We start from the raw sequence: 288358 nt of genomic DNA on the forward strand, positions 1-288358 counted from the left end.
CTCTCGCGCGCAGCAGTGAAAGGCTGTTTATCTCTCGACCCAGTTAGAACATTACTGTAAGTGGCTTTAATGATGCCCTTGATTTGATTTCTGTGATGGACAGCGCAGAAGACATGGTAGTGTGGATAATTACTGCTGCTCCGGCTGTGAATCTCGTTATTTGATGGACAGTGAACTTGGCGAGCTTTGCGCTCAGAGTTCACAGAGATGTCAGGGTCCGCGCTGCAGGGTCACCAGCGGGTCATCAGCGCCCGAGAACGAGCACTGAGAGCAACACACACTCAGCGCTGGGTATTACAGCTCATACGTGTCGTGTATGGTCAGTGATGACTCAGAATATTACTCTCCAAAATCGCTAAATAAACATGGAATTAAGAAATAAATGGCGAACAGCATGGATGCATTGCGTTCGGGAAACTCCCTCTGGAGTGCTAGCTTTAGTAATGGAAACTCTTACTGCATGATTTAGCTCAATTTTGTTGGGAAAATAATAATCAGTGCAAAGAATATTTAGACTGAAATGTTAAAGAATAGAATAGGAACCCTTGATTCAATTCAGTTTTATTGTCAGGCCTATTAATTTGAATTCCACAGTATTCCCATTTTTGGATCCATGGACATGTACATGGCATGCAACCATGTATATATATATATATATATATATATATATATATATATATATATATATATATGCGTGTGTGTGTGTGTGTGTGTGTGTGTGTGTGTGTGTGTGTATGTATATGTGTATATACTATAGGAAAATATAAAAAATCTGGAATCTGAGGGTGCAAAAAAAATCTAAATATTGAGAAAATCACCTTTAAGTTGTCCAAATAAAGTTCTTAGCAATATTACTAATCAAAAATTAATACATTTACAGTAGGAAATGTACAAAATATCTTCAAGGAACATGCTCCAGATTTTTGGCATAAAAGAAAAATCAATTATTGTGACCCATAAAGTGTATTTTTGGCTATTGCTACAAATATACCCCAGTGACTTAAGACTGGTTTTGTGGTCCAGGGTCACATATATATTGGTATATTGGTATGTTTTATGATTTAATTTATGGATCTATGACATAGCTTGTATTACATCTTTCAGATGGTAATGAAATTTAACAGCTTTATATGTTGATGTGAAATCAATTTTGTTTACAGTTGACAGTTATTTCTAAAATATATAAATGACACAAACTCAACAGAAAAGTTTGGTCACAAATATTGCCAGTGGATTAAATGGGTTAAAGTACCACACCACACTGGATAGTATCACAGTTTACATACAGGATATAAAAAAAAGAAAAGAAAAACAAAACAAAACATACCAATAATAAAACACTATTTGAGAGCTATAAATAGAAAAAAAAAGAAAAAAAAAACTCTTCTGTGACCTATCCTTGAACTTCAGGTTGCATTGCTCTTGGCTCAGGTGAAAGAGTTTATTAGGCATTTCACAACTGCTATGACTCTTAGGAGGAAAACAAGTCTCATAATTGGACAAATTCACAAATAAGGCCAAGTTTGAAGATTCACATTTTGCACGGTCAGGTCATGCTGAAGAATAAATATGTCTATGGCCATGTAATGGGTCAACATGTGAACGTGTTGCTAACATAGGCAACATGACTAAAATCCCCTCAAAGATGTGTCATGCATGAGTTTTCCTCATCCCATCACACAGGACGAAAGGTGAAATGCAGGGCAAACACACATCAAAGAATGAAGAGAGTCTCTTTAACTTACTGACTTCCCAGGTTGTTTTTTTCCACGTTATGGCTGTCGTAAAAACAGTAATTCAGACTGTGGGTGTTTGCTCTTCATGTACTGGTAACCTTGCTCTGCTCCGTCACTTTTTAAGCTGACCCGAGTTTGAACCTGCAGCGAGACAATAATCATATTTATGATATTACTGCACACTCTGCTCCACATGAAAACAGGGCATAACAGCTATGGCATGCTTCCAGGTTAAAGTCTAATATGAGATCAGATCCTGCAACACAGCACTGACAACACACAGAACTGTCAGAACTTATTTTAATCACTTAAATATGTGATATACACATACAGATTGCACAGTGTTCACATATTTTCACTATATGTATATTGATATTATAATCAGATTTAGTTCAATTTAAAGTTTATTTGTATAGCGCTTTTTACGATGCAAATCATTGCAAAGCAACTTTACACAAAATTAAGTTCATGATAAGTTCTGATTATGACCCAAATGTATTTTATTTTTATAGCAAATAATCTGTACAGGTCTACATTAATAGAAACACACAATCTACAGAGAACACAATGCAAGTTAAAAATATTACTAAATAATAAGGAAATCATCTTACATATATTTTTTAATTTTTCCATATAGTCACACAAACACACATTTTTTTTATTTATATATATATATATATATATATATATATGTATATTTATATATATATATATATATATATATATATATATATATATATATATATATATATATATATATAAACTGTACATTTGTAGATAAGCTTTCTAAACCTGTGTAATGGCCTTTAAAGGACCCCCATGCCAAAGAAGGACAAAAGAGGAGCATTTAAGGGATTTAAAATGTAAAAGTAGAGCGTCACAGTTTAAGCTCCTCAATTAAATCCTCCACGGCATTTCTGATGCCACACAAGCCCAGAGTAATGAGTGTAAACGACGGGAATATTGGTAACAAAAGAGCCTCGGATGCTTCCTTTTGTGCTCGGGGAATTAACACCTTTTCAAAGTGAAATCTCAGGATTGTCTGCTTTCTACAGGAGGTGGTATTAAAATGCGCCTATAACAAATGGTTCAGAGTTTGGAGCAGCTTCTGCCCTGTGGGCGGGGCGAGATGACACCACAATTAAAGATGAACTTTGTGTGAACTAATTTATCTGAGGAAGGTAACAGGAGGAGACCTGCGCGCGATGGATATATAAGGACGCACCAGCGAGGACGCTTTCAGTCAGTGCGTAAAGACGCGTCTCCTCTCCAGAAACTATTTTGCGATCTTTGCGCGCTTCAACATGGGGCTGTACACGCTCATAGTCACCTTTCTCTGCACTATCGTGCTGCCAGTTTTGCTCTTTCTCGCCGCGGTTAAGTTGTGGGAGATGTTATTGATTCGCCGGGTCGATCCGAACTGTGGAAGTCCCCTGCCGCCAGGAACCATGGGCTTTCCCTTCATAGGAGAAACGCTCCAGCTGATCCTCCAGGTACGCGTGCGCTTTTAGTGCCATTTGCAAGTTCAGCTGAATTTACCTAAATGCGATGCATACTAATTTTTTGTTGTGTTATGGACACATGTGGAGTAAAATGTGTGTTTGGAATATTTGTGCCAATAACGCGTTGTCCTTACACACAGAGAAGGAAGTTCCTCCGGATGAAGCGCCAGAAATACGGATGCATCTACAAGACGCACCTCTTTGGGAACCCGACTGTCAGGGTGATGGGGGCTGATAACGTGAGGCAGATTCTGCTGGGCGAACACAAGCTGGTTTCTGTCCAGTGGCCAGCATCAGTGAGAACTATCCTGGGCTCTGACACGCTCTCCAATGTTCATGGCATTCAACACAAAAACAAGAAAAAGGTAAGGATGCGAATCAGTACTTTAGGGGTGTTGTATATTAAACTACATTGATATTTGAAGTAATTTACAAAATAACTTTTACTACATTACAATGTTCTCTGAGGAACGCTAAAGTATGTCAGCGGTTCCTCCTATAAAGCTGTAACATACCAGAGGATTTCAAGCACTTGAGATGTTTCTAGATTAAACCATAGATTAGAGTGAGGAGTTGCAGGAACTTTCTCATTCTCCCACAAGCATCTTCTCATTTCACAATGTTAGGACTGTAAACCTTATCTTCAGTTTTTGCATTGAAAGGAAAACATGTTTTAAAAAGATGCACTGTTTTTTTTAATGTTTTGTTTAGGCCATTATGAGAGCATTCTCAAAAGATGCTCTTGAGCACTACATCCCAGTTATCCAGGAGGAGGTGAAGAGTGCCATTCAAGACTGGCTGCAAAGAGATCCATGTGTGCTGGTTTACCCAGAGATGAAACGACTCATGTTTCGGATAGCCATGAGAATCCTGCTTGGTTTCGATCCTGAGCAAATCAAGACCGATGAGCAGGAACTGGTTGAAGCTTTTGAGGAAATGATCAAAAACTTGTTCTCGCTGCCTATTGATGTTCCCTTCAGTGGCTTGTACAGGGTAAGTTATTCTAGAATGATGCATTTTCGACATGTGAATTAAACTTCGGAAAATAACAACCTGTATTTTTGTCTGGCAGGGTCTGAGAGCGCGCAATTTAATTCATTCCAAAATCGAGGAGAACATCAGGAAGAAAATTCAAGATGATGACAATGAAAATGAGCAAAAACACAAAGATGCTCTTCAGCTGTTGATTGAGAACAGCAGGAGAAGTGAAGAGCCCTTTAGTTTGCAGGTAACTAATTCTCATTAGACTTCTCGGATATTGTTTTATTCCCAAAAGCGAGTGACATCCAGTCAGAGAACTTTATTAATAAAGTGTTTGTCTCCCTCTCAGGCAATGAAAGAAGCAGCTACTGAGCTTCTGTTTGGAGGTCATGAGACCACCGCCAGCACTGCAACCTCACTGGTGATGTTCTTGGGTCTGAATTCAGAAGTGGTACAGAAAGTTAGAGAGGAGATTCAGGAGAAGGTATGATCCAAAGCATTTCACTTTGAGTTCTTCTCAATTCAATGGCACATCTAAACCAATATGTGCGTTAATATGCACATTTTTATTCACAGCTTGAAATGGGCATCTATTCACCTGGAAAGACCTTAAGTATGGAGCTGCTGGAACAACTGAAGTACACTGGATGTGTGATTAAAGAAACTCTCAGAATCAACCCTCCTGTACCTGGAGGCTTCAGAGTGGCACTCAAAACCTTTGAACTCAATGTAAGTTCAACTTTAAGGCTTGATCGTTAATAATATAGACCGCTTCTAAATTATTTCACACTAAATGTTCTTTTATTTCCCTTCAGGGTTACCAGATACCGAAAGGATGGAACGTCATCTACAGCATTTGCGACACGCATGATGTTGCTGAGGTGTTTCCTAACAAAGATGAGTTCCAGCCAGAGAGGTTCATGAGCAAAGGCCTGGAGGACGGCTCCAGGTTTAACTACATCCCCTTCGGAGGCGGTTCCAGGATGTGTGTGGGCAAGGAATTTGCCAAAGTGTTACTAAAGATCTTTTTAGTTGAGCTAACACAGCAGTGCAACTGGATTCTTTTGAATGGACCCCCGACAATGAAAACGGGCCCAACCGTTTACCCAGTGGACAATCTGCCTACCAAGTTCAGTAGTTATATCAGCAATGAGTCCTGAACTAACGTGAGCTTTGTACATATGTTTGTTTTTTAGATGAGCTGTGATGTATTGGAGTTTATATTTTGTTTATATAAAAGATGTGTATATAGGTCTATACAACAAACGAGGGCACTACTTTTTCACGGATCGCTGCAATTCTACAAAGTGTCTGTGATGTATATTTATAATGTAGCTGTGTTATATGTATATATAGCTTTTGTACTGTATGCAACTTATTTAACTTGCTCTTTATTGTATGGGTTTTATTTAATAAAACAAGTTTTTAAATCTCAAGCTGTTTTTCATTGCTGGCAATAAGTTGATGCTAATAATAGCATGTGATTTACATGCAAAGCACATGTTAATGCAAATTAAGATTGCACACAAAAAAAAAAAAAACCTGTTGTACACAATCTTCTACATGCTTTCTGTTGTCTAAGTAAAACTGCAAAAATTTCCATCTTCCAGTCGTTTACTTTAGTCAACTTTTACTCGTTTTTATTAAGTTAACATAAGAACTATTATTTCATTAATGTTTCAAAATGTACATTTACTGGACTGAAGCATCTTAAGTTTATTTGATGACATTAGTTTTAGAATTTTTTTTATAAAAATGTATTAAAGTGGTAAATATGATCAGGCTTTTGAGGAACGTTTATTTGTCCATCTCTCAATCATTATTGTATTGCATTGCTTTATATGTTTTAAACACTACACAATAAGAGCTTTGATCATAAAACCAAACATTTAAATACAATTTTACTGAGATTACTGGGAGAAATAGAGTGACCACTGATATATATATATGCAGGAATTGATGTCTCTGTTTTTATTTATTTTAATTGAATTAATTGAATTGAGTTTAATAATTACTGGTAGCTACTGTGTTTCTCTGCTTCTTTTGAGTTCTAATGTTTTGTAAAAAAATGTTTGCAAACAGTTGTCCTAGCCTGTCTCAAAAGCTCATTACACTGTTGTATGGTTGTTCTACGACCCCCATAGGCGTCCCACCTAAGCTGTTGCAGCTTTGCACAAATGCATTACCCCCCATGGGGGCACGTCTCCCAGCGCACAGGGGTCATGTGGAAGGGACTTGTCCTTGTGTGACACGGCATTAGAGACAGAGAAGGCGGTGAGATGCTGGCAGATGCCTCTCTCGGCCGTTTCTCTGCTTTTCTCTGCTGCTGATTTACATGTGTCCCGCCGCAAGGCTGACACCTTTATGTTCAGCCACCCTATCGCTGCAGGTCCAGGCCTTGGGAGAGATGCAGCTGAACTTTTCCTCCTATCACCTTGTAAAGAACGTCTGTCCGGCCTATTGTTTGACATCTAGGGGCGACAACAAAACGTTTTATTCCCAGAGCCATTTTTTCTCTAAATTTGTGAGTATATACAGAATTTATAGCACGCAAATGAAAGAGGCCTGTTTTATTCACTAACTGAACACAGTGTAAATCAGTGGAATTGCAGGGTGTTTTCCCTCAGACACTGAACTGCTTGTTGTTTAGCGTAAGGGAAGAGGACAAAAGAAGCATTTTCAGAGTCCTTTTTTACATTTTCTGCACAAAATGTAAGCTATGCCTGTACAAAAGTCAAAGTACTGTGCTGTTGTAGTTGCTAAGGTGTTCATAATGGTTTTTAGTGTTGCTATGTGATTGATAGCTAGGATGTTTCAGATGGATTCTAAAGCATTTTTGGTTTGCTGGTTTTTCTGATATACAAAAATGGCTCAAGTCAATGGATATGGAGGACCAAACCTGCAGAAATTAAAAATAAATAAATAAATATATATATATATAGATAATTAAATAAATGTAAAAATATATAAATAAATAAATAAATAAATAATATTAGTTTTTATCACAACATTTATTTTTTTATTTTCCTTTTATTACATGTATTTATTTATCTCTATATTAATTTATTTATTTTTTATTTCTGCAGGTTTAGTCCTCCATAGGAGTCCCCTTTTCAATGCAAATCTAAGTGATTTGTTCACCTGTTTTATCATCCACCAGGCAAATACTGAACATTTGATCACTTAGAAAAGTAATAGGGATCAAAAAGTATTAATATTATTGATTTAACTGCACTATTTTTAATGAAGCTGCTTTAAAACAATCTGTATTGGATAAAGCACTCTATAAATAAATGTGACTTTGTTACATAAATTGTTTTATAGGTTATTGGTTCATTTAAAAAACATGTAATTTCAGCTAAACTCACTCCACAGGGGAAGTGTTAAAGAAGTCTGAGCTGACTGATATGGTTCTCCAACACTGAAGTGAAAATGGCTTTTTCATTACCACGAGGGTCAATGAGAAAGCCTCTAAAAGCATTTACACGTCTGCTGCCCTCTTGCCCTCCTGCCGAATCATATCAGACTTTTCCAGCTTTCAATCGGATTAACTATTAGCAGCCCATTGCTATTATTTATAATCAAGAGGGGGTTTTTCACAGGTCCCCAGGGTCAGGAAAAGTTCAGTTGTTTACAAAAAAGTCATGACCTCACAGAGACATTAATTTATCCGTTTCTTGTGGAAGTTTTGCAGGTCTCTGTTTTAGTACTATTAATGTAAAAAAAAAAACAAAAAAAAAAAAAACGCTTGACCTAGCATGTGAAGGCCAAGTAAAAGAAGTATGTGACCTCCTGCATGTATATTTTTTAAAAATCATAAAAGATTTACACATTTATTTTTAATGGTGTAAAAATCTGTAACACGCACCATTTTTACTTTTGCTCATACTTGGGTTTTTTGAACTTCTGACAATAAATGTTCAACTTTAGTTAAGTCACATTAATTTATATGTTGTTCTATACAGTACAGATTGTTTCAAAGCAGATTGATTCATGAATCATGAAACAAATTCAATTTCATCTGTAGTGCAGCTCCTCAGAAGATGATATCATTATTCAGCTCAGTTTAGTTCAGTTCAATAACTGTCCAGCTTCATTTAGTTCTCACTCAATAGTGTCAGTGCAGATAAAACAATAATATTACTGAATATTAATATCAAATTAATTAAAACCCCAACTGAGCAAGCCAAAAGCGACAGTGACAATAAAAAACGGGAAACCCTTCAGTGTGTAGCAACAAAACTGTGCAGCTTGAATGTACTGAAAATTTCTTCTAATATATAAAAGCATCAGCAAAATATATTTGAATAAACATGTAGAAATCAGAAGGTTGTGCAGACTGGGATTGGCTGTTTTAAAGGAATAATTCACCATAAAATGATAATTTGCTGAATATGTTTTTACCTTCGGGCCCTCCAAAATGTAGATGAGCAACAGTTTGAAGATAAAAACGTCTTGGTGGATTTGTTTCTTACAAACATGCTGCTTTTCACTTCACAAGATGGTTAGTGATGGACTGCTTGTGGATTATTGTGAGGTTTTTATCAGCTGTTTGGACTCTCATTCTGACGGCACCCATTCACTGCAGAGGATCCGATGGTGAGCACATTTCTTGTGATGAAGAACATCTAGTATGTCCTACGGGAGACTAGATTATCATCAGATTTTTATTTTTGGGTGAACTTAACTTGGGATGGTAAACAAGTTATACCCAGGTAAACCCTATTTACATTTTCTTCCAGAAAATATCCAAACTTCAAATATAGTCATTGAAAGTTTTACACCACAGAAAAACAAAGAGATGAAAAACATTCTCTTTGATGAGATTCTATGTGTGAGCTTTTGTCAAAGTGAGTATCTGTGCTCAAAGCTCATGATGAATGATTTCTCTGTACATCCACACCGACACAGTTCAGGAGGCAGCTTTACTCTGGTCAAGTAGCCGCGGCTCAGGTTTCTGACTCGACCAGCAGCGTAAACAGTTAGCATGCACCATTTAGTCTTCAGAATATCACTATCAATGCTAGCAAGTGAAAACAAATTCCCTAAATCTCCTGGAAAGAAGACCTCATTCCAATAGGCAGCTAAATATCTGGAGCTTATTGAAAGTGAAGATGATTTATTGCTTTTACTTGTGGCTTTCACGTGAAGCTGCATGACTGTAACCATTAGGTGGTTTTGGCTTTACTTCCAGTTGGGGAAGCTGGTCCGAAATTGCAACTTCCCAAGACACAAGCTCATAAATTGAAGTAGTATACGATAGCTTTCAGAGAAGTAGTTACCAAGTAAAGAAAAGGAAGCTAAGTGTATTTAAGGGACAGTATTTCAGGCCATAACGTTCGGATGACAATTTGCAATCAGTACAGAATTGATTTAAATTACAGATGCATTACACATAAACAAATGCATGTGCACTAAATGAATGAAATAAAATTAGTTAGCAGCCTAACTTATAGAACTGTTAAAAATAGCAGTGATTAACTCAAATATAAAGAGTATTTGACTGGAAAATTACTTAATTTTCCTTTAAAATAATACCACAATAACAGTGTACTGTAATCTAATTAATGGCTCACTAATTGGGTTTTGGGAATCAAAGTAAAGGTTTATATCCCTGAGCTCAGCTCTGATGAATAACAGCAATAAATCTTTAGGGTTGTTTGAGTTTTGTAGATGTTTAGCCCAGTGCACTTGACATTCAGTGGCAAATCATGGGCTGATAACCTGTGAGATCATTGTGAGACCTGAGCCCAAATCCACTACTGCATCTTATTGCTTCATGTCTAAATATTTGATTTGGACTCCAGCACAAAGCCACATACCACTGAAAGTTCAAAAGTTCAGTCTAGCCATGAACTTTGTCAGGACTCAAGTTGTTCTGCAGTCGAGGTATTTTCACCCACGCTCTTTCCCGAGAAACACAGATTTCTGTGGAGAACAGATTTAATTATTGTGAAAGTAATACATACAAATGCCTATTTGCTTACTTCTCTGAAAAAATAATTATATAATAAAACTCATTCTGTGAAATCGGCGACCAAACAAATAGTAGCAAATTAAAAACAGTGTTGTAGTGTTTTATTACTCTGCAAACTTCAGAAGTGAAACAGGGTTGCTCCGCGGTCACAGGAGCCGTAACAGGGCTGAACTTCATCCAGATAAGATGAGGAAACCTCTCCCTTGTCATATAGTTGTGAATGAATACATGAAAATATCTTATTCGTCCTAAGCAGACCTTAGAGGGTTAGAGGCCTTCGGAGAGGAGAGAACTTCAGTGGCTCCTCATTCAAACCTTTCTCTGTTTAATCGCATTCCTCTCCTTACCTGAGAAATGAAGCAGAGATTATGACACTCTCATTTAGTGAAAAGTGAAACACAATTTACTGATTTGTTCTCTCAATTTATAAATTGTGTGCACAATTTATAAATAGAGGGAACAAAATAGTAAATCGTGCATTCAATTTAGCCTCCTATTTTTTCCTGCATGCCAGGTGTAGGGGTCCGTAAAATACAGATTTGACTTAAAATCATTTTATTTTGCGAGAAGGAAAGTATAGATAACATAACAGGAAATCAGTTGCCTGTAACAACAGTCAGTTATCCACTTTATTCTTCAATGCGGAAGTAAGCCTATGGGTAGGTCTTCGGTTCATTAGCTGCTACAGGGAAATAACGAGAAGAATAACAACATGCAGTAAAACTGATTGCACGGGAAGAATAAGGTGGAAACACTAAAATATAAATGCAATGACTGAGCAATAAAAATCAAGTATTCATAATATAATTTGAATAAACTGATTCCATTATAAGGAACTGAATGTTCTGGCTTTTTAGTTCCTTAAGATGTTTTTTTGTTTTCTGGGGGTACTTTCTGAGGACATTTCTCAAAGTTCACTGCTTGCTCTTGCCTTTAATGAGTTTGCTGATCCTGTAAAGAGCACAATATCACAGGTAGAGGTATGTTTAGTTGTTTTGGTATGTGGAAACAGATAGTGGTGGAGATTCCCGCAAAATGATTCATTTGCTGTTCCCATCAAAAGGACGCTCTATGAACAGCTGCTATGGACTCAAAGCAAGTGAGGAAGACTTGCCCAGTTCATTGGGAGGGCAGAGGAGATATAGAGTGGTATGTCTGTGACATTTGTGCACACACACACACACACACACACACATATGCTGAAAGAGTTACCTCTGTATCTCCCATTACCTCCCTCACGAGAGGAACTCTTTGCAACACTTCACCCTCGTCCAAGCTGCCATCATCTTCGCCTCCAATACTCTTCGGGTTCATTCCCATGCCAGACCGAGCAAGCAGCTGCATTTATTTTCGACATCCGTCATTGCAAAAAGAAAACACTGTTTTGGATTGTACTGGGAAGGCTTGAATGGTTTCTAACACCATCTTCTGACTTAATGATCAAAACCGATGAGTTATTACTTGTACGCTGAGGGTTTGAAGCGCCGGGGACGAGTGAACTCTTTTTGGAGCGGCTTTGGAAGTGTAACTTATCAGTTGTGGAAAACTCTAATGGTGGATAGCTGTACTTGGTTTGTTAGCCACCTAATCCTTCATTCAGCCCATCTGTCAAGAGCTGCCTTTGTCCCTCAATTTCAGTCCTGTCTTTGATTCAGGAAAGTTCAGTGCCGAGTCGTTCTTTACACTATCACTGCCTGGAGAACATGTGTCAGCAGACTGAATCTTTAGCAGATGTTCTAATAGGCTTCACTTTAATGAAACCTCATGACTTTTACTATAGTCCCGATTTTGCTGTGGTCCGATTGAGAATAAACAGATATGGGTTATACTTCAAAATTATGAAAAGTGCATTGAGAGGGTTAATGCTTCAATAATATCTGTGTAATTGGTTATGGTTATTTTTGTGGAACATTTGAACAGATTCTGTGTTCTCATGGGAGCCCAAACATAAAGACATTAAAATCAATCTGAAAGATCCATAGATAGGTCACTGTTGTTATTTATGACTGGATTTTTTCGCCTTAAAATTAATAATAATTTCATTCAATACTGTTCAAATTTTTGGGGTCAGCAATTTGGTCAGCAATTTTATATATATATATATATATATATATATATATATATATATATATATATATATATATATATATATATATATATATATATATATATATATATATATATATATATATATATATATATATATATATATATATATATTTTTTTTTTTTTTTTTTTATTCAACAAGGATGCATTAACTTATCAAATGTGACTATAAAGACATTTAGAATTTTATAATAGACTCCTATTCCAAATAAATGCTGATTTTGAAAAACATGATTCTTTACAGAAATATTAAGCAGCATGACTATTTTCAACATTGATAACTAAATGTTTCTTCAGCAGCAAATCAGCATCAGAATGTTTTCAGAAGTATCATGTGACTGATGTCTGAAGTAATGAAGCTAAAAAATCTGCTTTGCCATTGCAGGAATAAATTACATTTAAAAAATATATTAAAATAGAAAACAAGTATTTACAATTGAAATATATTATAAATTGTATTGATCAAATAATCACATCTTTGGTGAGCATAAGACATTTAAAAAAACATTTTTATCTCTAAAACTGTAGTGTGCACTCAAATATTTTCTGCAATTAATGCAGCTTTAAATGTTTATTCCTTTTTTTATTACATTCTGGTTAATGTAAATTGTATTCCTTTTAAGATATTACATTTGAATTGAATTGACATTTTTATTAAGATTGAATAAACGTTAGTGTTCCACATTTAAAAATAATCAACAGCAATGATAGCAATGGGTATTTTCTTCCTAGCTGACAGAAAACCGAATGCACAGTGAGTTTCAGGACATGAAATCCTAGAATTGACCTTTTGATGAGCAGATGTCACCTGTTTACTCTGTGGAGGCTGAAGGGGAAGCTCTGAACCCCGCAGTCTGGCCGGTGGAGGAGTGTGGTGGGGAACACTTAAGAAGAGCTCATGCTGAGACAGACAGGGACAGATGAGGACCGCTGGCGCTCACAGCTGGGAATCCAGTCAGGGCCAGAGAGTCTATCAGTGAACTCCACAGCCCTGCGCAGACCCCTCCTGACCTGAACATAACCCCACTGATGCTAATTCTTATTTATTGCCTATTAAAGAGCAATGTTTCATCCTCTCATGCCGTAGTGTGATTTAGCACATCTCAAGTCGAGTGTCTCACCCTATTGCTTCATCATGTACTGAACACTTTATAAGCAGGCCATTGGTAACTTCAATAGCTAAATTTGTAAACATTTCTAGTGCATTCTTCTGCAGGCTGTGTGACAGGTTGTTGTACCATATAAAGGTCCAATTTCTGAGTGTAGTTTAAAAGTTTCAGTAGCATTCTGGTCATGTGTCTCATGATGTCACTGAAATTTTATACTTTACTGTTCCCCAGGCAAATTCTGATGTATTATATAGAACAAACAGGGCTTTAGTGTTAAAGTGATTTCCAAAACCATTCATATACATATAAAATAGGCTTCTATGCATATCAGGTCTTCTCACGTCATATTACATGTTATGATGTGAGGTTACATTTACAAAGAGGAATATTCGGAGAAGTGGGTTGAATGGAAGAATGGACCTGTGTGAAAAGAGTGTCGTTTATGGCACTTGGCACAGGGCCATCTGAAGAGGTACCTGCTAAGTGCCGTCATTAAGCTGGAGTCAAAGTGTCTACAGGATCTGCATTGTGCACCACGGCCCTTGTTTCCTGTCAGACCTGGAGATGTGAATTGTCCTGGGGCCCTTCAGGTTGAACCAGGGCTGGGGGAAGAGATGAGACAGAAGGACACAAAGGAACAAGAGAGGTGACGGTCCGAGTCTAGTCATCCTGTCTGTCCCCTCTCTTATCTTGTTTGAGACTGGCATTAGGTCGACAGTAGCAAGCTGCGAAGCCGCATTTCACACTTTCAGTTAGGGATGTATTATGTCGTGTGACACCTCACCTGCTTGTGAAAAGCAGAGACACATTATCAGGACAGGTCCCCGTTTCTTTGAACCCCGGTGAGTTCATTAGCATTTTATGCCTGTGTCAAAGCAGTCTGATGCACACTAACGTCGTAATGGCGCTCTGAAGGTGGTGTGAGACACCGTCCTCAGATCTTCAGGAGCCTCAGGGACTATTTAGGTGGTGCAATCAAAGACGCTCTCCTCTATAAACTGGCTTTCGTACTCAACTTTATAGACCCTGATTTGTCAGAACAAGGAGTGAAAGGAGTCGTGGCCAGGGGTTAACTACAGTCCACCGCCGTTTCAGACAGCTCACATATGTATGTGATTGCATTGCTCTCATTGAGACCACAGCCCATAGATCATTTCCGCTTTATTGTTTTCTACACTAAACTGTCACCTCTTTGAACTCTGAATAACAGTGGATCATGGGCCAGAAAGTTTTGGTCGTCATATCTGACATTACCTGATGTCAAGTGAAATGGACTCATTACACATGCATTCATTTCCTGTAACTACTTTCAATTCACATGGTCTATTTGTTCACTTGAAATGTGTCTTTAAACACAGGAAACATGTCATGCAGGTTTGAATATGATGACATATATATTTTAGAAAAAAAAAAATCTAATATAGGTTTAAATATTTTCTTAGACCGTGTAATACATCCATGTGAATTTATATGTAGTAAGTGTTATTGTATATTAAATTTACTTGTATATGTAAATAAATTAAATTAAAACTAATTAATATGGATTTTTAACAGTCCTGCAAATAAACAATATAGATTGCCATACTGGAATACATGTGATTTTTACATTTAAATTTTAAATTATATTCAGCTCTAGAAATATACTTTGAAATATTCCATTACTATAAATTAATTTCATGTATAAATAAACAAAAAAGGACAATATACTGTATATAATATCCATTTGTATTTATATAAAACATATATTATGTATTTAAACAATTTAATTTATTCTCAAAATCAAGATATGTAATTTCTTCTATTGTCGGCACATGCATTTTGTGCATGTTTAATAATCCTTTCTGGCTGGCACACGTCTGTCCAGCAACAGTTTGAGATGCTTTTACAAACCAACTGCTTCAATACTTCTATTATCTTTTTCTTTTTTTTTCACATGTCCTCCTACCCCCATGTTCTTGCTGGTGCATTTATCATCCATTTTCACTTTTGTTGAGGCCATGCATCAAATGATCACTCATAGCCGAGTGTTTTCCTTAGCATCGGTCATCTTTCATTGTCACCATCAAAGGACTGTCTCCTCTCCTTTATGGGAGAGAGAAAGAAAGAGAGGGGGCTAAAGGACAGGAGCACTATGTCTCATCCTAACACCACACTGTCGCCTCAAGAGAATCCGAGGTGTACCATCCAAGCATCTCTCCGTGGGTGCTGGGTTTTTCAACGGCCTGCCCTCCGGTTCACCTTGAGCTGTTGCCGAGACCTCCATCCCTCTCCATCTGTCACCAGCAGAGAAGCTCTGTTTTACTGCGGCTGGATCCACGAACAGCAGATCTGGGTTCAGCCAAGATTCACCAGGAATGTGTTTTAACCACACACACTGCATGTGACCCTCTCACACTTATGAAGTTTTATTTATACACTAGTCAATTAGAGAGAGAGAGTTTAGGGGTTTATAACAGTAGGATCTAGAGCAGTCCTGATCTGTGCTAGATCAGCCATCATGTGATTCCAGCCGTCCTTTGGTGCTTTCACCTTGTGTCACGTTCCAGAAACTACACAAACATGGCTGCTTAGCAGATCTGCTTCACCCATACCTTTATTACGAGTCTGCAGCCATATCACCCTGGAGCCCAAGACTGGTTGCCCACTGAAGCTAAGCAGGGCTGAGCCTGGTCAGTACCTGGATGGGAGACCTCCTGAGAAAACTAGGTTGCTTCTGGAAGAGGTCTTAGTGAGGCCAGAAGGGGGCGCTCACCCTGTGGTCTGTGTGGTCCCTAGTGACGGGGACATTATACTGTAAAGAGATCACAAAAAATCCCATGGCACTTCTTATAAAGATATATCTTTTAATCTTGTTGAATGTGTAGCTATAAATGAAGGTGTGTTTTTTATTTTTAAGAAAATGCAATAAAATACATCAAAATTACCCAAATAATTGTCCAAAATATGGCAAAACATATGCAACGAGCTCCAACAGAATGTGCAAATTTGTTTATTTCTTTAGTTTTAATTCAGAAATTCTCCATTCATAGCTCAGCAGATAAATGTGCCCTTTAGGTTGAGACAAAAATGTCATAATTATGAGTTCAGAACAAATGAATGATTGTGCAAAGTTGTAATTCATGAGTGGAAAGCTTATTCTCAAGGATACTTGAGTTGCCAAGTAGGTATTAATGATATAGCAAGTTATTTAACATTTTTCATTCTGTATTTCAATTATTATAAAGATGTGATGTAGAGAAAAGCTGATAGACAACAAGTATAAAGTTAAAAACCTGACTTTCAAGGTTTACTGTAGACACTTACTTTCCATACCATGCATACATTAGTGACAGAAATGAATAATATTCCTAAGTTTGAATTCAGATGTAGTCATTTGGGTTTTTTATTAACAGTATAATTATTTTGTTTTGGTGTGGTTATGCCTGTGTTATGTATCCAAGTAATGTTTAATTAGATTTTCATCAAAGAATGATGGCGTAAAATTTTTTTAGACTTTTTTAATTAGGTTATCTTCTCAGACATTTTAGATTTATGTATTTAGCAGACGCTTTTATCCAAAGTGACTTACAGTGCATTTAGGCTATATATATTTTTTTACCAGTATGTAAAAAAAAAAAATCTCAAAATCAGCAGTTATCTGCAATTGCTTTGTGTTTTACCTTTCAAAGAGAGGCATTTCGCTGACCCAAGTCGAGCCAGTCAAGCGGCAATGACTGCACCTCAGTGTCAAAGCTAATTGGTAGCTGATCAAAATAAAGGCTTGAATGGGAGTTGTCTCTGCACCCAGAATTACCCTGAACTGTGGGTGAACCCACTGCTCCCATCAAAGAGTTCACTGGAATTGTCCATGTGCCTGAAATCATCTCACGCGACCTCAAATTAAACAGGGAAGCGCTGTGTTTCAGCAGGGGAGATGAGGAGATGATTGCATGAGTGACTGTAAAACCTGCCTTGACGGTGCCATGATTATCAGCTCTTTCAGAAACACAGCTGACATGAGAGTCGAACAAAAAGACTGCCATGACATTGTGAACATACAACGGTGTGTCCAAAAATGTGTGGATTCATAAATGCACATAAGCGCTACTCCACTTACGTACGTTTTATAAAGGGATCAGTTTTTTATACAATATTTGTGAAAATGCCACTGAGATATATTTGCCTTACTTCACCAGCAACAGTCCAACGGCGAGCAACATAGGCACTTTAAAAGCAGCACCATCTGCATTCTCTTTCACGACTGATGAGGTGTTGATTTCAGTTGGTTGATTAGGAGCCAACAGAAAACCGAAGAGTCATAGAAAATAGATCACTAAATATTGTAATGGATCTCAGTGGTCTGAACTGGGAAATACCACTGAAGTGCAATCCACTTTATAGTGCTTTATGTTAAGGCAACTGTCTCTACTATTGCTCATAAACCCAAATCCCATCTCATATTAAGATACAAAAAAAAAAAAAATTGCAGTAAAGTTTCGAAAGAGGACAATAAAAAAAGGATTACTCAAAACAACGGGATATAGTCAGGATGGATGAACGTTTCCATTACTGACTACTTCCATATGCGTCTTCGGGGTTTCGATCACAAAATATTCTAGACCTCATAACTATAGCCCTAATAATCTAGACTTCATTTGTCAACACGGACTACTTGTGATGGGATCACAGAAAACCAACGTAATACTAGCTGGAAACAGAACCATACATAGGGTTAATGACTGAGCACATGTTGAAGTTGTCTCTTCCCACTGGTGCTTCAAACATGAGAACAATGATACCTAAAATCATGCAATTTGTTGAGAAAGGGTGGCTTTTACTTTTCTAAGAAACCCAGACTTATGATGTTTACTTGGCAGAAGATAAAACCCTAACCTTATCGGAAAAAATACTAGGATATCAGGCAGGCTCTTTTAACTTGATCCGAAGACACCCAGAACTCCTTAGCAGTAGCAAACATTGTACCGAATGCCCTAGCATTGTGGTTTATTTGGATGCTACATAAACCCTATCCTTGTGATTTAATTTGAACAATTTTGATCTTGCACCTGCCAAACAGTCCACATGCAGAGCAGTTGTCTGGCTCCCTCTTTCTGTGCAACTGTCCTGGCAGATCTCTCTCGTGAGTCCTGGCAGATGCTTAGCTAGGGAGATAAGAGCCCAGCGGCGTTTGAGAGACGCTGACAGGATGCTCCATTACACGGTGTAATTACAACCAGAAGCGGCACCAAGTGTGAAAGCGACTGATAACATCAGGTCAACCAGTGAGCCAGGAGTTCAGTGTGAGGTGGAGGGGAAAGACGCATCTCTGACATGTTATGTTTCCACGGCCCTCAATTCTGTGAGCGCATACCTGAAAACTCACACTGACGCTTCTCTTTGTGGTCAGCAATGCTGTTGATTCTAACTATGCCGACACACTAAATAAGTACATGCAAATCAATATTGTGGTCATATTCTGATTATACAAGAATTTTATTAACCAGATTTTCCCAAATAACCTGTAAAAACTGACTAGAGAACAGAATAAGATAGATAAGACTGAAATCACCTTATTCCGAATAATGTATTGATGATGAACATTTTACGAACATAAAATAAAACATCATGGCTTACTTTTTGACTGACAGGAAATCCGTGCCTATTCATTTTACGGAATATTGCCATGTTTAAAGAGAAATGTCCAGTGAGTGGCACTGAAAGTGTGTTCAGTTTTATACGAAACAAATAAACAAATCTGGCAACGTTTAATTATGTTTTTTTAATGTATTTTGTATGTATGGTGAGTGGAGATAAAAGGCAAAAACATGCACAACATATACTAAACCTGACCCTAAACCTAACCAATAGTGTTAACAAAAACAATAAAACAGATAAAAAGCATTTGTGTAGCGCGGGACTTGCACCCGAGTGCTCTGCATCACAGGTGTAACACTTCACCAGGTGAGCTACTAAGCAAGTTTACTTTATCAGAGAAGTCATAAAGATGGAGCATTTTGAGCTCATAATCTAATATTGTGTGGGGAACTATGTGGCATAGTTTGTCATTTATTTGTATTATGCAGATTGCTGTGCAGGACTATAGCAATATTCTCTCAGAGCATAATTAGAATATGGGCCTTATTAAGAAAATGAAAATGTGACATCAGCACATGCTGTACTGCAGTTTATAGATGAGAAAGCACACCACAGGTGAAGCAGCACAGCGTCACAAGGTCGGCGAGGGGACAACCACAGGAAAGCTCTCATAAACTCAAACACAGAGGGCGCCAGTATTGCCCCTCGCCCCTGTCCTCAACTTACCCTTACCCCCCTCCTACCCCAGCCTGGCGACACGTGCTGATTCCACAATCAGATTTGTCCGTTTTATTTTGAGGTCCTGACCCCACCGCCTTTGGGAATGTGAACTTTTCTTGTTTATTGGTGGCCATCAGGTCAAGAACAGCTGTGTGTGTGTGTGTGTGTGTGCGCATGTGTGTTAAAAAGAGGGAATGAGAAAGGGAAGTGTGCAAAATGCCTCCTTTTGGGTAGACGTGGATTGCTCCCATTAAGCAACAAAACCGCTTTGGTCCTTCACCTGTACTCTGTCCTGCAGGGACATTAGTTAGGTGGCTGCTGGGTGCTTGTATGGAGAATGGGTGAGGCGGAGCAGCAGTTTGCAGGAGCTGAGGAGGTACACCATCTCCTGTCGCCAGGCTGGATTTATGATGCTTCCTCTCACTTTGAAGGGCAGCTCTGTTTGCTTAGTCCCCGCTAACTCCTTGCATGGCCTGCCCCAGTGCATGTTCATTCATAATAACACTCCAGTGACACCAACCCCCAGGAATAAGGATGACGTTCTTTGAAAAAAAAAAAATTTCAAGTTTTGTTTTCATTATCATTTATTTTCTTTTGATTTTCATTACAATTAAGGACATTTAATCCCTAAAATAATCACTACTTAAAAGTGAAAAATATAATTACAGTTATCTAATCTGAGCAAAGGTATACATATTATATTACATATTATATACATTTTAATGATTTGTTTAACTCATTAACCATGGTATAATTTGTTTGCCTTTTATATGAGTTGATTCTTATAAAATCGTTTTTGAAATTTAATGAAATAAAAAAAAAAATTTGTGTGAAATTCAATGACACTAATATCACCACAATAAAAGGGTTTGTATGAAAATCTGAACTCCAGTACTAACATAATCACCCTAAACAAACAAATGCAAAACCAAGGGGTGATGATAACAGTAAATCTGATAATACACAGCCAACTAATGGAGGTTCACAGTGAGGGAATGGAAGGATAGATCGTACCATCTGCACCTCTCCACGGCACAACACACTCCGTCTACAGCAGCAACAGGAAATCTGTGTAAAGTTCAGCCATGGGTCAGTGTAGACATTGCTCCTCCCCTCCGCCCTCCCTCCTCCACACACACACACACACACACACACACACACCTGAGCAGCCTTTGTGGGGTCATGAGGATTAGTGATGGGGCGGGGGCAGGAGAAAAGGGACACAAGTACCATATAATTTAAACAATTAAGGAAACATTTAGTTAATGTTGCAGTGTGTCTGTAGTGTGTGACTGACCTTTTCTTCAACCCATTTATGAACTTTTGTTTAGTGTGCGTGGATGTCCACCACACAGATGTGCAATGCAGAGAGCAGATAAACTTTTGCCGCATATTGCTTGTCTTATGTAACTTATGCACCTCAGATAATGAGTTGATGGGGGGTAAACTAAACTGTTGTCAGTTTCCTGAACACTCCTTGCTGATATGCCAGCAAAGCTTCCAACAATCCCTAATGTCTCTCTTGTGTGATATTAGTAATCGTGGAGTGGTTAAGTCTGCAGATCTGCTGGGGTTATGGTTATGACTAAACCGGGACACACGACTCCTCAGACGATGCTGGCTCTTATCTCTATAGAGCAGCAATGTATGATTCCATAGCAGAACGTGAAGAGCCAGCAGCGGCTGCTTGACCTCTCTCTAATCATCAAGTCAAATCCTGGTCAAACCCTGAGGGACAGCCGTGACGGAGGAGGCCGGCCTGACTCCGTACATGTGTTTGGAGCCGCGATTAAGCATTCCAAGAATGTGGTATGAAAATAAGCAGCTTTGATTGATAACAAACAAACAAACAAGAGATTATTCATGTGTTCTGACTCCAGCTCAGCCAGGACGTTCAGTCATTCATGGTGTTTGCTGTCAAGAAGGTTTGAATAGAAGTGCTGCAGGGATGACGTGTTTTTTTTAGGCCAAAACCTGGAAATGAGTTCCATCATCTTAGTTTGGTTACATGCCTAAACTAAGGTCTGTTTTTAACAGAAGCTCGCGATATTTTCACATTTTATTTAACAACATCAGTTACACACCCTTTCAGTTTTAAATTATTTTACTTGAAATAAGGCAATAAGTAGCTAAATGGTAGTTTTCTGGGACATTTAAACGTCATCATGTTGAACAGGTAAACTCATCTACTCATTAGTCTCCTTTTACAGCATCATTGTGCTCATAATCACTCTTCGCAAACTATTCTAACTCAAACTTTCAGGGAAAATTATTTTAAGTAAAGACTGAAAGGGTTGTCGGAAGCTTAATGATGTGATGTGGTGTGGTGTAGTCTGGTAATAGCAAACATTTGTGTTTGTGTTTAGGCTTCAAAATTTATAAAAACCAAAATTTAATTATGGATAACGATTCACAAAATGTATATAAATCATAGACTTTTTTTGGTCACATATCTTATTTTCTCCAGTAATACAAAAGCTAAAGAAAAAATGCTGGGTGATGCTATCTTCCGGTTTGGCCTAAAACGTACAGAAATACATAATCACCGCAGCTCCCAAAATGGGAGACCACAGTGTCACTGCAAACTCATATTGTGTCCACTGAACACAAAATATGATTTAAAAGCATTTAGTCAGTGGTCATATGAGTCATATTATGGTTTCACGTGAATGAAATTTAAGCTGTTAATCAGGTTGCAATCTCCCTCTTAGATCATCTTCATACAGCATATTTGAAACATTCAAAAACATCATTGAGATTTGAAAACTTTTAAACTCACCTTTTATGTTCCACAGAAGAAAGCAAGTCGACTTGAGGATGAGTAAAAGAAAACCAAACGTTCATTGATGATTTCTAAGGAGGCCCTTTAAATCTATACTGTTATAGCTCCCCCTAGCGGACATCTAATATATGCAAATCTCGCAGTTAAAAAAATGCCCAGCTTGCTTTGGTAACAGGGTTGAATTGGTTAATGAATGTGTTCAAAATGGATGTCACATCCCACATATAGAATTTTTATTTATTAATTTAAACTAAGAAAACCATACAGGGTCATCATACAAGTCATACATTCTGTTAATTAAAATTAGTTAATAATTACTGGAGTAAAATGAATAGAAATTCAATAGATCGTAAAATTATGATATTGTTGAATGATTTAATTGATGGACAGAATGGAGACGATCAAGAAAGCTAAATCAAAATCTGAAAATGTTCTACTTTTCATGCTGTTTTAGACAAAAGTGTATGTGGCATATTTATTTATTTTTCTAAAAAAAAAATCATTTTTGCGGCTAATGCTTTGAAAAAGCACTACTTGGACTGGACGCTATTTGTGGAAAGATTTACACATACATTAACAAAGTTTGTCATCTAGTGGACGATGCGTGTAATAACATCCTACAGATCTCGTTGATTAGCAAGATCAAGACTAAACATTGTTTTAAGTTTAGCCTTTGCAATCACATTAAGTACACGTATGCTCCTGGATGAAAGAGACATTAGAAGATAAGATGATGAAGCTATACTGTTATACTTTAATGATGTGTGTCTGACGGGAGTTTCAGACATCTTCACTCCTCTGCGGTCTCATTCTGAGTGAAGCGCAAAGCTCAGGTTCTGCTCTGGATCTCCAAACGCTTCATTAATAGTCGTACGAGCTCGACTGTTTCCATAAGAACAGCTCAACATCTGTCCTAAACTAGTGCCTGGGGTGTTTGAGCATACGAGTCAAACATCTCCACACACCTCCTCTATTGATAATGCACTGTAGAATAATAAAAGTCATCAACCAGCATTATCTAAAGCAACTTCAAGAGAATACATGTATGCTAGAAATAAAAGATCATGAGAAACATTGTCAATCCTTTTGACTGGAATTATAATTTCTCCAAAATCAGGTCAAGTTCACCTTTGCAGACCCATTTTCTTATCTACTACATACAGGTGATGGTCATATAATTAGAATATCATAAAAAAGTTGATTTATTTCACTAATTCCATTCAAAAAGTGAAACTTGTATATTATATTCATTCATTACACACAGACTGATATATTTCAAATGATTATTTCTTTTAATGTTGATGATTATAACTAACAACTAAGGACCATCACCTGTATATTAAGTATGTTGAATGATAATTTTAAATTGTAAATATTTTTTGACTTAGCCCAGTGGTATTGCATAACTATAGGTACATATGCCCATGACATTTTTAAAATTAATAATAATAATAATAATATTATATATATATATATATATATATATATATATATATACACACACATACATATATACATATATACATACAGTATATAATGTTTTAATGCATGCATTGAAGGTAAAATTGAATATATGCCTCTCTCTTATAAATTGCAAATATTTATTAAACCAGTAATATGAGGTCATGATTGTTAAAAATGGTATATATATATATATATATATATATATATATATATATATATATATATATATATATATATATATAGATCAAGCACAATCAAGCCCCGGAAGTGACAGTTGAAATACCAAAATGTCAACTGCCAAACAGCAGATTAATAAAGTATAATAAAGTATAAAAGAATAATAAAGTATAAAACACTAACAAAGAATTGCATTACAATATTCCAGCTTTATTCATATTATTGCATTCATTTTGAATGACACAGCCACACAACAGCACAGAATTATCTGCGCACACACACACACACACACACAGCAGAGATGTTACATTAGTGTGGCCTTTCTCCCAGATAAACAACATTCTGCATGAAGAACAGAAGTGAAGGATCTAAATCGAGGATTTAAAGAATGTGCAAAAGGGGTTTTCTTTAATCCAACATAACATCAATAATAAAGAAAACAACAGCTGATTTTTTTTTTTACATTTGAAAATTGTATTAAAAACATTTAGCAACACTGCCTTTTTGTTCTCTTTGGTATTATCTCTATTACTGATAAGAGAAACTTTTGGTCTGATGCTGGCAAATAATTTTCAAGTTTTTAAGAATCTGTATTTTTACCTAACCTACAATTGTAAAAATTACTCAAAACATCATCTAAAAGGCAGCAAAGGTCTGAAAGCAGAAATATAAAACCCCCATCCAAAGAGGACATTTCTAAATACAAAATACTGGAGCTAAAGACATCTAAATGTCAAATTCAGACCAATAAAGCCATCCGTTACAAATACACCCATCATTCAAACCCCACATGTTTCATATACTACTCGAACTCATGATACTCACTGTATGTACACACTTGCTGGTAGAAGTAATAAATAGATGTGCTGGTAAATCCATGAAAAAAAAGTCCACACCCCTTATGGAAAGAGAAGAATATGAACACACTGGTTGTCTGATACAGTGGCCACATCTTCCCACACATCAGTAGTCAGCTCAGTTCTCCATGTTGGAGTTAGTGGTATTGACTGCTGGTCTTTTCTTCCCTCTGATCTTCAGAGATCCATACCGTGCCGCCTGTGACCAATGAATGACAGGCATTGGTTACCATAATTAAACTCGTGCACAGGACAAATCAAGAGTGAAGCCACAATCAATTATAGACTCGAGGAAATATGATTTGATTAAGGACTGCAACAACTAAAGTATAAAATTGGCACAACAAACGTCTATCACTGATGTCACTTTACAGTAGTGAAACAGTGCTTCTGCTACAATGCATATCTACAATGCATGTTAGAAATTCAAATCCATGTGAATATTTCAATTTTAAGAATATTAAACATCAAATGCTTCTTTCAGCACATTGCAATAGAAAAAAAGGTGTTGTAACAGACAAAAAGAAAAAAAATATATTATCAAAAAGTCAATGTTACACGTTAAATTACTAGTTCACCCAAAAATGAAAATTTTAGAGATGTACTGAAATTAAAGTTATTGCCAAAGAAGCCAAAATCAAACACGTTATCCTCCCCCCATGCATTTTACCAGTTTTTTTTTTCACCATCACATAAATGAAATGGCCAAAACATGCTTTTTACTGTTTTGTCTTGCTTTTCAAAGAAAAAAAACAACAACAAGCACAATAATCAGACATGTATTTTTTTTTTACTGTACAAATAAAAGCAGCCTTGCTGAGCAGAAGAGTCTTCTTTTAAAATATTAGAAAATATTACAAATCCAAATCTGAAAACCACGTATGAATGCTATTATAAATATATATGTCTTACTTTTTAATTAATTTTATTTAACAGTAAAATTACAATACAAACATTTATTTGACCAAACACCGAAATAGTCTTTTTTGCTATTTTCGCACGACTAATTTCGGTTGCTGAGAAACAAACTCACCAACATCTTGGGTAGCTCAAGGGTGAGTACATTTTCAGCAAATTTTGGGGTGAGCTATTCTCCTAAATGAAGGTCTTCGATTAACTGGAATGCTACATGTAGCACAATATTTAGCGATTATAATGTGATTATAATGACATTCGTATTTATTATAATGACAATTATTGTCTTTTACATTAACTGAAAAACTATAGCAATGATCTGCTATGTTTAAACAAGGAAATATGTTTGTATTTTTATTTTACATATATTTTCTAATTAGAAAACAATGGTTAAATCCTGCTGCATTCAAACATTTTCATTTTTTATAAAATATAGCAAATAAAAAGTGACTTTTTGCAGGTGTAATGTAATGTTTGTTTAGTACCCGAGTCTTTGAAGAACAAAACAGGGATGTGCTATCAGGTTTTGCTGGACTTACATCTCTGCGCAGTTTTGAGCGGGTGATTTTAACGCTCTGAGATCGTCGGAGCCCATGATGAGATACAGCTTCATCTTCAGAGTACACAGCTTTACCCTCGTCATCACTCCTGTCATCATCATCACCATGATAATACTCTACAAAACAAGCAAGTTGAGTGTTAGGAAAACAAGATGAATACACAAATCAACGCTTGATCGGATAGAACAGCAGGCATGATCGAGATCTCTGCTCCTCAAACTGATGTTACACTGCCGACCCACTAACACAGAATCAACATTGTCTAGTGTACAAAAAATATGTGCTACGTCTACAAAGAGCAGAAAACATTTACAGATTTAGTCAATAATATTAAAATACATTAATATTAAAGTATAGGCATAATAATATGGAAAAACCATGAGCAGGACATTATGCTACATAGGAAAATTTCGTGACATGATTTTGTGCCAAAATACAGCAGAATTTGACTAGATGTCAACAAGATTATTTGTTTATTATTTGTGTATTATTCTGTATTTAGCATTATTTTTAAAGTCCTGAACAGACTCATTTTTGGATCACAACTGACCAGTGGAGAACCACTCATTCATTTTACTGTGAAGAGTGGGAATGTGGTTTCAGCCGTGGAGAAAGGACAAGTGGGGGAAGAGAGCAAGAGAGAGAGCAGCTGCCGGGTTCAGGCCGCTCCTGGCACCATCACCTCTGGGCTCCCCGGGTAGAGCTGGGAGCTAGGCAGAGCCAGCCTGTGCCAGGACGTCTAACGGTAATCCAGCCAGAGCTGATTCACTGCACACTCCATCACCCAAAGGACAGGCTAGAACAAGACCATACTGCACCGCACAGAACTGTAGCTTTAATTTAGTATTGCACTTCTCCAATCCGCCATAAGGGGGCAGAAGCAATACAGAAACCGATGACGCGGAAAAGCTTTCCTTTGTTTGTTTCCACACCCACGCTGTTTTCAATTACTGAAATAAAACAACTTCCTTGGGATTTAGAAAAGTATGTGATGAATCTTCCAGAACTATTCTAGTTCTGTTAAGACCTTGTGCAAGCTAAGCAGAAAGAGCTTTGAAAGATGTCAAATATAAAGACGTAGCATACAGCTCTGTTGTTTTCTGTGTGTTGTTAGCTGCTCTAAAGGGCTGTCCAATAATCAAGGCATATTATATATATCTAAATGAAGGTTTTAGATAAACTGAAATGCTACATGTAGCACAATATTTAGCGATTATAATGTGATTATAATGACATTTGTATTTATTATAATGACAATTATTGTCTTTTACATTAACTGAAAAACTATAGCAATGATCTGCTATGTTTAAAGAAGGAGATATGTTTGTATTTTTATTTTACATATATTTTCTATTTAGAAAACAATGGTTAAATCCTGCTGCATTCAAACATTTGCATTTTTTATAAAATATAGCAAACCAGCGAAACCATTGTGAACAGACAGGAGAGCCTTAAAATATATACAGGCATGTTTTATGCTATGCCTGTCATTCAAAGCTGATCGCTGCTTCTTTTAGAAAACGCAAAACCCAACATCGAAGCAGGAGCAAATAAATAACACACTTGAGCCTCTCTCTTTATAGGGTACCTCCCATTTTTTAATTCAAACTGCAATTAGCAGCTCGTTTGATCAGTCGAGAACTTTCACCTAGGCTTCGAGCCGCTGAAAGGCACTGCCATTTTGGAGGAGCTAGCTTTCTGATGGCTTCAGTGCAGACGAGATGAAAATGACCTGGATGCCAGCGGAATTTCAAACATACTGAGATAGAAGCACATTATGTATTCCGCTCAGAGCCTCCCTGGGCTGTTTTTTCCTTCATCTTCTCACAAAGCAGCACTAGACCTTTCATGCTAGGAACGTGCTGCTATTACTTATTACCCTCCCATGCTTGAGACAAATACAGAATCCATTCTTTTTGCTCCAAAACCACTAAACACAGCAGTGACTTCCTGAAGCATGTGAGACTTAGTGGAGATATCATTATGAGATCTGGATGGCTTTATTTGCACTACTGAACATCTTTACAGACGCCTTCCCATCAGATGTGTCACACAAAGGCTGCGTCTAAAACCTTTTCAAATCACGTCTGAATTCAATGTTCGTGTATTATCCTTCTACTATGATGGTTTATGAAGAGAATCTCTTTTGAAACCAATTAGCTTCTGTCTGTTAGGCATCTGCCTTCTGTTGTGGACACAGCTGAGAAACAGCAGTGTGAAAGGGAACAAAGGATGGTGTGTTAATAATTCATCTGCGAGGTAAGACATACCAGCTCCGTCGGGCTGGTCCATGATAGCTCTTCTGGCTGGGTTAGAGCTGTATGATGAATATGCATCGTCATGAGGGATCTGGGTAAGGTCGTGCATGCTGAAGCTCCTTAGCTTCTCTGTGATGGCACCTTGACCCTGTAGAGACAAAACAGCCCCCAGTTAGGATTAACACGTCAGCACTGACAACACACAGAACAGCTTTAAGACTGCATGGACATCCATGATGACATCTTTATGACATGCATGTATGAATGAATGCTGAAAAGATTTGGGATCTATTCCAAGTGACCTGTCACCTAGTGAGCTGCCCTGTTGTCAACTGTACAAACAGCACAGATTGATTTCTGTGGGAGATGTGCTTAAAACATTACTAGATTATCAATACGGACATTAGCTGGTTAGTGTATTTTTTTGTATTTTTTTAAATATGTCAGTTTCCTTGGTTATTTTCATGGCAAATGACAACTATTTAATAAGATATGGACTCTGGCATGAAGAGGATATCAGTGGATCTCCATTTGAAATTTAGGTGGAATGTCCTATTTGGCAGTGTGTATATATGATCTGATCCCAGCGGTTAATGATAATAATAAGCGACTTTTACTCACAGTAGGTTTCATTTCACACTTGTACACTTATTCATTTTGCATTTTGTTGATATACTAGGGTAGATTCAAGATCTGAGAGTGGTAACACCTTCCAATATCTACTGAAAGTCATTTTTCGCCTCGTAACAATGTTTTAAAATGATGTAATAATACTATTAGTGCTTAACACCATGTCAGAGTCAGCAAAGATTTTGAAAAACAATGAAAAAATGGAAAAAGGAAAACATGAGCTCAAAGCTGTTAAAATGATGTCTTTTCCACATGCTGTAGACACTCTATAGCATTACCTGCAGTGGAGAGAGCAGGGCTGCAGGATTCCTATTGGGCAGTACACATATCAGTACAAGATAAGAAGAAAAAGAATTGCCAAAGAGAGGATTTCACAAACAAAATAAACAACATGCCAGAAAGAGAGTAAAAGCAAGGAAAAAGAAGTATGATGGGGAAAATTTGGCAGCGTTCAAGAATAAAGATTGACACAAGCCTTGTACAAGCTCACTGGCTCCACTTTGAAGACGTCTTTCAATAAAGACAACTTTTCAGAGTGAGCCTAGGCAGAACAGTGGCCAAATGATTACTTTGATAATCTGATGTACACTGCCATTTTTTAAGTAATTTTGAATGAAGTCCCTTATGTAAAAACACTAATATTAGGAAACAGTATTACAATCTAAAATAACAAAAGTTTTCAGTTTTAACATGAGTAATATATGTAAATTATTCCTGACACAAAGCTGAATTTTTCTGAAGCTAAATTCAGTGTCACATTGATTTGCTGTTATCATCAATGTTGAAAATAGTTGTGCTGCTTAATGTTTTTGTGGAAACTGTAAAACTTTTTTATAGGATTTTTGTGATAATTGGAAAGTTCAAAAGAACAATTAATTTGAAATACAAATGTTTGAAACATTAAAAATGTCTTAACCATCAGTTTTGATCAATTTAATGCATCCTTTCTGAATAAAAGTAATAATTTCAACAACAACAACAAACCTAAAACAAAGGGTAGTGTATTCCTGAGTTAGACTGAAAAGATAATAAAGAAAGCACATGGGGTCTATTTTGATTTCATGTTGACCCACACAGTAAAAACGTACATATCAGAGGCAGAACTATGTATGAACTGTTCAAAACAGCGCTCTCTCATTCTGTACGTCTATCTTCAACACACACACTTGCCTTGACAGCAGCAGAAACAGCAGCAGTTGCAGCGATGGTCAGGCCCTGCTTGCCAAAGTTCACCATAGACTCATAGCTTCGCTCCTTGGCCTGGATAATGTAGTCATCGATTTCCTTCAGGAACATTAGGGCAAGATTGATCACTTTCTGATCATCGAAGCACATAATCAAACAATAAAACATGCAAACATATGTTACTGCAAAAGAAGAACCAGATCAATAGTTCTCAACTATTGGTCTGTTCTTATAGTGTCGCAGAACAGCAGGGGGGAAAAAGGCAATATATAATTTTAAAAAGGAGGTGAACAAGCCCTCCATATGTTTTATTTTGGACAAAGCCTGTGCTTTTGAATGATTTTGAATATGGTGAATAATAGTACAATATTTGATCAAATGCTTTGCAAAACGAGTGTATGGAGCGTAGATTCACCCTTTCTTTGGAGGACAGCAAAGGATGAAGAGCTTTTCTGTAGATGACACTAGCTCCTCTCGTGTAGGGAGACAGAAGCCAGATCACAAACGCAACCTTGATCTCGTAATAGAGGGGAAACCTTCAGATCAGAGAGGAGAAAGAAAGATATGACGACCCACGTTACATCGGATTAATCAGCTAACATAATTACACTCATTAAAGCTGTATTCCAACAAATTAATTTGTGCTACTCTAAATTAAAACGCCAACTTCGTTTCATTAAACCCTGATTGCTTCCCTGCATTCCTTGGTCTAGGGAAACAAACACCAGATCTTAAATGAACTGGCTTGCGTCTTTAGCCTGACATGAATCACTTGTAATCAGGTAAATGCGTCGCTGGAGTGAAGGAAGACTCACCAGGCTATGGTTAGATCTGTGACAGTCTCCACTACTGTAAACAGGGCAAAAACAATCCAGTACATCATCCATCGCACCTGGAAAAGGAACAAAATACGTAATTTCACTGAGGATTGCATAATACACACATTCATGTACTAAATTAGAAATAAACGCGCACAGCAGAAAAAAAAACCTTAAACACATTAAGAGTTATGATATAGTAAATGGGACCTATACAGTAATCACAATTTTTTTTTAATAACCAATATTTGTTCATATTTAATTTTGAAAGTAAACCCTGGTTAATTCTGGTCAAAACTGGTCCATATTGCAAAATAAACTTTGACATGAAGTAATCATTGTCCTATACAGTACCCCATTACTTGAGACATGAACCGAACACAGCTACTCCTAAACTGACTGTAAATGATAAATGATCAGATCTACAGTTTATAGTCATCATCCAATAAATCTGACCACAGAATTTGGAGACTGACAATTGAAGGTGCAATAGGAGAATTTGGAAAATGTCAACTTTAGCCGGATAGCACTGAAAGCGAACGTGCCACCCTCCCTACAATCGCCGTCTAAAGCCATGCCCCCTGAACGCAGACCAGAATACCAGAGACAACATTACTACAATAGGCTGCATCAGTGGTTCCAGCCAATGGAAAATATGTGTACAAGGACTGGAATTGGGAACCGCTGGGCTACATCATGTGTCATTAACCAGCGAGAACAACAATATATTTGTCTGTCATTCTAACTCTGTCTGCACAGTGTGCATGAATGCCCTGATGACGTATCCGGTCTGCGCGAACAGGGTGCGCAGAGGTATGCAGATACATACGTTGACAGGCAGGTAGGAAAGCCGTTTAAAACGCTCGGACCGAGCTTTTGATTGGACGTACATTTCTTGGTTCTACGCCTTCCACAGAAAATATACATACAGATAAATACATTTAGACCACTTAACTTAATGATTGCTATCGGGATGTGAAGAGACTTTCAACCAGCATAACAAAAAATGTTTCTGAAGACAATCACCTTTTGCACCTTTAAGTATAGAGTACAACAGTTTAGTTCTCCAATTAAAAATTATATTACTTTCTCCATGGGAAATTATAAAGAGGTACCTACTGCAAGATTGTTAGTCAATAGGGATGTGACACGAGATCTCGCGAGAACGTGATGATAATCCTCGCAAAACAAGTTACAGTGTTTACGTAACAGCTGCAAGATTAATCATTTAAAAATGGCGATCTCAATTCAAACACTCATACTATCTTATTTCTGAATGACAATGATTCAGCTATTCTATTATGACTGTTTCACATCGGGAGTGTCAGTGGAGCGTGAGAAGCACGTTTAGTTTCTGCCCATGTTAATTAATCTTTCATGCTGCAGGTGATCCAGAAAGAGCAACGCAAACAGTCTTTTCAACCACACATCATTATTTCAGTGTTAAATACATTTAGATAACAGAAGTACTGGGATAAATGTTTATAGTATGGGTATAAACACGTATTCTCTCTACAGTAGCGATCAAAACGAAAGTATCTTAACACGTGTATGTATTGTAAAGCAATATCCCCTTCCGTCACGAGTTGGCGACAACTGCTCTTTTAAAAAAAGTATTTGTCATTGAATCGTTCATTAAAAAAATTCAAATTGAGAAACAGGCTGAGACACTGACACACAATTTTTTTTATTTTGTTCAAATTAATATACATTTTTAAAAAGACTTAAGCAATTAACATTTTGTCAGAACCACTAGTAAATAGTTTTTTTGTTTAGTTTTCGAAATCCTTTTTTTTTGTGATCTCTAATTTATAGGCCTATATATATATATATATATATATATATATATATATATACACACACAATATATATATATATATATATATATATATATATATATATATATATATATATATATATATATATAATATATATGTATTTACATATAATATGTATATTGTTTATAATGCTACATATAATTCATTTAAATAGAAGTTTAATTTCATAAAGTACAAGTTTTCAAGATGCACTTTCATTTTTTGCATTTTTAGTTTTCAGTTGAATAAAAGACAGCTTTTTCCTATATATTTCATCATTGAGGATTTCTTCAAAAAAAAAAAAAAAACTCGTCGTGAACCCAATCTTGTCTCGTGGCAAAAGGGTCTCATCAAACCACTATTAGTCAATGGTATGTGATTTTTAAGAGCCAAACAGCCTGCATTATTCCACCTTCCACATTTTTCCCCATTTGTGATGAAAAACTACATTACTCATGATTCAGCATAAAAATCTCTGTAGCACTCACCCACTCCCATGAAGCACTGCAAATGACAAAGTCGCCCTGCACTCTCCATTTAATACCATACAATAGGAACAAATTTAAACTATATTTTATAATCAAAATCTTTTAAATCCATTATTTCTCCAATATTCCTCCATTTTCAAAATTCAATTAACAATCAAGTCATTCTCAGTGCTTCTTGGAATTGTACTCCTCTCCTTCATTTAAGCCATTAAATACATAGGTTTGTACTTTTTGTCCTTGATTTATACATCCTTTTTTTTGCTTTAATTTAAAGTTTGTAATTTTGTGATTCACCTCTTAGCTGGTTGGTTTAATTCATGGCTTATGTGGGCACTTCTACATAGTTCCAGAAACAAAGCCAATGAAAAAGGGGACAGGAACTGTTGTACTCTATGATGGACTGATGTTAAGTTAAAGTGAAAGAATAAGCTGTCTGTGCCTCTAACAGCTGGACACTAATTAAAACAAACAAAGAAAAACTCTAACTGGATGATACCAATACACTGCACAGATATATTGTGCATTCCGAGTGCTATTCTTAATGCAAATGTCAGTAGATACACCACAGTAACTCTAACATAAAACTAAAAAAAGAATATTAAAATAAAATCAATGCATTTTCTTTCCCTGTTCAGTAGAGACAACGCCTTTCTCTTTCTGCACAGAGTGGCTCGCTAACACAAATCCAAGTGCACCTCTTTTCCTAGGAGACGTAAACACAGTCGAGTGTAACAAAAAATCATTATGGCCGTGACATTAATTTCCATCCCAGCTCTCTGTGTGTGTCTCTCTGCAGAAGGACCTGTTTGGTATGCTTTACCTCTCCTCTGTTCCCAACCACAGTGAGCTTTCAGCCAGCTTCTTAGCATTTCAATTTCAAACACCCGTGCAGACAGTCATGTGATCCCCAGCCTTGAGCTGCAGCTCTCGAAGGTATTAGGTGATATTTTCAGCCTCACTGAACAAAGATAAATGAATCCATGCAGAGGCAGCATTACCAGCCTGACAGGAGGCGTCAGATTTAATTGGTGTCCTCCCAATGAACCTTCAGCGGTCGGAGAGAGATCAATGCATTGCATCAGCCGCAGGAAAGCTGCCGCTCCGTGACAAACCATCAATCGAAATCCACCAGCGGTGATCTTTTCTCATAGCATGGAGCGCTTTGGTAGCTGACTGCATCGATGCAAGAAATCTAATCAGATGTAGAAGCCTGCCTTCAATAATCCTCCAGACAATCCTATTTATTACAAGTCTGCAATTACCTGGCTTCAATTAGAGAAGCATGTGAGATGTAAGCAGAATTTCCACCGCTTTGTTCCATCTCGTTTAAAGAACTGGGTTGAAGGCGATTCGAGAATGGGCCGGCACCCAAGACAAGCATGCCTTTCCTGTTCAGCACTGCATGTGGATAAGCAGTTGTGTAGTCTGGATTTCCAATGGAAAAATCCCTTTGAAGAATCATGATTGTGAATGGATGTATTTCTTTCCTGCTCTGCATGTGTACCATGCAGAGGTTTCTTTGTTCAACATTTAAACTGAGCAGTGAGACATGAGCTGACCCACTCTGTTTATCTAACAAACGGGAGTTGTAGGCATTGTAGAGATTTACTCAAGAGTGGAAAACCACAGTGTGGTTTCTAAGAGCATCTAGGCTATGCTAGTAAACACAGGCTTTGTCCACCGGCCCTATAAAAGGCCTGCGACACAAAGCATCATTTGTCCAGATCTATTTTGAAAATGATTTGAAAGAGATTTCTCAATTACCCGTCTGAACTCAAAGGCAAACGCAGAAACGGTTATGACAGGTTTTTAAAAAGCAGCTTTTGTGGTCAATTGAGCTTTCTGCTCTTTATTTTCACGGATTTGCTATTAAAAGTCTTAGTTTACCAAAACTGAATTTCCATTTGAAGATTCAGGAACATTCAACATTCTAGCGAAGCATATAAACATCCGTGATGATGGGCTGCCAGCGTCAGTGCTCCTGAGCGATCCCACTACTGCCGTGTACAGAAACATGCCCTTACATCACTTTATGCAATCTCTATACAGATCAAATATATCATGTGCTTGACAATATTGGCCTGACAGCTGGTTTCAGAGCATTTTAGGCCAGTTAAATATTTCTTAACACGAGACTACTTTGACATAATCGCTTATTAATCTAATCTTGACAAAACTTCAAGCAGCACATTTCTGCCTTGAAACACTCCAGAATAGCAGCCTGGATTTTCTTCTACTGAAGGTGTTATTATAGCCATAGATTTTGCATTATTTTCTTATGAAAAAAATAAATAAAACACAGAAGGGTGCATCAACATGATTTTCTGAGCTACACTGCAAAATATTCAGAATAAACAACAACAACAACAACAACAACAACAACAACAACAAAACAAATTATTTTGTTAACGGTTCCCTAACTATATATGGTGAAGAACTGTAATATATATTATGACAAACATTTCAGAATTTCAAGTGGTTTTTAGTACATTATGAAGATACAAAACAGATTTTAGTACTTCAGTATATTAACATTATATTAATATGTTTTTTTAATGTTTTCATTAAAAAAGCAAAACATGCGCAAAATATGATCGTGTTTTTGCGCAGCTTGTCAGTGAACAATGGCCCTGTGTAGTTAATGCTGCTCCATGTGAAAGTGCGCAGGTGATGGAGATTTACAGCTGATTACAGAACTGGGTTTACTGACAAGATGCGCATTAAATATCGCATGCGATTCATCGTGCAGCCCTAGTGTCCGATATTCATTTTGCTGTTTCGCATTTAGCCTTAAGAATAATTTAAAAGACTAAGAGTAAAGGTGCATCCCAAATCGCATACACACTGAAAATTCCAAAAGGAAAAAGTGCACTTTAAATACCCAGATGACGCACTTAAATAACCAGAAAACTAAGTGTGGTATGTTGGACACTTCATGCACTCAACTGTCACAGCTGTAATTACGTACTGAAGGGGGAGGGACTATCGGCCTCCGTTTATGAATGACAAAATAACCTTATATCATTCATTCACTACATGTTTGAGCACATAAGTACATAGTTGAATGAGTGCATAGTGCGTCATAAAATGAACATTAGTTTTGCATAGTATTTAGGTGGTTTCCAACAGATGATGACTTTCATCAGGAACTTTTTTCTAAGAAATGTTAATGCTCAGAAAATCATTGTTGATGCCCTGTGTAGATTTATTGACATATGCCTACTGAGCACAGATAACGTAAAACACCTCTGTTGATAAACAAATGTTGGCTGCAGGCTGTTACAGCAATGTTAAGAAAAAAAAAATTCATAATGTATTTTCCATAGTTTTCCTGACTTTCTGAAATTCTGAATGACAAATAGAACAGTCGTGTTTAGGAGAGCCCGTGCTGGTGTAACTACTACAAGTTAAGTAGAGGGGAATGGATTTCACAGTAGAAGTAACTCGATTCACTGCAATGCAGCACTGACACAAACAGACTCTAAGTTACTAGGGTACTGAAATACCACCAGTACAACCACTAAGGAAACCTAAAATTAGCTGTCTGTATTAGAACAAAAGCATGACAGCCAAGTAAGAGGAATGTTTAAAGGGATAGTTTACCCAAAAATAAAATCTTCATTTGCTCACCCTCACGCTGTTCCAAACCATGAAATACAAAAGGAAAGCATCTGAATCTTTAAGCTCCATGGAACAACAGGAGAGTAAGTAAATTAAATTAAAAACACAATTTTTGTGAACTTTTGTGGACAAAACCACATTCTGCATATTTTTCCTCATTACATACTGCTTTGCAGTATATAATGTTGCTCAAATGTGTTGTTGACTATAAATGACACTGCTTCTGGGTGGAGCTGAATTAGCATTTCAGCGTAACACCCGCATTGAAACAAAAAAATTATCCTTTAAAACAAGAAAGTGCAGAGAAAATGTGTCACCTGCTCCGGACATACAAGTTAACACACACTCCCTCCAAACATGCCCAAACATGCACAGAAACAATAATGTCCTGGGCTGTTCACATCTCATTTCAAGGACTGGTGTGACTTAGCAGTTAAAAATCTGGGCTAGTAACCCAAATGTTGTAAAGTGTTGATTAATGATCACTACTGAGCCCTTGAGCAGGACACTTAACCTCTGGTTATTTCAAAGCAGACTGAGCCTGTAGCAATCACACTGCAAGTTGGTTTGGAAAATCAAATGCCTGCTAAAGGAAAAACAACCAAAAGAACTATACATGAATGGATACTGTGTTTATACTTACATATTCTTTGACATTTTTGGTTTTCACTGCTTTGTAGGAGTAATACGCTGGGTACAGGTTACCAAAAACCAGCCTGTGTAAAGAAACAGAGGGTAAAATTAATAAACAATGGAAAAACAACTGTAACTCTCTATAGATATTCTTCAAAAGCAGGATGATTAATGGGCTTGAATACTCCCATCTTTGTGTATAGCTCTATTAAAAGCCACTCACTTCCTCCGTCTGATTGTTTACAAGGAAAACAACGATTTCCTTTTCTTCCGTTGCAAAAGAAAAAATAAAAGGGAACACCTAATGTAAAACATGCCCTAATAGAGTTCAAATCCATGTGGTCCACAGAGAGCAGGGCTGTGTGTATTACTGTGTGCAACTAAAAGCAAGAATACACTACACAACTTTTGCACCAATTAAAAGTCCGGAAGGGTTGGTGCTATTTGCTAAAGGTTAGAGGGAGTCTACAGACTTTGGGCAGAGTTGGCAGATTGCCCCCCCAAAAATTGTCACAGACTTCGATTTTTTTTACTTGAGACACTGATTTTATCGATTTGGCAGATATAAAACATTTAATATTTTGGGCTGATTTTAGAACACATTTGTCATGTATCTCCTAGAAACACACATGGCACATGTTTTGTTTGTAACGACCTGAAAGTCTGGGCAGTGTGTGATCAGTCGATTAGTGTATGCCCAGTTTTACTCTTTTGTGTTCAACAAAAGATAAAAACTCATATTGGTTTGGAAAAAGTGGAGGGTGGTAATTGATGACAGAATTTTTGGCTGAACTATGCTTTTAATAGTTAAACAGATCCATAGAAACTTTGAGCAATTGACCTAACATTTGGAAATTATCCATTTTAATTGGATATAATGTAAACACGGGCAGAAGGTGGGAAGAGGTCACACTGATATGTTCATTTCAATAAATCATTATTCCTGTTATTCCATTTCACTCTGTGAGCGACTGACCTGAAACTAGCCAATAAACTGGCAGATGGGCCCAGCGCCAACCCTTCATCTGCAGCCTGCTGCTATCACACGAGACCCGTTTATTACGTTCCGCTCGACTAAATTTGTTGGGGAATTAGCAGAAGATACTAGAACCCACTGATAACAGCGAACCCCCTCCTTGTGCAAGACTTCTGTTTGCACTGAGAAATGAATGCACAATCAGAGGTGCCATACACAAAACAGATGCTTTTCTCATCTGGACCCACACAAATAAGTTCAGAGGGATAAACATACCAAAAGCAGGGTGAGACAGATGTGAAGCTGAATTTTGGCCCCAAAGTGCCTGTGGCCGAGACAGCATGTGATAACAGACAAAAGTTTCTGCTAGCATTCGTTTCGACATGCCACGCAGACTCTTCTGAGGTTTCACAGGCAGGATCCAGCCTTGATGTTTCCCAGATGATAATGCTGTTTTCTGAAACCAGTGTTTCACTTTCATACTAAAATTGTGCCTTGAAAAATGACATTTCCCAGAAGGCTAAAAGAGTCATTCAAAGTCTCGAGTTGAAATGTTACCTCTGCACTGGGATTATTTAGAGGTACTGTGTCTCTGCAGACAGACATACTTCTTGACTCAGCAGTGCAGTTAAATTTGGGGACAAGGTTTGTACCGTTTACACTGCCAATTATAGGCCGTGTGTGACCCAGAAATTCAGCCTACTCCAATATCAGCCAAAAACTCAGCTTTGGTGCAGTAAAAAAAAAAAAAAAAACTAAGTCTATTAAGACCGTAATGAATTTGTGATTTCTTTCTATTTCTTCAGCTATGACAATCTGAGTGGAAAGGCCTATGTTACTTTCCTACAACCTAGCTATCGGTATCAGTAAAATGCACTATATCTCAAGCTATAGAAAACATCTCTGTTCAATTCTGTGATGTTTAACTCGATTAATCAAAAAAAAATTGACAGGTTAACCAATTATCTAATAATAATAATAATAAGTTCCAACACCCACTGGGAAAAGGGCCCCTATGAGCCTTTGGTAACACTTTAGAACAGGGAACACTTATTCACTATTAAATAGGGCTGGGTGATATATCACATGCGATGATCACGCGCATCTCAACCGTAAAGCCGGTAGTGCTTGGCGGTTTGAACAAAAATGTAAATAACTTTTTTTTCTAAATTATGCCGGTTTCACAATTTATGATTTTTTTTTTTTTCATGCATAATTAGGTGTACAATGCATTTTCTGCTGGTTGATATTCCAAGACGTGCTTTTAGCCTGAGAGCACTTGCATAAAATGGTTGTTTGGTCGACGTCTGATTTTTGGAAACCAAAACCCTCCAAACAACAGCGCAGGCTCCTCCTTTTGGCACAAGTTCTTCTGTGTCATGTTCTACTAGTTCTGCAGCATCCATCTTCCCTGTAACACCTGTTTCACACATACTCCGCCTGCAGTGCATATGCAGTCTGCAGCACGGACTCATTGTGCTGTCACACATGACACGTTTGCAGTCCGCTACTGATTCGCATCTGTTTAGTCCACACACACACACACACACACACACACATATATATAGAGGTGCACCGATCGAGATCGGCCGATCATTAATGCGCATCTCATCAGTAAAGCCGGTTCTCTAATCAGCGGTTAATTCCCTCAGGTGCGTGATTTCACATAGAGCAGCTGTTACTACACAGAACCGGCTTCACTGACGAGATGCGCGTGATCATCGCAAGCGATATATCGCCTAGGCTTACTATTAACTATGACTTTTCCATCAATAAATTCCTAATTTGCTGCTTACTAATAGTTAGTAAGGTAGTTGTTACGTTTAGGAATCATATTATTTGTGCAGGGGATGTGCTAAGCACACGTTCACAAAGTTCTCCCTGTTGCATGGTCCTCATCCAAAGAACCACCTTGGAAGCGGTTTATTTTCCTGTTGCCATAGAAACAGCAGCGGCACCAGGCTGTAACAATGGTGTTCGGCTCCAAATATCTCTCAACCCTTCCCCCCGCCTTGTCCCTCGAGCACTGTAATTTACAGATCTGTTACTCGCATTCATGTGGCTCTGTGTATGCCTAATGACTAGTATTTTTGTTTCATTGGACGATTGTTTTAATCAGTGTCAAATGAGGAAATTCACCTACAACGAAGCTCAGTAATTAACAATGAGCTGCAGTTGGCTAAACTGTAGACACTGGACAACACTGTTTTCCCACAATTCAGTTCTAGCTCTTAAGACCACGAAGAAACCTCAAATAAACAGACAGTGAAGCGGCATGTTTCCAGCAGCAAGTCATTTATCTGTCTACACTGAAAGAAGGTCATGTGGCGACTGGCCCGTGCATCTTCTACACTGGCCCCGAGCCATTGGGCAGATCTTACAGTCAATTCCTAGAATTAAGAAGACATTTCATGTAATTTTACACTACAATATTAGTAATGTATTTTAAATGTTTTTGGAATTTACAGTGAAATACCATAAAGTAAACATGAGTTAATAAAATATGTTTTCTCTTTTCCATCAATTTATGTTCAATCTGTAAAGCTTATGTAAAACTTAAAATTGCACTACTATACTTTTACTGTCGATTTCTGGAAGCTACAGGCTGCCGGTTTTTAGTTTTTACTGCAAATTTATTATTATTATTATTAAGTTACGAGGGATAAAACTAATAATGAAAGTGCTAGGGGTGTAAGAAAATATCGATACACTTGAGTATCTCAATATTTTGTTTAGCGATAATGTATCGATTCTCAAAATTGTATGACTTGAGTCATACAATTTTTATATACTTGAGTTGTTTAGTTTCGAGTTTATTTCCCGACCGCTACATGACAGTCTTCATTTCTGTACAAATCCTTAGTGACCGGAAATACTAGTATTACTATTAGAGCACACCACTGATGTTTTTTTAATTACCGTTTTGTGTTTTATAATAATTTTACAACTTTTAATGTATGCAATAATATAGATCCATTAAACGACAACACCATTTGATCTAAAGGTATCAAACCAACTGTATTATATTCAGAATATTATTCTTTATAATCCACAAGGCTTGGTTTTTCAGATTATGCTTTTGTTTTTATATTTTTTTATTTTATTAAATGATCATGCAAGCACTTGAAATTATCCCCCTTTACTCGTACAGCACAAAAAGTGGTTCAATAACGTTGAATGTTACAGGGACTGATTATTACAAATGCAGATCACACTGAGTTCTGGTTAAAAAATGTTTATTTATTTATTAATGCTAAGGCTTGCATTAGGTCGTGTTAAAGAAAACTTTCCTTACAATACTATTCCTAAAATAAGAAATATACCAATATATATTGCCTTGCTTGCAGTATCGCAATATATCGTATTGCAACCCCTGTATCTTGAAACGTATTGTATCGTCACATTCTTGGCAATACAGAGCCCTAGAAAGTGCTACTGAAACAAAAACTAAGATAGTCATTTATAAAAGACTCAAATAAATAATTTACTATCACCAAAAACAAAAAAAAGTAATAATCAAATAATACTAACTAAAACTAGACGGAAATGGATCATAAAAATACAGAGCAAAGATATTCAAACTGGTGATATTTTCTTACAATTATAACCCTGGTTAGGGCATGGCACTATTCTGAGTGCCTAAGGACTTGTGATGAGTTGTTATACATTCAATTTATGGTTTTATACATGAAATAACTGTCCTTTAACAGAATAAAATAGTCTATGGTTACTACAACTCTCAACCATGCAAAACATGTAGTTTGGTGTTATCAACAACATTCCAACAGCGCTGCACATTTTTAGATATCAGTCATGTAAGTTACTGCTGCTGACTCCTTTATCATTCAGTTTACATGAAAAACCAATAAATTTCTCAGAACAGACTACAGAAACATATCTGGTTTCATGAATAACTAAATATGCATGAGGAACCATTCGCTCTTTACCAGTATGAAAAAAAAAGCTGACCAGAGTGTTTGTCAGAGGTTGCAAACCAAAAGGTTGCAACAGATTGCAAAAAAAAAAAAAAAAAGACTAATAACAAAAAATTAATATATCTAACAAAGTGTAAGATTTAAGTTAAAAACAAAAGTATATAAAAGTAATATTGTAAAATATTACAGTTGATGTAAAATAGCTTATATCCACCATTGCCACCACACATTCATTATTAATGTGAAAGAGCTAATTGCTTGGCAACCAAAAACTAAAAACAAAAGCTTTGTGATGTGCCTAACAAACACCCCTTAATAACAGGTTCTTCCCCTTCTTTACTTGTTTGGGACACATCCCGCTCTACCGGTTAAGAGGTTTCTATCATTGCAGGTTATTTACTGTCAGACCGCCCAGCACTAACAGTGTGTGCAATAAAGCCATAAAGTCCGCTCAACTTGTTGGTTTAGCAATCACTTTGCTGGAAGGCTTTGATTCTCCTCACTATCTGCCTGTGGCCTTTCCTCCCACTACAGAACCTGCACGGCCCCTATGAAACACAAATAAATGTGCTGCACATCAGTCTTTCATTGTTTTCGCAACAAGCAGTTGGTCTTCCTCCAGTGGGCCCCTGAAGGAAATGGGACCTAAACCAAGTGGTCTTGAAAGTATTTTTGTAAAGAGTAGTATCGCTCTCAGGGTGTGCAGCTGAAAAAATAAAACCATCAGACGGGCCTTGACACTCAGGTTTAGGTCAACTTTGAGTTTCCTGCTAAGAAACGGAAAGGCAGTGCTCACACTGATGATGCTGTGGATTGGCTATTACTTGGAGCCAGATGTTAAGATCCTTCAAAACCACATATGGTTCAGCTCTTGGGACTCAATGTAAAAAAGGCTGACAAGGTGCACAGCCCTTGAACTGTTTTGTATTCCAACCAATATTGAAAAGAAAATGCAAAAGATGTAGCCTCCACAGTTTGCATACTGTAATGGAATAAAACATGTCATGTTCTGGTCCACTAATTTGATTGGACAAGGATGTTTCAAGAGGGCTGACATTTCAACAACTGACTCTGATGTTCTCCCCAAAAATGTTCTGGGTCTTTAAGGGTTAAATGTATTAAAAGAGTACTGGAATAGAACTAATAAAGTATTTTTGTGATTAAGCTGTAGCATTTGTGCATTTATACTAATGCATTTAGACTACTGTTATTCATACAAATAGGCTACCTAGAAAACGTATTAAATGCATTTTTACCATGGTATTGAGGTTTTAACTATGGAAGACAAATGGTAAATTTTAATAAAACTCAAAAAGTCAGAATAATTAAATTTTGCCTGTAATAAAAGAGGTTGCTACAATTTTTACAGATGTTACTGTTTGTTATAATCAACATAAATTTAAATCTACATCCTAATTCAAGTTACTTCTACTGTCAACTCAAGCTACTGTCAAATTTGCATATCTAAGAGACCAAAAAAAGAGACAAAAAAGGAGTAATCTTTCATGATTTGAAACAATAAGAATGCAGAAACTAAGATATTAATTTGTCTATTAAGACATTTATTTATTTGTTTTAAGAAAAATGACTGGAGATGTGTAAACAATTCAAAAATGTTAAGTTTTTTTTTTATCATGTTCTGACCATAAAGAATGGTTTAAAACCACAATTAACAATCTGATTTCTACAACTTTCACTTGGGAACAAATATCTGCCTTAACCTGAAAGAAATAAAGATTTGATTGTGATAATTATTTTGGCCATATCGTCCAGCCCTAATTAGCAATCAGAAAAACATCCCTGTAGTTCATACATAACACAGTGATACTGATCAAAGAAAATGAGGACAAACCTGTTCTCAGAGACCAGCTAATAAATCCAACAATTTACTGATTTATTGCCATATCAGTGGCTATATTCATGGCAAGAGGATATAAATCCAACAAAGTTAACAGACATGCCTATATTTTCTCCTCAATATTACCATTTACCTGCTCTTAATAGTGCATTTTAAAAATCTGTTACAGTTTTAGGTGTTTATCCACATATGTGGTGCTTTACATCTTCAAATAGAAAAAAGACAAAGCTGGAAAACAAAACATGTCCATGCAGTATATAAACCCACAGCATTTCAACCAGACAATGTGGTCTTGATTTCTCATCATCTTGCCATAGCTTTACAGTTACTGTCCTATATTTGAACTTCTACATCCTATATGTTGTAAAATCCTAACCACAGAATTATAACCCTAAACTAGCAAGGTGGACTATAATTGGTACTTGCTGGCTTCTATGACTGACTATGTCTCTTCCTAACTGCTTGCCAGTGACTGTGAGAAGACCACGTTGCAAAATGTGTCTTGCCCACAAAGTAAACCACAATGATACTCTTTCTGCTGTTTGCAAATGAGCTACCAAATAAGGACAGACACATCATCAATCATTTAAATCTTTCCAACCCTAGAGCCAAATGTGTTCTATTTGTAGAAGAGGTTTGATACAGACTATTTATTTTAAATGTTCAATAACAGATTTACAGAACTAATCGTTTATTATTAATTAATATAGTTATTACTCTAGTATAATTTCTATTTGAGACACAACAGTTTGAATATGAATCATGTCAATATATTTGTGCAAAATTCAATCTAAATGTGTGCAAATGTACTGTACTTCGGTTTAGGTTACATGTAACTGCTATGTTTAAAATGCTAGACACTTGAGAATCAATAGAAAAGCAAGTTACCTAACCTGCAAACACTGTTGTTTCTTGCTGAACAGCAGTGTTGGGCTTTTATGGACCCACCAATTTAATTTTGATGACACATTGTGACAGACATGATATAAAAAAAATGTAGATATCTGTAAATATGTTGTAGAAATTATATCATAAGACATCTAATGTTGACAGTTTTTGTTTTGTTTTTTGATTCCCTGTTTGGGACTTTCTGTATGTGTTCAGGCCTGTAGAATGACTTTCGCCACACGTTAATATAAGGGAGAGGAAATGTTCAGAGATGAGTCAGAACCTTATGACAGCTCCACCCAACCCAAAAGCCTCAAGTAACAAAACTTTTGTACAAGAGGTAAACTCAAAAACATAAATTGACATCACTGCCATATTAATAATTTCACTACTGATACATAAACCTCTGATAACAGCAATGCAATAGCGATGCCAAACGGGACAGTGAACTGAAAACACTGGCTTGCTGCTTCTGATTTCTTATATTCCAAATAACAAGCACCCTTCCCACAAATTAATTTTTAAAAAGAGTAAAGCTATTGAATTAAACAATCAGAGCAGACATGGTGTTGAAAAAAAAAAATCTAGCTAACGTTACTTTTACAATTCTCAATGTCCAGTATTCGGAATACAGATGCTAATAGGCAAACCAGTAAAATAAAGAGCTAATTTAATTTAACGTTAACCCGATCTTAAAAAATAAATTCAATTTATGGAGAGAGAGACAGAATAAAAGAGGATTAAACTCACACGACAGATCTTGATATAATCCAGGACACCATATTTTCCTCAGGATTGAGCGGAGCAGAGAGATGCTAGCTAAGCTAACCTTACTTCAACTTCAGTGATCAACTTCAGACGAGGACAAACATTAACGGTCTCCTGAGAGCCTCCACTCGCTCATTACTCAGTATTACGCGCAAACATGTTGTATAAAACTAACTATGGGGTAATATGAGTTAAAACAATGACATTCTTGTGCCCATCTTCGTCGTGCTCTCGCCCAAACCGACGCCGTTACTGTAAAAGGTGCGCTTTCACGTTGACGTCAGAAATAATTTGATTCAAGGACCCGCTTGTCCTGTTACGTGATTGGTCTATATGATTTGTTTACATGAAACTCGGGCATTGGTTGGCTAGACAAAATGTTTGTTAAAAGGGACGTCTTTTGAAGACGCAAACACCACACGCTCAACGCATTTGATGCTGATTCGTTAAGAGCCACTGGAAAGAGGAACAGACCAATTAAACAGAAACGTTGAAAATAAAAACTCAGAATCGATTATCTTATCTCGTTGTGTTGCAAAAAACAAACTGGGGGAATGTAATGTGTTCCTTTGTCGTTTTAATAGGATTTAGTTTTTAAGCAAGTATATTCAATACTTTTCTCCCCGAAATGTTATTTCGAATATTATTTCATATATAAATATAAATATAAATATAAATATAAATATAAATAGACAGACAGATATGGTTAAAAAAAAGCTTGTAACTGTTTATTAAAACGTGGACGAAGAACTCAAAAACAAACAATAATTATAAATAAATGAATAAATTCAGTATCATAGAACGAATTTACCTAACGGCATTAACACATTTTCTATCTATCTTTCTAGGCCAATCTACTGTATATAGTTGGTTGTCTTTAAAAAAAATCTGAATCTTAAAAAAAACCTTAAGGATTAAATAGAGTTTAATACTTTAAATGGGATATGAGTTCAAAGTGACAGATGTTTGAACATGAACAATGTTATAATAATGCTACTAAATAAATGATGTAAATAAGTAGAACCAAATTTTTTATTTTTATTTTGTTGTGGAAAATTTAACTGATTGAAATAGTACATCAAGCACAGACATATTGGGTAGTGGAACACATCCGGCAACAGATGGCATCTGTGAATTGTGGTCTCTCTTGGTAATCTTGCTGAAATTCATGCATTATTCCTGTAAGAGAGCTATTCAGTGTCTTGCACCTTCATGTAATTAAACATCTGAGGTGTTAAGGATCTAATTTTCTCTTTGTGTATTAATTACATATTGGGGTAATATAATAGCACTTAGCAGAAGGTAATTATTTCTTTCAACTATATCCTTTCTTTCATTTGTAATATGTTTAATGTTCACATAATAATGAGTCTCTGTTACAGTGAGGTCTATTATACAATAAATTCAACCATTCAATCATAGCATATGTTGTAATCACATATTACATATTGCATGTGAAGAAACAGAAATATTGTGTTGTATGCACTTTGTTGTATGCACCAATTGATGCTCAAGAAGCTGTAAATTGGAATCGTGCCATGCTGCATTCAACATTTTAGTCAGGCACAGATTAGCCTTCCTGCTTTCAGCAGAGTGTCTGCAAGACCAACAATCTCAGCAGCACTCTATGATTTGTGATTCTATCAGCCACAAGATATCTGTCTTCATCTTCTGCTCTGACCTAAAGGTGACACGGACTGATTGTATCCAGTGGATATGCTTCCCATATATCAGTGCTCCTCTTGTGCTCATCAATGAATGGCCCACAGGGCAGCTATTGGAGTAGTGTGGAACACAATAGGACATAAAATGTAAAAATATTTTCATCTGCATGACTAAATGGAAAGAAATAACATTTGCTGTGTATGTTTCTAGTATTATTAATATCAAAATCATATTTTATAGAATTATTAGTACATCACTTGCATTTTAAGTATTTAAATATTAAGTATATAATTTATTTGTTTTATAAATATAGAATTTATATTTATATTTACATATAGTTTATCATTATTCATTTATAATTTATTATAATTATTATACAGACATATAATGTTTGCCTCAGAAATATAAAAACAGAGCTAGATAGACAGACAGACAGATATATACTTTTTTAATGTCATTAGGTAAATTAGTTTTATAAAATATTTATATTTTTTTATAATATTTATATTTAAATTATTATTATTGATTGTTTTTACATTCTTCATTCCTGCACTGCCTGTTAATGTGTACAACAATAACAACAACTAACGCGCTATTTTCCTCACATTGACGTATAGTGTGAAAGCAGCTAGTCTCCCATTGAGAATTAATCTGTCTGGCGGAAGTAGAAATCTCCCTGCTGAGGTTTTCACTTCGAGGGTTGTGTGAGGCGGAGGGATACCAGTTCTACGTTCGCAGTGATCCGGTCCAGTGTTCAGTTTCACTGAGCGCGAGAGCAACCATTCGCGGGTGGAGGCTGAGAGAAATTTAAATCCCCCGGGTTGCGGTCGACACGCAAAAAAGCGAAAAAAAATCACGGTTATTTCTTTCTTTTTGTTCAGAACGCAGTTTGACAGTGTAAATGTGCGGTCGGTAGGGTGCGAGTGTTCAAGTTTTCGAGGGGTTTTTCGCCATGGTGGTCGGGAAACGGTTCCTGTGCGTGAGCGGAGAGGAGCCGCTGGAGCCCGCGCACATCGAGAGCTGGTCCTGGCGAGCCGGAGTCATCCGAGCCGTCACTCACCGCGACCACGACAATCCCGAACTGACGGTAAGACAACGGTCAACATGCTGCGAAAAATACATTGTACGAGCGGAAGATCTCAGTGGGGATTTGTCGTTTTGAAATAGCCTGTTAAATGTTAGCTTATTCTAGATTTTATCGTTTGGTACATGGAAACAGGCTTGTAGTCAATCAGGCAATGGGGTCGTGTACGTTAGTAGAGCTCTAACTTACGTGGATCTCAGTCATTCATCGTTGGTGGATTATAATATTAGTTGTCAGCGTGTGACTTTTGTAATTTTTGCAATACCAATAAAATGTTGCTTATTGTATGTATCATGTTTTGTTGAACGCTTACAAGTGACAAGTAACGAAATAATGTTTAATGAAAATGTTTTGCATCAAGATTTCTAATTGTAACATCTAAAATCCTGATTTATATTACCCCCCCCCCCCGTCAGACATAAGCATTTTTGCTGCTTTGTTTTGTTTCAGTGTAATCATGATAGTGCACTTTGCAATCTAATATTTTGCAAACAGATGGACCATATGTAACACATCTGTGTAAATGGTCAGGGCCATAAAACAATTCTGACCTATTTTCATTCATGAATACATAGTAAATAACTCCCTGGCCATCCGTGATGTTTAACGTTGCAGATAGTTTTTATTTTGTCAGTCGTAAAATGTAATAACACATACATAAATCTTCCCAACCCCCTCATAAAACAGTTGTAGCGCTTCTAGTTATTAAATGTCTTAAGATTTCTAATATCTGCATTTTAAATTTTTACATTAAATTTTAAATAGCTATTTCTATTTTTATCGTTAGAATTAGTACAGGTAGTTTTATTATGTGCCCCTTATTTTGACGTTCATATATTTCAATTTTTTTAATGTAATAAGTAATTTCAAATGCTGTATTTTTATGGGTCTCAAAAATCTCCCCACTAATATATATCTTAAATTATACAAAATTGTTTGAAGTAGTTTATAATAATATTATAACACTGAAGTGTAAAATGTAAACTTTTTAAATGTATTTTAAGTTAAGGGTGTGGAGTAGAAAATATTACAAATTTAGACTAATTTAGAGGCTAATTTCCTTATATTTGAAGCTAAATCTAGCTTGGGCTTTGATCATTTAGACAGCTCTCATGCGGTGGAGTTGAATGGAGCGGCTCCTGTCATTGTGTGTATAGAGTAAGTGTGTACAGTTTGCTGGCCGTTTGTTTTCAGGGCTGTGTCCTGAGGTCACCAACTGTACCGCTGCTAATCAGCACACAGAACTTTCCATACTCAATAGCTGCCTTGCAGCTGAAAGTTCAAGCTGTAAACGCTTTTGTTTCTTTCCATTTTTTTCCTGTATATTGCAGGACATTTTTTTTAATGGTAACATGGAAAAGTAGTCATTTAAAAAGTCTGAGGTAGAATAGTTTAAAAAGTGTTTTACATTATAGAGTTGGCATGAAATTAAAGACTATTTTACAATCTTGTATGTGCAGTATATATTTAGTATACAGTAAACAAGCCTAAAATCACATATCGTTTAGTTGTGAGATTCTTCAGCCTTTTTTCCCCATGACATCGCACCACTGTTTTTGCCTGGATAACAGGGATGATGATAAAGCCTCTAATTGCAAAAAATACCAATGCAGATTTTTTTACATCATTCAATCACATTGGCAACAACTGGCTGCAAAGAGCTGGAAGTGGCCATGTGATTTGTGGCTTAAGAAAACAGCTCGTAACATGAGACCGGTGGTCGTTCACCGCCCTCCCCCACTGCAGCACAGCATAAAGGGCGCTATGTTCAGCCGTTCCCCTGAACCAGAGTTAACCTACAGAGAGATTGCTCTTTGTTCAGCCTGACTGTCAATATAAACCTGCACTGTTTTCCTTTGACAGTGAGCCGCCGTTTCCATAACGTCTCTAAAAGGATTTATTGAGCACTCTTTCTTTGTGCACCTTTACTCCGGGAATGACAGCAGTTCTGTCTGAGCCCCGCCAATGATACATTTCCTATCTTAATTGTCGGTGGATTAGACATACGTAATATAAAGAACCCATTGTAATCTTTTGCAGTTGTAAAATAATGATTCAAAACCAGAGAAATGACACTTATCGGCGGGAGAGGTTTATGACTGGAAGGCCTCGAGTTTAAACATTAAAGGTTGATGGGAGCGTTAACCTGAATGCAGAGTGTTCTAGCGTGTTCCCTTTCAGGGGTGGATTGCGACAGTAGTTTGCCAGGAGTGTTGAAGGACGCCGCATAAGTGAATGCAATGAGGTGGAAAAACATTGAACTTTTGTACTCTATTGAGTTAGATATATGCCCTTTCTCTGATGTGCATTCCTTGTCAGGCTTCTCGTGAAAAGTAACAGCCTTCCATTGAATGCTGGATTTTAAAGACTGAACCTTGTAGTTGACAGTTTGTGGCTATATAAATATCTAAATAAAATACAAGCTACTTGAAGAATACGGACTGCATCTGTTTGTTCGTATTCAAGAAACCTTTTAGTTTGTTTTGAAAATGTGTTTGGTAGGACCATATGATTTTTGCAATTCAGAAAACATGAATGTAATCGTGGAATCCAGTCATAAAAATGGAAAAAAGCTGGAGGATTTAATAGGGCCCTAGTTTGATGAAATTACATTCCAGAAATTACATACTTCACCTTTAATCAAATTATTAAGGCAAAGTTGATTGCATTTTTAGGTACAGTATGTTGTTTGAATTAGTGCATAGTATTTTTTTGCAGAATATTGCAGAATATGCATTTTATACTGCATGCATATGTTACATGATTTCATATTCGTACCCCATATATTTCAAGCTAAACGTGCATTTTGATCATTTTTCACTTCTTCTGTGTGTTTGGCATTTAAACTTATCAATTTAAATTTTAAACCTTTACATTTGTCACATTTGTCCACTGACAAAACCTTCACATTTTATTCTAAAATAGTTCTGTAATGAAGATCAAATAATGTCACACTGATTTTAGCCTGCAGTGTGTGACGCACATGCTCTTCCCAGAATCTGCCTGTTTAACCTGGACTGACCCCTGTCCTGTACCAGCCAGACCTCTCTGGAAAAACTCTGAGCTCCTCTGATATGAGAACAATTACATGATGATGCTTACTCAACACTGTTTCAATGTTGTAGCAATACTATACAATACAATGTAATTTTTTTGTCTATCTCACTCCTTTTTTTTTTATTGTTTCAACCTGACCAATTATAATGATACGCAAGGTCTTGCGATGACTTCCTTGATCATGACATTTGTCACTTAATGCAATTAAATTCTGCAGTTGTTATTTTTTTAACATACAGGTGAAGTGACATACAGTCCAGCCATTGGACTGTATCCCATAGCAACCACAGCCCAGTGGTGTGAATCACTGTGCAGATTAGGGGTGTACCATATCATACTGCCCACGATAATACTGGTATACATTTTTACATGATAAAAAAAGTGTCACGATATCAGTGATATAGTGATGCAATGATGTATGGTGGATAATATACGTGCAAGAGTGCATACTCTTGTCTTCCAAAATAGGCGAGGTGCATGTCTTTAGTAAAGCGGCATGGAGAGATGTCTATTAGCCATCTGCAATGGTGGAGGACAAAATAAGAGAAATTTCAGTTATGAATAGAATTCATTCAGTACAAAAGTATATAAAAAATCTATCATACGCACTAGGTTATATCATTTTATGTAAAAATCGGTTACTTGTTTGGTCCCACTACAGTTAGGATGTTACCCATGTACCAAGCAGACAGCAAGACAGCTCACTAGGTTTTGGAACAGCGCCTATGTCTTGCTGTGAAATGGCTGCACTACAGAACATTTTAGCGCATATTTGAGCATTTAATTGAGGTAAATGTGTATAGTTTAAATTATTTAGGATATCAGTACAGTCCCACATTAAAGTATGTTAGTTCATTTATTGGCGCCGCGCTGACTGACCTCTTTCTTTGTGAATGGACATGGACACATTAGCGATGGAGGTCTGAATAGCTCTGGGATGATGCAATGAGTAAGTAGTGTCGAATATCCTGTTAGTTCGGCAGTGACACACAGAGCCTATTCCACTATATCTGAATCACACTACCATTAGAAAGCAGGGAAACTTATTTATCTTGCTCAATTTATGGGCAATATTGGCTTCCTAATTTCCGACGCACTGGAAGTGTTAATTTTGGTTTCTGTGATGGTAGAGTCTTTTTAGCCTGAGTTAAGACAGCAAATGGTCAGAAATGAAACACAAACAAGGCTTTCTGTAGGCGGGAATGGTTGACTGAGCCAACGCAGGCTTCTAGCACTATCTCCTTGTGCTGATCCTTCTCTGCTTTTGTTGAATGTGCTCTTAAGCGAAACCAGATGTCTGCCGTTTAGAGTGTACTGTATATTCTTTTTCAGCGCATACTTTCACAAATCAAATAAATGGACTGTTACTCTAAGGGCTTGGCTTTTTTTAGCAGTTCCATCTGAGGTGGCCGTCATGCTATTTGACAAGCATACTGGAATGTGTTCTTAATTAAATTTGCTTCAAACAAATGAACACTTGTTGGCTCAAAGGTAATGCAACTGTGGCTTGGACGATTCCGGCTTGAGTGATTTGATTTGAGAAATACTGTCCCACGTCCGGATAGCAGTATTAGAAAGCAATATCTTAACTTCTCTCTTTGAATAGTCACATATGTTATTGCCCAATGATGCATGTGGAAGTGCTGCTTGGGCACAGGAAAGCAGGAGACAGAGAAAGTGGCGTAGTACAGCTGATGTAGTAGAAAGTATTTTTGCTCAGACCACCTTTATGGGCACGTGCTTTGTACCTAAATCTAGCTCAGGATGGAAATATACATCTGAGTTTAAGTGGCTGTTTTGTTTTGTTTTTTCTCAATGTCCTGACTTGAGGTAGCTTGGCAAGATCTGAAGGAGGTTGCTGAGAGCCCACATTTATTTTGTTTTGTTGTGCCTGGGGCTGAAAAGCAACACCCACAAGCTGGAGGCATTATTGTGCACCATGACACACCTTTAAAGAGAGGCCCAGTGGGAGGTGTGTTCACGCCTGGAGCCGCAACAGACTTTGAGATACACACACACAAACACATATAGCTACACATACCTTTGGCATGGCACAGCAAGTGGCTGCTGCTCTTTAGATTTTGTGAAAATCTCCAGGGAAATTTGAGTGCAATTACAGCGAGCAAAGAATCGTTCAGGAACAATGCTGAAATCTGGTCTATTCATCATGTGGTGGAACTGTGTCTGCTGCTCTCAAGAAACCTTTGATGCAAACGTGTGCCAGTTTTACATTTTTGAGCCCAGTATTGTTCTTTGTAGTGGCTGAATATACCACAATGAATTATGGCGGAGTTGTATGACAGTGTATGTTGTGCAGTGATAGAAATGTATCAGCTGGAAGAGGCTGCAGTTATTAAGGGGTGTTAGGCACAACGTAAAACATTTAGTTGTTTATGGCATTTAAGCAATATCGTAAATAATAGATGAATGCAAGGTATGATGTGGAGTACTCAGGTACTTGGGAGTACTTGAAAAGCAGATGTTAATGCCAAGTAAATGAAATCAGAGACTACACATCAATCCAATAAGAACTGAGTGTCAGGACTATCGGTTTTATAATATTAGTTATTTTAGTTGTGAAGTTACTTTTGCACTCATGCCGGACTCATTCTTTTCTTTTGAATTATGTTGTTTGCATTCACATGCATTCAAGTTCATAACAGAAAGACAACATTTGATTTATAGAACAATTACATTTGCTAGATTGTCCAAAAATAGGCATTACCATGTAGTTATTAACATTTAAAACCAAGTTATTATATTATAAATAGCATAACAATAATATAAAATTGGGTTACTTAAAAATGATATAAAATGACGGTCATGCTGCCCACAACCTACTGTAAAATTGCTGTTGTAATAAAATTTTATAGCTAATGAAATAGTGTAATTCAGTTATTGTTTAGATGCTTCATCAAAACCATTTAAAAGATCACTCTTACACATTTGTGTTAAATGCTTTAAAAACAACAAATAATTGTTTTGTACAGAGTTTTTCTGTTTCAGAAGAAGCAGTAGATGTGATGCAATGAGGATGGCCAGTTACATCCAAATTGATAACATATAAGTACAAGTCAAGTTTCACATATGTCTTTTTGTTGGTTCTCCAATGGATTGAAGGTTGTCTTGCCTAGAGGGGATTACTGAGTGCATAAAATCAGTGTCCTTTAAATGAAGGGCAAGGTTCCTTCTGCAGTGTGAAACACTATTCTTTGTTTGGAAGCTCTATGGGCTTCATTGATTGGTTCCATACTGTGGAAACCTGACCTTTAGCAGATGTTTGAGGTCCTGCCACGACTCAGTGTGATCCCCAATCTAGACAGCTTTCTCCTTGTTATGTTGACTAAGGGGTGCTTATCTCTGACAAGATACAGAAAAATTAAACTATTGATGTATTTGCACGATGCAGCCATTTAGTCATCACAGGGTTCAGAGGGGGTGATCTGTAATGGACATGGCTGATGACCCGAATACAGCTCTGATGTTCTCATACAAATCCTATGTTTTATTAACATGATGCCAGATCCTAATGGTTTGCCTTAGCGTGTACCCATATGAATGGAGGATGTCTGGAGATTCTCAGTTTAATAAAATGTGCCTTACATTATTCAGTGAACACAAATTATGTTCTGAATAGTATACTAATGTAATACTTTTATAAAAATATTATATATACTACATATAATATATAATACATATTATATGCTTATAGTATAGTAGGGCTGGATGATTATGGCCTAAAATCAAAACCACGATTAATTGAACATTTTGCCTCGATTACGATTATTGAACGATTATTTTGTTTTTGTTTTTAGTTTTTTTTGCCCTCATAGTTCCCTGACAAGGTTTGTACTGTAAATATGATTGACTATCAGCAGTTATTTTATCTATGTTTGTAACATTTCTTACTAGGGTTGGGTATCGTTTGAATTTTATCGATTCTTATCGATTCCTAGTTTCGATTCCAATAAGATACAATTTTTAAAAAAAATCATACGAATCAAAACAACTCACCTGTCGAGTAAAACACAAGCGAGATCGGCATCTCTTTCTAGTTGAAGTTTGTCGTGAAGCTACTTCCGTATTTGTCCACACACTTTTGTCATGTGGTTTCTACATCAGTAAAGATGGTAACAAAGGGAAACTAACGTCATTGACGGGTGACTGCACTGCCCCGTTTCGAAGGGGAAGTTTCTCATGATTTACAAGTAGTTGAAAACATTAGAGCAGTGGTTCCCAAACTTTTTCAGCTCGCGGCCCACACAACCACACACATATGTTTGCGCGGCTCACTTCAAACAAAAAATTAACTGACCCCGCTATTGTTGGGTTAATAACTTAGTACTCAGAAGCTAGATTGTTAACTGTATTTATTGAATGAACTAGGGCTGTGCGATAAAAAAAAAAAAAACTATCGCAATTTCTTTGATCAATTTTGCGATTGTGACACACACCTATATGTTTTTACAGTCATAAATGCATTCAAGATTTGAAACATATTTCCAAAAGAGAACCAATTAGAGCTTTATCAAAAAGTTGTAATGTCTCTAGAACAGACATAAGTCAAAATTATCACTGTAGTAAAGATGTAACAAAATGTATAGACTTATGGCAACAACAAAAAAATAAATCCCAGATACACGCTGCTCTCCCGTGGAGAGAGTGTGCACACTTAAAACGTGTCTCCTCTCACTTTTAACTGCGTCCTGTGCACTCACAATTCTCTCTATGCTAATTAATTATTTTCGCACTTTTTTATTTCTAGCATTTTACCGCATGAAGTGTGAACGCTCTGATCCGTTAACATGGGCTCGGAAAAAAGGCGCATCACAGACAGTGTGTGAACCTGGAGTTGGGAAAAAGCCCAGTCTGTTCTGTTCTCGTGCTAGGCACAATACATTCTGATTGGATCGGATAGCATACTACGGGAGGTCAGGGCCGCGGAAAATCGTGCTATACAGTCGTGATTTTATGATGATTTCTTTTAAACGCACAGCCCTAGAATGGACTGGAAATTAACAGAAAATAATTGGTGGTATTGCAGGTGGGCCGCCAATTATTTTCGGACCACAGGTTGAAAACCATTGCATTAGAGATATTGTTAGTAAACAGCTGGACAAAATATATACCACTAGCCTAGTGGTTTTTGGCAATTTTACTGCAAATATCTTAAAATAAACTTACTAAAATAACTTGTACCTTTAAGTATTGTGTTTAAATGGACAAATTCAGACAAAAATTATGTCAAAATGCCCGTCTTGGTAAGTATCCTATAGCAGACAATATCCGGCTGAATTTAGGCCTACTGTACTAGTGCACTGGATCAGTGTATTCTCTTAAAGTGATAGTCTTTATATTAATTGAACAGCAACAACAAATAAATCACTCAATGCTCTTGATTAAAAACCTTTTGTAACTTTATTAAAGAATAATCTTTAATTTATACAGTCCAATAGGCAATGCTGTTTTACATTTGATTACTTTATTCAATTTCTGTACCTAAAAACTAATGCTAGACCTACCTAAAACCCCCACCCCCCTGAAAATCACTGTTTATTTTTTGTATCTTTACTCTATTGTATGTATTTGTGCTGTTGCTTGTAGTTGTATATAATATTATTTTTTATTATTATTAGAAAGTATAGTTTTTCCATAAACATAGAACATACCAAACTCTACCGAAACCGTGACTCTAAAACCGTGAAACAAACCGAACCATGAAAAAGTTGAACTGTGCCACCCCTAATAATTATTCATGGTATTTAGAAGTGCCCATGATAACAATATTGTGCATATTCATTACCATAATATATTGCATTACCGAATACCGGCACATGTCTACTCTAAACATACATTTAATTAAAGTAAATAAATGTAAACCTAAGATTTGCCTGTGGTGCAAAAATTTCCAACACACCCAGATAATTAATTGCTTTGTTTCCTTTCCTCCATCTCATGCAAATGCCCCCTTTTATTTGTGATTAGGAATTAAAACCATCTTGAGGGTGAAAATAAGCTGTAATAATTGGGTTAAATCTGGTGATATGGGCTACAGTGTGATTAAAGTAAGCTTTTCAAATACACAAAGCATTTGGCTCCTTAAGCCTAGCAAGAGGACCACTTCCACTGGGCAAAGATGCTTACAACACATCAATTTAGTATTAAATCTAATTAGGCTAAATTAATTAATTCATCAAAGGAGATATAATGCTGGGAAAATTCACATGTGGATTTCTTATTAAGTTTCCAGCTCATGATAAACGGGTGCTGAGATTTGCCATGTTGCTTTAGCAGCCCGTGCTAGTGTTTCACCACAGTGGCAAATTTCACACATTTCAGTACCGTGCGTTAACCCGTGCCGTGACCGCAAATGCATCTAGATTTATTTCAAAGGCACTCGCACAAGAAGATCCACTTGCTCAAAGAATGATGCCCTTTGCACTTGACTTTCTTAAAGGTCTTGAGGTCTGATCGTTTATCATTTGCAAAATTATCTACCACAGAAATATCACCATCTGGATTATGGGTTCTGCTCTGGCACCAAATGAGTAATATTTGCGGATTATTCTATTTTCTCTTGGATTTTCTCTGTGCATGTCATGGATGAGCCACCACATAATGGCACAAAGCAGACTGTAGAGATAAGGATTTGTCATTTTTCTTCAAGCTCCACCAAAATTCATTTTCATTCTCTGTGCAGATCTTACTTGCCGAAGAAAAACAGATAATCAAAGAGACTTGCTTATGATGACGTGCCATTTGGAAGTCTGGCAGTGTGAGCAGAGAGTCAGTGTGCAGGATGTTGTGAATTTGATGTGAACACAGCTCCCTAAAGGCCGGCTTAATGGGAGCAGACATGGCTGCCCTGTAGAGGGATTTAGGAACGAACAGTGTGAGGACTGTTTTCCTCAAGCTTGCTTCATCCCAGCTCGGCTGCAGAACCACAGGAAAGCACCGGGCCTTTGTATGTATGTGTGTGTGTTCACAAGCATGTGTGTACATGCAGGAAACAGTCTGGATGCATTCACATACCCACTGCTGGAATTTTCTTTCCTGAAGGTGATTGTTGGCAGTAGGGCACTCCATGTCAGGCTTGAAGGAAAAGAGAGGAATGCTGTGAAAATATGGAATGAAAAATGGACCCCATTGTTCCATGGGTAATAAAACATGTTTTGTGCTGTGCTCTATTGTCAGTTTGTCTGCTGCTAGAGACTTTGAAGAAAAGGAAAATGGGAATGCTTAGAGAGGGAAAATAGAGCCCTTAAGAAACGGAACATCTGAGAGTGGGATTTGTGTTATTAAATGTTAGACAAAACAAAATCCCTCAGGCAAGTTATGTGCTTAAGAAAAAGCATCAGTCTTTGATAGTCAGTTGTTATGTAATTCATTGTCAGTGTAGGTCTAGTCAACACACAGACGATGAAACGTGTCTCTTTAATGCAGAATAAATTCACTTTACAGAGACAAGGTAAATGACTGACACGCTGCTATTGCTTTAAACCTCAAGGCAACACATTTTATTTCTGATACAAATGAACCTGGTCGCAGTCAAATGAGATAAATGAGTCGTTCACCTGTCCTTTTCTGCATTTGCTGGGTTTCTACATTTGTTATGTTAAATAACTCCTTTGTTATGTGCTACACTAAGGATTTTGCTTCAGGAAAAGCATGTAACATTCCTGCGGTTATGAACTCAAATCTCAAAATCCTCATGGATTGGGATGTATTTCCACTGGAAAGCCCTCAAGAATGAGATTATTTAGCCTTGGTGATAAATTCAGTTTATTTAATTAAATAACAGACAGTTCATTTTGAGGATACATTCAGTAGTAAAAGGTTTTACACAGTGTTTTCTCTACATTCATTCTGCTGTGGCAGGCCGCCACACCAAAAATCATCCCCGCCATGGCTGCAGCTTCTCAGTGATATCACAGTGACACCACTCACATCATTCACAGCTGAGGAATTAGCGGAAGAGACAGAGCAGGACCTTAAATTTGCTGTGGGCATTGTGCATAATTCTTTTAATTCACACACTTATAATGAGATAACAGATGACGGAATATATCATTTATACATGCTTTTAAGTCTTACCAATTTAAACATTCAAGTGACTTTAAGACATTCAAGCTCAAAAAAGACTCAAAAGATAGCTCAATACAGTACTTGCATGCTCTCTTATAGACCGCTTTCTGTGCGTTTTCTGTTCACCCACACGCAAAGCAGGCAAATATAAAGTATAGAGTTCTGTTGCCTTAAGTGCGAAAAGGGCCAAATTCATACAAAGTTGTCAAAATGCCTATCTTGGCTAGTATTCACGTAAACACAGACGGCTATAGTCGGTATATAGGCTAAGTAAATGTAAACCTTTGAGAAGCAAAACAGCAAAACTTTCAGTGTAACACTATATTAGACCTGTGCATGAGGTTTTAAAGAGAAAAATCTATTGTCTTAGGGAACATTTGTGAATTATTTTCTTGGATAGCATGTAGCAGTGGGATGGAATTTCTGTAGACCCGGGTTAACGTCCTGCCTGAGTGCAGCATGCCCTCATCTGGAACTTTGTTTGCTTTTTCAATACCCAGTCCTCTGCTGGCCGCTCCCCTGGGGGCCAGAAACTGGAGGCCTGCTCTGAGTATGTCAGAGTGTGGTTTCATCCAAGCGTGGGTGACACACTGAAAAGGCCTGTTGTGCTGCAGCTTTATGCTGGAACGCAGACAGCGGTGAGTCCCATGCTCTCTTTAAACGCTCACATCCTTGAGAAATTGGGAGACCATTTTGACCATATTGCTGTATATAAGGAGACCCTATTGCTGTATATAAAGGAAGCAGAAGACATGGTAAGTTATGTGGAGATGTTTCCTGTAGCTGCGTAGGAGTTGGCGGTAATTTAAGAGTGCTATGAGGAGACATTTATGAGTTCACACACAGAGGCAGGAGGTCTCGCTCTCTGGCCATAGCTAAGGCTTCCCAGGGGGCCCCTGTTCCACCCACACTGTTCCCACCTCTTTTTTTGGCACCCCTGGGCCTCAGGGTTCTTCATCTGCAGCTTTTGTTTTTCTGGAAAGCATATAGCCTATAGCAGTTGAAGTCCTTCCTTCAGTTATGGCCGAGGTTTGTAATCACCAGTGGTTTGTTATCATGTACCTATAAAGTCTAACTTTACATTTGAGTTCTGTGCCATTTAAACTTTTAATTATCTTTTTAAATGCTGTTTAATTTCTTTGTTAGATAATGTGAACGCTGCCACCTGCCACAACTTAGGTGCCCTAGAGCAAGGCACCAAACCCCCAACTGCTCCCCGTGCTCCACAGCATAAATGGCTGCCCACCACTGCTCCGGGTGTGTGTTAACGGTTTGTGTGTGTTCACTGCTGTGTGCGTGCACTTTGGATTGGTTAAATGCAGAGCACGAATTCTGAGTATGGGTCACCATACTTGGCTGTATGTCACATAACTTTCACTTTTTTTGTCCCTTTCTGCAGTTTTCACCTGAGCTGAACTCCACTACAGTCACTATCACAAATTTAATATAAGTCTCAGACGTCAAGGGCATGGGCAGCCCACAGTTGGTTCTGTGACTGTTTGATGCATGTCTGCACAAAACTGGAAAGTGCATGTGAAAATCACAAGCTCCTTTCATATTGCTCGACTGCTATGCAGCTGCTGGAAGTCATGGTGAATGGGTTTATATCAGTCTGGCGGTACACAAAATCATATTTAAAGCTTCTGAAGAGGAGCTTAATCATTGGAATTGAAAACATTTGTGAGGTTTGTGACTTCAAATCTTTGAAATATGCATTTAGAAAAAAGTTAACTAGATATTGTGTCTGTTCTTATTTCCTATGCCTTATTTTCTGATTTCCAGAGTTTCACAGAGACTGTTGTCTGTAATCTGAATAATTTTTTTCTCCATGGCGATTTAATATCAAGTGATGTTTCTCAGAGCTACCTGAACCTAAAAGACTTGTAACTTTGTTAACTTTACATGTCAGTCATATGATCTCTTGATTCTCTTCCTGCCAAAAGGAGCGGTAACATTGTTGTTAAGTGGGCGATATCCAGTCATTTGGAATCCCTATTTTCGAGAGTTTTGCGTTAGAGTCCACACAGATTTTGTTGGCCTTTTCAAAGTCAGACTGTCGCTGCATTTCTGTTTTCGCAGTGTGTTCTGAACCATCATCACTAGTTGGTCCCCATCGGTCACGTTTTGGCAAAATTGAGCATGTTGAGTCCTGACTTTGAATGATAAATGTAGACTACTGACACCTGCTGGAATAGGCATTTATTTTCTCCCACGCAGCCACAAAACGTACATGCTAGTTGGTTGTCTTTGTGGGGTTTTCAAATGCAACTTTTTGGCCCAGGCACAGACGACATCAGTTTTTTGATAATGGTTTGATGTGACAAAGCCTTTAAGTAGGTGTTTGTGGATGAGTGAGTGGACCAGACTTAATGCTGATAGTCAAAAGTCTGGCCCTATATGATTTTATTCTCCAAACACAATGGAAAGTCAGAGACAGTTCCTGTCATGCTTATGAAATGCATGAATGTTCACTTGAGGTTTTGGCCGTGTCCTCAAGGAATGTTAATGGAATGTGAGTTTCTTGGGCTGTACTCATTTGCAGTGCTTTGCTGGAAAATCCCATCTGTGAGAATCAGGCCAGGTCTGAGATAAATACAGTGACAGAAGGCATCTTAATACCAGACAGAGCCTGGACTACTGCCACCTGGGCTCTTTAAATATACCCCATGTATCTGTACGAAACGCAGCAACTGCTCAAGTAACAGTAAGATGCAAACGCTTTGACATGTCAGTCATGTAATGCAGAGCTTGTAATAAGTTACTTTAACTTCATATGTTAAGGACTGTTTTGGATTGGACCCAAACAGTCTTTACTGGTAGCGTCATTGTTACTGACTCCAAAAACTTATTTTTTTTTCACCAAGGAGCTAAAGCCACTGTAATTACAGGTGTGTAAAATAACATGACAAGCTGGTACAGCAGTACCATAATGCAACATAATGGGCCCTGATCAAATGCGGGAATTTAGGTATATGACTAGGCTAACATTTGTTTATTAAAGAGAAAGAGATAGACAGAGAGGCCAAAAGGAAAAAGAGTGGAAATTAAGTTTCCATTCCGTGGTGCAGTTGTTTGCCTTCACTGCAATTTGGCGGGAGTCCTGTGGCCAGACGTCTGTCTTCCATTAGGAGGCTGAAATACCCCGCTGTGTTTCTACTCTTGGCATCAGGATGTATACATCATCTTCAGCATTTTGAAATTGCTTGGCTGGTGTTTGCCTGTTTATTGAGTAACATGTCTACAAGCAGTTGATGCAGCTTTTGTTGAGTGTTTTTAATTAAAAATTCAAATGCTGTTCTGCATGGGGTAACAGGCTTTTTTCATGACTTAGCATTTTTGTAGTTTTCAGTAGTTCACGTTCTGCTGTTATGATGTTTATCTTGGGATATCGCCTGCATCCTGTTGCCCAGAGGTAGACTACAGATGATTAACATAGTTAAGTGTACCAGAACAAACTGGCCTGCATAGTCTGAGCTTTACCTTAAGTGTCCTTTGAACTCTACACCTTATGTTACTTATTTACTCGATACAGTCTGAGGGATGCTTTGCCACTGTTTTAATTAGTCCAGGTGCTACAAAACCAAATATTATTATATGTAACGATTCACTCAACTCACAATGCGATACGATACTGATTTCACTATATGATTTTCTAACGATTTTTAGTTTGAGACAAATTATAAGTGAAATTTTGTCCTTTTTATTATTGTTTGTTACATTTCTTTGTGAAATTTAAATATAAAATTTTAAAACAAACCCCAAAACAGATAAAATAAATCTTCATATAAACAAACTAATTTTTTTTTTTTTTTATCAGAATCATTTATCATTTTTAATCATGATCCAGACAAAGATTCTGCGTACACGCTGCATGAGCAGTTTTTAATCTAAATTAGATTGTATAATTTTGAAATTTGAAGCAAAAACAGAATGGTCTAACTTCAAACATCTGAACAAAACTAAAACAACACACAGGCTGATTGAGAATGCAAATAGACTCTCTGACAGCAGGTGCGCTTATTGGCGCATTGGTTACCACTGTAAACAAAGCAGCACAGTGCTATTGATGAACGCTGCTGTAATATGCATTTGACAGAGTCAAGATGAAAAGAAAATATCATCTAAACATTTCTAAAGAGAATATGTATATATTAATGTACTGTATCTCTTTTTTTCAGAGATACATTAATATAAACTCCTACACCCAACTGTATTATGATTTGTTTCATATCTCAAAGCGATTTGAATCATCACATGTTTGTATCTATTGTCTAACTGTCTTGCAGTGCATCGTTACATCCCTTTATTATACTATTATAGGAGTAATTTACCCAAAAATTTACATTTACTCACCCTTGGGCCATCCAAGATGTAGATGAGTTTGTTTCTTCCGTTAAACAGATTTGAAAAAAAAAATTGCATTACATCACTTGCTCACTGATGGATCCTCTGCAGTGAATGGCATCAGGAACAATCTGATAAAGGTATCACAGTAGTCCACAAAACTCCAGTAGAGCCTTGTTTTTTAAAGTAATAAGCAAGTGGCCAGACTCAGACAGTAAGCCTGTGTTTGATCAATTTAACCTTCTGAAATCATCATGACATTCCTTAAATAAAATCTATAGAGATAAAACAGTTCAAGCATGTCACAATGTTTAAACATTAAACCTAGATAGATGTGCGCTCTATCTAATAGTTAGCACGATAGTGGAAGCTAAAGCATGCTTTGCAGGACATAAAGGTGCCAGTGTGATCACTTGCATTTTTTTTCAGTGGATACGCCGCCATTTTGTTCACAACGGTATTACTCATAAAGAGTAACACGTCATTAGTAACTGTAAAGGGTCTACTTTTGTTTGTGTGCACTCGCAATATTAACAAAAAGTACTTCTATAAAAAAAAAAGAAAAACATTATGCGCTTTCTGAAAAAAACATATATAAGTCACACCTGTCTATAAGTCGCATTTATTTAGAGCCAAGAACCAAGAGAAAACATTACCGTCTACAGCAGCGAGAGGGTGCTCTATGTTTGCGTCTGTCAGCTCTATGTTTGGGTGAACTATTTCTTTTAATATTAGGACTTTATGTTTAATGTCACGGGACATTATAAGCATATTATTATTCAGCTGGTTTGTGTGGTTAGTTTTCTTTTTGTTTCATACCAGCTAACTGTGGTCTGTGTGCATCCAAACTATATTACTGCCACATATTGATATGTTCTATTCAGTTAGCGTATGCATGTATGCACTTAATATCATTAACTTGAAATATTAGCCAAAGCAGGCGTCTAACATGCACTAGAGTCTGCAGCTCTTTGGTTAAACAGCTGAAATTAATTTTGCTTGATTTATGCCGTCAGCCCCTTAGAAAGTGAGCTGCTTGTTGAGAAATATAGTGGCATCTTGAAAGGAAATACAGACAGTGCCAGTAATGATAGTGAATAATAAAAAGCTTCAAGTCCCAGCCCTGAAATGAACTAAAAAAGTGTGTTAATGTGTGTGTGTGTGAACATGTTGTCCCAGTAATCATGTTTTTTGTTTGAGGTTTCACCCAACCTGCTTGATGAGCACATGTATGTGTCATAAAGTTGCACTGCCTGTAATTTTGAGAAAATATTACAACTGTCCATCCAGCAGACCCTTTCCTGTATCACATCCTTTTTTCTATGGTAACCACAAGACCATAGCATAAGCTCGGCACCTCATGGCAGGAAAAAGTGATACAAAGGAAAAGAATCAGAGAGCATGTGAACTGGGTTGAGATTGTGGAGATTTATTGCGATAGCTGCAGGAATTCACATTTCTCCACACAGCTGAAAGACATTAAGGCCATGTTGAACCTGAGCCCTTTTTCAGATCCCTTCCCTTCACGCACCCAGATAAAGGTCACCCAGCAAGTGTCCTGTCATCAACAAACACTGAACTGTGAGCAGTGCATGATTATGACTAATATCATTCGATTATTTCATATTACTGTTTCGATTAATAGACTTGACGTTAAAGAATAGAGCTCTGGAGTTCAGCATGAACTCATTGACAGTCCATGTGTGAGTTTTGTACCCTCACAAACACTTTTTCTTATTCTTTTTACAATTTGATGATTATAAAGGAAGCATTGTAGTTTTGATGTGTCACTTGCAAGGTATAGTAAGTGTTACAGTTTGCATTGTATGATACTTAGGGAATTCACAGGTGATTCTGTTGAAAATTAGATTAAATAGTTGTTTGTGGATTGTTAAAATTATGATTTTTTTTTAATGAAATTATTGCAGTGAAGTCTGGTTTTGACTTCACTATGAGCATGCATGTCTAATGGCGCCTTTCCACTGCATGGTATGGCACGGCACGGCTCAGTATGGTACATCACAGCATGGCTCGGCTCGGTTTGCATTTCCACTACAGTTCAGTTCTGCTTTAGATTGGGTGGGATTATTCATATGTCATTACAGTTGTGCGCCTCTACTGCCATCTGAACCTTGGTTTGGAACAGACAAGTGGACAGAGATATTCCCTCTTTTCAAGTCTTAGCCTGCCTCCAGACAAACTCTATTGTGGTTCAACTAGGCCTGTAGCGATAATCAAATAACCATCTTATCACGATTATTTGATCTAACAATAACCGCTGTTGTCTGTAACAACAGCTGTTTTGTGCTTTTTATATGGCAATGGGGGGGGGGGGGGGACACATGAGGTCAAACACCAAAAGGAACAAAAGAGCACCAGTTTGGTTTTCATGCACTGTATAGCATTTATCATCTGAGGTCATTCCATATCTTAATGTGAGGGACAGAATTATATTTACATTGTTAAATTTATGTTTACCGAAATTGCTGCAGCTGTCAGTTGTTCTCCACTCAGCATTCAAACAGCACGTCACGTTCAGTTATGAAAGTTACTCAGCATGGAAAAACTCTCTCTCCAAGAATATATATTCCCATTATAATACTAGGTGTGTAGGTAAAATCTTGCTATCTTATCTCTTCTATTTGGAATGTGGAGTGCAGCGTGCTGTGACTTATGTTGCTTGCTTCAATCTAGTGCTGGGCGGTATACCGGTTCATACTCAATGCCGTTGTTTATTTTTCTCATGCTATACATTTTTTAAAAACCGCAATTGTAAATGCTCTGAAACCAGGACTGAATCTAAACTTTTGGTCTGGACCAAAAGAACCAAAAATACAGAATAATGGACAACACTCAGAGAAGGCAGCATGATGTTGCTGTTGATCTTTTGGAACAGCCTTGTTGTCAGGATTCTGCCTCTGATGCCAAAACGGCTGTCTAGGTAGGCAGCACGATGGGTTTTTCAACAGAGCTGTAATTCAGTTTCAGATTTGTAATGAATGTGTAGGAGGAGAGAGAGTGATGATATTGCACATTTGTCACAGTTTTCTGAAGATAACTTCCCAATTATGCTGAGACATGAAGAGTTCACAGTATTTTCAGTTGTATAATATACATATTTAAAATTGTGAATACAGACATATTTAAATGTTGAAATTATTCATCTTGATTTTATTCCTTCCTTTTGAATGCATAAATTATTTTTTAAATGACATTATCTGTTTTCACCTTTATTTCTGTAGTGCTTTCTATTTGAATTTCTCTGTATTTATTTTTAAAATAATGTAAGAGCTATTTTTTATATCCTCTGTACTTTGAAAAGCATTCTCCAGTGAACTGAACAATGTCAAACTGTTTTTGCATAATTTTTGAGTGTTGTTGTTATTGGGTCTCTAGTGGGCAGATATACAGAGCTCTTTTATGTGTGACTAAAGTATATTGAAAGAGGATTTCTGCAGTGACATTTGCCTGTCCTGAAAACACAACAGGATTCTACTGAAGCAGCATGTGCTAATTCACAGACATTTTAGTTGTGAGGAAAAAGAAGGCAGTGGTATGTAAGGCAGAGCGCACATGTGGTACTAATGCTCGGCTGAATGTTGCTGTGGTGGACAGATGGCTGTCTCATTCTGTTCCACTTTTTTCCTTCCATTTTTTTGTTGTTGTTTTTTTGACAGAATAACCAGATCACTGCGTTATCATTGTTGTACCAAAGCAAGACAAAATAGCTCAGTGTTAAGCCTGTATTAGGCCACTCATCATTTCTCTGTGTGCTTGCATGTGCTCATGCATAACTGCTAGTTGTGGTTAGATAACTGTTTGAATACCCAATTATGTATGAATGCAGATGACCTGCTTTCTCTGGTGTCGAATAAGGACTGTGTGTCTTCTGCTTGCAAGAGAATGGCCACAGCTTATAGCATTCCCAAATGACAGTCTGGCATCTTACATTGGGAACTAGGTCTGCACGGTCTGACAGCATATACTGTGCAATGGTCAAAAAGGAGGTTTCCTTGTTCTGTTTATACTGTGGTAGGTATGTTTGCACAGTTATAATTAGGCAGGACTGCTTCACATTATTTGCACATGATAGAGACGTAACAACATGAAGTAATGCGAAAATATAGAGCTGGACGAGTCCCTGTTCTGTTAAGATAGAATTAAACTGATGTGAGGTCATGTGTCCATGTATATTGGCTATTTCTCAGCTGTTTCTGTGATTTATCTAATCAAAAGTTAAGAAAAAGATATATAAAACATGTTTTAGACTGTGGTGAGAATGTAAGAAAAAAGTTAACTTTCCAGTTTTTTTTTTTCATGTGCTTTAACCAGTCATTTGCGTCAGTCAGTTTCATCTTTTTTTCCCTACAAATGACATTCATATGTGCTGAATGTTGCTGAAATCATGTTATTATACAATTTTAAATTAATTTTAAATTCAGAGTAATCATGACCAATCTTTGTTTACATTATCAATCAATGGTGTAACTTCACTAGAATATTCTTTCAAATACCTAATATTCTTAACTTTGGAGATTTTAAAGGTCCCGTTTTACGCGCTTTTTTGAAGCTTTGATTGTGTTTACAATGTGCAATATAATGTGTTCATGTTTCGCGTGTAAAAAAACACCGTATTTTTCACACAATTCACCTATCTGTATACTGCTGTTTTCACTGTCATAAAAACTGGCTGATGACTTCCTTGTTCTATGAAGCCTCTCCTTCAGAAATACGTAACGAGTTCTGATTGGGTCAGCGGTTCCTGTGCTGTTATTCGACAGCAGCTGAGAGCAGGCTGCCCTCCTGGTAACGCGATTGGGCTAGAACGCACATGCTGGAGATGTATTTATAGTCACAGGAGCGTTTTTACTGACGAGATGCGCATGAAAATCGCATTCGTTTTTTTGCACAGCCCTACCATCTAGTTAACAAAGCTAAACAGCGTTGCCCTTTGTGTAATAAGTTACAGAAACTGTTAAACGCACCAACTTAAATAATAAAATACACTTACCAGTTGTGGTCCAGACAAAGAGGGAACTGCTCCATCTTTCAAGAATAATCTTTGTGCTAATCCGGCATTAAACTGATTGAGATTGAGAAAGTTGTCCTCAGCAAGCTGTCCTCAGCAAATTGAGCTGCACATAGTTTTACATGTGCATATTTAACTCAGGAACCGAGTTAAACATAAATTGTAACCATTAATCTCGAAGTACAGCGTTCCTGGGAAGCCCAAACAAAGGTGATTGGACTCAGAGATGAAAAAACAGCGTTTCAACGACATGGCGACAAAAACAAACAGCTCTTCCTTCTTCTCCGTCGGAGCACAACAAGGCCACGCCTCCCCTGTTTGTGAATTCATGTGGGTGGTGGTTAGTCAAAAAAACTGTTTTAGTGACGTCATTATTACAGGAACTAGAGGGCTGTAGTCCAAACGGGTCGTTTTTTGTAGGCTAATTCTGTTAAATCAAATATCTCGCTTGGCATTGAACTTTGAGCTTTAGAATTTTACAGATATTTTTTATACTCTAACAACAACATTACACACTTACTAAAGTTTAAAACATGGAATCATGAAGAAGGGGACCTTTAAGAACAGATGTCCACACTTTAAGATTTTTTTTTTTATTATTTTCCGGAATTCAAACTCTTTTTAAATTTTGTCTTTGGAACCATCAAAGATAGTTCTCACATCAGCTCTTGTGATTTGCCAGGCTTCTGCGGTTGTGTTTGGTTCCCATCAGCTGTAATACAGCCTGGTCTCTCATGGGCTCTCTGAATTATTGATCACAGGCTTTGAGACAGAGCTATAGACAGATGAACTAATACCGCTGCCCTGTGCCAAAATTAAACAGCACTAGCGATAGAAACATCTGGTCCTTTGCCTTGCATTCTGACAGATGCAGTAAGGGTGGCATTTTATGACCTTGTGTTTAGGCAAACATTTCTTCTTCTGCTCGGCCATCCCCATTTTTTATAGGTGGCACTCTCACTTAATCAGCAGATGTTTAAACGGCAGAGGAGAGAGAAGGCTAGCTTTGCTTTCATATAATTTTCAAACATCACACCCATTAAAACTCTGCACAGAATTGTTTTTCTCAATCAACTTCTTTTGAAATGGCTGAAGTTGTTCAACAGCTGAAAGAAAGCACCAGTGAACATTTGGAAAGCTCTGGAAGGATGAGCAGATCCTCAGGGGTACATTAGCAGAATAAGGTTGGAACAGTACTATAGAGTGTGTAAAAATACTTGCAGAAGTAAAAATCCCATGAATTTCTTCCATAGGGAAAGTTTGATTTTTAACAATAAATAACTTATAAACCTTCAAAGACAGACTTGTTGTGATCTCCTAGATTGTTAATCAGTGGACTATGTTTTGTTGAAGCCATCAGGTTAAAATTATTTAAATGTGTCTCTTTGAATATAGTGCAGTCAACAAACTATTGGCCATTTTGATAATAGGACCAAAATCTAACCTTGTCAGTAGATTCTTGGTGGACTTCCTGGTGTTTTAAATTGTATTTAGGGAATTCTGAGAAAATATTTTGTAATGTAAATTTTAAGTTAAGTTTAAGTCAGTTTACATTTTTCATTTAATGTAGATCTCATTAAATAATCATACTGGCCATCATCCACCTGGAACTTGATACCATTATCTGCACTGACCACTGAAAGACCCATATCTGTTGACCACTAATGAGAATATTTTGTTATGCCTGTCAGTGATTTAATAACATAACTGTTTATGCCTTTCTTCAATGCAAATGGCTAGCTGAATTGATAGTCTTGTAATCAAAACACAACTTGTTCATCTGTGGTTGGGCAAATTCCACCCATACAAGCAGCTCTCTGGCTATTAAATGTATCTGCTCTGTGAGTAAAGGCTTATGTGAATAAATCAACATCATTTGTCTGGCTGCTTTGTTTGCTTGCTCACATTGGCTGTGCGTGCTGATCAGTCAATACTATGCTGGAGCTGGCATGCTAGCTGCAAACCCACATAACATCCAAATTACAAAAGCCCTGCAGGAGGGTTGGAGATTGGAGCGGGCATGTTTATCTCTGCCTATTGTAAAAAATATCTTGTACAATAGTTAGCTTGTTGTGCAAAATGAAATGTAGGCTCTCTTATACCATTTTATGCACCAACACGGATGAATATAAGTTGAGCATATTGCATACAATCGACGCAAATTTGTTCCAGTAAGTGATAGACTATTTTTCAGTTCATGACTAGCTCCATACTGCCACACACATTATTATCTGTCCTTCAGGCTCCTCAAGGTCTGTTTTTACATGAGTGTCTTGTGCTGGGCCTCAAGTAATGTGATGCTCCTAGGTGCTGTGTTACAAGAGTGATGTCAGCTGTCATTCACAGACTCGTAGTCTTTCAATTCAGTCTGATAATTAGGATGAATATCAAGCCATTTGCAATAATGAGATGAACCTTTGAGCCAGTGCATTGTCCATTATTAATGAATGCTTTTATCTCAGGAACAACACCACTGGGCCTGATCAGTACGCTTGAATGCTTTCTGACATCACGTGCAACGAACAACTCCAAACTTTAAGGCCAATTGTTCACACTGCTTTCATGTTTCCAACCATTTGTGCTCTTGCTTAAACTGCTATATCTTGGCTCTCGGTTAACGCCTCCTCTCTTGAGTTATAGCAACTCTACACCCACCTCCATGTGGAGACCTGAGCTCTTGGCATTGGGTGTAATTAACACGACCTGTATGGCAACCCAGGAAACTGGTTTCGCTCGACTCAAGGCAAAGCTGATCAAGTTTGGGTTTCACAGCCATAACACAGGAATCTGTTTTCCCAGGCTATGAAGTGGGGGAGGAGGTGGAGGTTAGGGCTGTTGCTGGAAGTCGGCACACTATTTTTTTTAATTGTTCAGTGAGGTGCTGCTTTCATGTATGTGCATAGGCATGGTGAGACCAGCAGTGGGGCAGCCAGGGGGCTGGGTGCAGGAAAACTGGCCGGCCACTCCCTCCACTTGTACCAGCCTGTTCCATAATGAAGTAGTACTGTCAGGGGATCATCTTTCTTCAGCCCAGTTTGAAAGCCAAACATTGGAAGGCGCCTGAAAAAAGTGCCGGGTGCTTAAAGAAACACTAACCTAATACGCTCCTTCAGCGAGCACATGTGTAATAAGAAACAGAGGCCCTCTTTGTTCGTGCACCATGTGGAAAATCATTGCCTTTACCCCACTCCATGTGATGTTATTTTCCTGTAACTTAACAGGGCTTGAATTTCGGGGGTTGCACTAGGATTTGGCCGATAGATGATACCATCGTCCATCACCGATGGCTGACAGACATCACAATGTTTAGCTGACATTGTGATTCCTTCCCCCTCACGCCCTCTCCCCCAATTCACCACATCCCAGTTCAGTGTTCGGAAAGGAAATTAAGTGTACGACAGAAATCCTAAAGGGAATAAATAGTCTGTGAGATGGGATGATTAAAAAAATATTTAAATCATTTTTCGAGCAATTATATTGTTGGGTAATTAAAGGCTACTGTATGTAAATTGTGGGCATCGGGGAGCTGCTATGGAAACCGCTTCTGAATGCGCGCTCTCATTTTACTTTCACCTTTGAGATTCACGATCACAAGGACTCTATACTAAGAGCAGCAGTATTAACCACACATTTTATAAGATTAGATATTTGTTATTGGTGCTCAGGATCTGCAAATAATTTTCCATCTTCCTCAGTCATCTCTCCTTACTCTGTTTATGTGGTAAGTGAACTTTCATGTACTGTAATTCAACAGGCTATCGCTAGCAAGCAGTTAAACTTTTAGTGGCTTCATAGAACGCGTTATTTGTTTCATGCTTCGGGAACACCCCTAACCCCCCGCCGATGTCATCATCCATCATGATGTTTCACTGTATACATCATCCGATGCCAATTTTACAGACATCCGCCAACCCTAGGTTGCGCATAATTCTACTGATTCTCACAGTTTCCGTGCTTGTAACACAGAAGTTCCTGCAAATATTTCAGTGTGAAAGACACTCTGGAAACATGACTGAATGTATCATTTGGACATGCTTTTGAGTCTTACAATTTTAAACACTAGTACTTCAGTAATTGTGCGGCTCTGTGAGACGCCTTTCTGTGAGGTGGCACCCAAAGTGCACACACATACAGCCACATTTGAGAGTGCATGACTACAGAATGAAGTTGTTTAACCTACATGACATGTAAACAATATAATAAAACATATCTTCCTCACAATATAAATATGAATCAACAACATTATAAATTGTAAAACACAAATATACTGGTTGACGAAACATTTATTTTCGATGATTGTGGTTTAAAAATATGTCTAAAAAATACCCTAACTCCCCCCTCAAATTACCCCCCCCCCCCCCATAATAGCCACCTAATCTGGTAATCTAACAAGCCCATTTTCCAAAACGAAATTCAGGCCCTGCCTTTAACAGTAGATCATGGCACTAGCAATGCCAAGGTCATGGGTTTGATTCCAAGGAAATGCATTATCTCATAAAAAAATGTATACCTTTGTGAGTCGCTTTGGATAAAAGCATCTGCCAGATGCATAAATCTTTTTTGACTCAGAAAGGTCAAAGTGGAAGATGATGACCATTTTTTTTTCATTTGAGCATAGCACATCTTGTAAAATCCATATGTCTTCTTTAATTGATGTGCTCTAGAAGCTCATCGAAGACTTTAATGGCCAGATGTTTGGGAATTCTTGTCCAGAGAGTCAGAGGCACCTCATCAATGCCCATTCCATTGTACTAATGCATGACTGGACAGTTCAAACTCTCTTTTAGGGTTGTGCAGAACAGATGTCTATTCATAAAAGAGTGGGAACTTATCAACCTACCCTTCAGATTTCAAGTAGTGGCATAAATTGGGAAAATGCTAGCAAATCAGAACATATTTGATATTTAAATAACAGTTACGTGGACCAGGATAAAAAAAAAAAAAAAAAAAAAAAAAAAAATATATATATATTTATATATATATATATATATATATATATATATATATATATATATATAATTTTTTTTTTTTTTTTTTTTGCATTAGAAATAGAAACAATGAAATCATCGGTGTATGACATTGTTGACAGTCAGATTATCATGGAGTAGATGTGATTTATTGTTTAACTGTCATGTCACCCTTGGTTAGGACACACTGTTAATGTTACACATGTGTTTTGCACATAAACTCCAGATCTAAGAAATTTTTAGTTTTCAGACTTTTGGCTACTTTGATGCTTTTAGTTTATGGAAGCATTTCATGAAATGGAGATGGGGGTCATGATCAGCTTTAATGTATTGTACAATGGCGTTTTACCTCAGTGAAGTTAAAAAGACTGCTTCCTCGGGGGTGCTAGTGGAGTGCTGCTAAATGGTGATTAGTAAATAATGGTGATTATACATGTCTCGCCTAGATAACAGCAGTCATTTCCTCTTAGTAAATACTCTCCAGATCCTTCCAGTCAGCTTACAACGGAGATATTTTTGTATGTCAAGAACCTGATGTTCTATTGTTTGTCTTATACCATTATGCAATGCCCTGTTGCCAGATCTACAGCCTGATGGCACAACTGTTTTGGGTTGCAGTTTGAAATGTATGTTGTAAAACAGAAAGACTGGCTGCCATACAGTGATAAATGCACATACCTAACTGCACGCAACAACAATTATAAAGCACTAATCATGCCACTTTGAACTCCTTGATCAGTCACCTTTAGCAGTTGGAATGCTTTAATTAATCATTCAAAATTGTTAATGTCAATCAAACCTAGAAATTATCACTCTGAATTGGTTTCGTCTCAAAAGGTGCTAAAATTCCTCTGTTTTCACTAAATTCAGTAAATTCCACTCTGTCATACCAACTCATTTTGTCCAGACTTGGTAGGAAACAGTATCTGGTTTTTAGTAGGCCTCTGACAGGTTCTTCCTGAAGAGCTGTCTAAATGGGTGTATGGGAGAGGCCCATGAATAATAAAATCCAGTACAGCTGAGTACTGCCTGTGCCACTCTCAAGCTTGCTTGACTGGATTCCAGTGAATTATTTGTATGTTGCATCCTTATGCATTATGCACATGCTTTTGTTTCAAAATATAGTTTTGGATATAGCTTTTGACCATAGTTTTGGGCAAAGAATCAGCCAGTGAGGAAAAGATCAGCTTTTGAATGTTACAAATGTTATCTCACTACCCTTAAGGGTTAGTTCACCCAAAAATCTAAATTAGACTGTGTCTTTCTCACCATCAAATCATCCTAGGTATATACGACTTTCTTCTTTCAGACGAATCCAGTTGGAGTTATATAAAAAATGATCCTGGCTATTCCAAGCTCTTTCATTGCAGTCAGCGGGTGTAGCAGTTGAACAGTCCACAAGTCATCAAATAAAGCGGGCAAATTTAAAATAAAATGTGCCACACATGGCTCCGGGGGGTGAATAAAGGCCTTTTGTAGTGACTACATGCGTTTTTGTAAGAAAAATATCCATATTTCAAACCTAACAAGCACTTTTCTCTCAGTTATGTGAATATCATACTAACCCTTTAAATTGATTACCATTTTTGTGAATAGCACAAATTATCATTGGTCTTTAACATCAGAATACTTTTATGATTTCCCTCTATATGGCACTGTTAGAAAACTGTTGCCTTGTGAGGGCATGTATGAGTACAGTAGACAGACTGTAATGAGATGAACTTGTGTGGCCAGTTAGTTTACATTAGGATCTTATCAGCTGGTCAGAATAATGGCAACCTTCCTGTGGAGTGAGCACTAACTAACTCACTCTCTTTGATCCAGAGGAAGTTGACTATGAAGTTCTGTAGTCCACAACCTGTTTTTAAGAGGCAGTTTTACATTAAGAATGAACTTTTTGTCTTCCTGCCAAACCAAAACAAAAGCTTTCTGGCATGGAGGAGGAATGTATTTTCCCATGTTATTTTGAGAGCATCCTAGATTTCAGCAGCATCTCATCTAGATATACTATTTTTAGAACTCTTTGTTCATAGAATAAAGGATGTATTAAACCAATGAACACATTCTTGCTGAGCTGTTTTGTTTTGTTGACAGATGATGCAAATGTGTAAATAATGCAATATTTAAACAAAAGATCCTTGCTGTGCTGACAGGCTCCAGAATTTAGATTTTAGCACCTGCCTTAAGAATTTACTGACATAAATATTTCTTACTGTCCATGCAGGTGTTATAATTATTTGTCACATTATTATGCATACATTTTGTTCCTATGATAATAGAATTAATTAACCAATTATTTTCTTGCGTATTTCTTGCAGTGCAGGTCATTGTGTCACTGACAGTATCATATTGCCGATGAGATGAGCCAGTCTCTTGGTGAAATTGTTCCTGCCACGTAAACCATAAATGGGTGTCATTGTTTCTTATAATGGTGGCTTAGTGTGAGCAATTTTCTACATTTGTCTCACCACATGTAATTCTGGTGCCAAAAAAAGAAAAGGATACATTGTGTGCTGGAAGTTAAGATCTCTCAGCAGTGACGTGCCTGCGATTAAGCAGAACAGTGTAAGAAAATCCTGCTCTCAGTACCGTCCTCTCATCGATTTTTATCATAGGGATGAATAGTGTGCTCCAGCCCTCATTACAAGACAGTCAAATGCACTCAATCTTCCTCTGTCATTACAGATATATATCTCTGATTTCTCAGCCATGGCCTACTGACTCTTCTGTCACTATAGACATTTGCTAACTCAGAATGAAATGGATTATGTTAATAGAATGCTTTGAGATATTTTTAGCTCCTTTGCTGCTCTCCATCATTATTGAAATACACTGCAGTGTTTTGTCTTCAAGTCCACCAGTGATGTCCGCAATGTGAATCAAGCCTTTCACAGTCAGTGGCGGCTTGTGGGTTTTAAAATAGAGGAGGCACACTAATTGAATTGGTCTGGAGATCCATGCCGATTGTTATTATTATTATTTGCTTGGGTTTTTGGTGGCTTTTAGTCAGAAAACGTAAATAAGACGACACACGTACAGCAAGATACTATAAATTCACTCACCTGTCCTATCACTTGAAACAAACACCCATTCTTTCTTTAATTATCCATCCCTCTTATTAATTCTGGCTCCCTTTATTTTTAATTTGTGTGTATACTGTTTGAATGACCGCTTGGAAAATCTGTAGGCAATCAAATATTCAATATCTTCTTATATTCTGAGACATGAACTGAAATGAATTGTGAATTTTATTAACATTAAATTGTCCTCATTTTCACCTCAAAATTTTGGGGAAGCTGTGCCTCCTTTTGGAGATGCTCTGATGCACCAAAATTTATGGATAGCAAATCGGTGTTGACAATGTCAGAAATGCATAAAAAAAAAGTACATTTGGTTGCTGTTTTTTTTTTTTTTTAGATTTTTTCTTGTTGTCAGGTCCTCTAATGCAGTATAAAGTAAGTGTGCATGCAGTTGGTATAAAGAATCAGCTGCAAACTGCTGATTATTGACTGTATTGGTTTGATTATTTTATATTTTACCCCACCTTATAAGCCGTCTTTAAACTTGTATGGATTTCTTTCTTTTGTGGAAAACAAAAGATGATATGTTGGGAGTCAGTGTTCTATTTTATTTAGTTTTATTTATTTATTTATTTTTCAAGGAAGGTTAGAGGTGTCCAGTGTTGTTTTTGTCAGGATCATGGACTGTCTGTGTCATGTTTTGCCCCTGTTTCTGTTCCCTTATGTGGTCTTGTTCGTGTCTTTGTTTTGTTAATTATTTTGATTATGATTCCATGCATCTGTGTTTCCCAGATTGCCCTGTGTTTATAAGCCCCGGTCTGTTCAGTTTGGTTTTGTTGGGTCTAATTGTTTCTATGTGTGTTTGCCCAGCTCCTATCGTGGATTGTCCTGTTTTTTCGTCATTAAAGACTGATTACTACTCCATGTCTTCTCGTTCTTCCCAGGAAATCATGACAGAACACCTGACCAAAAACAGCTACCTCCGTGTTTTCCCCTCTATTTGTTTTCACGTTTTTCCCAGTGTTTTTGTTTTCCTGTTGTCTATGGATCCCTTTATCCGCCCAGAATTCCTCCTCCTCTTGCTCGAGCAGGGGGACAGATTTCTGGAGGAACATACAAGACTTGTCTGACTTTTAGCTAGCACCACCAGCTACCTGGACAACACACTCTGAAGCTTGAACACCGAGAGCAGAGCGCCCTCATCCGAGTATGGTCCGAGTATGGTGGAGTTTCCACTCCACTTCCACTCTGATCACCATCCATCACCTGCCCCATGGATGACCTCACCAGATCCAGATGCCCAACCCACCATCTCCCCACGGTGTGGAGCATCAGCCTGCGCCCACCAGTTACCGAGAGCATTACATATACCCTTCATTTATTTACCTGATGCTTTTATCCAGCTTACAAATGAGGAATACTGTAATATCTATTGTCCAATATCTATTGTCACTATTAAAACCCTTACGGTTAACCTCCCAGAGTTAACCGCATTGTTTATCAGTCGTTGCTTGTTAATGACTGACATTGGAGAGTGAAGAGGCACATGGATCAGTTTCGTACAGGATGTGGTTTCATTATTAATGCAATAAGACCTGTGTTTTATAGCCCATTGGCTGCAGCTGGCTGAACTGCACTAGTTCATATGTAGCATCGACGTACAACAGAACAACCTTCCTGCTGCCAGTCTCAACAGCATTGTCTCCGCCAAGCAGGAAATGCTCAGACACAATGAGTCTGCACTGCAGTCCGCTGCCAAACAAACAGCAGCAATTGACAGAAACAACTGTATTCTAATTCTCACTGCGCTTATTCCACGATTCATTGATCTGTTCATGTGGATCGGCGTTGCATGATAACATTTTATCTGTATTCTCCCCATAATTGAGAACAACTGCAAGCTGTTACCCGCAGACCAGTAAAGCACTCCATACCTCCTGTGGCATGACGTACTTGTCATTTGTATGCACCATGTGTACACCAGAAACCTGCATCCCAGTCTAGTTTCCATGCTACCCTGCTCAACACTCTTGGAAACGGTCACCATTCAGACAGCGGTCATGATTGAACCAAAATCGAAAGACCTTGCCAGGGTGCAAAAGGAAGATTGTCTCATTAATTGTTTTAATAGTTTGTTAAATGATGGCTGTGTTGGGACCAAAGACAAAGCGATGTGGTCTTGCTCTTTTATTCAGCTTTAATGACACTGGCAGCTCCAGTCATGATGAGAACACAGATGTGTGTGTGAGAGAGACAGAGTTAATTGGTGTGTCTCATCGCCAGGCATGAGGAGGAGTGCCTTTTGGGAATGACATGGCTCCAGAGGTTCAGCTAAAAAGTATTTAATTGGATTCGGGAGAAATTCTTGTCTTTTTATTTCTCTCTCCCTCATATACACATCCACTCCATCGACTCTAACAAACCCTATTAAATTTTGTTAATTCATTTCCATATATAGTTTGCAATAGTAGTCCAAAAACAGGAAATCTGGAGGTACAGAAATTGGTTCTTTTAACCAATTTTAACCAAAGACCTGTTGCTTTCTGCGTCTCCACCGAAGTCTAAAGTACCGGGAATATTAGGTAAATAGTCTGGTGATGTAGGTCTGCGCGTTTCTCAATACAAAGTACGCTGATTTTGGACTTGCATCCTTGGTAGTTCGGACTTTACGCATTTGATTCGCGAGTGTGATGTCCGCCACGACGCAAGTCTGGTAATTCTGCAAACAGCAGCGTACTTGATAACATCAGTCAGCTCGCTTTGGCTACTGCAATTTTCCTCTCTGTATATTTGCAATAAAACGAAATATGATATCAAATACTACTGCCTCATTTAATTTTCATTTAAACATAATAACAGCTGCAGAATGTACTTCAGGGATATGTGTATATATACAGACATTACATTGAAGCAAAATATTATATAAATTTGCCTTTTTTATTTTAATTTTAACATATAGATAAATTGAATACAGACTAGGGCTGTAGTCAACCAAAGAAATGCTTAGTCGACCAAAGTCCTGTCCTGCGCAACAACCAGTCGACTAAAAAATAATAATAATAAAAAACGCGATATTTTGCATTTTGATTGAACATTTATTAAACAATTATGAGCATTTGTAAAACAACAACGAAAAAACATCAATAATACTTAAAACTATAATAATAATACAATTCTTTGAAAATTAAGTGATTGTATTTTTACTGCAAAGTGAGGAGCTCTGTCCTAGGTCCGTGCACCTGACCACACCATACGCTACAAAACATATAAGGCAGCATTTACGCACAGCTGCAGGGTGTGGCCTGCACACCTAACCAACTCCACGTCTGGCCTCTGACATCAGTAAACCCCCCGAGAGAACCATGTTGGCAGCGTTTTCCGTTACAACTGACACCCGCTTCTCTGGTGGAATGTGGTAAGCGTTCGCGACTTGATTGAGTCGCGCAGCGACATTTTCTCCCGTGTGCGCTTCATCCATCTGCTTTGTTTCTAACACAACGCTATTCATTTTCCAGTCCGCATCGATAAAACGGGCCGTAACTATCATGTATGCCTCCATTCTAACCGAAGACCACAAATCAGTTGTGAGGCTTACAGCCTCCGAGGATTGGAGAAACGTTAACTGGTTTACATTTAACTTTCAATTCAATTCAATTCAAGTTTATTTGTATAGCGCTTTTTACAAAATAAATCGTTACAAAGCAACTTTACAGAAAATTATGTTTCTACAATATTTAGTAGTAGCTAGTAGTTTGTGCACATTTGACAGGATTTTAGAAAAAATAAAAATAATAATACAAGACGTAGTCAGCTAGACGATGAACTATCAATATTATTAATTAAGTTATTATATGATTCAGTCACACATTTAGCAATAATTGTTAGTTCTGTTTGTTGAGTCAAGGTTAGCATCATCTGAGGTCCTCTGAGGGTCAGCATCATCTCTTCTCAGGTGTTCTGGATCCAGACTGGAGCTTGTTTAAATCCTGTAAATCCCGTGGCGAAACATAGAAACAAAATACAGACATCATTAGCATAGCTGCTGATCCAACAAAGTAAAATTAGTTTAACCCAAGCTAATGAATAAAAATGCAACTTTGAACAGATGCAACTACACTCAAAATTAAAAAGATACATTATTCGAATGCTTGGCGAAAGAGATGTGTTTTTAATCTAGATTTAAACAGAGAGAGTGCGTCTGAACCCCGAACATTATCAGGAAGGCTATTCCAGAGTTTGGGAGCCAAATGTGAGAAAGCTCTACCTCCTTTAGTGGACTTTGCTATCCTAGGAACGATCAAAAGTCCAGCGTTTTGTGACCTTAGGGTAAGTGATGGGTTGTAACGTGGTAGAAGGCTAGTTAGGTACGCTGGAGCTAAACCATTTAGGGCCTTATAGGTAAGTAATGATAATTTGTAACTGATACAGAACTTAATAGGTAGCCAGTGCAGAGACTGTAAAATTGGGGTAATATGATCATATTTTCTTGACCTCATAAGGACTCTAGCTGCTGCATTTTGGACTACCTGTAGCTTGTTTATTGACGAAGCAGGACAACCACCTAGAAGAGCATTACAATAGTCCAGTCTAGAGGTCATGAATGCATGAACTAGCTTTTCTGCATCAGAAACAGATAACATGTTTCGTAGCTTGGCAATGTTTCTAAGATGGAAGAATGCAGTTTTTGTAACATTGGAAATATGATTTTCAAAAGACAAATTGCTGTCTAATATAACACCCAGATTTCTGACTGTAGAGGAAGTAACAGTACATCCGTCTAGTTGCAGATTGTAATCTACAAGATTCTGTGTAGTGTTTTTTGGTCCAATAATTAGGATCTCTGTCTTATCCGAATTTAATTGGAGAAAATTGTGTGTCATCCAATCTTTTACATTTTTAACACACTCTGTTAGCTTAGATAATTGGAAAGTTTCATCTGGTCTCGTTGAGATATATAGCTGAGTATCATCAGCATAACAGTGGAAGCTAATTCCGTATTTTCTAATAATATTACCAAGGGGCAACATATATATTGAAAATAGAAGGGGACCTAGGACGGATCCTTGTGGCACTCCATATTTTACTGATGATAAATGAGATGACTCCCCATTTAAGTAAACAAAATGGTAGCGATCGGACAGGTAGGATCTAAACCATCTTAGAGCCTGCCCTTGAATACCTGTATAGTTTTGTAATCGATCTATGAGTATGTCATGATCTATGGTGTTGAACGCAGCACTAAGATCAAGTAAGACTAGAAATGAGATGCAGCCTTGGTCTGATGCAAGGAGCAGGTCATTTGTAATTTTAACAAGTGCAGTTTCTGTGCTATGGTGGGGCCTAAAACCTGACTGAAATTCTTCATACAGATCATTTTTATGCAGGAAGGTGCTCAATTGAGCAGACACAACTTTCTCTAAAATTTTAGACATAAATGGAAGATTTGAAATAGGCCTATAATTTGCCAGTACACTAGGATCTAGTTTTGGTTTCTTAATAAGAGGCTTGATAACCGCCAGCTTGAATGGTTTTGGGACATGTCCTAAAGTTAACGACGAGTTTATGATATTGAGAAGCGTTTCTTCGGCTACAGGTAACAGCTCTTTCAGTAATTTAGTGGGTACAGGATCTAATAAACATGTTGTTGGTTTCGATACAGTGATAAGTTTATTTAGCTCTTCCTGTCCTATGGTTGTAAAGCACTGCAGTTTATCTTTGGGTGCGATGGATGAAACTGAAGTTAACGTAGTCCATCAAACCGCGAATGCAGCGCTCGCATGACAGTCTCCCTTGCTGGCACAGTATATCTTGGCTCGACGATTTTAAACATGTTCTAAAAGATTTCTTGGATATTTTGTCCACTAAAGCCAAACAAGTAGCGTTCTAACTGATTTAATACAGCAAATCTACATACAGTCCTTACTGAGCGCGCAGTGCAGCCAGCCACAGATGCGTTCCCGAGTGTTCAGGTGGTGCACTAAACTCTGGCGCTGTTATAAAATAGCCTAAATGAAAGCATTTAAAGTTTGGGATAAAACATAGGCTAATTATATTTAGAATGCTGTAATATATAACTGCCAATAAAGCAATAAATATCAAGGAGTTAATCAATGAACATTTCTTTATTGGTTAAAAAAAAAAAATATGCAACTGGTCGACCAATGAGAATGTCAGTCGACCAAGACGGCATCGACCGATTAGTCGACTAAACGACTAAAGTTGACGGCCCTAATACAGACCAAAGATTACCTGTTAGATTTACCCAAAACGAATTATATTTTTGTTTAACCAATGAAAGAAACATCAGAGGTGAGGCTGCTCTCGGCGGATACATGAGCACTGAGCTCCCGCTGATCGCGTGGAGCTCACCGTCTCCGAGATCGGTGAAACATGTTTTTAAAGACCACAGATTTGAGTTTTAAACAAATACATTCTTGCCTGAAATACATTTAAAATGACATTTTATGACACAATAACAGTAATATTTTGAATTATCCGAATAAATGGTGAACTCAGCATGTTTAGTGCCCAAGTCCCGCCCCCGAAAGGAGTTTATTTAGTTCCTGGTTCCTGTGGTGGAAACACACTGAGTACCAGGCCAAAGTCCCTAGTTCCTGGGTAAAGTTCCACACCACAAGGCGTCGTTCACTTGCAGAGCGCAAACTTCTGGAGGGCGCATAAGATTGAACTATGTTCTGTGTATGAAACTCATCTTTCCTCTCTTCAGAGGGAAATTGCCTGCTTGAATAATTTGTGGTAATCTCTGATTTATGTGAAGACTTAAGCAAATCAAAATGTCTCAAAAAGGAGCTCTTCATGTTGACAGCCTGCTTATGCTTCTGTTTAGTGATTTTAGTGCCAATATTCTCAATCCTGTTAGTGTGGATGGAGAAATAGTTGTGGCTGTCCATTTGACACGTTCTGATATCATATGCATGCCAAAGTCATCTTGATATGTTCTCAACATTATGATGGGCCACTTTAATCTGGTTTTAGTGTCAAACTGGATGTAAGGCGAGTATTTTTGTTCTGTTGCAGCAGTGGACCTCCCTGATGTAAACACACACACATAACACACATGCTCGCTTTTGGCCGCTGATTGTCAGCATTGTTTTTAATAGGGCTGCTGAGCGGGCGGTTGGAGATCAGTACAGACAGACCTGTGAGTGTGTGTGTGTGTGTGTGTGCAGGTGCCCTTCCCTGTCACTCGCTCTCCTCTGACCACCCACAGACCGGCCCACACACACAGAGTCACAGAGCTTTACTTTCACTAACACCCCAGATGCCAGAGCTGTTCTTATGAATCGAAATGAAAATAATCCTTACTACATTTTTACATTTGATATGAAATATATTTGATGCTAGGGTGTTTTGAGTGGTTGCAAAGATTAATTGAAGGGCATTGATAGATGGTTGCTAAGGTGTTCTGACTGGTTTTTAGTGCATGTGTGGATGCTAGGTGGCTTACTGAACCAATTCAAAAGAGTCGACCATCAAGTCTAAAGGAGTCTCTACTTCTGAACAGGTTACCACTGTAAAGTGGGCAGGCACTAATACGCTCTATTAAACATAAAATTCACTTCCTGTCTCTGTTGGCACATTTTCTCTTACTGAAGAGCTTTGTTCTGATTGTAGATGGTTTATAGATTGTTTCTGGCTCTTTTTGCATATTTCTCTTTCTCACATTCTCTCAGTTTTCTTGTTTTATGATAAAGGAACATATCATAAATTTACTCAATTTAGCTTGAGTAAATTCAATAAAATTTGAGCTGGAGGGACATGTCATAAGCAGCTCACCTGTTGTTCATGTGAGGAGCACAGAAATGGCCTGCAGGACTACATAACCAACATCCTTGTTGATCCTGGAACAATATTCCAATCCACCAATCAGAATTGAAGGGTTAGGTTTTTAAGAAATGTTATTTTTAGGTTTACAGTCAGGGTAAGACTCTTCTACACCCTTGTTATATTGTTATTGTTTCTCTGATTTTAGGAATAAATTATGGGTAGGGATTGGGTTAGGTCTATATTTTTGGACAGTAATGTTGATCCAGCATCAACAAAAGATGTTGATCCAGGAACATGTCTTACTGGGCAAAATCACTGCAACCATGGAGTTGTGGGGGTTAATCAGCACTGAGGTCATCAGAGGGAGATGGGATGGATGAATTAAGGGCCTGTGGAAATCCCCTTCCTTTAGCTGGAGTACAGCACATGAGCTCTGCTTTCTCTCACGCCTACTCATGTGAGATGCATTAGTGTGCAAAAACACACACAAAGTCAAACATTCCTTCAGTTTCCAACACTCACAAATACTCCCTCTCCCTTCAATTCTTTCTCTGTTCATGTCCATTTGCTCCTGTTCTCATGCTTTCTCTCTCAGTTAATCTTAGGAATGGACATGTAGGAAACAGAGACTGCTCATTCTGAGCTCTCACACCTGGAGCCATAATTAGAACACAACACAGAATGCCCACTTGTTTTAGTGGCCTATACCTATATGATTTTATTTCTGTAGTGCAACATAAAATAAGAAACTTCAAAGATTGTTGGTAATCAGACAGTTTAAGTGACTATTTAACTTCCATTGTATAGATCAGTGGTTTTCAAACCCTGGGTCGCGACCCTGGGTGGGTCATGAAACTTAAAAAACAGGCTACAAGGATGATTTAAAGAAAATGTATATATGTATGAAACAAAGTTCAAGACTCAGGGAAGAAGGAAGCGGAAACCGGCCAACGTAACTTTAATAACAAAATAAACATAAACAACAAAATGAAAGTAAGCGGCAGCCACCCCAAGCCAGACACCAGTGTGTATCTGTCTCAATGTTTTTACAGCGTTGAACATTGTAGTCAATCACAGACATATATGTTGATCGTCAGAATCCAGTCACCACTCAAAATGCAGAGTCTTGAATTCTGCAAGCTAATCCTTTCACTATAAGAAACAGTGTAGACATAATGTAAATACAAGATTTATTGTGTAGTTCAGAGAGATTCATTGATTACAATGGAATTTTCCATTCAGATTTTTTTGTTTTTCATGCTGATAAGAGGACCTGCGTGGTGAACATGCTGTAAAGTTTTTGGGGATTCCCTCTCGAAATAGCAAGGATTGACAAAGTGATAGTCATGGACAAAAAAATTCAAAATAGATTTGCATGAAAGCACCCTCACTAATTTCAGAAGACCCCTCGGTGATTAGCCACTTTTCCACTATCAGGCCGAAAGTTTCTTACAACTGTCAGGTACGGTTCCAGTGGAGTCTGGTAAGGCGCGGCACAATTACAAACCATTCTCGGCACTGAATTTTCGGCACTGTTAGACAACCATGCTGAGCTATGCTGGTAGAGTTGCCTGTTGCCTGCATGTCTAGCAGTTTCTCCATGGCTGGCTAAGTGGAAGCACACTATTTGATCAAACAGCCACGTAAACAGCTTTGCTCAAGACAGTTTGGTCTGTGGAGGAAACATTTGCAGTTATTGCGCTTATTCTGTTTATTTTATTTTTAACATCAAGGGTTGCCCTTTCTGTCTGTTATTTAATTTATTTGAAGTAAATATCAGAAGAGTCCATAAAACAAAAATATCTGATCATCATCCATATCACTGTTTACATTATACTTGCTTTACCAAGGCAACGACTGATGCATTTGTATTGCGTTCCAAAGAGCGCCGTTATCAGCACCACAGTGGAAAATGAAACCGTATCGGTGTTGACTGGCCCGGAGTCTAAAACAAAAAAACAAACAAAAACAAACAAAAAAACAAACCTTTGAAACATAGAGCAGTATAGAACAGTGAACACTGAGACTTTTCGCAAAATATATTTCATGCAGAAGAATGGTTTGTTGAAACATGAGGATGTGAAAATAATCACAGAATTATCATTTTCAGGTCTCTTTAACTATTCTTGTTCTAATTTGAGAGAATGAACTACTCATCCCATCCCATAAACCATTGACTTAACCACAGTGGTTGATATTCTTTTTGTTGTTTCATTTTACCTTTGTAATTAAAAATAAGATAGAATACAAACTTTAAAGACCTAATAAATGGATGTGGTTACTTGCCAAGGCAGGCATTTTATGTAATTATGTTATTATGATTATGTGTGCACTCAACTGTATAAAACTACAAAAGCTGTGAAAGAGCAGTGAATGGAGGCAGCAATCTGCTGAGCTGAAGTTTTGGTTTCTATGGTAACAGTGACTTCTCTCTTCAGGATTATGGGGAATGTAGTTTGGAAATTGGCTTGTTTTTAAACAGTAAGTAATACTGCTTTGAGTTTTAATGACTGTTTAATTATTTAGAGCTGAAGTCCAGTATCACTGGGCACTATTGCTTATACTGAGGTTAGTGACCTACACAAACACTTGTTGAGCAGAGATGCGTTATTATTTTTCGGTCAAGTAAATCGGTTTGGAGTTCTTGCTCAGCAATGACAAAACCCTTATGTTGTGGGTATTGCCTTTTGCCATCACCATTTACATTTTCTTTTAAATATACTTTGGTGCTCCACTTTATGGTTTATTGCTTTCCCTCTCCTATGCTGTCTTCCATCATTGTGCCTTACCACATACTTTTTTTTTCAGTGAGGAAAGTCTAACAGAGTGCTCACAAAAACAAAGAAAGAAGATGAGCATGTGTCTGTTTCTTTTGTGGCCTTTTGTTATTGTCTCTGTCTGTCTTTCTGCTCAAGGTGCTGTTAATCTCAGCTGATGTCAAAGCATGTGCTCCAGTGAGAGCATGAGATGCTCTTCTCTAATGTAAGTGCAGCATGATCTCTGTAGTATCAGTGAGACGGTGAGGATGTGTCTCATGACGGCTGTGTTTGCTGCGGTCAGGGAACTCTGAGCTCTATGGCTGAAAGATAAGCGCAGTAGACTTGACCTACTTTTGTTTGTTTGTCTACAGCGAGACATGTTGTTTCGGGTGACATATGGGAGAGTGTCCTTCTGTTTCATGTGGTGTTTGTTTTTGTTGCATGGACTCGGTCCTATCAGATGAAAGATCATTTGGATAGCTTTTATTCAATAATAATGTTTTATAGATGGGAGTAGGGATGCAATGATACCATTTTTTTTTAGATCTGATCCAATCCCAAAAAAATCTGAGTATCGACCAATTTGTATCCCATCCGATTTTTTTTAATCAGTATAGTATTTCTTTACTTCTGTGTGTTGACCTGATCGTCATTCTTTTGTTTGTTTAACACAATCTACTAAAAATAGACAACTTAATTTTAATAAAAAATATATAATAATCTGTGACAAAATGCTATTATTAGGGATGCACCGATTGACCGGCCATAAATCGGATTTTGGACTTCTTTAGGCCGATTTTTCCAGAAGTGCAGCCGCATGCACAGACTACATTGTAACCGTTCGCTATGTCATTTGTGTGGAAGTATTTCGAAATCTGTGCGCAGGACACGGGCAGCCGATCAGTACTGGAAATACAGAGCTAACGTTACATGTCTGAGGCATAGATAGCAGCAGGAAGTGATCAGCCGTTGGTGTACTTGCGCACAAATAAGAGTCCCTTTTCTGCGCGCACTAAAGCTGCGCGAGCTTACTGTTCCCGGTCTGAGCCCTGAACAGTGAACATGAGTAGACCGTGAAGAGATGTTCAGATCAACGTCTCACGTGTTGGATGAGAAACGAAACAGACTAAACTGTGATGAAACTTTTTTTTTTTTTTTGTAAAGTGGAACTTGCATACACGTTTGAAAAGCCAGAAGTAAATTACATCGACTTAATTTGATTTAAAAATCACCTGCTGTAGCACACTGAGAAAAAGTGTTTCATTCATCCAATTAAAAAAATTTAGGGTAATGATTCTAATCTAATTTTTTTACTTGAGAGAATAGTTATTTATTTTTAATTGGCTCAAGTGAACAAAATATAGATGTGAATCATTACCCTAATTTTTTTTTTTTTATTGGATGAATGAAAACATTTTGCATCTTTGTTTTATTCGCACCAACATTATTTGATTTTAACATTTTGGAATAATCTATTTATATAGCATACTTTTATTTAGTCTGTAAATAAAGACACTGGTAAAGACCTTTTTTTTTTATTTAAAACCATATTAAAAAACTAAAATACTGAATGCTGATTAAGAAACATGTTATTGAATGTGTCTTGATTGTGTTGTTTGGAATATAGAACTATGCAGTTATTGCCTTTAATTTCACATGGTTACAGTTAATCTTTAAATTTAAGGCCAGTTCTCTGTAGTTTCAACCCAATTCAAAAACAAAAGCTAAATGCTGATGTCTGTAATGTAGCTGTTAATTTCAGATGGTTGCAGTTATTGTTTTCAATAGCCAAAAGCCAGTTTGGCCTATTAAATACCAAATAAACATCTTGTTTATGCACACTTTCCTTCTTTCTTGTTTGTTGCTTATAGATAAAAAATAAATAAATAAATAAAAAATCGGAAATCGGTATCGAAATCGGCCAGTTTGTTTGTAAAAAAATCGGTATCGGAATCGGCCATCAAAAATCATGATCGGTGCATCCCTAGCTATTATAAGCATTTATACTAGGTTAGTGGATAATTTAGCAGCAAATTTATTCTAGAAAAATCATGAGTGCACAATTTTATAAAATCTCAACATGATATAGTGAAATAACATTATTTAATGGGGAACAAATAAAAGTGAATAAGTGTAGGACTAAATCTGGTAAAATGTTACACATTACTCTGTATTGTTGTAAAATGCATCAATGAAAACAGTCCTATCTATCATAAGTTGCTGCCTTCATTACTGGGTTAGATTATTAATAGCCTCATGGGACAGAACAATAAATAATAATATAATAATGATATGTTGTATAAAGCTCTGATACAGAGTGGCACAAAGCGCTTATGCGCATAGTGTGTGCAGAATGATGCGCTTGAAGTAACACAGAGTCACAGTGCAGTTCCGCATACAGACGTTCAAAGCACAGAGGAAAGAGATATTGATGCATAGTTATTAAATCTGTGCCATAGTATATTGAACCTTTTCTTTTAACAGTTTTAAATCTCACTTATTGTGTGCTCTTGGAGAGAATTTCTTCGTCTTGACTGTCGTAACTAACCACGTGAACCAACCAATGGAGCATGACAGACAGCCGCAGCGAAGAGAAGAGGTTACGTGAACTTGAATTTAGTTACTTAAATATTAATCTGTACCTTACACTGAACTATGGTACAGCTTCAGAACACTTGGACTTTGACTTCATGGTGCTTTATAATGTGTTTGTGCTTTAGTGGGGCTTAACAGTAACACAGAATAGAATAAGCACAGTATCGGATTTGGATCGTTTCGTCTGAACGATACCCGATCCGGCAGAAAATGCCAGTATCGGAGCCGATACCAATGCATCCATAGGAGGCCTGAGATTATTTATTCTGTGTGAAAGTGACATCTGGACACTGAGCTCTTTGTTAATTTATTTAGTTTATTTATAAAAACACTCATGGCTTTGAAACTTGTTTTATGTATTTTTTCTTATTGCATGCTATAGATCTTATTGTAAACTTAAGCTTTTTATTAAAAATTTCCTTGATTTTCTGGTAAAATCACAGACGTCTTTTCTCATGACATATATCAGAATCCCCCAGTCATTTAGCTTTTTGTAAACTGCGTCTGTTTCTTACAGTCGACTGTAAACTTGCATTTAGATCTGACTTCAGCCAGCATTTGATGGATAGATCAAAATAATTTTTATGTCACAGCATGGAAGAAAAGTTGTTCTACCACAACTTTCATTACATTGGGTCTAAGCATTGTGTACATTCAGTTTTTGGTATTTTATCTAAAAATAAATTTGTGTATGTGTATGTATATATTTAAAAGTTTGAAAACCACATGAAAACGATGACCTCATAGAGATATCTACTGAATAAGAACTGGCCATTTGAATTTGATCTGAATTGGGAATTTCTACTCACAGGTTACAGCGCTATTGCTGCCTCGCTTTGTGGAAAGGCAAATCTGTATTGAACATTGTTGTGATTTCTGCTCCGTTTAAGGGTTTTTTCGCTTTCACATATTACATATGGCGGTCATCAAACAGATATGTGTTTAAGAGGGTCTGTTTCTTCTTCTTAAGGACATCTGACGGCATTTGCCCTGCTGTGTCTTATCTGCAGCTGAGCTCAGCAACATTGCAGTGTTGACCGATCTCTGTTTTCATGTGGGAGGAAGAAAGCATGTGTGAGGCTGGGCTTTAGTGGAAAGGTGGTAAACAAAGGCATTGTTTTGATCTGGAGAAAGTATTAAGCATGCTCTCACTGCAGATATTCCCTGGGCTCATGGCAGAGAAGCATTTTCTTAATACTCTCTCCACACATAGCTGTGTTTGTTGTTATTTTTGTTGTGCTGTGTCTTTGTCAGCGGGTTTGTAGACAGGAAGTACAGTGAGTTGAGGTTTGTTAGATAAAATCCTACAGCTGAAGAGATTTGTGTGTGATGTGGTTTTACCGTGGAGTCTGAATAGAGCACTCAGCTCGTAAACCATTTGGTTCCTGGTTTGCATGCTAATATGCCAGATGGGAATTAATCTGGTGAAATTATGTATGCACATCCTGTTTACATCTTGAGCTGTTTTAGTTTAGGAAAAAAACTTAAAATGAAACCAGAAAAATGTGTTACACTTAAAAGAGCTCTCATGTGGTTACAAGTCTTGCACAACAAGCAGTTTTCTGTAAGCTTTCTTTTGTTAGCTCAGATGCTAACACATGTTCATGTCCATTTCCTTGCCAGTGATTGTTGAACGATACAGTAAATGCCCTTTCTTCCAAAGGAGTCTTGTATCAATTATGTAGATGTAGCCATTAGTGATGTTAAAGACCCTTGGAAAAGGTTCTGCAAGGGCAGTTTTCTGCCCTTTGTTGAACCATGTGTTAATTGCTATTGGTAATCATTAATGGTAGGTGGTATTTTTGGGAAGGACACGTTTATTTGAGTCACTGAGTTCCAGATGAGTCCTCCGTGCATTTTGGCATGTATGGCAACTTGGAAGAGAAAGACTGCAGATTTTGACAAATAGTTTACTTTTAAATCATAGGATCTACATTGTAGATTGACATCTAGACCTCATTATAGGCTGTGTTTACACTGGATGTTTTTTTTTTGTGTAAACATGAAAATCTATAGGCTACTTTTTAAATGTGGTACAATATCTAGACATATATTCAATGTCTAAAAACATATATGATTTACATTGGAATGTCAAGCCACGACAAGGCAATGATGACACAAATTTGTCTACAAATATAGCTTTTCCTAATGTTCCCATTTTTGTATGCTCTTGTACTATGCCATAACTTCGTTTATTGAGACAGAGAGTATATAAACTGAAAAAAAGGTGTAGAAGCAGTTCTCCAAATACCCCACAAATAATTTTCTATAGCTTGTTGAAATTGCAGTTTTTAGGGTATGAGCCAAAACTTGCTGTTATTTGTGTTTGTCCCCTTTAAATGAATATGAGCTGCTGCTCCCGCCTCTCTTTCAGATGATTGCGGAGCAGTCAGTGTTGCCAAATCCACAGTTTTCCTGCGGGTTTAAGGGACCCCAGTAACGTGATATTTAGCCCCTAAAATGCTAATTTTTCCAGGGGAATCAGACCAAAAACGTTTATTTTACCCCACTGGATTTAGAATTTTTGCTGGGAATCCCCCTCAAAATGAGATTGGGCTAGTTTTGAGTAGTAATTGGGAAGGTTTTGTTGTGGAAACATGGCATCTCTGGCAGAGCTTCAAGAGCTTATGCTTGCGGGCATACCAGTGTTACAATTTAACTGGGGTGACCGTGTTACTGACTTTACATTGCTTTAAAATGCAATTTTTAACTACCATATTCCTATTTACAAGCATTCTGGTAACACATGAAGGTAACACATTAGTAAAAACAGCCAGAGACAATTGTAGCTTTAGCAACATTAGCCTTACAGAGAGCCAAGAAGCTCTTTTGGAAAAAAATATGATGCATGATGCTTATTTTGTCTGTAGTCTGGATGTTTGCATGCGAAGCATTGGTATCGATCCCTCTTTCAGAACTCTAGTGCTGAAATGATCCTCGTTTGTGAGGCAGTTCGGTGTAAAATGTTATCACAAATGTATAGGACTTTTCAGAGTTTTTTTTGGGATATTTCCTTGAAAAATGATATTATAAAAATTAGAGCCCGACCGATATATCGGCCGGCCGATATTATCGGCCGATATGAGCTTATTGCATTTAAATCGGCATCGGCGTTTATAATGGCCGATGGAACATGAGAAACGGAGTCTCATGCTTTACTCATGTTATGAGTGTTGCATAGTTTACCCACCAGAGGGAGCTCTGCAGCTCCAGAGTTGACAACAGCGCCAGAAATTCACTAGCGAAGAAAGCGATAAGCCAAGCCAGCCACGGAGATTTTTTTTCTGTTTTGACGGTGAGTCTGTCGTTCTTCATGTGAAATGATTTAGTTCATACACTGTATATACAATGATGTGGTAGTTCTAGCTAACGGTCCTATCATTATCACTTATAAATATTCTGTAACATCACTTACAGCCACTAATGCATTGCTATATTAGATTAGCCACGAAGCTAATACCATGTTTATCAGTGGAAGAGTGCGAACGTTAATAAGATGTCAAACTATAACGTTATCGTTTAACTTATTCTAAATATATCTGCAGTGTTTCCCACATAATGACCGGGTAACTGTGGCAGGGGGGCAATGACTAGAAGTTATGTACAGCGTGCCTCGAAAAAACAACAGCTGTTATGTTATTGAATGAATTCATTAAAAATAGGTCATTGCACTTACATCAAATCACGATATGGACGAATATCTGTAAGTATTAAGCCGGAATAGTCTTTTTAAATATGAATCCTGCATGTTCTGCGCGTCTCTGTTAATGAATGGCGCAGAAGCGCCTCTTCATTCATTAAACACACGTAAGCGCGCATTAAGCTCGCGGTGAATTCAGCGTCCGCTGTCTCACTAAATAATCACGTGAACACATGAACAACATCCCCAGAACTGCTCTGACAGTCACTTCATGAGCATTTGACCGTTTGATTTAAGTAAAAACAGCGCCACATCACATACACAGAACTGTAAATGTACGCCAACCCGTCAAAATAAAAGTCCAGTTAAAGGCTGTTGTTCAGCAGAATGTACAAAAGCCTATCATAGACCCGATTACTAAAATATTCGATATTTACAGCCTTATGTTATTCTAACGCTAATATAGCTTCCTTTTTAGCAGGCCCCTTAAATGCTTGCTATTAACTTGATTGAAGGTGGTTCTTCTCAAAATTGACAGCGGTGTGTTCATGACACTAACGTTAACCATTCAACTTCGAGTAGGTGGGTCAGAAATGATTAAACAGAGGGGACATGTAAATAAATGTGAGCTGAACAAGCGCTTTTTTTTATTTATTTTTATTTTTTACAGATTGTTTCAAAGCAGCTTTAAAGACATAACAGGAAAATGTTGTAATATTGTTAAATAGAAGTAGGTAATAGGTAATACCTATTGGTTGACAAATAAAAAAAATATATATTTCTCATTTTTGCCTATGTAGGAGATCCCTGTTTATTATAATTCTAATTCTAATGATGACACGAGTAATGATACATGGTGATATTATTAATACACATGCTTATTCTTTCTCTGTCTCTTTCTTGCCTACAGATACCTGAAAAAGGTGAATGCTGTAGCAGCAAAGTGTGGGACTACTTCTGCAAATACTTTAACTTTAGTATTATAATTTATTTACAGAACACACACAGACTGTTAAAACCAGCTTCAACTGGAAGAAAGTAAAAGTGTTTTTTTGACCATTAAAAAATATATACTTTTGATGTGCAATTGTTTAGTCATTGAGACTATAATCTAAGGCTTTTTTTTTTACATAATCTCTTCTGGAAAATGGTTTATACAGCCCACATACATAGAACAGGCAGATATTTTGCTATTGAATGTTGTGTAAGTGCAGTATATAGGAAATGGGTCTAATATCCAGTTTATTTTCAAAATCAAAATATCGGCTTATAAATCGGCTCTTTTCGAGTTAATATCGGCATCGGCATCGGCCCCCAAAAATCCATATCGGTCGGGCTCTAATAAAAATAATTAATAACTGTGTCCTCAGAGGTTTATGGAGACTCCTATGTTTGTTGGTGCATCCCAACAGACAACACTTTTAACAGCTCTCTGGCGCTGACATTTTATCTCCAGCAGCTACAGCTAGAAAACAGTAATGACAGACCGCTTTTTCTCACTCGGCTGTGTATATGCTAATAGGGCAGAGAGCGTCACAAATGGGCGGGACTTTCACTTACTGCGTCATCTTAGTGAGAGACCTAGAACTGCTACTGTGGAGAGACTGTTGAGGAATGATTGGGATTATAAAACAATGAGTGGGTAGATTTTTAACATTACAGGCTTGTTGTTTACACACACTGCGGCCTCACAACTGTGTTCAAACACCTTATAAAAGCGATTTTTGCATTCTATGGCACCTTTAAAACTTGTCCATGCTGACAAGGGACCTTGGTATAAGTGGGATAATCAAATGTGTCTTAAGTGAATGCAAACAGATGGGACAAAAAATGATATGGTCAACAGATTGGATCTATGCCTTAAGCCTCGCAGTGTAATTGAAGCCATTGTCTTCTCGACAACACTGTCTATAATATTTGGAGCTGTTCAAGAGCATTGAGCCCTGAGGCTGGATCATTGATGCTGTATGATGAAACGGCATTGTAAACAAGAATCTGTCCTTTCCCTTTCCCCCGGGCTCTGAAGAACACAGGATTCTGTCTGGCCTATGTGCGCATGTGTGCTTGTAGGAAAGTGACATATAGAAAAGATGTGGCGGTCTATGACAAGAAGGGGACATGCACAGGCTATAGTTTGACTGACATTAACGTCTCATTTCATCATCTCCGTCCCTTCATTCATTCTCAATTCTCTGCAAGGATGCCATCTACAAGACGGAAGCTGACAGTGTTTCCGCCCTCCACGCAGCAAAAGAAGCTTTCATCTGCATAAATCTGATAGAAGCAAAACCCCCTGAAAATATTACTAAATCCGCCTCTCTCCACCACACTGTCTCTCTCTCCTTCAGTGATTTGAAAGGGAGATTTCAGTTTTTTTAAGGTTAGCAATCAGCAGTAGTAGAGCGGCGTCTGGGCCTGCAGTGATTGGACTGCAGCGGTCTGGGCCCAGCCAGTCAGGGAAGTCCTGCTGCTGTTAGTGAGGGGCAGACTTTCCAATGTACACTCTAACACGGCGCGGTGAATGATAATAACTCTACTGTCTGAAGCGGTGGGGAGGACGTGCAGACGTGCTTTTAGAAGTCATTTATTGATAAAAGTGTCTTTCTGTGAGCTCTCTGAAATGTCACTGGTTTTGTTATGAGCTTGTTTTTTCTTTTTCTGTGTATACGTATGTAATCTACACATTGACTTGCATTATAAAAGCACAGGTGATTCTTCATATGAAATAGTTTTTCACCAATTGATTGTAAAAACATGCATCTCTATGGTTGTTAGTGAATTCTCTTAGAGAAATGGTTAACCAATAAATGGCCCATGAGACTTTTGTTGATCTTCAAAACACAAATTAAGATATTTTTTATGAAACATGAAAGTTGTGTCCTTCCACTAGGGCTGTCATGGTTATGAAATTTAGCTGATGATAGTCTAACAAATAATTGTAATTATGGCAATTAATTGTCTGTTTTAGAAAACAGAAACAGCTAGTTCTAGGACAAGGGCTCCACGATGAATTGAAATTAAATTGCAAAGGTTATAAATCGCGATTAGTCAGAAGCTGCAATTGTCATACATATCATTCAGAGAAGCACAGTCCTATGATCAGTAGTAAATCGGCCTGAGGGTGCTGTTGCGCTGAATTTCCAAATGTGCTCCGAAGAAGAAATCCAGGAAATGCCTATTGCTACAGCTGAATAAACAGAGGATTTAACTGCTTTCATTGATTCAACATGACTAATAAACACATGACTACGACAATGTATGGTTTATCTGGGTTCTCCTTATTATAATTTTTATCATAATAAAATATAAAATAATGCAATGCTAATCGACATAGTCTTTATTACTGCTTAGAATACTATTAAATATGTTACGTGCCACTCGACTGATGTTATGTTAGGAGTAAAAACATTGTTAAATGTGGTGCTTTTCAATAATGCACATGCTTTCCGATAAAGCAGCATTTACTACACTGAGCCATAGTTCACTGAGATGCTACGCAAACAGCTTTCATAAATAATAACAGAATGATTTCTTCAATTTTATTACTGCGTGATTATATCGTCTGCGATTATGAACGCATTTTTTGTAGCTTGGCAGTGAACTCGGTGAAGTAAATGCTGCTCCATCTGAAAGCATGTGATGGAGATTTACTACTAATCACAGAACAGGCTTTACTGACAAGATGCGCATTACAATAGCATTCGATTAATCGTGCAGCCCTAGTGCAGATCCTTCAGCAATTGGGCCATTTGCAAGTAAATTACTTTTAATTTAAAATAAATAAAACAGTCTTACAGCCGATTTACACATGAATGGGGCTTTCCGTGATGCTTCCGTGATCTTTATTTTATTAACTTACTGCATGCAGAAGGTGACCCAGCTGACCTCAGCCGAAAAATCTCAACCACCATCTAGTGGGATGTAAAGAAATTTATTTTATTATTCCATCAAATAACGTAATAAAATAAAAATACTTGGCAACCGTGTATCGATACATTATTGCTGCGGAAAATATTGCGAAACTACTATTTTTTGATGTGCTGTGTCAGCATTTGGCTTCCTGTCTTTTAGGTGTCCCACATGAGCGTGAATATATGAAATATAATTGTAATTTTTGGCTGAACTATCCTTTTTCCCATGTGATGGGATGATTCTCATACACAAGGTGAATCGGTGACAGTTTGCTGTTGGACAGGGTCACTTCAGTTGAGTTCTTTAATGAATCCACCCAGCCATGTCTTCTCTCTGATGAGTCCAGTAAATTCACTGACCCACAGTGAATCCAGCAGCTCGCCACGTTCCCCAGGCGTTCAGAGCAGACATAGTCCTTTTGAAAGAAAGCCAGAATGGAGAGAAAGATAAAGACTGAGCATTCTGGCCTATGTGCTGTTAGTTGCATAGCAACCAGCTCTTAGATATCGTAATGTCTGCACATTAGTTGTGTTTTTTGTATGCCTGCGAGCAGTCGCCTTAGAGATGCATGGATGTGCTTCAACATGTTCACTTCATTCAGTCCAGGACAATGACTTTACCACTGGGCTGGTTTTAAGGTGTACCGATTTTATAAAAAAAGTTATTTATAAATTTTCCCAAAACTGCTCCACAAATAAGGCGCAAAACTACACGTTTGATTGTTGTTGGATTGTGTGATGATTCTGTATAATTGACTGGTTTAGGATCACGTCCACCTGACTCCATCAGACACATTGCTTAGCAAATGAATAGACATTAAAAACAAGGGATGTGACTGATAATTTCAGGGTTCCTTGGGGTCCTTGTCTTAAATTAAGTTTGGTCACGTTTAAGGTCAAGGAAAGTCTTAATTACAATTTTAAAATGGTAAATTTGAGGCCAGAAATGTAATTTATGAAACTTCAAAAGGCGGTGATTTAATTTAATAAATGTGAGTGCTGCATGTTTCAGATGCAGTGCTGTTGTGCATTCCCCAGGCTTGCGGTTACAATGCAGTTTGCAATCAATGAATTCCATTAGCTTAATGTTCAGGAAGAAAGTATGGACAGTGGTTGTAAAATGCTACTTATTGCATTCATCCTCTGTAACTTTGTGAAATGACATCATTTTACATTTCAGATCAAAAACATTTTCAAATCAAAAATAAATTGTATTATACATAATTTTCTATACATAAAATTGTGTTATACATAATAATATTTCTGGGGGGGAAATGTTATTAACCATTCACATTTATTGCATCTGGCTACTTTGCTGCTAAACCTAAAACTGCTATATTCTTTTTTCTGAGGCATACCTCATGAATCTTTGCGTTGCAAGGAAGTGGCATATAGCTATTATAAAAACAGTGCTTTTTAAAGAGACTTTTAATTATGAGGGACGATGAGTCACATGCGTAAAAGCAGTTTGTTGATTCTCATGCTCAGCAGACAGATAATTTAACATGAACGGATTGTCATGACAACGGCACAGTTTCAGGTGGCTCTGATACATCTACTGCATATTTCACTACAACATTCGGTCCACATCAGCAGAGGGAAACAGATGTTCAAACTATTGATAGAACTGAATCTTAAAAATAATTCAGTTCTGATCAATTTTCCAAATTTCCAACCCTATTGCACTCTCTTGAGCAGGGAATATAACCTTTCATTGTACAAAGCTATCATAGAGACCTATGGATTATGCATAATACTGAGATCATTTTTCATACATCAGCATTGTTTCTGATGCTATAGCTCTGTTGCTCTGTTGAACTCCTTTTATGCTAACAGTAACCATTAAACCCCTCTCAAATACACTGTGGCTGTTATCTCCTTCAGTAGTTGACCTCATTTGTTTAGGCTATAATATATATATTTTTTTAATAATGAATGCCATTATAATTTATGTTTGTTTTATACTTTACATTTGAATTTTTTCGTGGAGTGAAGGGAACTAAAATGTTAATAGTGTTTGTAAACACTTTATTTTCCAGTATTTTAAATTATTGCTAAACATAATAATAAAATGTGACTTACATCGATGCGACTTTTTCTCTCAGCAATGCCATTTTTACCCAATGTGACTTCTATAGTCATGTGCGACTTTTTTCCCTTAAAATACAGTCGATTTATTCATCAGGGGTTTGCTTCTGCTACACAACACTCTCAACAACTCAGATGGCCACATTCCAACACTTGTTTAGCAACAAGCAAATTTTCAGCCTCGTTATTTTCCATTTTTGGGCATTTCCATAGTCTTACATAAGACTTGCCTGGCCCAGCCTAACTGCTTTTCCAGACCCTAATCTAGTGGTGCAGGGTTCAGCACCCAGGCAGGCAGCTCTCATCTCCTCCAGCGTCTGACTGAATGCAGTTATATAACACCCCTGCTGCCTGCATGAATTTGGAGTCACACCCCCCCCCCCCCCAGTCTTGCTTTGTCTGTGAGTTCTGCATACTGAGTTAACCCTCCGTTATCCCTGCTCTGCTTGTACAGCTGGCACCGAATCCATAATCAGATTAAATGCAGAGCCTGACATCTGATCAGTTCTGTAGGCCATGGAAGAGGCACGTGTGGTGGCTTCCTCCATCTGTATACGAGACGGGGAGGTGTCATCTCTACTCAGTGTTTCCAGATCCTTCCTGCTTTTGTTCTGCTGGTTATCCAAGGTTAACCCATCCTGCTTTCATAGACTGTGCATGGGAATTCTAATGAGTCTATTGCTTTAGTGTGTCCTCATATGTGTTTTGATCAGTCTTTATAGTGAGTGTGCTCTTCCTCACACTTCTCTTGTGAAAAGGGAGTTATTCGTTTAGCAGAGATAAGTAAACCTGATCCCAGATCAAATCTGATCCCGCATCAGATTTCACTGCCGTTATCCTTGTGCTTTCATCTTTACATTGCCCCTTTTCATCTGTAGTTAAACAGATGGGGTGGAATGTAAAAAAGCTCTGGTATCTTGCAGGATTTGCTGCACAACTGTGATGGTTAAGTCATGTGTTTGTCGGCCTAAAAGTATTCACTTCCTGGAACTGAAATGAAAGAAATAGTTACTTATGAAGATGTCATCCTATATTATCATGACCCTGACCAGATTGAGAATGGTTTCTTCTCAAATTCCAAAAGATTAATCAGGAACTGACTCAAAGTTATTATATGGCTTCAGAAAACTTGAAATATTTATGTACAACTTTTTAATGGTGCTTTTTGTTATTTTTGGATATAGACTGTGTCAACAATATTCAGTAGCATTGTAAAGAAAGAAAAATTATTAAATTTTTAAAAGTATTATTTTTAAGAAATATAATCAGGGCGCGACATTAATGCTTGTCCCAGGCAAGTGGATTTTGTGAAGGAGCAAGTGAAAGAGAATTTTACTTGCGCGACCGGACAAGTAACCTGATCAAAATTTTAATAACAAACAATAACTAGGGCAGCACCGAAACTTTGAAGAGAAAGATTCCGATTTTATTACTTTCAGTGTAAACAGTGACTAATAACAGATAATGTATTGCCGTGTCATGGTCACTTCAGTTGAGGCTCGTGCAGCCTGTCTGACTCACAGAGAAATCAAAACTATGAGCGCATCAGCACACACGGAGAAACAAAAATGAACAATACTGCTGTAGGAAAAATCTAAATATTCTATATAATATATGCAACATCACACGACCAGGAGTGATGTTTTCCTGACTTTCAGCTAGATTGCAAATGTGATATTGATTTTATATAACTTAAGTTAAATAAACAAGTAATATTAAGTGACTTACATTTTAGACACATTATTGATCATTTTCGCTCCCTTTCGCAAAAAAAAAAAAAAAAGTTTTAAGGGAAGCCACAGCAGCACATTCATGCAACTCCGAGCAACACAGAACAGTCTTTCATCACTAAATGATTCATTCTTGAACTAGTCAATGATTCAGTGATTTATAAAAAGGGTTACTTGCTTCATTTATTGAATGAATCAGCCGTTTGAACAAATCGGTTGAATCAGTGATTCACTCATTAAGACAGTAACTTGCCACCACCTACTCGTGGTTTAATTGCATATTTAAAAGTATCATTGCATTTTTCCAACATATCATATTTGTATGACAAAAAGTAAAACATTAATCTAACAACATTATTTATGCATTTGGACAGATGGAGTTTGTTGATACGGATTTCATTTGAATAGTAACAACCATAGTGTCTTATTATTATAACTTAAGAATTATAATTCTTACATATTGATCACATGTAAGAATCAACGTAAATGGAGACATACATTTAATCAATTTAGGAAAATCGTAAAGTTAAAAAGTGCAACAGCAATCAATTTAAGGCAAATATAAAAAATATGCTGATTAAAATAATCCCTGATAGAGCACTGATGAGGCTGATTCAGAATAAATTACATTTGTGCCAAAATAGCTAAAAAAAAAACAAGTAACTTTACTCGGACAAGTGAATGATGGATTTACTTGTCCAAAGGACAAGCTCATAAAGCTTAATGTCAAGCCCTGATAATAAATGTAAACTCTAGTTTCTTAGTTGAAGTAATTAAAATATTGTGAAACGTCTGTATATTTTGGCACAGAATCATCAGTGCATACATGACCAGGAACAGGAATTTATGGAGAAAGGACAGAATAACCTGCTCTGATCCACTTTCTGCTACACAAACATTCATACACATGCATACACAGACTCAGAATAATAGCATGACATGATGAGATTTGTAATACTAGTCTAGTCTTGCATGCAGGGAGGTTTGATTTGTTCTTTAATCTTGCACATGAGGCTTCCTTTCCGTTCAGGTTGGTAATCAATCTGAATAACTTAGTCACTGTTAGTGAGGCGGCTTCCACCCTGCTGAAGGGACAGAACGATACCATCTGTCTGTGTACTGTACTTCTGTCCAGAAACCTTCTCATTCTTCCAGTCATCTGCTGCATCCCTTTAGTTTGTCTGTGGCTTATGCCTGATTTTGTACAGTGAAACATGTACATGCTGAAAACACTGGATCATGAGCTGTATGCACCTCAATAAACAGTGTCTCACTTTACTCTGAAACACACAGTCTATATTTATTTAATAAAATTAGAGCCTTTTTTGTTGATAATTGCACTTGCCATACTTGTTGGGATTTTGCTTTCATTGCAATGAAATATGCAGGCCTAATTACTGATGACTATTTGTGGCAGTGGTGTATGCCAGCCTCTCACTGATACCAGAACCTCAGGCCTGCAGGTCACTGTCTGAATAACCAGCATAAGAAGTAACTGTGCCCTACACACACACTCATTCTGGCTCTCTGCCCCATGTCAATTTTTAATGAGAGTGAATTTTTCATCTAGCCAGCAGCAGAGACTCAACTTAGAGGGTTGCTTCAGCAGAAACACAATATGAAGTTAATGTTTCATTCTAAAACAGTGAGAGGGCGAATGAGGGAAGCCATCCTCCATAATCCCTGCTGTGAAGGGGATTATGGGAGGGAGGGGTCAGCAAGACGGGGGGAGGGGAGAGGAGAAGCCTCGGTCACGTGTGTCACTACAGGAATGAAGGCTGGACTTTACATGCCTACACACACACACACACACACACACACAGAGGTGGTGTTTAAAAATTTAGTAAGCTGACTAGCCATTTTTGGGCTTCACAGACTTCAAATGTTTACATTGGTCATTTTGGAGGTGGGGAGATAAGTAGCAATAAGAAATGTGACTTTTAATGAATAGGTTGCAATGTTGACGTTACATATTAAAAATAAGGCAAAAGGGGGTTTTCACAGCAAGGGCATAGAAGAACCACTTTGTGTTTTTAACTATAAAGAACTTTTTGCTGAATGCAGAGTTTCCTTGGATGTTAAAAATTGTTCATGGAACCATAGATGCCAATAAATTTTTTTTAAGAGGTTGCAACATCTGTCATTTCAAGTTCTGATCCAGATGTACAGATACTGAGGTGGGAGTGTCTGTCTGTTTTTTCTGTTAATGTGGGTGTTATGGAAGGTCACGTGCTGTGCTCTGCTGTGGTCATATGACCAACTAAAACACCTAAAATGGTGAAAAAGAATAGCTGGGATGGGAATTGGCATGCCAGCAGTACACATTTACATTTTACCCAGAAAACTGTCTAAAATGTCTATATCCTGAAGCAGCAGTCAGCAGATTTACACAATATGAGATAATTATCTTGAGGTTATGATATTCATCAGAAACCCAAATAAAAAAAGATTATATTTGACTGATCATCACTATTGCTATTGCTTATACTCGGGCTTTGGACTGTTTTTGCGATAATAGATATTTAATTGTGGATGTTTTGTCACTCATTTATTTATTTTCGACATTTTACATTACTTTTTTGATCTACTGCTCAAAGCTTTTTTTTTTTTTTTTTTTTTTTTCAAATATGGACTTAATTAAAAAGTAGCATTTAAAATGGCTGATTTTAGTCTTTAGTTATTTTATTTTTAATTTATTGTTGATGAAATGGTTTATGGCTTTAAATTGATTTTAATATTGGTGCAGCTTTAAATGATAGTTCAAATTGTTTGTCTTGTTGAGTAGAGGTGTGATAATAATTTATCTGATTCCTTAGACCTGCATTGTAGGAGGGTGTCTGACTTGGAGCCGGTATATGGATGTTTGCACCAAGCACGATAACTATAACTATAAACATTTTTTTTTATGATCATTAGAGCGGCAGACAAAAAAAATGCAAGCTCCATTCACTTTGTTTTAGTGATAAATTGTTTTGTTTTCATTCATTCATTGGTTGTTGGGTTACTCTATAAAACAGCACTGTGTTATTATTGTTGATAGGGGTAGTGGGATAGGACATTGCTTCAAGCAATGCTTTAGAATTGGCTTTTTCCTTTAGCTTAGCCTACACATAACAGAGGGGTCCAGATGTGAAATCTGTCCTGACAGGTCTGTTTTTCACTCTTCTAAACACACTCATTAGATCCTCACAACCCTAGTCATGGTGAGAAAACCACAAGAGGCAGAGGCAGTGAATCATTTCTGGTATGAATCCACATTATGAAACCAGCTCCTGTTACTGCACGTTGCTCAGCACTGGGGTTGTGCAATGTGTTCTCGGCTGACTCACTCACGCTGATGATTCCCACAGCTCTCAGCACTAGATCTGTGTGTTTCAAATCATTAGCTGGGCACTTTCTGTACACATTGTAAAAATGTTGAGCGCAGGTTTGTATTTGTCAACTGATGGACGTTGTCCTGTGCAGGAGCTATTGGGGAAAGAGGAGACTTTGACAGGCCTGAAACATGCTGTTGTTATGACATGCTGCGTATGTTGAAAACATCCAGCAGCTCAAACATGTTCTCCCTCTTGTCTCACAGACACACAAAAGTCCTGCACACCAGCTCTGCTTTGAATCAAATGACCATGGGTTGTTTCACAGTTGAGGACAAGAATGGGACCGAGATGAGGTTTTAGTCCTGTGACTGTGAGAAAGGCTGGACATTCAGTTGGTCTGCAGTGACCACGTCTGTCCATGAAATCAAACCAAAACGAGGTCATTTAAGGTCACTGAGGTTTTATTGCTGTGAAATTACACTGAAAATTACTCAAGTGTTAACTGTAATTGTTGTTTTAACACCAAATACCCAGTGAGATTTAAAGTTAATATTTCAATAATTGTATGGCCTATTCACATATTTTTGGTTATCTGTATCGGTTAATGGTCAAATGACATGCAGGTTAATAGATTACAAAAAAATACATTTTTAGTAAGTTTTTTATTTATACCTTGACTTTAAAGTAGACTTAAACATTGTAGTTATGATTGTGTCTCAGTCACATTACTTTTACACTGGTGTTTTAGAAATTCTTATTATTTAATCATCATGTTTTTATTCTAAAAATGAAAAAAAAAATGTTAATGTGTAAATAAAGTAAACCCAGCACATGTTGTACATTAAGCTCTCAGCACATGCAGAGATGGAATTCACCGCATTTCAAATTCAGTAGATGAACACAGTGGTGCACTTCTCTCTGAAACGCAGCACATCAAGCTAAACAGTTCTTTAATTAAATTGCAGCCACTGCTTTGAAAATTACACTAAGCTACATGATCATTGTGGAGCCTACTAATTTTTTTATTTTACATTCTATATAATTATTTAATCCATTTTTAATCAGATCTTGAACCCCATACAGTTGTGATGTCTCATTTGGGAAACCCTGCACTAATGAACCGGCATTAATGTGTAAGCAGTTGGAATTTTTTTTTTTTTACTGCAGTCTAAAATTTTGGTATTGTAACAACCTTATTTATTAGAATACTAATTTTGTCAATTCTGAATTAATTCATGCAAATTGTCTGGGAAATATTAGTTGTGCTTCAGAATTTATTCAGCAAACAACATCAAAGCTGAAATTGTATATCAATTACTACATGTTGTACAAAGCTTGATCTGGCACAACACTTACCCGGGGCTAATGCTGGATCTTGACGCTTCACTCATTAAAGTTCAGTGCAGTGGGTAACTTTGATATGTATCACGTGTTCCACATCAACACTTTTCCCACACCCTTTGTATAGCTTGAGGTTAACGTGGGCTCTACACGATGAGTGCTCATAACGTGACCCCTTTTCTTTGCTCTTTCTGCAGGTGTACGTTGAGTTTGATGATCTCGAGTGGGATAAGCGTGAGTGGGTCAAGGTGAACGAAGACTTCCAGATCTTTCTGCTGGAACATCAGCTGGTTTGGGCCAAAAGGAAGGAGGGTGCCCAGCTGCAGGGAACAAAAGCCAAGCAGATCCAGTGGCCAGCTCTGGTGAGTCATTCCTACCAAGATCTTTGAGTCAGAGATGCGCTGTGCGTTGAGCTGCAGCTGTGGAGTATTTAAAGTGGAACAAAAGCTCTGCGGAGGCAATACGACAGGATCTTTTATGTTGCTGAGATGATTTGGGGTTTGGATGTCTCTCAGATCAATGGCTCACATCTGACAATAAGATCATTATTTGTTTAGAAGGAAAATAACAGAGGGTTTGACATCCTTTATAAGAGACGGAAAGGCAGTGAGGAAGAATTGTAAATGTTTCATGGCTCACTCTGTTTGATTATGTAACGTGAGCAGCAGTACAGCGCCATCTGGGCCAGGCACACACGATAAAAGAGTTCAAAGAGAAAACCTAGTATGGCATACAGGACGTCCACACATGCACAGACCGACGACCCAGCAAATGTCAGAATGCACTTATGCACACTGAAAACTTGTGAGCCCCTTGCTGAGCAACCAGGAAGTTTTTCATATGCATGACATTTGCTAGGCATTTGTGTTTTTTCCCTTATAGTATTTTAAAAACATAAGCATCTATTCTATTCCTGCTGTTTTTTAAATGGATTTTAATTAAGGTATAAGGTACAAGAGGTTGTTATATTGTGAATTTAGTCTAAGCTTAAGTGTGTTGACAAATAAACATGCCTATACAAGACATTTTTACTTAATTAAGAAAACTAAAGAAAACAAGTCCCCTAGTATGCAGAGTTTTGGTTCATTTTGTGCTGCGCAAAAGGAAACAGAGAGCAGAAATTAGAATCCTATTTTTCTTTAGGCCTATTTTACAAAACCACAAAGATTTGTTTTATTGTGAATGTACATAAATAAAAGCAAACCTTTTACAATGCTGATGATCTTTATGACTAATAGGAGTAGTTGCTTCCACTGTGAGAAGAAAAAAAATTAGAGTGATTGCTCTTGCGCCACATGCGCGCACACGGTTAAGCATTACTACCTTGACAATGCAGCCTGTCATTATCATAATAAAATACAGTCAGTCAGACATATGGAAGAAAACACAATGCTCAGTTTAAATATGTAGTAAAATGTGTGCCACTAAGCGTTATCACCGTACTGCCATGATGTCATGTAAAACCTTTTGTTTCATATGGATATTGGAATGCGAGTGAGGTACATAGTAAATAATATTTTAGCATTCGAATACATTGCAAATACAGAAACATTTGATTTTGTGTCGAATGAGAAACCCAATGTTAGTTTCAGGTTCGCTTTAGCCAAAATTAATTTGTCATTTATATCTTCTTATATTTTTAATTCTTGTTCTTTTCTAAATAGGCTACCGTTAAATTGTTAAACTGTTAAATGTTTGGTTGTGGAGTGAGGAGAACTAAAATAGCCTAGCTATGTTTACAGTGTTTGTTATAATGTTTGTAAACCTTTTGCGTCGGCATTAGGCCTAATTCTGAATTAAATAATAAAATCTTACTTATATGTGACTTATGTTTATATATATATATATATATATATATATATATATATATATATATATATATATATATATATATATATATATATATATAAGAAACACAATTTTTGTTTTATACGCATATCGTATTTTAACCATGCAGCAAACCTTTTAAAATACTTTGATATTTTACAGAAAAAAAAAGACTTTTTAAACTGCTTAACTGATTGTATTAATTGGTAAAAATTCTTATAGTCGGTTAACTAGTTAAAATGAGCATCCCTAATACAAATAAATTACATTTTAAAATATATTGAAACAGTTATTTTAATAATAATATATTTAAGAATATGATATTTTGAATATTCAGTCAAATAACTGCAGCTAAAATGAGCATAAGAGACTTTTTTCAACATTAAAACATTAAAAAGTCTTAATGATTCCAAACTTTGACAGGTACAGTAAACAGTGTTCAGGTAAACTAGGTCGTAGCTATTACCATATTTAGGATGACTGGAACCACATGTTTATAATTACATTATCTGTCTTTGGATGGATTATTACACAAAATTTGTGATTCAACCTTTATTTTCTGAGTGATTTAACTGGAGAGAGATAATAATGATGTAGTCAGTATACTACACTCAAGTATGTTGACCATGCCGATGTTCAGAAAAACCACGCACTGTCATTGTGAATTAGAATTCTCCATTCTTTTTGTGTTGCTTTTTAAAACCAGGAAATATTTATTCCTCCATTTTTTACACTTTACACTCTTCTGGCTCTGATGGGTTTTTACAGTTGTCAAACAGCTTAATAACAACTTAATTACTTTACTCAACGCCTGACCAAACAGCAATTAACCCACTAGCCTTGCTTAATTGTGTTATTCTCTGATCTTCTTTGAAAGCTGTTATTTTGCTGTCGTCTTACCCTCTTTTAAGTTTCTTGTGTCCTAGCTCACACACAGTTGCCTTCACAGCTCCATTATTTATGGCTGCCATTGGAAGAGAGTTTACTGCAACCAAATCCCCTTACTCAGCACTTCCTCTCTCTCTCTGTTTTTGCTGCACACTTTGGCCTTTCTCTGAAGGTCTGTTGATATATGTGCTCCAGCCTGAGCAAGCTGATTGTTTTCTCCTGTGTTCAGATTGGAGCACTGGATCTTTCAGCTGAATATGACCTGGGCGTGTTTTTTTTTCTGTGTTTCCTGCACATCATTGGATTGTACAGCTATTCCCAATTGAATGCAACAAGAAACATGCAGCAAAGTCCCATTTGTGTATGATTTGTGTTTCTTTAGCCAAAACATCTCAAATCATGTTCAAACTCATGAATAATTTTTAATTGTTGAATCGTAATTGTTTGTGATATTATTAACTTTTGGTATATCCACTACCATTCAAAAGCTCATTTATTTGTGTGCCTGTTGGTTGTCTGTTTGAGATGAGTTCACATTGTTACAGATGTGGTGCAACTGTCTGACTTCCTGTCTGATTATTAGAGATGACTGTGGATGCTCGTTCTTCCATTGTCACAGCTCCTCCTGCACATGCTTCACAAGGCCGTCATGCATTTACAACGTGCTGTAAATCTCCTTTGTCCAGCGCTATATTTTACACATCGACGCTTATTTGGCCAACTCTCTGATGGCTTAATTGTGTTTAGCCCTGCTTGCCACGTAGCCTCAAGGGCGATCTTTACTGCTGATAAATGCATAGACCCATGCCCCGCTGTCTTGTTTAGTGAAAGCTGTCTGCGTTTATTGTGTAGGGATGAAGTCACTCCGTAGAAGGAACAACGCTGTGGATTATAATCTTCAAACCCATTATTTTCATCAGCCCACATGAGTGACTTTAATAAATGGTTTGGCTACAATGTTTTGGCTTGATTATTATGATGTGAAAAGAGTGTGTTTGAGGCCTTACACACAAAAACCTTTTCTTCCCTTTCTGTTTTCTGCTGTTGGACAGTGCAGCGAGTAATATGAGTTCTCCTTATAATCTTAACTGTAAACGCTGATTAAAGAGCAAAGGTTTGGTAGTTCAGATGGTGAAATGGATATTGTATAACACACATTGTTATTTTTAGTCTTTTTGTGATCTTGCCGAACAGCTGTTGCGCTGATAATTGGTTTAGTGTTTCTTATGTGGCATAGCATCAGATCAGCTAACACCTAGAGAATGTTTACCATGTGGTCACTATAGTCCTTACTGATCATTTCTCTATAAAAAATGTTTGCCGCAAGAAACAGAGAACTTTTGCTATTTTTAGTGAAATACACTTTCTGGTTTGCATAAGACCATTTGAATGAACACAAGTTCTCAGCAGTCATCGATTATAAATTGTTTAATTGTATCCAGTATCAACTAAACTTGTTGCAGTGGGGTCTCATCTTGAATTTTGTTAAATAATGAATTTAATTATTAAGTCCATTTTTATTATACAAGGTTTCTGTTTTAGAGATATTAATAATAATAAATGTACAATAATATGAGAGTACTATCATCATCATCATCTGTAAGACAGAAATATAATATTAATAATAATGATTGTTATTATTATTAGTATTCCATAATAATTAATCTTGCTGTCCGAAACTACAGCGTTTTCTGTTTATCTGGGTTCTGTCTGTGTTTATGTGGTGCTGCTGGTTAAAGATGCTTCACTTCTTGTGACCTTTGCTTAGTTGCTTTCTGACAGGTTATAAAAATAAGCCTGAGGGGAAAATACTCTCTCTCCTGCTATAGTATCATATGTCTGTCTGTCTGTGTCATATGACGTTTTCAGGACATTGAGTTTGCCAGTCCCTTCAGATTGTGTGTTGGCAATGCAGAGGGCAAAGTAACATCCATGTGTATTTTGTGCAGAGACAGTGTGAGTGAAGTGGTACGGACTCGATGTACATTAAGAGCAGTACACATCTTTCACTGCCAGCAGCGCAGCTGGCTGCTTAATAGCAGCAATCATAGACAGCAGCATATACAGGGATGGCCTGGGGCGGCTCTGAAAGGACTGTCTCTGTGAGTAATGAAGCCCGGCTGATGGGTGGGTGTGGGACATGACTTCACCTAAACCCTCCTTTGCACATTTGGCTTTGATTTGTGTCGGTGCTTGCTTGTGATTCTGGTTTCTTAGTATAGTCCTCTGCCTTAAGAACTCCATAGAGTCATGGGAAAATGAGGTTGCAACCTATATACTGTAAAACAAGAATTCATTTGATTGTCATTGCCCTTTTTATTTCTTCTCTTCACACTGCTGTAATAATTGTGTGCAGTGCTATGGGTTTCCACACTCAAGGAAAATAAGTGCTAACAGGAATATACAGTTTAAACTATGAAGCTTGCGCTTGCATTTGTATGTCATATGCTTGTCAGTGATGTGGAACTTCCCCTCAAAAATTTTGTGACAAAAATTTGAAATATGTATGAACGTAACTGTATTTAGGTCTCTAAACAGAACTGACAACCAAATTCTGCTGCTGTATGAACATCTAAATGTTTACTGTGGTGTGTGAATCGTGCAACGTTTTTGTGTATGGTTAAAATCAATAATTTGTATGGGTTTATGCCATTACTTTCACATATAGGTTCTCTGCTATGTGCAGTACTAGTGTTTAAATGTTTGCTCACATTTATTTGATCAGAAATACTATAAAATGATTAGTATGAAAGTTCAAAATAGTTTTTTCTTATATATTTATACAGCATTTTAACTTTTGAACGATAATGTGAGTTTTAAGAATGATAAAGTGGTGTTGGCTGTTTTTATGCCGTGAATACTTGAACATTTGATTTATTTGGCATCATATGCCTTCATTATCCAGAAAAATGCTACATTATAGCTGCATATCTCTCACCTATTATTATTAAATAAATATAAGAAGTTTTCCCGAAAACATATTCTGGCACATGAAAATACAGTGATAAAACATTTTGTGTTGCATCCATTTAAAATGTCAGCAGGGTAAAATCTAAACTGCTGACCTGTCTAGGCCAACAGGAAGAAGAAAAAAATACAATGACCCTTCACTGAGACTCCCATTTAAAAAGAACAACACAAAAAAACCCTGTCTGTCACCCCAAGCACTGCTTCCTGTCATAATACTACTGTTTCTCTCTTTGTCATCTATCTTGTGATGCCAGAGGAAGCACCCCCACATCAGCAGCAGCTGTGTGGCAGGAAGTGAGACCTCTGTGGCTTACCTGTGTGTTATCTCTGCTCTCATGTGTGTCATATAATGTGTCATTCTGAGGGCATGTTGCGTAAGACTCTCGTCTTTTTATCAGAGCTGCAAGTAGTGACTGCAGGAAAGATATTAATGAGAGGATTCATATGAGGTCAGGTCTGCATCTTCACAGTGGGAGGTGCAGTTTTGTGGTGGGTCTCTAAAACCTCTTCTCCCATTAGGGTTTATTTATAGAGAGACTTCCCTTTACACAAACCAGTCTTTTGGACAGTTCATCTAGTGGTAGTTTAGGATCTGTTCACACATGACATGTTTTTGTGTTCTAGTTAGCTGGAGCATGACTGAATGCAGCAGGGATCACAAAAAGGGTTTTTAAAAGTAAATTTTTTTTAGTCTTAAAGATAAAGTATATAAAATATAAAGTATGCTTATATATCTGTCTTCATATCGAATACCAGCATCTATTTTTATTACGATATAGATTTTTCAAATACCACAATACCGATGTCATTTAAATAATGTTCTGACGCGTCTGAGAGGGGTCTCTTTTCACTGTTGCACTGTGGTGAGGACACAGCTGTTTCTGTTACTAAGTGTGTATCCACATATCCACTGCCTGCTGCCATCAGCTCCCGCGCCTCACACACACGAGCACAACTTAAGCGCTAGATTTAGCAACCTTCAGACACTTTTAGCTGCTTTTTTGTCATACTGACTAACCTAGCGACTTTTTTTTGGATAAACCTTTGCTATTCAGTTGGAAGACGTGCCAGTGCTCAGACTCTCCCAGCACAGCATCATCTCTCTCGTGTCTGTTCTGTGCAGTGAGCAGCAGAGAAGCATTGCTTTCAGCTGGCCATACCTCAGCCGACTCGTCAAAAAAAAAAAAGAGCACAAAACAGCGTTTCCAAGTACCTGTTGCTTAATGACTGTTTGGAATTATAAATAGAGCATAGTTTGTCTGTTAATATTATGCACTTGTTGGTTGGTGTTTTATTTATTTATTTTTTGTCACTCAGACACAGGCAGTGTGCTGCATGAGACAAAAAAGTAATATAGCCAAAACCACTGCACAGCCGCTAAACATGCATCTGCTGTACATGCATGTTGATTTTATCAGACGATGTTGCGATCATAAATGGGAGTGACTCCTGGTTAACATGCATTAATGGGTCGTGTTTCATCACTATTTAGAGTGGATTTTTATCTACAATATTCCCTCATCATGACTGCATAAAATAGAGCATTCTAAGTCAATCTACTGCAGTAGCCTCTTTCCTCTCTCAGTAAGTAGAAAATGTGATTTACACAGTTTCATATACAGTGAAACCGGTATAACTTTGAAAAATACTGTGATATAAATTTTTGGTCATATTGCCCACCACTAGCTTATTGTGAGAGTTCATTTTGGATTAAGTACAGACAAAAAGTGAATAATAAAAAAAGGGACAAACATAGTACTTATACAAACTAAATAGTGTAAAGAGGTTTCACAACCTAAATGAAAATGGAAACAATTTATTTTATGTAAAATGAAGTTCAGAATTGTGGATTATTTCCTGAAGAATAAATCTTTTAGTGCTTGTGTACAAAAACAATATACAATACCATTTGTACGATAGAACAATATCCAGCATAAAGTTATTTCACACCATACAGTATAGTACAAGATGGAATATTAAACAATATACAACATATGCAAACTGTGAGGCAGTTCAGACAGATTATAGCCGGCTACTAGATAAGGACACAGGAAGCCTATTCATTCTTTTGTCAATATTTAATGTGCAGAGTTGCCATAGATTTGTAGAACTGTAATATTTTAATAGTCATGCATTTGCAATGAAAGTTTACTCAACGTAGTTGATTCAAAATGCATATTTAATAATTCAGCTATACTTTTTGATCTGCTTCGCTGGTGCAACTCCATTCTAGCAAGCACATCTTCCCTCTCTTCTGTCTGTTGTTTAGTGGCGGACAGTGCATGAGACTTGAGGGCAGAGCTTTTTCTCTTCTTTTGCGATCTCATTCCTCTATATCAGTGCTGTCAGCAGTGTGCAGCTCCAACTGACTTTCAGAACAGGAATAGAACATCCACAAACTTTGCTGAAGAGAACTTACTGTCCAAGTTTCAAAAAATACAGCTCTATGAAATATAAATATGTGGGAAAATAGTCTGCCACAACATGACAGAAAATATCTCTTCCATGCTACTCACTTTTTTCCCCTTCATGTACTACTCACATATTGTTGGTTGTAAAGTAATGCGGATTAATAATCATTGACAAGAAAGTTGTGAAATTAGATAATTAGATATAAATTTGAATATAGATAATATAGAATAGATAACAACCCTCTATGGACACCTTGGCAGTTGAATCGCCATTGATTAGTAATTTTTGTTTTGTTTACTTGTTTACTCGCCAGACTGATATATATATATATATATGTGTGTGTGTGTGTGTGTGTGTGTGTGTGTGTGTGCTTGTAAAATGGCACAGTTTATTTAATATCTGAAAGTACACTTTTAACATCAGTCAGTCAAGCATTATTATTAAGTATTATTTAATAATAGAACTTTAGTAATTAGAATTAAAACTTGAACCATGTTGGAATACATATTAGTCATTTTAACTGAACTTAGGACTGGTGGTGGTGCTTTTTTATCATTCAGTGTTTCTATAAAAAAAAAATATTGGGAAAAATTAACAAAAATACTGTTAGGAAAATAATGATACAAATTCTACTAATAAGACACACTAAGGATTAATTCATGAATGTTAATCAGGTTGTGTACGTTCGCCTGAACTGATTTGCTGAAATTGATACAGGGATGATAATAGGTGAGCCAGCCAATAAGATTGCCATTTGTGCATTAGCTCCGCCCACTACCGGAGAAACTGGCAGTTCTTAAGCTGAAGAATTCCAAGAATATTGTTTACATGTGGCGTGTCAATTCTGTCTCTTCTCTCTCTCTCTCTCTCTCTCTCTGTGTGTGTGTGTGTGAGAGACAAAGCGACAGCATGTTGTTCGCCTTTACACTAGAGTTTGCGGTATGTCAAATACAGGTGCGTTGCACATCCATTCATAAAAAAATTGAAAAATATCACAGATCGCTTGATGGAAACTCTGAAGCGCTCAGTCAGACAGTGTTTGGTATGTGAAACTTTCACTTAGCCTCCAACTCACACACTGGTGAGTCAAATCTGAGAATTTATTGGCCGTTGGCTAATATTTGACATCATTTAGTCGCCCAGGTAAAGATTTAGTTGCATATGTGAGTGATATACTCGCAATGTAGAGGGTTGGATAAATTTGATAATATATGACAAATCCAAAAAATTCCACAGGCAAAATAAATAATGAAGCAATCAGAGATGATTGTTATTATAGGCTGTTGTTTTTGATTGATTGTGTCTCATCACGTTGTATTTTTATGTTCAGTGTGAACAGACAAATGGCTTATCACACTCTTATCATATTGCACCTAATTAGGACATACTGTAGTGTAATGCTGCCAGAAACACAGCTTGTGAAAATGAACCACACTGTTAATATATCACATTAGCATCACTACAGATGCAACAGATATTCAGCTCAAGACTAGGGGTGGGCAATATGGCAAAAATTTAATATCATAATTTATTTTCCAGAAAAATGAAGTTTTCATCAGGTTCTTTTCATGTTGGTTTTACTATTTTGTGAGTTGTCTTAGCAGTACAGCCAAACTAATTTCCATTTTTTAAAAACAAAGCCTTACAAAGTAACAAATTATAAAATAAAAACAATGGCAGACATTAAGGCCAAAGTGGGTGAAGATAAAAATCATTGTCATTACTTTATATTTGTTATAAAAAAAAAAAAGAACAAAGATACACAATAAAAATACATATAATATACAAATAAAGCAAACAGTAGGTGTATTTAACAGCAGCACTTAATAAATTGATATCACACACCCCTACTCTAGACTGAGTGTTGAAGTCTTCAAACTATGATTACACACACCTGTCCTATAGAAGGTCACTGACTGGCAGACGTTCATGACAGGCCTGTCCCTGCTGCTTATTCTGTCTCTTGGGCACATGTGCCGTACATACACCTCTGATAAGCCCCACAAGCTCTGCTGGAGTCCTTTGATGAAAAAGAGACTTTCTTATTAATGTCACACGCCTCAAATCTGTGCAACACACTCTCGATTCGGAGGGAAATGAGAAGAGAGGATTATCAGCTGTGAAAGAGGTAGTCGGTGACACAGGAGCCGTGGAAATAAATACACCGGCACACCTGCTCGAAAACATTTCGAAAAACCAGAAACACTTGCACGTGCCACCTCACGTGTCCTACGCAACTGTTTAAAGAAATAGTTTACATTAAAAAAACATTTACTCACCCTCACGTCGCAAACTGACTTTCAAGTTTCTTTCTTTTGTTCCGACAGAAAGGAGATTAATGGTGAACAGGGACTGTCAGTCTCCACATATGATGACAATTCCATCATAAAAGAATCATAAAGTTAACTGTAAAAAAATATTTTTCAAAATTGTTAATAAACATTGAAGTATGTTTTGCAAGTCATTATACTTGCTGATTCTTTGTAAATAATTGTGAAATTTATTAGCAATTTTTTAGTGAAAATTGTTTCTACACCAAATTTTTGCTCACTGTAGTTCATATTACTTGTATTCCAAGCTTTGTGTGAGGAACTGACTAGATTTAAGTACAAATAATTAACTATTTGCAGATAATCTTCAATGCCACCGTATACTGTAAATATCATATTACAAATAAATATTGTGCTATTTGAATATATGCATATTCATATTAGTGCACTTCAATTGGTTATTAGACATACAAAACCAATAATGTTTATTAACTAAATTTTTATTGTATGGAAAAGAGCAGCATGATCAATTTGCGAAATTTCTCTTTTGTTCTCCAGAAGAAACAAAATAAAACAGGTTTGGAGCAATGTAAAGATGAATAAATAATGTCAGAAATGTAATTTATAGGTTAATTTGTTAATTATTCTCATTCCATAATGCACAAGTGGTTTAGTTATGTTTTGTAGTGAGGTTTAACTGATTGAGTCTTTCCTTTGTTTTTAATGTTTAAGATGAAGAATTGCACTTTAGAAGCTTCTCATCTGAGGTTGCAGTGTTACCTAAGTTTGCTGGATTTGCTATTTCTATGCAGACATGTGGTCAGGTGATAAGCATGTTCTTAATTAAGTTCAGTGGTATGCAGATGTTTGTGTCAGCATTAGATCAAGGCCACACTGTTGTGGCACCCTGTTATACAAGTGGAAGCCAGTGCTGTAACCAGCGATATTACATCCCTGCTTTCGTGTTCTTTCATCTAATGAAGCAGGACTTTGTCATACAGACACATGTCTGGTGATTACAGTCATCAGAGATGCAGACTTCTCCTGCAAATGCAACAAATTAGCACAGTGCTCTTCCACCATGCTGGGTTTAGGAAATAAGAGAAGCGATGGTGTGAATTTGGTGCATCTATGAGTCAGGATACTGCAGGTTCAGTGCTCTTTGCAACATGGTGAATCAGTTTAAAGAGCCGTAGTAACATGCACTGGATATCAGGAAATATATGTGAATTAGCAATGGCAGTCAGTTTTGTTTCTGTAATGTGACACATTTCTGTGTACCAAAGAAGTATCCAATAGCATGCATGTGTGGCCTAAGTGACATCAGAAAAGAAAAGTTGTTACAGAGGTGGTGGAAAAAGTAATTACATTTTGATGGATTATAAATACAAATGTTGGAATGTGCTCAGTAAGATCAAAAACATCCATTAAGGAAGTAAATAAGAAAATAAATATAGCCAATTATGAAATTATGTTGACTTCAAAGGCCTGCTCTTGCTTGTGGCATAGATTCACTGAGATCTGAATAAAGCTAATGTAATGTAAAAAGCTAAAGACCAGTTAGCACTGCAGCTGCGTGTAAGCCTGTAAAAAACACTGCTTTCTGGGTTAAGGGTCGTTTATTTTGTCTTTCTGCCAGATATTACATCATACCAGCTGAAGCTGCTAGATCTATGGGCCGACTGACCCAATGAAGGTCATGTCCTCCCCCTGTTCATTTGATCAGACTGCAGTGATCCCAGACCACTGCATCTCCAATCTAAAGACATGTATTAATACTGCCAGCCTGTGTTCAGACAGAGAGAGAGAATGAGAGAGAGAGAGCAGAGTGCCTGTCTTATAATAAATGTAATGCACGCTCGCCTTTCCTCTTTCTTTACAGATTTCTTTTTGGCCGCTTGCCTCCAGCTCCAGAAAAATGTTATTTGGCAGGCTGTTCTGTCCTCATTCTGAGCCTTTCATGTTAGAGCTGAGCTGCTTTGACAGAGAGGGAGCGAGAGAGAGAGTGGAAAAACTAGCTGAAATCAATGAGACTTTCAAATTAAAAGGCTTATTTCTGTATAGAAAATAGTGTGTTGTGATTATCGCCTGTCTTATTTTGGTTTTAATGAGTGGAATAAAGTGTTTTCTTTTCTGGTTTTGTTAATACAGTATTTAAAGCCAACATGAAATCAAAGTGGACTTATTCTCTAATTACACGTTCCTGGCCCTATTGTGTACGATTCATCAGTGCATACTGTTTCTAAGAAAACAATGTTTGTGTTTGTAATATTTCATCAATATTTTATACATCACTGAAAGACTTTCTTTATCCTCTGCCATCTAGCTATTGGGTAATGTTACCCAGTAGTCAAATACCTTTTAAGGCATTTATTTTAGCAATGCCACATAAAATTTGGCTGCATTCCAGTATGTAATGCCTTATTTTGCCATTCAAACAATTCCCCATGGATAAAATCAGGTCCTGCTCTATATTTTGTATTGAATGATTTGCATCCCTTGATTATTTTGTTTTTAAACATGGAGACTTGGCCATAAGTGTACAACATTTGCTTTGCATCAGTGCATATGAAACCCCATTTATAATACATTTCTATAAAGTTAAAGTTTTCAGTGAAAGAGGATGTTCAATTGAAAAAAGCAACAACCTAACTTTATCCATCAGAAATGAATTGAATCGTGCTAGAACTTAATAGTTATACATACTTTAATGTATTTTTGGTTATTTTTGTAAACAAAAGACAATCTAATTGTGCAAGGATGAATCTGGCATGTTGTCAAGGAATGTAAAATAAAGTCAAGAAGCTAAATTTTGATTGGGTTGTGCCGATAGAGAATAGCATTGTGTATTAACAATAGTCAGAGATATATCGCCTATCGTTGATGCCTTTGACGATGACAAGACTGTTATTATCATCATCATCATCATCATCATCATCAGGCTAGTAATACTATCTAATTAATATTAGAGCTTATTTGATCCATCATTTTTACAGTTTTACATGTTATAACCAATTAAACACTATTCCATTGAGTTTAAGAATGTAGTGTCCAATCAGAGGCATTTAGATGAGTCATCGCTGAACTACTGGAGTTTTATTGTTCATTGTGCATGATCGTTGACTAATTTCTTCTCTCTTGTGAATTCTCTAATCATAAACAACCAAGTGCAGATGTATGTGCGATTTAAGTTTAAGAGATTTATTTATTATACAGTGTAGCTAGCTTAACTGATTATTATGATTGTGTTTTTAAAGTTCGTAAACTTGCGCTAGAATGAAGTTAAGTTATTTTAAATCATGTAAATGTAAGCATTATAATTAGTATAATTAACTTTTTTAATGCAAAAGCAGATGCATAGAAAATTCTTTTGAAACAGAACAGACGTTTTCATCTGCCTGAAGAATTTTATTTCTGTGCAGAGATGGTGCCCTGAAAATATCTTGTTCTCAGAATGCACTCACTGCGGTAGCTGTGTATTATTTATAGCTTTACTTTAGTTTTTTTTCCACTTGACCTCATTTTTGGCGGGAAGAGGTTGGGGATGATGGGTTTGACAGCGACCGCAGCACGAGAGAGAGAGAGAGAGGTACAGACACAGCCTTTTCCTCAGCCAATGGGAGAAAAACTGGATTGTGAAAGGACTGAATGCATGGCCTGGCTTTTGTCATTTTTGTAAAGCCCTGTTATTCACAACTATTATTAGTTATTAAGTTATCCCCTATAGCCAGATATGACTGACAGCGCAAAGTCTGGCCTTCATATAAAGCACCATAGACAGTTAGAATACCTTGTAAATCCAATTGTGCTTCCATGCATCAGCCAATCGGATTACAGCTTTTCTGTTGAGGAGATAAACCCAACCATAAGCATTTTCAACACAATGGTAACCATAAAAGCTTTAGCATAAACATAAACTCTTTTAAAACATAACTGAACACTGAACATTTACAGGGTTTTCTTTCCACTCACAAAGATAAAAAAACACTTGATTTCAACATTTGCTCCCATGATTCCGCCCATTGCAAAGCATGCTGGGAACTAAGCTACTACTAGTTTCAGTTAATGCAACAAAAATGATTCTTGATAGAAGAATGGCTTCAATTTTACATATATTTAAGTATATTCACCACAATTAAATTAAGTTAGGACAAAATGGCTAGCAATTATGTTGCTTTAGCTCATTTTAAATTGAACAAGCAGCATAAGTATTTTTTATTGTGTATACTACAAGAAATGTGATGCAATAAACCTAGAATGCTCCTATTATAATCTCAGAAGCTTGTCTCGTGATAGTTTGTGCCATAGATAACTTGAATAATATACTTTATAGTGTTAGAATGAGAGTGAACGAGGTTGTGGCTTGCCAAGAACAGAAATTGTCTTTTTGAAATATTAATTCAATAAACTGCTCCCAGTCTTAGACTAGAGAAACTGGCCATTGTTTGGTGAAGGGGACTGCGTTCTCTCAGGAAGTTTTTTCGGCTGCGACTGTACAACCAGCAAAACCCTAAACAGCACTGCTGATAGTAAAACTATCATTTGCATATTGCAGCTGACTTTGATTATAAAGTCACAGCTCTCTCTCTCTCTGTCTCTGTCTCTCTCTCTCTCTGGTGCTGAAATACTACTCTTCCCTTAAATCCAATTTTATAAGTGGGATTTTGATTAATTTGCAAAATAATTTTTGAAGCTTAATTGCTTTAAAAATCCAGCTATCGATAAAATTAGCCGTTAATTGTTTGAGTATTTTGTAGGCGATCCTCCAAGGGCTCTTTGACAATACTTGATGATATAATTATCCATCACAGTTTGTGGAGAGATTGTCTGTAGCCAGAGGCTCTCAGGAGATCAAGCTCTCAACCCTAGACATTCCACGATGTGGAAGATCGGAGCAGTGTTTGTTCATTGATGTATTAAAAATGTGTACTAGTTCTTCTTTGGAAATCTTACTTTACATAAAATAAATGGCTACATGCAGTGGAGGAGGTGAAGGGAATTAAAAATTCATCCTTTCATACAAAATCACCGGTCAAAACCAAAGGTCACCGGTTTGAGTCTCGGTGCTGGTAGGTGTTGTAGGTGGGGGGGAGTGAATGAACAGCGCTTTCTTCAACCCTCAATACCCATGACTGAAGTGCCCTTGAGCAAGGCACTGAACCCCCAGTTGCTCCCCGGGCGCTGGATATATAGCTGCCCACTGCTCCGGGTGTGTGTTAATGGTGTGTTCACTTCTCACTGCTGTGTGTGTGTGTGTGCACTTGGTTGGGTTAAATGCAGATCACCAATTCTGAGTATGGGTTACCATACTTGGCAAAATGTCATGACTTTCACTTTCAGATGTGGAGTGAATTGTGCAATAAGTCACCAAAAAGTGTCACAGCAGCAACGAGTCCTATTCGCACGGATTAGTATTACCTGGTGACCTCCAGTCATTTGTAATAGTTGGGGAGGTTGTCTGTGATCTTAAACCTGTGTGAATCGCCCATGTCTGTAATTTGTAAAGTAAAACTTCACCCGCAAAAGACGTACCATATTTTGCTGCACACAGAGGTCCTCTGATAGTATTAGTCCCGTGCGAATCAACAACTCATTTGCATTTGGCAGGTCATATATCATCTTTCGAGGTTTTTTTTCCTGTGTGAAGAATGGAGCTGCGTTGCAGTGTTTTGGGTGCTTTCATATTGCTACACCATACAGTTTGCAGAAAGAGAAAGCTGAAGACGTTTTGAGGTTTATGTGTTACAAATAGATCAAGCATAAAGCTTGAGATATTATTTTAACCTGGTGAAATGTAAATGACACATGCACAAAACTATAGTTTCATTTTTTTTTTATTCTGTTATTTGTGCTGTTATCTTCTGCCTATATTGCCTAAGATTATTATGTTAGGACTGTGACCGTTGTCTACAGCCAGCGGTGGTAGTGCACGTGACATCACACACTCTATAACAAGCAAAATAAGAAGCATTACTGTATACAAGTGTAATAACACTAATAGTTGCAATCTGTTTTATTTAGACTGTCTATGGTAATTCACAAATGATCTCAAACGCCATACACAGCATTTCCTTTAGATTGGCAGGTCTGAGTGCAGGAAAATACAGTTTATGCATTCAGCAAATGCAGCAAATGCAGATGTTAACAAGAAATGTGGCAATGATTCCAGATGAGGAGTTAATGCATCCACTTGCATGGCGGCTGAACAGTGTGGTCTGCACCGGACAACAGGTTGAGTCTGTCTACTGTCTACACAGGACATTTGAACACTGTCAGAACCTCATAAACAGGATGAGGCAGTTTACTGTCGGGGATTTTTCCACTTATTATAATGAGTTCTATAGCGCCGCGCCACTCGCATCCAGTAGACAGGGTGTATTTAACTTTCTTAATCACCATTTTGGTAACTTTGTGACTTAACTGACCACGACACTGAATGACTGTGGTTTATTTCACACTTTGATAAGAAAGGATACAGGTGAAGTGGAGCGCGTATTTGAAATGTCTCCTCTTCAAAGTCATTCTGCGACTGAATAAATGCACTTCATCAAGAGAAAAAGCGACAGAAGCAGCAGTTGTGCAGGTGATAATTTTTTTCAGTTTAATGTTTAAATTAATATTTAATTAAATTCAAACCACGGTGGTAAAAATCTGCCACCGTCACAGCCCTATTGTTCATGTTCTCGCACAGTTTGATCAAAAAGCAATTGCGTGAACAATAAGCATTATCAGTAAGAGTAGTAATTTAGTATCGTTAAGAGTAGTAACAGTATCGGTAAGAGTAGTAATTAAAACCTTAACGATAACCATCCCGACTGCATGCTGATTATGTAACACTCATATTCATACACATGCAACATATTTGAGGTTGCTGAAGTGAATTTTCTCAGTGCCTCTTATGTCATGTTATGAGATTAATAGACCATGCTTTTGCTCATATTTTGATTTTGTTGGCTAAAAGTGACGTTGACTTGTGCTTGTCAGTTAGGTTAGTGTGTACAAGAGCCCTTGTACACCGCTGATCAAGATCGACACGCTCATCAAAGTGAATAGATTTGTTTGTGTGGTATTAGGAAGAAGACTTGGAGGCCTGAAATACAGTTTATGTCCATGGGCTGTCTTTCAGGTGAAATACTGTCTATGGGGGAGGAAAAGTTTGAAGAATGTCTTGCTGAGCAACTTAGTTAGCTGTCCAAAGACCTATTGTCTATTTATTGTATCAACATATAACAGAACCCAGGCTTTTCATCTCATTACATTCAAATTACATTGCTTGCTCACAGCTTGAGTAACAGTGCAAGAAACACTGGTATATTGGCATTTGGACAAATGTACTATAATGTGACGTTGCTGAAGATTTTTATTTTGTTGATTTTTAAATCAGCATATTTGGGTTTAAATATTTCATACACTCATGATAGATGATACACATTGGTGCAGTGTTTTCAGGTCTCTGGTGTGGACACTTATTTGCCTGTGACAACATTTGTGTGATTTGTGTTGTGATTTGCAGTGCTGGTAAAAGAGAGAGAGAGACTGGATGAAAACAAAGGCCTATTGACAGTCAGATAAATGTCAGATGAATCTCACAAACCAACCAAAGCTTCCAGCACTACTATTCACAGATCAGCTCTCCTGCTTGAGGCTCTCAAAGACAGCAGAGGACAGAGAGATTGAATGTGCTCTTGATTGAGAAAGGAAGTGATGTACTTTATTTGGAAGTACACTAGCATATGGATCAGATTTTTTTTTATTGCACATTTGTGGCAGATGGAGTATATGGTGTTACGACAGGCCTCTGATGGGGGGATTTCTGGATCAGGCACTGAACAACCCCTGTGGCCACCTCCTTTACCAGATCAAGTGTTTGAGATTTCACTAATAAACACATAAAACTCTACAGGAACCACTGAAGATTGTAGATACAATTTAAGCTACCATTCATTTTCTGAAACCATTTGTGTTAACATTTCTAAATAAAAAAGTGCAGAGAGTTTAGATAAAGAGAGTGAAGCTCAATACCACTCAACACTTCACACAGTGAAATTCTGAGGCCCTTGTCAGGACATCTGTGTCGTCTCTTGGCAGCTGGCAGACAGATTAATCGTTACCGTGGAATAAAGTGTCTATCGTTAGTAGTGGTCGACCGATAAGTGTTTTTTGATAGCTGATGCCAATGCTGATATCTTGGAAATCAGGGGGCCGATAGCAGATATAAAGCCGATATAATTTTTATTATTATTAATAATATTAAAGAGATTTGAAATCATTTGACAGTAGATTAAAAAATGTGTAAAAGAAACATACTTATACTTTAAACTATAGTATTTTTCACAAATAAATAAATAAAGTTTAAAGCATTCAATTCACATGGACTGACTATCCTGCAGAGAACACGTGATCATGCTGGATAAAAGTGCAAACTTAACAAGATCTCACAGCTGGATTCGACTGAGTTTGCAATAGGGATGCACTGATATGAACATTTTGGCTGATATCAATAATTCATATTTCATTTAAAATATGAAAGCCAGTAACCGGTCTGTTGGCCGATAAATCTAAATCCACATTTTTGTAAAAAAAAAACAAAAACAAAAAAAACAGATGTGTTACAGATAGTTACATTTCAGTAACACTTTATCAATTTTATGCACCAACCTGTTCAACATGAATAATGTTTCTTCTCATTGTTTTCATAATGTTTGGGCCACAAGAGAAACATTAAAGAAATAAATTAAAACAGTTATTTATGCCACTTATTAGGAGATTCGTCTCTGAGAGAATACGCACTGTTGTGTGCGTCGTCAGATGCAGAAAGTGCCGTCAGTTTTTTATTTCACTATCATGGTGAAAGACGTTCACCGGCATAAGTTTGACTTGCACAAAATTTGCATGTTGCTTGTATGATATCCACTGGCTCGCCTTCATGGTTTAAAACAGAAGTGGACTATTTCCAATATTGCAATGCACCCACCCTACAAACCCTGAATAGTTAGATGTGTCGTGGACATGCTCTGAACGCGCTGATACACGGCAAAGAAACCCAAATAATTCACAACTTTTTTTATTACAGTAATATTTTCTTTATAATACTGTGTTTATGACATTCCCAATTATAGTTATTAATGTTGTGCAAACTGATTAAACTGGTAAACTGAAGTTATATATTCAGATATTTATACAACATAAATATAATATTACAACTTATATACGTAGAAAAAAAACAAATGTACACGCGAATTCAAACTAAGTTACGTGATAATCCGAAAGTTTAACTTCTGTTGTGGATGCACCTCTTGGCTCTTCCAACAACGTGCTGAAACATGGAAACCAAACCAAACAAATTCATAATGTTTTATTATAATAGTGTTCTCATTATAATGTTGTTTCCGTATATTGGGTTGGTCTTAAAGGGACAGCAGACTTAACCCTAGTTCACACTACATGACCAAAAATTGTGTGGGAACCACAACCACATGGGGAACCACATTTTGTCACGAAAGCAAATGCAAAAATTTGAACAGGAATGATGTGAAACAACAAGTGAAACAGGAGTTGTTTATTTGAAAATGAACATATTTATTTGTTACAAATTGTTTTTTTTTAAATGTGAAAAAAGATTTTGGTCATATCGCCCACCCCTACCCTACAGTGAAAGGGATATTCCTGGAGCATTCACCCGTCCATCCCCAAACCTTATCCACACAAGCTGCTCTCACTGCATTGAAAATTACTCTCTCGTATTGATCGGGAAACATATGAGCTTGCTGATTAGAATCTTCATTGGTGAATTTCTTCCTTCTTGGCACACGGCACTTTTCTGGGCTGACGTATAATTGGCACCATATTTCATTTCCATGACCTTAAAAGCAGGAGATAAGGCAGCATTTGCTGAGGTTTATGCCAGAGCATTTGCCGGAACGTTAATTGCATAAATGCGATCACAATTGCAGAGCTGCTACCTGACCCTATTGGAATTTGAATGGTGAAAGTTATTATGCAAAACAGGCAGAATAGAAGAGGAATGCTCGATTAAATGAAATGTCACAGTGTCTGGAGCTTCCGTTTTGCATTGGAGAAAATATGAAAAAATTGTAAAGCCTAGAGTGATGTTTTCTTCCCTCTGCAAGGTGTGTGTGTGTGTGAATACAAGTTTGGGGTCAGTACTTTTTAAAATGAAAAGTCTGTTTTGCCTACCAAGGCTAGATTTATTTGGTCAAAAATACTGTGTAATATTGTGAAATATTATTACAATTAAAAGTTTTCTATTTCTTCAGTGTTATATGATTCTTCAGAAACGGCTACAGACAAAAAAAATCGTTTAAGGAGCCATTTGTCTGGGCTTCTCCTCGATTTATCCTATAAATGTTGTCATATGTCTTAAACACATCAAGTCTATCTTTCTTTGTAACGTTTTATTTTTTATCCGCCACTGTTTATTCTTTAGCTCCTTGCATTCTGTCTTATCATATAGACAACAGGTTAAGTAGAAATATGAATATGCAATATAGCGCACATATTTAGTAAAAAATGCTCCTCTGACAAATGAGCTTATGGATACTGAATGGTCATTGTAAATGTATTGTAAATGAGGTAAAAGTACTGTTATGGGACATTGCTTACAGGCTTTAAATGGGTGCACAAATAGGCACAAATGCATTTGATAATTAAACGAGGACGGAATCTCAAAATCCAGTCATGAAAATGAAACTTACATTTTAATATGGACAGTCATGGAATTTGTCAAAGTTAGAATAAATTAATCAAATCATACCTCCATATGGACCAGTATCTGTAAATGTTAAGCCGTAAAAGTTGTTTGAAATATGAATCAGTGTTCTGATCGTCTCTGTGTGAATGAATGAATGGCAGAGACGTGCAGGTTTGTTTACTACATAGACTGAAGCGCATGACACTTGCATTCATTTCAGCATCTGAGCTTCAGAGTTCTCTCCATCAAGCGATCTGAACTTTTCAGTTCATCTCAATGGACGCACAGCACACCTGTAAACTCTGTAAACTCTTTGTGAAGGCGCACGACTCACCGTCGCTTTACTGATAGCGCTGTTTCTCACACATGCAAAGAGAGAGAGAGAGAGAGTCTTACTTAATGCCATACCAGGCATTAAGCGGTACCGAAATGAGGCACTGGAATCTGCGTACTGATTTAGTTTGGTGCATACCTGTTCCATAGGTACAGGTGCCATATTGGCACCGGGTTTCAGTACACAACCCTACTTGTCGGTCTGACCTCTTGTTAGTCAACTTGGCTCACTCTCCTCACATGAAAAATTCTACATACTCTACTGAGCAACCTCGTTCAGTTTTTAATTGAAGCGTCTGTTCTGAAATTGAGCGAAATAATTTGGATTACTATAAAATAATTAAAAGGACAGTTCCACAGTAGGCAAGTGACGTAACCGGTGTTGCGGCTTAACACTGTCAACACCAACAATTGCAGCAAGACTTATACTGCCTGAGTAAAGCATTTTCAGATTGGTAAATAGGATGAATTCTAGGACTCAACACCAAAGGGCTCATGCTCTCATGATGAATGCTCTGATCTGTTAATAAAGTGTATGTGATATGTAAATCAGGCATTATACTTGTAGGTAATTACTGCAAAGTAGTTTGACCAACAGCATGTAGGGATTTGTACATTCTACATCATCAACCAGTTGTGGTGTACGAAATGTCCAAGCAATGCAAATGCGCATACCTGTAATATATGATGACTTTGGAGCACATTAGTAGTAAAACAACATTAAGACTTGGACATTTTAAGCACTTTAGAATTCCTGGCCAGACACTTTTTTTAAGGTCTTAAAAAAGTATTTCTGGGAAAAAGGGGACATATGTGTACCCTAATTTCTGAGAATTCCACAGATTTTAAAAATCAGCACATAAAGAAGAAAAAAACTGATTGTGAATAAGAACTAACAATCATAGAGAATGTAATGCATTTACCAATAAAAGACTTATGGTAAATCACAGCAGCATGTCTTTAATTTTTAAAGCAATACCGGTTTGACTGCGCGCTGGCAGTGTACTGAGAGACGGAGTGAGAGAAATGGGATTGGGGTTCTGCGCGTGTAAATGGTCTTTGATTATGGTGACGTGATTTGGTTTTTTTGAGCATGACAGCTCGGGTTCCATGAACACACTGCAGCATAGACGCTCTGGATTTCAGCAGGCTTTTATCATGTTGTCTGAGAGAGAGGGAACATTTATGCACCCATACTCATTTCCTGCCACTTCCTGCTTTTCAACACAGATGGCTTCAAATGTCATGCTGTTATCTTCACTTGCTCTTCATTCCTGATGTGTGTGCACCTTGTTCTTTTTTTATGTAGCACATGTCTGTTCTTGTGCCTTTTATAAAGCCATTTGTAATTTATAAAACTGCATTTGCTGTGCATTTATAGATATTATTATAGGGATAGTTCACGCAAAAAAATGAAAGTTCTGTTATCATTTCCTTTTCTTTGATATTGTTCTACAACTGACTTTCATTCTGACTTTCATTCTTTCACACAGAAGAATAGATATTTTGATAATTAAGATGTTTTGAGATGTTTTATTTATTTGTTTTTACCAAAACTTGTTTGGGTACCAACTTTCTTGAAAGTATATTTTATGTTTCACAGCTTTGGAGCAACATGACAGTATTTAAAAAAGAGAATTTTAACATCTCTAATTAATCTACTGGTGACAATTGTGTCTCATATTGTTGGTGTTGATTTATTTATATTTAGGTATTTAAGCATTCAAATTGTGTGGCTTATGGAGGATCCTGCTATTACTTTTCCAAACAATTGGACTTAAGATTGTTGCCTGGCAGAAAATAAAAGGGGCAAAATTTTCCCACAGACTTTGTTAATATCATTTTACACAGTTCTGGTTGCATAAACATAAAAGTTGTTTAAGTGGCGGATAAAATTATTGACTTTTTTATGGTTTAGAATAATGTACACTTATTAATTTGCGCAAAATAAGACCTGATACATTTATTAAGGACCAAATCTGGTCATTTTTGTCTCCAGAAATGGACATTCTTGTCTTCAAAAGCTGAAGTATTGATTATTTGGGTCTTAATCATTGTACTGTATCTGTAGGGCAAACAGATCTTTCTTATTTTCTCACAGTTTCTGTCTTCGCTTCAGAAGACTGAACATGGTGTCCTGCCCTTGAGGTGGGCACAGTCACTGGAGTGTAAGGAAGCCCACCCCACCTCCTGCCTCTCTGTCTGTGTCCTGATCGCTCCAGTGGGCGCACACACTTCCCTTTAATCCTCTACTGTATTACACACCACGTCTGAGCCAAGGACATCCTACCTGCGAGCCAAACGCCTGTCCCTTCATTTTAATTTATGTGGATTATTGTGTCCTCTCTTCAAGTGGGTCCGGTGACTAATGGGTTTCAGCAGGCTTGTATTTCAGCACAGCATGGCCGTTTGAATACAGAGCTGCTGAGAAAGTCGCCTGGACCTGCAAGGAGGAAACGTGTCCATGGTCTCGCTTGTGTGCTCTTTAAAGAAACAGTTCACCTATAAATGAAAACTGACATTTACTAAGTCTCATGTCTTTCCAAACCGGTATTTGACTTTCTGTGGAACACAAAATAAGAAACGTTGCTGAATTTCCTGGCTAAACGGGGATAGATGCTAAATAAACAGCACCACATAAGCAGTAGTCCATGTGAGTTGTGCGCTCTATTTCAAGTCTTTTGTCATACTGTATTTTTGTGTAAGGAACAGGCTGTAACTTACCGAATCTCATTTATATTCATGTGGATTCTAAAATAGTGTGCCTAGATGGATTGTGCAAGATTTTATGATTGATATTAAACTTCATTGGTTGTTGCATATTTTGTTTAAATATGCTCTTAAAAGGATAACACTTCCAGAAAATAATGATACAATCTTTTAAGGTCCAGGTATAATACATTTTCTGCAGTTCACTCTGTCTTGTGTACAGTTGAATGTGCAAGCTTTTCAAAGTATGCTCCATTGACAGTGAAGTGGATTTAAATATGGCATGACAAGATGTCTTATGCGAGATTTGATGTCAGTGATACGAAATTCCATTGGTTGTCGCATGAAGTGTAAATTACACTTGAGGGCAGGAATTTCAGTGAATAACGACTTAAATTTCAGTGTTTTCTTCTTATGAAACAATTGGATGACTTCAGAAGATGTTTACTTCTGCTTATGGGTAATATGACCTATTTTTTTTCTCTCATTTTGGCATCTGATCCAATTCACTTCTATTGTATGGCAAGAGAAACAGCCAGGACTTTTAACAAAATATCTACTTTTAAAATTTGTATGGTTTGAAAAGTTATGAAGGTGAATACATACAAGCAAATAGTGCATCACATATGGTAAACATGGAAGCTCGTGTACGCATCACACAGGCACGTTTGAGCTTCCTTGTATATTATATTCCGTATGTGTGATAGAAACCTCTAGATTCTTATTTGTGTTTCAAAGATTCAAACTAAATTCTTACGACTTGAATACGAGTAAAGATAACATTAAAAATTTTTGGGTGGACTATCCCTTTAATTATTTGTGTGTGTGTGTGTGTGTGTGTGTGTGCACCAGCAGTCTGCTCATCAGGGTGAGTCATACTGTGGGTGGCTCTGTGGCTCTGCCACCTGTGATGGTGGGAGATTAGTTACACTGTACATAGCAACGCCCTTTTCATGGTTTACACTCGCCTCCATGGCACCCCCCTTCTGTTCTTTTTCCTGTCTCTCTCTCTCTCTCTCTCTCTCAGATCCTTTCATTTCACTCTACCATGCCACACTGATTTGCTCACCACACAAACAGCCACTGAAAAACTGCAACAGCAAACCAAAAAAACCATGACGAGGAGGAGAATACAATAGCAGCCTGTGCGAGCTTGTTCTTTCAGTAAGTGGCTCACAGAAGCTTCCTGATCACTGCAGTTGCGGAGTGTGTGTGTAACCGCTTGTGTAACCGTGCTCTGGAGGAAGCGGCAGCCTGACCCAGTTCCAGACTCAGGCAGGCCGAGAAACATTGCTCATCGGAAGGATCAGACTTGTTCTCTGGCACCGCTGATGACACACTCGCTAACAGTCTGACGCTCCGATACAGAGAGACAAGTAGAAGAGAGAGCGAGCGACGAAACAAACGGTCCGCCTTACTTTTTTGTCCTCCTCGCTCTGTTTCTTTGAGCTCTGCGGCAACGGGGGCTTTTCTCTCATTCTGTGTTTCCTGTCAGCCACATAAAATGTCTGACATGTGGCCAGCGTCTAAAAAGCGAAGGTCTCTTTTCAAAGTATGCCTTTTCTTTTAAAGACCACGAGGCACCTTTGAAAGAAACTTGTGCTTGTTTGTTTTGCTTTTCTTCGTTTTTTTCTCTCACGCATCCCACTCGAGTTTTTTTTTACTTGAGTGGCACGTGTCCACAGACTGGACTCCACCTTTGGCTCGGGCTCATTCTCAAAACCAGCAAAGAGGTAAACACGATCTTGTTTTCCTTAAATATGCTATGCTTTGAGACCATACATCCTAGAGACGTAGAGGTAGATGTCTCATGTTGAGCCAGTTACATGAGGGCGGGTTGGACTGTTCATGTCTTCGTCTAACAGGATGTTTATCAGCCATCTACTTGCGTGGTGCAGTCAATCGTGTTATTGTGTCGACAGCTACAGGGCGCTAACATGACTGGTGGAAGGCACAAGTGCATTTTGGAGCCCTGCAAAAGCCACAAGCGTTCTCTCTTACGTATAAAGAAATATCAAGTTCAGATCTGAGCATATCGTTGGCTGGAAGAACTGAGATTTAAAGTTGCAGGGGATTTTTCCTGGTTGTACGTTTATTAAATCAGTGGCGCAAATGACATGTGAGCAACCCAGACAGATGGTGGTGTCGAACAGAACTCTAGCTGTGTGGAAAGCCCCCGCTTATTTGAGACAGGGATAGATGTTGTGCCTGTTTTTGGGTGGGTGTTGGAACATGGGTCGTCTAGTGTCGGTTAGGGTGATAGCAGGCAGAGGTGTCTTGTGTTTTGATAGGCCTTGTTTATTTCAGCATAGTAAGCTGATTATATCGTCCCGTGCTGTGTCTCTGGAGTAAAGTCTGGAGGGGCATTTCATCTGCTTGATCCAATGAGAAGTGTATTGCTTGAAACAGTGTATGCATGTGTGTGTTTGATGGAGTAAGGGCAGGGTTGCACTATGACCCATTTAGCAAACAGCTCCTTCAATGCAGCACTGTGCATAGTGCGGCTGTTTCTAATTATGCCTCTCGTTTCCAACAGAAAGAGAGAGGACGAGAGACAGTCTTGTTGCAGTACAGTCATTTTAAAGGTATAGTTCACCCAAGAATGAAAATGGTGATAGTTTACTCAACATTATTTTGAGCCAGACTTGTATGACTTTATGTCTTCTGTGGAACACAAAAGGCAGTGTTTTAAGGAACATGTTGTGTGCCCTTTTCCATACAAGGAATGTTGAGGGAGGCTGTCAAGCCACAAGTAAGATAAAATGCACTATAAATGTGTCCCACACTAATTTCAGGATGTTCCTATATAATAACAGAAGAGTTGGAAAACAGTGACAATACAGTCCTTGTAGAGGGAAAGTTCACCCAAAAATAAAATTGGACTTAATTTATCTAGACAGCATTTTGTTCCAAACCTGTATGAATCTGTATAACACAAAAGGCAATGTTTTGAGTAATATCCTGAGTGTTCTATTTCCATACAAGGATAGTGGAGAGGGAATGCCAAGCCACAATTGAAAAACTGAAAAATCATCTGTTCCTACATAAAGATAACATATGCATTCAGAAGACTCGCATAACAATAAGCATGAACTGCTCTCATGATGATTTTACAATAAGGTCCCATTAGTTCATGCATTATGCAAGTTAATGCACGAATTAACAATAAGCAGTTTGTTCCACTATTTATTCATCTTTAATGTTAGTTAATAAAAATGCAGTTTCATTGTTAGTTCATGTTAGCTCATGTCCATTAAAACATATTAACAGATACAATATTTGAATTTAAGAATGTATTATTAAATGTTAAAATTAACATTAACTAAGACTTAAAAATGTTTTAGAAGCATTATTGTTAGTTCATGTTAACCATTGTTTTTAACCAATGTTAACAAATGGAACCTTATTGTAAAGTGTTACCGGTTTCTTTTTCTTTTTCTTATTTTCTTTTTTATTACTATAATTATTATATATTTTTTTATTGCATATCAGTGCATATTACTAGCACATTGGCTTTTTATTAGTACTTGTAAAGCAACATTAATTCCTTATTCTGCATGCATGTTTCAGATCCCTGAATCCTACTCCATACCTAAACTTAACAACTACCTTATTAACTATTAGTAAGCAGAAAATTATGAGTTTGTTCAGGGAAAACTCTTAGTTAAAAGTGAAAATGTGTTCCCTATTCTGAAGTGTTGAAGGAAAGAACAGCTTGAGCAATGTTCAAACACTTCCTTTCTTCAAATTGTCTTTTCAGACATCTTTTCAAACCAAAGCAAAAGTCAAAAGTCACGGTTTGGAACAATGTGAGTGTGAGTAAATGATGACATGGTTTTCATTTTTCAAAGAATTATTCCTGTCTTATCTTTGTTTTGATCAGGTTACTGTTGTTCAGATTGGTTGAAATGATTAAATGGTGTTTGCGCTGTTATTGGATGATACAAAAGAATGTTTGTTGGGTTTCAGTTATTGTGTGTGTGAAGTGGGATGTGTCAGGGGAAAATGGGAAAGTACCGTTCCTGCTGTCGGGATGTGTTTTCCTCTGCAGTGTGTGGTGGTTTCTCATGAGTCTGGCTTTTCTCAGGACTGCAGAGGGAATTTGCCGCTTTCTTTGGTCAGGACACACACATACTGCCAGCTTTTTTGCCTCCATTTAGGAACACAGTGGACAGGAAGTCGCCAGGGCCATCGAACTAAAGTTGCTTGTTAGAGCCGGCTTGGCCGGGTGTCCCAACCTTCTGCTTTATTTTACAGTTTTATGAGGATGAAGCTCTGCGGTGAGGTTATAAATCTTCTGTACTGCAAAATGACTTGGCATACGGCTCACTTACTGTCTCTGGGTATGTTCGCAATGTCATACTGCAGTAGTACTCATAACACCAGTTATTCTTAAAGTTTACATATCACAGTGTCAAATATGTATACATGGAATACCAAAATGTGCAGTTAAAATGGACCTTCCCTTTCCAGTCTGACAAATAAAGCAGAGGGGATATCAACCACAATTTTAAGTATTTTATTTTGAAGTATTGTTCAGACAATCACGCTGAACCATGTTAATGTTTAAAACACAACTTTGGATGCCACACAGTAAAATAAACTTGCTGCATAGTGAGGTCATTTTACAATTTTAGTAGGCAGAGAAGCAGCACGCTTGCAGTGCATTTTGAACATAGTCGATCTTAGACACGATAACTGAATTAGTAACAGTTGTGATTGAGACATCCTAGGGGGAAACTAGCCCCATGCAAACACACCAGGCGTTTATGGAACATTGGATATGGCGTCTTCCTCCACAGCAGAAATCTGCTAGAGAAACACAACACTGTCTGCGAGCTATATGATGCGAGACTAGATCATTGTCAGTGTGTTCATCTCACACTTGCAGTGTAGGCAGTTAATGGCAGCAGTCTACTGCTCTGTGAGAAAATGAGGGGTTACTAACTCCTCAGAACATGACTGACAGCTAACTTCACTAAAGTTCTCAGTGTGATGTCATCGCGCTGAGTTGCCCAAATGTTACCAACAAACCACAATGGGTGTTCCATGCAAGCTCATGCCTGCTTATATGCAAATTGGGAATGTGATGCTATTTGCGGTCGTAACGTTATCGTTAAGAGTCCATATGTTGATTTAAGTAGCCTACCAAATAACTGCTGTCTGCTGTGATCGTTTTTACATTCGAAAATTGTACAGTTACAATTGACAGCGCATTTGCTTACATTTTATTTTAAGGTGATGTTGTTACAGTGTAATTGCACAAGTAAGTACTGACCAAAGTTAATTAACTACATGTACTTACTATATGGATTTGGTTTGGGGGTAGTTGTTTTATTATGCATAATTTGTTGTTACTATAGTACACGTAAAGTGTAACTATATCAACTTAAAGTATTACTGTGTGTTTTTATGCACGTTGTTTAAAAAAAAAAGACAAACAGAATAGCAATGGATGCCACATAAGCAAACATGAAACATAAAGAGGTCCTCTGACACTTTTTGTTGTGAAAAATACTCCATAAATCTTTATTTACAACTTTCGATTTTAATTTAATTTATTTATTTTTATAGAGTGTATCGAAACTGTATCGACTGTTTTTATAGATAGTGAGAAATTTGCAGCCCATCGATTCTGTTGGTTGCTCATGACTTGAGTGCATGTGCACAAGAGACATCACTGTTAATGACCAGCACGTATGTGTAAGTGCAGTCGGCATTTGTCTGTGACCTTTATCAGATAGTGTTGTCCTGGAGCGTCACTTGGCTATGCATGAACCCCCCTCGCGGCTCCACTGCACATTCCCGTGCGCTCAGCCTTATCAAATATTTATAGCTGAATTACGGCCCGCTGCACAGCGCCCAGCCAAGGACTGTATTTTGCAGATGCTTTGTCTGCACACAGCCGGTCTGTGCTTTCTCTGAAAGAGTTCCTCCTTTCCTTGGCCTCTTTTTGTTCTTGCAGAGGGAATGAGATACATGTGTTTGTGTCTCCGTGTGTGGGGCCGCAGTCGTGTGCGTGTATCATGGATTCACTCAGGTGTATTCTGTATTCTGGAGACGCTCAGCAATTATTGTGCTGTCTGTTTGACAGCGTGATTGTGATGAGAGGTGTCTCCCTAATGACAAGTGGCAGATGTGACCCAGTTGCAGTCGCTCAAGGAAGTGCTTATGCGTCTCTCCGTTCATCTGTGTTTGTGTGCGAAGGTGTCACAGGGGTAATGTCTAGTTTCTGATAAAATTCTCTGGCCATTAACTGCAAAACGCTGCAGTTTTGGTAGTGTTGAATGCTTAATTTTGCTGTCTGCAGTAGACCGATTGCTACCAAATGTCGCACAGATTTTAAATTGAAAAATCATGGAGTAGAACATCATTAGCTGCACCTGCAGACCTGCTCAGAGGACTCTGAATTTTCCTCTATTTTATCTGTTTTCATGTTTCTCCACACAGAAACATGCATTTCCCTGAGCTCTGTGTTGTGTGAATGTTTTTATTAGAACAACAAAGCCTGGTTTTCCTTTAAGAGACGTGGATTCAGTGTTGCTATATTTATCTGTCCTAGAAACAGCTCATGTGACTGTAGCCTTGATTCAACTCCCCATACACCAAAGAGGAACTACACGACAGCAATGAAGCTCTGCTACAAGTCTGATAAAGTCATGCTGCTTCTAGTAAATAACACAGATTCATAGAATTAGATTGATACTCTTGGTTAGAAGTGTCTGCATTGTTCATTTTAATGCTGAATGTCACCTTTGTCATTCATATCAACCACATTATTTCTGTTGATGTTAAAACAAGAAAGCTTTATTAGCATGTGAAAGTCATGTATATACAGTAGCATGTTAATGTCACTAGGACGTGCTGTATTATGAATGACACAGTGGTGGGACTGCAACCCATGTTTGCAAACACTGTTTTTTGTCAGTCCCAAAGTTTTGTTTACATACACTAAACTTTGCAGTCTGATTCACAAATGATTTTACTGTACATGTGCATTACATATTCTGGACAAACTTTCGGCACATTTGCAGGAGAAACAGAGAAACCCACAGAGAGAATTGCATTACTGCTGTTTTTCTTTTAACAAAAAAATATCAGAAAAGGTTCAGTGTGATGTAAATTTCATTTGAATCTTTTTCTTTCGGATTGATTGAGGTGTTCACATGAAGACGTTCAGTCTGATTACAGGCAGTTTACGGAGTTGCATGTAAATCTTTGATCTGGAGTCTCATAGAAATGTAGGTTTGAATTAAACTATAAGAAATTAAATGATTCTGCACACAGATAGATTAAATATTAATCCAAAGTTCTAAATTATTGATGCAACATCATAAGGAAAAAGAATGACAATAATTTAAGTGTTTGGTGGTTTTAACACAGCCTTAGCATTGAGCGCCTTATTGCTAAAATGGCCATATTGCATTGTTAAAATATTTTAGGAATACAATCATGCATAGCAATATTTTATATTATGTTTTACATCATATTTTATATAGCAAATGTATTACATGCCATCATTCAGCTAAAAGATATTGTCCCTCGACACCGTGCAGTTGCATAAATTCACTTTGTAGTTGTAGAGCATATATTTTAGCATCCCTTGAATGTTGAACCAATCAGCATCTAGAATTGGAACTATGTGTAGCAAATTGTTTAGTAGACAATATTTTAATAACTAAATTAAAACTGCTGTTTAAATAGTATGTCGGTACTCCATATAGAAGTCAAATTGAATAGCAGCTCACTGGACTGCTCCTGAGGCTGATGATAGGTTTATTTTAGAAGTGTAAATCCACAGCTAGTCTTTCCCCTGCTGCTGCAGGATCAGGTTCACAGAGACATGCAGGCAGAAAGATCATCAGCGCTAACATCTCAGCAATCAGAAATATTCATTTAGACTGTGCTATCACAGAGATCTGTGGTTAGACACTTACACCGTTCACTGGTCAAAAATTCCTCCTGTTGGGCAGTGTGGTTATGTTTCACTTTCAAGGGCTGTTTTAGAGGTATCCAGACATGGGCATGTCTATCTGACCTCTATTGATAGAAATAGAAATGTTAGGTTGTGCAGCCAAAGGTCCAGCACGGATTAAGATCACATGCACATGCATGCTTGTATAAAATGCAATGACATTTTTTATTGTATCTTTCTCTTTTTTATTAGATTTTTTAGAATACTCTTCAGTTATTTATGGTTTTTAGTTTCATAATGAGCAAATAGTACAGATTTCTCCCTAACCTTTCTTTCTTTCTTTCTTTTTTTTTTTTATAATATGGTGTAGGATTTAGATTAACACTGTTTTCACTTTTTTCAGAAGTTAGTAAAGAGTAAATGTCACAAATCAAATAAAACATTAAAAAAAATTTTTTTTGAAAAAAAAAATATATATAGTATTTCCTTTTCAAAACATACTCCAACAGTGCTTTACACTGTAAAAAGCAATTAGTTGAATTTACTTGGAAAACCTATGGAAACTGATTACCTCAAATCTCTCAAGCAAATTAGTTAATCAATTTTGAGTTGATACAACTTATTGCAGCTTTGCAAATCTAACTTGGGTATTTGTAGTGGTAACTAGAAAACTTGAGTATTCGTAACTCAATCTGACCAGTTGAGCCAACTTACACATTCAAGATAATTTTAGTACAATCAAAAGAGTAAACTTAACAAGTCTGCTTGTTCACATTACTAGAAAAAAGTGTGGAAACTGATTACCTTAAATTTCTCAAGTAAGTTGTACTAAAAATTCTAAGTTAAAACAGACAAAATATCTTTGACACAACACTGGGACATTTATTTGTTCCATAAAACAATGTCATGCCTTCAAATCAACACAGCACACTGCATTTTTTCACATACAGCAATTACATACAATCAATGCTCCCTTTTTTGACATTTTTACCTTTTCTCACAGTGGTGAAATACAGCATTTTTTTCTAAAATTAGCACCTTTTCTAAAACAAACCACTTAACCCTGTTAAGCAAATTGCACGTTTTCCTACAGGAAACAAAAGATTCTTCTGTTTTTTTAGTACTGAACAACCTTCCTATTTATTTTAAAAGTTTCTTTAAAGACTACACTATATTCTAAAATATAAAATTACATTCCTGATTACTATTTTCTATCTCCGCAATGGTCAATTCTGAACAAACTGAAAAATGGTCAATCATGGCACAACAATGTTACAGCAACAGGCGATTTTTCAGGTTTGAGAGACTTGCCCCGAGTGACAATCACACTTTGAAAGAAATCAAACATGTTCTTCAGTACAGCAGGATACTCTACATTCAGAGCATAAATGAGCCAAAAAAGCAGGCACATTGCTTTGGGAAGGTTTCCCAGATCATCCATTACAACTCTACCTTCCAAAATAATTGCAGTGAATGTGGCATCCAGATGCAAACAGTAAGGCACGGTTGCAGAGTCCTCAGGTATCACAAACAATATTCCGATTGAAATTCCGGACATCTCTCCTTTGTCATCACAGTCCTAAAAACATGAGCAGCATATGACAAGAATGAAGTGAAAGTAACATCATACATTCAGAACATATATTCATGTTAAAAATATGCAAATAAATTAACGTATTATGACGCAAAGTTCTTTTCATATTTGACACAGCAGCAGATACAGAGGATGATTTTGTTTTCCTGCGATATATTTTGAATTTCCCACAATTGTTTTTTACTTGAGCTGCCACAAAATAAAATGTATTCTTTTTATTTAAGCTGCAGTCCATAACTTGGTGCTCAGGCGGTTAATAAACAGAACTGTCTGTGTCTTGTATAAGAACGTCGTAGCCGGAGCTACTTTTTATGTCGATAAGAATAAAACTAAAAATAAGTTTTGTTTTTTTGACAAATCACAAAAATCTACTAATTTAACTTAAGTTCAGTGTTTATTCAAGACATGTGAACAGTCAGTAATAAAATAAGAACTAATGAGCAAATCACAAGCAGTCGCACCAAATAAATACACAACAACAAGGCCACAAAATAAACAGGGGTTTAAGTTTCAGGCAGTTCTAACAATTCAGCTGCAGAAATTGAATAATTAAATGTAAAGCAACACTGAATTATCTTCACTACATAAATTAAATATACATTGTCTGGCCAAAATAAAATTCTAACACTTAAGTATTTCCAAGGATTATTTTGTTGTTGTTTGGCCAGGCAATGTAATTTCTATAGCTAAATACTATTGTTAGAACTACCCCAAAAAACGTAAACCCCCGTTTATTTTGTGTCTTTGTAGTTGTGTATTTATTTGGTGCTAGTGCTTGTGATTTGTTCATTAGTTCTTATTTTATTACTGACTGTTTACTTGTTACCACAAGACCACAGGAAACAGATGATTCTTCTGCACAATCTGACTTTGCTGCAGCGTGGAATTGAACTACTGGTTTCGTCTGGTCAGAGGATAACTGGCCCCCCAACTGAGCCTGGTTTCTCCCAAGGTTTTTTTCTCCATTCTGTCACCGATGGAGTTTCGGTTCCTTGCCGCTGTCGCCTCTGACTTGCTTAGCTGGGGTCACTTCATCTACAGTGATATCGTTGACTTGATTGCAAATAAATGCACAGACACTATTTAACTGAACAGAGATGACATCACTGAATTCAATGATGAACTGCCTATAACTATCATTTTGCATTATTGACACACTGTTTTCATAATAAATGTTGTTCAATTGCTTTGACGCAATGTATTTTGTTTAAAGCGCTATATAAATAAAGGTGACTTGACTTGTGAATAAACACTGAACTTTTAGTTAAAATAGTAGATTTTGTGGTGATACCAAAATGGGTCAAAACAATAAAAGCTCCAGTCCGTAGCTTTTTGTTTTGTGTTCAAAATTGACAATTTCTATAATGAGTCAGTACATCATGAATCCATTTTACAAACCATGTTTTTGGTTTCTTTGGGCAAAAAAGGATTCTTGTAGTTATTTTTATTTAAGTTTGAACCACTGATGTCCCATGGAATATTTTAACGATGTCCTTACTACATTTCTGGCTTTTGGAACATTTTAGTTACATTGCTGTCAATGCAGGATCAGGAAGCTCTTCGATTTCATTCAAAATGCGTACATTTTTATTCTGAAGATGGATGAAACTCTTACGGGTTTGGAACAACAAAAGGCTGAGTGATTAATGACAATTTTTGTTTTTATTTTTGGGTGAACTATCCATTTACACAACTATGTCAGAAGAAACACCCATCTCCATATATTTCAGGATGACAGTGTCAAGATTCTTTGGACCAAAAGTGTGAAGAAAAAAAAGGTTCAGTGAGCATGAGGAATCATTTTCATTTATGAATTGAATTGATCTTCACCCTACTGAAAGCCTTTAGGATATGCTGGAGTTGGCTTGACTCTCCCATTGCCATTACAAGATCTTGGCCAAAAATGATGGAAATAAATGTTTCCTAACATTGTTGAAACAATGTCTCAATGAAAGCACAAAATGACGACAGCTATAGGTAGCCCAATGAAAAATTAAAAAAAAAAAAAAATGTAATCTCAACATTGTCATTTCGGCATATGGACAGGAGTACTTATATAAAATATAAAAAGCTACACACCGCATTAATTAGGGATCAAATAATTATTGTCAAACTACAACATGCAAGAAACATCAATCACTTCAATAATGATTACATTATAAAATATTAAGTATTTGCTTATTAGCGATTAGTTCTTGTTGAAGGGATAGTTCGCCCAAAAGTGAGTATTCTGTCATTAATTACTCACAGTCATGTTGTTTTAAACCAGTAAGACCTTTGTTCATCTTCAGAACACAAATTAAGATAATTCTGATGAGATACCTCCTCTTTTCTGTTCTCCTTATCGGACTGTTGTCCTTAATTGTACCAACCTTTGTCTAATTTCCTAAACATTATTACCTCTTTTCGTTCTCATGATCTTACTCTCTTATCTAACTAATATTTTTTTGCTTTAATTTTTTATTTTCTATTAATTCTTAATTTATCTTTCACTTTTTCTGTATCCTAATTTTTTTCATATTTCTTAATTACATTTCCTATCAGGTCGCAAAATTGGTTTAAGAAGTGTTTGCAACAGTTAAATAACCAGAATAATCACAGACAAAGCTACTTACAAAACATGTCTTGTAAAAATCAGTCGGGTCTGCTCTAAGGAGAAGTGGAAGGCCATGAAGAACGGCTGTTCGTCTACCAATGATTTCAGATTTCTGTAAAGTTATGTAACATTGTAAAAAGTAAGAGTTAATAGCATTCATAGCACAAACACAACACAGAGCAACAGTTGTTTTACCAGAAAATAAATAAATAGGGTGTGCCTGTGTAGCTTACCTCATTTTCAATCTGTTGCAGAATCTTCTTAAGCTTACATCCAATGTCTCCCCCTTTGGCCTTGAAGATATGAATGAACCGTTGAGTGAATCTGTTCAGTTCTTGAAAATTCGGTTTGCAGGTTTTTGCCAGATATGCGACTGAACTCCAATATCAAAAAATAAATAAATAAAAAAAAGGTAAGCCAGACTAAAATTAATCACGTCACTGAAACATGCAAGTATAAATTAAACATCAACCTCAAAAGTGGTAAATGAAGTTGAATTTCGATTTTAAATCTGCATAGAAAATGTTCCGACTGGACCACCTCCTCCTCCTCCTGGATTTCACTCCTTTTGGCAAAGCAGAACCGACACTGCCAATCAATGAGCACCTAAATTATCAGAAAGACACAAAAAGTAAATTTTTAATTATATTAATTATAAATTAATTGTAGAGTAGACATTACTCTTAAAATTGCAATTTCAGTATGGACACTGCACCATTTCATTATTTTTCAGGTGCTGCCTCTATGGATTCTGTGCAGGGCTCCTCAAAACTGCGAAGTAGGCAGTGAAATATCAAAGGGGTATTCTTAAGTGCATTGGTCTGGCTACCATGTACGTTACCTGATGTGAATGATTTTTCGTTAAGTGCACTCTAAGTGAATTAAATGACTTGAACATAGACAATCGTTATAGATACATGGAATTGGAGTACTTCTTCCATATTTCAATCGGTAGTGTTTTAGCAGCTGAGCACTCTTTTCACACACAAAAAAAAGGTGAATTTACACTTCCACTGCATGAATAAATCACAAAATCGAATATAGAAATGACTTAATGAAGCTATCGTAACGCATAAGTTATCTCACGCGGTTCATTTCCACGTGAACGACACGTGAAGAGCATGTTCTAGAAGCGGAGTAAGTTACAGGCCTCACAGTTAACGGCCTATGACAAAGCTCTTACAACTGATTAAAATCTCTTCCAAACTGTATATTCAAAACAATGTTTACTGAAAATCGATTTCTGTAATGTAACAAATAAGAAACTGGTCTCAACTGATGGTTAGACAGTAACGTATACTTCGTTTAAACTAAGTTAATAAAATGGACCTTTTGCGCTTACAACACATCGAGCAAAATAAATTATTTTATTTAAGTTTTTATGCTCAATACAATGACGACAGCGTACACGGTGAGAACTTAGTTTATAAGTAGGTCATCAACATACCTAGTTGTGCTGCCACACATCTGAAGTTCGTCGTCGTCGTCTCGATTCCGAACACCTGCGTCCATTTAACATTGCGCATGCGCAGAGACTGCGTCAAGCGGGATGAAAACGAGTTGACGAAAAATTCTTCCTCTTCTTTAGTTTTCTGGCGGTTACAGGCCGAGTTGAAGAAATGGCAACAGTTCTTAAACATATATTAATTGTTTCGTCCAGACCTGCCAATAAGCTTAAATCTTATTGGTTGTTCATTTATTTCACCCCACCAATGGGGAAAATTAAGAACAATATTTTTTATATTCATATATTCAAACCATAAACCATTGTACCATAAAACATGGCTGCTTTATACACACACACACACACACACACACACATATATATATATATATATATATATATACATATACGTATACATATATATACATACACACACACACACACACACACACACATATATATATATATATATATATATATATATATATATACATTTACATATATATATTTGATGGAAACTGTACTGACTTCTCTATATGTTATTCATTATGTTTTTTGTGCCAACCACATTGTTGTGTCAGCCTAGTCCAATACACTAGATGTTCTAAAGTTCGGATTACTTAAGATATTTAGTTTAACTACCGCATCTAACTGAAAGTTAATATTACACAGCCTAATCGAGTAAAACCAACAAATTTGCCAAAATCAGTTGTATTTACAAGCTTCTCTTAAGTAGATTCAATGATTACTTTTTACAGTGTATTTACAGCTTAACAATATATATATATATATATATATATATATATATATATAATTTTTTTTTTTTTACAGTGTACAATGATTACAACTGCAACAAAAAGTTTGAAAACACTCACTTTGAGAATGTAGTTTAAAATGTTTTTTTTTTAAAACATAAATACAGTTTTAACTTCTTAATGACCTCCAGTCCTGCTTGTAGGAATTATGAGAATGTCGTAATTGAGAAACTAAAATTATATCTAAATCCTTAAGCCCCCTGGTACATAGCATTTGAGACTAGCACAGTTGTGGATGTGTTCCCTTCTAGCAGACATGAAGAAAATATTGTGGTGGTGATCATGTGCAGCTAGTCCCATGACTGCTGTGTCTGCATGAAGGATAAAGCCTGCTTTCCTCCCAGTGACCAGATGGCTTGCCATTTTCACTCACGCACACACATACTAAGTTCAGCTGCAGTTTTGCACTCTACTGTGAGGCTGGGCTTGTAATGAATCCAATTACTGTCCACTCAGTCCCACTCTTGTCTAGTCACACTTAGTGCCAATTTAAGCTTCTGCTTCAATTGGAGTCTCAGGAAAGTCCTCCAAACTAAGGTGAAGCTGCAGATGTTTACTGTACAGTTCACACAGGCGCATGATCATTAATGCATCTACCTCTTGAGTAGCATTGCGTCCTTTTATTCAGGGTGCCTACAGGTTCCTAAAGTCTTAAATTCAGTTTGATCAAATTTGAGGTCAGAAAAAGTCTCAAATATTTTAGATGGTATAAAAAAAAAGTTTTAATTAGAATTTTAAAAGGTCTGAAATTTGGGACCAGAAATATATTAGTTGTAGTTTGACCTAATGTGATTATTAGACTTCAAAACACATTGATTTAATTTAATGAATGTGAGTGCTGCATATTCCATATGTTCATAGTTTCATTTGCATTCCTAATCAGTGAATATAGTACATTTATGGCAAGAAGTTGCTTATGGTCTGCTGTTGATGAATTTGGACATTTAAATCAACTTCAACTCTTGTAGCTTGTCTCTGGGGCTTCCCTGTCACACTAAGAACTTCATTAAACACATTCACTGTGTTAATTTTACTAGTATCGGCTGTTTACTTTTAACAAATTATTATTATACTGTATCAGCAAATTTCCAAAATCATTCAACCTCTTTGTATATATCAGTATATTAGTACATAACTCAAATACAGTACATATGTAACTCTCTAATAATAAATGTAATTTAAACTTGAATTTACCCAGTTTTGCAAGTGAATGTGAGCCCCACTCTTAAGAAAAAGAATATCTGAATATACATAAATCCTGAGATAAAGAATTTATTTTGAGATTGAATGAGTTTTATGGGTATGGACAGTATTCGTTTTTAACATTACTTTTTTTATTTTATTCTGCAGTTACCCTGTTTATTGTTTCACTGGCAAGAAGAACAGCTGTCAGGGAAACAAATGGGTTTTATTTGCTTGAAATTGTTTGTTTAACCTTGGGTTTTCATAATCCGTTTTCTTGGTTCACCCTGTTCATACTTTACCTGGGTTAGCAATACATTTTTGCTACTCAGGTTTCAAGACCTCACAGTGAACCTTTTTTCTTCTTCATATGTACAAAGTTCCTGTAATAACAATGTTTAAATCACACACACACGCGCGCACACACACACAAAGACAAAAATTCTAAACCTGTAGGTGTTTTCTCTGTCACGGTTCTTCGTTTTCATCTGTTCCCTTGGATGCTGAAACTGAACACAGGACCTGAAAGTTTATGTGACTGTGTAAATCATGTGAATACTCAATGGCGTTTGCACTGATGTAGTGTATGATTGGTGGCATGTTGCTAAACAGTTCTCTGTCATATTCTAGCAAATTAACAGTAACCCCTATGTAAATATGGTGCTGACCCAGCATAAAACTCAGTGAGAAGGTCTTTAATATTCAGTCACATGGAGCATGTTTGCATATGTGTATGTACTGTTTAGGTAGGATGGATGTGAAACGTTATGCACCAAACTTATTTGTGTTCCATTTGAGCTGTCATCAACTTGTTTGTTTTAGCTTCTGACACCCAGATCATTGACTAACCAGTGTTTTCTGTCCTTACAGACGTTCAAGCCTCTGGTAGGGAAGACAGTGTTAGGGTCCACCACAGCCATCGAGTTCTTCTCTGACAAACACCTGGACTTCCTGACGGATGAAGGAGCCTGTCAGCCCTATCAGGTGAGAGTCTCTCCGTCTCATTTGCTTTGCATTCTCTCTCACGTATCTCTGCAGTATTTTGAAGTTACATTAGGCTGTATACACTAATCTAAAAGGTAACTCGCATTTCTGCCTGGGTGACCTTGTCCATTTACGAATTTTGGCTTCCAAGATGAATCTTCTGGTTAAAGCCCCTCAGGTTGCGCATCCTTTCCATGCGTTCCTCCAGATCTGTTGTTAGCATTCCCCTGCCATCTGAATATGTTCCCTCCAGATTCAACTGTTGGGCCCTTCTGGGTGGATCTGGTCAGCTATATTAGTTTGCCTCCATGGGTGCTTTATGCTCAGAGCGCTAATAAGGACAACAAACAGCCACTTTCATAAACAGCTTAATTAATCTACCTTAATTAACACACAGTTGCAGAGAGAGATGCTCTGAAAACAAACACACATGACAGATGGGAGGAGATGATCTCCACTGCTGGATTCATATCCACAACGTTTCATTCCCAGTGTTGCAGACTCACCTCCATCCCGCACGACAAATAATGAAAAGCCAACTGTCAGAAAATTATCGACCACTCTCTCCCCTAAACCTAAACCTGAGCATAGCATGTTTGGGGAAATTGTGATTAATTGTGATGTGGGTCTTTGTATTTGTGGTTTACTGTGGACATTCTTTCATTCATTCTTTTTGAACAGTAGCTGAAAGATCTAGTTTAGATCTATGGGGATGCTTGTGGTTAATCTCTACAGGAAGAAGAAAAGAAGAAATACATGCTGATGGGTTTTTGGTTTGCAGTAGCAAGTATATCAATAATATGACTGAATCAGAAGCTCTGTTCCAGAATGTTTGTAGGGACGTGGTGCTGAGCTTATAATGCAAAGGTTGTTCTTGTAGGCACTTGTGCAGGAAAAACTGCTACCTTTTAAGAAAACGTAATGCATACCTAGATATATCCACTAAAATCTCAGTGCTGTGTGCACTTCTGGTATAGTATTTTTTTCATGGCAAACAGTGGTGGCCAACTCCTTCTGTCATATTACTAATTACTATCGGTCACAACAAGTTATATTATTTTATAAAGTTTTGTGTTTCTATATATTAAGAACTATAGGGGTGCTATAACATGCATTCATATAAACTGTCAGATTCTCCAGTTAGTTTTTCTATCAGGTTGATGTTTGTAATCGTGGTGCAAAAATATAAAGAGAATCTCTGACAGCTGTTGTTTGACAGCTATTTTCTAATGTCAAAAGCTATTTGTATGGCACTTGTTCATGTTGCCATCCATGCAGAGTATTTCATATCAGTCGCTTATGAGATTCCTTTGTAATTAGGTTGCTACTTCAGTGCTTATGTAGACATTGCATGAGTGTGTTTCAGTCCCAGGTGAAACTGAGGTTATGTTGCTACAGTCACAGACAGGACACACTTCCACTCCGTTTGTACTCCAAAACATGTCGAGAGGAAGCAAGCAGGTATTCAGTCATCTCTACAGCGGCACTCACATCCAAGAAATGTCCTCAAAAGGAATATTCCTCAGTCCCTGTGTCTGTGACTCTCACGGGACCCTGTCACATTCCAACACATCATCTCGTTGTGGAAACAAAAATCCCGCCCCCTTTCAAAAATCCAAAGTCTGACCTCAGAAGTGCTTGGGAACTTGTTTGCTTGCTGGAGTGTGATGAGCTGGCTTGCTCACATCCTGTCTTGGCCTCTTTTCTCCTTCACGGATTTTTTCCACCGAGCAGCCCGATCCAGGGATGGAGGGAGGAGGGGCTGGAGCCCAGGAATCTGTTTGGCATAATCGCAACAATTGAGGCTCTGTGTGCGAGGCCAGCCGGCGAGAGTGAGAGAGAAACAGAAAAAAGGAGTGTTGTTATGGTGTGCATTACTGGAAGAGACTTCTACATGCTTGTGACTTACATTCATTATTCTCCGTGGGCTACATTACTGAGCGGGGATTGGGTCTGGGCATGCATTTGCATTTGTTTATCCTTGAGTGGGATAGAAAAGGAGGAATTCGACCTCTGGCCTCAATGTGGCCACGTAGAGGACTTGAGAACTCTGTGTAACAGTGAAACATGTTCTTGTTTACTGTCATGGCAGATAAGGTAACATTCACACTGACAGCCATTTAATCACTGGAGGTCACCCAGTCACTGTGCTGTTAGTCTCTTAATAGCTTTATCCAAGTTTATCAGTACTAGATGGATTCTCTGGACATTTATCCACATTTTCTAAGCTGATTTTGGCGCAAATTCATACTATTATAGTATTAAAACACTACTGTTCAAATATTTAGTGTTTTTTTTTGATGCAGATATCTAAGACCGATAATTACTAAAGACTGAGAGAACTGGTAGCACCTGTGAGTCTTTAATGAATAAACAGCTGGAAGTATGTTCTATGCTTGATGGCCTGTTCCTTATTTCACCTCAGATCACCAACTTTAAATGAAAAACAAATGTCTTCTTGCTTTTTGGCTGCAAATCGCTGACGGTGTCAACAGCCCTTTAGTGTTACGCCCTCTGTGTTGAGTGCTGGGATTGATTTTACAGCTTGCATATGTAGCATGCAGAGATGTCTGTGATTTCTCTTCTCTGCTGCACATACTATAACAATATCCCTACCCGCTCTAACATTTGTGCGAAATTACATTCACGGATACTATAAAAAAAAACAAAAAACAGAGCATACATCACACTTGTATACTCTCTTCTTAATGCAGAACCATATATCACACTCATACACATGGCTCAGCCAGCCTCCCCCATACGCTCACACACATTCACACACAGACAGCTACCGTTTTAGCATGTGTATTTATACACAGGAATGCAGCACTCGCTGAATGATTTAATCCACAACGTAAAGAATTAACTCACTGTAGCTGCGCTCAACAACATCCTGCTTGACATGACACAAACCCATATGAAAGACACGATCAGCGCACACACACTTGTATTACCCCAGCAACAAGCTTTTTTCACACACATCACGTATGTAGTATTGCCATAGCAACAGGAGTGCACACGTCGTCTGCTCCTCAACAAAAGCTTTTCTACACCCATTCTTGGTTTTCCCACTGCCGCAGTGGTTAATTGCACTGATATTTATGCCGCTGTTAGAAGACATCCCCATTAATGCTATAATAATGTTATTATGGTATCTTTTTTCATGTCATTCCAGCTTTTTGCTAAATAAATCTTCCTCTGAATGCGTCATCTCTGTGAAAAGCATTAGTAGTGCCCTGGAAGGAACATCCTGTCTCTGTGCTCTGAGCGCCCATTTGTTGTTTACACCTCTGACTGATGCAAGTATTGTGTCAGCTCCCCATGCTGCCCACTGCCATGGCAACACTCCGCCTGCCTGTTCCCTTTCCCATCTCCCATCCGAACCAGCATCTGTCCATCCTCATATCATTATCTCTATAAAAACCTGTTTGTGATTTGAAGTAGCGTCCTTTGTGCTAGTCAGGATAGATGAGGTGTATTTGTGGTTGCCCATGCGTGTCTTGACCATTTCAAACATTGAACATTCAAACAGTGTTTAAACATTACATTTACATTTATTCATTTGGCAGACACTTTTATCCAAAGCGACACACAGTTGAGGAATGCAACAAGCAATGCATCATTAGATGGCAAGATACGTTCAAATACACATTCATATAAAAACACCCATGCAAGTCAAAATCTGTTTGTGGTGGTCAGTTTTGATTATGTGGCGGGCCACAATTAAATGTTTTATAGACTATATGTGTGGCCAGAGCTTTTTTTTATACATGGTTCTGTAAATTTGGCCTGTCTCACCTTGACACGTGCTCCAGGCTCAGGTCGGGAATCTTCAGAGGACAGGACGACATTAACGCAGGAGCTGTGCTTTTCAGAGAGGGACAGATCAGGAACACGTCTGCCCTTTGTGTGCACAAAGACAGAGAAATAGAGCGAAGGAGAGAGACAAGTGAAGGAAGCAGAGGAATGCTAATAGGAGTTCTCAGTCATGTGGAGCGGGACGGTAATGGGACTTCATTCATTCTTAATGAACACATTGTTAATTTCATTGACGTACAGTAACGGCCTGAGCTGCACTCTCTATGATGACTAGACTAGATATTGATTTGAATTCGGCACATTAGAGATTGTTTTTTTTTTTTTTTTACATCACATACGTCTTCATTTTAAACCTGCTTTTTTGACTGCGTTGGAGTTTTACATGTGGTTTTATTGAGTACTTGTGGTTATTTGTGATTAACTTGCATCTAAACACATTTCCAGCTGCTTTTGTTTCACTCAATGAGTGAACTATATTTGATGTTTATTACACAGTAATGTGATCCACAATTTTGGACCAGTAGAACTTTACTTTGGGTGGAGCTATTTAGCATGCAGCTACAGAAAGGAACAAAAAAATCTTCTATCATGGTTGTTGTAGACAAAAACTCATTTACATGGAAAAGATAGCTTGCTGTGCCTGGTTTAGGACTAAACATATGCATGTTCACTCCTTTTCTGTTTAATCTACACTGGTTGCCTGTATCTTTCCGTGTGAAATACAAAATTCTTCTGCCCACTTTTAAGGCATTCTAATGTCTTCATCCTATCTTTTTGACTACTCTCTCTTTATATTCCTTCTCGCTCAGAGTGTTCTCAGCTTGTTTATTTTCATATAAAAATACAGCATCAAACAATAGTATAAACATTCAATGTAAATTGTGATAATCGTAAATAATATCCGCAATTACAATTTCAAGGGAATGTATAATGTTTTTGTCATAATTGTGCAGCACAAATCTATACTGCAAACAATTTACACATTGTAAATTTTAAAATGGGTGTGTTCTAGTGTTGTTTATTAATGTTATGTAAGTCATTGCACATGATCACAGGCTTGATTGTTAACATTCATGCAGACTGGTTTTTAGGCTTTATATAAAACACTAACCAGCAGCTGACATGGGTTATCCATCTATAGCTGTCAGAAGTAATTGAACAGAGGAAGGAAACGTTTTATAGTTGTATTTATACCACCTCTGTCTCTAGTCCATGTGAAATCCCAGTCTCATCCAATCAGCATCAGTTTGTCAACAAACGCAGATGGTGCACAGACATGTTTTCTGGATCTAATTAGGAACCACGGTGTCATTTTACGGATATCACCCTATAGCATGTTCTTACGGATCTGCACGACACTGAACCGTGGTGAAGAGTGCTATTTATTCAGTGGCAGACACACTTCTGCAGCTTATGCCTGTCTAGGACAGCATATGAATGAAGCATGTCACATGGACAATCTGAATAAGATGTCCCTGAAACGTGATTCCTTTGGAGAGCCAGGGAACAGTATGGAACACTTCTGAGCAGCTGTTGGATGGTGAGAGGCTGTTTTTTGGGAACATGGAGATAGAGATGGCTAGAGAAAGAGTGCGAGCACCACACCCAGCCTTGTTTCCAGGCTCCAGGCCACTGGACAGTGAGCAAGAAGGGGGAAGGAAGCTGTTTTTATCTGGGTCAGAGTTTGGATCTGGAAGCACTCTCCTATTCCCCCAGTGCTGAGCACCACCCTGCTTTCACAGTGTCTTCCACTGCAGCACCATGTGGAAAATCCTGGAACATATTGCTGTTAAAGTGATGGATGGCAGCCCGGTGCGGAATGAGGTGGGGGATGGAAAGAAAAAGTGCATCTGCTCCGTCCTTCACAAGGGTGTGTGTGCATAGGGGGAGAACATGAGATTACAGCTGAAGTCCTGTTGAAGGTGCTCGACCAGACTGTAGGAATGAGATCATGTCTCACTCGTCGATTTAAATTTCATTGTCCTTATTCACAGCATTTGTCATTTGTTTGATGGTGAGCAACTTTGCATTCCTGGAAGCGTGCGTTGCTCTGATAGGAAACATTTGGACATGGAATATTACTTGTTTTATTCGGATGTTCCTCTTACTCTCATTGAGTAGAAGAGCTTATAACCTGCATGCCAGTTAATCGTGTGTCCTGCAGTGCTCTCGTTTTAAAATAGAAACTGGAATAAAGGCATGGGTATGTGTGTCTGAGTAATGCAATGGTTGTCACCAGGGAAAGAACGATATGTCCATTTATATTCGCCAAGGATTAGACACAGCGGCCATTCAACACTGTTTTTTTAGACAAACCACAGCATCTCTCGGTTCCTAAACTCCATGTAATCTTAATCAGATGCAAAGATGTTACTTCATTAGCTCATTTTTACTACTTGTGCTTTTAAATTTCAGATCTAATCAGACATTTTTTATGAGCAACAGTGCAAGACATCATGAATGGCTTATTTGATGGCAAAAAACAACAACAGGGATATGCATTGCAACCTTGAGCCCCTTAACATTTGACCACAAATATCTACATATCTCAACTACCAGTAGTGACATGCCCTGAGAAATTTAAGTGTGAACCTCATACTGGTACACAGAAATTACCCAATCAAAACAGAGTTAATTTACATATAGAACTCTTAAAGGAACATTACTATCAGAAGCTACTGGATTAATTCTTAAGGTGCAGTCAATTTACCATTGTTTAGTGAAGTTTGATTTCTTCTCACAGATTTCAGTCAAGTTCAAGTTTAAAAGTAAAGAAGTAAAATTCTACTCATTGATTTAATATGGCTTCATGGAAGTACCTGAGTTTCTGGTTTGAGATGTGTTGCCATTCACTCTTGTGCGAGCTTGTTTACACTATTTGTGTGTGTGTGTGTCAGCAGCGTGGTATTTCCAGGGCTCAATTCATGTGTTCATCAGGTCTGCTGTGGGATTGTGTAAATAACATAAGCACCCCCCATACCCCCCCCCCCACGGCCTCTCTCCACTCCGCATCACCATCAACAATTAATGGAAGTGCAGGGCGGATATCCCTCTCACCCTGCCAGACCCTGACACACATACACACACACATCTGTTTGACTGCTGGGCTCCCGCAAAGCGGAAATGTAGGGTTGCAGTGCATGAGGAGGTGTGAGAGCTTTCCTGTGCTTGTTTCAATTTCTGTGGGTCACTGGCCTTCATCAGATTGTTCAAATATCTCTGTGACTGGAAACGTTTTAGTGGTGATTGCAAAGTCTATTGCTGTTGCTCATCCTAAAGCTTAGGGGATCACTAACCTTATGGATAACGCTTTGTGGCATATCTTGTCCTGCACCATTTGGGCCACAAACCTCAACACCTCAAACCAGGAAGTTAGCAGAGGAGTGGCTGTCATTGTAAGCAGTTAGACTTGAGATTAATCTTAGACTTTTGGTGAAATTTTGCAGGTAAAATAGGTCCAGTGTTAGTAGCATCACTCACAGAGACCAAGCAACTTTATGCTGGAAAATGGCGAATTTGTGTGACCAACTATGTGGAGAGATGAGGTTGATTGAGTGACCTTCAACACTGATGTGACTTTGCATTGCATCCTTATGGTTTTGGACGTTTTATGCTGACGTTTTGTGTTTGTTTGTTTTCTGCAGGACGAGTTTGACAGTTTAAGTCCTGTTTTCAGGGACTATCCACATCTCCATGAAGAAGTCAAAGCGTGGGTGAAAGACCAAAAAGTTCAGGAAATTTTTATGCAAGGTAAGGTGGTCCCATTTCATCAGTTCTAAAAGAGCAGTTTTAACTAAAGGAAAACTTTTTTCTAAATCTTGTGCTATTTAGATGACACAGCATCATTAATTTGTGTTGAAAAGTCAACATTAACTCAAGTACCCATTTGACTTGCTTTATGGGGTTATGTCATGTGAGTTTAAATGATGATTCACATACAAAAATATTAAACAATGAGGAGAGTAGTTGCCAACTCACATTCAGTTCTAGCTCCTCTCTGGTGCAGAATGCCCAATTTCTAGGATCCAAAACAAGGCCCTTCCTTTTCATTTGGAAATGTGTGACATTACAGAAGTAAAACGAGTTTTAAAAAAACAAAACAAAAAAACAACTACAACAAAACTTGATGTGGTTTTTAAAAACGACAGACTGCTCACTGTATCTGGCTGGTTCAGGCAGAGGGTGTAGTTTTAGTCTTGGCAGAAAGTCTTGTTTACAAAGTCTATAAAAAAATTCCAGGCCCACAATTAGTGATAATTGTTGAACTTGGCAGTTGACAAGGGCAGAATGGAAAGTATCTCAAAGCCAAAGGATTTGGTGGGGAAACAGAGAACAAAACACCATCACCGTCACCGTCACCCCATGGTTTATGTGCATGTGCAAATGTGTTAGAGGGAGATGCATTTTGGGTGTTTGTAGGCACAAGGACAGTGAAGGGTTAGCTGATGTAGCAGGGCATATGAGCGGTGTGTTCAGAAGTAAGTAATGGGAATGACCTGCCCTGCACTAATGAGCTCCAGTCAATTTGGACACCTGCCAGCATTCATTGCGGCTAACAGCATATCACAGATACAAGGATTGATGTGTCATTCCCTGAGGTAAAGTTCACCCAGAATGAACAAAAGCAGAGCTTTGCAGAATGCTCACATGGAGACAGTGACCAAGTGCTATAGAGCTGTAAAAAAATAAAAATAAAAATAATAATAATAATAATAATAATAACAAATAAAAGTAGTCCATATTACTTCTGCTCTATTTTTTTAATAAATTGAAAATTAATAAAAAGCATTATGCTATGTTTGATATGCCAAACTAAAATCAAGGCACATTGTGTCTTAGCCTGTTATTTAAGCTGTGTATAGTTTTATTGGATGTGAGTTTTTGAAAGTGTTTCCGGTTCTTGATATTTTCAGGTCCCTATTCATTGAATGGCTACCGTGTACGAGTTTACAGACAAGACTCAGCCACCCAGTGGTTCACGGGCATCATCACCCACCACGATCTCTTTAGCCGCACTATGGTTGTGATGAACGACCAGGTATTATTTAATGCCTGATTCAATGTTTTAGTTCTGAGAAATGTTATGCTTTTTAATTGTCTACTTTGTAAAATGTTAACTAAATAATAATCAAATACACAATCAATATTGTTATTGTTTAAAGCAAACAAAAGCAAGCAAAAAAAAAAAAGAAGCTGTTTCTTCTGTCTCTGTGTACAGGTACTAGAGCCTCAGAACGTTGACCCTTCCATGATACAGATGACCTTTCTGGATGATGTGGTCCATTCTTTACTAAAAGGAGAGAACATCGGTATCACATCACGACGCAGGTCTCGATCTAGCCAGAATAGCAACACTGCCCATGTGAGTGTAACCTGCAAGAACACACACATATCTCACATGCCTATATGTGCTTTTGTTGCTAGATGATCAGCCCACCTGCCCTCCTGGATCAACGTTGTTTTCACTCTTATATGCCAACTTGTATTTCTGTTTGTGCTGGATGTGGTGTCTGTAGCTAGCTTTGAAGTAAAGTTCCTATGTGCTTTTTTACAGTCTTTTTTTAAGAAACCTAGAGCACACATCATTGCACCCTTCATCATTAACAAGTCTTCTCTGTTCCACCTTGTTTTTGTTTGTTTTTCTTCTCTGTTTCCCTGTTTTAAACATTAATTGGGGATATGCAAGCAGACCACAGGAGGGAGACCAAGCGGCTCTACAGGAATCTCTCAGGTACCGGGCCGCACCTCCCTCTCTCCATAGATTTAGAGCTGCTTTTATACAACCTGCATATCCCTGTCTATTTTCTAATTATTTTGCATTAATTTATTACTAAGTGCTAATTTATTACTAGTGTTTTATTACTAGTTTCCAATAAATGCTGACCCCCAATTACCATTTCACACACTGTGCTTGCATGAATTAAATGGACTTGGGGCGTAAAATGTTATTTTGAGGTACGGGGTTGGAAAGCTTTGTTAAGAGCCATAGGAACTCTTCTTTAAGCCTAGCTCTGTGACCTTTTTTTTTTTTTTTTTTTTTTTTACAGACGTGTGTAGTACAGTTGTTGCTGGAAAGGAAGTGTCTTTTTTGTATATATATATATATTGGTGGATTTTAACATAAACATCTCTCTCACTCTCTGTAACCTAAATCCATTACAAGCCATCTTATGCTTGTGTTTGCTGTTTGTGCACCCTTTTGTGTTTTTTCAGGGTCATTACACACGTGCCCAGGCCAACAGCCCTAGACCCATGATGAATTCCTCTTGCTCCACCCCCAAACAGGCCTCTCAGGGCCAGCAGCAGCAACAGTCCCAGCATGCTCAGCAGCAGGTATCCCAGCAACACCAGCAGCAGCAGTCCTCACCAGGTCAACAGCGCAGCTCACGATCTTCACGTCGGAAAGGCTCTGACAGCAGTGTTCCCGATGATGAGAAGATCAAAGATGATAAATCAGAAAGTGGAGGAAGAGGTAAAATGCTGATCGGTTATAGCAATCATACTACTACAGTGTTATGTAAATATGATTATGGTGCTTTTATTTAAAGTATGCAGGTCGGTCTGTCAGTTATTATGAAGATTTTTTTTATAAATGTTAGTAATGAGCTGTCTTCCACAACCTGTCTTTTTCTAAACATGATGAATATAGCGGATATTTGTGTTACCTGTATTCTTGATAAAGGATTAAAGGTCAGTGACTGAATTGCTTTGATTCAGTCATGTTTGGAATGTGATGAGAAATGAAACATTAATAGCAGCACCCCAATCTTGAGAAATTAAAACATAATGAATCTCTTCTAGATTGATAGGATTTTCCCTGTTATGGTTTTCATGTTATACAGAGGCTTTTATGTTTGGCATTGTCTAATGCTATACAGTATATTTAAGTTGACAAAACATTCTACTGGATAGTTTCAGTGCTAGCTTTTGGGTTGGATGGTTGCCTAGTAAAAGATCATTTAGATCCTTCCATCATAATTCCTGCAGTACAGTGTTTGGCAGGGTGTTGGGTCTTTGAGAGATGAGGTGTGTGCAGCCACTGCAGTGAAATGGACGTTTTAAGTGTGCATAAATTCTACCAGAGTCCCATCCATCACACTTCTAATGCAGCACTTAAGATTCAATCAACCTTTGACCTAAATGTACAAAATTACATCATCCTGATCCATGCTTGAATAATCAATTGCACTCAACTTGCATGGAATTGTTTGCTGGTGGCATGACTTGTGTCTGGTGTTCAAAGTTCTACCTAACAGAGTTGGTCTCTGTTTCTTTCTAGATTTGTCTAAAAATAAAAGCAAGCAGACAAACAAGAGGAGGAAAGCAGATGAAGAGGACAAGAAAAGCGGTCTCAAGAGACTCAAAACAGAGACATCTGACCTCTCTGAGAGCAGTGACTCTGAGAACTCTAATAAGCGGAGCGTAGACTCTTCATCGGAGCACAGTTCAGAGAATGAACTCAAATGCAAGAGCACTTCAAAAGTTTCAGAGGAGGAGGAGAAGTCCCAAGGATCCAAGCCTGTGGACGAGTTGAGTGTAATCAACAGGCTGTCTCCCTGGGATGAGATGCAGGATAAAAGCGCCAAGCCAATGGCCATGGAGGTGGCTCAGCTGGCAGAGAGTTCGGGAGAAAGGAGATCTCCACTGCCTCCTCCGGCCTCCTGTACACAAAACCAAGCCTCTGGACAGATAGAGGTCCAAAGCTGCATTGTCGAGATGAAAAGCACTGTGAAAACCCTCTCCAAGGACCATTATGGCACAGGAATGCCTCGGACGCACACGCCCAAGTGCGTGATTGATATCACAGAGGATGCCAACACGCAGCCTAGTTCCAAAGAGAACTCTGAGGCCGTGTCAGCACTGCTGGCATCGCAGAAGTGTGATGCCTACGTTGCTGAATCAAGACATTTGGTGCTAAACGCCACCCACTCAGAGTGCAGGAGGCCGGATGGCGAGCAGCAGCAGAATGCTCACAGCATAGGCGAAATTTCCCACTCTGAGGTCATAAGGCCGGTGACATCAGTGAGTGAGTCAGCAGCCCTGGGCGAGAGAGGGAAGCTTCAGCAGCAGTACACATCTATGGTTATTAAAATTCCTTCACTAACCGAGGACACCAGAAAGACCCATAAACTTAGTCCTTCCCCTGACTTGCCCAAACCTAAGTCCAACTCATCCCCCGACATTCTCAAGCCCAAGTGCAATCCTTCACCTGACATCATCAAGTCAAAAACCCACAGCATACATGAATCCTCCAAGCCCAAACCAAATACATCTCCTGAGGTGTCCAAACATAAACCACGCCACCCTGAAAATCCACCCACAACAGGCCGCTTGGCACTTAAACCCGAGCCAGACATAACCCGCTCCAGTTTTAAACCTGTGCCAACGAAAAGCCTGCTTGTTGTCGACAAAAATGAGCATTTTACGGTGTACCGGGACCCTGCATTGGTGCGTCCTGAATCAGATAACAACCACGTGGCTTACCTGCACCCACACCTGCATCCACTACATGGTTCTTCTCACGCCACATGTCTCACGCCCAGCTCACACCACCCGTCCCACCTCCTCCCTTCTTCTTCCATGAGCCACTCTGTGCACCACCCACACCTGCTGCCCACCGTACTGCCCACAATTTCACAAGCCTCTCTTCTGAGCAGCCATCCCCGGCTGGACTCCCCTGGACTCGGGCACTTGACTTTGGCCCACCACCATTCCCACCAGCAGCAGCAGTTCCTCCAGCAGCATCCACCCCCACAACTGCTGGCCCAGACGCATGGCGGTGCCTCGTATAACCAGCTTGGCCTCTACCCCATCCTCTGGCAATACCCAAATGGTACCCACTCCTACCCACCTGGGTACAAATGGGTACATCCAGAAAACGCTGTAAATTCAGACTCCAGCCTTCGGAGGGTATGTGTGTGCATGCCTGTCTGTTTACTAGCCATTATTGTTATAATTTATATAGACTATAATTTGCAGCAGTGTTAGCTGTTAAAGAGCCAGTAAGATGAAGATCCTAAATTTCCTATCACTGTTTATAAGTCCTGTACAATAGGTTTAAATCCATCCATCCAAACATTGTCATTTTGTCAAAATATCATTTTAAAATTACCTCAATTCTCAGAGATCCCCAAACGGTTTGCGCGAAGCTGTTCAAAAGATTCAGTTTCCTTAAACCCCACCTTTCGGTAGCATACTGTGTTCTGATAGGTCAACTGACATAGTCAGTTTTGATTGGTTGTTCCGCACACAACTTCATGGTAAACAATGCGTTAGCATCTTTTTGGGGTGAATTATGTCTTATTCCTCTCATCGCGAAGCAAACAGTAAAATAAAAAACTTGAACAGTCTCGCTGCTTTTTCTTCTGTGTGGGTGTATTCAAGCCGTGCGCTTCAGTTTGAATCTGAATAGCGCGTTCAGCGCGGGGGCGTGGTCACATTAGATATAATGAAGGGAGACGTGAAAAACGGACATCGCGTTGTTTTCATATGGATTACTTTATCACAGAATATCTGTTAGCAACACTTGTTACACTTCATTTTAATGACGTGTTTGAAAATGAAGATCAGCGCAGACAAAGGCTGCAGACAGCACACATACTGATAAGACGCTCGAGAGAAAACAAACACATAACTTCATAATCATACTTCGCGTTGTGATTCGGAGATGCTTGTTGGTCTAAATAAAGTTGGTAATGAACCCTCTTTTATGGCCAAACACTTTGAAAATCCCACTGTACTCACCGAGATTAGAAAAGCAGTCATCAGTGAAATGTTGTGAACAGAACAAAAGGGATTTTTGTACTGCTCTGGTATTGTGGTAAAAATGAATTTTAGCCATTGGTTCTTCTGATCTTCATTCTTTGGCAGTGAAAATAAAACAAACTTGCCTTTACAATTAAAAACACACCGTCTCCTCGACATGATGCTCTCACACCAACCAGAGCGTCTGTGTGGGGGGGTGGCGCAGGTCAGAGTTCCGTTTCTCCCAAGACATTAGGCGGAGATTATTATGCAAAGTGTTCCTAGTGACGTAAATCTATAACGACTCGTTTCAGCAATTCGGAGTCGACTCCTTACTTTAGAAGCCAATAACTTTATAAATCGTGTACTTTTTGGTTTAATTACTTTGCACATTGTTTACACTGATGGACAGCTACATCATACACTGTAATACAGATAATTTTTGATTTACAATCTGTGTGGCTCTTTAATTGAAATGCACAATGTTCAACTGAGGTCGTTAGAGGAGGCCTCTCTCTTGGTTCTGTAAGGGATTTTTTGTTTTGAACTCAGCCTGAAACAACCTACCCTACAGTAATAAATCATAATGTGTGTGAGCACATGCTTGTATGTGCTGTATCGTGTCTGGACACATCTCCAAGCTTTTCATGTTCATGGTAATTCACTAAATTGAGGAAAAGTCATTCTTTTGCGCAATTTGTGTGTTCTGACTTGTCAAGAGAAAAGTGTGGTTTGCCATGAGTGCATTATGACTTTCTCTTTGTTTGTGTGTGCTTGATGCAGAACACTTCCAGCCCCTGGCTGCACCAGTCCACCCCTGTAACTTCAGCAGACAGTATGGGGATTTTGAGCCATGTCCCGGGCAGACCAGCCAGTGCAGAGCCTCATCGACCCATCAAAATAAGTTCACACTCCAGCTCGCCGCTCTCCAAAACCCCTGGAGAACTCCACAAAGAGTGAGCATGCACACACTTTTGTATCCCTCTGTCTGTCATTAAAACATATGTTTAATCCATTCCCACAGTCCTGCAGTGCCTGGAAATGTGGCTAGCAGTTAAATACCTTGTGACCTGAGGTGGAACAAATGCCATGTGATAGAAGCACTGTACGCTCATTCATTGACTGTGCGCATAATTAAACTATTCTATTATAGCCTGCTTTCTGTCTGTACTCATGTGAACCACCTCCAGTGCAGTTACCTAATATCTGAGAAGGAACACATTGTAGAACTAATCCTAGAATTAATATTATTCCAGCGTTACCGTAACTACTGAAAAAAAAAAAACTCAAAATAGTCAATGAGTTTGATATTTTCAGATATTCAGTAATATCTAAACATTTGTAGATTACCAGTTTATAATCACCCATTTAGATTAAATGATATGACTAGAATCAATCATGGTGACAGATTTTTGTGATTTTTTTGTGATGCTGATTGGATTTTTGGTATCGTTCCTTCAGAGATCAGGAGAAGAATGTGTTTGTGGACCCTATGCGTAGCATGGCCAACGCCCACCTGAAGCAAGAGTCGGACCGTAGCCGGACGCCTACCAACAAGGAGCGTCACCGTCTCTATATGGAGTCCCCCCATAGCAAGCAGCAACTACCATCATGCATGCCTCAGGAGGGGCCAGACCGTACCAGCAAATATAAGGAAGAAAACCGCCGCATCCTTCTTGAGAGCATTGAAATGGCCCCCTTCACTGCCAAGATCCGTGCCGGAGAGACCGATCGCGAGTCCTACTCCCGGATTTCATCCCATCCCAAAAGCCACGAGAAAGAGGCGGAGCATTCTGTGGCTGATCTGTACAAGTACAAACACTCTGTATCTCAGTCCCTCCCTATAACCAACTACTTCACCACTTTGTCAAATAGTGTTGTAAATGACCCACCACGACATTTCCAATCCAAAGATCTCAATCCTTACTTTGACAAGGCACCCACAGCCTCTAGCCCCTTGTCCTTGGGCTCATACAACTCTAGTCACACCAAGTCTTTGTCCAAGCCTCCCCCTCTCATTAAGCACCAGCCAGAGGGAGAGGGACTGGTGGGCAAAATATCTGAACAGCTTAGTCAACAAGCACCCATACACTCACTCAGTACCTCAGTGGTGATGGTCAGTGAACGCTGTAGCCCGTCTATCTCTCCCGCTAATCAGCCCAAGGGCATGCCATCCTTGCGAAGAGCACCAGTCTTTCACCCGCCCACCCAGCAGGCACTTGACCGGAAGGAGGGTGCCTACGGTCGCCTTTCCCCACCTACACTTACCCCCATCCAACCTGTCAACTCAGCAGGGAAGGTGTCAGAACAGCAGAAGCCACCGACCCTGCTCCCAGAGCTCAGGGACGAGAAAAGGGGAGCTGAGCTGGGCTCAGCCGAATCCTGCCGGCCTGGCGGGGAAGCAAAGAGCCATGAGAAAGTGGCATGGCATTTAGATAATAGTCAAGGGAAGCCACAGGCAGCCATGGCATCTGTTATTGTCCGCCCTTCTACTTGCATTAAATATGATGGCTCGCCAGGTCCCAAGATGGCGCCCAAAGAGCAACTTGGTGGCAGATTGTTTGCTGGCCGCACTCAGGCAGACTGCCTAAAAGTGGCCGAGAGTAGGGAGTCTGGGAGAGTCATTCTACCAAACACGAATTTGGAGGTTCCCAGTGACCAGTACAACAAAAACCTGATTAGAGCGTCACTGGGTGTCATTCCCAGCTCAATGGCACTTGTGACCAATTCTGTGTGCAACTCTAGGACTAATGAAGCCATTGCTGCTGCCAACAGCACGTTTAGCACGCAGAGCCACAATGGAGTAGATCTGTCATTCTCTGGCACTAGTTGTAGTAGCAGACTGGAAAGCTCTGCTTCCAAAAGCCACTCTCCCACTGTTGTTGAGTCACAGGAGGGAGGCTCAAGAACCACATCTCCTAGTGCGCTGCCTCAGACTGGCTCCACTGGCCCCACACAGGCCTACTCAAGGAACTTTGTTCACCTGAAGAAGGCCAAAGCAGCTCTGGCTGCAGCGCAGTCTCGTGGCTCCAGTAGTGCTTCTGAGAGTGAAAGCGGTAGTGTCAGATCCTCTCAGGACTCGCCCACCATCGCCCAGGATAATTCCACACCCAGCAATCCTGCTAGCAAAGCAAGCCTTGTGCCTAATGGACAGCCAGCGCAGGTGTGCCAGTCTAACTATCACAAGCTCAAGAAAGCCTGGCTCACGCGTCACTCGGAGGAGGACAAAAATACAAACAAATCTGAAAAAGGTGGGAATGCAATTTGTGAGCTAATTAAACCATGCTCCGTCAACTTGATTGCCCCTGCATCTAGTGATGTGGATCTGGCCAAGGACATCAAAGGACAAGAGGACAAGCTGTCCCAGGAGGACAGAAAGACACGTCGTACACCCAAGCGCCCATACGAATCTGGTTCAGAGAGTGGCGATGACTCAGACTCTAGTGAGAGCAAGATGGAACAAAGGACTAAAAGGCAATCCAAGCCCACTTATAAAAAGAAGCAGAACGATATGCAGAAAAGGAAGGGAGACAGTGAGAAGGAGGAGGACGAGGTGAAGCCAAATGGTATTTTCCGTAGTGCCAAGGAAAAAACCAAACTCAAGCTGGCCAGCACAAGTAAGTGCATTACAGTCTACATCAAAAAAGTTCTTTTTTTTATGAATCTTTTACTTTCTTTGGCACATGTGATATAAAATAAAATCAATATGTTAGTACATATTCCAGGTCTTTATGGGTCTATGTTATTTCCCCGAAAGAAAACGAAAAAAGAAAAAAGTTGTCCTCGACTGAAGCAAATACTTGCCTGATGTTAATTTGTCTTGAAATAATGTTATCCAATAGCTGAATGGCTGTTTAACTGTTACATTTTTATATGTTGTTGAACTTTGGGTAATTCAGCTTTTAATCTGATGATAGCCGATTTAAATCTTTCCTTTCTCTTTGGAGTGTTACAAGCTCTTGGTGCATAAAGAAGATCTTTAAAGTTGCAAAGACTAAAGTCTCAAATCCAAAGAGATATTTTAAATTAAATTTTATAGTCAACCACACCTAACTTATAAGGCTCATTCTAGCATGCCCCCACATCTCTACCTCATGATGTGGTAAGATTTGCATAACGCCACCCAAATGTTCATGCAAAGAAAGAAGGCGCAACTTTTATTCTTGCTGTTGCTGCCACCGCCACAATGTTGTGGAGACGCTGTGTGTTTCATTGTGAAAGTGAAACTACTTTGTTTAGCCTTCCAAAAAAAGCCAGTGGACACAACTAGAAATCAATGGTTAAGTTGTAAGTTGTAACACGGCTCCAGAACAGTACAATCCAGATATGCAGATGTGTGCAGCGCAGTATTTCGACAGTGAGGACTGTTTCCTGGAAGTGTAGCATACAATGCCAGTGTCTGTTTCTATAAAGTGGGACAGTTCTGACTTAGTCTTTAAGTACGTTTACGTATTTAAAGAATTTGCCACTGACGATTCAAACGCGAGTTTTGAGCAGTGTAGTGTAGCGCTTGTTGTTAGTTGTTTCTCAGATCACAAATGCAGACATTGGTTTTATGTGTATGCAGCACGATAAGCAATGCAATTCGTAAAAAGACAGTATAGGTCATTATAATCAGTAATTATGTCCCAACTGGATGCATCAAATGCCTCGTTTGTAATGGGTTTTATTGATTTTTGTCTGGTCATGCCGGGAAACAACATCACAGTATGGTAACAGGTATAAAAAAAATTATTATATGCTTGAGGATTTCGGCCAATAACAATGTATTGTATATCTGGCCAATCAGCGTGCACCTCGCTTTTCAGAATGATGAGCTTTGTAAAAAACAACATTTTTCAGAAAGGTGGGGTATAGAGGTGCAACAATAATGTACAGTACATGGAAAATAATGTTTTTGAACCTTGAACTGCATAAACACATTTTATTTCACCAAATACACAAAATAATGTTCTTTTAAGCATCGTCAAATGATCCCTTTAATAGTAAGTAGCAATTCAGTGCTGATTTATGTTTATGAAATAATAGCAAACATTACAATTAGGGCTGTGCAAAAAATCAAATGCGATTTTCATGCACATCTCATCAGTAAAGACGCTCCTTTAATTAGAAGTATATCTCCAGCACGTGTGTTCAGATCAGGGTTGCCAGGTTTTCACAACAAATCCTGCCCAGTTGCTTCTCAAAAGTCCAAAACTAATCGCGATTCCAGGAAATTAATTTTTTTAATTCCTGATTTGAAAAAAAATCAAGTTCTTATTGAATATTTTGTTTCACTCAGATTAAACAAAGTAAACATTTCACGAGTAAAATGGGTTTAATTTTGACCTGAATTTAAGGGTTATTTTAAGGTTTGAAGTGTGTGAGAAAGACGCGAGGTGTATTTGGTGAACATCTGGTCGGCAGCTGTGCAAATGGCTTCTACTAGAATGCTCACATTTATGTGGAAAACATCTCCAAGAGCACTTGGGCTTTTATTAGCACTTTTGGATGATTGTTGTGTAGCAAAATGGTGCCTCTTTGTAATTGCATAGCTTCTAAAGCTGTAGGTCACTGTAACAGTACAGTAGGTCACAATATTCAGGCTTCATAAATATTATGATTGGTTGTGGAAACAACATAAACATTAACTCTTCAAACCCTGCACAACTCTCTCATTATCCCCACCTATTGATAGACCGATATATATGGGTCAGTCTAATAGTTATTCCTGTCTTTTATATCCAGTTAATGTTTAATAAATGTTGAGTTTTTATGCAATATGTTAACTAATGGATGAAGTAATTGAATCTGTACTGTGTAATCTGTGTTTATAGATGGCATTCCCCGGTCAGTACTGAAGGACTGGAGGAAGGTAAAGAAGCTAAAGCAGACGGGTGAGTCCTTTCTGCAGGACGACTCATGCTCTGAAATTGGGCCCAACTTACAGAAGTGCAGGGAGTGCCGCTCCATCCGCACCAAGAAAGGAGAGGAGCCTGCCCATTCACCTGTCTTCTGCCGCTTCTATCACTTCCGCCGGTGAGTATAAAGAACACGTTTGCATTGCACTCATCAGGCTACACGGTAATACTGATTATTTGTGTGATGTAGTAAATAATGAGGGTCGTTACTGCAACAGAAATAGTCAAACACTATAGTACAGTGAACAATATACAAATAATAAAAAATATAGAACATTCCAAGAAAAACAGATGGTGATTTCTAGGTTTAAGAAATGCAAAATGTTTATTAGATGGTCATGGTTAAATAATTGAATCCCTATTTGTTTCACAGTAAGCAAACAACATTTCCTTGAGCTGTCTTTTTTTTAAATTAGCCTTGTTAACCTGTAGCCAACCTACAAGTGACTGTATTTAAAAGATCAGTTGGAGTCCCGTCTGTGAGCACAAAGTGAATGTAGAGTGATGTTTCCAGTGGTCAGGCTTGAGACATGCATTTCTAACCATTTTTGCCATGGGTAATCACCTTGGTGATTGTCTTTAATTTTTTTCTTTCCATTTAAAGTTGGCCATCATCGGCTGCATCTTGATTACTCTGACATTGTCTCATGGCATGTTCAAGTATTAAGTACTTTTTTCTGCCTTGTCTGTGTGTACAGATTTCTCCTCTCTCTCATTATGTTGTTACAGGATTGTTCTTAGCGAAGGAAATAAACTCTTAATTGCACATTATCTTTCTTCCTTATCTCCAGCCTCTCGTACAGTAAGAATGGAGTGATCCGGATTGATGGCTTCTCCTCTCCTGATCAATATGATGAAGAAGCACTCAGTCTTTGGGCCCCAGAAGGTTATGAAGAAAACAGCCTGGACCTGGAGACTTCCAAATACATCCTCAGCCACATTGGAGACAAATTCTGTCAACTGGTTATGACTGAGAATACAGCAACTACATGGATAAAGAAAGATGGTGAGCTACACTGCTCAATAGAATCCATGGAAAACCACATTTTTTGTGCTAAAACATTGTTACCAGTGTACCATTAAATGTAAAGCAGCCCGTCAGTCTGAAAAGAGAGCGAGAAAGGAAAATGAAAAACGTGAGTGAGCTCTGTGAATGTCTGTTTCATACTTCTCCTGTTTGCTTTGCTGTCCAGCCAAGATCGCCTGGAAGAGAGCGGTGCACGGGGTGAGAGAGAGCTGCGACGCATGTGAAGCCACATTGTTTAACATTCATTGGGTCTGCCAAAAATGTGGATTTGTGGTGTGTTTGGACTGTTACAAGGCCAAGGAGAGGAAGAGCTCCAAAGGTCAGTCATCATTTTCATATTCAACTTATGACTGAACACTGACTGTGCTTGAACACTCTTTCTGTTGATATGGGTAGACTTAAAAACCCTAACAGAACTGGAAAAATGCCCCAGATATTTAAATATAAAATTGGTTTATATTTGTAATTTACATTTTTAACAGTAGCGACCCAGAGATGTTAGATTTTGCTGTTCCTTGTCTCAGAAGTGAGTATTGTGGAATGTTAAGCTATTCTTAAAAAAAAAAGCAGAAAAAAAAACAAAAAAAACAATGAAAATCACTCACAAAGGAAAAAAACAACAACAAACAGCTAGGACCGGACCAAAATATTTGATTATTCGAATATTCATTCAGTTGGTTGGTATTCGATTTTCAATTTTGAGAATAATGTTTTTTTGTTTTTTGAAAACCTGGCATCCCTGACGAAACGGGCCCAGAATTCTCACCTGTGCTGAGTGAGTGCGTGACGTCGTTGCCTGGCTACCAGTTTCTCCATAGCTGGCTAAGCAGAAGCACGCTATTTGATCAAACAGCCAAGTAAACAGCTATGCGATGTCAATATAAAAAAATATAAAAATGTCTGAGACAGTTTGGTCTGTGGAGGAAGCATTTGCGCTTATTTATGTTTTACCCTTTGTTGCCTTCTATTTTATTTTTCGCGTCAAGGCTAGATTTTTATTTTTTAGATTTGTTTTGTTATTGAACAAAGTAAATATCAGCTTAAACAAAATGAGAGTCCTAAAAGAGTCCCAAAAACAGAAATATCTGTTATATCATCGTCCAGTGTTGTTTGAGGGATTGAAAGGGATTGAATCAGCGTCGTCGCTGTTTACAACATAACCAAGGCAATGGCTGACACATTTGTATTGCATTCCAAAGAGCACCTTTATTAGCACTACAGTGGAAAATGAAACTGTATTCGTGCTGACTGGCCCGGATCTGCACGGAATGGAACAGGTTCGGCCCGATAGTGAATTGGCCATGGGTGAACATCATGATTCTGTTCATCTGGAGGAGAAGGCAAAAATGCCAGATATCTCAGCTGTGTGAGAGCACTTTAAATTGCATGAGGACAAGACAAAGGCAGTGTGCCAAATATGCGATTTGAAACTGTCCTACCACAATAGTGCATCAAGTTTGAAAAATCACCTTTTAAGTTCTGTAGGTAGTACGCTTATAGTATATTGTTGGTGTAAAAAAAAAAAAAAAACTTTAATCCTCCATGTTATTCAGTAATTTTACACATGATAAAAATGTGCACTTTGTTTACTTAGAAAATACTTGGCAGCCATAAAAAAAACTGGGCTACAGTAGCCCAGCCTAATAATAATTTGTCTGTAAGTATTGCTCTCTCAGAGCATATAAACCCTGCCCGTGTGAGGTGCGTTGCTTCTGGCTTGCACTGTTCTGTATTTTTTTTAAAGTTTATATAATTCTGAATGTTGGGTGTCCATATTTCACAAAAATGCAACACTGCACTCCCTTGGGTCCGCAGCAACACAACCGCCACACGTGAAGTGAACTGGATGAATGGTTCTCGACATAATATAAATGCAAACAGACAGACAGACACGCAGAGATTCCTGCCTTTATTAAAGAGAAAAATATGTTCAGCCCTCCCTCCGAAACTGATTACTATCGAAGCTTCAAAGCTCAAAAAAATGGTATTCGGACCAGCCCTACAAACAGCACAATTTAGTTGTCTGTAGTTGTTGTGATATATTGTACATTATTTACAGCTACTTAATACTAAATGTTAATTTTTTTTAAATTATTGCTCTACCGTAAATTTCGGACTATAAGCCATATAAGCCTCTCGCGGCTGTAGACGGTAATGTTTTTAACTTGGTTCCTGTCTCTTAGTTCATTTCTCTTGGTTCATGTCAAATTAATTTTTTATAAATAAGTCGCACAGGACCAGCCAAACTATGAAATTTTTTTTGACTTACAGTCCAGAAAATACGGTAATTGTATTGCATTTTTTTATAGGAATTATTCAAATTGTTAGTAATATTTGACAAAAAACACACTGTGTATTTTTATTTAAATAAACAGAAGAAAAATACAAGTAAAAAGTAATCGAATTATCATAAAAAGATGAAAAAAATACTAGATATCTTCTTGATAAAGTTAATTTCTGGCTGCCATGCAGGAGTATGTGTTATTTTAGTATCATGGAGACTAATATAGTTTTTTATATTTTGAGCGAGTTTTTATTTTTGCATTTTAGTTTTTTGTAATTTTACTTTAAAGTTTTATTAATTACCCTGGAAGTGTAAAGTGGGTTAGTTTGAATGTTTTTTGTGTGTGTGTGTGTGTGTGTGTGCTGTAGGATGTAGCAGTTGTTCTAGGACTGTCTAGCTCAGCTGTCCCAGGGGTTTGAGATATGCCTCTGTCTCTGTGTCTTCCTCTTCTGTGTTCTCCTCATTTAAGTCTCCCCTTCCTGCAGCAGCTCCTACTGTCTTCTTAGGATTGAATTCTGCCACAGGGCATTAAAAAAAACCTCCAGCTCTTGAGGTGTCATTTCTGCTGAATCACATCCTTTCCTACAATGCTCAGGGCTCGTTATTTATTTTGAAGCATTAACACCACGACTTCTCTACGGGAAAACGGGCCAGTGACAGCGCCCTTCCCTGTGTTTGTTGTCACTCTCAGCCTCTGTGTGTAATCCACCTTTTCTTATTTTGCAGATAAAGAGCTGTATGCCTGGTTGAAGTGTGTCAAGGGACAGCCTCATGATCACAAGCACCTGATGCCAACACAGATCATTCCAGGAACTGGTACGGAAAGAGACATTTTCACTCTGGAATGATCCGAGATTGCTTGTAGTTTCACCATTAGATGGCGGTAGAGAAAGAGATAACGATATCTTTTGACTTTTGTATTGTGTGTTTTAGTTTTAATGGACTTGGTGAACACTATGCACATGCTCAGGGAGAAGTACAGCATTAAATCACACTGCTCATGTGCTTGGAAGCAGAACACCCTCTACAACAAGCTACCCTCCACTAATGGCGTCTCCCAGGTATTTGAGTGTGTCATTGGGCAGACCTCAGGGTAGATTACATTTTTTTTTAAATTTTACACAAATTGAACAAGCTGTGGGGGAGTATTGTTGTGGTACTGTATGTTAAGTGTTTGATGTCAGTGCACTGCAAAAATTAGATTAAATTAAAGATTCTTAAATTAAGATATACGCAAAACATGTTTAGTTTTTGACTCCATTTTTTCTTGTTTTAAGCATAAACTTAAGCCCCTTTCACACTGCACGTTGGACCCGGAAAATTGCCGGAACATTGCCGGGTCGCAATCTGTGTGAAAGCAAACATGTCCCGGGATTGATTCCAGGATTTGTCCCGGGTCGGGGACCTAGTAACATTGTCAGGTTCAATCCCGGGATGAGAGCTGTGTGAACAAAAGCCAGATCTAATGCCGTAAAAGGGTGTGTCGTAGTGATGACGCATGTTATCGCGCGACTCTTTTAGCGAGTGTTTTGAAGGAAGATCAATGTTCACGACGAAACAAATATGTGCAAACTGTAACGAAGCAGATATCAGTTAGTTCCTCACTTTCCGCTCTGAAGCTGAGATCGTTCGCTAGCTTAAGTGAAAGTTAAAGGGGGGGGTAAAATGCTCGTTTTCACTCAATATCCTGTTAATCTTGAGTACCTATAGAGTAGTACTGCATCCTTCATAACTCCAGAAAGTCTTTAGTTTTATTATATTCATAAGAGAAAGATAGTCTGTACCGATTTTTCCCGGAAAAACACGACCGGCTGGAGGCGTGACGTGTGGGCGGAGCTAAAGAATCACAAGCGCCAGTAGGCTTTTGCGTTGAGAGCGTTTGGAAGCTGTGACAGCTGTGAAGGCTGAAACTGAACGAGAGCAGCAGCAGCAACGACTCGCTCCGAGCGGGGCTCGAACCCGGGTCTCCGGCAGGGGAAGTGGAAGCACTAACAAGGAGGCAGAGATATTTTAAGCAGTTTTACTCACCGCATGCGGTTCCAACACACGATCGTGACCCTTTTTCGTTGGGACTGCATTATCCTTAAGAATTAAACGATGTGCAAATCCGGCGTCAAACTGGGCCTTGTTTGTAAAACAAGCATCTTTGAAATGCAGGGAACAAACAAAAACACTTGCACAACTCCATTGATCCTCTGTAAAAATAAACTCCATCCACTGGTCCCTTAATGCTGTTTTATTTTTGGTAATCTGTGCAGGGTTGTCTTGCCCTGGAAACCAAAAACACACTCCTTTTGTGACATTTCGCGACGCTCTCGCTCTGATCAGTGAATGCCTGTGCTCTCTCAGTGCTCTGCTATACGGGAGCGCGCGCTCTTCCGGCAAAAGTGCCCTTATAAGGAAATTCCGCTCCATCTAACGTCACACAGAGCCATACTTGAAAAAAACTTAATTTTTGAAACTTTGTCCATGTTTAGCATGGGAATCCAACTCTTTAACGGTGTAAAAAACTCAGTATGCATGAAATAGCATTTCACCCTCCCTTTAACGTGTCTAGCGTTTTCGACTCGTACATTACACGTCACGCGCTGATGTCACGTGTCTTTACGGGATCTTTACGGGGTGTGTGTGAACGCGCACACATATTCCGAGTAACCACTGGCAGTGTGAAAGTGCAAAATCTAGCGACCCAGGAACAATTGCCGGAACACTTTACCTGTGTATTTTCCGGAATCGTAGTGTGAAAGGGGTTTTACTGAACTCAACACATGACGTGGAAAAAATATATATATTAAGAATTTGATTTTCAATATTATAATTAAGAATTTGTTCCCATGTTTTAGTTAAATTGATTCCACAAATTAAGACTTTTTCCTTGTTTTAATTAAATCACAACAAGGTATTAGTTTTGGAAAATAATAATGTAAATAATTTAACTAAAACAAGGGAATGGACAGAAAATTGTGGGAAGAAATTCTTTATTCATGGCCACAATAAATATAATTTTGTCCATGTCCGTATAAACACTTGATTAGATAAATTTTCTGAAAGCAAGACTAACTGTTTGTCATTATGTAACTCAAGCAAATGTATCTTCATTTAAAAATGTCTCACACCCTCTCAATCACACACAGATTTTCACATTCTGTTCTGCACTGGAATGTTGAATACAGTCCTTTTTCATCTCTCAACCACTAAAAGTCCACAATATTTTCCTTTGACTCTGCTGAGCTTTCTCTGACACACTCTTACTTTTCACAGGTGTTACAAAACGTGCTAAATCACAGTAACAAGATCTCCCTGTGTAAGCCTGAGGGCGGCCAGCAGAACTCCTCTCTGAAGGTAGAGGCCAACGGAGGAAGCAGTCCCGCCAGTGACACCAGCACCGAGAGCAAGTTCACCCCACCAGAGTCCCAATCGCCTCTGCACTTCCTGGCCGATCTGGCTGAGCAGAAGTCCCGCGAAGAAAAGAAGGGTGGGTACGGTTGAAGTTATTGATAGCCAGGGGCCGGTGGTCATCCAGCTGCCCCGTGTTTTTCCTTTTTCTGCAGCCGAGTGCATGCTTGACAGGCCGCCAGCATTCCTCAATCCTCACATTCAGTGGTGCACGTTACAGCCCTCCTCAGTTGTGAGCTCCCACATTCTAAAGAGTTCACCTAACCACACGTTCATCCAGTTCTTCATCTCCTCTCACAAACACTCTCCAAATGAACTGTTCTTCAAAGACCATCAGCCCTGTGGTCACTGGCACACGTTCAGCTCAGTTTGTTGTAGCATTCAGAAGTTTCTTAATTTAGCAGCGGTGCTTAAATTGCACTTTTTGATAAGTCTGCATTTAATAATAATAATAATGATAGAGTATATAGTTCATGCCATGGAACATTGTTACATTCTGCTAGCATTTTGAGCAGTTTTTTTTATTACTTTGCAGTTGATTTGGTAGTTGCTACGGTGTTTTAGGACCTTGCAAAAATCCCAATTTCAAGTCTCTGCGACTTTTTTGTTCTCCAGAAATGTCTCACATCCTTCCTTGTGCAAGTCAGTGGGATTTTTACCCCCTTTTTATTCTTCACCCAAATGAAAATTGTACATCTGAAAAATATAATAGTGTGCACGATTTCTCAAATCTATTGCCCTGAAGAGTTTTGCTCCAATACAAATCAGAGACACCTAAGCAAGCTGATCAAGGTCTTCAGAGTTTTTTTTTTTTAACTGAGTTTCAACTCTGCTACTTTCTAAAAAGCATGCTAGAAACCTTACTGCTAACTTTTTATCCATATATGTCCTTTTTTTTTTTTTTTTTTTTTTTTTTTTTTTTTTACATTTATTGTAATTTTTATTCAAAATCTCATGACACCTGCAAACTGAGTGAGTTTTGAGTGCCATTTCCACATCTTAAAATCCAGTCAGCAAGCAGTGCATAGAACCAAGTCCTAGAATAGTTTCTTTTTTCAATAATCTGTTACACTCAAATGTATATCACAATATGTAGGAATAGATCTGTTGCTTCTTCGGTTTTATCATGACTTTTATTCTGATAAAACGTCCCACTACATCATTCCCCACTTAATATTATGGGAATGTATCATATAATGGAAGTAAACCAAAAGTTCCACTATTTCTTTTACTTTTGAATTTCATATGATGTGAAAGGGATTGACACCTGAGGTTTTGAACAGCCTGTTCTTCTCTCCTGCAGAAAATAAGGAGTCAGGTGTTGGGAAAATAAAGGAGGAGAAGGATCAGTCAGATGCTTTGGAGTCTCTGCACAGTAAAGCATCGTCCCTGGAGCAGGGATCAACCCTACGAGACCTCCTCACCACCACCGCAGGCAAGCTGCGTCTGGGCTCCACTGATGCTGGCATCGCATTCGCTCCAGTGTACTCCACTGCCTCGCAGGTCAGAAAACCAACCCCTGTACCAGCATACAGAGATGGCAACATATATACACCACCAATGAAAAGTTCAAAAGTGCTCATACTTAAAAAAGTTTTTAAACTAAGGCACTGTATGAGGGTTTGGGGTTTTCTGTCAATTTAAAACGATTTTATATTTTGTTACAACTTACATGGAGATAGGTCAAATATATTAAAGGAAATAGCACTGAATAAATCTCTACCATAAACTACCCATAAGATTGTGCAACCATTGTCATGTATCGTAGTCTGATTGGAACCAAGCTGGGGTCCAGAATCGGACCGCAGTCTACTAATTGGGGACCCCTGTGACATAGAGCCTATATTACTATGAAGAATTTTATTTTTTATTGTCCTAAAATAGCTTTTGGCTTCTTTGTGGTCTTCCTACCACAGATTGTCAAGAGTGGCCGCAGCATGCCCAACATCCTTGATGATATCATCGCCTCTGTGGTGGAAAACAAGATCCCGGCGGGCCGTGGCACCAAGCTGAATCTGAAACATGAGCCTCTGGAGGAGCCCAAAGCTGAGAGAAAGAAAGCAGTGGAAGAACCACCCAAACTATATGCAGACATCCCACATTGCTGGCTTTACGAGTGCAGGCTGCTCTGGCTCAAAGACCACAACAATAGCAACAACTGGAAACTCTTTAGGGAATGCTGGAGACAAGGACAGGTCTGTGAAAAAAGGCCCCCTAAATTCTTAATCTTACATTACTTTTTGTTCTGCTAGAGCTATGGTTCTTTCGAAGCCAATATTAGTTCAGCTCAGAACATTTCCTTGATTATTTTGTTCCTTTTACCCATATTTCCTCTTGCTTCTTTAATATACCACTCTATAAAATTGTCAAAAACCCTAATTCTCATGTATTGTTTTGAGTCACTACTCCTGGAGCACTGTCCAGAATTGCCCCTGATATACTTGCAGTCAGGATAATCCTAATAATCCTGTGTACTGATTGCAGGTTGTGCTACAAATAATCATTATCTGGCTACAGTTGTTCTCATTTCTCTGATTATTTACAGGGATGTGATTTTTCCATATTTATATAGATTTTCATGTTTTCCAACTTGAGAATGACAATCCATGTACTGTACTTCTTCTCATAAAAAAAGGAAATTAAAAAAAAAAGATTCTTTAGATTTTAACAGATATGTACAGATTGTACATCAATGAAAACAACAACAACACTCAATGTTTTTAGGGAAAAGTGATTATTTTTCATTTTTTGAAGCAATTTCGGTCAAGCAAAGTTGAAACACCATAATGAAAAGTTACGTGTATGTGTGAATTCAGTGTGGTGATTGGCTGCTGTGGAGGAAGAGTATGGATCTACGTCATTGGGTTTCTGAGCTTTTCTCAGTATTATTCATAAAAACGAACTCTTATAGAACTCTAATAAAACTAATTTCTAACATTATAGTTTCATTCTTACATGTACCATAAAAAAATGTATTATTAGTCCTGAGATTCTTCACGTTAGCGAATAAACACATAGATACACAATAAACATTTGTATTCCTAAAACAGTCTAGTGGTAGAATTTTCGTCATGTGTGGTTTTGGGTTCTTATCCGCCCTCTTATAATTCCCTTTCCCCCTTATTAAAGCAGGGACACATTTGTGTGTATTTTGTCTTGTGATTTAATGGGAATGAATAGTTTAATGATATATTGAAGCGCTCGTGTTTGAAGACGAAGAAAATTCCATCACAAATAACATCGCAACAAACATTCAGCATGATTTCAAAAACAACAGATTGGAGTGCTAGATCGCAGTTTCTTCTGGTTTTCGTCCCTCTTCACTCGCAGTTTTCTACAGCTTTACATGGCCATTTCTTGAGTCTGTTTCAAATCTGAGGTGTGAATGACTAGTGCTAAACGGGGGTTTCATGACACTTACTCAAACTGCAGAATGTTACATTTTCAAATGGCACTAAGTAAAACGGCACTGCGGCACCTATATGATTTATGATATCTATAATACTATATACAGGTTTTCCTTTTTTCCTCTTTACTGATCACATGCTTGTAATATTATAAACACATAATAAATTATTATATCTGTGTTTTTGTAACTTTTGGTAAACAATGCCTTTGTCTCTGCTCGATAGTGTCTTCTTTCCACCTCAGCAGACAGCTGTTGTCTGATTCATCTGTAACATCATTCTGCATTACATGTACACTGCGTGTTCAGAGAGAAAGGCGCCATACATTAGTCCATTTGTTCAGTGTGTACTTCACATAGGCCTTTATAGGCTTTAAGTGCTTTGATTCTTTCATAGCTAGCACCTCTTCATGTGTGTGCTCTAATGCAGGACATTTCAAGTGAGCTCATAGATCCTTTACAATGAAATCGGATTTTCACTAATGGACAGGAGGATACAGAAGAGGTGCAAGATTTAAATCCTCAAGCATACATCCTTTTCCTCTAGTCATTGCATTTATTTATTCCGAAGCAGAGGAGAGCCTCTGGGTGTATCAGAAGTAGACCCCTATACACTTTACTCCACTAATATGGTCCCCTAGAAGGTTTGAATGAAAACAAATGGGTGAATTGAAAGGCCAATAGACTGTGCCAGAAGGGCCATAGATGCCATCTTCTGGCGAAATGCGTGAATGTATTCTCCGCGGCCCTAACAATGCAGCTGAGAGATGGCTTTTGCATGTGCATTGGCTTTACACTCATTATTGCCATGCATTATGGGATTGAATAAGTGCACTCAGTGTTCCATATGATTTCAGATACCACGTAAAATAGCTGTATTGAGCACTAGAGAGCTCTGAAGCTAGTTTGGCACTCAGATTATAATATACTCACAGATTTAGGCTTTTCAACGAATGTAATTTTTGCGTTTAGTTTTTAGAGTAAACCATCTTGCAATTTCTTTTTTAACCATGCTTCATATTTTTCCACTTGTTACAAAGCAAGTCTTGGTAGTGGTTGTGATCTCAGCTGTCATTAAAAGGCCATTTCCTGTGTGGTGTTTTTGCAGCCGGTGCTGGTCTCTGGGGTGCACAAGAAGCTCAACGCCAGCTTGTGGAAAGCAGAATCCTTCAACCAGGAGTTTGCCGACCACCAGGGAGACCTCTTGAACTGCAAGGATGGAGTAATGTCCAATTCGGGCGTCAAAGAATTCTGGGACGGCTTTGAAGATCTCACAAGTGAGTGTCACTTGAATTAAGCAAATTAGCTATTATCTTAGGAATCGGCCTGTTTTCTGTTTATGCTGATCATGATTTCTCTGCAGAGCGGCCCAAGTCAAAAGATGGAGAAACTGTGGTGTATCGACTGAAAGACTGGCCTTCAGGGGAAGAGTTTATGGCTTTGATGCCCTCCAGGTACCACATAAACACAAGAACACAACATGCAGACATGCTAGGTAGCATTTAGACACTGTTTTAGGGATTATTATTATTGACTTTCAATATTTCATTTGTATGTTCTGATCAAGCATAGCTCTGTTTTAGCATGTGCTTGATCTTATTGTGTAGGTATGATGATCTCATGAAGAACCTCCCGATGCCTGAGTATTCAGACCCTGAAGGGAACCTCAACCTGGCCTCCCATCTACCCTCCTTCTTTGTGCGGCCAGACCTGGGACCGCGTCTCTGCTGCGCTTACGGTACTACTCTCTCACACCCCTATTTTAAGTTGTATTCATGGTGTTTGAATTACTCTGATATTCATGGTTTTACCGTGGAAAATTTCAGCATTTTATAAAAAATTATAATAAGTTACTGGAGGGATCTCATGAAACAATTCATATTTCACCACACATGAAAACAAATAATAATTTACCTTTTATTATTTTTATGAAAATTTTCAAAATAGTACATATTAACAACATAGTATTTGTATATTATGTGGTTGTATTTGTTGTATTGTTTCTATTTATGATTCATTTTAATAAGATTTACATATATGGTGAAAAAGGTTTATTGTATTTTGATAACATGGTGTTTATGATCTATTTCTCAGGTGTGGCGTCATCTCAGGAGCAGGACTTCGGCACAGCTAATCTGCATATGGAGGTGTCGGACATCATCAGCGTGCTGGTTTATGTAGGAGTGGCCAAAGGGAATGGTGTCCTCTCCAAAACGGGTAAGCCTGAGGCCCGCTCACCCCACAGCTGTCAACAGCCGTGATAGAGAAAGAGACGCAGGGGAAAGTCTTCTGCTAGAGAAATGTTCCATAAACCTTGGAGCTCAAGAGGACAAAAAACAGAACATGGTTTCCACCATGAAATGTAAAAGATGCATCTGGAAAGAGTTTTCCCTGCCAATACCTAGCCATAGCAGCACTAAAAGAGCTTTTCTCTCCACTCGGGAGAATGAAAATCTAAAAACATGGAGGAATTTCACATATGATATATTATTATGGTATTAACTAAAAATCATTTGTAGTTTTACATGACCACTGTGCTCTCTCTGATCATCTACAATCCTCTAATGGATGTCTGCTACAATAGATAACAATGTGGGTGTGATGTTACATCTAAAGTTACACAGGTCTTTGGTTCTTTACCTTTTTATTCCAGTTGTCCTCAACAATGTTCGTAAGTCCAATGACATTTGTTTCCCTTTGTTTATGATTTACTGGAAAAGAATGAAGGATATGTTTTTTGTAATACATTTTTACCCAGCAAAACATCTTAGAGCTTGGCCAAAGTAGAAGAATGTATATTCATTATTAATATGCCCATGGCTTTTTAAGACTTTATGGATTTACATGATTTTTCCAGGAATAGAATTCACACTTTTCAAATTAGGCTTCCTCATAAATACAAGTTTTCCAAGACAGTGGGAAACTTCGTTCTTTAAAAAAAGAAAAGAAAAATAAAGTTGTTGAGGGGATGACTTAAAAATAAGAAATATAGGGGACAACCGAGTTTGAATCATTGCTCGTGGTCCTTTCCGACCCCCACCACCCCCCGTACTCAATTTCCCACTACCCCTTTATATTCTGAAAAATATTGGCATATTTTGATGCTTGTTTTAAGTCCTGTCACATTTGTTTTCTGTCCTACTGGTGATTAGTGTAAAATAAAACACAAAAAGAAGATGAGTGCGGATCATGGTTTTATGTACAGGTGTAATTCACACTGATGTTCAACACGGGTCTAGTTGCTGAATAATGATGTGTAAATGATGTTGACATGCAAATGTGTCAAAGTGCTGATGGTTGCAAAATCACAACCATGACAATTTCTGAACAACGCTTTTTTGCATCTATTCTCATGCATATTTTCATATAATTTTGTGCCATGTCTCATGCAAAAGGTGCTCCTCCCTACTGTAATGGCCTTTCTATTTTTATCCAGTGTCTCATGGGCAGACATAATATATAAAATAATATATAAAAGCCAGACTCCCGCGCACACTCCTCTGCATTAATTTTTAAACACCATTCTGTCTTCATAAGAGGATGGCGCTCCCTGCCTTTATAATAAATGAAGCTGACTGTGTGACGTGTTTGCTGTGTAACCACATGAATGTGTCTGTGCCAAACACACAGGAGTGCTGAAGAGGCTGGAGGAGGAAGATCTGGATGACAACGTGAAGAAAAGATTAAAGGACTCCAGCGAGACTCCCGGAGCTTTGTGGCACATCTACACGAGCAAAGACGGCGAGAAGATTAAAGAGTTCCTGCACAAGGTTATTTTGATTTGATTTCTCCACTGATCACTGCAGTGACGCTCGCGCTCTCTGAGTGGGTGTCCTCATAAAACCTTTTGCAAGGAGGTTTTAAAGGATTCATTTCTTATGTTTTTCTGGAGTGTGCAGATCTTTTGGGCATGTGCTGTTTTTTTAACTCCGTGTTTGTGTGTGTTTGGACATTGCAGTTGGCGAAAGAGCAGGGCGTGGAGAGCCCAGTGGATCACGACCCAATCCGGGACCCCAGATGGTACTTGAACCGTAAGCTGCGTCAGCGGCTGATGGAAGAATACGCTGTTCAGGGCTGGACTGTGGTGCAGTTTCTGGGTGATTCAGTCCTGATCCCTGCTGGAGCTCTGCACCAGGTCTCATTACACTCCTTCCTCTTCCGCAGTTGCTGAAACCACTCGTATCACACGGCCAATCATGATATATACTACATTCTGGGGCATATGTTGTGTTATTGATTATTCAGACCAAAAACAAGCACATTATAGACATGGAAATCAGCAAAACTCACTGTTTTGTTAGCACTGTTGCTAAACATCGTAAAACACTTAAGCCAGACTTTGTCTGAATATCATTTAATTATATAAAACACCCCCAAAAAATGCTAATGCTTTTAACTTAACTTTAAAGCCAGACATATTAAATAATAGTCAGAAATAGAAAAACCTGATTAAATGGTTTATTGAATCATTAGACAAAAAAATAAGAAGAAGAAGAAGAAGAAGTAGAATAAAGGGTTTCATATGTGTAGAGTATCATATTTGGTACACTGGTTTTGATACACCAACATTTATTCAGAGGCCGACACTGAGCAAAAGATAGTATCGGTGCAGTTATTTGGACAAAAAGTACGATGAAATTCTGACAGTTTATAATGTAAATCAGTGAGATCTTTTTAACAATATAACATATAAAATGCATATAAATATAGGTTGTCACTCTAAATCTCCCAGTAATATCTTAGTAATCTGATATTTAAATGTTTAGCTTTCTTAGCTAGAGATCATGATTAAGAGATGAACAAAAAAAAAAGTTCCTCAGAATCCTGTATATATCATTTTGATTTTAACATGATTTTTCTAAAAAAGAATTAATGGATGATCACATAAAATTAAGTTTAAAACACATTATTTTCTATATACTGTACATTATTGTTTCTCCTCTATAGCCTAACTTTTGAAACGCTTTGTTTTTTACAAAGCTCATCATTCTGAAAAGCGATGTGTACGCAGATCGGCTGGTTGCCCAGTGCGTTGTGATTGGCCGAAAGCCTCAAGTTTGATGGAAATGTTACGCCCCTTACTGTACTGTGATGCTGTGTCCCAGTCAGAACACCAGCACAAGACAAAAACAATAAAACCCATTACAAACAAGACATTTGTTGCATCCAGTGGGGACATAGTTACAGATTATAATGACATTGCTCATAGCTTTCTAAACTGCCAATAGACAGTGAAGCCACCGGAAGTGTTCAATCCGACATCTTACTAATCCCCACCAGCAGAGAGCACCATTGAGTAACATTCAAACCGCTGTCCTAAAATAACTACATTTTAAGCAAATGGGACTCGTTTTTATGTTATGTGTAATAAAGTAATGTTTACTTCAGATGTTATCTGCAGTGTTTATGGTCTTTTGGGGCAGGATAAGCGATATATTTAAATTGTGTAGGTGAATAAATTTCTCTGAATAAATTCAGATTTCAGAACGAACACTTTGTAGTTTGTTACATGTGTTGAGGTCGTGTACGTCTAATGTTTATCATGTTCATGATGCTCACTTCTGTAATGAACATAGCTTTTTAATAAGTAAAGGAAATTCCCGACATTTAAAAAATAACCGTTTACATTCTTGGGGTGTTTGCATTGTAATAATGTACAGAGATACTTTATATTTATAAACGCTGACTTGTTAGGTGATGTTTTCTCATTAAAATCATACCAATTCCTATTAATTCAATGGAACTGTTACACACACTAGGGATTACTTTACTTCACTTTAATGACGTCATGAGCAATCCAGTTCTATATTATAGATCAGTGGTCTTAACTTTTATAAAAAATATCCCTTTGGGCTTGATTCTTTGCAACTTTACAGACCAAGGGCTTATAACACTCCAAAGAGAAAGGAACAATTGAAATTGCATCATATGACCCCTTTAAAACACATCAATCAGGTGACTGAAAGCATGTAGTAGATTGTGTAATACAGATTTTCAGCAAAATCACAATCACAGGCAAACTTCCTCTTTCTGAACTAGCTGAAGTTCCAGAGCACTATCATCTTTCTGATATCTGTCACATCACTGTGCACTCTGAAGATTTGTGTGTCTCTCATTTGTACAGGTGCAGAACCTGCACAGCTGCGTCCAGGTGATCAATGACTTTGTCTCTCCGGAACATGTGGTGCATTCATTCCACTTAACCCAGGAACTCAGATCCTCCAAAGAGGAAATCAACTATGAAGATAAGCTACAGGTAGAGTTCACAGTGTCAACATTTATTGGAGTATAAAGGCCTAAGCTGGGTCATGTGTCTCATCACATGATCACATGATTTGTTGCTCTGTAGGTTGTTACACAAACATGGAGTCTGTTTGTTTGAGCGCTGGATGTTTGAAGATGCAGTGCTGTTTCACGTGCTACAGGCACATGGTTTCAGAGCAGTTACTGTATGACAATAGATTGCTCATGATCCACTACTGATGATTTATTACAGTTTCCTTTATAATCTTTACTGTAATATTTTGTAGGTGGTTGCAAGAGTGCACATTTTATCTCCCTCATCTTTCTGAATGAGCAGCTGGAAGTAGTGAAGCAAATAGATTTCAAAATAAAAGTCCCAATGAATTTTGGCCTTACAATTAAGTCTTTTTTTTTCATAGAAACATTCATTAAATTGATTCATTTTCAGTACATTTGATTAATTAATTGATTCAAAATAATTTGTCAGAATTATATTTAACACATTCAGACCAAAGATTTTACTTGTATTGCCACAGTAATGTCATTTATTTTTTAAATATATTTTATTTGCTAAATCCAATAGCAATCGATGTCTAATTTATGTACTGATATATAAGTTCCTAATTCAGTTTCAATAAATATGTGCAACATGACTTGAATATTTCAATATTTTTCGAGTGAATCTGAGCATTCATGGACATTCATCAGTTGCCATGCCATTTCAGATGTCTCTCTCTGATTCTAACAGCCTGCTGTTTCTCTCAGGTCAAGAACATCTTTTACCACTGCGTGAAGGATGCTGTGGGGACATTGAAGAGGTGCTGCGCAGAGGAAGAGGAGGAGACCAACTCATGACACTCGTTGACACGTTCCCCCAAATATGCACACTAACGCTCAAGCCGCAAACCTCCAGTGCCAAGCAGAAAACCCCACCAGTAAACTGTATTTATTTGTTACTGACACCACAGCAGTATAGTGCATCAGGATGACTGTGATTGACACGCCACAAATCGAAAGAGAATCTAGTGTTTGTTTGTCTGTTTGGTTTCGTTCCCCTTTTGTTCTATCATACTGTATAGTCTCAGTGGAGAATCGTATTTATTTTTAGTTCTACGCTCTGTTCTCGATCAAATGTAAATGCAACTTGTACAGTGTGCTGTTGGATTTCTGATGGCGCTCACTACTTTGGAGACTTACTGTGAGAGAGATCCGCTCTCGTGTCCTCATGCCATATCTTTTGAGAAAAAGAACTGCCAAACAATTGTAAACATTGTAAAGCTCTATTATGTAAAGAAAGACTTAATGAATAACACTTCAGCATTTTATTAAAAAGTATTCACTGTAAAATGGAGACATTTACAAAAAAAAGTTGTAATTTATTCAAGAAAAGATTGTCTTGTTTCTTCCTTTTTATGTTCAGATTTACTATGGCGAACTTTTGAAGTTCAATGGAAAAAGCAAATTGTACTATGCTGTGTAAATATATACATATATACATTCACTGATGTATTTTTTTAAACATGGCTTGCTTCAATTTCAAATTTTAAAGCGCAAGTGTTACATGCTTTGTACATTGAAGTTCAAAGGGGTTTTACATTTTCCATTAAAATGGATTTATTAAATATCTGCCTGCCTTTTGCCTTTTTGACAAGATGAAAGGTTCAGATCCATAGGACATATGTTCCATGTTTGGCCATATATATATATATATATATATATATATATATATATATATATATTTTTTTTTTTTTTTATCAAAATGTGCTTAACCTCTGAAACTACTTTCCTTCTCGGGTGATGTCACCAAGAATAATGTTAACCAATAACCAAACACTCAGTTTTAGTGCTTGTTTAGTATAGTACACAATGTTTAGCATTTTAACAAACTAGTGTCCAATTGAGAAAATCTAATTCTAGATTTCCTGAACACGTTGTCGTTCACATTGTCATTCAACACCAGAGGAGGCTGTTGAGGGAATTTAGAAATGAAGCAATGTACACTCATTCGTAGGGCAGAGTCACTACCATTCTCTCGGTCTCTCTGATTAAGAATCTTATAGTTTAATGATTTATACAACCCTTAAAATTTTTTTTTTAAAGATTTTTTTATCTGACAAATTTCAACTTGTTTGCATTAGTGGCCAGTTAACATGAACTATGGGAGGTTTACGTTCACATGACATGCTATATTCCATTGAAAACAAATTCAAACTTTTTTATAATTAGGAATGTAGCTCTTATAAGCTCGTTCAATAAACTGCATGATCTATCTGTACTATAGTACTGTACTTTCAATATACTGTATTAGAAATAGCGTACAAGCAGTTGAACAACTGTACAACACCTCAAAACAGATTTATGCTGCCACTTGTTAAAATCTTTAATGCTTGTCAGAACAAGAAACTCACAAAAGAATTATACATAAATCTTGTTTTCAATATCTTAATCATATATACATACAGCTACCGTAGAACAGCCATTCATGCATCAAAAAAATGTCATCATATGATTTCCATTGATTATTACATCACAAACCAAAATGTAAAAATAAAACAAATAATAATTTGATGCACCCTGATTACTGTGGTAAACCAGTAATTAAACATTGAACTAAAACAAACTAATAATAATAAAAAAGAGCAAAATGTGAGTTTGGTTCCCTCTTCATGACACAGATATAAGCCATATGTCTTCCCAGGCTCGTCTGGCACATGTTGGTATGCTTTTGATTAGTGTGAGGACCTGGTTTATTGTTAGAGCAAGGTATGATTGTGCAATCAGTTACCTGAAAATATTAACACCGTGATCCACACAGTTCTTGATTGATGAGTACAGGACAAACAAAGCTTCAAAACAACGAACAACATCCTCGGTTCATCCACACAGGTCCAAAGAGCCAAGCTTTTAGGACGTGTCTATTCCAATGCTCTTGGCATTGTGTCTGAAGTATGACACAGCGGAGAAGTGAGCGGTGACGAGAAACAACTAAATTAAATGAATGAGTGATTCTGTAGCACTTGACATGATTATTGCTTATCGTTCCCAATGCAGTAGTCTCACACTCATGTTCAAAATCCCTTATCCTATAGAAATAAACCAAAGCTGTTTTCGTTTTACAGGTTGCTACAAATCGTCCAGAGATGACTTCGTACTAACTGCAATAAGGCAAAACAAGTGCTGCAAGCTGGTTATCAGTTTATGGAAACAGAACGCAGACCTAAATTGCATTGATGAATCTTCCCTAAATCTACACTGTTGATGGACAACTTAAAACTGTAGAAGCACAACATCAACAGATACTGCACAAAACCCTCACACACACACACTCACACATTATAAAAGTAGTTCACAGTGTCTATGTAGGAAATAGGTTTCGATTCAAAGTGGGATTTTGCAAGAGGCAAATTCACCTGCTGATAACATAATGTTCAACAGAATCTCAGATGTCCCTTTTCACACGTACTTCATAACAACAACAAAAAAAAAACAGGTAACAAATGTTCAAAAAGGCACACGTACTTCAAAAAGCGTTGTTTTCTTTCTTTGTATATCCAATCGCTACAGGGCGCCACTAAGAAGTTGAGTAGGGCGCTCAGGTGAACCGTCATTTCCGCCGCTGGGCTGCTTCACTGTGAATGTGCTTCCTCTGTGTGTGTTCGCTAGCACACGATGGCGATCAAAGTCTCCCTTTGGTGTGTGTTTTGAGTGTGCGTGGTCACAGCTTCTCCCCGTCCAAAAGCTCCTGCAGTTCCTGCTGGATGTCCTCAGGAAGCTCCAGGCCGGGCAGGTCTTCCAGAGGGATCTCCTGAGTGGGCATCTCCAGCGGAGGGAGCTGTGGGATGGGAATGTCCTTGGCCTTGCGCTCCTCGGCCGTCTGCGGAAGCACCCACAGCTCCGACCGCTCCACGAAGTCGGCATCAGCATAGAGTTCCTTCTTCAGCCGTGCATTCTCCGTCCGTAGCTGCTCGTTCTCCCGTTTCAGCTGCTCATTTTCGGACACCAGTCGGTCCACTAGGTTGCGTAGGTCGATGATGGTGGTCTGCTGCTCTTCCAGACGGGTTTTGTCATCTTTCTGGGCTTTACTGCCTGCGCAGGGCTCTGGAACAGTGCCTTTGTTTTTCAGGAGGTACAACCAGGTGTCGTACTCGCGTTCAGAGGGTTGGGAGGCGTCCATGTCGGTTCCGCCCGGCTGTAGGTGGCGGCGTGGCGTTTGGTCGGTGGCTTGGACCTGCTGGAGTGTTCTGGGCTTGTCCTCTCGCTTCGCTCGCTTCCATTGCTCCTCGATCAGCCTCTGCTGCTTGATGTGACTGTCCCTCTGAAGCTCCAGTGACAGGCGAGCCTACGCAGGAAAGAAACATCTCTGAGTCAACTTTATCCACAGTAAATAATAATATAAAGAAAATGCAGGACAATGAGGACCGTATAGGCATACCTGTTCACACTCGGTGAGCTTCATGGCCTCCTTGAGAAGTTCTGTGGAGACATTACGTTATGTTAAGTTATGAAAGCACACACATTTCTGCTAATTTAAATGACATCCATTAAATGACATTTAGAGATCAAATACAAAACAGAAAACCATTTAAAATATAGTGCATGTATTTAACTAGAATATTTACATAAATAACAAATAGGATATTGTTTTCTTATTATTCAAATAAATATGAATTAATTATCTGTCCAGGCAATAACACATTTTGTTTACACCTGACAATCATGTGTCCGACCACATTCTCAAGCTCAATGGATCACAGAACTAAATAAATCACCCTCCGAATGCACACGTTTATCACTGAAAGTCAATTTACATGACACCTCACAGATGTCCCCGTGAGAAACCATTAGTGTCTAAACAGAGCTTAAAACTGAAACCAACCTGCAGCTTTTCTGTGGCAGGAGATGGCATCTTCAAATTTCCCAGCAGCCAGCAAGCGCTCTGCTTTCCTGCACTGTTGATGGGCCTGAAAGAGATGACATTATTTCATTATGAGTTTGTTAACACAGAGCAGAGACTCAATGACACACAGTCAGCGTTCAGTGTTTACAGAGGGATCTGAGACCACACTGAACATCTGACAGCCCGTGGATCATGTGAACTCTTTGTACAGATGGTCAGGTGTTCTTGCTTCCATTGATCCTTGTGAAAAAGAAGTGCACTTAATTGCATGTGTACTTGTCTCTTCAAATCATTAAAGTAAATAAAAAAAAAACTACAGAACTGCATTATATAACATTTTAAAAAGGCCACTTAAGTGTACTTTGTAACATTTTTATCTAAAGTACATTTTCATAATCATTTGGACACCACTTTCACTGAAATGTATCTAGAAATATCTAATATTATATTTAATCATAACTTCACAGTAAACATATCCTTCTGCTCTCTATTTCTCAGTTTAGGAAATAATCAATCGAGTCAGTGTGTGTGTGTGTGTGTGTGTTTAAAGGTGATCAGCTGTCAGCAGTAAACTAACACACATATGGAGGCTCACTAAAACAGACTACATTAAAATAGCACACGGGTTATACAAAGTCTTCACGTCACGGTTAAGTGAATTAAAGCCCCGGGTAATTCTTTTCACAGCTTTATTATTTTTTTGTTTTAATTCAGAGAAGAAATGCGGCTAAGCTAACAGCAGCTAGCATGCTAATGTGACTTGTAAACAGGCACTTACGAGATTGAGAGGACTGTCCAGCACCTCCATTCCTTCATCAACCACAGCCTCAGCTACAAGAGAGACTCATCGGCACATTATTGTCTTTATTCCGGGACCAGGGACTCTGGGTTCACCGGTAACTGATCAACTCTTACAAGAGTCGAGCAAAAACAACTTCCCCCGGCACGACGTCACCGCCGCGTCACACCACCACAGCGACGTGCGTGACGTGACAACGCTTTACTTTTCGTCATTTCTATTTAGTAAATCACGCAAAATCATATCCCATTCATAAATAGTGGCATTATTTAGTATTAAACGTGTCTTATTACATGAAACCATATTCAAAATCTGTTCTCGGATGCTGTGGTGTTGCCTCACCACTAGAGGGCGCTTTTGTCCTACAATTTCAATAACTACTAACAAATAAAGATTATCGTGTTTGGACTTTGTACCTTATATATAAGAGTGCAAAGGAGTTTTGTTTGTTTGTTTGTTTGTTTGTTTGTTTGTTTGTTTTTCACCTGTACCAATAAAATGAAGTGCCTTGGAGTATCATATATGTTATATAAACTAAGCGTAACCGTATTCCTTTCAAATGTTTTTACAATGTTAAATACATGATGTGAAAGTGTCCTTTAAAATAGCAACATAACAGCAAAGCAACACAGATATTAGTACCCCCCCCACCCCCACCCCCCTGTTCTTTGCATATATTTTTGTCCTGTTAACTATAACACATTGTTATTTTGGTATAAATATTAATATATTTTAATACATATGTACAGACAATTTAAACATACAGTATAAATTACTATAGTGTATAAAAATATATTTATTTTAATATACAAATGCATTAATGCCATCTCTCGTTCAATGCCTTTTTATTTGATTATCTTATGCTGTCCCCATTTCTTTTCGTTTGTAAATGTTTGTTATTTCAATAAAAAAGACCAACATAAGAAATAAAAGACATTAATAGCAAATTTCACAAATTATTACAAAGAAACAGCAAGTAACACACTGAATTAAAAATGAAAAATTAGCAAAATTTTGAAGTAGCAAAACTGAAACTGTATTTTCTTCTAAAATATACTAATATGTAATATAATCCCCGGGAACACATGATAGGTAAAAACTGATATCCCGAATGCACTGTAAGTCGCTTTGGATAAAAGCGTCTGCTAAATGCACACATTTAATTTAATTTAATTTAATTTAATTTAATTTAATTTAATTTAATTTAATTTAATTTAATTTAATTTAATTTAATTTAATTTAATTTAATTTATGTAGTTTTTATTTATTTGCTTATTTTACAGTGTATAGATGTAATTACTTAGTCATTTTTAACATGTCACTATAATGTAAAAACGAGTAGGTAAACATTAAGTGAATAGTAAAGTATGCATTTAAATGTTAGTACATAGTAGTAAGACATTTAATATAAACTGGGTCCCAATATAACATTTAAGGGCTATTTGATAACCCCGGATGTGTGTTATGTGTCACTCAGAGTAATGTGAAAAGCACTGAATCTAGATCGTATGCATACATCAGAGACACAGGCAGTGTTTTTCTGTCCAGCGGTTGGAGATTCCTTGCACAGCATAATATTTAGACCATTCAAAGAGTGCACTTATTAACCGACGACGTCATCAGCTCAAGTACTTTGTTTTTGTTGTCAAGTGCCACTTGCTTTATCCGAATGTGCTTCAGTTACTACTAATAGAGAACAGAACTGGATCAGACACAACCTCAGCCTAAAGTCCGCCCTTTCACTGTAATAAATAGGAAAAACAAATTGTTACTGTTATTAAACAGCTTCACTTTTAGTTGTAAAGCAGCTCTACAGAAGACAATAGCGTCATTGTTCAGTTCAGTTTAGTTCAGTGTTGTTTCATTGTCTCGCCTGGGTCTCAAAAAATTCCTCAGGAGAAATAGAAAAAGACACAAATGAGTAGCATAGGTCAAATCATTGGTCTGGCAAGAATTTGATCAGAATATTTGTTCATGTTATATTGAAATATCTCGGTGTCTCGCCAGATCTGAGCAAGCTTTGAGATGCTGTTGAGGTCTCCCCAGAAACTCAACAGAAGAGATGTGAGGTTACTAATCGGAGACAAAAAACATTTGCTGTCCAAGAGAATCAATCGACATATTAAAGAGCTCTCATTCATCACATTTCACCAGACATTTAAAAACTGAGTTCTTCATCAAAACTGTATTTTTCAAATATAATGTACAGTATGTGATTCCTGACTTAGACGTGTTGTAAATAATCCATATTTAGCAGGGACACTGAATAGCTCTCTGTGTTTTGTGTACTGTATCAGAAGGCAGTCGCTGGAACACTGTGGGTGTCCTTTGAGACAACGGACAAATGTGAATCGAGTCATAACTCATTGAAAAAAGTCTGTCCGTTCATGCACAGCAGGCCACTGGAACAGATTTTCCTTTGTTCTGACCTCTGAGGTGCAAAGTTAGCCTGCTTTTCTCCTTCAAAGCGCTCCTAACTGCCGTGTATGTGTGGGATTCATTGTGAACCTGTTTCACATGCTGCTAACTTGACATTTGTGTGACCGAGCCTTTATTTAGTACATGAATGATGTCTTCTGAGCCGGATATTAGCTGTGTGATGTTTTATGTTCAGATGAGCATTCATCCTTCATAACATATTCGTGTATAATATGTGTATTCGGAACACCTTTTCTGAATGCAATGCACAGAAACAAATTAATAAAAAAAAAAAAAACAATTTATTTCGCAATTTTTGCCCTGGATGAGCATAAGAGATTTTTTAAAAAACATAAAAAAATATAATATCTTAAAATCTTAAAAATCTAATTTTTTTAATGCAAAAATTGGATTAAAAAAAAAAAAAAAAATTCTGTTAAGATGCTTATTATAATTTACTGTAGAGGTCATGTGACTACACTGTCAAATACTACTGCTTGTGAAATAAAGCCTACTGTAAACGTTAAAACCTTTGTCAGTGCGACTACACTTTATTTCGATAGTCTACTTTAGACAGTCTACTAACTAAGTAGTTATGAAATTACTCTTAGCTTAGGGTTTGGGTTAGCTGACATGTACTTACAAAGTTACTTACAGTACCTACATAGAATGTTTGTTTGGGACTGTCAGAATAAATTGTTAGCAGATATTAAGAAGACAGCCTACTAATAATCTAATGACTGGTAGTTGACACATAATTGCAAAATTACAGTAGTTAGCACGGTGTCTCAAGTGTTACCATAGGCTATATACTGTACATAGTGTGTGGTATTCAGTATTCTAGTAAGCTTTATTATGTGTGTGGCAGTCCCTGCACTTCCTGCCGCTCTTCTTCTGTCAGCACAACTGTGAGAGAGCGTGCCCAGCGTCCACTGGAATCTGCGTGTAGGAGGACGGCCTGTCACCTCTTTCACCTGGCTGAAGTCTGGCCTGAAAAGTAATGATGAGCCAGCCAAGCTATAGAAGACCCCCGGCTACTCAGGAGGCAGAATGCTGCAGCCCACTCTCTTCCCGAGTCTGACAGACTGACTGCCGCTCCTCGGCTGCTCTCTTTGTCCTGACCCGAAGGATTCTGCTTAGAGCGGGTATTCTGTCGACGAGCAGAGGCAGGTTCATTCCTATCTGCTTTTTGAGCTGTTGTATGGGGAATCCCACATAGCCTCCTACACAGAGCGCCCTAAAAGACAGAAAGGGAATGTGATGGGGGTTTTGAAGGCCGCCCCCTTACACACAATGGGAACCCCACAGTGAGCTAATGTGCCTGACAAATATTCTTACACATGTTAAACTAGCAGACAGCTCTCACCGCTGTCAGGTGTTCAGCTTTCTCAAGTGAGTAGAACTGGATATACAGCGGATGAGGATCAAGTCCTGAAAAACACCAGCGATAAGGCAAAACACCACAGGTGAAGGGTAAATCTGATAAATTACACTGCATTAAGATGATTGGTCTGTATCACATGTTTTCTGAAATGTTTGGTTTAAATATGAAAATCAAGCTCTGTATAATTAAATATACATCTATTTGCATACATTCACAGAAGAGAAATCAAAACGTTGGTTAAAAAACCATGTTCAAAATTCTTGTTTCATTTTGCTGACATATTAAAGTTGAAGGTTTTTGAACAGAAGGGATTTTGGATGTTCGAAAATACTGTCAACATCAAGAAAAAATGTTCACTGTGTTTTTATGAATAAGATGTAATGTAAATCAGGCAAATAACAACAATATGAACAACAAACCCCGCAGCGAAATCCCTCAGAATGTAGTTAGAAATAAAACTGTGAAGTCTGAAAATTGAAAATGAAAATGTTCTCCACCCTCCACAGGCCAATCAAAATACACATGATTTAGTTTTTTTAATCAGACTAGATCACCAATGGATCCTCTGTTGTGAATGGGTGCCGTCAAAATTGAGAGTCCAAACAGCTGGTGAAAGCATCCACGTTATGTAATGCATGTAAAGTTTCCCAAAGCCGTACCAATGCAGAAACAAACTTATCTACATCTTGGATGTTTTCATTTTTGGGTGAACTACTTCTTTAAAGACCTGTATCCTAATTTTACTCTACAGGCGAAAGAAGATGTGCATTTTGGGGGTTTTCTTTCCACTAGTCTGAAAGCAGAGATTTCATGGAAGCACATATCTGAAAATTGACCATTCAGGAAAAAAGTTTTTCAGACATTCATTGTTCATAATTCTAATTATTGGGTTGGGGTCAAAAACAATAAATGAAGTCTGTCCTCAGAATGGATCTATTTTTATACTAAAACAAGACTGTACAGCTGTGTGAAGGTGACTATGTCAGAGGTCACTGGGGTGAGGGTAATAGGGTCTGACAGACCTGAGTTATGAATGACCTGACACAACTCCATTGAGCCATTTTTTTTTATTAAGAGGAATAATTAATGGATAAAATATGTGCTGTATTGTCAACACAACCGTTGTAAGGCACAAACCACAATACAGCGTGACATCAAGTGTTGACCTCAAGCTATTAAAAGACCCACATTTTAATCATAACATTATTTTATTAAACACATTTATGCAATCATCCTTATTCATTATAATTTTACCATCAAATTCATGAAACAACAATCATCAAGATCTCCTCTAAATGTCGATGTTTACAAACTGCTCACTGAACGTCGATTCTGATCTAGAGCTGAACGTCTATGTAAGTGCCTTTTGTTTCCACAAAACTATATTTTCTTTCCCAAAAAGGGCATCATATCTACAGAACTGAAACAATGGAAACATCTCGTGTTTGTCATTGGCCAACCTAACTGACTTGTGAGTTATTTGGCAATATGAGATAATCAACCAAGATGAATCATTTAGTCCTCCTCTGGGTCTGAAATTTGACAAATTGCGATTTTCACAAATCTCAACCTAGCAAATTAATAATATCATTATATTTAAAGCCTGTCAGTCGAAGTTATCATTCTTCCTTTTTTTTGTCTGGGGAAAAATCTTCCTCTACTTAATATCACTTCTAAGGTTAATGACTCCATAAACAGCTTTTTCATATTGCACTTGAAAAAGATTCATTCACAGAGCTATTGGTATTATTGCAGTCATAACTCTACTGACTGTAGCAGTGATAATGAAATATTAGAAATATGAATATGAAAATTTTCCTCATTGACTGAATAGATGGATGCGTTTCGTTTAAGCTGTGTCAAAGCATTCAGAAGAGTGAAGGAAATCATCACTTTTACTCTCGGATTGAGGATATCCAGTGCATTGCACGGAGCCTTGAAAGCACAGTGTGTGTTCACACCGTAGCATCAACAAAATTTGTACGTTGTGGACATTTACAATACAAGTCAAATTCATTCTCAGCTTAAGCTGGATTTATTTTTATAAATACATATATTGATTTTACATATTGTGGCGCTACATGTAGTGAAAATTCAAGAAACTGTGGAACGTCTCTAAGAATAGATGCAGGCGAGTGTCTGAGATCAGTTTCCTGACACAGTTGACCTGATTTCAAGAAACGCGTCCATTTCTACATCCGTGATAGCAGTACAGTTGCAATAAGATGAAAGAACAGGCGTTAGAAACCTTGTTGTGGTTCACACTGAGCAGGATGAGGAGAAGCAGGCCAGATAAGGAGACAGACAGAGGGAGAGAGAGTTGCTGGTCGAGTGGGAGACAGGAGGAAATCCCCACACTAGCCGGCCTCCCACGGTCACTGCTGAGAAATCTGCCAATGGACCTCAGCAAACACAACTGATGGGATTTTCCTGATGCTGCAGTAGATTACTGAATCACATCTGCATGGCGGAACATTGTTTACGTTTTTTTTGTCATGCATACTATAATATAAAAAAATGTGTCACAGTATTTACTTAAGTTTGGAATTTTTAAACGAATCTCATATGCCCACAAAGGCTTTAAAAAACAGAGACATCTCAAATATAAGTACAATTTATAAACAATTGTTTTCTTGTTCTCTTTTTGGATATATTTGAAAAAGTCCATTATTCCTGCTATAAAATCATCTGATCATGCTGATTTGCTGCTCAGTGTCTTTTTATCATCAGGGCTGAAAACAGATGCTTTATTTAAATCGGTATATTAGACTGATTTCCGAAGGATCATGTGACACCGACGACTGGATTAATGATGCCGAAAATTCAGCTTCGTCATCACACAAATAAATGAAATTGTAAAGTATATTAAAATAGATATATTATATAAAATAATTACAATTATTAAAGATTGTAATAATAGTTTGTAATAATAGATGTATACATCCAGAGTGAGGAAAAAGGCTCAGAAAATCACTCTGGATCCCTCACATCCAAGTTTCCCCATCTTTGAACTTTTGTCATCTGGCCGGCGCTTCAGAGCCGCAAATACCAGAACAGCAAGGCACAAGAACAGTTTCTTCCCCCAGGCAATCTACCTCATGAACAGTTAAATGTTCCCCACTTGTGCAATAAAAATCGTGCAATATCCTTATATTTATTTGTTACCTCTCCATCCCAGTACATCCCTGCATCTTACTCAATCCTATTCCATTATCATTTATAGCACAAATTTTTATACACTTACTTATTTGCATTTGTCTCTGTGTACTGGAAGCTTATGTCACTAAAACATTTTTTTTGTATGCCCAAGCATACTTGGCAATAAAGCTCTTTCTGATTCTGATAGTTTGCTGTATTTTTTAATCGAATAAATACATGCATCCTTGGTGAGCAGAAGAGGCTTCTATCAAAAACATAAAAAAAAAACTTTTGCTTATATGTGTAGTATGAAATATGCATAAAATATGCTTCTATGTCATATGTGTAGTATGAACACTGTAGTATCAAGTGTTAACAAAATGTTTGCATGTAAATATTATTTGTAAATTAGAATTTAACAGTTGTTAGCTTACTGGCCCACGTCAAGTCTCTATGATATTTTCCATCTAGATAAAACTCAGATCTCCTCTTTTTTTTTTTCATTTAATTGTTGCCTGATAAAAAAAAAAATCACTTTTAAGTCTGATCAGAAAAGCAATAGCACACCTCTGCTCAACAAGTCAGAAGCCCATTCATATCTGGAGCACAAAGGTGTGAAATACATAACATGCCACAGTCGAATACTTAGGGTAAAGAGATCAGTATGATCAAGACTAATAGTGATGCTGGCTTTGGCAAACACTAATAACATGAATCCTTTATCACAGTATTCCTTTCAAATATTCCATGCGCATATTACATTTAAAACACCATGCCTATAAAGTAAAAAAGCTTACATTTCTGTTCATTGGCATGTTTGCCTTGCAAGAGCATTAGCATGCCATTTCCACAAACATGCACGCAAAGCCGTGACCTTTGACTCGGCTGCTCGACTGCTGTCATCTGATTCACTGGGGCTACAGTGTCGCTCCTGCTTTGAAAGGCTGTAGGCAAGTTCACTTTTAATAAGCTGCACGATTACCCTTTCCTGAGAATCCTGCATGCATAAACACCTTGTATGATTTTATTAGCTGCCTCATAACGATGCTTGTGAGCTCGCGTTTCGTTTGAATAGAATTGATAGGAAACAATATCTGCCCTAAAGTACATCTAATGATGTTAGACTTGAGTGGGAGGAACTAGGGGGAAATTTAGCCACAGAAGCCTTTCATTTAGCTGTACACGAGTGGGAGGCGAAGACATTACCAGGTCCGATCTAAAAAAAGAGAAGAGTTGCTAATGTTTGTACATCAGAGTAGGAGTAAATTAGTCAACTCTGGTCCCTGGCTGCTAATATCGGTTAAATTGAATGGCGATCAGTTGTTTTGGATAAAAACAAGCCCCGCTCAGCAGCGAGGTGTGTATGTCGTCGAAGTTTATTGACAGACGATAACGGTCAGATACTTCCGTAGACTTTGAGTAGTCTTGTGAGATTTAAAACAAATCAGTAATATCAGTCTCCTAACAGGTTGTTTTCTGTGACCAGACAGGCAAAAACTGAAAAAATAAATATATATATGTGTGTGTGTGTGTGTGTGTGTGTGTGTGTGTGTGTGTGTGTGTGTGTGTGTGTGTGTGTGTGTGTGTGTGTGTGTTTGTGTGTGTGTGTGTGTAAGATTTATTCATTTATTTTTATAAAACAACAATATTTTCTTTCATCAAGGCTGCATTAACTACATTTATTTATTTTTCAAAAGATTTCTACTTGAAATGCTGTTCTTTTAATCTCGCTCTTCATCACATAATCTGTTTTCAACATTGCTATTAATAAGAAATGTTTCTTCAGAGGCAAATCACGTGATAATAGAGTAATGCACTATATTTTCACAGTTTTTTTATGTGAAATAATTTTCTAACTGTTTTAAATTCATTTTAAATAAGTCAATTTTTTTTATAATTTTAAAAGTTTTAAAATTGCTTGTTTGATTCTTGTTCTTCATTATTATTTTACTTTCTTTTATGTAAAGCACTTTGAATTACCATTGTGTATGAAATGTGCTATATAAATAAACTTGCCTTGCCTTGCCTAAAGACTACTGAAAATGCCGCTGTTTTGTCACAGAAAAAAAAATAATAATAATTTAGCAATTTTTTAATTACATTTATTTTAAAATCTACTGAACTAGAAAAAGTTTTTTTTAAATGGGAATAATGTTTTAAATATCCTAAATATACAAAATAACATGCTTAAAAAATACGGTATACCAAGTTAACGTCAACCCAGCCAATACTCAAGATATGTCACAATCGTCTAACTAAAAGTTTATTTTTTACCTTCCAGCATCGCAAAGAATCAAAAAGAGAGTTAATATATATAGTTCACCAAACAGTTTCTGGCATAGAAAAGGTAAAACACTAAATAAATAAAGAATAAAATAAACCAAACATGTTACAGAGTACTTGTGCTTCATTCATATGCACATAGTTATGCATTTAAAACACCTTTAAAGGATATTAGTCATAATTTTGTCCAATCTGCTGAATGCACATCAAAGACGGAAATTATTTCACAAAATTAGATAAACTAGATTTCTCCGCACCCAAAATTTCACATGGACTCTTTCCAGCGGTCTCACATATCAGGCCGTCTTTGATCACCAAGTTTCGTCAGCCTTATTTCCTTCACGCCGTCTCTCTCTTGCTCACTCTCTTCAGACATATCACTTGCTCAAGGATAAATCCACCAATTACTCCGCACCTGCATTTCATCATTTAGGAAAAAAAGAGAGAAAATTGTGGTATTTATTAGATTTACTGTCACTGGAGAACAAACCAAATTCCCATCATTTGCATGGAGAAATACGATGCAGCTGGGTGAGCTCATTTGAACTGTTTTAATTGGTGAGAAACGGAAGATTGAGATACAAAAACATCATTACAGGCTATGTTTCCACATCAGGGCATTACTGATTTTATTACCTCTTTTATTGCCTCGTTGTACTTGAGAGAAGGAGAATTCACAGGTTTTGGCGTGTTCTTCTTCGACAGAAGCTCACCTTAACCAGAGGTACGAAAGATGGTGAAAATGGCAAAGGTAAGAAAGAAAGCGCGATAGTGCATATTAAACAAACAGAGAACAAAACGACTTGTCTGCAATTCCTTGAACTCTGAAAAACAGTTTCATCCCGGGCTTCTTCATGCACGTCACCTTTGGTTTTCATTACAGACCTTGATCGTAATGCTTCCATCCATTTAGCAAACGTAAAGAATTTACCCTCGTCTAGAGCAGGATTAATGCTTTCTCACAAGCAAAGCAGACACAGCTCAATCACGCCACAGGAGGACTGTGGGTAATATATGAGCCAGTGCCTATTCTCATATCCCTGGCAGACAATTTAAGGTTGTAATGATCTTTCCAAATCACTGACATCTTTATAGATGTTGCAATACTGACAAAAGCAGTAATTCTATTTCGACTCAATCCAATAATCACTTCTGAATGTTAATCTATCCTGCAATATTTTTTTTTTTTTCTCTAATAGCTCAGTTGTGGTAAATGTATTCGATTTCCACACCGCTGATGTCAGATCCATTCTCCTGTGTTTTTTTAACCTTTATAAGCTGGTTGTGATTGTAGGTTCAGGGTGGGTTGGGAGTAACTTCACCAGGGTATATTTTCAAGTAAACAGAAAGCCGCACTTGAACTCACGATTTTCAAAGCAAAAGAACCTTTAATAACATTTATTATAGCCCTGTGTAACCTAAGAAGACATTTCATAAAAAATGTCTTTTATTTTGAAAAAGAAAAAAAAAAGCACAATTTTAAAAACATGACTGATTTTGTTCTTTGACATTTGCGAGTCATACTGAAAGCCAATGTGAGAAGGCATGTGGGGAAGTTTCATATGAAAATGAAAACATGATGTTTGTTAAAACTGCCTTCAAATGTCTCCAGGTTTCAAGTCATATAAGTTGACATTGACATCTTGGTATAAGTTGACATCCTGACATGAAGGTTTGTGAAATGCTAATGCCTGATTTGGGTGTTTTCAGCTATGGACACTTTTCTGACCTTTTAGAAAATAAGCTCCTAAACTCTATACAAAATACAACAGACTCTTAAAGTCATAGTCATCTCCTTTGTCTTGCTAATGCTAATTTCATAGCTAGCATAACATAGTGTTCTGTTGCACTGCGGAACTTCTGTCACCAAAACTAATTCCTGGTATGTGTAATCATACCTGGCAATAAAGCTCATTCTTATTCTTATTCTTAAATCCTAAATTCATATATTATTATTATTTATTTATGTTTACTTTATTTTACTTTATCGAAGCAAATCACTGTAGAAAAGACACCTCAGAACTGACAGGCCTAATTTGAGCAAAATGTAATACAAATCATTTTCACACAAATTATTATTATTTTTTTTTTTAGAATTTTTGATTATTTCACACTTTAAGTTATCATTATTTAAAGACATAAAAGATCCAGTTAGTTAAAAAAATAAAAAAAAACATGCTTTCAAGTCCATTTTCAGAAACCTTAATTTGTTTATTTGAATAAAAATCAACTAATAAAAGTGTTGTTGTGTGCTCGGGACTCCTGAAGAAGGTCTCTCACTTTTCATTGACAGCTCAACATCTCCATTTCCTGCTGAAACAGTCAGTGTCTTCATCAGCACAAATTCCCTGACAGGGCATTAGAGACAAAAGCAGCGCCTCTCACCTCCCCGGCCTGGCGCTGAGGGCCCAGTTTGAGACTTCCTGTCCAGGCCACAGACTTTCACTTCTACCGGTGGACACTAAGTTGATGATTAGCTGACTCAGTCTGGACTGTGGCTGCAGGACATCTTGTCGTCCAATCAAGGCCTTCTCCATCATGGTCGATGTGTCTTTCTCCAGTCTTTAGGGATGAAGACGAAGCACCCTGAGAGCTAATTGGACATGGCGCGTTACAAGCTGAGAACAAGCTAAGTGGAGCTAGCTGTCAGGAGAGACTGATGACCGTGAGCGCGGGGGGGACACACTTCCACTACGTAAGCACAACGTCAGTTCCTGTACCTGGTTGAACATTAACCTATGAGCTAAAGCAGGGCTGCAGAGCTATATCCTGAGCCATGCAGAGGAGCAGGAAGAAGATGCTTTGAATATGGAGCTCGCCCGTCAAGAGCTTGTCTGGCCAAACAAAGCCATCAGTCAGCCCCTCTTTGTCTGCCTGAGCAAAACAAGATGGCAGCGCATGTCAGAGAAAATTGCCCTGTCTGTACTTTTACTGTATTAGGGACATTCATGCACTGAGAGTCTGAGGGCGTCACAGGAAGAGCCAGGATGTTGTGTGATAAAAGAAAAATCTACAGTGCAAGAACATACACTGTCTTGCTGACACCTTAAGAAATTACCAAATGAAAGTGCTGGGAACCTTTGCAATTAGGTGTGGGTCAATCACAATCTTTTATAAAAGGTATGCAAATGTACATAAAAAATGCAATTTATACAGGAAATTATTCAAATGCACCTCTTCTTTTCAGTTTGGGAATTTATTTATTAATTATTCATTGTTTGTTTGCTACACTTTATTTCAAGGTGACATCATTACAGTGGAATTACACAAATAAGTATCAAGTAATATTACTTACCTAAACATACTTCCTATATGTTAATAATGGTGTATAGTTAGGGTAAGGTTTGGTTTTGGGTTAGCTATGTAGCTATGTCACATAAAAAAAGTCTTATTTATTCATGTATTTAGTTGAGAATGAGTTAAAAATTTCTAACTGGTGTAAGTGTTGATTGTATGAAATGTTGAAAAAAACATTATATTTAATATTATATTTAATGTCATATATATATATATATATATATATATATATATATATATATATATATATATATATATATATATATATATATATATATTCAATACATTATTAGGAACCACTTCATATTAAGTGTATTTAATACTTTGTTTTTACATTTAAATTAATAATTTGATGAACTGATTCAGTACTTTTTTTGTTCTCATATTTTTTTTTATAATTGTACATAATTACATTTGTAATTAATTTCTGTAATTACATCTATAATTACTTTGTGGACCCTACCTCATCCCATAACCCACCACTAAACCTAACCTCATCACAAACCAGTCCCTAACTTTAACCGTATCCCACCTCTATTGAGGTAAAAGTGTTTTGCAATACATCAACACAATAAATATTTTTTTCTTTCTGTGTGTGGTCTAAGGCACCTTATATTATTTGCAAATCTTATAAACAAATATTATTTGCATTTGGAGAACCAAGAGTCAACAGGAAGTCATACCATAAAAGGTAAATGGAAATTATATCAGCCAGAGGGCCTTCATTTGCTTGAACTTAATGGCTTATTATATTAATAAAATTGTTACCACCTAGTAAAAATAATAAGGGCACAGATTTTCATTAAAAGCTATTTTATTTAGCAAGTCTATTAAGTGTTATTCTTCTTCTATATGTTGCACAAGTCAAAGCTGTCACTTTATCATGAAATGTGATAATGTATCAAACAACAAGGACCAGAACTATTCATTTCGATAAACCTTTCTCAATAATTTGTGAGCGCAACATGAATACAAAGACTGTACATGCACTCTAAACTAGATTTGTTCTCCTCTACTTCCAGATCTTTGATCCACACTTACTGAAATCCTGCTGGAAGAGCTCACACTGAGTATCTAAAATAGACTGCAGACCTGCAGGTAACCAGTTTGCTCTTTTGTTCCCTCTACCCACTAATGTTAATAACTACTACTATATGCAAAGTGTAAAATGCACCTCTTATGGCTGTATCTGTTCCACCAATAGCTTCAGTTTTTACCTGGTCTCCTGTTAGCATATTTTGACCCATGCCCAAAAAATGCAGCTACAAAAATCACGCAGCATTTTTAACAGATTTGGGAGCAAAATCTGCTTGTAAATTGGTAGTTGGAAACATAATTAAATATATGAATAACAGACAGAATCTGTGCAGTTCTTCTCATATGATGCACGTATTTGACCTCTATCAGTGTTTTTGTATATTTCATCAGATATCAGAATCAATATGTGACTCTTAATGAACAAAAACACAGTAAAGTACAAGTTCTGTGTTTTTATTAAAGACCATTATATAATACATACATTTTCAAATGCAGCGGGAACAAAAGTGTCATCTGGCCTTGATGGTTCGTGAATTGTTCAGCAATAAAAATCTAACAATAATGATTTTTTTTCATTTAAATGTCAAAGGATCATTAATGTCTTAATAATGTACCATTTAACATGTATAATCATGTAATAAACACCATATAGAGTGGTTATGACCCAATCTGTCCTTAATTCCTGACAGACAGCAGACACTGGTGTCAGTTTGACAACAAAGGCTTTTCTTGCATCTGCAGCTCCCTCCCTCCCTCACCCTCACCCCCATCCTCATCTGCTTAATTAACAAAGATGGGTCATTAGGGGGATTGTGAATGAGGTAACCAGACCCCGGATTAAAATGAACACAAGCTGCAAAAGCACGAGAACACTCTCATTTATACAGCTAAACTTTCCGCATTATTAGTGTCATTTAAGAATAGGATAGTGGAAGCAATAAGAGTTTATAGAATTACACAAACGGGGGGAATATTCCGCTATGCTAATGAGCTGGTCTTTGGAGACTGGGCTTAATGGGGTTTCAGTAGGAGCCTTTATTACCCGCTCCGCTCCACACCGGATCCGTCCACGAGGAGTAGAGGGGAGTCCGATAGCCTCGCTGATGTGATTGTCAGCGCTGCGTCTGGGATAAAGTGCCTTGATTCATCTCCATCCAAATGGGCAGTGACGCCACGGCTGCATCTCCATCTTCGTCTGCAGAAGACCGAATTCCCTGGAAAATAATGAATCGCAGCTTCATTTGTAACTGTCAGAGAAAATCTCGGCTCGCCGCGGCTCCTCTTTCCGCTGATGAGAGCAAACGATCTCAAACTTCCAGAAGTTCACGGCTGTCATGTAGTGTCAGGGCTCAGACTACTTTGCGTTGGGAAAGTTGGGTGTCTTAAACGTTTGTTAATGTCAAAACTCTCATTAATTCCCACACAAACTGAGTCTCCCTCACACCGAGCAGCCTTTCTTTTTGTTGTCTGTTTTTTCTCTTCTTCTCTTGTTAATGACAGGAGTCTGAGCCCTCGCCGAGGTCATCCATCTTCTGTGGACATCCACCCACTGATCGCTGCTGGCCAATCCAGACTCTGGTGACCAGCATTATGGCCGTGTCAGGGTCCGAGCCCCCCCTCGGCCCCTGTGATTAATCATCATTTGGAGAGCGGTGCTGGGATGCTCAGGAGAGAGGCCGGCCCCTGCAGGTGGTATCAGCTTTGGGGAAGAATAGACCTGCCACTGGGCCTTTGTTTCTTCTCCCCTGGACAACAGCGCTGCAACTCTGACTTTACCTTACTCTCAAAACGCAGAGAGAGACTTGCATTGGGACAGTGGGAAGGTACTGGATCATAGGTAGATAGTTGTTGAGTTTCATGCCAAGTCCAGAAATATTCTCAGAATTCCCAAACACTGACTCAAATTAGGCTACAAGCGAGAGCTGTAAAGTAAGTGAAACCTGAAGTTACCAAGGTCCCACCACGAAAATGGCTTTGTAATGCTGCTAAATGTTGTCTTGCTTAAAATCAAAAAAGTGTTCCACTGTGAAAAAAGTGTATTTAAGTGTCCTGAATGTGCACTCGTAGTGTACTTCAAATCGTAAAAGTATATTTTTTAAAGACTGCTTGCAGATGACATAATATTAATGAAATAAAAAGCCACTAGAGTGAACCCGAAAATTCTGTCATCATTTACTCACCTTACTCACTCACCTTCCAAACCTGTATGATTTTTGAACTCAAAAAGAGGATATTTTGAAGAATTTTTGTAACCAAATAGTTACTGGTCCCCATTATATTTCCCTACCGTGCAAGTCAATGGGGACCAACAACTCTTTGGTTACCCACATTCTTCAAAATATCTTCTTCTTTTGTACAGCAGAAGAAAGAAATTCAGACAGGTTTGGAACGGCATGAGGGTGCGTAAATAATGACAGAATTTTCATTTTTGGGTGAACTATCCATTTATGTACACTTTTAAAAAGTGCATTTTGCAATAATGCCAAACTAAGAGTTTCACTTGAAAATACATAATAAATCTTTGTTTTAATATATTTTGTTGTGCTTTAAAAAAGTGCATTCATTTTGATTTGATGACTAATATACTAAAGTAAACTAACTACTATTCTATTTACGGAAGGTGTTATTCAATATTACATAAACAACATTAATTAACATATATTTTAGTTAACCATAAATGCTTGTCAACATAATAGAAGTAGCCTAATTATGAATTTACATTTAAAAATGTACTTAAGTGGGTCCAAATATACTTTTAAGTAACTAATTGCAATTTAAATGAATTTGATCTAAAATACATTTGCATTTGATTGCAGAAAGCCTGCAAAACAAAAACATAAGTGTTAGGAGTAGAGTTAGGGTATTATCTTATTACTAAAATAATAGAAATCCCTGAGATTTCCTCTTTTTTTGGTCAATCACTGCTAATTATTCCAAATTATTAGCATCATTAAAGAACAGAACAGTAAAAAATAAAAATTTGGTCTAAATAATGGCTTATGTAAAATGTCAAAGAGTTTCTGTTAACGGGGTGTTGAAGGATTTGGGATTTTTACATTTTCTTTAGACAACATGACTGGTGCTTGCACGTGCAAAACTCTCCGCCAAGATGTTGGAGGTGGCCTGAAAACTTTCCCAGTATTTGCTGAAGCCAGAAATGTTCTGAGTGGTTTCTAGGGTGTTGCTAAGCTGTCACTAAAGTGTTCAGAGTGATTCCTTGGACGTTACTAGGTAGTTCCTCACTCGCCCAAATCAAAAGAGATGACATTGTGACAAGTCTATGATAGAAGGTTGCATATTAAAAAACTTAAGTATGTAATAATGATACTTACAATGCATAATGCATAAAACAACAGAATGTATTAAATAACAATAATATATAAAAACAACAGAAATCAACGAGGTAGTCAAATTAAAATAAATACAGTAGCACACAAACACACATTTTTATCAACATTTATGAACAGGATAGTGAATGCAATGACAGCTAATGGATTAATGCTATTAAGTCATAGTTAAATAAAAAAAATGTAAAGTTTAGGAATAGGACTAATTCAAAGAAATGATACAAAAACATGCATGTGTGTATTGGTGTGTGTATCAGAGACTTGAACCCTCACACACACTCAGACCAAATGAATTGTGTCTTTGAACCAGGCATATTCAGGACTCATCAGTGTCAAACATTATTTTATTTTACACTTGTGCGGAGCTGTTGATCCGTTGTGAAATCTCACAAACAAGTTTTTAAATAAGACAGTTTTCATGAGGAAGACATTACATCATTTTGTTGTTTCGGTGGGAAACAGTGTATTAGAAAGCAATCACTCAGGATCACATAAATGAGCGTGCATCAAATGAATCAAAATCAACTAATTTTTCTCCCGTGACTGCTTTAGTCGAATTCTCACCATTAAACAGGGTGAACATTAAGAGGGTTTTTAATAGCTCCATTTAATAGGTGGAAGCTTTTGGTTCATAAACCTCTAATGATGCTGATGCACACAATTCATTACTGACCACATCTAGAAATGATGGATCTGCTGCATAATAGGTAAACTTTGACTGAGCCGACAAAAGGCTAAGACTCTAACAAGACTCTCCATTAGCAAAAGGCTGCCATCAAATTAAAGATTGATTTAGCAGAACCATTTGTTACCAGCGTCTGACATGCAGCTCTGTCTGTTGAGACCGCCGAAGACACAGACACCCCATCATCTCCCGCACCCCTCGCAAGCCAAGATCAACGCTTATAATGATGCCATTTGCTTAATTTTCTCTGCTGTATACGTTCACGCTGCTCCCCGCACACACCTAAAATCTAGCGTGGCTTTGTGTTGTCTCACATTTTAAGTTTAAGTTAACTGCATTTTAGTTACTTTAGTTACAATGCTTTTATGATAATGCTTTTTTTATAGTATAGTAATAGTCTGAGAAGAAGGTACAAAATATTTAAAGATATTTTTATAAATCTGTTTATTCTGACTGATATTCCTTTGCTTATGTTTTCTGTCCCTACAGCTTCAAACTATTTTTTTTCCAAACCCACAGTTTCACACCTATTTTTTTTATTTATTCTGGAAGTATCTTCACAGAGATTTTTTCCATATCATGATCTGCCATAATAACTAAAAAGTAGTCATTATTGCAGTATTTTTGTGTGAGAAACAGGTAGCTACAGTATATTCACTGATAAAACCCTTCAATGTAATAGAAAAAAAAATCAAATATTCACAATATTCAAATTTTGAGCCAGGCTTTATGTGATGCCAAAAACCTAACAGAGTAGAACAGAGGAATAGATTTTTTTCACTGATTTAAATATTAAGAATTAATTGACTATATTAAGGTATTTTTTTGCATTCTATAAACAAGCCATTCACAATCATTTTCAGTATAAAGCTTATAAAGTTTTTCAGAAACTTTTGAAATGCATGGGATGCCAGGGATATCTTTTATGCCTGAATTTGAGGCTCGAAGTGTTCACCCATTACGCTACAGTCAGTCCCAGAGAGCAGGAAAAAGTCTTGTGTCTTCAGTGTTAAACAAAACATTAGTGTTAATGGCTGATGTTGCTAATAGGGAAGGCAAAAGTCAACGATGGACCCGGTGTAATTAGTAATAATGAAGCTTGCGTTGGGACGTGACCTGCTGCCCCAGTAGGACGGTGCTCTGAGAACGGATCAGAACAGAACCAGTGTCGGTATGAGACACAGAGTGCAGTCGCATACAGCAGTTTGACTATGATTAGGACTTTGCGGTATAACAAGACAAGACTCATTTTAGTTCAGTTTTTAAACTCGTTTTATTTAATCTTTACATTGCACTTACATTGAAGTTGCTTTGCTTTGATACCCAAATCAAAAGAGTTTTTCTTTATGTGATATTCCAACACAGTCTGGGGACAATTTACAATTTGCTGAATTGGTGGCTAATTCATACGATCTCATTCATACGTTTTTGTACGTTCTGCTTACACAGCATTGATGGTTGCACTGCAAAAAAAGATTTTGAGTTCCTTTTTCAATATGTCCTCAAATACTGCACAATGACTTCTGCATCAAAGTAGGGGTGTGTTCAAATCTTTCAGGCGTAACAAAAGTATTTCAGATAATGATCCACTGTTTTGTAAGTAAATATAAGGAAGACAATTAGGACAGATCGTGCACACGTGCACGTTGCATGCATGGCTGCGTTGTCCACCCTCTAAACAAGATGTCTGAATGACACCAGAACCCACGACTTTGTCTGTCAAAGCATTTCAGCTCTTGCACCTCTGACTTAACATTACCATGACAATTTCAATGTCAGAGATGTAGGATACACATGAAGTCCAACCATTGTCTTGAGTTTCCTTCTTCCACTTTGTTACACCCCCATGAAACGGTGCGAGAGAGTAAGACAGCACCTCATATAGCCACATGCTAGAATATAGACTGATCAGTTTGAAACCAGATCAGTTTGCATGAGGAGCACCAGCTATCCCAGGAGTGTGTGAGTGTGTGTGGAGCGCTGTGCTGCTATTGGAGCGGTGTGAAGCTCTTGGAGGAGCCCACTCATATGATGGGAAGTCACAAAGAGCCACTCTCCATACGGCACTGATAATGTGAGTATAGCGTTCACCATCACCAATGTTTCCTTATGTGTTTGAGCATGTGTGTGTGTGTGTGTGTGTGTGCACTTTAATCCACTGTAATGCTGCATGATGTTGAACCTGTGGGTGTACAGTACTTGTCTCTGTGAGCAAAGACCTTAATTTAGATAATGTGGATAATGGGATATTAGAATACATCAAATACAGGGGTGAACCTTTTTTTTTTCCGGAAAGGTATTATTGCTCTCGACTGTTTCTGTGAGCAATTATATCATCTGAGTGTTTCAAATTGACTTGATGTTATGTTGTCCTTCACATAAAAACAAAAAGTCAAATAAGAATAAAATGCGTGTAATTAGATGAATAGACAGGTGAAAAATCACATTTAAAGCTTTTATTTTTAGAATAACTGTTTTGAATATTAATTAGTAGAAAACACATTTTTGATGGAAAATGTCAGTGGATTTTTGTTGAAATAAATAAAAAAGAAAAAAGAAACAAATTTGTAAGTAGGAAAAACAAGTGATGTTTTATCTAAAAAATATTTTAAGACGTTTACATCTTTCATCATCATTGTTGATACAGAGACAACGACTTTTTAAAAAAGCCACCATGTCATTAATCCTCAGTCAGGCTCTTGTACATAAATAGAAAAATTAAAGAGATTATTATTACCAAAATAAAAAAAACTGAAGAACAATTGTTAGCTTGCCAATATCACTAAAACGAAAAAGTCCTTTGAAGGTGAGCATCTATAGAAAAGTAACACCTACACAAATTCACTAAGAAAAACGGCCTCCTACTCGGTAAAAAGAACAATTCATGTTGTGCGGAGTCTCCCACGGCTAGTCTTTAGATCTCAGCTGGCTCTAGAGCAGGTTTGTGTCCATTCACCCCTCTTCGACAAACCTCATCTGAATTCTGTGGGCGTAACTTGACAGCTTGCTTTATGGTGTATTGTCATATGCCTGACCAGTTTGGAGAGACATTCGGTTCCTAGAGCGGATTTGTAAATTGCCCTGTTTTTCCTTTTCCAATACATAAAAGTTACAGCAATGCTCCTGACCTTTCTTATTTATTCAAATTTTGGTTACTGGGATAAAAAATTACATTTTATGACAAAATGATATTTAGAGCAAATAGATAGATAGATAGATAGATAGATAGATAGATAGATAGATAGATAGATTGATTGATTGATTGATTGATTGATTGATTGATAGATGTAATGAAATTGTGCAAGAAACATAATTTCACAGATGTTTTCAATTATCATTGGTATGCCTAAAAAGTAAACAGCAATACTTGTGAAGTAGTGAACTGGCCTATTTACTCAATTTGTGAGTACAGTTATATCATAAAGCCTTTTGTTCTGTGTGCTGACAATTTGATGAGTAATAGAGAACAATACAACAGACCTGGAATACAATGTAAAGGCTGATGCAGAAGGATGTCATTCTATGTATCCTCAATGTGCAGGAGTCATTTGACCCCGGGAGACCCCGAGCACATCCAAGAAAGAAAGCTCTTGAATTCAGAAGCTGCCATGTGTGGGTGTCCATTACATTGAGACCATCATTCTCAGCAGGGACAGCCAGATCCCAGCTGCCAGTGGGCATTCGGCGGGCCCGGCACGCTCTGCCAAAGCGGGCCACTTCTGCACAGTGTGCAAACATTTTTGCATCTGTAGGCGTACAACAAAAGACACATGCATCTGAAGAAGTTTCCTTCTTTCATTTGTGGGGGAGGACACAAGAATCCCTGAAAATGTGAAGCATTCAGATGCGACAGTCAGCGGTAAAGATTGTCGCTCTTCTGTGCAGACTTGAGCGCTTTTGTTTCAAGCAGGGATTGTTTATTGAGTTGACATACAGCCACGATTATCCACTCACAGTGGGGTTTATATTACAGCAGTTGCTGATGGTCGGTCTTGTTGGTGCGGTTGTAAATACGAAAGGTCGATAACATTGTTGACTGGTTAAGCACATGCATATCCACCACTGATCTACGAGAGCTGGATCTAAAAAAAAAAAGATCTGCAGAGCAGTTGAAGGTGTTCAGCCGTTTACAATTAATACAGCCAGCAGAAACAAGACCAGGCTCATTACCTCCTCATTATGGATGTTCAGGCTCTGAACCGAGACAATATTTAAAGGGCTTCCCCCATTAACAGTGACTGACACGTCCCTGTAATCAGTCTGGCTGCGGTCTGTCACATTACTCGCTGAAGTCTTTATTCACGGGGCAAGAAAATCACCGGTGTGCTTGACAAACACGCAAAGCTGTTCGGCACTAAACGTCTGTGAGTGATAATGTAACTGTGGCGTGATGCTGGCCCTGGCTCGCTATTGAGCGTTCAGGGTGATTTGCGGGGATGCACTCCAGTCAATATCTGAGATGTCATTATGACGACACGACCTCTTTACTAATTGCCCGCTTGAGCGACAGCGGCGATAAAAGATTCAGAGCGGACCATGTGGACTAGAGGAGATCTAAGACAAGTTACGGATGCATGGGGCCCTTATTAAATCATTACCCACAAAGCCCATTAACAGCCCTGAAAATGTCTGCTCAGTTAAGGCCCGTGACAGGCGTGGGAGTTGTATATATATATATATATATATATATATATATTACTATATATATATATATATATATATATATATATATAAATAAAGACTAATAAGTCATTTGGCTTTCTACATAGTTCTCAGTGTTCAACAGTAGTAATTTAAAAAGGCTTCACTCTTAAAAATAAAGTTTTCCCCCGCAATTCCAAAGAAGAACTATTCACACTATTCTATTTCATAGTGTGAAGATCCTTTTAACTGCTAAATAAGCTTTTTCTCCTATAAAGAACCATTTGTGCATTTGAAAAGTTTCATGAATTTTAAAGGCCCTTTATGGAACCATTGATGCCAATCTAGAACCTATATTTTTAAGTGTTCTGGTGCTCTGGTTTGTGCACTATAGCATCTCAGCAATAGTATCCATCCACCATAGAGTCAGTGATAAGTGTATGCAGTGGCAACAGATGGCTCCACTCGTAATTCATTCAGTAATTATGACACTTCTGAGATCACAAACTGTTCCCAAGCCATGCTTGTGATGACAGCAACACCTTCTCAAAAATAACCCCAGCTTGCATGGGTGGTGATAAAAATATATGTGATTGATGGACAACAGGAAGCTTTGGGGATTTTCATTGTACTGTCAAAACTGGGGGTGTGTGCTGAGGTTTCCTGTGTGCGGGCCGATTTAGACTCCCATTCAAGCGTCTGTCAAGCTGGAAGATCCAAAAAATGTAAAAATCATTATTTGAATTGCTAATAATCTGATTTTCAAAAATGAGGACAAGCCTCCGACCTTTTAAATATTACAATTATGACGTTAAACCCTCTCTGGTGTGAAGCCATAGCATAATAATACAGTTTTCTTTCTTATAATAGAAAAAGCAAATCTGATTACACAACAGAGAAAGCTGCAAAAAAAAAAAAAAAAAAAAAAAAAAAACCATGGTACAATTGCAAATGTGAAGACATTATATAAACTACCATTCATGTATGGAAAGAGTGATGGCTATAGTTCACAATGAAATAATTAGGTGAACTCTACTATAGAACTTTTTTCTATACAATCTATATCTATATAACTTGTTTGGTGTTACAAAAACAATAACTGATTTTTCCCATCAGTTACAATGTGAGTGGGGCAGGTTATAGACTCCTGCAGAGTCAATTATGATTTTATAATTATTGTGTGTGTGTGTGTGTGTGTTTTACTGTACTTGAAGAGATAACTAAATGCTAATGAAATTATTTGGAGTACATATAAGTTATTCATCTAGCAGAGCAACAATTTATAAAGCAGTTTTCTTCTATAACAGCTCAAAGTGGTTAGAAGTGTCCGTTTGAACCAGTAAAGGGACATATACTGCCCCCTGCCCATATGACATGACATAACCCACGCAGATCGCGTAAAACTGTATATCTATATTTATATTTACAGTTACAAATAGCCTATAATATAGAATATTTTAGCAATATATTAAATTGATTTATAGTACTTACATTTAAATAGACTATTATTTAAGTAGGCCTACTTAATTTGGCTATACAATAAAAACCCTCACTAATTTACGTATAGGCCTATTCAAATCTCTCCCGACAAACATCAGTGCACATTTTCATCGTTATATTCATTTGTAATCTCACCAGGCATTTTATTTATTAAAACGCAACCAGGATTAAGCACGTGAGGAAATCTAGACGGATATGTGTTCATATTTGCTTCTGTTTATTTTGGAGACTCGCGGCTTGCTTCAGATAACACCGAATTCGTGTGTTATATTGATGGTGTCACAATGCTTCTAGACATGCGTCCATGCGCGCAGTCATAGCGGCCGTCTGCAGCATGTGTGGGATGTCGGAAGCTCAATGGAAGAGTTTTTCCAGAGATTAACATATATGCCCTGAAAACACAAAATACACTAGAGAGATCACTCCAACAGTCATAACTCAGATAGAAGTCGAGTAGTGACTTGACTAGGCTACTGGCTATTAACCACTGGCGCGTGTGATAAAGACACAGACACGGACTCCGCGCAAGGACTTCAAGCCACCAAGCGCGCGCGAGAACAGTTTCTACTGAACATTGACAAAATGTGTAAAAAGGGATTTCTTACTTTTTTTTTTTTTTTTTTTTTTGCTTCGATGGTATGTAGATTTCCTCAAGGCAGAAGCAAGACGTGCAAAGATAAACTTGGAAAAATTATCAAATTAATTGTAATTGGGCTATTATGTCACAATTTGGCCATCTGTTTGACGCACCTATCCCAAATATGTCATAGTCTTCTAAAGGTTGTTTTAGATGTAAGGCTGGTAAATAAATGCGATACAGATCATTCATCCATTAGCTAAAGTATACAGCATCATACAGGAAACAAACATTCAAATATAACCTGGACATTTTGGACATGTATTAAATATGAAATGATTTTGTAATAAAGTTAAAGAGCCATTGGCTCAAATTCCGACCTCAGCTCCCTCCTCCCCCGTATGTCTTACTAGAGCAGTTTCTAAAACCCACGGGGGGAATTCACTTCTATCATCTTTTTTTATTTAGTCGATTCTGTAAACCTCACGGCGGAAAGCATTTCTATTTACGTATACAGGCATTTACATTTGGAAAGTTTTAGTTTCTTGCTCTCAAGTTTTTTGGCAAGAGGAGAGTTGAATTAATTCAAGTAGCATATATTAACTCGTTTAGGTCTAGGCTATAACATAAAAACATAAACAATAGCGGTCAACAAAATTTACTGAGCTAGAAATTCACATGCTGTTTTATCCTACATTAATTTATATTAACGCTTATAACGCACCGGAAGATAACAAAATAAAAAATAAAATGTAAAACAAATTACTTTTGGTTTAGAATCATAAATAAATCTACTTTCCAGCAGCATTCTAATTATAGAACGCAGTTACTAAAAACGTTTCCCTCTTTCCAAAAACATGGGGTCTATTCAAATAGATGTAGCGCACTTTCCGACTGTGCCACTGAAGCAAAGGTAGAAATTCCGTGATTGTGTCTCTCTCATTTGATTGTGGTTTGAGCCGCGTCTCTTTGCTCGGCAACACTCGAGAGTTTCCGATACTCAGTTTCCGGAATACGCTCCATAAATGGACGAAGGGGTGTAACTGTTTACCGGATAAAACCATGTATGGCGTGATAATGAACCGGAATTCCTGATTGAGAATGGTGCGTTGTACCAAAACGGAAGATTTTTTTCCACTTATGATTCAATATATTTCAGCCTAAATATGCCTTTGTTTTATTCTATCGTTATCTTAAAATATTTTAAAACAACAGGCAATCCACTTGCCTCTTTTTTCCTACCAGCACATTGGTTTTCAGAAAGGATTCTCCATTGACAAGTGTTATCAACGCGTCACAAGGTCTACAACCAATCACATCGCGCAGCGCTATTTTTCTTTTGCCGTCCAGTCCTTAAATGGTCAATGACGTAACGGCACATTGATAGGCTCACCATATATACATACTACAACTAGCGCTCCACCAGGATCTGTCATTCAATAACACAGAGCCGTCAGATGGCATCACAGTGAACGCTAAACTCAGAGTTTACTGACAGCTTTCCACATGTTACGTTTTGAACGAGCATTCGCACTGGCACAAAACATTTTGTGAACATCTGAACGAGAGCTTCTTAGGACTTCACGATGACAGCTAAAACTTTGGAGAAATGCCCTGTAACCATTGGCGGCTTTGTGCACCCGCTTTCCGAGAGCATCTACTCAGTGGACGAGATTGCCACATCACTGCCAGCCTCCGTGACTATATTTCCTAACGGTGATTTAGGAGGACATTACGAGCAGATAAACTCGGGAGGTAAGAATGACGCGCGCATATCGCCTCACGTGCTCTGTGTTTATACATCTTTCGCATCTAAGAGTATTGAGTGGAACGAGCATATGTGGCTACTTTGCAGAAAAACCAAACTTGCTAAAACTGTAAACGTTTGTTTGCTTGTATATTTAAAGTGAAACCGAAGTTCTTTGATTACTTCTAATGTTGATGTCATGACTTCCGATGATTTTACAGTGGACAGCTTGCTTAAAAGCTGCATCCAATAGCCGCATGATCCATAAGACAGCCTTCTTTCATGTGTATCTAAACCTTGGTTTTATATGTATTTATTTGCAGATGGCTTGATTAGCGGGGATATGAGCACGGATAAGCGCTCCCTCGACTTGTCCTATTCCAGCAGCTTCGCGCAACCAGCTGGCCCTCGCAACCAAACTTTCACCTACATGGGAAAGTTTTCCATCGACTCCCAGTACCCAGGAAACTGGAACCCAGAGGGCGTGATCAACATCGTGAGCGCGGGGATCCTGGGCATGACCCAGCCATCCTCAGCATCCTCGTCACCTGCCTCCTCAGTCTCCCCCAGTCACTTCTCCAGCACCCTCAGCTGCACCATGGCGCAGAACCAGGCGGACATGGAGCACATCTACTCTCCTCCACCGCCCTACTCTGGATGCGGGGAGGTGTATCAAGACCCATCCGCGTTCTTCTCCACCTCCACATGCCCGATTTCCTATCCCCCGCCGTCCTACTCATCCCCAAAGCCAAACACGGACTCCGGGCTGTTTCCCATCATCCCGGACTACGCCGGCTTCTTCCAGCCGCCGTGCCAGAGGGACATGCAGTCGATGCCCGACCGCAAACCGTTCTCATGTCCGCTGGACTCTTTCAGAGTCCCACCTCCTTTGACCCCCCTGAACACTATCAGGAACTTCACACTGGGGGGACCGGTATCTGACGGACCCCGGCTACCCACAGCCTACAGTCCGCAGAATTTACCCCTCAGGCCCATCCTGCGCCCGAGGAAATACCCCAACAGACCCAGCAAGACCCCTGTGCACGAGCGGCCCTATCCCTGTCCGGCGGAGGGATGCGACAGGCGCTTCTCCCGGTCCGACGAGCTCACCAGACACATCCGCATCCACACCGGCCACAAACCCTTCCAGTGCCGGATTTGCATGAGGAACTTTAGTCGAAGCGACCACCTGACGACCCACATCCGCACGCACACCGGCGAGAAACCGTTCGCCTGCGACTTTTGCGGGAGAAAGTTCGCGCGGAGCGACGAAAGAAAGAGACACACAAAAATCCACTTGCGACAGAAGGAGAGGAAAACATCCTCGTCCTCCACTGGAGTGTCCAGCTCGGAGCGCGGCGTCGCCACGAGCATCTGCTCGTCCAGTTCCAGCCAGTAAACTTTCAACTGGACTGTGCAATATCCAACACTATATGTAGGCAATATGATTACAATAATAGTGCACCATTCGTAATATAATAAAACTGAGTGGACTGATGAAAGTGAAATCAAACCACAGTGCCAAATGACATGGACACATTTATGGCGCGCACTTTTGAAGGTGGTGCGATATTCGTTTTCTTGTTGCCTCAGTCGCATGCTGACTGACCTGACGCACTTTGTTTGAATATTTAGGCCAATTAATTTAATTAAAAAAAATAACATAAGATAGCACGTGGGAGAATTGTGTCAGATAACAAGTGGCAAGCAGAGTGACTAAGTTTTTAAGAGTTCTTTTAAACTGACCAAACTTTCAAATGTGTCAAGGAGGTGTTTAACATCACTGTTTTCTCCCATTGTCGTGCCTTTCGTCCGTTCATGTTGTACATATACACCCGGAGGCTTGAATTAAATTGTACATTATTCTTTAATATGAAAGTTTTTGAAGATATATTTTTGTACAAACCGTTTCGTGTCAATAGTGTTGCATTTGTGCTTAAAACACCGACCGTATATATAAATATAGATGAACTCATAGCGACTTGACGTTTGTTCTGTGGTTGTTCTGACTGATATAAATGTATTTGTTATGATGTGACTAACGCCGGTCAGTAATGCCCTACTTTGTCAACATGAAAATAATAAACAACACATGGATTGTGAACTTCTGTTTGTTTAACTGTCTGCAACTGATTTTCTTAATAAAAAGGAAGGTGTACAAGGAAAAAGTGAAGTAGACTTATAGGGACATTCCCGTTTGGGCATCACTGATCTCTGACTCATGGTCTCATAAGGGTCAGCTCCCACACAGTGTGTTGTTTACAAATGCACATAGGTGTGAATATTCACAGTCTGTAATGTTCAATATAGGGCAAAATGCTTGAGGGGAAATATCATGAATAATCAAAGAAGGGTTAGTGTAAATGGAACAATTCTTAAAACTTTCAGGTGACTCGCTTTGTGATTATAAATTCATGGATTTGATACAAAAAAAACACTTATGACCACTCATTACAGTGTCTATGAAGTGAAAACTGAGAAACAACACTGAAAAATGACAAACAATTGTTAACACTGTATGAATCTTTGTGGTTTTGTGTGGTTGAAGGTATATCAACCCCCGCATTCAGTGCAGGGACAACCCCATATTTAGGCAATACATAAATTTAGCTTGGAAATGTTGCCAATATTTACAATTTTGAATTGCAATTAAAAGTGTAATTTGATAAGAGGCTAAAAAAAACTAAATAAACAAGGAATAACAAAGAATTAATGAAAGCAAAATAATGAAATCACTGAAAATGCTACTACTTTACCAATATTTTATTCATGGCGAAATCTAAAATCAGCACATATGCTCTCTGTTCACAGATTGGGAGACGGATGTTTCTTCAATAAGATAAATTCAAATTATCTATTGTCTATGTACTCTTTCAGACTGCTTATGTAAATGTGTGCTAACGGATATATAGATTTTATAAATAAAAATTTATATAAAAAAATCAGGACTGAACATAAACTCAGTTTAACAGAGGACCTACGTAATTTTTGTTCAGCTCACATCCAGGTCTATAAACAAAAACCCTGGAGGGATAACAGGAAAAGACTGCGTCTAACCTGAACGGAGCAAAAAATGATCTAAGAATTCATTTTATTAAATCTTGTTATTACTTTTAGGCTGCCTCCTACGTTAATGTTACAGACATATATTTACCAATGTGTGGGAAACATGACGCCACATTAGACCTTAATATGTCTGTAAACATTCACAGTGAAAGTCTGACTTTTCAACAGATCTCACTGCATGCAACACAACCTATTCCAAATCAACAGAATCGTTATTGTTAGTGATAACAAAACTAAGCGACGCAAAATATCCACACATTAAAGACAAGATAAGAGTTTTAAGCTCTCCACTTTCTTCGACTAACTTAATTTTTCTCATATGCAGCAGATCACAACTGCTATGAAGGGTAAATCATTAAATCAAGCAAAAAATCAATAAATAATAATAATAATAATAATAACCTGTGGCAAAAAGTGTTAAAAACATATAAAAGAAGCTACAAAAATAAAAAATACCTTATATTTATCTAATATTAGAACATCATTTTTTTTTTATAGATTTATTAACTTATATTCTAACATATTTATATTCAAATTGAATATTTTATTATAAAATGTATACTTTAAGTTATGATATATTCTTTATATATATATATATGTATATATATATATATATATATATATATATATATATATATATACACACACACACACACACACACACACACACACACACACACACACACACACACACATATATATATATATATATATATATATATATATATATATATATGTGTGTGTGTGTATCTTATACTTCTAGAAGTTGGAATGAATAAATACAAACTAAACTGATCTATGAGTCCCAAAAAATAAAACAACGAAAACGCATTAAAGGGTTAGTTCATCGAAAAATCAAAATTATGTCATTAATGACTCGCCCTCATGTCGTTTCCAAACCCATGAGACCTCCGTTCATCTTCAGAACACAGTTTAAGATATTTTAGATTTAGGCCGAGAGCTCTCAGTCCCTCCATTGAAGCTGTGTGTACAGTATACTGTCCAATGTCCAGAAAGGTAAGAAAAACTTAATCAAAGTAGTCCATGTGACATCTGAGGGTCAGTTAGAATTTTTTGAAGCATGGAAAATATATTTTGGTCCATAAATAGCAAAAACTACAACTTTATTCAGCATTGTCTTCTCTTCCGTGTCTGTTGTGAGAGAGTTCAAAACTCTGCAGTGTAGTGATATCCGGTTTGTGAATGAATCATTAGATGTAACCGGATCTTCTTGAACCAGTTCACCAAATCGAACTGAATAGTCTTAAATGGTTTGCGTCTCAAATACTCATTAATCCACAAATGACTTAAGCTGTTAACTTTTTTAATGTGGCTGACACTCCCTCGGAGTTAAAACAAACCAATATCCCGGAGTAATTAATTTACTCAAACAGTACACTGACTGAACTGCTGTGAAGAGAGAACTGAAGATGAACACAGAGCAAGATAATGAACGAAGATTGACTCATCGGTTTTCAGATCACCAGTAGTTCTTTCGGACAGTTCGATTCAAAAACTGGTTGAAGAAAACGGTTCACCGGTTCTTTTGTGCTCGACGTAATTGCGTCATTGGCAATTATTGCCCTTCATCCATGACTTCGGTTTACCCGCGCTCATAACATTAGCACAGAACCAGTTCAGAATTAATCACCAAAAGAATAAGTTTGGTTCATACGCTCGGTGTGTCAGTCTGCTTCACTCTGAATCACACATGCGCAGTCTGACAGAAACGGTTCTTGACTTGAGATCGAGTCAATCGTTCGTTATTATCTGGCTCGGTGTTCATCTTCAGTTCTCTCTTCACAGCAGTTTATATATTAAGTCAATATTACTCCGGGATATTGGTTTGCTTGAACTCAGAGGGAGTGTCAGCCACGTTAAAAAAAGATAACAGCTTAAGTAATTTGTGGATTAATGGGTATTGGAGATGCGAACCGTTTAAAACAATTCAGTTCGATTTGGTGAACTGGTTCAAAAAGATCCGGTTACATCAAATGATTTGTTGATCACAAACTGCTTTGATTTGAACTCTCTCTCACAACAGACACAGAAGAGAAGACAATGCTGAATAAAGTCGTAGTTTTTGCTAATTTTGGACCAACATGTATTTTCGATGCTTCAAAAAAATTCTAACTGACCCTCTGATGTCACATGGACTACTTTGATGATGTTTTTCTTACCTTTCTGGACATGGACAGTATACCGTACACACAGCTTCAATGGAGGGACTGAGAGCTCTCGGCCTAAATCTAAAATATCTTAAACTGTGTTCCTAAGATAAACAGAGGTCTTACGGGTTTGGAACGACATGAGGGTGAGTTATTAATGACATAATTTTGATTTTTCGATGAACTAACCCTTTAAGTGAATAATTGAATAACCTTGCACATGATGCACAAAAATATTTTTTTTCTTTAAATACAAGACAAAGTCGAATTGAAAAATGATTATAAACATTTTAATTGTACTATAAATGTAAAAATATAAACAGAACATAGGAACTAGTGTTTGTATAGGTTTCTCTTTAAATAAATTAAACAAGTATTTAATATAGATTTATAGTGTGAACTTATACAAGAGTAAATGCCTTTCAAGCATGTATACATTCATTATTCACAAGCAAGGCCACAAATTGATGCACATAGGTTTGGAATGGACATTTCAAGTCCCAAGAAAAACAAACAAAAACAAAACTAATTATTATGCATGGGTATTAGAATATGGACGGTTTGTGGGCAATTCCAGTGTGCATCTCTCTACACCGAAACTTCAGGACCGGGGTATGGCTCGCCCCCACACCAGAAATCGTCAGGCTGGGGGATCTCTAAAAGCCAGGTTTCATCTCCACTGCTCTGCTCTGACTTTTTGCCAGCAGTTTGTAAAACTCTGTAGTAGTGACAATCTCTCCCATTGTCAGGATCATACGGTGGTGCCAGTATATCAAGAAACGCAGCTGGCCCGTCCACTGCATCAATCTCATGAAGGTTGTCTTTGACAGGGGTCAAAATGCAGGGGGGACTCTGATCAGAAAAATGTACGGAGGACCTGAGCACAGCTCTCCTCACATCATCTCCCTGGAAAGGCATCAGCGGTGGATCAAACTGCCTCTCAGTGTCACTCTCAGCACCAACAGCTTTATCCAGCTTGTCATAACACCTTATATTGACCTTGCCATACAGGACCTTCAGCATGCCATTCATCCCGGGATGGTCATGTAGAGGGATGGAAGCCCCGGACTTCAACAGAAACACTCCCATGCTGAAGACATCAGTCTCACAGATGTGCATGTATGTGACTGGAGGGACTGCTGAGGACTGGAGGGAGGATATGGAGACTTTCTCCGGTGGCGCAATCTTCAGATCCGCAGCCCTGATATCGGACAGCAGGGTGACCAACTCTGCCTGCTGCTCTGAAAATGTCTTATTATCTCCAACGGCAGATGTGGAGCAGTTTGTGAAGGTCGCAGAAGCCTGGCTCGCTATCTTCTGGATCAGCGAGGTCTTGTTGTTCCTCGGCATTTTTAACAGGAGGAAACAAACGGAGCCGTGATTTGCTTCGAGCAATGATGACAACAAAATAACCGTTACGCCTGACGAGATTGTCTCGCGTGAAGCATTTAAAACAGTCGAGTGTATCTGTGTTGAAAGCTACGATAAAAATAACTCCATTAAGGTGCAAACATTAATTTTAGCACTTGGGTAAAATCCACAAACCCGCGTCTCCACCACCCCATTCATGGCTATCAGAGCCACACGTCCGTGCCTTCTGCGCATGCGCAGACATATAGGAAGAATTTGGAACTTGTAGTTCTTTTTCGCTTATAGATGGAAAATAAATTCTTGTTATCCCCTATGAGTATGCGAAAAGATTAAGACAAGCTCTGTCAATATACTCTGACATACAAGTAAATATGTTTATTTTTTTGTAAACCGGGGGCCAGTTTTAATAAATGCACACTTTAGTTTAGCAATAGAACTACAACACCCAACAACGCCCACACTCTTTTCCCCTCTCTAGTAAGGACAAGCGGTGGGAGGCCCATTGGGCCATTCAACTTTGTCCCTTCCCCCACAACCACCCTGGACCACAACAACACATCACCACCTTACCAACATCATTATCGCATGTCATTTATTATCCACACAGGCTTAATCTCTAGTTCTTTGTGAAACAGATATAGGCAAGCTGAATTTTTTTTAAATCAAAACTGCAAGTAGTAGTTTTGAATATTTTTAAAATAAATATTACAAATAAAACAATGGCTAAATAAACAAAAGTAAATAAATAACGGACACAACACATCATCACGTCAACATCAATAATGAATGTAATTTATTAAGCAATGTGCATACCTTTATTTATACAGTACTTTATTCAACACAGACTGTCAAAGCAGCTTTACAGAGTTAAACAGGAAAAATGTGTGCTGATAATGCAAGAGGACAATTAAAAACAGTTTTTCACTTAAAGTCAGTTCAATGTTGATTCAGTGACGTCATCATCCAGCCCAGTTCAGTTCTCTTCAAATAGTGTCTGTGCCGTCAAGTCAGCAATGTTGCCAGAAATTGTTTTCTCAACTAAAAAAAGCCAAAGTCGACAGCGGCAAGGAACCAAAACTCCATCAGTGACAGAAAAGGATAAAAAAAAAAAAAAACCTTGTGAGAAACCAGGCTTAGTCAGGGGGCCAGTTTTCCTCTTATTAAAACAAAAGCTTTTTATGTGAATAATTAAAAAATGTAATTCAGCAATAACTACAGATTTAGTGACACATGAAAGGCATTCTAATATGCTGATTTTAATTTGATTTGAAAAATGGAAAGTATGCATTTTTGTCATTTAGTCATGATGCCTATATTTTCATTGTACATTAAGTTTATGTCAAACCTTTACACTTCAGTAATTCAGTCCAGTAATTCATTATCTTTTTCCAGATTAGTGTTGATAGTGAGAGGACCGGAAGTGTGCATGGACATCACTCTGCTGTAGAACGCAGCTTTGAGTCAGTGAAGTGCATACTCAGGACATGTACCTTTATGCATGAGCACCACAAAGACCATCCTCTTGAGAAATAATGAGGCCCGCTCATTTACTCAGAGAGCAAGCACATCCAAATACCACTTCCATTTGGGTAATTCAATTAGATCCTCTCTCAACAGCCCGGATGTGAAGATCAGACACATAAGGGAGATCGTTCCATCATCACTGTCTTAAAGGCAAGGATTTTGATGAAATTTAGTAAGACTTCAATATATCTTTATATGTAATTTCAAAATTACTTTTATTATCTTTAAAATTTGTCTGTAGTGTAATGCTGAATGTACTGACATGCTTATGGTTTAGCTTTTGCAATTTAGCACATATATATTAATGTAAACATTTTTGTGTTAAGATACTTAGTCATGGTGTACTATCTCTAAATAAGGTGTACTATTTCTAAATAAACTTAAATGGCCTTTTATTTCAGTGATTTATTTTTTAAGTACAATTTTTACAAATATCATTTTATGTACACTACAACTGCACCTTCAATGCAAATTAAGTGCACTTCTTATTCTTAAGGAAATACCAGCATTTCTTATTTATTTTAGCACCATAGACCTTTTAACAAACTAAAACAAACACATTTTCTCTAATAGTACTATTTAATATTGACACTTAAATTATTAAGCTGGCCATAGTCAGTGATTCACTAGTACGTTATACAATACAGGTTGTGTCAAATTACAGTGTCAAACAGGAAAATATCAACTATGCATTCCATTAGTTTTGTGAATCGGTATGTTTCATTGGGCCACAAACAAACAGAGCTGAGTATCAACAGTATGACAGTAAAAGCTAACACCATGTTTTCTGATGATATCTCCCAAGGTAACATGTAAAGTGTGAAAAGCAGTGGTCCAAGTACTTGTCTTGTGGTACTCCATACTGTACTTGTGAGCAGTATGGTACCCCTACATTCACTGCAATGAAGTAATAACGGTCAGATAAGTAAGATTTTTACCATGCCAATGCAATTCCACTAATGCCAACATAATTTTGTAATCTACTCAAAAGAATGTTGTGGTCGATAGTGTCAAACTATGGTAAGAGCAGTCTCAGTACGATGAAACAATCTAAATCCTGACTGGAAATCCTAACAGATACAATTTCTTCCTAAGATGGAACATAGCTGAGAGGATACTGCCTTTTATTTTATTTTTGAGAGAAAAGGGAGATTTGAGGTTGGTCTGTAAATACTATAACTAACTCTCTAGGATCAAGTTTTTTTAATGAGAGGCTTAATAACAGCCAGTAGAAATTATATTGGGACATATCCTAATGACATTGACGGATTAATAATATTCAGAAGAGGATCTATGACTTCTGGAAGTACCTCTTTTAGTAGCTTAGATGGCATAGGGTTTAACATTTATGTTGTTGATTTTGATGATTTGACAAGTTTATTCCTCTATATAGAAGAGAATGAATGGTATTGTACATTCCCTCCATGCAATTTAAAATTCTCCTGTTTTGTTTTCTTCCAGCTATGTTTTCCAGGTGGCTCTGGTTATACCACAATGTCGGAGTGTTTTCCTTAAAGGGTTAGTTCACCCAAAAATGAAAATTAGACTGTGTTTTACTCACCCTCCTATAAAGGCCTCCTGTAGTGAATGCATGTGTTTCTGTAAGAAAAATCATCCGCTGGAATGGATTCTGCACATGAGAGTTGGCGGAAGTGATAGAAAAGGGTTTCTTACTTTTGAAATATGGATATTTTTCTTAAAAAAGACATGGATTCGCTACAGGAGGACTACAGGGTCCCCGCGGGTCCTTAAAAAGTCTTGAAATGTCTTAAATTCAATTTTCGATTTTTAAGGTCTTAAAATGTCTTGAATCCTGGAATTTTCCATATGAATGTCTTAAATTTCATGTGGGATCTTAGTAGTGATGGCCGATTCGTGAACGAATCGTTCAATTTAACCGGTTCTTCTTAGTGAACCGGTTGAACCAGTTCACCAAATCGAACTGAATCGTTTGAAACGGTTCACGTCTCCGATAAGCATAAATCCACAAATTACTTAAGTTGTTAACTTTTTTAACGTGACTGACACTCCCTCTGAGTCAGAATAAACCATCCCGGGGTAATCCATTTACTCAAACAGTACACTGAATGAAATGCTGTGAAGACCGAACTGAAGATGAACACCGAGCTGAGCCAGATAATGAACAAACACGCCCACTGCTGGAGCAGTTCTCGTTCTCGAGTCAAGAACCGGTTGCATCGGTTTTCGGATCACCAGTACACTCAACCGAGAATCGTTTCTGTCGGACGCGTCCGATTTGAGAACCGATGAGCTGATTCTCGTTCTCGAGTCAAGAACCGGTTGCTTCGGTTTTCGGATCACCAGTACACTCAACCGAGAATCGTTTCTGTCGGACGCGTCCGAATTGAGAACCGATGAACTGATGATATTGCGCATGCGTGTAATGTTGTAAGTATTTTGTTAAACATCGGAAAGTGTGATAAAATAACTATATTTTATTTTATTTTTTTATTTTTTTTAAATTAATGTTTCCAATCTGTATATTGTATATAATGTATAGGCCAAATGGGTTTTCAGGGAAGTTGGACAATAATTAAGACTCTAAAGACTCTTATGTTTAATAGGAATAAGGGATGATTTATGAGATATCTGTACTGTATTTATAGTTAATGATGACATTCACAAATTGAGTTTGTAGTAAACAGAACATGAACACTACACGAGTAGAGCAGCTGATGGCACTGAACTGCAGCACGTGCTGGTTAGAGCGATTCTCGTTCTTGAGTCAGGAACCGGTTGCATCGGTTTTCGGATCATCAGTACACTCAACCGAGAATCGTTTCTGTCGGACACGTCCGAATTGAGAACCGATGAACTGATGATACTGCGCATGCGCGATTCAGCGTGAAGCCAACTGACTGACAGCATGTCTGAACCGAAGGGATTCTTTTGGTGATTGATTCTGATTCTGTACTAGTAATATGAGCGCGGGTATTTCGAGGGCTTGGATGAAGGGCAATCTGGCGAAACGTAAGTTCATTTAATAACAATTCGCAATGGATTATGTTTAGTAAGTGGATCATGGTTTCTGCCATGAAAATTTAAATATTTTCCGAATGCGTTGTGAATTGATTCTGAGCTTAGTTTTTGCAGATGGCGCTCTAGGCTAGTTTTTAACCGAACACTCAAATTCTCACGACGAAGAGCGCTCGTGCGTTCTGCTGAGTCTGAGTATGTAATTGATATATTGCTTTAATGACGTGAGATTAATGTAAATGCCCCACTGCAAACACCCTTGTACTTCGCTTCAACCTTTTCGAACTTTATTAATTATTATTTTATAGTAGGTTCAAGTGGTGTGTGTAAGGCATATAAATCACGCAGTGGCATCTGCTGTTAAAAACTAAACTAAGAATCGATTCGAGAGAGAATCGAAATGCATTCAGAAAAATTGGAATCGATCCAGAATAATTTCTCGATTCAAAATGCATCAATATATTGTCCCAGCCAATCAGTTAAAAAAATGTGGGTGGGTGGGTGACATCTAGGCATAGGACTACTGCATTATGGATGGAAGGCAGTGCTGTAAATAACTTTATTGTATAAAGCATTCAATATGCATTATGCTTCTTGCATATTTTTTATGTTAAAAGTAAAATTGAATTGAATTAAATAATGTAGCCCAGTTCATAATTATACTCCAAATATTTGTTTTGTGCTTCTCAATTTGAGGTTAACAATGTTGACACTGAACCCTATCACATAGGCCCAATTTGTGAGCATTCACTATTATGGCTAAACTTGTTTCTCAAACATTTTTTCTTTCAAATCAAGGACCACTTAGCCAATTAAAAAAAAAAAAAAAAACTTGGCATATTTGGCTTAATGATCATCCCTAATGCATGTAAAAATGCAGGCCATTTTAGTCTTCTGAAACCATGGCTAACTTCACCTGCTCATAATGTGCATGATTAGAAAACAAGTCATGAGAAGTGAATTGGAAATGTTCAACGGTGTCACAGTCCATGTCAGTCATTTTTGGTTGATGACTTTTGCTCACAGACCTCTTTGGTAATCTGGCATACCTCCAGAGGTCCCCAGACCACAGTTTGAGAATCACTACTTTAGACAAACCATCTAATCTGAGTGAACATGAATGAAAATGTTATCATTCTTGAGGTGGACTTTGTTTTGATTTTATTTTTTTATAATTTCAGGAGGGCACCAAGGAACTTAATTTAAGGAACATGCTTTCTGTGTCAATGGATGGACCCACAGTAAATTGGAAAGTCATGGATCTCCTACAACTGGAACATGCAATAAATTTCTGATCCTGATCTTTCCTACAATTGTCTGTCATTCATTAGGTCTATGCATAGATTATTGAATGTGCTGGCATTTATCTGTGTCTGAAATGACATAGAAAACACTAATCAGACCCTGAACAACATTTTCTTGGGGGAGAACCCCTAAACCCAGCTCAGGGCTATTAGGCAGCAACATTTAACCATAATTTAGATCAAGTATGATGAAAATGGCTTTTGTAATGTCCTGGGGCTGTCTTCCATGTCTTTTTCAAACTGCTATGAGGGGCCAGAATTTAGAAATTACCTGAAGTACCTTAAAGGCTGATAGTTTATACATAGTCAACCATGTCAGGGTTGTAAGGTCAATCAGCACTTGGTATAAAAGTTTCCGCGCCCCTTTGACCTGTCTTGAGCGTGGTTGTGATGTGTTGTGCCACACTAATGCTTCGCCACATCAATCTGTGTTGTCGGACTGAACATTTTCCTGTTTTTTTTTTGTTTAGATAAAGTCTTAAATTTTCCTTTTAGAGGACTTAAAAAGGTCTTAAAAGTCATTAAATTTGCTGTTAAAAAATGTGAAGATACCCTGGACTATATTCACCCCTGGACCCGTGTGTTGCTAGTTCTGAAATCTTCTCTGTCTGCCTAACTATTTCCCTACATTTACCACATGTGAATCCCTTGCCACTGACAGAGAAGGCTACACTATGCATATGGCAAGCAGTAGTGACAATAACAGGGGAAGAAGCCATGCTCACCGTGTTTGTTGAATGATTTCTGATGCAGTAGAGTACTAATTACATTTAGATAATTGCATAAAATAAATGATGCTATTTCATAATTTGCCTGATTTTTTTTTTAATACAGATGAGAAGTAATCTGTGATTTCAGTGCAATGACCAAAGAATTGTTAAATGAGTTATTGTGGTCCTATACTGTACATAGATTTCTCTCTGTCTGTTTTTTGGTACTGATGATTTACTTTACTTTACTTTATTGGTTTATAGTAATGTGGACAACCTCTTTTAATCAAAAGAGCAGCTTTAGCCTCTACGGCTAATTTCCAGCTGTAGTCCCCAGCCAGTTATTAATTGGCATACATCAATAAATACATTGCAATTAATACAAGGCTTAAGCAAGAGCTTAGACAAACAAACAAGGTGGTACAAAATTGAAACAGACAAGCAGGCACAAATTACAAAGACATAAATGCAGGTCAAGCAATAAACTAGAGAAAATTGACACCAAAGATAATCATGCAAAGGCCACATTGAAGCACATATAAGACATAGCATTGAGACAGTCAGCAGAGATCAAGTGGCAGAAGCATGATCATGTCACATCTAGTGCGCACATCACATCTAGCATATTAATGTGTGCAGGTGTAATTGTCGGTTAGCCAATTTTTAAGGTGTGCAGTAAAAGTCGAATACATATGTATGTTTTTAATTGTAATGGGCAATGAGTTCCAGTTATGTATTGCAGTAAAAGAAAATGATAATTGACCAAATGCACTTTTTCTTAGTGGGATTACTAGGTCGCCACGTGTGGTGCTTCTGGTATTATGACTGCTGTTATTACGTTGGATTATGAATGAATTGAAAGGAGGCGGAGCGGTATTATGTAAAATTTTGTGAACCAGACAAATATTTTTGTATTTGATTACATTTTCCCAGCTCAGCAGTTTATAGTTTTTAAGGATTATACAATGGTGTAAACTGTTAGGCTTCTGGTCCAAGATTTTAAGAGTTTTTTTATAAATAGTTGCTAGTGGCTTAAGTGATGAGCTGTTAGTTTGTCCCCAGCTTGTCAGACAATATGTTAGATGTGACATAATCATTGCATCCATAAATAATTTAGCAGCATTAAAAGTAAGGGCACTTCTAATATATCTAAAATTAGCTAAACTAAACTTGACCCTATTGCAGACTTTCTTAATATGTGTTTTAAAAGAGAGATTAGAATCAATAATAACGCCCAGATATTTAAATTGTGGCACAATAGTAATGTTTTGACCCGAAATTGATATGATTGACACACTATTACATTGTCTTTTTGTAAAAAACATTCCCACAGTTTTATCTACATTTAATTGAAGACATGAGCGATTTAGCCAATTGGTGATCTGGTCCATGGCTTTGGTCAATTTTGTGGCAGCCAGATTTTTTGTCTTGGCATGCACATAAATTACAGTATCATCCGCGTACATTATTGTATTGATGTCAGGGCAAACTGATGGCAAATCATTAATATATAGACTAAACAAAAGCGGGCCAAGTATTGATCCTTGTGGCACCCCTGTGCATAAATTAAGAGCTAGTGAACGATGGGTGTTCACAGAAACAAATTGAGTTCTACCAGTTAAATATGACTCAAACCATTTAATTGCAGAGGGGGAAAAATTAAAAGTAGAGAGTTTGGCAATAAGGACCTGATGGTTGACTGTGTCAAATGCTTTACGGAGGTCTAAAAACACAGCGCCAACAACACCTCCCTTGTCCACCATTTCTCTAACAGTCTCTAAAAAGTAACAGTTAGCCGTTTCTGCGGAGTGATGGGCCCGGAAGTCAAACTGCATCGGATGAAGTGTGAAGGGACTATTATTAAGAAAAGAGACAAGCTGTTCTGACACACATTTTTCAGCAACCTTAGAGACTACTGGAAGAATACTAATTGGGCGGTAGTTAGATATGTTCCGTGGGTCATTTGACTTAAATATGGGAGTTACAATTGCAGTCTTCCAGGTGGTTGGAAATATCCCCTCTAGTACTGACTGATTAAAAATTTGTGTGATAGGATAAGATAGATGTTCTTTCAGGCATTTAAGCATTTTCGAGTCCATTCCATAAATATCTTTTGTTGATGAGATTTTAAGAGAATTAATAATTGCCTGAGTTTTTACTTCACAGATAGGTTGAATGCTAAAAGAAGGCATGCTTTCATCTATTGTGACAACATTTCCAGTTATTGGGGAAAAATTCTGTGCGATTTCATTCACAGAATTAATAAAATATTCATTAAAAGCTACAGCTATTTGAGCTGGGTCTTGAATTAGTTTACCATTCAGGTTCAATTCTAACTGGTTTCTAATCTTATGGCTAATTCCCATCACATTCTTAATCTGTTCCCAGATCAGTTTTGTGTTACCTTTTCCCTCATTAATAATTGTCATAAAAAAATTGGCTTTAGCCTTTCTTATCACTTTAATCACTTGATTGCGTAATGAAGTGAACCTATACCTATCACTATTTAATTTTGTTTTTAATGATCTTTTTAAAGCGGAGTCTCTTTCTTTCATCAAATTAAATATTTCAGTATTGAGCCAGGGGAGTGCATTTGCTTTTTTCTTTCCTTTTACCTCTCTAGTAAACTCCTTAACTAGGTTTTGTAGCTTGGTAGAAAACATTTTGCTAACTTCTTCTATGTTAATCCCAGTAAATATATCTATCCAATTAGTCTGCTGTACTGCATTTTGAAAATTATCCATTTCATTCTTAGGAATCCTAAGTTGCTCCACGGGTTTATTAGAATGATGAAATCGCTTTTTTGTAAGTTTTCTCGACAGTAGAGTCAGATTATGATCAGACAGTCCAGTAATAAAATTAAATGTTTTTACAATTCTTTCAGGCTTGTTACTGAATATTAAATCTATCTGTGTCTGAGACGATGTGGTTATTCTAGTAGGACCTTCCAACAATTGAGTAAAATCCAGACTATCTGTAATCTGTTTAAGGGATTTCCTATTAGTCTTATTAAGCCAGTTACAGTTAAGATCACCAAGCAGTATTACCTCAGTTTTAAAATCACATGCTTGAAGTAGCTTTTTAAAAGTGATATAGAAATTATTATTAGAGGAGGGTGGACGATATACAACAATTAACACAAAAGACATTTCAGGTGAGAGCAGTATATTCACCCCAATACACTCCAAATCATGGTCAAAAGGCCAACATATCTGCTGACAGTTAATGTGATCTTTTATGTAAATCATTACCCCTCCACCTCTTCCCTCACATCTATCCCGTCTAAAAATATTATACCCTGGTACATGTAATGCAGCAGATGGAGAGTTTTTATGTAACCAAGATTCTGTCAGACCTAAAAAATCTAAGTTGGAGTTAATAAGAAGATGATGTACTTCTTCAGACTTTGGGCTGAGGCTACGGATGTTCATATGCCCTCCAAATAGACCCTTTGGTTTGAGTTGTTGATCCCAGATCAGTCGAGAGTGATTGACAGTTTTAAAAAAGTTCAGTTTGCGGTGTTTTTTCAAAGCAGGGTTTGTAACGTTTTTGAAACGACTGTGGGTTGTATCGTGCAGATTTTCACGCTTACCTTGAGCGCAATGACCAGTTACCTTGACATCCGCACGATATGATCGATTAGGGTCAGAAACGCAGGACAAGGAATTTGTAGTTGTTTGCTCCTCAACGGCGACAGCCCCGCCGCCGTCGGTCCACGCGCTGAAAGATGGCCAGTCAAGGCCCTCAGCACTCACCAAGCCCGGCGTCTCAGCCCGTTTCGTCCGAGATCTTCGCTCCCCGTCATTGATAAATCCACCTGCCGGTCGATGCAGAATGAGCCCCAGCCCCTCAGGGGCGACTAGTGCGCTCGCTGGTGCCTTACAGCTGGCGCCCCGGAAAATCGGACCTGGGCACGGGTGCACATCTCCGGACAGCAACAGGTAGAGTATGATGATAATCCCACTGTCACTTTAGTGTGTGCCCCGGACTGCATTACTTGACTTGACTTGTTTTATTTAACAATATAAATATTTAGTTAATGATTATGTGGTTTGGGCCAAAAGGTCAAAATATCTGAGTCCATTTCAAAACTGTAACTCACTCCAAGTCGAATTAATCAACAAAGCCTTCAGATATGAATTTGGCTCTTAAACTCTGTAGAGAAACCTCTCTCATGGTAGAAGGCTAACATAGTTGTCTCACAATTGCTTTACTGTTATAAATAATTCAACCAACTTGTATGTGTATGTTAGCTCAGAATAAGCAAGTTTTTCCAAGCAAGATGCAATCATTCTCAACAGCTAAAGACCAGGGCAGATAAAGGCAACATTATTCGCCGATGCTTAAAATGTGCATGACTAACATTGCATAGAGGTCAGATAGAATGGAGTTCATGCATCTCTGGTAATTCTAGCCAAGAATCCTGAATGAGCAGAGCAGAGGACAATGAGACTTTCTAATTGCTCCGACATCTTGTGGTGAACGTCCCCATTGTTGTGCTCAATCTGCCATCTGTTCTGTTATGATTGGTGGTACATGCATGCCTTTGTCAGTGGTGAGTCTTTTATGCCTTCACAAATGAGACTCCATTGATTTCTTGAGGATACTGAAGCAGTTACTGTTTTTAGATATGCCAGCTATTTCCTCAGATCATAAAAATTCATGTTTTGGCTGTTTGGAAAATATCTGCATGATTAAGAGACAAAGGTCAATAAAAATGTTGTTGTTCTTTACATGAAGAAAGACCGCTCCTGTTTCATGCATTGCTTTGATTATGTGTGCATTCTGTGAATGAGGGGCTGTCATGCAGGCAGTACATGCGTAAGCATTCTTCGTCATTGCTTTATTAAATAAGATTCCAGACACACAGCTGATTCACAAGATCAAAAGCAGAACATGTTTTCACATGTGTGTCACATTTACACCAGCCCCCAATGCAACATGGAATCAAATGTAGAAATCGTTTGCCAATGCGTTTATTTTTTACTGTCTATATTAGCAAATGGTAGTAGAGAAACATTTGTCCATTTAATTCTGTCCTCAGTATTATTTCAAGTATATTATTTATTAAAAGAACCATAAAAGAACATTTAAAAAATCCAAAACAACTTTTTGTGCAATGGAAAGTTTCCATGGATGTTTCTTCATGAAACCATCAAACCAATAACCCAGCCACCATGGAACGTTCTCCGAACTCTGGCTAACATTCTGGCAAGGTTCTCTTAAATTTATAAATACAGTTATGCACAGACTTTCTTGCATTAGAATTGAAATGAGTCGGAGGATGACATCAACGAATCAACAATAAACTGGAAAAATTGACTGTTAACTATTGTCTTCTTTTTAGAGCTGCTTTACGGCAGAATATAATTTTGATTGCATTATTGAAACATTATTTTACTGTTTAAGCTGCTTTGAAACAATCTGTATTGTATAAAGCACTATATAAATAAAAGTAACTTGACAAAATGTCCATTATTTCTTTCGTTTTTTTAATGTTATAATATAACATTATGCTACTTATTTCAGAAACTTAATGGGATCTTTCATTACAGTGGGAATGTTAGCAAAACGTTAATGTTGACTGGGAAACTTCAACAAATCAAACTTCTTTAATGTAATTTTGCATGTGTAATTTGCATATCTGGGACATTTGTCTGCTTTTTTTTAATATCTCAGTGGCAAAAAAACAAACAAAAAAACAATGACTTGGTTCAGGAACTATTTTCACTTCTGTCTGATGATCAAGGTTGACTTGACTTATAATGAGTAAAACAGTTTTGACTATTAAACTGAAAAGTTTCATGTTTTTTGTTTTACCAAACCCCCATTTGTGTCCTGGGATTCTTCCAAAGACTAAATTCTTCTAGTTTCCATCCAGTACTCCAATATGCAAACTTACATACTTAACAACAGTGGAAAAAACTGATAGAAAAAATGTTTTGTGAACAAGCACGCACACACAAGACTTAAAAAGAAAAATGGACATCAACTACAACTTATGCTGTCATTGTCTCAAAATGGTTTACAGATTTTGAGAAGACAAAAACGATTTATAGAAGCTGTGGATTTTGGGCAACAGGTCCTGACAATTACAGTGACACAATATATCACTTAAGTCGTTTGCTGTCTTTTACGCTTGGTCTGTCAGTTGAAACAGTTCTCAAATACACTCTGAAGTAGAAAAGATGAGGGCTGATGAAGGCTCTGACAAGAAATGAACAAACACTTGCTGGTTCAATGAGATGATGCTTCTTCAGGAGAAAGCACTGGGAAAGTCAGAGGGCATTAATCGAGAGGTTAATACAGAGACCACCTGTCATTAAGAAGAGTTCTACACAGTTCAATCATATGAAGACAAATAGCAGATATTCACCCTCGCAAAAGGCTACGGGTGAAAGGAGATGTTGTCATGGCAATCTGGACCTTTATTTTGGAAGAAAATCATTAAATTGATCAAAAGTGACAGTAAAGATATTCATATATTGTTATAAAAGATTTCTGTTTTTAAACAAATGCTGCTTTTTAACTTTCTATTCAGGATCTTGAAAAAAAGTACAGGTTTCCACAAACAAAATTTAAGCTGCACGATTGTTTTTAATATTGATAATAATAAAACATATTTCTTGAGCAGTAAATCAGCATATTAGAATGATTTCTGGAGCATCATGTGACACGAAGACTGAAGTAATGATGCTGAAAATACAGCTGTAAATATGTGTATAAAAAACAGTTATGTTTAATTGTAATAATACTTGATAATTATTGTTTTTACTGTATTTTTGTCAAATAAATGCAACCTTTTGTAAGCATGTATGTATGTATGAATGATTTTTGCACCAAATGGTTTTGTATAGTTTGCACTATTGGTTTTATGTATGTTTTTTTAATGAATATGTACTTGATGATTTAAATGTTTAACTCACATAATTGTCAGTCCCAAATTTGTTGAACAAAGCTTTATTCAAAGGTAATGATAATGATTCATTTAAAGAGAATGACACTGCATTACTTATATCAGTGGAAAATCACGTTGGCAATTTCAAGTATATTGCTTTGTGATATTAATGCATATAATAACATGATATTATTCATAAGAGATCATTTATCTGGAGATGATAACATTATCTCCTTATTATAAATGCACTGAAGTGCTGTTCTTGGTTGGATGAGTGAAAAGTGCAGCTATTGAGACTCTCTGAGCCAGACAAAATATAAACACACTGAATCCGAGCACCTGCGTCAGTACGTCTATTGGATGTTTTCGGCTACATGTTGATCCGTCTGTGTTGTTACGTCAAAGTGACGCTGCTGGTTCGCTCTGCTCTGTGTTTGTTTTCACTGAGAAACATGTGGTAATGCACAGCCTCCAAACACTGCATGCAGCGGTCACCTGTATTTCTTTGTGTCAGCGTGACCCATAGGTATGTTTTTAAGGTGAGTCGGCAGTCCTGCTTTCATCTGGGACTTGTTAAGAGGGTCTCAGTTGCTGCTGGGGTAGGGATGAGGCAGGGGGGTGGGCGGCCGCAGAGTCACTTACAATGTCCGCCCCTTTCAGCCCTGAGAGGGTCTCCATTGCTATGCTAATTTCCCCCCTTGTCGGCAGAGACTGTCCCTGTCAAGGTGGACGGACATGCAAGGAGGGACCGGCGGGGCAGGAAGGAGCTCTCTCTCCCCTCCAGGGGGCTTTCAAGCTTTGTGAGCAAAATGATGCACGAGACAGCCGCTCCTATAGATGCTGCGGAGAACACGACAGAGAGGGTAATTTGAGAGAAAACAGTGTCTCCGTAATGGAGACTGATGGCCTCGTCCTGTCCCCCTGTTATTGTTGAGGATCAAGATTGAAGCGGGCCCTTCTTATGAGGTACCTCTTCCAGTTGGCGGTTCACGTCTGCTGGGCACGCTGCCCTCGCCAGTGGCCTTCCATCCAGAGCTCCTGGAGGTGACAGCCACTCAGAGCCGATGATGCCTCCATGACATTGAGAGGCATTCCTTGCATTTCCCTGCATTGTATTCATATCCCAGGTTGGGGAAACTCTCGAGATGGAATGGAGGATGTACAGTGACATGTCAGCTTGTGAGATTTTACTTCCTCCTTCTGACAAAAGCTGTCGATCCTGTGAGTGTGTGTGAGTTTGTGGAAAGGAATAATGGACGTTTACCAGGGAGCTGACAATGTAAAAGTCTAGGCTTCGTGACTCTAATAAAAGAGGTTTCATTATGCACGAGATATTAATAATAATGGCACAAATACCTTATGAAGAAAAGGTTAAAGTGATGAATCATTTCCTGTCTTTGTAAAAAGATACATTAATACCATCCTAAAAACAAGAACTTGCATTTGAACTTTCACTGGAATGAAATTCAAAAGCAGGTTTCTCCATGCAGATGATTTGAAATCCTTTGAACATTTGAGCAGTTAGTTTATAATGCAACATCCATCTGTCAAACTCTCTACATAAGGCTCATTATAAAACACTTTCCACTATCCGATGATGATTGCTATATATTATATATGTCAACATGCATCACTGCACATTCACAATAATGCATGGCCATATTGCATAATTACTATACTCGTATAATTCACGTTGTGTAATTATTGTGTTTCTGTAAATGTTGCTATCATACATTATATACAGTAATATAAGTTTTGAAAAGAAAACTATTTACTGTACGTTTTGTTGGTTTTCATCACTTTTATTCATGATAATAGCTTTTTGTAAGACATAATGTACAGGCTGTCAAATGTTATTGAAAGTTAAATTCACTCCTGGTCAAAAAAGAGGAATGTTTAATGTTTTTGAAAGTCAGTATATTAGAATCATTTCAGGGGGACCATGTGACTGGAGTAATGATGCTGAAAATACAGCTTTGCCATCATTGGAATTAATTACATTATAAAATATATCAAATCGAAATCAATTCTTTTTAATTGTAAAAACATTTCAAAATATTAGTGTTTTTCTGTATTTTAATAAATGTAGAAAAAACAACAACTTTGGATTTGGACCTGGACTTCTTTCAAGAAATGTTTAAGAATTTTTAATATTTAACTCTCATTTTTATATATAACTTTTTATAGTGTATGACTGACATGATCCTTCTCATTGTGCTGCTTCTTAAAAGAACGAAATAAATGAATTGACATAAAATATTGATTTATATTAATCATATTAAAATCTTAGATGAAATATTCATATAAATTAATTAGATCCTGTGATAATAATAATAATAATAATAAGTCCTGTGCAGTTACATTCTGTCATGAGGCATGTCTTATGAGACAATAAGAATTAGCCATTTAAAGTCATGACATTTCATCTCTTTATGTCAACTGTCATTGTGTGTTCTATCCATTAGGCACACAATTTAAAGCGGTCATATGATGTTGCTGAAAAGAACATTATTTTCCTTTCTGAAACGCATCGATTTTTACAAAGCTCATCTCTCTGAAAAGCAAGGTGTGCACTAATTGGCCAGCTATCCAGTGTGTTGTAATTGGCCAAATGTTTCAAGCGTCTGACAGAAATGTTCTGCCCCTCAACATTTACTGTTATGGCATGTCCCGGTCAGAACACCAGCATGAAAGGACAAAAACAATAAAACCCATTACCCAAACGAGGCAGTTGTTGCATACAGTGGGAACATAATTACTGATTATAATGACCTATACTGTCTTTTTACACGTTGTGTTGCATATCGTGCCACACAAACATAAAACCATGTCTGCATTTGTGATCAGAGGAATGACAAACATCAAGTGCTACTCTACACAGCTCAAAACTCTCGTTTGAATCATCAGTGGCAAATCCTTGACATATGCAAAGAATGATGAATGGCTTAAGTGAGCAGCAGCCATTGGCTATAACCAGGGGTCAGCATGATTTTACCAAATAAGACACGTTCCTGGATCAACATATTATCCATAATTTATTCCTAAAATCAGAGGGAAATGATAGCTGATTAAAAAAGGTGTAGAAGCACCTACCGTATTCTCCGGACTTTAAGTCGCACTTTTTTTCATAGTTTGGCTTGTCCTGCGACTTATAGTCAGGTGCAACTTATTTATCAAAATTAATTTGATATGAACCGAGAGAAATGAACCAAGAGAAAACATTACCGTCTCCAGCCGTGAGAGGCTGTATAGAGAGCGCCCTCTCGTGGCTGTAGACGGTAATGTTTTCTCTTGATTCATGGTTCTAAATAAATGCGACTTATAGTCCAGTGTGACTTATATATGTTTTTTCCTCATCATGACATAATTTTGGACTGATGTGACTTATACTCAGGTGCGACTTATAGTCCGAAAAATACGGTAACCCTGATTGTAAGCCAATAACTGACATTTCATGAAAAGTTATCTCGCAATTCTGATTGGTTGATTAGAATGATGTTCCAGGATCAACAAGGATGTACTCGGTGAAATCACGCTCACCATAACGAGGAACGGCCGGTGGATTCGAAAAAGGAGCACTGGGGTTGCAGCAACAACATGTGACGACCCTGAGCTGGACTCCACTTCGTCCATGGTGACAGCCGATCCGGCGATCCACAGCATGAAGCTGATGTATTTCCTCGGTGACCAGCATGGATCAGCTCTAGGAATGATGAAGTGGATATTGAGCTCTTTTGGAAAGACAAACAAAGAAGTTTCACGTTCACAATGAAACACACAAGCTTCTCCATGAAATGGCGGCAACAGTGAGAATAAAATGTATGCCTTATTTCTTTGCATGAACATTTAGGCAGCATTTTGCAAATTTTCCAACATAGTGATGTAGACATGTGGGGGCGTGTTTAAACGAGCCGTTTTAGGGGAGCGTGGCAGAGACTTAACATTAATAAAGAATATCTCTTTGGATTTAAGACTTTATAGATCTTCTTTATGCATCAAGAGCTTTTAACACTCCAAAGAGAAAGGAACAATTTTAATCGCATCATATGACCCTTAAGGTTGTGAAGCTAGACTGTATGTTTCACAACTATTTGTGCTGAGATTTCACTTCTTTCATTTGATGTCACACAATGCAGTCCTTGATCTGTAAAAATAGTATTGTGGAACAGATATATTTCCCCCCCCCCCCCGCAAGACTCATATGAAAAGAGAGAAAGTGAGATAGATAGAGCCAATCTCACTCTAGAGGTTAGTGCAGGGGTGAAGATCTCCGTACAAAGGCTCAGGTCTGTTAGGGGAATCCACAGACCTCAAAATAAGGATATGAAACATTTCTGCCAAAATCCTTTCTATGAAAGGTCAAAATTTGCCCTTTAATTTTAATTTGGCTCTTTTTATGCACTCGCACATTTACCTAAACTTAACGGGTTGTTTTATATGAAAGGTGAAGAGTGACTAATGGTAGATAGAAAAGGATGCAAAGGAAATCAAACAAAGAAGGATTAATATTATACATTGGAACAAATAGAGTTGAACTTTAAGAGCAGAAGTAACTTGTTAACCTCCAACGAGGAACTATGCACTTAACTACATTGTTAAGATCACTGAAGATACGAGTGGTGTTTGTGTGTGCTTATTAATGCTAAGGTGTTCAGTATAGTTGAGGTTGTTCAGTTATTATAGCTTGTTCTTGGTGGTTCATTCATAGAGTTCATCCAGAGAGACTTGAGAGACAGAAGTTGTAATTTATTTTATATTAAAATGTATTGACATGTATTTAAAATGAGCTTAATATGCTATATTATGTAAAATTGAAGTTTATAGTAATAGCTCACCCCCCAAAGAAGTTAGAAAAAAAAAAGTTAGTTTTTTCATCGGAACAGATTTGAAGTTTTTTTTTTTTTTCATTAAACACCTTAATGATGGATTTGTTTTTTTTTTACAAACATGAAGCTTTTTACTTCACAAAACATTTACTGATCAACTGGAGTCAAGTGGTTAACTTGTGGATTATTGTGATGTTTTTAGCAGCTGTTTGGACTCTCATTCTGACGGCACCCATTCACTGCAGAGGATCCTCTGGTGAGCAAGTGATGAAATTGTATATTTCTCCAAATTTGTTCTGATGAAGAAATAAACTTATCTAAAATCTTAAATAAGAGTGAGTACATTTTTAGCCAATTTTAATTTTTAGGCAAAGTATTCCTTTAAGGGCATTTTAATAAAAAAAATATTTTAGTCAAATAAGTGACGTGAAATTCAGCCAGGTATAGTGACCCATACAAACTCAGAATTCGTGCTCTCCATTTAACCCATCCAAAGTGCACACACACAGAGCAATGAACACACACACACTGTGAACACACACCCAGAGCAGTGGGCAGCCATTTATGCTGCGGCACCCGGGGAGCAATTGGGGGTTCGGTGCCTTGCTCAAGGGCACCTAAGTCGTGGTATTGCCGGCTGAGATTCAAACCCACAACCCTAGGGTTAGGAGTTAAACTCTCTAACCACTAGGACTTCCCGACTTCCAAATATTAGTGCTGACTTCTCATGTCTGCAGTGTTACCACTATTTCTGCCAAGAAATAAAGTGACACCACAGACAAATTGGCCTTAAAGCAGACTTTTCTAAATTTGGGACTGGCACTGTGATAATTTAAAGATCATTAGACATTTTGGAAATATTAATAAGCTTACATCTATCAAAATGTAGATTTAAGTATGTCAAATTTGTACTCACCGTGCACCCCTCCGATCAACCATGACCAGCAATGACATTTACATTTCACCCTTTTCTCAGAAAGCCAACATCCATTGTGGAAACAGCACAGACATGAAGCTGGTGGTCACAATAAGTTCTTAAAATATAATAACATGCTTTTCAAACAGTTTACTTAACTTGTAGTCCTACATGTTAAACAAAATCTGTATTCACAGTATAACCGCTTCATTTAAAAATGTTGTTGCAATTACATCCCAGCATGTCTCTTGATGTATAGCAGGAATATGCACATTTTGTTACACATGAAAATGAATATATTTTATTATTATTGTCTTTTAAGTAGAGGGACATCACTTGCCATCTAAAATGAGGAATGTCATATAGGTCTGATTTTCTCTCTTAAAAATACCACAGGATTTGAAATCATTTTTTCACCCCCCAGGAAGTTCAGTTGGATTTTTGGATTTTATGGAATTGCAATTCAAAGAAATTCAACACAGGTAATGTATTCTGGGAAATGAAATGTTCGTCTATCCTCATCTACAAATTTTTTTTATTTATTAAATTTAAAAAGCTTATCTATCATTCTATCATGTTCTTTATCTGTTCTTTGAATTTCAGTTTAATTATATTTCCTTTGAATTGTAGTTCTGCAATCTACTTCCTACATTCAGTTCACACAAAAGTAAGCTTGAGAAAATGCTCTCCTCACCACCTTGTAAACAGCTGAAGTTTGAACTGTCTTCACAGTCATCAGGCTTGAGCACTAAGTCAGTGAGCTGGAAACTGCTTGTAGCAAGACTAACTGTCGCATCTATCTCAGGCAAAGTGACTTTCTGTGTTTCTGATGGGGTTTGGTTATAGTACTAAGATGAGTGTTCGTTCCATCTTAGACCACTGCAGTAGTGAAAGTAGCCCCATTCATCAGGCCACGGTTTCGTCAATGTGGAGGTGGGCGCGCAGGGCTCTGGAGACAGGATTACTTTTTTTTCCCCCATGACAAAATGGTTTGATCCTCCCTCGAATGGGGGTTTGATATATGACTGTTGTTTTCTCAAGTCTTCTAATATTTGTAAGACTATTTGCTCTGTCTCTGGGGATACTATATCACAATGTTGTGTAACCCTGGGGCAAAAAAAACAACAACCCCCCCCCCCCCACCACCAAAAAACAACAACAAAAAAACAAACAAACAAACAAACAACAAAAACAACTCTTAATTAATTTTTCAAACAGGATGCAACTGACATGCATTAGTTTATAGAAGACATACTTACTATACACAGTAATTCCAATAAACTGTTTGCTTTATATTACTAGAGAAAAATTACCGGCATAAAACCCCCTTAATTTCCACCTGAAACCTTTCAAGCATAACATTTATGATTTTCAGTGTAGAATTATTTCGAAATATTTCAAACAGTGATGTGCGCAGATGGTGGAGAAATTGCAAAGAAAGACGAAATAATTACTTTATAAATATTTATTTACTTTTGAAAAATAATTGTGCTTAAGTGTATTCAAAGTGTATAATAAAAAAACTGTACTTGCAGATAATATAATAGTATTACAATGAAATGAAATAATGAAATAAGCAGATAGTATACTTTCTAGACTGTTTCTTAACACACTCTTTGTGCTCTTTTCTTTACAAAGTACTCTTTGGGGAAAAAAAATCAAAATAAACAAAAAATTATTATAAAATCAAATTAACTACTAACTACTACTACTACTTCTACTGATACTTCTACTGCTACTTATTATTATTATTATTTTGTAACTATAAATATATTTAAATACATGACATACACATTTCAAGATAAATTATATTGCAATATATTTTAGTTTGCCATACATGCTTGTCAGTACATTCAGCAGTACACTTTTGCAAAGTTATTATAAAAATGATATATAAAGATGTACTTATGCACTGGTTAAGTGGCTCAAAAACACTCTTATAAGTTAAACTAATTGTATTTAAATCTTTAATACATTTTCATTCAAATGTAAATAACACAATAGAGTGTCTGAAAACATTACATCAAGTTCACACTTAAGTCTATTTACAATGTATAATTATTATTTTTCATATATGTGGTTATCTGTACTTTTTTCATGAAGGCAGTTACAAGTTTAATACTTTGTATGAGCAATAGTGATAGTGGTGCTTCACCTAAAGCAGCGCTAATCATGCAGTGTGAAAAGGGCCTATGCTGGGACAAGTCATGAAAATATGTAAACCATAAATTAACCCTGAGAGTCAGTAAAGCTATATTTCCAATGCTATAGCATGATAGCTGTTTTAAACAAGCAACAGTGTGAGGGAATATGTTGTCCTACCCCAGACGTGTCCTCTTAGTCCTCTGGGTATTTGCAGGAAATGGGGCTCTTTCTTATCGGCTGACTACAGTTGTCCCCGAGGTGATTTCTTTCCGCAGAGTTCTTCGTTTCTTTCTCAAACTGTATAATTTGTCTTCCACATTTTTAATTTGGTTTAGTAGAAGACAAGCATAGGCGGCATTCTTTCTAATTTGTCTTGGAAATCTCATCAGATCTCTTGCATTAGGATTGAGCTGCAATGCTAATGGTATGTAATGGCATATCTGGCACATTATGGAATTTTTAAAAGGATTTTTTTATCTGTGAGAAAGAAGGAAATTTACATATAGTATATGAGGGACAGAACTTATCAAAAGTATGATGTGGTTACATTCTTAACATTATGGCTAGGTGTTAGCTTAGGCACAGGGTCAGTGGAGTCTCCACTAAACATGTATCAAGAGCAGGTCTGTGCTGCATGTTGGTCCTCAGCTGGATTTGTTTTAAGACCCGAAACCAACACACTATTAAATGTGTTTTCATTCAAAAGTAACCAACTAAAGTATGATTTAGCAGGCTAACAAATGGAACAAATAAACTACTGTACGTTATTAATAAATAAATACATTTATGCTTTCAGCAGACGTTTTTTTCCAAAGTGACTTACAGTGCATTCAGGCTAATATTTTTTGACTAACATGTGCTCCCTGGGAATCGAACCCACAACCTTGGGCTGCTAACACAATCCTCTACCACTTGAGCCACAGTAACACAAACTTACTAGCAAATCAACAAGTGACAGATGAATTTCAATACTTCATGAATTTACCTGGATGCACAGCCTTTCATGTCAACAACAAAAGGGAAGCCTTTTTTCTTCCTACTGTGTTTAAAGACTGTTTAGTAAATAATTATATCCAGACTCATTGGATAAAAATGTGCCCGTGGCAAGATTGATGCAAGCGAAATGTCCAGTGAGTGGTGCTAAAAACCTTTTCAGTTTTATTCATAACAGAAGAATGTGAATCTGCCAGTGTTTTATTATGTGAATTGTTGTACATGTCAGAGCAGTTCCGGAATGAAATATCTGAGTGACACATGCCACTTACGTTACACCCTTACCCTAAACCTAACCGACAGTGTTAGCAAAAGCAAACTTGTGATAAAATATTATTTTCTGAAGCAACCATGGCATTTTAGCTTGATTCTACAAGTCTTTGAAATCTTTTATCGAGTGTTGTGACTCATGTTTCACAGCACATTTCAAGTTCATTACTTTACCGGGTGAGCTACTGAGCAAGTTTACTACGTGTGAAAAAAATAACCTGTTAGATGGTTAAAGGCAAATTCCTCTACTATATACGGTGGAAAACTGTATTGGACATTATATTAAAATTTTTAAGTAATATACCATTTTTGTAAGTGAAAAAGATATAACAATAAATTGACTTTCCCAGAATTCCATGCGTTACATTTCAAACGAGATTTTTATGTTGTTGCTTCTTAGTTTTTTGATATCAGTTTTGTATATTAGGGTTGTGTGTTTCACCTGAATGTTTGATGAACGTTTATTGTATTATTTCAATTTCATGTGTGTTAACCATGATGGTGTTAAGTGTTTGTGTGATTGACACTGTGTACCTTCCACATATGTTATTTTTTTTTTAAACTGCTTGTGATGGGCTTTGGTTCCTCATGTGACTTTCTCATCACCACCTCCATTTGGTGGTTATCAGTGTATTACAATGGTTCAAAACAGATTTCAGTACTTCAGTAGGTTGGTATATTAACATTTTATCAGTTAATTAAATTAACTGTATATTTAACTGTAAATTTAAATCTATATTTAACTGTAAATTTAAATCTATATTTAACTGTAAATTTAAGTTTAAAATTTAAAATGTTGCTACCATATTTTTTACAGTAAAATTCCGGCAAGCTGACGCTATTTTACCGTATTTTTTTTTTTTTTTTTTACTTAACAGTGTAGTGTCCGTGTCAGTTTTGCAAAAAAAAAAAGTATAAAGATGCTTTTTCCCAGTGAGCCTTGCATTTAACCACATGAGGGAAGATTTTAAGACTAAATGAGTCAATAATAGGACTCAAAATCTATAACAGTACATGTGAAGTCAAACGCTCATGGCTCAATATACCGACATTATTCACTATGAGACCATGTAATGGCAAAAGGTACATCAGCTTATCCAACCACTTAATAAAAGACTAACTCATAACACATTTCATAAGTGTGCATGTCTAACGGTCATCTTCACTGGACTTTCGTGCTGTGTGTCTCTAAGGGCGAGGGGCAGATTTGACCCTTCTGACAGAAAGCACGCCACATCTCAAGCCATTTATTTTCCCTGGCACAGTGCCTTTGTGTCAGTCCCTGCTCTGAGAGCCATCCTCTGTTACGCTTGTCTGTTTAGACGGCTGTTTATTGTGGATTAGCTAAGGGAAAACAGAGGAAAACTGCTGCTCAAATAAAGCAAATGCAATAGATCACACTGAATATTACACGATGACAGTGTGCTTATTTGAAATGCTGCCAGTATGGTGGAGAAAAGTGCATGTATGTGAAGCAGAAACAAAGATGCAGAGATAGATAGAAGGTCATTTTTGGGAACTTTTTTGGAAACGTTCACAGTTTTAGTAACATTAAAAATGTCAAGAACAGGCGCCACATATCATAGGAAACTGCTTATTGTAAAACAGCCACAATATATCCAGTCTGTTTCGTTAAATGATTTACAAAAAATAAATGTACAACTGTTCAGACCACGCTCAAAGCAGACAAGTAACTAGCCAGGCTCTCATTGCTAAAAAAAAAAGCAACTATGTAAATAAAAAGCAGAAAGTGGATGTAAAAAAAGTCAAGTCTAATAACTGAAGCAAATAAATGGATGTAATACATATAGTCCAATGAATCTTGAATATTGCCCTCGTCAAATGTACTTTTATTTATTTGTTTGTTTGGTTTTTGGAAATGCAGTACTTTATGTGTATGTGTGTGTGTGTTTATATACAATTATTTAATATTTATATATATATATATATATATATATATATATATATATATATATATATATATATATATATATATATATGAATTATTATTATTATTATTGATATTATTATATAACTATATAAACATTTGTATATATAAAAACATAATAATTCTGGATTTTTTCTTTATTTGAGAGGACAGTTAAGGAGTTCACAAAACCTGCCTTTGCATGATATACAAGCTGAAATACTGAGGCTTGTAGCATCTAAGAAGGAGGTTTCTGCTGCTAAACTTGCGTCATATAAGAAAGTATCTTTAGTTGGTAGTTCATCAAGTATGTGTCATTAAAACAGTCATATGGAAACACTGCCAGAGGATACTTATCTCACTGACTACAGTGGGTACTTAGGACACTGGCAGCAGATATATGACCAACATTGGCCTTTTTTGCACTAGTTCACCCCCAATTAAGCACACTAATGATAATTACCCAAGATCCTCTTCAGAGATGAGATGGGCTCTCTGCAACCTGGTGAAAACTTCTTAGCATGGGACACAGTTGATGTGTCCACTTGGCAGGGGGCCCTAAAAATATTGTTGTGAGAATGGTGCCAAAAATTAGGAAGACACTTGTAAATGTACCCACCTAATCGTTGGCTCGCAATGCACCTCACACACAAATGAGAATATTTTGAAGAAAATTATTAGCTGTTATTGCATCAGACACATGTACAAAAGAATGGTTTTGTCTCATTGCATATCTTTTAACTCAGACCATATTCGTGAAGTTAAAATCGTCATTAAATACAAACTAAAAATAAAATAAAAAGAGAACATGCACACTTTATGCCAGGACAGAAATGCTATAGCATATTTTATTCAGGTCAAAAATTATTTATGCACTTGGTATAGTGTGTGATTTCACGCTCATGCACATAATTAATATGGATTTTTAATATGACACAAGACATCTCTGTTGTGTTTCGTGTTTAAATAACATATTATGGACATGATATGATGGGAAGTTTGGTTGAAGGTTATTTGTAATGTGTCAAAAAAAGAAAAGAAAAAAAAAAAAAAAAGGGGGCTAATAATGTATGTTGATAAAAGCCTTTTCAAATGACACCCGTATAACACACAGAACATAGAACACATGGTAAACTTTACATGATTTACAGAACAATCATTCGTTTTGTTCCTTCTTCATTTCTTGATCATTAATGTTATTGCATAATGTTAATGCAAACCCGTTGATGACTTCAGCTGGGTGAAAAGACTCTTGTCTCATGCTTCCCACTCTCAGGGACACACTATATAGACAGGACATGTGTGTTTCCCACTTTTTTGAAGGGGACATGAGGAAAAGTAGGCCTGCTTTATGAGAAACAAATTACTCTGTTTGAAATTCCTACCTCACCTTTTGAATAAAGAATTAAATCTATAATGATGTAAGAGCAGCCTGATTTGGCATTAACTAATTAAGTTCACTTTTGTGATGTTTAGTTTAAGTCTGTTTGCATTGAGGCTAACATATTCTAATGAACTAATAAAAGGTCTTCTGGCAGGTATTCACAATTTAAAATGTACAGTTTTCTCCTCTAATAAAAATGAACCAAACATAAAGTAGACTCCTGGCCAGCATTTACAACTGCTTACAAGTTTTCATTCACTAAAATGCTCTTTTATTAGGCTACCATCTGTATCTGATTAAAATAAAAACTAAATTTGCTATATTATATTATTAAAATGCAGAATTTACAGAAGGATTTAGTTTCATTTTCACCTTTACTGGGTAAAATGTATCATGAACTACCACAATGATCATTTAGTTAAAAAATAATGAATTATAGTGTGTTAGAATGAAAAGAGCCCACGCATCAACATAGACAAAAATAATCTTCAGCCTCGTCATGGATAAATACAGAAAATATATGATCAGAATGGGTCTTCCAACAAGGAACTGTGGGTGGACAGACGAAATGTGCGTGGAGTGGACGCAACCTTCAGCCTCACAGAAAACATTTAGAAGTCGCTCACAGAATCTGTGTCCTTAGGATGACATCTAGTGGGCTGTTTATGAAATTAGAGCACATTTTTGAAGTTTCCCAAAAGCATGGCAAATGTGCATGAATGTGTTGTGTGGATTTCATGTTTATCAGAAATTATGCCAGAGCTGATTTGCCTGTTTTCTGTTTGTGGTCATTGAGGTCATCTTGTTATAACAGCCTAGATCTTAATTATTATTCACACTGTGGTTTCACACCATGGGTGACTCTTAAGTCTGAGTCATATCACACCATCAATTCAAAAGAATAAAACCTATTTTTAGGACTATTACAAAATAACTTTCATGACACAGTTTTCCCCCATATATTGTTTTTTTTGTTTATATATAATTTATATCATGCAAATACTAATGCAAATAGTCTTGAGCACTGAGGCATAGTGAGAGAGAAGGAGAAAGTAGCAAGAAAGAAGACCAAAACTTTGGACACACCTTCTCATTCAAAGAGTTTTCTTTATTTTCATGACTATGAAATTGTAGAGTCACACTGAAGGCATCAAGGACTATTTGAGCAAGAAGGAGAGTGATGGGCTGCTGCGCCAGATGACCTGGCCTCCACAGTCACCGGACCTGAACCCAATCGAGATGGTTTAGGGGTGAGCTGGACCGCAGACAGAAGGCAAAAGGGCCAACAAGTGCTAAGCATCTCTCGGGGAACTCCTTCAAGACTGTTGGAAGACCATTTCAGGTGACTACCTCTTGAAGCTCATCAGGAGAATGCAGAGAGTGTGCAAAGCAGTAATCAAAGCAAAAGGTGGCTACTTTGAAGAACCTACAATATGACATATTTTCAGTTGTTTCACACTTTTTTGTTATGTATATAATTCCATGTATAATTCCACATGTTTTAATTCATAGTTTTGATGCCTTCAGTGTGACTCTACAATTTTCATAGTCATGAAAATAAAGAAAACTCTTTAAATGAGAAGGAGTGTCCAAACTTTTGGTCTGTACTATATATATATAGTTGCTGTCATGAGTGGTGAAGTGGTTGCTAGGTGATTGTTTACTAGTTCACTTCAAGTCTCCATGATAATCTTGTCTCTAGATATGATTCATGTGCCTCCCTCAGAGCAAATCTATGGGATTTTTTTAAGCATTTAAAATGTAACAGATGGATCCTATTTGGAGAAACTTAAACATCTGATAAAAACAACACAATAATCCTTGAGTAATCCACGTGACTCCATCAGTTAACGTCTTGTTAAGCGGAAAGCTGCATGTTTGTAAGAAAAAATCCATCATTATGATTTTTTGTTGTTTAAAAAATAACATACTAGTTAAAATACAAGCTAAAACGCAAGTTGTCTAACCATATGCTTTTATTCTACAGTGAAAAAGTGAGAAATATGCACAGATTAAGCACTGTTTACAAGTGAAAACAAATATGTTTTGATATTTTGATGTGAGATGACAAAAAGGGATGGACTTTTCACTAGAGGAAAAGGGGGATTCAGTTTTTTTTTTTTTTTTTTTTTTTTTTACCAGAATATATTTTTTTATTGTTATTTAAAACACCTTAATGATGGATTTGTTACTAACAAACATACAGATTTTCACTTTACAAGACATTAATTGATGGACTGGAGTCATGTGGATTATTGTGATGTTTTAGCATCTTGTTTTAACTTTCATTTTGATGGCACCCTTTCAGTAAAGTGTATCCATTGGTATACAAGAGCAATGATAAATCTGTTCAGATGAAGAAACAAATGACATTTTTTTAAGCACATTTAAATGTTTGCATAAACTATCCCTTTAAGTCTGATTCCTCAGAAAATAAAACAACACCTCTACGCAGCAAGTCTCATTTAAGGTGGGTTATATTTATAATAAATATCCATGGTATATACACTACTTCCACTCTTAAAACAACCCAGATTCGATAGTTCTGCATGTGAACAGTGTTAACGCAGTGAAGTGACATTCCTGTGGCTGTCATATAAAAATCTACTTAAGCCTTTAGCTTTAGGTTTTTTGCTGCTTAGTGGTTAATTTACCCTCAATGAGAAGCAGATCGATTCCATAAGGAGCCACAGAAAACATGTTTATGAGGCAAATCCTACGCAAAAAAATTGCACCGCCATCCACAAACCCAAAAGTATGGGTGTTATTGTGGTAAGTGAATCACATATAGTCAGGCCGCATCAGTTTAACACTTATAATATAGGCTTTCTAAATAAGAACATGCACTGTAAAAAAAAAAAAAAAAAAAAAAAAAAAATTATATATATATATATATATATATATATATAATTTTTTTTTTTTTTTTATAGGATATATATATATATAATCAGTAGAAAAATCGACAGTTTCCTGAATTCCATAAAATTACCAGTGCCCTTTCCATTAAATGTATGGACTTTTCCTTCAACTCCTTAGAAGTGTAATAGCATAAGCATACTGTACATTATGAAGTGTCAGATGGTGCCATACAGATACAACTAACTTCTGAGAAAACAATGAACAATGTTGGAGTCTTATAAAGAGGGGGTATAAAGAGGCAGACACCGCACTGAAGAGGGCCATTCCTACAAGAGGCTCAGATCTAGATATTTTCCAAGGTTCCCTCAGATGTGCTGCCAAGCCTGTATGAAAGACCACAAATAACAAACACTCTTATTACATTGTGACATTTCCAGGGAGTCTTACTCAATGGCATTTCTGTTAAGACTTCTCCATTTATTCCCTAGTTCTGCTGAGGCACAGTTATGGCCTCTTTGTTGCCAGCATTTGGAAATCTGAATCTTTGAGCGACCCTGTGTGAGAGGAACACAACCTTTAGGGACAGACAGCAATGTACCTTACCATCTGTGCAATTTGGTGTACCTTCTCATCTCCAATCAAAGTAAGGCACTATGAAGACTGACATTGTGGTGTACAGTGTGGGAAATTATTTCATGTCCTGTCCTGAAGTGAGAAGCCTTGTAAAAGAGCCATGTGGTGAGTAAAAGTTCCTTTCGCTGGGTGCCAGTGGTCCACACAGGCCTGTTCACACATCTGAGCCCACCCGAAAACACACGGACACCTTCTTGGCTCATGCACACCCATCCATTCAGAGAACGGCAGCATCAGCATCAAGAAATATATTGCAAACATTTGTCATTTTCGGGAAGGAATGTGAGATTATCATTGAATTTGAGAATTCTACATGATCCAAAAGATCCAATAAAAACATCAAAAACTAACTAAATAAAAAAAAAAAATGTAACTCTGTCTGTTTGTAATATCAAACACCTAGTTTATGGCCAGAAAGAGGCAAAGGGAGAGTAATAATGAGGTGTAAATGTGTTTTGTTTTTGTCTGTGTCATATTTTCCAAAGTCCAATGCAATGAACAACGATGGTTTTCTAAAACACATGTGTTAGATACAAAACTCCAAATCCCAAAGGGGAATTACAAAATAACTGTAAATACACTGTAATTATGGTTATTATTTAACATATTCTCTTTTAAAATTTTGCATTTAATCAATTAATTCATTTTTTTTGCTCAGAATTCTGTATTTTATGTTTTTATACAGTTATACTGTTTTAGTTACATTTAAATAAAATAATATAACAATAAAAGGGACCTGTGAAAAGTGTTACAAAATGTGCATGAAATTAGTTTTCTTGATGAAATTTAAAATCCCAACAGGACTGTAATATAGGTAACTAACACCACCTAGTGGTGTAACACATGTCCAGTGGTTGAAAACTTTATACATAAGTCTATTTATCAGAAAAATCTGTGAAATCTTGTCATGTTCTTGAAAATGTCATGTTCTTCATTATTCAAAAATGTAATTTAGCTGGATTGAAAACAACTAACCAGACAGACTATAATCAACTCCCAAACCAGCTCTCCAATGGGCTTAACCCAAATGATGAAAACCTTCATTTGAGGATTGTGGCTAATATTTCCATTTTAAAGAAGGGTTGGGTCTTTGGCGTTATTTATGCCTGGAGAGAAGCATTATCCATTCCTACATTTCACAGTCTTGGATATCCTACATTCCATGAGAGACAGTGCCTTTGTTGCAGCGGTCCTGAACTTGTTTGGACCCCCCAAGAGACCTCTCTCCTGATTGGATACATATGTCTTCCCACGTTACCCCTCTGTGAGCATGCAGCATTATGCTCATGGAAAAAATGTACAATACCAGAACATTTTTCCTGTACAGATCACCAGATATTGATATAGTGTGGCATGTAAGAGAAGCATTACTTTCTCAGATATGACTGGTGTGATATGTTGTGTGAAAACAGTATTTGAAAGGGCACAGTTGAGGGTTTGACTTCAAAATCTCTTACACTTTCCATATATGTATATACAGTATGCAAATAAATGCAGGCTTGATGAGCAGAAGAAACCTCTTTCAAAAACATAAAAAAATAGTAATGTTTCCAAACTTTTGGTCTGTATATATATATATATATATATATATATATATATATATATATATATATATATATATATATATATATATATATATATATAGTAAAATAAGTAGAAGCAGCATAAGTACTTTTACATTTGCGATTTGTTGTGTTTTTGCATTTTATAATGAATTTGAGTAGGTCAGTCAAGAGTTTTGCTGAGTCAGAAAATGTATACATCCGTTCTAGAATGGTTTGGTATTTCATGTAAGTGTGTGTGCGTGTGCTTCGGGGAGAATGTTTGCACTGACTAAATTCAATTCAGTGTTTGATTTACAACAGATTTTGGGTAGAGACAACAGATGATTTAGCTATTGAAATAGTTTTATCAGTTTGGCAGGTAATAAGACTTGCCATGATTATCCCACATGTCACTGGAAGTATCTCTGAACGCACATACACATACAGATACAAACCATTCTTTTTTATTTGTTTTCAAAGCTTGTAAAACCATGTGTATACTTACATAAATAACTTGCTCATGGTAGAGACTGGATGAAAAAGATGATATGAAAAAATGATAAAGTAATAGTATGATAAGGTTTATAACCACTGATTGCATTATATGTCCCATTATGTCTTGGTCAGGAGATAGAAATGCAAAACAACCTCCAATATTTCATAATTTTGTGCATTAAAATTTTATGCAATAGCTATCAATGGTATTTTTTGTGTGTTTTTTTTTCAGCTGTGCTTTTTGAGTTCAGCTATCAGTAAACATAGCCCAACTGTCCAGTTAATCCCTCCCTATACAATCTAAAACATTTCATACAACTTGCATGCATTTATACTTTTTTAAAATGTATTAATTTATTAATACAATTATAATATTATTTAGATTTTTTATTTTGATTTGTGGTTGTTGTTTTTTTCACATGATTCTTTTTTTAACAAAATCAATTGTCCACATGGTCTATTACACCTCAGGAGGATTGAGGTAATTGTTAAAATGTATATACTTTTGAAATATATGTATATACAGTATATCTTCAGAATTCACTGACACTTTTGAATGGGCATCAACTGATAATGTTTTTTTGTTTGTTTTTTTGTTTTTGTTTTTTGTTGCAGTTGACTAAACAGACTAGGTTTAAGTTGTAAAAAAAAGTAATTTCATTTATAGCATGTGGGGAAATTCAAAATGTGATATGAATATAACTAAATTATTAAATCATGGACATATCTGAATTGCATTTCTAAAAATTTAATGTAAAATACTGAATCAAATATTATTACGCATTCAAGAATTTTGACTGATTAGGATTATAATACAACTAACACATTAATGTACTGATGAATTATGATTTGTAGGGAAAAAATTCATTTTTCACTCAAGGTTAGTGAACCATGTGAATCATTCACTCAACCGATTCATCAAATCACTGAATCATTCAAGATTCAAACACTATTGTGTTGCAACGGTTCTGCTGTCGCGTTGTTTGGCAGTATTTCCGTCAAGAGGAGGAAAAAGTAAAGGGCAATATTGTGTCTAAAATGTAAGTTACTCAATATTGACTTACTGTTTACGGAACTGTAAAAAGCAATGTTACACTTGCAGTACTTACCGTTTGTCTGAATAGAGTCGCGTGAGTGAGTTAAACCGCTGTATATTCCTGTTGTGCTATGGCTGAAAGGATTAGATTAACGTGCTTCACTTGACCTTTTACTTAAAATAGCATTTATATCACCCTGGTTTTCCCTGTTAGGACATCTATACCAATCCAGTCCATACCAGTCTCTTTTAGGAATATCAGCTCAGCAAAACAAAACAGGAAAGAGTTTTAATTGAGGAGGGGTGATTTCATTGGCTATAGATTAAATTCTACCAGAGTGCAGATCTAGAATGCCCTGAAAACCCCAGTAAACATCAAAAGCTGGAGTCCTGATTATGATTTATTCATGTGAATAATAAATTCTTTGACGTTTAATTAGATCTGTGCCACAAGTAAATAAATATAAGGCACTATAGAAATAATATTTACTTGAATTCATACTTTACAAGCATGGTACAAAGTAGGAAAATTGCCTAAATATAACCCCAAATTTTTTTTGATATAATAATGAGTGAGCATTTGGAATATCAGAAATGCAATGTGTGTAGTACCACTTTGAAGAATAATTTCTGTATTTTAAAATAGAGTGGGAGAAAGTGGGGCTATTTAAGAAAGAGAAAGACAGGATGTAAGGGAGCAGGGTTAACGGATGTCAAGGGAATCATGATCAAAACCAAAGTTCACGTCTTCTGTTCTGTTTGACAGTACAGCACTGTTTAAAAATCAATGGCACCGTCAGGAAAGGAAGTCAGACAATATTCAATAGGCTTTTGATCTGCGCATTGCACTGAGTCTTCTTAAATAAAGAAGAACACTACTAGTTAGGCCCCTATGAAATCTGCTTTATCTGCCCCCCACACAAATTCAGAATTTTCTGGAATCAGTTTTAACGTTTTTTATTCAACTTTAATAACCATAATAATATCAAATCAGTTAAATTCAATCCAAAATGCAATCAAAAACAATGTATTTATTGATTGGAAAGCAGTGCTGCACATTGGACGTTTGCTGTTTGAATTAAATCATGTTTTGTATTATTATAATTATTTTGATAGAGGCTATTACTAAATGACAAATTAAACATTTACATTCACATATGATTCACACAACAAAAATTGCCTGAACGCTGCTTTCAGCTACAGTATTAATTTTCTTGCAATGAAAAACCCTTCCGATAAAATATATCTATAAAATATGTAAATCACATGGTATTATAATTTGAAATATATTGCTTCCTAGAAGCTTTATGGGTTAAAACTGTTGATACAGTTTCAAAATAACGTCCCCAGCACTTGTTTAAATGTGTATAAATCTTTTCAAGTTGTATTTTGTTATTATTATTTATTAGAAAGAATGTAACCTTTGGGTTAACCCCCAAAATGCCTCTATTACCTAATTTCTTTTTTTTAGATGAGATGAGAGGGTGATGTTTCATTTGGCAGATCTCACTGTATTTATTTGGTGATTATATACATCAATCTTCTTTCCCCTCACGCAGGCAGGTTTGCAGGAAGTCATTGCTCCTGGTGTCATTTCTCTTATGAGGTAGACTGACGATGGATCGTGAATCGGCAGGTAAGACACACACTGGTGAATGCATCTCCTAAAGCTTGTTTAATTACTCCTCACTGTACCTGAGCCTCCTCCGAGTCAGCGCCATTAATCTAGCTCTGCCTCTGACCGTCTCCCTCTGGCCTGTTCAGTTCGTCCTCCCCTAGGCTTTTCCCTAATGATTCAGAACAGCTCTGTAGTCATTCTGCTCCCATGTCCATGCCCCGTTCTAGAAGGCCGCAAATTCAGAACTCGTATGAAGCAACTAATCTATTCTAATTGCATAGAAAATGAACTGTAGTTATACTGTCATTTTCAGTGTAACATGCATTACTACTTATGTTTTTGAAAGAAGTGTCACATGCTCACTGAGGCTGCATTAATTTGATAAAAAAATGCAGCAATACTGTGAAATAATATTATAATTTAAATGAACTGTTTTCTATTTCAATATATTTTAAAATGTAATTTATTTCTGTGATGGCAAAGCTAAATTTTCAGCAGCCATTACTACAGTCTGCAATGCCACATGATCCTTCAGAAATCGTTTTAAAATGCTGGGGAAATTTTTTTGTAGAAACAATTTTGACACAGAATTTGCCAGCAAATTTCACAAATAATTATTTACAAAGAAACAGCAAGTTATACACTGAATTAAATGTGAAAGTTTGAAGTGGAAACACGGAAAAAGTTCAACGATTCATTGTTTCCTGAAACCACTGTTCAAACGAACATTTGCTAAAAACATTGCGACCTTACGTGGTTGGAACTACAGCTCTCGATTTGTGGTAAGGAGCATAGTAATCTTTTAGTATGACATGTGGATTCAATCTATCAAGCAAGCTAACACGCAATGCATTCCATTTGAATGTGGATCTGTTTCAAACTATATATTTTAGTGTCAACACTTTTGAAGAGTGTGCCTGTGCATAAATGTGTAATGGAACCCTGGAGTACATGGCGTAAGAGGAAACCTGAACCCGACGAGAAAATAACATGTAAAAAAAAAAACAGTGTAGTAGTCTTTAGGTGTCATGTTCTTTACAGTGGCATCTTGGATATCTTGAATCAGTTATTGGGTTATTAATCCACCAACTGCATGTGAGGTTATTAATGTCCTATGTTGTTGAACCAATGTGGTTCAAACGATGGAGGTGCAACCATGTTACATGTTTATAGCATTTTCGATTTATGTTGTGTTTTCTGTCAAAGTAAGAAGTGTTTTGGTAGATCTGGCATGGTCACTGGCTTATAAAGATTCTGCTTTTCAGAAATTAGCAGTATAAAGTGAGACTTTCTACACACATACATCTTCCAGCAGAGCCACATTTCAGCAGCTGGGTATAGAGCATTTAATGCTTTGACTTTGAACCAAGGTTGAAACTGCTGGCTCACTACAGTACATGCCCAGCTGTGCAGAATTGTTTCTTTTATGGATAAATATTTTACCAGCATCAATCATGCAGCTTTTGTTTGATTCAGGACTGTGTTAAAATTAAACACACTGCTTTATTTTGCCTTCATGATATATTTTATTATTTTTTTTTTATTGAAAGATGTTTTGAAATATGAATTTTAGTGGTTTTGCCAGAAGGCTAATTCATTTTCACTGCTGAGACTGACTTTTGGGTGAATATCAGCATTATTGCAGATGATTAACTACTGTTGCATTAACAGTACACGTCCTTAAGAAATAAGGGAAATTGAGAGCAATAATGTATCACTAATCTAATAATCTAAATCAGATTATAATCAAAATATGTCAAAACAATCCCTTGAAGAACAAAAGAGCAAGGATGGTTGGGAATGACTGTACAGGGGTATTATGAGTTCATATCAAAATAGGCCTTAATGGCCTTGATTAATCTGATGTACTCAACATTATGATTCATATTTCAAAACAAATCACGATGGGAGTAAGTATATGTAAATAAAAAGATTAAGACTCCTAAATAGATATTTTACCACAGTTTTTTGTTAAAAATAATGTAGGAAAAGTAATAGATTAATTTATGACGAGAGTATACCTCAAAAATCTACATCATAACAGGACTTCTGACCTATGTCAAAAAAAGTCTTTTTCGTTGCTTTTTTCTCTATCACACTTTAGAAATCATCAGAAATTATAGATAAAATAAAAACTTAAAATCTCAAAATTCATCCTTTGCAAACCATTTTAAAATCAGACATTGCATTACCATGAAAGTGGCACATCAAAATCATGTTACAAAATGTTTACATTCATGAATTCTAAAAATATAAGTTTGGATAGTGCATTTTTATGTAGCCACTCAAAAATGTGAGTGACAATTAAGGGGTTATAAAAAGGAAAATTAAAAATCTTTTTTTTGGTTATCTTCTAGTACTCCCTTAAAGAATTAATCAGATTTTCAGCATTTTGTGCAAAACACATGAGCATTTACAAAGAGGTTATTTTTCCTTTGGTGACTTTTTGACTGGTGGTTTTCCTGTGGTTGATCTGAGTCAATATTTGGAAAACTCTTATGAACAGATTCATAAGTAGTTTCTTTCATAAGCCAAACCAATGGATTGAGAATGGAGTATTTCAAAAGCAGCCCCAACATAGGTTGGTAATATGATTTAATAATTTTGGAAAGCATGTTCAGTGTAGACAAAAAATTATCGTAATAATATGAGGCCCATAGAGATACCGCATAAAGTCCATTGATATATTGTTATTGTAATTTGGGTAACACTTTACAAAAAGTTAATAACTAAGATTAACAACTAGCAAATATAGCATTTATTAATCTTTGTTATCATTAGCTGATAAAAATACTACTGTTCATTGTTAGTTCATATCAGCTCATATTAACAAATACAACCTTATTTTAAAGTGTTACTGTAATATGATTATTAGTTCTACCTTTGTAGTTTTGCTAAGTCGCAGTGCTGCTTTTTACATACTCATGCTACATTTATTAATCTTTGTTATCATTAGCTGATAAAAATACTACTGTTCATTGTTCGTTCATATCAGCTCATGTTAACAAATAGAACCTTATTTTAAAGTGTTACTGTAATATGATTATTAGTTCTACCTTTGTAGTTTTGCTAAGTCGCAGTGCTGTTTTTTACATACTCATGCTATTTTTATGGACTCAATAAAATAATTAATTCATATTATGACCAATCTTAAAACTAGAATATTGCCTGTTAACACCTTTGCCTAGGCCTCAATTACCTATATGAGGTTACCCAAGGTTCTGTTCTAGGACATTTATTAATTTCTCTAATATACACTTTCCATAGCGTTCTATTTCCCATAAACACAATATTTCACTGTCTGATTATAACACTTACTGCACATGGTGTCTTCCATTGAAATATGATGGTTAAATACCCTTAGAAGTATATTTTGGGTTACTTTGAGAAGGTTAGATATTGGGCAGTCAATAACTTAATTAATAGTTAATTGACTGAATCCGTCAACAGTATAGCTAACTCCAAATTATGGAAACTCCAAAATCGAATCTAAAAAAATTGTTACACTCATCCATATTAGCTATATGCGACTAAATAAAGTTTAACAAAACCATACATTATGAATATATTATAAAATAAATAAATAAATAAAACCAAGACATGAAGCACATGCACAAAGTGAAGCAGTGTATTTTTAGTGGGCAGAACAGATGAATAGTTGGCTGTATTGTGCACAGGCAAGCAGATTACCAGAGCACAGTTGCTGAGGGTAGAGCACACAAACAGCTGTGCCATCAGGACAGGCAAACAATGAACTGCCTCCACTCTGCACAGCACTGTAGTTATTGTCCATTGGGTTGTTTAAATACTGATATGGCACAAATTTTAGTCCTGTGTCAATACATTCACAGTCAGTTGTGACAAATGAACTCATACCCTCAATTGCAGAGGTATAACAGAGGCAGTGATTGGATCACGTTTTGTATAACAGGTTTTGTCAAGGCTTGCACTTGATGGGGCTAAATAAGTTGGGAACCATGGATCTGTGTAATAATTTTTTTTCTTTCAATTTAAATGGCTGTCAGTCAACAGGTGCACTGTGCTTTTTTTTAATTTAAGCAATGTAAAACATACTGCAAAAATAATATTCTTTAACGAATAGCCGTTGTAGCTTTAGGTTAATGCCTTAAATGCTTTTGACAGTGTTCTCATTTGGCAGGCAGGGAGCGCTCTGCTCAAGCTAAGTGGTGCTTTACAAAATATAACTGATGATTCTTTGATTATTGAATTCTTATTTTACATTCTACTGTACACATTCTCTCCCTCTGTGCACTTGCTTTTAATTTTTTACTGTTGAGTCTGGCCATGCACAAGTCATTTGACTTCATGTGTGATTTATGTGTACATTGGTTTATGTGCAAAGGTTTTATTTTAAAGGATTTATTTGGGTTTTAATGGTTTGAAGGAGTGTAATGGTTCAGTTGTGTAGACTGAAGCTTCTTGAGTTAGCACTTGAGGTGGATGGGAAACCAGCACATTTCAGATTGTGAACTCTCTCTCTGATTAGATTCAGTGAAGCATTTCAAAAAGATTTTCAATTTTATAAAGCCTCTGGAGTAAAAAATAAGAACAATTATTTGTTGTAACATTAACTTCAAACTGTAATGTAAAACAAATGAAAATTGTTAAAAGTCAGCTGTCAGCTATTTCTTTCTTTTTTAAGGTTGGGTACAAACAGACAATCAAAAAATAAATGTATTGAGTTATTTGCAGTTCAACAGGACGTGTATATAAATGTAAATGTTCCAGTGTGGAAACAATTTGCGGTACAGTCAAGGCTTTCCACATTTTGCACCAAATGTGTATTTTAATCACAGAAACATTCAAAGGCAGGAAACAGAGATGGCGTCAGATGCCCTTTCCTTCTGAGTCAATAGGCGACCTTGTCTGAGTCTGAGAAACACTTAATGGCACTTTGTCTCACGTGGAGGTTTGGGGCTGTGGGGACCAGTGCTGTTCTTATAATCATGCTTTCTTTTTCCCTCCTCATGACCAAATTCTAAACTACATTTCCAAAACAGAAGTTGGTCACAGCGTCATTTAACAAAAACTTTACATGTCACCAGCATGATGTGCTCACAAATATTATAATTTAGATTTAAAAGGATGTTGAGAAGTTTTCTGGTCTCCACAAAGCCAAATTTCCACACAGCAGTTTGTAATTATATTGTTGCCTTTTTCACCATATATTTAATTCAACCACTAGAGGGGGTATTATAGCTTGGAAAACACTTGGAATGGATTTTATATCTTTATGAAGTGCTTTATGTGAGCTTGCTCGCCTTAAAAATATTTATTAGTAAGTGTTTTAAGTGGTACAGAAAGTTTTGCTGTGCCACGGTCAACTTGATGGTATTAATTGTATGACTCTTTTGTAAGCAGAGCCCAGCTGTGGGACAAGTAAACTATTATAATGCCACCTATTAAAACACTTAATGAATTATAAAGTTGTTAAGTATACAGTGGATACTTTGTTCCACTGCTGCCATTTTAACCATAGCATGTACATATATACATATCTTGGGGCAAAACACAGTGGCAATGCCTTTAAATGGACCAGTGTTTAACCTTGCAGCACGGTGGCAACTCTGCATTCCTGTAGCAGCTAAAACATTTAGGCCAGATTTCTGAACAGTCAAGTTTGAACTCTAACCTCCATTGTACAACTGGCTGTGACAATCTTTACACTGAAAGAGACACTTTAAGTGCACTTGACAAACAGTCTAATTACGGGGCCACAAAATTCCCAGTGCTCATTACAATTATAATGAATAGGGTAAAATAGAGCAGATGTGTCCTAGTACAGTGCCTATTCATTAGTGCTAGAGTACTGTAGGGAAGTGTGAAATTCTCTACATGGCTGTGGTATTATAGATAAACATTAGTTAATTTTTTTTGTCAATACATGTACTGTATAACAATTTATGTTTCTTAAAGAGAAACATTTTGTTACGTTTTAGCTTACCTCAAGGGCATCCAAGATGTAGGTGTCTTTGTTTCCGCAGTCGTTTCCATTTTGATATTTTTTGGTCAAACCGCTCTTGTCTGTGACTCATATAATGCAGGTCTATGGTCAGCACCTCAAAGAGCATGCACAGAGAAGTCTAAATTAATCAATTCCCCATCGTAAGTACACATTGATGACCTAAGACACGAAACAAGCGGTTTGTGTAAGAAAACGAACAGTATTTATAGAGTTTTTACCTTTTGTACACAACCACGTCCAAGTGATCTGAGGGTGCGCGTGCTTCCTGGTGTGTGACGTGCGTGCGCGCTCTGGCTTAGTCTGCGCAAGCGCCGGAAGTGATCTCTCGTGCGTGTACGTCACTCATTGTTTACACTTACTGTCTATGGTTTACACAGAGATTTCGAAAGTGTCACCTTTCACTATGAAGGTCTCAATGTATTTAGACATACAGGACATCGCAATGAAGACGATTTCAATATATCAACAGACAACGGTGAATTTTTTTTCACAACCATATTTATTTGTACCAGAATACACAGATCAAGAACTCAGAGCGATGGAGGAAGCATCCGCAGCAGCAGCATGTCTTCAAGCCTCAGAGATACAGAGATCTCTTCGAAATTGGTGGTGTTCTTGTAGCAAATGTTGTGAGATGCCAACAGAAGTGGAGAGAATATGTTGTCACGAACGGAACATAGCAATGCCACAACTACAAGACGACGACGAGGACATTGACAGTATCGCATCACACACCTGCCTGACTGAAGATCCTGAGTTTTCTCCGCTGTTGAGCCGCAGCGTTTTGCATGTTGTGTTTAGTTTGCCATGTATAAACTGGAGGCGACGTCCAATGCCAGAGGGACCCAATGGTACGCTGTCAATAGAGTGAGTAATGTGTTGTATTTTTATTATTATCGCAACGATTATAGGGTGCATTATAAACCAATTAATTAATTACAATTACTGCATTATATTTAAGACAGTGCAGATTGGTGGCATATCGTGTGGTAAACAGTAAACAATGAGTGACGTACATGCGCGAGAGATCACTTCCGGTGCTTTCCGCGCTTGCGCACACGTCACACATCAGGAAGCACGCGTGCCCTCAGATCACTTGGACGTGGTTGTGTACAAAAGGTAAAAACGATATAAATACTGTTCGTTTTCTCACACAAACCGATCGTTTTCATGTCTTAGGTCATCAATGTGTACTTACGATGGGGAATTGTTTAATTTGTACTTCTCTGTGCTTGCTCTTTGAGGTGCTGACCATAGACCTGCATTACATGAGTCACAGACAAGAGCGGTTTGACCTAAAAATATCAAAATGGAAACTACTGCGGAAACAAAGACACCTACATCTTGGATGCCCTTGAGGTAAGCTAAAACATACCAAAATTTAATTTGAAAGTGAACTATCTCTTTACACTCATTATAATCTATAGTAATATGCAGTATGCTGCACTTTATTCCTCTTGCCAGTGGTTACGGCATAAAGTATGTAAAGTAGGGCAGAGAAATAGGCTTAGTGATTGTGTTCATTTAAAGGAGTAGTTCAGCCTAAAATTTAATTTTTAATCACCATTTAAGCCCAAAGTTGAATAATGTGTAAAAACATTCTGTGAAACACAAAATTAGATATTTTGAATCCTATACAATGAAAGTTTAAAGGGACAGTTCACCCCAAAATTTTAATTCTGTCATCATTTACTTTGTATTATAACAAATTGTATGACATCATATCCTCTGTGAAACACTAATTGTAAAATACAGCTGTTTTTGTCAGTACAATGAAACAGTGGACCCTATTGACTTTCATTATATGTAAAACAAAGGTTGGAATACCATGAAGTTAAGTAAATGATGACAACATGTTCATTTTTGGGTGAAGTATCCCTTTAAGGTAGCTAGTATTTCTATTAGATATAGAGTATCTTGGAACATATTATGAAAACATACGTGGATGAACTGTTCTATTAAGTTATAAAACTGTTTATTACTCATTACAAAATGTTACATAGCAACCTTGAGTGTTACTCCAAACGTTGTTGGAGTAAATACATTTCTTGAAGTTTAGTTTCTACTACTAATACATCAAAAAAAAAAAAAAGGACTAAGAAAAATATAATTGATTACCCCTTGGAGTACTGAGTTGCTTTTCAGATGTTCTTGGTACTTTCCCAAAATCTTTTGTGCAAAGAAATCATGCTTTTATAATTAAAAACTCTTTTCTGGCAAGTGTTACACTTCATTTAATACAGACGCAAATTTGAATGCTGCCAGCATTTACAGACCTAAAGTTCAAACAATATCTAAAAGTTTAACTGTTAGCAAACCTTAAACAGAAATGGATGGAAAAGCCTGTGTGGGCTTTTCTAAGTGCTCCTAAAATGTGTTTTCCACAAATGTAGTTTTATCTCCTGATAAAAAGTCCTCTGAGTAAGCAAGTTTACACCAGCAAATACAAAACTCACTTTCTGACACTTAAGTAGTCCTGCATTATCCTCTCACCATCCAAAATCACTCTTTAGCTCCACAGTTCAGAGCAGTCAGAAATTACAGTAGCGAGTGAACATGATACAAAATGTGTTCAGTTTGTGAAGGTTATGTACAAGCACCTCAGTCCTACATTTGACAAACACATTCCACATTGCTCTGGTGATCAGAAGCGAGTTTGGCTGGGTGTGAGTAGCTGAAAAGGAGGCCAGCAGACTGTGGTCAAAGAAGCTTGTCAAGCCTACCTCACATTGTATCACTGACATTTAAGATTCCTTCAAGGAAAGCTTAGTTTGTTTTATTTACATGTAACCGTGTAACACGCCAAACTGCAATACTCTGGTCTCTTTTTTTTGCGACTTTATCAAATGTGATATTTCATTGCTTAACCCTTGTATGATTGAAAAATAAACATATAAAACTACCACACTGTTACATTTTTTTAAAATAACAACAACAGCAACAAAAAACTTACAGTCAAAGAGTAATGTGAAAAGGTCCAACATTTACCCAGGCAGCTCTTGCATTATCGTATCATAGTGTTTCAGATAAAAGAGCTCTCAAAATAGACTGAAATAGCACTGTTGCATTGCACTGATTTGCCACTTGACTTTCCTTTGGATGCCTCCATGGACATCTTGCCCATCTCGACTTGGACACATGTGCCAAGGCAACATGTCTTCGAACAAGCCAACTAACACTTTCAAACAGTGCGTTGAGAACAAGCCAATATTAGCCCAGTTGGCCCCTGTTCAAAGAAATGTGCAAATCATAAACTTGAGTGGCAAGAAGGTAAATAACAGAAATAACTGCTCCCATGGTAAAATGTTTATAAAACACTGCTATTCGTTGGGTGCATATTGTGACCATGCTTGATAGGAATTTCTGGGGAGCATCAAGTTTGAGTTAAGCATGGGCTGGGCGGGTCCGGCCAGGGAATATCAGACTAAGTCACCTAGGAAAGTTTAGTGCTGGGGTGCACTGAAGAGAGTTGAGGGGGACTGAAAGCTGGCTGGGGGTGAAGGGCTGATATGGGGTAGAGGCCAGGGTGCAGAATGTCCCCGTATGAGGTGCCCACTTGGTGCCTGTAAATGTGGGAGGGATTGGCAGCCAGGAACTGTCTTTGCATCATTAAGGAATGAATAGCGAAGGGGGGCATGAGTGGTGACAGAACAGCCTGATTCTTCAAGTACTGCAGTGGATGAGAGTAACTTGGGGTACCGTGGGATCCCAAGCTTTCACACATGTCCTGGACCTGAGATACAAATGTCCCTGGATACAGCCCTTGGAACAGGTGAGAGTGCAAGGGGATCTTGTGGCCCTCTGATGTGTAGCTGTTGATGTGCGCTGTGTGAGCAGGTTCTGCAGGCTTCATGGACTCACTTACAGCTTCTGGTGTCCTAGGTTTCCCTGGGCCGTCTCTTTGTGTTGAGCAGTGCAAGGGCGTCACAGCCCGGATCTTCTTTTCCGAAGGTCCGTTCTCCAAATCCTCAAGGGTCCTTTTCAGTGGCCGTGCCGTGCAGATATTCTGTGGGCTGCTTTTGGTGCTCAGAATGGGCCGAGCCATATCATCGATCTTGTATCCCAAGGACTCTTCTCCTCTGCCATTACGTGCTTTCTCCAGAATTTTTGAGTGAGATTCGAGGACCTTTTTAGACATGGACACAGTCATAGGAGGAACACGACAGGCCCTGGGATGGTAATCTGTGCTTGAGCTCTGACTGTTGCCTGCTTGAAAGAGAGAAGAGTTTTTAATGTCCTGTTGTATTGTGGGGTGTGGGATGCCACAGAGAGAGGATGTGGAAAGAGGCAGTTTGTGCGGAGAGGATTTTGGGAGACTCAAATCAGTTGGTTGCTCCTCTGTTACCCTTTCTGGAGGAGGTCCCTGTTCTTTCTGATTAAGCCTAGCACTGTAATTCAAACCCACATTGTCGGGATGCTGGCTTGGGGGAAAGCCCTGGGTGGTCTCACAGTCCCGAGGGTAAACGTCTAGACTAAGATACTTGCTTATCTGCTCCTTGCTGAGGTGGTGCTCGGTTTGTCGGCTGAGATTGTGTAGGTGAGGTGAGGAATAAAAGTCACTCAGGAAGCTGGGAGCCAGGCCAGGACGAGGCATCTCAGCAGATTTTTCTATGCTGGAATGGAGGTCAGCCCTCATGAGGTATGGCTCTCTTATCGGGGTAGGCTGTGGCTGAGGAATTGGATCTCCTTCACTACACCCCTCTTTCTGAGAGTGCTCTGTTGAGGACCTCCTGTCCTCACTACCTCTGGACTTGAAACTTTGAGCATGCTGGATAACTGATGGCCGTTTGATCACCATGTTGGTCTCTGTAGTGGAAGGAGCCTGGGAGTTCTGCTGTCCAGAAGATGACCCTTCTGTACTACTGCTGGACAGCCTCCTACTGACTAATGGAGGTGGTGGTCCGTATGGGTAATTATTACGCAGTCCTCCTGTTCCACTGACTTGGGACAGCATCTTCTTCTTAGCTAATGGGGACATGATGCCAGGATTACCCCTAGGGTAGAGGAGGGGATTAAAACTGAAGCCTATTTCTTCTTTTTTAGGGGTCTCAGGCCTTTCAGGTGGGATTTCTGGAGATGTGAGGGGTTTCTGCTTTAGGGTGGGTAGCACCATACCCACCTGGTTTTGGCCCTCTTTTGGCTTAGACTGTTCAATGTTTGTAAGGGCACTCGGAGGCACTTTGTATTCCAGCATCCCATGCTGCCACTGCTCCGGTGTGTGAGAGTTGGGGCGAGGTTGACCATGTTGCATTGGCATGGCAGCAACAGGAAATCCGTCACAATCCTCTGATTTGAGTGGTGCACAATCTTGAGAAAGTGAGGGTAACGCATTCCCATTAGCATGCTCGTATGTGTTATGGAGCACAGGTTGATCTTCATCCTTGATCACTAGTTGTACGCCTTCATCTTCAGAAATAGGACTGTTTGTTTCTCTGTCCTTCTGTGTTAGAACCTGGTACTGCTGGCTATCCTGCTTCTCTAACAGCTTCTCCTGGAGCTGTTCAGTGTCTTCCATCCCCTACAGACACATAAAAATGTACTTAATGGCAGAATTACACAAAGAAATTGGACAAGCAAACATTGCTTCTCATGCTAGCACAATTACACCAACACATTAGTTAAGTCATATGTGGTGACCGAGGTGATAGGTGATACAACTTTTAAAGATGTAGATTTTTAATTGGTGTTATTTTTTTTTTTTGAAACCCATGAAATAATGAAACGTCCATTTTTCAGGTTATTGTATTTTAATGATACGTTTCTACAAATCCCAATTAGTTTGACAGATTATTATTGGAAAGGGTTTAAACTATTTTTAATGCTTGTTCAATGAACCATAAACAACAGTGTGGAATAAAATTGAATAGTTTTAGTTATATCAAGCTAATATAGCTCTAATGCATAGCCTACACTTCTGCAGTCCAGAATGTGAATAGGTAAAAAGAGAAGGGTGAAAACTGAGATGACTGACAAAAAGCATGAAATTATTCAGTTTTTACCTCAAAGTAAGTTTCAAGGTCCTTGATTTCATGAATGTTTAGTAGTCTGCTTTTGACATGATTCAGCATTCCCTTTCGAGGATGGTATTGATATTATAACCAGTCAGACCGAGGAACTGTTTTTAGACAGATGGGAGAGATTTTGAGATCAAATTTGAAAATGTATTTATTATTCATGTGTTTGAATTGGACTTTAAAATTTGTTATCTCGGATTGTAACCTTTCAGTATGCCATCCATGGGTATATCTTCTCAAAAATTTTAAACACCGAGTGAGCATCCTAGGCACCATCAGAACATTTTGATCAGTTCTTTCAGATCTATCAGTCTCTTTCCAGTTCAACCTGGTGAAAGTTTGGAGCATGGCTACTGTAGCAGGCTAAAACTTTAGAGAAGATATTTAGGTATAAATATGATTTATATGTGTTGGGCGATATGCTCCTTAATCTTATCGTCCTAACCAATACACAATATTATCATGCTAATTTACTTAATTATTTACAGGGTAAATATGGTAAAGAATAATCCTAAGGGTGTAATGAGTGTAGGGTTGTGGGCAAAGGTTGCTTGAAATATGCTTTATTTTTGCAATTGGTTACACTAGTAGCGCAGAAATTACATACTTGCCCTTTAATTTTGCATGCAAAGGAATTTTGCAGGAAATTTGTGGCTAGGTGGTACTTATGTTGGTTCTAGATGTTCTAATGTTCTGAAGAGTTTAAGAAAGCTTTATAACTGCAGCAGAAACCTTACACACAAACTTGCTGAAGAATGCTGTGAGATCAGCATCTACATACAAATGGCCAACATCAAAGTCTTTTTCAGGACGCGCATATGTTGTGTGCATCAACAGATGACCTTGCGCTTATGTGCACCAGGAGCTGAGCTGTAGGCTTAAAGCTGATACCTCAATGCATTCCCCATGCAAATAACCCTTCTCTCTGTACAAATGAGATGAAAGATGAGGCTGTGTAAGATTTGCATCATTTCAGAGCTGAACAAATCAATGCCAAAATCCTTTAAATGCAGTCTGCTTAAATGAGAGTAGAAAACTGAGTCAGCATGATTGCGTAAAAGAGACAGCCGACACCTGCTGCCATCCACTATGATCCAGAGCATTATGCAAGTTTAGCACTTTGGAAAAACTTCACGTGTCTCTAATGAGCAGATGCTTTCCGGAACTTCAGAGTGGTGACAGTATAGTGCAGAGGAGAGGCGTACACCGCCCATCCATTCATTATCAGTGTTGGAGGAAGAGATGCACAGATGTTTGACATCAGCTGGTGTCAAATAAAAGGCTGGCTCATCTCTTTCACTCTATTTCCTCACTCAGCCCAGATGAATGTGCAACTACATGTGAATAATCGCACGTTCATACATCACATTACACTGCACAGAGACAAATAGTTTGTCCCAGCTTGTTTTTGTAGGCTTGAAAGTAGCATGATTGCCTTGATCTACTATCTGATACCATTTTATGGTAATTTATACTGTGTGCGCCCTAAATGTGTATGTTAATGGTACTTTTGTACCAAGTTGACAGTAAAATAAAAGCATTATATGAAGAGCAGCTGCACACATGAATAGTAAAATGCTCTTCTTGACCTTAATGCTTGGTTAGGTTTTAATGTATACAGAGTTGGCTGTTTAAGTGAATGTACATATACAGACAAAATACTGGATCCAGTACTGTGCATTAGGTATTGCAGCAGAAATGGAGCCTAATAGACCTGCCGCTGTGAAATGTGTCAAACTCTGGTCAATATTCATGTCTTTTAATACTGTAAAATTGAAGACCCATAATATAAATACATATAGATTTTATTACTTATTTCAAAATGTTTATTTGTTGTATCGCTTGTATTTTTTTTCTTTGTTTTATGCTGGTAATTAATTTCTTCTATTATTATTTTATTATCTGTACCCATTATTACTATTACTATTTTCCTATCTTGAACAGTTACTTTAACAAACTTAAGCAATGCTTATTATTAAATATTATAATCATTATAATTTTTATAGAATACATAATTAAAGGCTATACATCTTCATCGTTATTTTAGTATTACTGTGGTACTACTACTACTATTTTTTATTAATTTTATTTTTGTATGTTCCATTTTCAATGTAATTTTAGATAAAGTTTTAGGGATTCTTTTTATTTTTAATAGTTATTTTTCAGTTTTAGTAATTTTTTTTACATCAATTTAAAGTAAATGAAATGTTGCTTTGGCAACTAGTTGAAATAAAATAATAAAATCATATTACTTATAATATAATATAATATAATAGTTTTTTAATACCAAATTTTATTTGTTAATGTTTATTTCAAGAAAAAAAATATGGTATAAAATTTTAACTGAGATAGCACAATTGGTATTGAGTTGTGAGGTTTTCAGTAAGATCAAATGAGAATGAGTCTCTTTCTGCCGTTTGCATGGTTTGGATGGAGACCTTTGACCTGTTGGGGTCACTCTCTCTGTCGCCTTTGGACACTTGTACAAGTTAACAGAAATTGCTTTGGGGCCTCAAGCAGCCAGTGACTAGCAGGCAAAAATGACCCAGCTGTAACACGGTATGACCGCCCGATGGCTCAGCACACATTATTCAATAGCCTTGATTGTATTTGGTGCCTGAAGACGGACTGATTTAACACCACTTACAATGCTCTGATTCTTAGCCTATATTTGTACATGCCCTGATTATACTCCACTGACACGCTGGCCCCCGAGACAACTCCCAGCATCTCTCTCTCCTAATTTCCTCTCTGAGATCTATAACTCTGTTTTAAGTGTTTTTTCCTCTTTTCGGCGCTCCAGTCTTGTCATATCGGCTCTACTTCAAACAGAGAATTCCATTTTCATTTTCTGCCTTGTACAATGTACAATCAATTATCTGAAGAGGCCTTTCAAATTACACAACATACCAGACAGATGAGCTAGGCATGCAGCTGGAAAATAACCTACTACAGCCCTTTTTGTTTCCACACCATAACTTAGTCATTTCATGTGCAGTAGAAATGAATACCGATCACATAACGGCTTTGAAATGTGTCTAAATTTGACAATTCGAGATACATTTTCAAACAGCCCTTTCATCTTCTCTGTAATCATTTGCTTATTCATGTGAAAATAATAAGTCAATTTTCATTCCCTTCCACGGTCGTGCGCTCCTTTTTTCATATTTATGCTTAACTGGAGCGACATTTGCAAATCACCATGGATTTATTGGCTTTTAGGGATAAAAATAAGCACACGGTTTCTATAAGAACAAAACTGTGGCATGCATTGGTCCAGTGCACATTGGTCTCTAAGACGTTATAGGAAAACATTTCCACCGCTCTGTGCACAAAATGTCTTGGCGTTAAAAAAAATGCAGCACTGTTAAGATTTCCCCCACAATTAATCTTTTTCAAATTGATTTGTGAACAAAACTCAAAGGGAGCTTATGGAAAATGGAACTGGGGGGAAACCTTGTGCTCTGCAGTCCAGAGATTCACAGAAAATAACAGACACGGGCACAGTGTATAAATCGCCTGCAGTCAGTAAGGCAGACAAATAGCATTTGATTTCCATGCTGTAGTGCAGCGGACAGAGCTTCTAAATCAGCCCAAATAATTATGTTAAAACCAGCTGCTCCTGACAGCGCTATTCTCACACGTCTGTGACAGCTTATTTGTTGAGGAGAGGAAAGGCAGCCAGCCTGAAGTGGTCTGTCATGGTTGTTCTTCCAGCCAGCTTTTCAGGGACCAGGCATGAATTGTATCTGTGTTATTATTTTGCACCGAGCTTTATGACAGCCTTAAGAAACCAAGCACACTGGACAGGAATATACACTGCTGGTGAAAAATTAGCTCTCTTATGCTTACCAAGACTGCAGTTATTTATTTGATCAACAAAATACTGTTTTCTATTTGAATATATTTTAAAATGCTTATATATATATATATATATATATATATATATATATATATATATATATATATATATATATATTAATAATTGAGTGCCAATAGTGTAATGATGTAATTATGATGAACATTCAGATTAGCCATCATAGGGATCTATAATTTTTTTTTAATTTAAACAGAAAACAGACATGGAAAACAGTTATTTTGAATTGTATAATATTTTAACAAAGAAATACAGTCTTGATGAGCATAAGAGATTCTATAAATTATATTTTATTTTATTCCAAATGGGTAATGTACGCAAGGCCTATTTTGGGGCTAGTCACTTTTGCTGTAAGTTTGTTTGTTGCTTCAAAAAAGGCTACAAGGACACAATGAAAGACTGACCGGCTCTGGGATTTTAGCTGAAGTGTCCTTTTCACTCTGAGGTTTTTGTTCGTCCTTTGGCCGCTTCATGGTTGTCATTTTTGTTTTTACAACACCCTCCTGGGCACTGGCTTCCTGTTTGCGGGGTTTGACGGGCGGAAGGGGTTTGTCCTCCTCACCTTTAGTAAACCTCTCATAGGGTAGGATGAGTCTGAGGAGGAAGTGATACAGGTTAGTAGAATTAGACTGATTCATCATTGCACTTCTACTTAAAAAATTCCTGTCTTTTCAAACTGTTAATAATAATAATAATAATAATAGCATTGTTTCCTGTAGGCTTTATCTGTTATACTAGACAAACTGAAATTGACTCATGCATGACATCATGTTTCCTTCCTGTGCACTTCACTGTTACAGAAGATGTGGTTTTGTTCACCATAGATGACTGTTTCTTCATACAGACACATTTAACCCTATGGGTTTGTACGAAATATACTCTCTTTTAAATTGAAAATCTGATGTTTATCTGCTTAACCCCAGGGTAGGGGACTAGAACACAAACCAAGATTTTTAAGTCAAACATGCTATCATAGCATGCTATCACTCTTATAATGTAAGTGGATGGGAATCACGCCTAAAACATACAATAAATGTATCAAATGGTCTCAAATGGACCATTGACACTACCAGTTGAGACCATAGATAGTGTCAATGGTCCTTTTGAGATATACGTAGGTGGTGGTAGACGTGCCGGTATTCTGTAATGCGATATATCACGGTAATGAATATGCACAATATTGTTATTGTGGGCACTTCTAAATCAGTCCCTCCAGAAAAACGTGGATTTTTTTTGTGATTGTTGCGGGCAAAAATCCTTGATTTTGCGGCCCGTCTTCTTAAAAAATGCGATGGAATATGCGGGATATTTTTGCAATTTTATGCGATGAAATTGCGTGAACTTGCAAAAACTGCGGTTTGATGAAAAAGAGCAAAAAAGGTGATTCCCCCAACACCTTTTTCTCAATAGGCTACTACCTTAATGTAAAGAGTAATTTCTTATTACTTCCTATGATAAGCGAGCATACTAAATCACAGAATATTTAAGTTGCAATCTCTTACTGCAATGTAAATTATTTTATATACTACTAATATAATTACAACTGTAAGTTTTTGGTACTGTTCTGTAACAAAAAAGTGCAATCTTTCAACTGTAAAGTTGCATCAACTTCTGAATGAAACTACAACAGTGTTAGTAGCCTAGTGAGAAGGGGGTGTTGGGGGAATCACCTTTTTTTTCGCTATTTCATCAAACTGCAGTTTTCGCAAGTTGTCGCAATATAATTTGGCTCCACTGTCATGTAACAAATCGGGAAACTGCTTCGCGCATTCTTTTGCGCTTTTTTTTGTTGGCAAATAAGAATGATTTGCGCGCTTCAAGTTTCACCCTGGTTTCACCGCAGGGTTTGCAGATGATGTTCACATCACGTAATTACGTCACTTCATAAGGTGGTTATAGGGGAAAATGGGGCTTTACTTGTGTGAAGTAAACGCAACATTTTTCAACGTTCTGCTAAGAATGTGAGTTTTTTGCAACGAAAATACAGGGATTATGAAATCATGCTAGCCCCGCATATTTTGCTTTCTGAAATCGGTAATTTATGCGGCAAAAGAGCGGCATATTTGAAAAAATGCGACCCCGCATAAATATGCGGCCTTTGGATGATTATGCATTAAATCAAGCGATCGCATAATCGCGTTTTTCTGGAGGGACTGCTAAATACAGTGAATAATTATACATAAAAAATTATTCATAATTTAGGATGCATTTAAAGAGTACTTTTCCCATCAAGTGGTCAAAATGCACAACAATGCTGTATGCTGCTTGAAATACGCGTGTCCGCTCACATGTAAACAAGCATGCATGAGAAGCACATGGGGGACTCTTGAGATGCGCTGAATGAAAGCACATTCACTCTCTGACAGCAGATGGAGCTAAACTGCAGAAAATGCAGCCATTACCCTGGAAACCCCATAAATAAAGCAACTGCTCTACTTTCTAAAATTGATTTAAATAATTTAATTAGCCATTCATATCTGTGGATTTGCTATGGTGTTCCTCTCAGCGCCAGATACTTAAATATTAAGACTTAATAGGCTATTAATTTTCATTTTTTTTTTTACATTTTAATCTGGTCTACAACATGCCCTAGATATTGTTTGAAAGAGTTTTGATTCTTTATTGTTCATTCACACTTTACATTAGGGCTTCATTAGTTAACATTATTTAATTCTTGCATGTTTATTATATATATATATATATATATATATATATATATATATATATATATATATATATATATATATATATATATATATATATATATTAGGGCCGGGACTTTAACGCGTTAATTGAGATTAATTAATTACACAAAAAATAACGCGTTAACTAAGATTAATTAATTACAGAAAAAAAAATTCCCGCATTTTTTATAACTTATTTTTGCACCGCGGAACGTTTCTCACTGGAGGAGTTTCGGCGGGACCGATTATACTGAAGCACCAACTAGCGTTCGCATATCACGCAGCACATCGAGCCTCAAGTATCACCTCAACGCAAAACATATAGCAGCTAGCGTGGACTTTAAACTTTATGTTGAACTATTTATTATTTTGTTGGTGCAACAGTTTATGTTGACCCCCTTATTGTTTTGGCCAAGGTTGTTGAGAGTTGGACTTAGTATGTTATGGCCTCTGAAGCAACAGAGAGATGTTTTCTAATAGTGTTTCCAATGTTCTGAATGTAATTGACAGTATTGTGTTTTACTTAAAAAAAAAAAAACACTTTACAGAAGGTTCCAGCACCTATAAGCTTCCTGAATTTCTGAAATGTACTATTTCTAAATTGTTTCTAAATATGCTATTGCTACACTTCATGGCAAAACATTGCACTGGTCTGCTAGACTTGATTGAACAAAAATAAACAATATTTTGTTGCTTAAGCTTATGTATTCAGTCATTATTCAATGGTATACTGTAAATCCATGTGAAAAAAAATTACTTCTCACTGTTCTCAGGTCAAATATTTATATGCGATTAAAATGCGATTAATTTCGATAAATTAATTACAAAGCCTCTAATTAATTAGATTAATTTTTTTAATCGAGTCCCGGCCCTAATATATATATATATATATATATATATATATATATTACATTTTCCAAAATCTGTTATTGTTAGTAGACAATCGGCTACTTGGACATAAAAATGCATGTAGCTGAAGGAATGGCCAGCTATGAACTCTTGCATGAGTGAATACACACAATGAGGTAAATAGGGGACAAATTGTGGACAATCCTAATGAAAATGTACCTTTTCTATAATGCTCCACATTCCATTAGATCAGTACCATCCAGAAAACTAAGAGTGAAGACTTATTAAAATCAAAGCCAAGATGACAGTAGATATGAAATTATGATTTACTTGAGAATGTTATTGCAATGGGAATGGAGGTAGACAGCAACATGATCTGCCTCTCTACTCTTGTAGCTTGAAGTTTTTATAATGTGTCCGATGTGATTAATGAGTCTGGCTGGGAACTCTTGGAGGCATGCGGAATCATAAATATATCCCACACCAGCCCTAATCCAAATACATTTCACATCTCGTGCATCACGATGAAGACGCGGTAGACGAAGTCAAACATAAATATGATCGAGACCGCTAAAAGCGAAAGAATGCTCCATAACAAATGTTTGTGATTTTTATTTTTTTTTGTTGATTTTCTTTTGTGTCTAAAATTTCCCTTTTTATCACTCCCTTCATTCTTGTTTAATAAGATCTGGTGGTATCTAAAGAGGGATTCATCTCCTTTAGTTTGTAGCCGTATGTTTACTCAACGCCGGGATGTTTGGGGCTCTCAGAGGCGGGACGCACTGAGCACGCTCAGACAAGGGCTGTGCGGGAAAACTATGCCGACTGAGGTTTGGCCGCTGGCCAGTGGCAAATCTAAGCAGAAGCCCAGAGGGAACATTCATCTTCAGATCCCATTACCAAAAGAGTTTAAACATGTTACAGCTGCTAAAAGTGGAAAACGTCTCGGTCCGTGCAGTCAAATCAAAATAGCAGGCAGCTGCCAAATACCTGATTCCCACTGTAATGTTTCAATTCATGTTTACATAGTGGAGGTATAATAATGCACACAATGACTTATCTTGTTCACAGCTAAATCTCCCTCGTCTGGAACTAAAGGACTTTTTTTTATTTCAAACCCCCACAGACTCCTTAGTGAGCTTTAAGCTGTACTTATGACGACCCAGTTTTAAACCGCGTGCAAAGGGAGACTTTATATTAACGTAATATTCTCTTTCGATTAGCTGGAGGGAAAATTGGTATCAGATGTTACTCTTTTAATTTACCTATATTTACAGTATGTCTGAGTGCTTTTTTATATGAGTGAGAGTTGAGATAAGAATGGAAATACAAGGTGAGATGTCAGGGAATAAATTATGACGAATATCCTCACTTATTCTCACCACATGACCATTTATGGGAATAACAAGTCACCATTCCCTTCCCATTTCAGTTCACAGAGGAAAAAAAAAACTGTAGAAAATCTTTCCTTGCAAGTTAGGCTGTGTAGTTTTTCTTCAGAAGGAAAATGTTTTTAAGAGGTTGAGGGCGTCTGTGAGATTAAATTTTTTGTTATTTTCATTGAGCTCAGCAGCTGGCAGATAGACAGATGCATAACTCCATTTCATGCAGCCGGTAAAGGGCACGATGCCAAGAACAGGAAATATGCAATTAAATGTCCCTTTATGAGAGAGAGAGATAGAGCTAAGCAAACACAGAGATTTAGTTTCAACATTGGTAGGGATACAGATATACATGTACACAGACATTAGTAGTAATTTTGATATCCTTATATATTCAAGGCTTTTCTTGACAGTCTTTAGGGTACTGTGGCTGGATAGATATCAGAATGTTGACTCTGATACTAAAATGATAAGAGCCTAAGGTGACTGATGAAATAAAACAGGGACTGTTAAATGTCAATAATATGTGATCAGTCTTTTGCACTGTTAATGCACAATCAGTTCTTTTTAAGGCAAACAAAAAAGGTTCTGCAGGTAATTTGGATGACACGTTTGTATTTCATACATTTTGAGATTTGATAACCACATACCCCCCATGGAAAGAGTGCAACTTTTCTGGTTCTAGCTTTCTATAACATTTTTGTTATCACTAAACCACATAACATGAAAAAGTGAAAATGTTTTGCTTAAAAAAAAAATCTAAATTTAGTGCATTTATTTTAATATATATGTTAAAGGACAAAATATCTAACATGGGTATACCTGGAATTTAATTTCATTAAATAATTGTAAATATTTTACTTTTTGATAAATTTGGATTCCTACTGCTGCTTTTTGCTGATAAGTTTGCTGAAACTCACGTTCTGAATATACAAATCCAAATTCTGTAGTTTGTTTATTTATACAATGTAAAAGGACAAAATATTTAATATTTTATTAAATTATTTAAGAATAAATTTAAATTAAAATGTATGCATTAACAGTAGCAGACACTTTTATCCAAAGCGACTTACAGTGCATTCAAGCTATCAATTTTTACCTATCATGTGTTCCCGGGGAATCGAAACCCCTACCTTCCACTTGATATTGCATTGCTCTACCAATTGAGCTAAAGAAACACTATATATATATATTTCATTATTTCCATAAAATCTTTTTAAATATATTAACGTTTTTTTATATACAGATTCTAACTGCTGCTTTTTACTGTTTCCTTTGACGTTTGTCCTGCATTATTCCCTGTAACCTTGGGTGTAGTGAAGAATAAAATATCATTTGACAGTGAATGAAAACATGATACACCATATTCATAATACATTCAGTATTAATATTACACGCAGTCCCAAAAAGCTGCAAGACAGAAAACACATCAAGTACAGGAAGTAGGTTTTGCAAGAAAAGATCAAGACCACTGACTGGGCCGGCCTCCAAAATAAAAATAAACAAATGGAAAAAAGCAAATGCACCATTTTATCACAAATGGTGTGGTGGGATACATTTCGCTGGGCAATGAACCAAAAACCTCCTTGATGGTCTGAACGTGTGCTCACTGTGGGAGTACAAAGAATAACCTGAAGTGCCACAAGAGAGATTCATTTACAGGACTATTTCCCCTCATGTGGCTGGAAACGAGGCTCATCCCCCTTTCTGTCCCCATTCCAAACATTTCTACAAAGACCTGCGTTTAACAGAACAGGACCGCTGCCAGTAATGTACAAGTGTCATGCTGAGTTTTTCTCCCCGTCAGACTTTACTTGTCAGTCCGTTACAACTGTCCAAAGCTTCACATGGGACTCCTCTCAGAACCATGCTTTTTCTCCATGGATTTTTTTGTAAAATGTAAATATATTTTGGCTCAATAAATACTTAATGAATTTGAAATGCAGGTAGATAGATTTTAACATCCATAAAAAAACATTTGCATCCCCTTTTAGAGCAGCTGCAAAGTCATGAAAATGAATCAGTCCACAGTTCAAGAGCTGTCTGTAATCACAAGCTCTGCTGAAGTTATTTTAGTCCCTCTATTCAGCGCACTGACTGCAACGGTTCATTTTTAGGCCAGATCAACATGTTTTGCAGACTTTGGCTGGGCTCAGGTGCTCTCAAAGCCTCTGTCTCAGCTGCCCGCTCTGTGATGGAGCTGATTATTTATATGAACTTGAAGGCTGGGCATTCACTCATCACCACCTGCAGATTAAGTTTTGCATATAGTCACATTCATATGCCATTCAAAACCCAGCACTCTTAAACTGAGGCCCTATTACAGGCTTCCTTTTACATCCCCATCAGAGAAAGAAGATGAGGGCGTGAACATTAATATACGGTTCACATGTGCTGCAGCTACATATTTTCTCAATCTGGCTAAAATAAAATGATTTTATTCATGAATATCTTGCATGTGAGCTGAAGTGTGAATTTTATCTGTTAAATAAGCATAAAGACATTGACTGAAATGAGTTTGGAAAAAAAATGTCCTTAAAGTAAGAAGAGGAATCGTAAGGAAAGATCGTCAGTAAACTAAAAAAAATTGACAAAGTAAATTCACTTAGGAATTGCTAATAATTTTCACAATTACAAGGAAACGGCAAGCAAAATTATAAAAAGTTAAATGATTTATTTATAGCAGAATGACTGAAATAGCATTTTCCTGTAAAACAAACTCCAGTCTTTGATTTACAACTGTGATATGCAGTATGTTTGTTAAAGATCCTGCTCCATTTTTGCGACAAAAATAGCTGTTGGAGAAAATCTGTGTCCTTGAGCCCGAGTACTTAGCCCAGATAGCACTTTAACGTTCAACTTAAAAACTGCCTCAACAAATGAATCATTTATTTTAGAAATCCAGACCAGTGTTATGTGTCACCTTGAGCCTGTTCAAAAGAATCATACAGACCGCCAAGCCATCGAAAACATCATTTTTAGAGACAAGTACTTTTTTATAGCCTTTTAAAGTGGTGCACTTAATTCGAACACTTTAATTTGTCCACAAAAATGTCACAAAGTGACTTTGCTGTGCAAACTGCCTTCTTGTCATTGACTCAGATGCATAATTGCTTCACGGATCGTGAGGAGAATAAAGCTTCCTGTATAATGTGGGCAGATAAGGGCATCATCACAGAGATAACAGCTTGCTGAAAACCACAACGGTGCGCTCGTACGCTCTTGTCTGCACGCTCTCCTCTCCGTTGGGAAGACTGCTGAGTGGGTAATAATATTGTGTTTCAGCATCTCTCCTAACCCCCCCCCCCCCCCCACGTCCATCCTTATATAACACTAATTACAATAATAAGCGGACCGTTAAAATTATTCATACTTAAAGAACGCAACAATTATACAAAGACCAGCATTTATGCTCCACTGTGGTGCAGTTTTTCCTGCCACCCTTGCCCAGGGATGTGTTACACATAAGAGACGTGGGCCACTGGAAAGTGGTGTTTATAAAAATCAAGTGGGGTTAAGAGTAAATGCGACCATGGTACGGGAGGCCCAGCTTATATAACTCTTACTGGAAGTTGATGAAAACTAACAGTGTATTATTTCCTAGCAGGGTGTAGAAGACACAGTTGAAATTGGTAATCTACGGTTTGTGTTTAGCAATTTCCTGTGCAGCAGTGGCTGGTGGGATTATGCAGGAAGAAGCTGTGCTGAGGTCAGTGGGGTTTTCCTGCATGGAGAACTGGCATTTCTGCATGTAATAGGGGAACTGTGAGGGCTCGCTCTTGCCAGCCTTACATCTTCATTTGCTGCAGCCCCTAACCGCAACCACATGACCAGGGTGGAACTGAAAACCCTGCTAGTGTGCGCCTGATCACAGTACGCTTAAGGCAAATATTAGATGCTGACGAGTATTTATGTTGTATGCAGTTGCACAGATTGATGGTATTAAAAAGACACTTTTTGAAATGAGTAAAACAGACCTCATTACAACCTCCAGCAGAACTGATCTAAATATAATGGCTGTAACTGTGGTGTGAAATGAAACTATCAGGAATTAAAATCACTCTTGAGACTTAATGCAGCTCATAGTTTAATTTAAGTACATTTCTACTGTCTAGAATTCATTTGGAAAAAAAAAGAATAATTTGTTGACATACAGTAAGTGGATAGAGCTTTACAATAAACAAGAATAAAATAGTTCTGATTAGTTCATTTTTTTTTTAAATTCAATTTAACAGTTATTTCAAATAATTCAGTTTCCAGCTGAAATGAAGACTGGTGGCAGTAAAACACAACAACTTACACTTATTTTCACATGTTATGACCTCAGAACACTTTTACCATTTGAAAATGTGTAAACTTGTAAACTTTTCATCACATAACCAGCTCCATATGCATGGTTCTTCCAATGGTGTAAACTTGCTCTGTAGCTCACCTGGTAGAGCACAGTATTTGCGATGTGGAGCGCTCTGTAAGTGTCCCATGAGACACGACTCATGGCAAAGAGCTCAAAGACTTGTAGAAGTAAGTTAAAATGACATGGTTGCTCCAGCTAATGTGTTTTTCTTATGTTTGCTATAGTTAATACATGTTATTTTTAAATGTGACGTTATTTCACCGGACATTTTATTTCCAAACTATACATAACAACCAACTTGATAAAATATTGCCAGATCCATGTTTATCTGTTTTGGACAAAACTGAACTCACTTTTATTGCCACTCACTTGATATTTCACTTTAAAAGTTTTGTGAAAAAAAGCATGAAACAATATAATATCGTTTAGCAAAAAATATCACCAAACGCATATTTTTACAATGAGCCTGGGTTGAAATAATTTCATTTTTAAAACTGGGAGAGTTCATATTAAAATCGCAGATTTTTTGATTGCAGACATAGGTAAATGGCCAATCTGAGAACAGTTTGAGACTTTGGTCTCAAAGTGCACACTAGAAAAAGATATTAAAGAGATTTTACTGAGTTACTATGAGGGAACTGAAAGTCGAATTTAATTTCTTCCACATTTATTACCGGTACATATAAAGATGTTCTCTGAAGAGTGAGTCATTCACGCTGGGAGATATTTTTCCCTTTTCTTTCGAACTCGTAGAGCAAATGACTAATATTTAACACGGCAGTCCTTTGAGCGGGTGCTGCTATAGAACAACATCCTGCAATCAATACTCAGGTTTCCTCTGCCCACTGAAATAACTCTTGCACAAATAGTTCTGTTGATTTACATAAGCATTACATAATCCAATGCCTTGCATTTGAAGAGTAACATTTGGACATTCAGTGTTGCCACAGAAACATAAAAATATACAAGTTTACGATTGTATCAGAAATACAGTGCGAGTACAAATATACCAATGTATCATATGTCATATTATGTAAACTGACACTTAGATGTGAGTAGCTTCAGGTTTTAAATCATTATCAATATGATTTGATTCCAGGAAATTCCAGTGCATAAATTCTCACAGCTCAAAAATAAACATGACACAGCCAGTAGTAGGGTGAATCGCATGAAACCTGTCCAAAATGTCTAGAATGTCTGGGTTATAATTCTATTTTGCTGTGAACAAAGAAAAAGAGAGCTTATTTTGGGACCCTTCTTTTTTTTTTTTTCATTTTCCAAAAAATTTTCATTAATGCAATAGGAAAAGAGATTGGTTTCTTTTTAATTGAGCATTTGTTTTTAATATAATGTTTTTAATGCATTTATACAAATAATAATAATTAAAATATTACAAATTAGTATGATAACAGCCATTTAGAATAATGGAGTAAAACAAAACAAAACAAAATGTTAAAAAAAAAAAAATTGTCAGTCCAGTCCTTTTTTCCCCCCATCTTTTCCAGAGATTTATTTAAACAGTTTTTCTACAAGCTGCACTTCCACTTTTTGGTCACTAGATGGCGTAATACTCAGCTGTGAGAGGCGCACAAAACAGGAAGTGAAACATTAGACTAAGAATCACAATGTCAACTGTTTCAACTCTATTTTTAGCATGTTTGTCTTTGAGAGCTCTCGCTCAAAGAGAGCCATTCTCATCTCGCTCTGCACCCCTCAGGCCACATACCGAAATAACGAAGATAAATGGTTGTTGACATCAACAATTTCATTTTCTCATTCATCTCATTCCACCACTTTAGTGTTGGGGAGGTGTGCCCGGGATCCAACATTACTGCTTATTAAACAAGCCATCTGATGGAGCCTTGAGTTTACTTCCACTGATGTGGCCCTAATGAGTGCTTGCCAAAATGCTATGAACCGTAAATTCTGACCACAGCCGCAGTAAACGACACAAACGGCTAGATGGCAGATCAGCAGCTTTCCATGCCAAATGAATGTTAAACAACCAGAGGCCTGTTATTAGATATAATAGAGGTTATGGAGAAGAAACTCAAACCAACACGTTCATAATCACATCTGTACAAGCTGGGATCAAACCTAGCCCTTTAAAAAGGGGAAATAATTTGAAGTACTTTTCCTGCTTTCCTCCACAGGGCAAACAGTGGATTAATCACAGAGACGGGCCGGGAGAGAGAATTTAAGGCTGTGTGTGTCTGTGGGAGACGAAAAAACAGACATTGTTCCCTAAGCTTCACAGGACGTCTGAAAGGTTTTGTTGAGAAGTCGACCCTTGAACTAATCCAGATTCACACAGTTAAACAGAGACGGGAAGGAACGCCAAAGCAGGCCTTTTGTCATTCCTGGCCTTTAGACCTGAAATTACCTCTCTAACTCCCTTCAGGCTAAAGCCCATTAACGTTCAAAAGCCAGCTTTAATTATTAAATGCTCTAAATAATAAGCAACGAGAGCCGTGTTTTTGTAGTGTATGTCGTTTGTTCAGACACATCCTCCCTGCAAAATATTTTATTGCTGGAATTGGTTCTGTGATGCGGCTGAAATGAAAGCCACATTCCTGGGTAGTGATTTACAGACTTTAAATTAGAGGCCTGAGCTCGAGCGCTGCTCGATCTTTAGTCCAACATAAACACTGCACTTATTCTCTCAGCACAATGTGAAGTGATAAAGCATAAATAAGCTGTGCGTGGAAAAAGAAACTACATCAACATGGTGGTTGTTCCAAAACAAAGCTTTAGAAAAAGCTTTTAAACTCCCCATTACAAATACTCTGAACGGAAACTGAACGTGCAGCAGTACTGGACAAGCAAAGACTAAGGCTGATGATACATGGGGCAACTTTTTTGAGCAATGTTGCTTGAGCATTGTTGATAATACCAATTTTGATACTACAGAACACATTTAAAATTTTTGTTTTTGTGCTGGTAGTGCTGACACCTTGCCTGGTTTATGCCTGTCATGGATAAATAATGAGGACAATAAAACTGCCAGTAGGTGGCAGCAAATCCATGTTTTAATAAATAATTTATTGATTTATTGAAATCAAACAATTCGTTCAAAATGGCTGATTCAATTAAAACGAGTCAATCTTAATGGAGTATTGAATCACTGACTCACTCGATTCGTTCAAAATCGGGTTTATTCAAGGAACGAACGAAACACTGTGTTGCTACACTGTTAATTAATATAAGTAATATCACATTTGTGCATGCACATGAGCTAATATAAAAAAAAAAAGTACATTGCTAGTGCAATGAATATAAAAATGTAAAAACATTTATTTTATTGCTTGAAATATAAGGGCATTATAATTGTATTTTAGCAGGTTTCATCACGCAGTCAATGCTTTTGGACTCTAAAGACGTGTTTTTGTTTGGTTTTGCAAAGTCAGTGATTTGATATTGTCAGCTCTACAATCGTCTCTCAATCCTTCACAGTCACACATACCGTATTTTTCGGACTATAAGTTGCACCTGAGTATAAGTCGCATCAGTCCAAAAATACGTCATGATGAGGAAAAAAACATATATAAGTCACACTGGACTATAAGTCGCATTTATTTAGAACCAAGAACCAAGAGAAAACATTACCGTCTACAGCCGCGAGAGGGCGCTCTATGTCTTCAGGGTAGACTACAGGAGCATTGAGCAGCATCTCTGGCAGCATAGAGCGCCCTCTCGGGGCTGTAGACGGTAATGTTTTGGTTCATTTCTCCCAGTTAATGTAAAATTAATTTTGATAAGTTGCACCTGACTACAAGTCGCAGGACCAGCCAAACTATGAAAAAAAGTGCGACTTATAATCCGGAAAATATGGTACAGCACAATATCTATGTCGGGAATGTCTTTAAATTATAACCAAGGAAAAATCATACCTTTTCTGTTGTCTTCTTTTTAAAGAACTTTTTTTTCATTTTGCACTCGAAAAATGACTTCCGCTTGTGAGCTGCTTGTTACAGTACCGAGTTCTAATAGGCCAATCGCTGATATTTAGTTTGTGAATTATCATAAGTAGAGCATTTTAACATTTCATTTGCATGATAAGTTTTACATAATACATTATTCATCTAAAGGGGATGGTGGTTTTACCAAGGGGATGCTTTTGTCATTTTTTCAGCTAGTGGGATGCCATCCACCCGTATCCCCGCTCAATTCGAGCCCTGCAAATACTGTATGCACAATAGCAGCCATTAGCTAGTCAGACAGCCTCTGGTATCAAATCGATAGAATGAGCGATTCTGTTTGATTTTTTTTTATATGCCATTTTTGTAAGTACTGTACCTCAGAGCATTATCTTCACTGAGAAACATTTTTGCTGACAATATGCTGGTTGAAACTGCCGCGTTTGTCTCATTAAAGCAAGTACACAATGGAATCTTAGTAGGGCAAATGAGCCTCTAAATTGACATACAAACTGAGATGATAAACTAATTAGATCAATAAGGGCTTTGATTAGGTTTTGTCAACTTTCACAACCACGATGTCATACCACAGCTCCTTTGCACTATGTAAATACAGCCAAATGGTGTAAATACTGATAAACAGCTATTTATAAATAGATGTGGATCAATGATTGGCATTTCTAAAAACCCAAATTGTTATCATCTGACATTCAAGAGAATGTGCAGCTGTGATATTGTTGGATTATGAGGTGCTCATGCTAATGATTCCAGGGATAATAAATGCATAATTCTATTGTTTACTACAGCTGCAGTCTCAAATGAAGCTCCGATCTCTCAGGGGACAAAAACAGCTGATGCAATGCTCCCTGGGAAAAAACCTTCCTTCAAAGCCAGATCATTAAACTTCAATTACAGGGCTTGCATTAAAATCTGTCATACTGGCTAGAGGTTCAAGGATGAGTTCTGTGAAGCGTGACTTGTTTGAATTTAGAGCAAACATTAATTCTAGAGGGGGATCTAAAAATCGATAATCAAGTACTGTGCTAGAAATCCCACAATGCAACGGCTATGTTTGGAATAGCATACTAACATCCTATTCTTACTATTGCAAAATACATTTTCAGCATTCATGGAACAAGTATGCCAAATGTGTATTTACAATAAATGTTACCATTTAAAAATGCACGATTATAAAAATTATAAAAATTATAAAAATAATAATATTAAAAATTGGGTGCCTTTTGCTATATTAAATATGCAAGATGATACTGCTTTTTGTTTTTCATTGCATAATGCATTCAAATAGGAGGCAGTATGCAGTATTTAATGTGTGGCATTCAGTAAATAGAAAGTTGCCATTCCATTCCAAACCAATAAATGCACCCATCAGAGTTTTTTTTTTATTGCAACATAATATTTGTAATATTTGTTAGTTCTGCAGCGGCGAGCGCAGTGAAGAACTGTCTGTGGATTTTTTCTTTTCTTTTAAGGGACAGTAGAAATTCACAAAGCAACAAAATAACCTTTGCAGCAAAGGGACTACAGTTGCTCGACAAGATTCATGGAATGCTGTTATCTGCAAAAGTATTCACAAGCAGAACGTTTTTGGAACAAAGATCTCTCTCTGGGAAGAGGAGGATTAAATAAATAGTGATCAGTGCCACTGACCTATATAATTAAAAACCAGAGGGGTGGGGTGGGGTGGGGGGTTGAGGACTGGCTGGATTCCCGCAGCCTCTCTCAAGGTTATTGATGTCATATTTTATGACCTAATTTGTAATCTACATTTGTTTCTCTTCCCCCACAACATATATGGTAGCCAAAAGCTAATCAGATAATACAGCAAATATCATTAGGAGCAGTTGGAGAACACCCAGAAATGAATATTCTGTGTATTCTGTGTATGCATCCTTGTGCGGGTGTAACAAACTTGGTTACAATGTATTTCTGTATATGTATATGTACATATATACATGTATTTCTGCTATGGAACAAAAAAGTTAATTTTTGAAAAATATCTCAGGCGCTCTTTTCCTTATAATGAAAGTGAATAATAAAATTAGAAATAAAGGTAGTCCATACCAGGACTATTATCATTAACTAAAATATATTTAAAAAAATGAATGGTTACTGAAATGAAGCTGAAATAAAATAAAGTATAATATATAAATATCAGATGAAAAACTTTCAACAAAGAAATGTCACCTTGGCAACTAACTGAAATACATTTAAGATGAAACACTACAAATATTAACTGGAAATAAATTAAAACTAAAATTGACAAACACAGGTAACACTTTAAAATAGGGAACACATATCTACTATTAATTAAGAGTTTTCCCCTCAATAAACTCCTAATTGTATTGCTTATTAATAGTTAGTAAAATAGTTGTTAAGTTTAGGTGTGGGGGAGGGTTAAGAGATCTCAAATATAGTCATGCAGAATAAGGCATTAATATATGCTTTATAAGTAGTAATAAACGGCCAGTATAATAAGCAGCTACAGTAGTTAATAGTGAAAATTGGACGTTAAAATAGAGGGCCATAAAACACATAACAATTAAAAATATTTTTTAATTGTTAATACATTTTTTTTTTCAATCATTAATTTCTTTTATTTTGTAGTCGTCATTCAAGCCATCACATGATTTTATATAAAAAAAATAGTGATTTTTTTTTTAGCATGGCCATTCAATTCCCATTCAGTTTTATTATATGGAAAAGAACAGCCAATACATTCTTCGAAATTTCTCCTATTGTGGACCACAGAAGGAAGAAAGTCATACATGTTTTGAATGAGATAGGGGAGTAAACAATGGCTATTTCTGGGTCAACTACCAATTTAAATACTGAGTTTCATTTATTCTATAGCATAGTTTTCCTTTAATAAAAAGAGCATGGCAGCAGTTAAAGCAATGCACCTCGTGATCAGAATGTATGTCAAACTGTTCATCTTCATGACTTTGCAAGCTTTCTTCAACTGATAGAGTGCCTGCTTTCTAAGATGAGTAATTCCACACAAAGTCAGTTCAGTCGGCTGCCCTTCAAAGGGTTGGGAAGTACTTAACAGAAATCTTTTAAGAATTTGGTTTTACCCTGAGCTGGGAGGGAGAAAAAGAATAAACACACACACACACAAGATCAAGGCATATTCGGCTTGTTTTGCAGAAGTGAGGTCACTCATAAAACTCAGACATCTTCATTCCCATCTGTGACCGGGCTGCACTTGGCAGTGACCCTGCAACAGGACTCCCAAGAAAAGCCGCTTGAGTTGGGCTCCAAAGAGCAGCGCTCGTAGCCAAACAATAGGTAGCTCGTCCCGAGGCAGGACACCGAAGACGAGCCGGGGCATAATGCCGTGCGTCATCGCGGCAGAAACAGCCTTTCACTTGCAAACGATGTACAGAATGGCTTCATTTGCTGGCCAAATTAATTCAATTAATTACTCTTGGTAACAGCTGCACAAGTGGACACATCAACACATCCCTCTCTGTTTGATCAAGGTTATAACATCGGATTTTGGCAGCCTATTATTCATTGGACAGATACATTTTTGGTGGCTGCTGACTCAGCACTAAGTCTGACAGTGGAGCACCGCCAAGAACACAATCCCTGCCAACACCACCTGCCCCGGGT

At 37.4% G+C, this 288358-nt stretch overlaps 7 protein-coding genes and 3 long non-coding RNA genes across 18 annotated transcripts in view; 4 read left to right on the forward strand and 6 right to left on the reverse strand.

Moving 5' to 3' along the window:
* The first annotated feature begins 2818 nt into the window (after positions 1-2818).
* LOC128024976 (cytochrome P450 26A1) lies at positions 2819-5655 on the forward strand. The gene is made up of 7 exons (XM_052610897.1): positions 2819-3229; positions 3379-3603; positions 3950-4231; positions 4311-4466; positions 4569-4703; positions 4796-4948; positions 5035-5655. The coding sequence occupies exons 1-7, from the start codon at positions 3041-3043 to the stop codon at positions 5377-5379; spliced, it is 1485 nt and encodes a 494-aa protein (XP_052466857.1). The 5' UTR covers positions 2819-3040; the 3' UTR covers positions 5380-5655.
* An 18662-nt stretch (positions 5656-24317) lies between these two features.
* Positions 24318-46623, reverse strand: LOC128024977 (receptor expression-enhancing protein 3). The gene is made up of 8 exons (XM_052610898.1): positions 46318-46623; positions 37921-37993; positions 31349-31425; positions 30949-31069; positions 30519-30632; positions 28731-28866; positions 26440-26576; positions 24318-25184 (listed from the first exon to the last, which is right to left on the reverse strand). The coding sequence occupies exons 1-8, from the start codon at positions 46347-46349 to the stop codon at positions 25104-25106; spliced, it is 771 nt and encodes a 256-aa protein (XP_052466858.1). The 5' UTR covers positions 46350-46623; the 3' UTR covers positions 24318-25103.
* Positions 46624-48761: 2138 nt separating this feature from the next.
* On the forward strand, positions 48762-184846 carry jmjd1cb (jumonji domain containing 1Cb). 5 transcript variants are annotated; one of them, XM_052610900.1, is made up of 27 exons: positions 48762-49087; positions 106953-107117; positions 147292-147405; positions 154869-154974; positions 156138-156262; positions 156443-156586; positions 156914-156955; positions 157438-157696; positions 158504-160134; positions 161752-161924; positions 162430-164585; positions 166785-166986; positions 167660-167874; positions 168062-168214; positions 170906-170995; positions 171113-171240; positions 173441-173654; positions 174879-175078; positions 175492-175770; positions 178090-178258; positions 178345-178435; positions 178589-178719; positions 179076-179198; positions 180612-180751; positions 180940-181116; positions 183106-183237; positions 183990-184846. In XM_052610900.1, exons 1-27 carry the CDS (start codon positions 48953-48955, stop codon positions 184077-184079), a joined length of 7584 nt encoding a protein of 2527 aa, XP_052466860.1. In that variant the 5' UTR covers positions 48762-48952; the 3' UTR covers positions 184080-184846. The 5 variants fall into 5 exon arrangements, with proteins under 5 accessions (XP_052466860.1, XP_052466859.1, XP_052466861.1 ...); XM_052610899.1 differs by having other exon boundaries at positions 48764-49087; positions 156911-156955; XM_052610901.1 differs by lacking the exon at positions 156914-156955 and having other exon boundaries at positions 48764-49087.
* Positions 139650-143071, reverse strand: LOC128024982 (uncharacterized). The gene is made up of 2 exons (XR_008186082.1): positions 143000-143071; positions 139650-140369 (listed from the first exon to the last, which is right to left on the reverse strand). It is a non-coding gene; the product is annotated as an uncharacterized LOC128024982 (long non-coding RNA).
* Positions 143223-144674, reverse strand: LOC128024981 (uncharacterized). 2 transcript variants are annotated; one of them, XR_008186080.1, is made up of 3 exons: positions 144428-144661; positions 143453-143586; positions 143223-143353 (listed from the first exon to the last, which is right to left on the reverse strand). It is a non-coding gene; the product is annotated as an uncharacterized LOC128024981 (long non-coding RNA). The 2 variants fall into 2 exon arrangements; XR_008186081.1 differs by having other exon boundaries at positions 143251-143358; positions 144428-144674.
* Positions 184847-185508: 662 nt separating the features above from the next.
* Positions 185509-189091, reverse strand: nrbf2b (nuclear receptor binding factor 2b). The gene is made up of 4 exons (XM_052610904.1): positions 188900-189091; positions 188101-188185; positions 187657-187697; positions 185509-187563 (listed from the first exon to the last, which is right to left on the reverse strand). Exons 1-4 carry the CDS (start codon positions 188927-188929, stop codon positions 186940-186942), a joined length of 780 nt encoding a protein of 259 aa, XP_052466864.1. The 5' UTR covers positions 188930-189091; the 3' UTR covers positions 185509-186939.
* Positions 189092-208436: 19345 nt separating this feature from the next.
* Positions 208437-217079, forward strand: egr2b (early growth response 2b). 2 transcript variants are annotated; one of them, XM_052610906.1, is made up of 2 exons: positions 208437-208584; positions 215299-217079. In XM_052610906.1, the coding sequence occupies exon 2, from the start codon at positions 215319-215321 to the stop codon at positions 216372-216374; it is 1056 nt and encodes a 351-aa protein (XP_052466866.1). In that variant the 5' UTR covers positions 208437-208584; positions 215299-215318; the 3' UTR covers positions 216375-217079. The 2 variants fall into 2 exon arrangements, with proteins under 2 accessions (XP_052466866.1, XP_052466865.1); XM_052610905.1 differs by lacking the exon at positions 208437-208584 and adding an exon at positions 214649-214983.
* A 3398-nt stretch (positions 217080-220477) lies between these two features.
* LOC128024984 (2-aminoethanethiol dioxygenase-like) lies at positions 220478-221804 on the reverse strand. Its single transcript, XM_052610908.1, has one exon. It carries the CDS (start codon positions 221557-221559, stop codon positions 220798-220800), a length of 762 nt encoding a protein of 253 aa, XP_052466868.1. The 5' UTR covers positions 221560-221804; the 3' UTR covers positions 220478-220797.
* Positions 221805-253933: 32129 nt separating this feature from the next.
* The window catches only part of LOC128024986 (uncharacterized), a 49226-nt gene continuing 14801 nt past the window's right edge, over positions 253934-288358 (forward strand). The window contains exons 1-3 of one of the 2 annotated variants that reach the window (XR_008186083.1): positions 253934-254045; positions 255601-255677; positions 282959-283264. This is a non-coding gene — a long non-coding RNA (uncharacterized LOC128024986). Of the gene's footprint in view, positions 254046-255600; positions 255678-282958; positions 283265-288358 lie in introns of those variants that run through there. The other variant, XR_008186084.1, reaches the window with a different exon arrangement.
* Positions 263599-288358, reverse strand: part of arid5b (AT-rich interaction domain 5B) — a 117485-nt gene continuing 92725 nt past the window's right edge. For both annotated transcript variants that reach the window (XM_052610909.1, XM_052610910.1), the window contains exons 9-10: positions 271941-272130; positions 263599-267163 (exon numbers count right to left, since the gene is read on the reverse strand). In XM_052610909.1, the coding sequence (XP_052466869.1) occupies positions 265079-267163; positions 271941-272130 (2275 nt within the window). In that variant the 3' untranslated portion in view covers positions 263599-265078. The remainder of the gene's footprint in view (positions 267164-271940; positions 272131-288358) is intronic.

This window comes from Carassius gibelio, chromosome A12, assembly GCF_023724105.1.
Source record: "Carassius gibelio isolate Cgi1373 ecotype wild population from Czech Republic chromosome A12, carGib1.2-hapl.c, whole genome shotgun sequence".
In the NCBI taxonomy this organism is placed as follows: domain Eukaryota; kingdom Metazoa; phylum Chordata; class Actinopteri; order Cypriniformes; family Cyprinidae; genus Carassius; species Carassius gibelio.

Bases quoted from the DNA above. Each gene is read 5' to 3' on its own strand.
- LOC128024976 (XM_052610897.1), top strand. From the start codon at position 3,041: ATGGGGCTGTACACGCTCATAGTCACCTTTCTCTGCACTATCGTGCTG. The intron at 4,467-4,568 runs GTAACTAATTCT...TCTCCCTCTCAG, and splicing joins AAGAGCCCTTTAGTTTGCAG to GCAATGAAAGAAGCAGCTAC. The intron at 4,704-4,795 runs GTATGATCCAAA...TTTTATTCACAG, and splicing joins GAGAGGAGATTCAGGAGAAG to CTTGAAATGGGCATCTATTC.
- LOC128024977 (XM_052610898.1), bottom strand. From the start codon at position 46,349: ATGGTGTCCTGGATTATATCAAGATCTGTCGT. The intron at 37,994-46,317 runs GTGAGTTTAATC...TTCTTTACACAG, and splicing joins ATTATATCAAGATCTGTCGT to GCTGGTTTTTGGTAACCTGT. The intron at 31,070-31,348 runs GTGAGTCTTCCT...TCTGATCTGAAG, and splicing joins ACAGATCTAACCATAGCCTG to GTTTCCCCTCTATTACGAGA.
- jmjd1cb (XM_052610899.1), top strand. From the start codon at position 48,953: ATGGTGGTCGGGAAACGGTTCCTGTGCGTGAGCGGAGAGGAGCCGCTG. The intron at 178,720-179,075 runs GTACTACTCTCT...TCTATTTCTCAG, and splicing joins GCGTCTCTGCTGCGCTTACG to GTGTGGCGTCATCTCAGGAG. The intron at 179,199-180,611 runs GTAAGCCTGAGG...CCAAACACACAG, and splicing joins TGGTGTCCTCTCCAAAACGG to GAGTGCTGAAGAGGCTGGAG.
- nrbf2b (XM_052610904.1), bottom strand. From the start codon at position 188,929: ATGGAGGTGCTGGACAGTCCTCTCAATCTC. The intron at 188,186-188,899 runs GTAAGTGCCTGT...CATCTCTTTCAG, and splicing joins TGGACAGTCCTCTCAATCTC to GCCCATCAACAGTGCAGGAA. The intron at 187,698-188,100 runs GTTGGTTTCAGT...ATGTCTCCACAG, and splicing joins CTGCCACAGAAAAGCTGCAG to AACTTCTCAAGGAGGCCATG.
- egr2b (XM_052610905.1), top strand. From the start codon at position 214,815: ATGACAGCTAAAACTTTGGAGAAATGCCCTGTAACCATTGGCGGCTTT. The intron at 214,984-215,298 runs GTAAGAATGACG...ATTTATTTGCAG, and splicing joins CGAGCAGATAAACTCGGGAG to ATGGCTTGATTAGCGGGGAT.
- LOC128024984 (XM_052610908.1), bottom strand. From the start codon at position 221,559: ATGCCGAGGAACAACAAGACCTCGCTGATCCAGAAGATAGCGAGCCAG.